This window comes from Salvelinus alpinus, chromosome 10, assembly GCF_045679555.1.
Source record: "Salvelinus alpinus chromosome 10, SLU_Salpinus.1, whole genome shotgun sequence".
In the NCBI taxonomy this organism is placed as follows: domain Eukaryota; kingdom Metazoa; phylum Chordata; class Actinopteri; order Salmoniformes; family Salmonidae; genus Salvelinus; species Salvelinus alpinus.
The window spans coordinates 61,791,801-62,034,021 of record NC_092095.1 but is presented as its reverse complement, the minus strand read 5'-3'; the positions used below and the strand labels follow the sequence as shown (position 1 = coordinate 62,034,021).

At 42.9% G+C, this 242,221-nt stretch overlaps 9 protein-coding genes, 1 long non-coding RNA gene and 2 other non-coding genes across 28 annotated transcripts; 2 read left to right on the top strand and 10 right to left on the bottom strand.

The window, feature by feature from the left end:
* Positions 1 to 24,782: 24,782 nt before the first annotated feature.
* Positions 24,783 to 27,438, bottom strand: LOC139532518 (uncharacterized). The gene is made up of 2 exons (XR_011666591.1): positions 27,352 to 27,438; positions 24,783 to 26,501 (listed from the first exon to the last, which is right to left on the bottom strand). It is a non-coding gene; the product is annotated as an uncharacterized lncRNA (long non-coding RNA).
* A 4,151-nt stretch (positions 27,439 to 31,589) lies between these two features.
* LOC139532516 (adhesion G-protein coupled receptor G7-like) lies at positions 31,590 to 45,668 on the bottom strand. 2 transcript variants are annotated; one of them, XM_071330225.1, is made up of 16 exons: positions 45,542 to 45,668; positions 42,819 to 43,097; positions 41,017 to 41,121; positions 40,799 to 40,908; positions 40,201 to 40,344; positions 39,997 to 40,082; positions 39,747 to 39,880; positions 39,212 to 39,325; positions 38,267 to 38,436; positions 36,226 to 36,378; positions 34,521 to 34,633; positions 33,688 to 34,019; positions 33,357 to 33,438; positions 32,714 to 32,872; positions 32,267 to 32,426; positions 31,590 to 32,028 (listed from the first exon to the last, which is right to left on the bottom strand). In XM_071330225.1, exons 1-16 carry the CDS (start codon positions 45,576 to 45,578, stop codon positions 31,825 to 31,827), a joined length of 2,382 nt encoding a protein of 793 aa, XP_071186326.1. In that variant the 5' UTR covers positions 45,579 to 45,668; the 3' UTR covers positions 31,590 to 31,824. The 2 variants fall into 2 exon arrangements, with proteins under 2 accessions (XP_071186326.1, XP_071186327.1); XM_071330226.1 differs by lacking the exon at positions 39,212 to 39,325.
* Positions 40,444 to 40,519, top strand: trnas-uga (transfer RNA serine (anticodon UGA)). The gene has a single exon. It is a non-coding gene; the product is annotated as a tRNA-Ser (tRNA).
* A 3,183-nt stretch (positions 45,669 to 48,851) lies between the features above and the next one.
* On the bottom strand, positions 48,852 to 55,022 carry LOC139532960 (adhesion G-protein coupled receptor G7-like). The gene is made up of 11 exons (XM_071331105.1): positions 54,928 to 55,022; positions 54,693 to 54,826; positions 54,354 to 54,467; positions 53,724 to 53,893; positions 52,526 to 52,678; positions 52,260 to 52,372; positions 50,862 to 51,193; positions 50,539 to 50,620; positions 49,921 to 50,079; positions 49,518 to 49,677; positions 48,852 to 49,282 (listed from the first exon to the last, which is right to left on the bottom strand). Exons 1-11 carry the CDS (start codon positions 55,020 to 55,022, stop codon positions 49,070 to 49,072), a joined length of 1,725 nt encoding a protein of 574 aa, XP_071187206.1. The 3' UTR covers positions 48,852 to 49,069.
* Positions 54,394 to 127,592, bottom strand: LOC139532514 (adhesion G-protein coupled receptor G7-like). Of its 10 annotated transcripts, none has more exons than XM_071330217.1 (17): positions 105,119 to 105,253; positions 101,186 to 101,316; positions 98,328 to 98,624; positions 95,327 to 95,431; positions 94,684 to 94,793; positions 94,054 to 94,197; positions 93,849 to 93,934; positions 93,614 to 93,747; positions 93,286 to 93,399; positions 92,429 to 92,598; positions 91,803 to 91,955; positions 90,166 to 90,278; positions 89,449 to 89,780; positions 87,833 to 87,914; positions 86,968 to 87,126; positions 86,528 to 86,687; positions 85,914 to 86,291 (listed from the first exon to the last, which is right to left on the bottom strand). In XM_071330217.1, exons 2-17 carry the CDS (start codon positions 101,220 to 101,222, stop codon positions 86,082 to 86,084), a joined length of 2,406 nt encoding a protein of 801 aa, XP_071186318.1. In that variant the 5' UTR covers positions 101,223 to 101,316; positions 105,119 to 105,253; the 3' UTR covers positions 85,914 to 86,081. The 10 variants fall into 10 exon arrangements, 5 of the variants coding, with proteins under 5 accessions (XP_071186318.1, XP_071186317.1, XP_071186319.1 ...); XM_071330216.1 differs by lacking the exon at positions 105,119 to 105,253 and adding an exon at positions 104,445 to 104,895; XM_071330218.1 differs by lacking the exon at positions 105,119 to 105,253 and adding an exon at positions 104,445 to 104,894 and having other exon boundaries at positions 98,328 to 98,440.
* LOC139532959 (mucin-2-like) lies at positions 57,661 to 61,778 on the bottom strand. The gene is made up of 6 exons (XM_071331104.1): positions 61,353 to 61,778; positions 59,958 to 60,631; positions 59,723 to 59,851; positions 58,912 to 59,065; positions 58,013 to 58,138; positions 57,661 to 57,666 (listed from the first exon to the last, which is right to left on the bottom strand). The coding sequence occupies exons 1-6, from the start codon at positions 61,776 to 61,778 to the stop codon at positions 57,661 to 57,663; spliced, it is 1,515 nt and encodes a 504-aa protein (XP_071187205.1).
* On the bottom strand, positions 65,524 to 65,859 carry LOC139531381 (protein jagunal homolog 1-B-like). The gene has a single exon (XM_071327839.1). It carries the CDS (start codon positions 65,857 to 65,859, stop codon positions 65,524 to 65,526), a length of 336 nt encoding a protein of 111 aa, XP_071183940.1.
* On the bottom strand, positions 115,076 to 124,238 carry LOC139532515 (adhesion G-protein coupled receptor G7-like). Of its 4 annotated transcripts, none has more exons than XM_071330222.1 (13): positions 124,151 to 124,238; positions 123,045 to 123,188; positions 122,841 to 122,926; positions 122,564 to 122,697; positions 122,231 to 122,344; positions 121,831 to 122,000; positions 121,165 to 121,317; positions 118,222 to 118,298; positions 116,959 to 117,290; positions 116,627 to 116,708; positions 116,078 to 116,236; positions 115,620 to 115,788; positions 115,076 to 115,382 (listed from the first exon to the last, which is right to left on the bottom strand). In XM_071330222.1, the coding sequence occupies exons 1-13, from the start codon at positions 124,208 to 124,210 to the stop codon at positions 115,194 to 115,196; spliced, it is 1,869 nt and encodes a 622-aa protein (XP_071186323.1). In that variant the 5' UTR covers positions 124,211 to 124,238; the 3' UTR covers positions 115,076 to 115,193. The 4 variants fall into 4 exon arrangements, with proteins under 4 accessions (XP_071186323.1, XP_071186321.1, XP_071186322.1 ...); XM_071330220.1 differs by having other exon boundaries at positions 118,186 to 118,298; positions 124,151 to 124,237; XM_071330221.1 differs by having other exon boundaries at positions 115,629 to 115,788; positions 118,186 to 118,298; positions 124,151 to 124,236.
* A 15,095-nt stretch (positions 127,593 to 142,687) lies between the features above and the next one.
* On the bottom strand, positions 142,688 to 164,801 carry LOC139532513 (adhesion G-protein coupled receptor G7-like). 2 transcript variants are annotated; one of them, XM_071330212.1, is made up of 16 exons: positions 164,658 to 164,801; positions 163,005 to 163,523; positions 161,412 to 161,516; positions 161,186 to 161,295; positions 159,094 to 159,237; positions 158,889 to 158,974; positions 158,519 to 158,652; positions 158,033 to 158,146; positions 157,630 to 157,799; positions 157,161 to 157,313; positions 146,219 to 146,331; positions 145,570 to 145,901; positions 145,232 to 145,313; positions 144,622 to 144,780; positions 144,183 to 144,351; positions 142,688 to 143,944 (listed from the first exon to the last, which is right to left on the bottom strand). In XM_071330212.1, the coding sequence occupies exons 1-16, from the start codon at positions 164,692 to 164,694 to the stop codon at positions 143,756 to 143,758; spliced, it is 2,616 nt and encodes an 871-aa protein (XP_071186313.1). In that variant the 5' UTR covers positions 164,695 to 164,801; the 3' UTR covers positions 142,688 to 143,755. The 2 variants fall into 2 exon arrangements, with proteins under 2 accessions (XP_071186313.1, XP_071186314.1); XM_071330213.1 differs by having other exon boundaries at positions 144,192 to 144,351.
* Positions 164,802 to 182,091: 17,290 nt separating this feature from the next.
* LOC139532512 (protein jagunal homolog 1-B) lies at positions 182,092 to 187,020 on the bottom strand. The gene is made up of 3 exons (XM_071330211.1): positions 186,881 to 187,020; positions 185,329 to 185,438; positions 182,092 to 185,150 (listed from the first exon to the last, which is right to left on the bottom strand). Exons 2-3 carry the CDS (start codon positions 185,415 to 185,417, stop codon positions 184,688 to 184,690), a joined length of 552 nt encoding a protein of 183 aa, XP_071186312.1. The 5' UTR covers positions 185,418 to 185,438; positions 186,881 to 187,020; the 3' UTR covers positions 182,092 to 184,687.
* Positions 187,021 to 188,764: 1,744 nt separating this feature from the next.
* Positions 188,765 to 220,834, bottom strand: col8a1b (collagen, type VIII, alpha 1b). Of its 3 annotated transcripts, none has more exons than XM_071330208.1 (4): positions 220,736 to 220,834; positions 201,590 to 201,789; positions 195,533 to 195,890; positions 188,765 to 192,133 (listed from the first exon to the last, which is right to left on the bottom strand). In XM_071330208.1, exons 3-4 carry the CDS (start codon positions 195,885 to 195,887, stop codon positions 190,185 to 190,187), a joined length of 2,304 nt encoding a protein of 767 aa, XP_071186309.1. In that variant the 5' UTR covers positions 195,888 to 195,890; positions 201,590 to 201,789; positions 220,736 to 220,834; the 3' UTR covers positions 188,765 to 190,184. The 3 variants fall into 3 exon arrangements, with proteins under 3 accessions (XP_071186309.1, XP_071186310.1, XP_071186311.1); XM_071330209.1 differs by lacking the exon at positions 220,736 to 220,834 and adding an exon at positions 220,552 to 220,647; XM_071330210.1 differs by lacking the exon at positions 201,590 to 201,789 and having other exon boundaries at positions 220,736 to 220,817.
* LOC139533119 (U7 small nuclear RNA) lies at positions 198,623 to 198,675 on the top strand. Its single transcript, XR_011666706.1, has one exon. It is a non-coding gene; the product is annotated as a U7 small nuclear RNA (small nuclear RNA).
* Positions 220,835 to 242,221: the final 21,387 nt, after the last annotated feature.

The window sequence follows — 242,221 nt, the reverse complement described above, 5'->3', positions numbered from 1 at the left end:
CATTTACATAATTCCCTCATAAGTGGAAGATGTGTTTGCAGCAAGCTGAATCGTCTGCTTCTGATGAGCAATTTGTCATGTTTAAATGTGCTTTTATACATGATACAGGGCTCTTGAGAAAGTCCCTTTTTCTAATCTAAAACAGTTCTCCTAAGGGAGTATTAGACTAGACAAAGCCAGCCCATGGCCTCACTACATTTTCCTCTCCTCATTCCCACTTTACTCCAGCTGCCAAGCCCTCCTCTTCCTTCTCTTCTTCGGGCGAAGAGGAGACAGTAGACGTAACCAATCTGTGACTTTCAGTAAATGGATTAAAGTCAGAGACAGACATGGTGTCTTCAATCTGACATACATTGTTGATAGATGTCTGTTTAAGATGATTGGTTAATGATTTTTGTGAAGTTTCCTTTTTTGTGGTTTGCATGTTGCAACACAATACATCTGTTTGTCACACCCTGATCTGTTTCACTTGTTCCTGTGATTGTCTCCACCTCCTCCAGGTGTGTCTTATTTTCCCCAGTGGATTTATCCCTGTGTTTCCTGTCTCTCTGTGCCAGTTCGTCTTGTATGTTTAAGTCAAATCAACCAGCATGTTTTTTCCATACTCCTTTTTCTAGTCCTCCCGGTTTTGACCCTTGCCTGTTCTCTGGACTTTGTACCCGCCTGCCTGCCTTGACCACGAGCCTGTCTGCCACTCTGTACCTCCTTTTGCCTGTCCACGACCATTCTCTTGCCTACCCCTTTGGATTAATAAACATTTTAAGACTCCAACCATCTGCCTCCCGTGTCTGCATCTGGGTCTCGCCTTGTGTCATGATACTGTTCTCTTACTGTGGAGTAAATCTACGTCAAACCCATCAGCAGAGGGGCCTCACCGTTTTAGGTAATAAACAAACAACCAAAATCTGTATTTGAACTTTTTTTTCTTAGATATTGAGCAGAACATCTAACTTCCTTTTGTACATTTTTAGGATTTGTCAGGATTTAAAGACATCTGCCACGTCTACTCCCGCTCCCCCTCTCCGGTGCTTGACGTCGCCGGTCTACTAACCACCGGTCCTGGCAACCCATCTTTACACACACCTGGCAACCTTCATTACGCACACCTGCGCCTCATAATTTCCCTGATTACTTCCCCTTTATTTAGCCCTCCCTTGTCATCCATACTTAGGTGTTATTGGTTTTTCTCTCACGTGCAGAACGCGTCCCAGGTTTGTTCTTTTGTATCTGTTCAGTGTTAAAACTCACCTTCTGCACCTGCTTTCTGACTCCCTGCGTATACATTACAGAATAACACCTCGCAATATGGAAGCAGCAGAAGATTCAACTCTCTTCCAGCCGGTTAATGAACAAGGTCATCTACTCCAACACCACGACCAGCTGGCGAAACTGAGTACGGCCATGGAGGAGGTCCTCTGTGTTCTCCACCGCCTCGACACCACCAACGAGGCTTTCCATACCCCTATCAGAGGGCCTCCTACCACGGGTCGTACAAGTGAGCCAGTCCCCCATCCTACCCAGCCGTCCCCCCAGGTCAGAGCTGCCCGACTGTCCCTTCCGGAGAAATATAATGGTACTCCATCAAAATGCCGTGGCTTACTACTCCAGTGCTCCCTCTAGTTTGTCTATCAGATAGGAGCTCCCACCACCAAGAGGTCCAAGGTTGCCACGGTCATTTCCCTGCTGACCGGATGGGTGTTGGTGTGGGCTACGGCCATCTGGGAGGAAGGAGAGGAGGAGCTGGGTTCGTAAGAGAGGTTCATGGCTTTGTTCAGGGCAGTCTTCGACCATCCTCCAGAGGGCAGAGAGGGAGGTGAGTGACTTTTCCAGCTCTGGCAAGGTGCCCAGACCGGCAGGATGCCAAGAGCCTCACCTTTCGCCTGTGGCAGCCTCCAGCGGATGGAATGAGCCGGCGCTCCGCATCTCTATTCCGTAGTGGTCTGCGAGAGGAGGTCAAGACAGACTTGGCATGTCGGGATAACAACATATCCTTGGACACTCACCTCGATGGCCATCCGTCTGGATAACTTTCTTCGGGAGCGCAGATGTCCACCTCGCCACTCGCCTCCATCCTTTGCCTGTCCTGAGGCAGAACCTGAACCCAAGGAGTTAGTGGCCACACATCTCTCTGCGGCAGAGCGGCGTTGCCAGAGACAGCTGGGGCTCTGTCCCTATTGCGGCCAGGAACCCGCTAGACCAGAGATCCGTGATCTTCCGTCTCCCAGGGTAGACGTGAATATTCCATTATTATTGTTATCCCGCCAAACCCTTTCTTGTTCCTAATTCACTGGCTGGCTGTCCCTCAAGTGCTGTCTATACAGCTCTAGTGGACTCCGGTGCTGCTGGGAACCAGGCCCTCGCCTCCTCCTTGAACTTAACCTCATACCCGCTCTCCTCTTCTCCTTTTCCTGTCCAAGCCCTAGATACACGACCATTGGGATCCGGCATAATTACGCACATCACCGCACCACTCATCCTCACCGTGGGACCCACGCACCAGGAAAGCCTTCGCTTATTCATCCCCACCGCACCCGTACACAAGGTAATCCTTGGCCTTCTGTGGATCCAACGTCACAATCCCACTATCTCATGGTCAAGTATGGAAATCACCACCTGGGGACCGGGATGTTGGAGGACCTGCTTCCCTGTTCCATGCCGGTTGAGAGCCCTGTATGTGCCCACCAATCGGACCTCCTGTATCGTTGGCCCCGTGTTTTGTGACGTAGATGTGGACATCCGCCAGGCTCTGCAGAGGGAACTTGCTCCTGCCACCTGCCCTCCAGAACGCATCTACGTCCCCACGGGGGTGAGAGAGCGATTGATGACCTGGGCACATACATTTTTCGCCACTAGACATCCAGGTATCACCCGCACCATCCAATCCTTCTGAGAAGTACTGGTGGCCCACCTTGCCACAGGACGTCGCCCACTAGGTCTCTCCAGAGATGTTTGTTGATGTTGAATGCTGTCGATTGCCGAAAGCTGAACTAAAGACCTCGGTTTAAAAGCAGTGTTTCTATATGACAGTGTTTTTATATACTTTTATTTTATTTTGAATCCTGCGGCTCTGTTGGGCTAAATTGCTGTGAGCGCTGCTATCTGTCCCTGGATCAGGCCAGATTCCATATAGGGGGAGAGACGGCGAAAGCCCAGCTAACCTAGCTGGCTCGGCGGTCTCAAATGGAGGCTGCTATTGAACGTTTCCAGCGTTGCAGGAGCTGTGTTTACTTTGCTTTGTTCCGGGACAATGTGGGCCGCGCTTACTTTCAATGTTGCAACTTCTTGCTTGCGGAGGACTACAGGAGCGAAGTAGCTACTCTTCGCAAGCAAGTAGCAAACCTACATATGCTACTGGGGAACCCACGCCCACCTACTTTTTTATTTTCTTCCACCCCAGTAGCTGGACGCCGCTTTGGTCTGGTGGAAGTTTCGCCACTGTGTCGGCTCTCTACAGCCGACTGGCCGGTGCTAGGCAGGGTTCCATCCCCGAAGTGGTCTCCCCCTTCCCTGGAGAACAGAGCTGTTCTCGACCCAACCAACAAGTCGAAGAAGGCGTCCTCTGGCAACGGGGGTCTCCATGGAGATGTTGAGCCTGGAACTGACACAGACCAGAAACAGCTTTGCCTCCCTGGATCCAGAGGTTCCGGCACCTTGGTCCTTGGTGACTTCCCAATAAAGATCGGATCCAGAGGTACCTGCGTCTTTGTTTTCAGTTTTGCCGCCCTCTCCGGTGGCTTCTACCTCAGGTTAAGATCCCCAGAGCTTAGGGAGCACGAGTACAGGACATAACAAGGCTGCTTCCTACTGTTCTACCCAGGAGCACGAGTACAGGACATAACAAGGCTGCTTCCTACTGTTCTACCCAGGAGCACGAGTACAGGACATAACAAGGCTGCTTCTGACTGTTCTACCACAGATGCCGGGAGCTGACACTGTCGTAGTCCATGTGGGCCGCGGGAGTGAAAGATTCAACAGACTGCTGGCATTACACATCTGGCTAAAGACTACTGTAGCTCTGCTTTATTGACAACTTTGACACCTTCTGGAAACAGAAGATACTCTATAGGAATGACGGAGTCCATCCAAATCATCTTGGCTCCTGGACTGGTAAATGATCCAAGACCAGCTCAGTTAATCCCTACTATTGTGACAATGATTCGTCATAATGCTGCATCAAATGTACATGATCTTAGGGGCATTGGCAAACACAATGTAAGTAATTTAATTTATGTACCCCGAATTGCACCAAATACATCTGTTTATCCTACAGATATTGTAAGCAGTAATGAGCCTATAAACCAGAGTTACACTGTTAGCACTGAGGCGGTGTGCAATAGTAGGAAGACAACATGCAGCTCGCCCTACACTATCAGCTCCAATGTAAATAACATGAGTAAGTCTACCTCTGATAAGCTTCCCAGTAAAGCATTAAAAACAATAAAGCAACCGAGAAGTGCTAAAATATAGCCCATATTAACATATGTAGCCTAAGAAACAAGGTCCATGAAGTCAATAACTTGCTTGTAAAAGATGACATGCATATGTCTCTCTGTCTCTCTAAAACTCACTTAGATAATACCTTTGATACAGTGGTAGCAATACATGGTTATAACATCTACCGAAAAGACAGAAATGCCAACGGAGGCGGTGTTGCGGTCGATATTCAGAACCACATTCCTGTAAAGCTTCGAAACAATTTAATGTTAAATACTGTTGAAGTAATATGGCTACAGGTTCATCTGCCTCACCTAAAGCCCATTCTTGTGGGAAGCTGTGTCATGTTCGTCGTAACGATGAGACCAAGGCGCAGCGTGATTGGAATACATTCTTCTTTATTAAACGAAGAACACTTAAACAAACTAACAAAATAACAAAAACGAACGTGAAGCTATAAACAACTAGTGCTGATATGCAACTACACATAGACAACTACCCACAAATACAGGTGGGAAAAGGCAACCTAAGTACGGTTCTCAATCAGAGACAACGATAGACAGCTGCCTCTGATTGAGAACCACACCCGGCCAAACACACAGAAATACAAATCATAGAAAAAGGAACATAGAATGCCCACCTAAATCACACCCTGACCAAACCAAAATAGTGACATAAAAAGCTCTCTACGGTCAGAGCGTGACAAGCTGCTATAGTCCACCAAGTGCTAACAGTCAGTATCTGGATAAAATGTGTGAAATGCTTTATAATGTATGTGATATCAACAGAGAAGTATATTTTCTGTGTGATTTAAATATTGACTGGCTATCATCAAGCTGCCCACTCAGGAAAAACATCAAACTGTAACCAGTGCCTGCAACCTGTATCAGGTTGTCAGTCAACCTACCGGAGTAGTTACAAACAGCACAGGAATTAAATCATCAACATGTATTGATCACATCTTTACTAATGCTGCAGATATTTCCTTTAAAGCAGTATCCAAATTGTAGTGATCACAATATAATAGCCATATCTAGGAAAACCAAAGTTCCAAAGGCTGGGCCTAATATAGTCTATAAGAGGTCATACAAGAAGTTTTGTAGTGATTCATATGTTGATGTAAATAATATTTGATGGTCTGTGGTGTGTAATGAGGAGCAACCAGACACTGCACTTGACGCATTTATGAAACTACTTATTCCAGTTACTAATAAGCATGGACCCATTAAGAAAATGACTGTAAAAACTGTTAAATCCCCTTGGATTGATGAGGAATTTAAAAATTGTATGGTTGAGAGGGATGAGGTAAAAGGTATGGCAATTAAGTCTGTCAGCCCAACTGATTGGCAAACGTACTGCAAATTAAGAAATCATGTGACTAAACTAAATAAAAATAAGCTACACTATGAAACACAGATAACTTATATAAAGAATGACAGTAAAAAGCTTTGGGTCAACTTAAATGAAATTTTGGGAAACAAAGCCAACTCGGCTCCTTCATTCATTGAATCAGATGGCTCATTCATCACAAAGCCCACTGATATTGCTAACTACTTTAATGACTTTTTCATTGGCAAGATAAGCAAACTTAGGGATGACATGCCAGCAACAAACGCTGACACTACACATCCAAGTATATTGGACCAAATATATGAAAGACAAGAATTGTACTTTTGAATTCCGAAAAGTCTGTGTGGAAGAGGTGAAGAAATGATTGTTGTCTATCAACATTGACAAGCCACCGGGGTCTGGCAATCTGGATGGAAAATTACTGAGGATAATAGCTGACGATATTGCCACACCTATTTCCACATCTTCAATTTAAGCCTACTAGAGAGTGTGTGCCCTCAGGCATAGAGGGAAGCTAAAGTCATTCCGCTACCCAAGAATAGTAAAGCCCCCTTTACTGGCTCAAATAGCCGACCAATCATCCTGTTACCAACCCTTAGTAAATTTCTGGAAAAAATTGTGTTTGACCATATACAATGCTATTTCACAGTAAACTAATTGACAACAGAATTTCAGCATGCTTATAGGGAAGGACACTCAACAAGCACAGCACTTACACAAATGACTGATGATAGGCCAAGAAAAATTGATGATAAAATGATTGTGGATTATAATGAATGGACATTTTTGTAGGGGTTGATATATATTTGTAACGGAAAAAAATCAAGCATGAAATTTCAACGTGGAAATTACAAATATCAGAAACCTTTTTTAAACCTCAAATAAACTACAAGTTATCTGCCGAAAGGGTGGTCAAATTAATATCCTACATCTGTATAAAACAGTAGGCCCCAGACTACAGGGGGATGCCAGCTGCTGTAACTGTTGTGGACACACTTTGGTGAAACCACTGTTCCCAAACGATTACAGTAGCACCTAAACAGAGGGCAGAGAGAACTTTGCTGAGAAAAGAAAAGGTCTGGCTTCTATCAGTCAACAAGTGAAAATACTTTATCGCTCAATTAACATCTCCTGGTTTATTCATTCACTCACTGAGCCAGGAACAGAATAGGCCTAAACAGCATCAAAGTAGTCACAACATCCCTCTAATCTGACGGAGTCATTGATCAATGTAAGGGGATTGTTACCCTTAGAAAAACCTTCACTGACCATCTGGCCCCTGATATTTTTCCTCAGAAAAGACCCAAGTCTTTCACCTGTCATCTGAAAGGTTCTGTATAGAGGAAGGTGGTACATCTGTTACAGAACCTTGACAGGATGCTCCATCATCTTGACTTGAGGTTCAGCATGTAAAGTAGCTACATGTACAGTGGGCCATAAGAGAGACCTTACCAAGGTCTGCTCCTAGTTAAAGCTGAAATTTGTAACTTTTGGGGCGACCTGACCAAATTCACATAGAAATGTGAGTTATAGATCTGTCATTCTCATTGAAAGCAAGTCTAAGAAGTGGTAGATCTGCTCTATGTGCGTTATTTATATTCTTCCCATTATTACATTTTGTTTTTGCATATTACTTTCAGCTGAAAATACTATATTTTTGGTTATGGAAAATATATTTCACAACAGTTTAGATAATCATTGTACTATCTACACTATACTTGCTTGTTTTGTCACATAAACTGAAGTTTGGCGAACTAATAGAATTTTAGAAACCAGGAAATGGCAGAGAGTGATTTCTGCATAGTGCATCTTTAAAATTTCAGAATATCGATTAATGATGAAAATAACTGATTGAATCAACGTTGTTTCCATGTCATTTCAACCAAAAAAATGAAATTTGATGACGTTGAATCAACATGGAAAACTGATTGGATTTGAAAAAAGTAATTTCATATTTTTTTGCACCCAATTTTTAATCTTAATCCAATGACATGGTTAAATGTTTTGTTGATTTCACATTGAATTCACATTAGTTGACAACTCAACCAAATATAAATCAAAACTAGACGTTGAGCTGACGTTTGTGCCTAGTAGGAAGGGTTCCAATCATAAGTGAAAACATTTATATGAAAGTACACACTGGTACGAGATAATTTATTTAAATACCAGACAAAACTGTAAATAAAGTGTGGTAGCCCTAGCCCTAACATTAATATAACCATTGTCTCATAACTATCTGAAGATGACAACAAACCAAGACAAATTACCGCCCTCCCAGGAGTTCCTTGGCTAGGACAGTCCCTCCTCCGGGGTTAGGAGAGACAGACTCAGTCCTGGTGCCAAACCACAGGTCCCTGGCACACCGTCTCGCCAGAGAGCCTGGTGATTGATCCTGGAAGGGATGAGCTAGCATTCTAATTGGTGGATAGTACCGCGCCAGGCCAGACAGCAGCAACGATGGGGGACGGACACACATGGAGTATTTCGGACCACACGGTGACAAACAGACTGGAAAGTAATAATGCTAGCAGCACAACACCTTGGAGATGCAGCCCAGTGCGGACAGTGGAAAGATGACTTCAGAGGGCTGAGTTCCACTAAGCCAGCCAGCACAGGAAATACAGCTAAGTACTTCTATATGAGGATAGCTCTCCCTGAAAAATCATCAGGATTAAACTTCCAACTGGGTGTCATTGGCATAGTCTCTGCTACAGTGCTGCTCTCTCATCTTTAAGAAAATACTGTAGATCAGACCTGGGCAATTATTTTCCATGGAGGGCCACATTAGAATATATTTTTGCCATCGCGGGACAGAATCATATTACAGGATTATACATCATGTCTATGACTGTTGACAGATATATCTACTGTAAATCACATCCAGATATGCTACTTATTTTACTGTTTTAACATGCACAGAAATAAACCACATCCATGTTCTCCTTTTGGTAGGTATTTTCATTATTAAACATGCAATGAACTACATGGAGGGAAAAGTACACTGTGCATTCAGCACCACGGACAGAACTCTTGTTAACGGGTATGCACAAAAACACAAGAAAGAGATAGAGCTCAACATTACATTTAAATTACTCAAATCAGTGTGAGGAGTGAAGTCTCTGATGGGCATTGACTAGAGCAGTGAAGTCAGGTATAGTTTCTGACGTCGCTATGCGCAGGATTGCTGAGAGGTGAGAGTCAGTAAGAGATTATCTGTGCCTTGACTTGTTATATTTCATCACTGAAAATGTCTGTTCACATGCATAGGTTGACCCAAACAGTACAAACATCTTCTGAGCATGACTCCTAATCTTTGGAAAGTTTTGTTAATCGAGAGATGCATAGAACCTTGTTAGTGACATTGTTTTGAATAGTTCTCCAATCACTGCATCAGACTGAAGATCGATAAGCTCAAGTTGCAGGTCATTGGGAGTGTTATCCACATTGAAGGTGAAAGGAGCGAAAAGCAACAGCATGTCATTTTCCAACACTTTGAAATCCTCAAAACGATGAGAAAACTCACCATTCAAAGCACACAGCAGTGATGTATACTTCTCCCGCTGGTCATCTGATAGGGAACAGACTAGTAGTGTTGGAAGGTGGGTGAGATTGTTGGCTTCTACTTGGCGGGTCAGGAGGAGTAATTTTCTCTTGAAGGCTTTGACAAGGCTGTACATCTGATGTGCAAAAAGGCCCTTCCCTTGTAGTTTGGAATTCAGTTCATTCATGAGGGCCATGATGTCCACGTTGAAGGCACAATCAGCCAACCATTCTTTATCTTGCAGTTGAGGGAAATCCACACATTTTCCTTTAATTAGCTTTTTTTCCTTTAACTTTTAAGCACCTTCCCCAAACTCAGCCATCTCACGTTTGTGTGGTAGGGGAGATCTGCATGACCCGACTCTGTCTCTTCCAACAGTGAGACAAACTGGTTTAGAGATTTTGCTCTTATGAAGTGTACCACTTTAGTGACTGTATCCACAACATGGCTCATTTTCAGAACACATTTACAGAGCACCTCCCGATGAATAATGCAATGCAGGAAAAGTATTTTCTGATCTGGGTTCAGCTCAGCTACTTGATCTTGTATCCTTTTTAAAAGGGGGGCACCCGTCAGCAGTCACACTGGATAACTTTCAAAACTCAGTCCTAGCTTTGCCACACACTTATTAACCTCCTCCAATAAATCTTTCACTGTGATTGTGCTCTTCATTGACTGCACTGAGGCAAGCTCCTCTGTAATTTCAACGTCTGGGGTCATGCCTCGTAAGAATATCAACAACTGCGCCGTGTCACATGCATCACTGCTCTCATCCAGGGCCAAGGAGAAATAGGTGAAATCCTTTACCTTGTCTTTCAACTGTTGTTCCATATTCTCTGCGATGTCCTCAATATGGCGTGTCTCTGTTCGTCTTGACAGGGAAACATTTTCAAACAGCTCTTTCTTGTCGGGGCAAAGTATTGCTGCAGAGTCAATTAAACATTCTTTAATGAATTCACCCTCAGCGAACGGGGTGATTACAGAGTAATTTAGCAATTTTGTGGGACAGTAAATAGCTAGCTCTTGTAATCTCGTTGTTTGCTGAATGCAGATTTGTGAAAAGTCCTTGCTGCTTTTGCAACTGAGAAAGCAACTCTTTGGATGCACTTGCCATCTGCTCAGAAGACATATTCCTATATTTCTCTACATGCTTCGTCTGGAAGTGTCGGGACAAGTTGTAGTCTTTCAAGACAGCGATGCTCTCTTTGCACACTAAACACACAGCTTTCCCTGATACCTCAATAAAGACATATTTCAATGTCCACTCTTGCTGGAACACCCTACATTGTCTACTTTCCTTTTCTTTGAAATCTTGAAGAACTAATTTTTGCGCAATTTCTGGCTAGCCACTATTTGTAACTGTGACATGTGTGTCAGTCACTGTCTGTCCTCGTGCAGTTGTTATTTATACGTGCCTTCAAAATAAATGTCCCACAAGCGGTGGGAGTTAAATCATTACACAAAGGTGAGTATTCATTGGGCTTTTCATTAGTGTAACAAATGCAGCCCACAACCTTACTATCACAAAATCTTTATGTGAGCATGATTCTGCTGGCCGTATTGAATCAGGTCGTGGGCTGCATATGGCTCCCGGGCCAGCCTTTGCCCAGGCCTGCTGTATATCATACCTGATTTGCACTCTGTCGCCAATAAGACCTAAATACAGTACGACAACACTGCATGGCAAATAATTGTGCAGAAGTACCAGAGATGGCCCAAAATAGAAATTACAGAAAGAAATGACAGAAATATGCCTATATGTCATTGATAGGGTTGATAATTCTGCCTCAGACTGTAAACAAACCAATTGGACAACTCAATAGTATCTTAATTTGTGGGAAAGGGGACATTTGGTGTATTCTCTTCCCCTGTATGGTGAGTTCACCCATTTCACTGTCAGTAAGGGCTAACTGCCTCTACCACAAGGATGTCTGGCTTACCACAGCAACCCATCTTTGGGATAACTGTAGCATAACATTGATGGGTCTCACCACATCACTGTGTCTTTGAGTGTATCAAACTCCAGTAGCAGAGCAGCTGAGGATCAACAAGATGAAAGACGGTACCACAGAATCACCACTGGAACATCCTAAAATGGCTCTGTGTCTGACAGAGACTACTTTGGCTGGGCATTCTTGTGTTTGGGTTCGTGGTTGAGATGGGCGATGATCTAATGTTGTGAGCTCAGAGAGAGAGACTGGCATGGCCTTACTGCTGTCTCAGCCTCCCTCCTCTGCTCTCTCCTCTTAGTCACCTCTTTCCTCTCCTCTCCTTGCAGTCTACACTCCTCTCCTCTCCGCTGTCCTTTCTCCTCTCCCTCCTTTCCTCTCCCCTCTCTTCTCAGTCTCCTCTGTCTCCTCTCAGTCTCTTCTCCTGTCCTGTCCTCTGCTTTGCTCTCTTAACTTCTCCTCTTCTTTTCTCCTCCTCTCCTCCCCACGGTCGGCCTCGATGAAATTCCCTGCAGCCTCCCGTGAGGCCTACTCAAAGTCATCGGGAGAAGTTTGACGACCAGACCGCGCTTTAAAACCCAACAGACGAAGGGAGGATGATGCTCCTGTTGCAATTGAGGAGTGAAATACCACCCTCTTCAGCGAACGTCCTGATAAACGATCTGTCGACACACTGGGATCCTGGGAAGCGTGCGGTAGACTGCTTGCCCGGGGGATAATTCCTAAAAACAAACACATCCTTCCAGATCCCTCCACCGCCCTTCAGACACTCATTGGTGGAGAGGTAGCGAGGCCAGTTGCCAGGTAACAGGAAGCCAGTTTCCTGGTAAAGGGTACAAGTGTAACCCAAGAGCCATTGGGACCCCTGGCATAAAAATAAGATAATATAGGCCCTATTCAAATGTCTAGAAACGGAGAGGTAGAAATGGAACCCGCTCGTAAATCTCCTGAACAGACTGGAAGATGGCGCAGACCCTCACAGAGAAAGACCTGGAGCACCGGGGGAGAGAGTGGTTGAATCAGTCCAAACCACCTGTAAACAAGTTTTCTCCAACCCTCGAGTCACAACAATGGACCGGTCCACTGCCAAACCAGATCTTAAATGAGCCACACAGAAACAAGTGTTATTATCAAGAGCCTTGGGGAGGTAGAAACAGTGATTCCAAACAGTAATGAAATCATTAAGACTACTCTTGTTCCAAAAGGGTTCATTGGCTGACCCCATAGAATAACAATTTTTGGTTCCAGGTAGAACTCTTTACACAGAGGGTTCTAGATGGAACTCAACAGTGTTCTACCTGGAACCAAAAAGGGTTCTTCAAAGGGTTCTCTATGGGGACAGCCGAATAATAATTTCTTCCCTAAGAGTGTATATTAAACCTCTGAGACATGGTAGGGTCTGTAGGTCTGTAGTCCAAGAGAGGAATACATACAGTACATTCCAGGAACTCTACTTATACAGTATATCTTAAAGGTTGAGTATATCCTGTGAATATGCCTCAAAGACCCTAAAGATCGACAAAGCTCAAGCTGTAAAACTTTAGAGACTCAATCGCTACTCTGCTCTGAGACTCCAACACATACTGCCATTTAAAAATGTATTTTGACATGACTGTCTTACACACTGATAAGAATATATATATATATAATTGTGAGTTGAAGCATTTCCTTGTGAGAGCATAACATGGCTGGGGTTGAGGCCCCCGGAGGACGCCAGGAAATTAAACACTAATCACTTGTCAGAATTTTTTCTATTTCTTCGAGGAGAAGGCATCCGTTTCCCCAGTCATGTGTGCTGAAGAGGGCTTAATCTCAATGTGATGGACAATCATGGGAACGGTGCCTTTCAGGAAACAAACCCACTCAAACAAAGGTTTAATTCACCCAGAGTGAGCAGCAATAGTAAATTACTTAGCAGACACAGGAAGTCACCTAAGTGGAGCATTTGGAAAAAAAAGTTAACTTGATTACTGCACACTAAGTGCAAGGATCGTAGCAAATTCTTAAATCCATCTTTTTTTTAATGTTTGTTCAAGTTCGATGGCAGTGATAACTGAGAGCAACACCTTTCAGTCTAACTGCTGTTTGTTCGAAACAGCAGTTAGAAAACCCTTATCCCCTCTCAGCTAGAATGTTCCTTCCGAGCCGGATATCATACAAATAACAGCCTTGTTCGAATTTGATCATTGAGACACTCTGGACCGCTCATGTGTGTCTAGTCTGAACACAAGACCTAAACCAGTTCAGACAGAAAACCAAAGAGCAGAGCAGTAAAATACAGAAACTGGAGATAATCCAACCTGTGGTATAATTACAACGATTCTCTGAACGCATCAGAGAGACGTCTGTCTGCCGTCATCATGTCACGATGCAGTAACCCCTCAACTATTTCAACCATCGCAGCTGTGAGCAATTATGAAAATTATATTTGATGTTTAGATTATTTCTACAGACAGAGCACTGCTAATCCTCTCCTGACTGTTCCAAGACCTGCTGCTCCAGTGGTCCGTCACAACCAAAACATGTTTGCTCCAAGAAAAGTCCCCGACCTCTCGACTCCCACGCTAAACGGGTGTAGAAACAAACCTCTGCGGACGGAGCAACCTCCTGTTCAACCCAACGGGGGAAGCACAGGCTGATGCTGACCGCATCTCCAAGAGGAAAAACTAAAGAAAAGATACAGTGGGTCTTAGGTTGATAGAGTAGTAAATGAACAACTTGATTCCCACTGTCAAAAAAGACCGACGCATCTGACATCTGTTTACATGTTTTACAAGGCATCTGAAAGTCTTTACATGGTCTGAAAACAGAATTAGCAGCAGTAATTGCAGTGTTACAGTACCTCATACCTAGTGTAAATTTTGCAGTTACCCCGGAATAATGTCTATGTAATATGGTTGCATATCTATATGGTTGCATACGGTTCTATGTAATATGGTTGCATATCTATATGGTTGCATACGGTTCTATGTAATATGGTTGCATTCCTTTGCACCCCAGTATCTCTACTTGCACATTCATCTTCTGTACATCTATCACTCCAGTGTTTAATTGCTAAATTGTAATTATTTCGACACTACGGCCTATTTATTGCCGTACCTCCCTTACCTCATTTGCACACACTGTATATCGATTTTTCTATTGTGTTATTGACTGTATGTTTGTTTATTCCATGTGTAACTCTGTGTTGTTGTTTGTGTCGCACTGCTTTGCTTTATCTTGGCCAGGTCGCAGTTGTAAATGAGAACTTGTTCTCAACTGGCCTACTTGGTTAAAAAAAAATACAAAAAATAATCTATGAGTGCTTGGCGTCTTCATCACAACTATTAAAGAGATACTCTAATACCAAATCAGCAGTATAATGGCTATAAAACAAGTCTCAATTCCAGGCACCATAAACATGGTTATTGGAACCCCCAGTGAAGTGTGGCAGAGACCTTACATATGGCTATTAAATACATTATACTCTTGATCATGAGTTTAAGGCATTAGAGACACAGGGGATAAATAACTAGCAAAAATGTCATAAAGAGTAATTCCACCTGTTGTCTGTCTTTTGGATGGTGGCCAACGACAGACTCTTTCTGTCATGTTTTGTCTTTGATCATCATGTCTTGTCCCTGTGCTTCCCTCTGCTGGTCTTATTAGGTTCTTTCCCTCTTTCTATCCTTCTCTCTCCTCCTCCCTCTCTCCCTCTCCCGCTCTCTCTCTCTATCGTTCCGTTCCTGCTCCCAGCTGTTTCTCATTCTCCTAACGACCTCATTTACTCTTTCACACCTGTCCCCTATTTTGCCCTCTGATTAGAGTCCCTATTTCTCCCTCTGTTTTCCGCTTCTGTCCTTGTCGGATTCTTGTTTGATGTTTGCTGTTCTGTGTCCTTGTTCCGCCCTGTCGTGTTTTTGCCTTCTTCAGATGCTGCGTGTGAGCAGGTGTCTATGTCAGCTACGGCCTGTGCCTTCCTGAAGCGACCTGCAGTCTGTGGTCGCGTCTCCAGTCGTTCCTCTCTACTGACGAGAGGATTTCAGTTTCCTGTTTTGGATTTACCTTTGATAATATCCAGGAGAATCATTGTTTGTTTAATACTGGAATAAAGACTCTGTTTCTATTACGTCGCTTTTGGGTCCTCATTCACCAGCATAACACTTTCAGTGTACACGATCTAAAGCAACAGTTCTCAATGCCAGTCCTGAAGCATCTGCAGAAATCCATTCAAATCTGCAGTGCAACAACAATGCTTGTGACTTTGATCACATCAGCCGGAAACCTGGTTACTGTGCAACTGCATAGGCTTCCGGGTTGGATGGGCATTGTGTCAAGAAGCAGTGCGGCTTGGTTGGGTTGTGTTTCGGGGGACGCATGGCTCTCGACCTTCGCCTCTCCCGAGTCCGTACGGGAGTTGCAGCGATGAGACAAGACTAACTACTACCAATTGGATACCACGAAATTGGGGAGAAAAAATGGGTAACATTATTATATATTTTTTTTTAACTGCAGAGGACCCTAAAAAGTTGTCAACAGTGTATGTTTGTGATGACTAGCACCCCTAAAGGCCTTATCAATGTGTGTGTTTGTGATGATGTCATAGAAATATAGAATTCTGAGAATCAAAGGCATGGATAGTCAGTTCACACTCCCCTAATCACACATGATCACTGCCTTTTCATTCCTCTTCTCACAGTCAAACATTCTAGACACTCGACACATCACCTGACATACAGCTGTAATTAAGGAGAACAAAGCTGAGGGAATCTCCCTCCCCACTCTAAACAAACACCATATGTGTCTGTGGTGCTCACTGCTTTATCCAGCCCTGTAGCGTAATGCAGTACCACCACCTCTCACTCACACAAAGTGTTTCATTTTCCGGAACAGGAAAATACATGTTTTGACATCAACACTGTGGAGTGATATTTTGGTGACAACTTAATTATGAGGAATCAATCATCAATGTTCTCCGTAAAATCACACACACACACACAACATTGTGTAAATGTAATCACTATTCCAACTGTCTCACTTCAGAGGTGATTTCTCTACTCTATTGAGGTGGCTGAAAAAGCTGTCGTGTTTCTGCCCCATGTTTGACTGACAGAAATACTATACCAGGGGAGCCTTCGCACAAAGTCCTTTAAATACTAGAGTCCTATGAAACTTGATTACCTTAGACTCTGGAAAGAGAAACACTTCTATTTCAGTTTTATCAGAATGGAGAACTCACCTGTTCCACTCAAGCTGTTCCAGCTCCTCCACATTCACTGGCCAACTCAAGATATCCTCACTATAGCCCATGCTCTGCTGTAGGAGTGGTTATGCTGTTAGATCACGCACATACTGTATAGTTCAGACCATATCACAGGTCCACCAGTTGAGTGTTTATATGGCTCTGAGGTCAACATGGAGAGATGGCTGTAGCTGAAAAGGAAAGTCATTGAAGCACAAACCAGTTGTAGAGACCAGAAGTGGTTAACTAACTGAAATGAAGTGTGTCGACAAAACACAAAGATACTGTGTATAGTTTAACACCGTAGTTCCCAGTCAGCTGATACAGAATGTATAGATCACAGGAGGCTGCTGAGGGGAGAACGGATCATAATAATGACCGGAATAGAGCAAATGGAATGGCATCAAACACATGGAAACCATGTGTTTGATACCATTCCACCTATTCCGCTCCCACCATTACCACAAGCCCGTTCTCCCAATTAAGGTGCCACCAACCTCCTGTGGTATAGATTATACTGCTATGTGACAATAGCCTCAGATACTCCACGATCTACTATCGCTATGGAAACACACTGCTTGCCAGCCTCCCGATTTAAAGGGAAGTCTTTTGCATTGCTGCTTTTGTTGACACATGCCTGAATTGAAAACACAGGCAAGGAAAAATCAGACTGGCCAGGCAGTCATCCATCTTTGTGATTTAACGCTAGCTGCTTGTTCGCCAAATACCCAGGAATTCCTCTCTTTAAAAGACACAGAGAAGAGAGGAGACCAGATTCACAGGGAGAGAGCTAATTTATGAGTTGAGTCATCATCCGCACAATATCAATCACTTCACAAGGGCTTTTTCTTAAACCCAGTTCAGCTCAGCTCAGCATGAGTCCTGCAGGACAATAAAAGGGAGGAATTTTTTCAATTAGCCTCTTCACAGGTAGAGTAGTGGATGTTGACTGCCGCCAGAGTGGTGACCTGACATCACAGAGGGTGTGAATGAGAAGAGAACGCCTTCCAGAAAGGTACTTGAGTCTGCAGCAGTCAAATATAATTTTAGTCATTCAGCATTTGCTCTTCTCCAGAGCAACGTACAGTAGTGAGTGCATACATGTTCATACTTTTTTGTGTACTGGTCCCCCATGGGAATCGAACCCAACAATGCTGGCACTGAAAGCACCATGCTCTACCAACTGAGCTACACAGGAGGGCGGAGTGATACGCAGACCCTCACTGAGTGTTCCGATTCTTTACAAAGAGCCAGTGATGGGAGAGGAGGGGAGGCGGAGGGGGCATGTTTATGAGCTTCAGTTCCTCTGTGAGATTCCACAGGTCTGACTGCTGTTTTCGGGTCTCTCTCTCTCCCCGCAGCAGCATAGCGTGGTCGGGTAACAGGACAGGAGACAGCTTCAATATAGCAGTAAGGGTCAGGGGCACATCATCGTCCTATTAGCCTGTGTCTGTGGTGAGCCCCGCACCACTTCCAACACAGCACGGTCTTAATAGGGGAGAATCTTATGGAATGCCCTCAGACATATTAAAATGACTATGACCACTTTGATGGTAAACCCCAGTTCAGACTGAAAACAGGACATGATTCCATATGGTCCATAACACCACAGGAATATTCTATCAGCCATTCCACTGTTCTTTCACATGCTAACTAACGCTCAAGTTCTTCCATGTTCGCAAAGAAGACACCAGACCAGACTATTCATGTGTCCTCTCCCTTCCCTTTTATTGCCAACTGGTGATGTTGTATGTTAATAAATGGTTGGAAACAGCTGTACACTTTAACCATAAAAGTGTGCACAGGTGCTTGATGAAATATCAATATATCTCTAGGTACAAACGAGATTTCCAAACCACAACAACAGCAATTAATAATGGCTTAGTTTACACTTAGCATTATATTTCATCAAGTTCATTTCATGAAACCATGTGTGATGTCATTTCTACTGCTCCTTTCCCAGTCCTTGGCATCTTCAGGTATGAACTGGGAAAGGCCTACTGATGCGGTGTAGCGCCCATCAATCCTCCTCAATGGCTCACAATTAAACACCACAATGGCTTTAAATAAAAGCTGACATATGAAAACAGGCAGAGGCCGGGATCCTCATCATCAGAAGCATTATTCTGTAATGTTTCCACCCTGGGCTGGTTTTAAATCATCACAGACCATTTTGTAATGGAGATGATTCTCTTTATTGAGCAGGGCAAGAGCAGAACCCCTGTGGCTCTGTTCTCTCTGTTCAGAGGAGTCACCTTTTCCATCAGAGAAAGAGATAGACGTTACTGATGGGCAGTGGGTCTGGAGCTCAGCGAGAGAGGAGAGCGAGAGGGGGAGATAGACGTTACTGATGGGCAGTGGGTCTGGAGCCCAGCGAGAGAGGAGAGCGAGAGGGGGAGATAGACGTTACTGATGGGCAGTGGGTCTGGAGCTCAGCGAGAGAGGAGAGCGAGAGGGGGAGATAGACGTTACTGATGGGCAGTGGGTCTGGAGCCCAGCGAGAGAGGAGAGCGAGAGGGGGAGATAGACGTTACTGATGGGCAGTGGGTCTGGAGCCCAGCGAGAGAGGAGAGCGAGAGGGGGAGATAGACGTTACTGATGGGCAGTGGGTCTGGAGCCCAGCGAGAGAGGAGAGCGAGAGGGGGAGATAGACGTTACTGATGGGCAGTGGGTCTGGAGCCCAGCGAGAGAGGAGAGCGAGAGGGGGAGATAGACGTTACTGATGGGCAGTGGGTCTGGAGCCCAGCGAGAGAGGAGAGCGAGAGGGGGAGATAGAGAGACGGAGAGAAGCTACAAGCTCAGAACTACAGTAAGAAACAAGTTGTCATGGTAGACATCACTAATCACATGATCTCTCTCTCTCTATCCTTAAAGCCAGTCATATTTCTTCCACAGATGCCATTCGTCACTGGTCTTGGGATATGTCCAAAAGGAACAAATTGACAAAGGCCTGCAACCTGGACTGAGGGGTAGATATAACATTGTAAATTCAAATCCTGGACACTCAAATTAGTATGATATGTTACGTTTAGTATATGTATTCATTTGTGGATGTCCATCATCCATTTTGTAGGATATGTTACAAATTACAATTTGTATGATATGTTACGAATTACAATTTTTATGCTATGTTACAAATTGCAATTTGTATGCTGTTACAAATTGCAATTTGTTGTTCAGCATACAAATTGCAATTTGTTGTGGTTAATGTTAGCTAGGTGGCTAATGCTAACGTTAGCTAGGCTAGGGGTTAGGATTAGGGGTTATACGTTAGGGTTAGGGTTAAGGTTAGGAGTTAGGTTAAAGGGTTAAGGTTAGGGGAAGGGTTAGCTAACATGCTATGTAGCTGCAAAGTTGCTAATTAGCTAAAATAAAGTTGTCCGTGACGAGATTCGTACACGCAACCTTTCGTTTTTGCCATCCAGTCTTATGTAAACATACCAAACGTAACATATATTTCTAATTTGAGTGTCCCGGATTTTTGTTTACAATGTTACGTCTAGTCTATAAGAACAGCTTGGACAACGGCATCCTCAGAACACAGGAGAGCATGTCCATCGAATCAGCCCTTAGGGAGTCCAATCTATCTATCTACCTTTAGAGAAAATGTTGTTGTTCATGGTACTGCTGTTGATGTGTTCTTAGTAGATGCCGGTGTGAATGTGAAAAACAAACTGTGATATAGAAAGCTACTTGACACAGGTTAAAGCCTGTTCACTACTCATTGCCAATATAATGTAGGATGTGCACATTGGCACGGAGTGATTCTGCTGTCAGGTAAAAATGTTGTTGGAGATATAAGATATCTACACTAATGTTACACACTACACTAGATCACTCCACACATCCTGTTTCTCAGAGGAAGAGCAGACCGCAACCATCAGGAAGAGCCTTGGCCACTCCGTGCCTCCATGCTCCCAACACCCATCTAACCGAATGACACTGAACAGATACTATGGAGGGTGAAGAAGTGTGGAGCAAGAGCTGTCAGAATTCCGGCATGGCCGGGGAATCACTCTCTAATTTCCCTCCCGCCTTTTTTTGTGCTCGGGTGTATCCCGTGAAACAGTAGGGGGTGTGGATCCCAAAACCTTCGCCACACATGCCTTAGATCGGCAGGCCCACGTGAGGTCACAGCCCCCGGCACGTGGAGAGGTTCCTAGGCACGTCACGAAATGTGCAAAACTTTTGGGTCAGACTCTGAAAGAAAAAAAAGGCTTATTTTCTTTTCCTTTCCTTTGTTGTTTCTCTTATTCTAATATTAGCTGAAGCTGATGCATTCAAGGGCCGTAATGGAGACCAGAGCCAAGCGTTGACAGCACAGGAGAGGGAGAGGAGGGGAGGCGGAAGGGACAGGATTCAGGCTCATCCAGCGGTAGATACAAACAATGTGGTCGATCCAAATCACACAGATTCCTCAAACACGTGAAATATATCCTGACAGTTCTACTCATGTGGTCATAGTCAGAGTATAGTTAGTCTCATTGACTCCCCTATAACTTGCTGAAAGGGTATTTGAGAAACAGCCGAGGGATCCATAACAAAGACTGAAGGGCCGAACGCCAGCCAACATTTATCTCAGTGGGAGACATTCATTGTTTTCCTTTCAAGGTCAAAATTCTCCTAGATGAATCACCTCACACACGTGTGCGTGCACATACGCACGCACGCACACACACTCAAAAACACACTCTCTCTGGTTCTCCCAGCAGCCTTAGCAAATTCAACTTTGGGCTGGAAGCTGAGCTCCCACAAAGTTCAGCAAACTAGCTGTGGGATGATTCAGAGCTTGGATCAGGATAGAGGCTGGAGAATCTCGACATCCCCTGTCCACAATCTCTCACCCCCTGGTTGATGACACTGGATCCAGTCAGCTTCCAGCTGAGCCGTTGCTGTGGTAACAGACTGTTGTGTTTTGAAGGCCTTGCGTTTTCCTACATCCAGAGAATGTATTCTTTATGATTGTGATGTCGTGTTCTCCCGCATGCCTCCTCTGTTGTTTCTGTTTAAATCAGATGGAGGGGGGCGGGGGGGGGGAGACATCTATCTGGCTTGAATGTGTTGTCATGTATACATGAATCTATAGAACACTTCACATGTGAAATTAATGTGTTTCGATTCAATGTTGTTTCCACATCATTTCAATTAACTTAAAACGTAGAATAGTTTCTAGTTTCTAACCGACTCATGCAAAATAGAAGCATTCAGTCTGTCGCTATTTGCAGTCCAGCCAAGGTGCATGGCCCTAATGAAGGCTCAAAGTCTGAACTGTTTTTAATAATAAAGAACCTTTTCTCTAAAACAGTGGGCAAAGTGTATAGCAGTTCTCTAAGAATGTACCCCTAAATGAACCTTATGAAACAAATTAACCTTGAATTATTAAAATTAGACATACATAAGGGAAAGTGAATATGTTAAAAGGCTTTTCAAAAACATCTCTACCTATATGCACATTAATGAGGAAGACTGGTGAACAGTTTGGATGGACGTTCCACTGCCATAAGAAATTATCCATTAGAGGAAGAGTATTGGCGCCACCGCATGGCAGTTGAAGGTAGACACAGAGGCTGCGTCAAAATCAAATAAAATTGTATTTGTCACATGCTTCATAAACAACAGGTGTAGACTAACAGTGAAATGCTTACTTGTCAGTACTGGTACGTGGGTAAAATCACTGGTGAAGCCAAGCCCCCCCCCCCCCCCCCCCAAACAAAAGAAAGCCATATTTCAACATGTGTTGTGATAATTCCTCGTTTGCTCTATAACCTGTTAATTCATTTTCCTTGCGACCGTGATATATAAGCGTAAAGGCCGAGACAATAAGAAGACAAAGTGGCTGAATAAATTCAACCACATCTTTGTTTTATCACAAAACCATATAGCTCTGTCCAATGAAGTCCACAAAGCACATTGCGTGTACCGTTACATGACCTGCAGCATGGTTAAGCAAGTTAATGTTTACGACATTTTCGGACCACAGAGAGTTACCACAAGTCGCAAAGAAAACAGGAGCTCCCTCCTGAGCGGCACAGTGGTCTAAGAATGCAGTGCTAGCTGTGCCACTAGAGATTCTGGGGTTCGAGGCCAGGCTCTGTTGCAGCTGGCTGTGGCGGAGCACAATTTGGCCGGCAGGGATGTCCTTGTGTGGCTGGCCGGGCGCAGTGCACGCTGACACGGTCGCCAGGTGTACGGTGTTTCCTCCGACACACTGGTGTGGCTGGCTTCCGGGTTAAGTGGGCATTGTGTCAAGAAGCAGTGCGGCTTGGTTGGGTTGTGTTTCGGGAGGTTGCACGGCTCTCGACCTTCGCCTCTCCTGAGTCCGTACGGGAATTGCAGCGATGAGATAAGACTGTGACTACCAAATGGATTACCACGACATTGGGGAGAAAAAAGGGCAAAACATTTAAAACAGGAGCTGCCTCCACTATTCCAGTAAGACTTCAACATTTGAACATCATCAAATCACCTCTGCTGAGTCTAATACAGTGTCAACTAAAATATACCAAAACAATTTAATCCAATCAATGTAAGCTAAGGTGACAAGATTTCTGAAATGAAAACCGGGGACATTTCCAGTTCGGCGGTCAATATATAATTAAAATATCCAATGTTATTATTTATGAAATAAAAAAAGGGGGACAATTCCGGTTTCATGTATTTAGTCTAACAGGCACACTGTGATAGAGAAAACAACTATATTACAGAAACACTACAGACAAGACAGAACTGTCCGATCTGAACAGCCATTCAGTGGTCCTGGTAGAATAAGAGCAGAAGAGAACATGAGCAAAATTGAAAAAACAGACAATAGTATATGTGAAATACTTAACAACATAATAAAGAAATAAGACGATGATGAGATTGGTAACTACATAATATACGTATACCAACCTAATCAGTATATTTCTCAGAAGAATGTATTTTCTTCAAGATTGCTCTGTCTTTGGCCAGCTTCTCCATGAACTCCTGGCAGGGGAGGTTGAAGTTTGTCTTCACAATAAGCATGGCCTTGATGGTAGGAACAGTGAACCTATTTCTTGCTGCTGTCCATGGATCATTCATTTGGGAGAACACTCTCTCGACTGGTGCATTACTTCCAGGTAAACACATGACAACAGACGCTAATCTAGCCAGGTTAGTGTGTGGGATGTCATTCTCTTTGAAGTGGGTAACCACCGTGCTTCATCTCTGACTAAGCGGTGTCTCAGATGTTTTCCATTCTTCAAGCGATCCCCCCTTTAGGAACTCTTGCAGGCCAGTAACCTTGTCACACAATGCATCTTCATTGATGGTCACATTGGGGCATTTTTCCTGCAGTGTGCCTGCTGCCTTCACGCAAAGGTTGCCTTTCTAAAAGGAGACAAAATAAATATTTTAGATTATCTGTGTGCTTTCCCCATGCTTGCAAGTAGTTCACAGTCATAGTCAAGAATGATTAGGATGTTTTGAGAAAGCTCTCTTTAGACATGGCTCCATTTTCCTCTAGCTCTCTCAGAAGTCCTCTGACCAAAACTGGAATGAAGTTGTCATCAGTCAATTTTGCCCCAACGTTTCTCAGAATTGCAGCGAACTCCACAGCACAGTGGTCCTGGCCTCCAAGCATCTTGATCGTGTCACTGAATACGGTCAAGTTTCCATGGACAAAGGCCAGCCAAAGTTCAGTCAGTGGATCTTCGAACATTGTTCACAGGACAACAGGGCATTTATCTTCAGAAATAAAAAAGGATTTCAATGGCACATACATTTTCAGCACTCTTTCTAGAGCAGGGAGCATGGACATCCAGTGAACATTGCTGTGTCCTAAAATGTTATGGTACTCCTGGCCAACAAACTCACAAATGCCCTTCAGTCTTTCTACTCTGACGGTGAAAATATGAACATATTCCAAATATCTTTGTGAGCAGGTACTGTCGCGGTAGGGTTTTTTCCACAGAACCGTTAAGGTACCCCCGTCGAGTGCTACAAGGCGTTTCACTCAAGTTCTTATGTCACCCGGCTAACAGGTGACTCACAGGTCCGCCGGACTGACCTGGTTATATATCCTGTCCTTTATCCGGAGATTAGCCTTGTTTGTTGCCGCTAGGCTTGTTTCGGGATCTTAGATAATATCAATCAGACTTCGAGTACCTCTAGATTACTTTCAAGTTCACTTCTTATGCTCTTATATCTAGACTCACGTAAGCTATAACGTGGTTACGATTTACTGTCTATGTCCGTCGACTAATACTGCTTGAGTATTAATATAGAGTATTATTATTACAATAAAATGATTATTCTGTCCAACCCATTATATTGTCTTTAGTGTAGAAACTAGACTTGTTCCCCTAGATCGGGAGTGTCAGAGGTGTTCTCTCCCCTAGGGTTTTGGGTCTAGTTTCTACTTTTTATTCAACGTTTGCAATTTACACAGTTGTACATGTTATTACAGTTTCTTTTTGGTCCTTAATCTATAACACCAATAATCATCAAAACACTTGAACTCTTAATGCCTTATCTATGTATTACAACTAGCGGTTAATTACCTTAGCGTAGGTTGACCTGGTTGGTTCCCAAAGAGTATGTTCTGTAACTCACAATTTCTCTATAGGTTTATCCAATCACTCAGTATCTGTTTCTCCTACTAGAAGTTGTACTATGACTATTTTTAACTGATCAGTTGAGAGACTGCTTTGAGATCAAGACCCTTTGTAACACCACTGATGCTTTCTATCAACTCCTGTTAGGGGTTGGATGTATTGAAGCAATAGGCGTATACGGGGTAGTTGTCTCAGTATGTCTCGTCCATGAATCAGAAGTCAATAGATACAATTGTTCTAGAGTATGAAAGTCAGATATGACCTTTTAGGTTGATGATAGTTGAAGTATCACGAGCAGTCTGTCAGTGATAAGTCAAGTAGCACTATCACACCTTCTTAATGAAGGCATGCTTCTTATATACTCTTTTCGGGACCAAGTCAGCCTTAGCGCTGAGTTACATATTATTCTTGCAAAAAGAATGCGGCAAGCTGTCACTGTGAAATGTCACTGTGAAATGCCACTGTGAAAATATTACTAGTGACAGTGTCTATGCGTCATCTAAGCCTAAGTCTTGCATCAAGTTAACCCAATCAAACTCTACTGTTTGTCTGGCTTCCTCCTGTTTGGTTGATGACTCGCCTTCTGCCTTTTCTGGGGGTGGTGCTTGGACGTGAGGTATCTCATCAAACCAGTTGTTTGGCTCCCACTCAAGAGGCGGAGCCAGTGGTGGAGGTGTGGGCGGATCCAGTGAAGGAGGTGTCATCAGAGCCCTTTTTTGTGCTACCGCATCAGTACTCAACATCATATCCAAAGCTGTTCTGGCCTTGTTATGAATGACGTGGGCAGGACAACCTAAGCCAATCACCTCCCGCTGCAGAGCATTTTTAACTTTGGTATGGACATTGACCCTCCCCAGCTTATTCAGTCCTCCAAAGTTGGTATTTGTTGTCGGCAGAGAATGTTTTCCAGGTTACATTTTTGAATGACCACCAGGACCTCAGCTGCAATTTCCTCTGCTGTTTCTCCATTCAATTCAACAAAATCAAGCAGTTTTGTTTCCACAGATGTGCTGCCATCATATATCTTACATATCTGACTACTATTGGCAGCAGCTTTACATGTCCATGATTGGACACATTAATGGCCAGGGACACAAATTCAACCTGGTCTAGGTCCTGTGTTACCAAAGTAGTTGTCCATGGTGCTAACACGTTACTTACTGTGGCGTCACATTTTGTCCTAGCACATGTAAACTTTGGCTCACAAAGCTTCCGTGTCAGTTGTGCTGTGCAGTCCATAGATCTGTAACTATGATTATGTCACAGTGTGGTATGCAAAGACACCCTCCTGCACAACTAAACCATATTCTTCTTGGGAAGGCTCTACCTTCTTGAAGAATGTGGTGACAGAGGGCACACCAACACGGCCAATCAGAGAGGCTTTATGCTTTTTCATCTGCTGATGTTCTACCACTGCCGTTCTTCTCCGGCTGCCAATTGAAAGAGAGGAATTACAAAGGGTGCAGTGAACCATTTTATCGTCTTGACCTGAGCGTATAAATGGAAATTCTCTCATCATGTTTTTCATAAAAAAGTGCATTTCCGTTTCTTGGAAAGAGTCATTGTATCTCCTCTGTCTGTTCTTCACTCTCCTTGTGTCACTCTTCTTACTCTCAACTTTTTCTTCTCCTCCTCTTTTCTTCACTCTTCTTCCTTTCCTTCTCTTCACCTCTCCACCTCACTCTTCTACACCCTCCTTGCTTCACTCTTTTTACTCCCTTAATTTTTCCTTCTCCTTCCTCGCCAATCTGTATTAATAAATAGCATACTTTTAGATAAAATACTTTGGTTAAAAGATTCCCATTGCTTGCCTCATTTCTGTATTTTATCTCAAAAACATTGTTTGGAATAATAAATTGGCAGGCTCTGTAACCATATCTTTACCTTTCCTCCTCTGTCTCCTTCACTCTTCTTCCTATCCAGTCTTCCTCCTCTCCTTCCTCTCCACTGCTAATGTTATCCATGAATATTTCTAACTATATTTTCACACTACTTATTATAATGCCAAACCATTAAAATTGTAATCTACAAAAATATTCTCAGAATTAATCGTGCATTCATTTAATACAATCGAATTTTCTAAATAGCCCGTCCACTGCATGTTTACATGTGAACGTTTTTTAACCTAGCTACCATAACAGTAGCTAGCTAACTTAGTCTACATAGCTAACGTTAGCTAGCATAACCTATTTAAAACCTTATAGAGCAGATCATCTATCTATATAATAAATTGTGACATTATAACATCACTAGCTAGTATCTCAAACGATTGTAACTTACCTGGCTTGAAAAGACGTTTGTGGTGATGTTGTGGATTCACTTGATACTTGCTCTGGCCAAGTTTTCCACAGCAGTTTTCTCTAAAACTATCGCGAGCATGTAGTTAGTAGAAGAAGAGTGAATGAAGCTGCTATAGCGAGCAGCTCCCTCTCTTGGCCTAAACAAGCACAACGCGATTGAGACGTCAAACGGTAGGCTCTGCTGCCCGGTCTTTCTTGCCAAGTAAAATATTTCACTTTGCGGTCTGTTTTTAACGCACAGTTAAAAACGGGAACAGCTCCAGCTGGGGACAGGCAACCAAAAACAGGGACTGTCCCCTAAATATGTTGTGGCTGCCAATGGTTCTTATTTCTGTGTGAGTAAAAATAGAAAAACATGTTGACTGTTACTTGTAGAAAAACGCCAATTCCATCCTCCTCTCTTTCATGTTGAGGAAACGGTCTATCACTCTGTCATACAGTACATGCTTAGATTTTTTGTTGTCCTAGGCTACCTGGCTTCCATTCGTGGGCAACATTAGCTAGTTAACGTTGGCCTTCTACATCTAACTACATATTGAACTTCCATCCTCAGGCTAGAGGCACAACAATGTATGTATTAATGGTTGGATCAGAATCGCCATTATAATCATTGGCTAGTACGGAGAATTCAGTAAAAGCACAAGGCCAAATCCCTATCTCCATCCATGGCTAATTTAGGAAAGGGACAATGTTATCTAGCTAGCCACTCGAGGACAACAACAAAACGAGATGCAACAATTCAAATGTTTCTGTCAATGACGTATGCTCTCAATGAGACTTGATAGGAGTAAGCCAAAATCCGAGCTGGCCTTGCTTGACACTTTTTTTTTGGTGGGCCAGGACCACTCACAGTTGAGCTCGCTTAGCTCAACGCTAATTGTTTTATATTTTTTTTGTCAAGGGAGGCCAGATGCACGCTGGCTTCACTTGCCTTCAATGCTACGGGCAGCATCAATGTCGTACTCCTTTGGACCAGACAGAATGAGATAGACAGCCTTCACGTAGAGAGACAGAGGGAGCTGTTTTGCTCGCTAGGATGCTTTCTCCTGTGAGATCCATTTTTTTATTTTGGGGGAAGCCTGGCTTCCCTTGGCATCCATGAATACAAAATAGTGATAGAAGAAATAAATTCACAGTGTCATGCATACTTAAATGATTTGAGACTTACTAATGGTGTGAATGTGCTACACCACGGGGTACCAGTAAGGAGATATCCTAACTGTCATATATAGTGACAATATCATTCATTGCCTGTTGAGGTAGAGAATAACCAAATCATGTGGAAATAAGAATTTGTATAAACTGTACATCAGACTTTGTTTGACAGGCACAACGCAGATATACAGTACAGTGTGAGCATCATAATTCCTGGTGACATCAACATCACCCCTTGAGGTCACAGCTACATTACCATCAACATCAACTCTCCATAATATAATACCACAGTCATCCTTTATTGTAATCTTGCTTTTCCTAGGTCTAGTTTAGGCTAGTATCGATTGGATACACCACAGACGAATCTGGCCCACAAGCCCATTCAATCTGGCCCAGAATAATTTATTTTATCTTCTGATTTGTTTTATTATTATCTCAAACGACATTGAAATGACTCAAACCAAATCTAAACTGTGTTGAAATGATAATGGACCTATATTCAGTCTCTTCACTCTGTCTAGCTTGATAAAAGTCAAACAAAAGCTAGACAGTCAGGGAGCATGGAAAATTCTAAAAGCACTGGACAGAGGACTATTTCTAGAAAATGTTGACTGCGAGGAACTATCATATCTAAAATACAATGGGGGTCATCGCTGTCAGCTCACCTGACAGGTACTCTCCACCCTGAGTCTTCTGTGAGCCGGATGGTACCACAATCGCTACTCCTTCTTCCTCCTTCAAGGAATCACCTTTATTCACCAAATACATTTGCATGTACAGGAATTTGACTCTGTGAAATGGTGCTGCCACAGTAAACAGAATATACAGACAGTAAACAAACATAATAAATGCACTATATATATACAGCGCATTCGTAAAGTATTCAGACCCCTTGACTTTTTCCACATTTTGTTATGTTACAGCCTTATTCTAAAATTGATTAAATAGTTTCCCCCCTTATCAATCTACACACAATACCCCATAATGACAAAGCAAAAACATGTTTTTAGAATTTTTTGTAAATGTATTAAAAATAAAAAACTGAAATATGTAAATGTGATAGGTATTCAGACCCTTTACTCAGTACTTTGTTGAAGCACCTTTGGCAGCGATTACAGCCTCAAGTCTTATTGGGTATGACGCTACAAGCCTGTATTTGGGGAGCTTCTCCCATTCTTCTCTGCAGATTCTCTTAAGCTCTGTCAGGTTGGATGGGGAGCGTTGCTGCACAGCTATTTTCAGGTCTCTCCAGAGATGTTTGATTGGGTTCAAGTCCGGGCTCTGTCTGGGCCACTCAAGGACATTCAGAGACTTGTCCCGAAGCCACTTCTGCATTGTCTAGGCTGTGTCCTTAGGGTCATTGTCCTGTTGGAAGGTGAACCGTTACCCCAGTCTGAGGTCCTGAGTGATCTCCCGGGTGGCGCAGTGGTCTAGCTAGCTGCGCCACCAGAGTCTCTGGGTTCGCGCCCAGGCTGGGCTGGGTTCGCGCCCAGGCTGGGCTGGGTTCGCGCCCAGGCTCTGTCGCAGCCGGCCGCAACCGGGAGATCCGTGGGGCGACGCACAATTGGCATAGCGTCGTCCGGGTTAGGGAGGGTTTGGCCGGTAGGGAGGGTTTGGCCGGTAGGGATATCCTTGTCTCAGTATGTAAAAATGTAATAAAATGTATGCACTCTACTGTAAGTCGCTCTGGATAAGAGCGTCTGCTCTTGGCCGGTAGGGATATCCTTGTCTCAGTATGTAAAAAAAAATGTAATAAAATGTATGCACTCTACTGTAAGTCGCTCTGGATAAGAGCGTCTGCTAAATGACTAAAATGTAAAATGTAAAAATGTATCTGGAGCAGGTTTTCATCAAGAATCTCTCTGTACTTTGCTCCATTCATCTTTCCCTCGATCCTCACTAGTCTCCCAGTCCCTGCCACTGAAAAACATCCTCACAGCATGATGCTGCCACCACCATGCTTCACTGTAGGCATGGTGCCAGGTTTCCTCCGGACTTGACGCTTGGCATCAGGCCAAAGAGTTCAATCTTGGTTTCATCAGACCAGAGAATCTTGTTTCTCATGGTCCGCGTCCTTTAGGTGCCATTTGTCAAACTCCAAGCGGGCTGTCATGTGCCTTTTACTAAGGTCTGGCTTCCATTTGGCCACTCTACCATAAAGGCCTAATTGGTGGAGTGCTGCGGAGATGGTTGTCCTTCTGAAAGGTTTTCCATCTCCACAGAGGAACTCTGGCGTTCTGTCAGAGTGACCATCAGGTTCTTGGTCACCTCCCTGACCAATGCCCTTCTCCCCCGATTGCTCAGTTTGGCTGGGCGGCCAGCTCTAGGAAGAGTCTTGGTGGTTCCCAACTTCTTCCATTTAAGAATGATGGAAGCCACTGTGTTCTTGGGGACCGTCAATGCTGCAGAATGTTTTGTTTTCTTCGTTCTCCTTTCAGACCCCCCTCTGACATGCCTGCTTTCTTCCTCAGCCTTTCATACCTCCTCGGTCTCTTCCTGGCGAACCCTCTCATCCTTGCTGTCCCATAGCATCATAGCCTGACGTGCTTTTGTTGGCTTGTACTACCACATATATAATTGGCAGCTGCAGCTTTCTGCCTGTGCTGTACAGGCCCTTTCCTGCAGTCAGTGACCAAAAGTGCCCTCTTTGGCCTCATGGGTGTTTTGTTTTTTTGTTTTGTTTTGTTTATGGATGAAAAATCTGGTGTTTCTATGTGAAACAGTTTTGTTATATTTCAGTCTTCTGTGAAGTATATAAAGTCTCAAATTAGGATGCAAACTCAAAATGGAATCTTTATCTGGTATTGTACAGGTGTCTTTTTAAATAAATCCATGACCATGTGTGTGTGGTGTATACTTTTGTTTCAAAGTAGATTGCTACCAAGAATCCCTCTGATTTGACCCTGATTTTCCCCACTGCAGTAAAAGGTTAATACATTTTAAGTGCGGTAAAGACCGAACGTGGCCCGCAGGGGAAATTATGTAATTTGACGCCCCTAAGCTGCACTGTTTAAAGCTATTTTCTGAGATAGTGTTTTTTCTCACAAAAAAAATACTGAACCGTTTCAAAGAGAATAATCAGTTTTATTCAAAACAGTTACATAAAAAAAAAAAAAACATATAGTATACAGTATTTACAAAAATGTGCATAGCCAAAAAATCCTTGGACAACAACTTCTGAGGGAATTCATAGTAACAATACATTGATACAAAATGTTGTGTATTATACTGTATATTATATGACAATAGTGGAGGTATATAAAACATTTTACAACAGGTTGAACTTGCAGCCCATCAGTTAGATGTCTGTGGAACAAGGTGGAAATGACACAGTGTCCTGCTGTGTGGATGATTCTACTTGATCACTGCGCTCACCTCGCCATAGACTGAATGCCCTAGTGGGAAGCAGGATCCCAACACTAGAGACAGATTTCAAAGCACTTGACATCTTTTTCTTGACAATTGATGTTCTTGCTGTGAACAGAATGAAAATCTGCAAGCCCTGTGGAGCGAAAACAAAAACATTATCAAGTATTTTCAGGAACACACAAGGACAAACAAAAGGTAGCGTTTCCATAAAGAGCAGCTCAATTAATTTATGTTTACTAGGTGTCTAATTTTCAATCATGTCTGGTTTCTGTGGTACATTAGTACACTAGTATTTATAGATTCCATTTTAGTCATTTACCAGACGCTCTTATCCAGCGTGACTTACAGTAGTGAGTGCATACATTTACTACCTGAGTGGTGGTGAGTACACAGAAGGAGATGTTGAGTATGGTGTACATGGTCTCGTTCTGTGTAATGAGCAACAGATAGCCCAGGATCCAGGAGAGACCGAGCACCACAGCCAGAGAAAAGCTACTGAGGAACTTCTTCTTCATCGATGTGTGTCTTGTACTGGGAAACATAACCAACATACTTAGATTGCGGTAACAGACTGCTGTAATGCTGTGGTATAATAACAATATGCTTCATTGACAGTGGGTTAGAGCGTGGTGCTCATTAAATTGTATGATTTGCTTACAAATGACTGAATAATAAAACAAATTATACATTGTATTTATAACAAGCTTTTCATTGAAGGCAATAAAAAATGAACAAGCATTAGTAGGCATTTAAATCAAGACATCTTAATGACTACAAGTTTCTACTTTGTGCCTCCAAAATAACCTCATTAATGTTACCTGGTTAAATTTGGGTTGGTCTTGCCTGTTGTAACTGCAAAATATACCAACACCACTGTGTTGAAGATAAGCATGAACGCCAAAGGGATCAGGAACCCCCAAAACATTGGCAGCTTGAAGTCAAAGTTCCCCTTTGGATCGAGGGCAGCAAGCCAGCAACTGAGAGGTCAAATGAATGAGTTAGAGAGTGGGACAATGTGACAGACAAAACAGGATACCAGCGATTTGAATAACGTGGTATAAAGTAAACGTGGTGGGTGGCATAAGTAAACAAGAAACCTTAACCAACACAATGAATCATTCTTTTTACAACTTTTGTAAATGCTCTTTACCATCTTTAAAAGCATGCAATACGATAGGGAACATCTTTTATAGTATTAGTTATAACATTTTCTACAGCAATTGCCCCACATTGATATTGGTAGTACAGTACAATTCAGTACAGTTCATGTGAGAGATATTCATCACCTCCAGCTCGTGGCTTCAGCCAATCAGACTGTCCCCATGTACCCCACACACTGCCCATGCAGTGGTTCACAAACCAATAAATACGTTGAGCCGGGTCGCTCTCTTTCAAGTACAGCATAGTATAGTACAGTACAATACAGTACAGAGTAGTAGTACAGTAGTAGTATTGACTCACAATTCCTCCTGCCTGTAACCCAGTGGATTATCCACTCTGTAACTAATTCCTAAGGTGAGGGCCACCACAACCGCAGGCAGTCCTAAAGACAGAGAATGATGTTGTTATTTCCTGGTAGATTTGCATGCAGCCATATACAGAGTATATACACTACACATACATCCTCTAAAGACATAACATCACTATAAAAGTTGCTTTTAAGTTCTATTTCAGGCTTATTAGAGCCTGAAAATATCCCCTAGCATTAGTTTTGGTTCAAGGAGCCAAGGGCTAATGCCAGCCAAAGCTTCTGAAACAACAAAATACTTTATTTTTCTCCATGCTGTCCTACCCCATCCGATGGCCACAGTATAGGCTGTGAAGTGTGACGGGCTGGTGGCCAGGCTGTTTCTGATCATCAGGAAGACATGTGTGGCGTACAGCGTGTTCCAGGTGAACGTCCCCAACAGGAAGTACTGCAGAAGGACAGCCACTGCAGTACAGGGCCCTCTGTCCCGCTCTGTGTGTGTGTCGGACGGGGGGAGAATGTTGTCCCCCTGTATTTCAGGTTTGCCCAGCTGTTTATGAGGGTTGTCCACTCCCAACATGAAGAGGAGGGTGAAGATCAGGAGACACATGCATGCGCTCACTAAGAGGACTGTTGGGTTGGTTTTGCGTGATTTCCTGGGGACAGGTGATAGACAACAATATGTTAAGGAAGTTAGATGTGCAGCTATGGATGTGTTGGGTCATTAATAGTGGGTTTCATAATGGTTTCACCTATCAAGTCCTGTTGGATCAGACAAAGTGCTTCTTTACACTATTGGACGTTTTAAATTGGTTCTGGAACCCTGTAGGATCTTACCTGGTTGTGATCTGGAATGTTATTGTATATTTTGAATTGGTTCTGGAACCCTGTAGGATCTTACCTGGTTGTGATCTGGAATGTTATTGTATATTTTGAATTGGTTCTGGAACCCTGTAGGATCTTACCTGGTTGTGATCTGGAATGTTATTGTATATTTTGAATTGGTTCTGGAACCCTGTAGGATCTTACCTGGTTGTGATCTGGAATGTTATTGTATATTTTGAATTGGTTCTGGAACCCTGTAGGATCTTACCTGGTTGTGATCTGGAATGTTATTGTATATTTTGAATTGGTTCTGGAACCCTGTAGGATCTTACCTGGTTGTGATCTGGAATGTTATTGTTAAACTCAACCCAATGATGGACATGGAGCATCCCAATATGGTGATCCAGTCTAGCGCTTCAGCGTATTTAAAATCCTTCCTGAACGACTGCAGAAAGAACATAAAAAATTTAATTTCAACACTAAGTTTGTCACAGTCAGAAATATTTGTTGACGGTAGGCCTATGTCTCATCCTGAGATCTCAACAACGATTGGAGAAGTGTTTAACATCCCCATGGCTTACTTAGGCTACCACATCCTTATGATTGCAAATATATTTTTTCATAAGCGCAACCTGACTGCAAGAGACAGGTTTGAATGTCTGACTGAAATACTGGACAAATCAACATTTTTCTAAATTGGTGATGGTGTTTGAATTTGTTGATAAAATGTGGGACGTGATTGTTTGGTTGCGGGACAAAGGTCCAAAATGCAGGACTGTCCCGCACAATCTGGGACATGTGGTCACCCTATTCCCATGGTGAATGGCTAGGCCCACTACTGTATGAAACCACACACTATTTCAGGTATATTACCGCAACAATAGATATGGTGAAAACAAGGTGTGGGGAGGCACAGAAACTCACATCAATACCTTTCTCTGATAACACTGAATCTAAGAATTGATGCTATAGCTAGCAATCAATAGGAAACTGACTGAACCATTCAAGAACTCCTCAGCTTTCCAAATGGACATTTGTTGTGAGGGCCGAGATGCCCATTCATTTACTTTTGTTCGCTACATGTCGGGGTTGCTATTCACAAGGACATATTGTTTTGTCTCACGATTCAAGCATGAAACTGCACAGAGGATCAGCTGCATGGCTTATTGACGAAAAACAGATTCCATGAGATCGAATGGTGAACAAAAAAAACTGACTTTGTTGACTTTCTGTGTAATGAAAATAAAATGTGTCTCCTTGCCTATGTAAATGACATATTTGGGAAACTGAACGCAAGCATGCAGGGAAAATACAAAAACATTCTGCAGATGAGTGACCGAATCAGTGCATTCAGAGAAAATATTTCTTATTGGAGAGAGATCTGTTTGACTGTTATCCTGCCTCTGTTGATTTGCCGGTAAGTGAAATCGAAATCAGATTGTGCCGTCATTTGACCGAATGCTGCAGATAAAGCATTTTGGTTACTGACTCAAAGGGAATAAATATCCTGCCGTCTCCCTCTGAGTATTAAAACTCATGGTACCCTTTGACAGCTCATATCTGTGTGAGGCTGGAATTAGTGTACTAGTCTGCATTAAAACCAAATATCGATCTAGGTTGGAAGTGACAGCAGAGATGAGGTGAACACTGGCAACCACACCACCTGATTTTGAGAACCTCCGACACGACATGCATCATGTCTCTTAACTCACCATCTCATTAGTGGGGGTGAGATAAGAGACTTTATGTCAGACCAATTTACATTGACTGTCATAGTCCCACATTAAATGTATGTGATGGTGAGTTGAGAAAACAATCAGAAATACTGTTAGAATGTTTTGCAATTGACTGCCATAGCACCATAGACCCAAATAAAAAATTAAACATTGGCTCTTAATTACAAAAATAAATTCACATGGTTGGGTCACAAGAACATTCAGATATCAAAATGGGGTCATGTTTCAAAAAAGTTTGGGAACCCCTCCATAGGTCAGAGTGTGGTCAGTAAAAGGGAGATGAAGGCAACTAGCTACTCACCATCAGCACAGCGAAGTTAGTGGTGTGATTACAGAAACATCGCAGGCCGTCTTCTGAGTGGTTGGCTTTGGAGCAGCCAAAGGTGCTCCAGTCTTTCAACGTGTAGTTCCATGACACGCAGGCAAAGTCATAGAGGGAGGCGTTGGGGACAGCCTGAGAAGTGAGAACAGAAACAAACTCACTGAAAATCCTTCAGAAAAACACATGCATTGACAGTGTTCCTCATTCAAAAAAAATGATAAAGTAAATTGTGAAGTATGAAAGGTCATCACGCAAATGTGTAAAGAAGAAGTTTCAATGATGATAGATCATATTATATACAATGCAATATATGCTTCCTTGTTCTTAATGGCGGATAAGCCATTAGTCATCTTAATTATCAATCGAGTACAAGGGAGGAACAAAAATCCACAGCCACTTGGCCTTCTGTGGAATGAGTTTAACACATGACTTACAGTTGACTTTTTCAACATTTTGTTATGTTTCAGCCTTAGTCTAAAATTGACTTTAAAAAATAATAATCCTCAGCAATCTACACAAAATACCCCATAATGACAAAGCAAAAACAGGTTTTAAGAAATGTTTGTAAATGTATAAAAACGTAAAACTGAAATACCTTATTTACATAACTATTCAGACCCTTTGCTATGAGACTCGAAATTGAGCTCAGGTGCATCCTGTTTCCATTGATAATCCTTGAGATGTTTCTACAACTTGATTGGAGTCCATGTGTGGTAAATTCAATTGATTGAACATGATTTGGAAAGGCACACACCTGTCTATACGCGGTCTCATAGTTGACAGTGCATGTCAGATCAAAAACCAAGCCATGAGGTCGAAGAAATTGTCCGTAGAGCTCCGAGACAGGATTGTGTTGAGGCACAGATCTGGGGAAGGGTACCAAAACAATTCTGCAGCATTGAAGGTCCCCAAGAACACTTCCATTCTTAAATGGAAGAAGTTCGGAACCACCAAGAATCTTCCTAGAGCTGGCCTCCTGGCCAAACTGAGCAATCGGGGGAGAAGGGCCTTGGTCAGGGAAGTGACCAAGTACCAGATGGTCACTCTGACAGAGCGCCAGAGTTCCTCTGTGAAGATGAGAGAACCTTCCAGAAGGACAACCATCTCTGCAGCACTCCATCAATCAGGCATTTATGGTAGAGTGGCCAGACGGAAGCCACTCCTCAGTAAAAGGCACATGACAGCCCGCTTGGAGTTTGACAAAAGGCACCTAAAGGACTCGGACCATGAGAAACAAGATTCTCTGGTCTGATGAAACCAAGATTGAACTCTTTGGCCTGAATGACAAGCGTCACGTCTGAAGGAAACCTGGTACCATGCCTACGGTGAAGCATGGTGGTGGCAGCATCATGCTGTGAGGATGTTTTTCAGTGGTAGCGGCTGGGAGACTAGTCCGGATCGAGGTAAAGTTGAACGGAGCAAAGTACAAAGATAGCCTTGATGAAAACCTGCTCCAGAGCACTCAGGACCTCAGACTGGGGCAAAGCTTCAAATTCCAACAGGACAATGACCCTAAGCACACAGCCAAGACAATGCAGGAGTCTCTGCATGTCCTTGAGTGGCCCAGCCAGAGCCCAGACATGAACCCGATCGAACATCTTTGGAGAGACCTGAAAATACCTGTGCAGCGATGCTCCCCATCCAACCTGACAGAGCTTGAGAGGATTTGCAGAGAATAATGGCTGTAATCGCTGCCAAAGGTGCTTCAACAAAGTACTGAGAAAAGGGTCTGAATACTTATGTAAATGTAATATCAGTTTTTAATTTTTAATACATTTACAAACATTTCTAAGAACCTGTTTTTGCTTTGTCATTATGGGGTATTGTGTGTACGTAGATTGATGAGGTAAAATAGCAATTTAATAAATTTTTTAATAAGTGTGTAACGTAACAAAATGTGGAAAAAGTGAAAGGGTCTGAATACTTTCCAAATGCACTGAAGATAATGGACAACTTCCCATTATATTTCGCAGATACATTTGGACCACGAAGCGTTTACTTATTCCAAGAGAAATCTTACTGTGGGCTTGAAGACCATCTCAACATGTAACCCAGACACCTGTCCCAGGTTAGCAGAGATGACCCTTCTGCTGGTCCCTGAAGAAGCACTGAAAGCCCTGGACCTGAAGAACCGGTCGTTTTGGTAGAGTACAAAACCAATGGAGTGGTTTGTGTTTTTACTATGCAAAACTGAGTGGAGTGAATTTGAATGAGAGAGGGTAGAGGGAGAAAGAGAGGGGGAGAGAGAGAGAGATTGTTGTTCATATCAGGACTTCATATACATGAGTAGCTTGACCTTGCCTTGTAGAACTATCATGGAAGCCTAATTATTTCGCAATAGTTTACCTATCCACATGTCATATGACTCATCTTACTGACTTTATTGTCCCCATTGGGACATTTTGTTGCAGTGTCATGTACACATTTAAAGTGGCGTTTAAATACAAAACAAAATTGACAAAACAACTTTCAGACCAGTTACGTACCAATAAAAATAATAATAATAAGAAATAAGACTTAAAACATTTTAAAAAAAGAAAAGACTAGCCTGCTGGCCTTACGGAGTCGATGGGAACATTCGTCCGAGCTATTTAGGAGGGATATCACACCTGGCACAAATGATTGTCTCGTTGTGTTTTTCCTGCTGAGGGGTGCCCTATACCTGCGCCCAGAGGGGAGTAGTTCAAAGTCCAGGTACATGGGGTGGCTTGGGTCTAAAATTATTTTGTGAGCCTTACGGAGGGCCCTGACCTTAAAGATCTCATCCAGGCCTGTCTGTTTGACTCCAAGTACCTTGCTTGCTGTGGCATATTTCTCTGGCTGATCTTTATTGGACAATCTAAATATTTGGCATTGCTGACCTGATTTTGGCGACCACAAAGAGCAGTTAAGCGCTCTCGGTGAAAGCGTATAAGGAAATTGAATCTTGAGGTTCTACACTGTTTGTATACCAACATTGGCTCACCTGGTGGGAATTTGATAAAAATCTGGACGTCGGTAGGACCTCTTTTGCTAGTTATCAGTTCAGAGGTATTGGTGTTGAGCTGAATTCTGTTGGCCACAAAATTACCAGATCTTCCTGGAGACCGAGATTCATTTGATTTATACAGTTAAAGCAGAACAGTGTTACTTCTTTACCACAGGAGGCTGGTAGAACCTTAATTGGGGAGAACGGGCTCATGGTAATGGCTGGAGCGGAATCAGCGGAATGGTATCAAACACGCGGTTTCCATGTGTTTTATGCCATTCCATTCGCTCTGTTCCAACCATTATTATGAGTCGTCCTCCCCTCATCAGCCTCGACTTTATCTGTTCTAGTCTGTAATACAACAAATCAAATCCATTCCAAACCGTATTGACAGCAGAGGAGAAACATTTGAAAAATGAGGAGATAGATCTAGACTGTCAACACAGATATAAACTATATAGATATACAGATATAAACAGATATAATATCACTTTAAATGCCAGTATGTAGGTTCACTAGCAGTCCCACTCACCAGTCAGAGCAGTAAACTGGATCCCTACTGAGTCACTTGGTACTTGGACAGACTGGACTACCAGGTTGGGCTGAACCACCAAGGACACATTATTGTGCTGGTCCAGGGAAAACTTCTCCAGGGTCTCTGTGAGCCTGGGGGAGAATCACAGAAAAACATTTAATGCAGAGGTACACGTACACACATAAACATATGCAGAAATATACACCACCACACATACACGCTCACACACACACACACACTCCTGTACTTTTGGACAGCGACTCTCTCCTGTGTACTCTTCTCACTGGTATTCAACAGCTGGCTGATGGTAGTTACAGCTGCCTCTGCGATGGCCTGCAACATGATCAAAACCAGGGGATGACCCTCAAGTGTTCGAATCACTGCAGTAACAACCTCACGTTTCTCTCCAGAACATGTCATAGTCACGACTTGATTTCAAAACATCTTATACCTTTGTGATGTTTGCAGACTGAAGCAGTGTGTTAGCTATCTGAGCTGCTGTGGTGATGTTGTCAGCTGACAGCCGCTCTGGTCGGGAGGTCAGAATCTGAGTACTGAAGGCTAACTGTAGTAAATGACCTGGACTGCTGGAGATCTGAATAGAGACAGAGAATGAATTTTATTCATTATATTTTAGTATTGTTTTCCAACAGAACATTGTATAAGTGACAGCAACATGCAACATTACATTACTGGTACTATGTGGCTCAGTTGGTAGAGCATGGCACTTGAAATACCAGGGTTGTGGGTTCAATTCCCACAGGGGACCAGTATGAAAATGTATGCACTCACTATTGTAAGTCACTCTGGATAAGAGCATCTGCTAAATGACTAAATGTAATGTAAAACACAAATAAAATTAGAATGTTCCTCATCAACTGTTAAGCAGAATAAAGGAACAGAATAGATGATCTGAAGGTAAGAGCCAGTTGTTACTGATCTTCACACTAAGATCCACTCCTCATAATGATAACTGTAACTGACCTGAAAAATGCTAAATTGAGGCTGGTCATAAATCAAGATAATAAAAAATATGCCTATTGACTTACATTTTCTAGAATGTCACTGAGGGTAAATTCCCACTGCAGAATGTAAGTTTTACCAAACTGTGGAGATCCAGTGTCATCTGAAAATTCTGCTAAGGCTACTGCTAAACCAGCTGGAGGAACCAAGATAGTAAAGATTTTGTGTTACCTAATACAACATTAATTAGGACTGTAACAGATGAATACATTTTTGTCATTTCAGGTGAATAAAAGTAACATACCACTGGTTGTATTCTCATCATATAACTTATCTGTATAAGCAGACCAGCCAACCACTGTTCTGGGGAAGGAGAATCCATCCTTGATGGTGGAATTGCAGAAATTCCCTATCAAATTAAAATACATTTCAACATGCAAACATGAAATATACATTCTGAATGTGAGATCCAGGGTTAGGTATAGTAGTGTAGTGGTGTGTACTGTGAATGGTAGTTCCAGGGTTAGGTATAGTAGTGTAGTATTGTGCAGGAGTCTGAATGGTAGATCCAGGGTTAGGTATAGTAGTGTAGTATTGTGGAGGAGTCTGAATGGTAGATCCAGGGTTATGTATAGTAGTGTAGTATTGTGCAGGAGTCTGAATGGTAAATCCAGGGTTAGGTATAGTAGTGTAGTATTGTGCAGGAGTCTGAATGGTAGATCCAGGGTTAGATATAGTAGTGTAGTATTGTGCAGGAGTCTGAATGGTATATCCAGGATTAGGTATAGTAGTGTAGTATTGTGCAGGAGTCTGAATGGTAAATCCAGGGTTAGGTATAGTAGTGTAGTATTGTGGAGGAGTCTGAATGGTAGATCCAGGGTTATGTATAGTAGTGTAGTATTGTGCAGGAGTCTGAATGGTAAATCCAGGGTTAGGTATAGTAGTGTAGTATTGTGCAGGAGTCTGAATGGTAGATCCAGGGTTGGGTATAGTAGTGTAGTATTGTGCAGGAGTCTGAATGGTAAATCCAGGGTTAGGTATAGTAGTGTAGTATTGTGGAGGAGTCTGAATGGTAAATCCAGGGTTAGGTATAGTAGTGTAGTATTGTGCAGGAGTCTGAATGGTAGATCCAGGGTTAGATATAGTAGTGTAGTATTGTGGAGGAGTCTGAATGGTAAATCCAGGGTTAGGTATAGTAGTGTAGTATTGTGCAGGAGTCTGAATGGTAAATCCAGGGTTAGGTATAGTAGTGTAGTATTGTGCAGGAGTCTGAATGGTAGATCCAGGGTTAGGTATAGTAGTGTAGTATTGTGGCAGGAGTCTGAATGGTAGATCCAGGGTTAGGTATAGTAGTGTAGTATTGTGCAGGAGTCTGAATGGTAGATCCAGGGTTAGGTATAGTAGTGTAGTATTGTGCAGGAGTCTGAATGGTAGATCCAGGGTTAGGTATAGTAGTGTAGTATTGTGCAGGAGTCTGAATGGTAGATCCAGGGTTAGATATAGTAGTGTAGTATTGTGCAGGAGTCTGAATGGTAGATCCAGGGTTAGGTATAGTAGTGTAGTATTGTGCAGGAGTCTGAATGGTAGATCCAGGGTTAGGTATAGTAGTGTAGTATTGTGCAGGAGTCTGAATGGTAGATCCAGGGTTAGGTATAGTAGTGTAGTATTGTGCAGGAGTCTGAATGGTAGATCCAGGGTTAGGTATAGTAGTGTAGTATTTTGGAGGAGTCTGATTGGTAGATCCAGGGTTAGGTTTAGTAGTGTAGTATTGTGGAGGAGTCTGAATGGTAGTTCCAGGGTTAGGTATAGTAGTGTAGTATTGCGCAGGAGTCTGAATGGTAGATCCAGGGTTAGGTTTAGTAGTGTAGTATTGTGGAGGAGTCTGAATGGTAGATCCAGGGTTAGGTATAGTAGTGTAGTATTGTGCAGGAGTCTGAATGGTAGATCCAGGGTTGGGTATAGTAGTGTAGTATTGTGCAGTAGTCTGAATGGTAGATCCAGGGTTAGGTATAGTAGTGTAGTATTGTGCAGGAGTCTGAATGGTAGATCCAGGGTTAGGTTTAGTAGTGTAGTATTGTGGAGGAGTGGGTAAGTGTGTGGATGTACCCTCTGAACAGGTCTCTCCGGTCCACTCATCAGGACAGATACAGACTCCACTCAGCAGCTCACCACCATTTATACAGACCAGAGGAGGGGTTGTTGTGGTAGAGGAGTTGGTAGAGGTGGTGGGCAGACTGGTACTGGTGACAGGGATAGAGGTAGGGTAACCAGTAGTTGGAAGACCAGTAGTATTTAGGGTTATAGGGTCATCAGTAGTTGGGTTTTTTATGTCAATGGTGGTTGGAATGACAGATGATATGGTGAGATCCCCCTGTGGAAAAGAGACTTTAAAAAAAGAGAATTAACTCAGAAAAACCACATAAACAAGAATACATAGTGTCAGTTGCTTTAATCATAGGAGGTGATCCATGCTGTTCCAGTTTCATTGTGTCTGCATCAGTGTAGAAATGTTTCCTACTGTACTTTATGAGAGTACTTTGTGGTCCCGTGTGGCTCAGTTGGTAGAGCATGGCGCTTGCAACGCCAGGGTTGTGGGTTCATTCCCCACGGGGGGACCAGGATGAATATGTATGAACTTTCCAATTTGTAAGTCGCTCTGGATAAGAGCGTCTGCTAAATGACTTAAATGTAAATGTAAATGAGAGAAAGAAGTCATTATCACTGCCAATAAATGGTTGACATTTGATAGCAAAGGCTACTCTGTTATCAACTGTATCTGAGACCTGACAGTAGTCTATCCACAGTCTGTAAACAACAACTTAACAATACATCTAAATAGTGTTTGTATAAAATTAAAGCCTGAAACAATGTCTTCACTGATGCTACTGTATCCCTTGCAGCAAACAGACAAAACATCAATCAATCATTAACTATAAATCAAACTTCAAAATTCATAAACCAAACTGTAAAAACAGTAAGGTTATATATTGGCAATAATCATTTGTTAACTTAAATGTATCATAGATTTTTGCACATCTGAATTGAAAGCAATTTTCCAACATAATTCTCAATCACAGAAGACTCTTAACAACAACATCATAAGGGATTACATCGAAAGAGATGCTGGCCCATGTTGACTCCAATGCTTCCCACAGCTATGTCAAGTTGACTGGATGTCCTTAGGGTGGTGAACCATTCTTGATTCACACGGGAAACTGTTGAGCGTGAAAAACCCAGCAGCGTTGCAGTTCTTCACACTAACCGGTGCGCCTGGCACCTAGTACCATACCGCGTTCATAGATATTTAAATATTTTGTCTTGCCCATTCACCCTCTGAATGGCACACATACACAATCCATGTCTCAATTGTCTCAAGGCTTAAAAATCCTTCTTTAACCTGTCTCCTCCCTTTCATCTACACTGATTGAGGTGGATTTAACAAGTGACATCAGTAAGTTATCATAGCTTTCACCTGGATTCACCTGGCCAGTCTACAGTGCCTTCGGAAAGAATTCAGACCCCTTGACTTTTTTACACATTTTGTTACATTACAGTCTTATTCTAAAATGGTTAAGAAATAAAATTCCTCAGCAATCTACACAAAATATCCCAAAATGACAAAGCGAAAACAGGTTTTTAGACATTTTTGCAAATTTATTACAAATGAATAATAGATGAACCTTATTTACATAAGTATTCAGCAACTTTGTTATGAGACTCGAAATTTAACTCAGGTGCATCTTTTTTCCATTGATCATCATTGAGAAGTTTCTACAACTTGATTGAAGTCCACCTGTGGAAAAATCTATTGATTATTTGGAAAGGCACACACCTGTCTATATAAGATCCCACAGTTGACAGTGCATGTCAGAGCAAAAACCAAGCCATGAGGTCGAAGGAATTGTTCGTAGAGCTCCGAGACAGGATTGTGTCTAGGCACAGATCTGGGGAAGGGTACCAAAACATTTCTGCAGCATTGACGGTCCCCAAGAACACAGTGGCCTCCATCATTCTTAAATGTAAGAAGTTTGGGACCACCAAGACTCTTCCTAGAGCTGGCCGCCCGACCAAACTGAGCAATCGGGGGAGAAGGGCCTTGTTCAGGGAGGTGACCAATCATTTTTTTTTCACTCTGACAGAGCTCTAGAGTTCCTCTGTGGAGATGGGAGAACCTTCCAGAAGGACAGCTATCTCTGCAGCACTCAGAGTTCTAGAGTTGCCAGATCCTTGATGAAAACATGATCCAGAGAACTCAGATCCTCATGTTGGGGTGAAGGTTCACCTTCCAACAGGACAATTACCGTAAGCACAGAGCCAGGACAATGCAAGAGTGGCTTCAGGACAAGTCTCTGAATGTCCTTGAGTGGCCCATGCAGAGCCCGGACTTGAACCAGATCGAACATCTCTGGAGAGACCTGAAAATAGCTGTGCAGCAATGCTCCCCATCCAAACTGAATGCGAGAAACTTCCCAAATACAGGGGTAACACACTTGTAGCATCATACCCAAGAAGACTCAATGCTGTAATCGCTGCCGAAGATAATTTAACAAAGTACTGAGTAAAGGGTCTGAACACTTATGTAAATGTAATATTTCATTTGTACATTTTTCATAAATTAGCAAAAATGTTTTTGCTTTGTCATTATGGGGTATTGTTTGTAGATTTAGATTGTGTGTAGATCAATTTAAAACATTTTAGAATAAGGCTGTAACTTAACAAAATGTGGAAAAAGTAAGGGGTCTGAATCTTTTCTGAAAGCACTGTATGTCATGGAAAGAGCATGTGTTCTTAAATCACCCTGAATGAATCAAATATAGAGCAAGTCTTACCTGTAGCAAAGACAGCCATAATCCATAGCTCCTTCATCTCTGCTGTTTCCAGGCATGCAGTGTCAGCAGACTGCACATTATTAGGACGTCTGTTGGTCTAATGCTGTGCTGCTCTCCACCTGTCACAGAGACTGCAGTGACGTGCAGATACCAGTGAATGATTTACTATTGAAATTAAGGGGGAAGTACTGTACATTGGCTCCAACACAACTCACATTGTCAACAGGATCAGTAAAGACAATGACACAAATTCTTTGAAAAGAGATAAGATATGACTGGATGAATAAATTAGATACACATGGATGGATATTGTGAGGACCAGTCAACCAATAGCATTACCCTTCTCTATGCAAAACATTCTTGGTTGCACCTGAGAAGGTACAGTACATGTTTTGGTAAACATAATTTTTTTCCCACTACAGCATGTGTAATTAGATCTCCTGATTAGAGGGGAAGAATTTTAAACAATGGAACTGGGTTGGAGGGTTGGAGGTTGGAGGTCTGGATTAGAATGTGAGGACACTAGAGGGTAGACTTCTCTAGAACATGGTTTCCAAAACTATCATTTAGAAACAATTGAATTGATGAGTACTGTCACAGCCACCTCTCGTAGCCTGGTTCCTCTCTAGGTTTCTTCCTAGGTTCTGGCCTTTCTAGGGAGTTTTTCCTAGGTACCGTGCTTCTACACCTGCATTGCTTGCTGTTTGGGGTTTTAGGCTGGATTTCTGTACAGCACTTTGAGATATCAGCTGATGTAAGAAGGTCTTTGTAAATAAATTTGATTTGATTAAAATGTGCATTGACACCAGCACACAACCATATGGACTCAATCTGACCACTGCTCTTGCCTTCTCTGAACCCTTTCCCTGTTCCTTTACAGTTCTGGATGTCTCATTAGGCAACATCATGCCCTGACCTAGTCATGGGTATGTCCCAATAATATCGCCTTTCTCCTGAAATCATTCACTACTTCACCCACAAATCAAAAAGCATTCATACATTTTTTAAATTGGTAAAATAGTCTAGCCAGCGATCTAAACTTGTAGTAATCATGGTTGAATTACCGACAGGGGAGCCCTAATTGATTTTGAAAGAAACTCTCACTCAGATATCATAATAAAAACTGCACATTTCTCTCCACCCTATGGCAACATGTGTACTGTAGAATCGCAGGAAATGAGTTGTTAAAGTGCAAACATTTTCTCTGAACCCCATGGCAAAATTATTAGAAAAGGCCCCCAAAAGGCTTGTGCCGGCTCTGACTGCATGTGTGGGTGCTACTACCCTCCTGATGAGTTCAGATGTTTTGTGGTCCCCACCCCCATCAGAGTTGTCCATCACTAGACTAGTGGGAGTTTCTACCATATTTATTATTCCAGTCATTTCCTTTCAAATCAGTGAACAAGTGCAAACTTGTGGAGGAAGGAGCAATAATTGGAACGTATGGCTAAGACTGGAGGTACAGTAGCTAGCATACTATCCTTTGGGGGACATATTATGGCAGCCAGCTCCATAGATCAGGATGAGATATAAAGAGGATGGGTTTCTAAAGGCAGCAGGACAGGTCAACATTAAACCCTGGAGTCTCAGACAACTCAAGTCTTAATCTGTCCACAGGCTCCAGAGCCAGGAGATGAGATAATGGAGGTTAGAGGGTTACCAGGAAAACGACAGGACAGCCTCCTGAGTGGTATAAAGGATTCCAATTAGTCCTACAACTATCAATTAGGGATGGTGAGAGGGGGGCCACCGTGGTGGTACAGCTGCTGGGCCACCAGGAACATCTCCATACCCCCGTAGATGAGCGGCGCTATGCAGAAGAGGCCGGCACTGATCATGGAGATCACCAGGTAGCTGATGTTGTTTTTGGGCAGGGCCATGAAGCTGAAGAGGGAGGGGATGATACTGAGCAGGTAGGGGTACTGCCACTGGTAGGGAGCAGCCACCACACTGTGGGACACCAGGTTCAGCTGGTTCACCGTCACCTGGGCAGCTAAGAGGAGCCAGATCATGTGCACATTTAAAAGGGCTGATGCGCAATGTCAGCCCTTCTCTCACTGTTACCAGTCAGTGTACATCCTGAGAACCCTCCGCTAATGTCAAACATGAGGGATGGTTCACACACAACAGGTGTAAGTCATCACATCACTGAGATGGCATGTCATCCATCTGACATGCCTGCTTTCTTCCTCAACCTTTCATACCTCCCTCTGACATGCCTGCTTTCTTCCTCAACCTTTCATACCTCCCTCTGACATGCCTGCTTTCTTCCTCAGCCTTTCATACCTCCCTCTGACATGCCTGCTTTCTTCCTCAGCCTTTCATACCTCCCCCTGACATGCCTGCTTTCTTCCTCAACCTTTCATACCTCCATCTGACATGCCTGCTTTCTTCCTCAGCCTTTCATACCTCCCTCTGACATGCCTGCTTTCTTCCTCAACCTTTCATACCTCCATCTGACATGCCTGCTTTCTTCCTCAGGCTTTCATACCTCCATCTGACATGCCTGCTTTCTTCCTCAGCCTTTCAGACCTCCCTCTGACATGCCTGCTTTCTTCCTCAGCCTTTCATACCTCCATCTGACATGCCTGCTTTCTTCCTCAGCCTTTCAGACCTCCCTCTGACATGCCTGCTTTCTTAGTCTTTCAGACCTCCCTCTGACATGCCTGCTTTCTTAGTCTTTCAGACCTCCCTCTGACATGCCTGCTTTCTTAGTCTTTCAGACCTCCCTCTGACATGCCTGCTTTCTTAGTCTTTCATACCTCCATCTGACATGCCTGCTTTCTTCCTCAGCCTTTCATACCTCTCTCTGACATTCCTGCTTTCTCAGCCTTTCAGACCTCCATCTGCACCACAGCACTACTGTGGATCTGCTTTCTTCCAGTTTGACCTGGTTGTGATCCCAGACCCAGCCTGTCTTGGTTTACCGACACAACGTCACCGTGTTGCAGCTGTCCCACCGCCTCCCTGAGTGCTCCGCTGATTGACCACTTGCGACCACTGACCTCGATCTCTGCCTGGCGAACCCTCTCATCCTTGATATCCCGCAGCATTATAGGCTGACGTGCTTTTGTTGCCCTGTAGTCCTCTACTACAGATGTAACTGGCAGCTGCAGCCTGTGCTGTACAGGCCGACGGAGCTTCTTAATCAATTTTAAATGCGTCCCTCCGGACCTCGGTAATGACCAAATGTGGCCCGAGGGGAACATTTGTTTGACACCCCTGGGCTACACTGTCTAAATCTATTTTCAGAGATAGTGTAAAATTGTGTTTTTTCCTCGCTATGAATAACTACAAGCATCCGCTTAAGAGAATAATCCGATTTATTTAAAACAGTAACATTTAATAAAGAACAAATGTTCAGGATATACAGTATTTGTGCCAAAAAAATCTTTGTACAACACAACTTCGGAGGGAATTCACAGTGAATATACGTTGATACAAAATGTTGTGTATTATATTGTATATTATAGGAAAATAGTGGAGGTATATGAGATATTTTACAACAGAGGTTGAACTTGCAGCCCATCAGCTAGATGTCTGTGAGGACCAAGGTGGAAATGACAGATCAGTGTCCTGCTGTGTGTATGATTCTACTTTATCACTCTGCTCACCTCGCCATAGACTGAACTTCCTAGTGTGAAGAGGGATCCCAGCGCTAGAGACAGACTTCAAAACACTTAACATCTTTTTCTTGAAAATTCCTGTTCTTGCTGTGAACAGAATGAAAATCTGCAAGCCCTGTGGAGCGAAAGCAAAAACACAAAGACGTTATCAAGTATTTTCAGGAACACACAAGGACAAAAGGTATTGTTTCCATAAAGACCAGCTCAATTTATTTATGTTTACTAGGTGTCTAATTTTCAAATCATGTCTGGATTCTGTGGTACAATAGTATTTATAGATTCCATTTTAGTCATTTACCAGACGCTCTTATCCAGCGTGACTTACAGTAGTGAGTGCATATATTTACTACCTGAGTGGTGGTGAGTACACAGAAGGAGATGTTGAGTATGGTGTACATGGTCTGGTTCTGTGTAATGAGCAACAGATAGCCCAGGATCCAGGAGAGACCGAGCACCACAGCCAGAGAAAAGCTACTGAGGAACTTCTTCTTCATCGATGTGTGTCTTGTACTGGGAAACATAACCAACATAGTTAGAATGCTGTAATGCTGTTGTATAATAACACTATGCTTCCATTGACTGAGTGGGTTAGAGCGTGGTGCTCATTAAATTGTGATTTGGTTACTAATAACTTATTTATAATTGGCTTTTCATTGAAAGACAGTTTAAACTTCACAAGCTTGTTAGCAGGCATTTAAATCAAGACTGATCTTTGTGACTCCAACTTCCTACTTTGTGTCCTTAAAATGTTACCTGGTTAAATGTGGGTTGGTTTTGTATGTTGTAACTGCAAAATATATCAACATCACTGTGTTGAAAATAAGCATGAACGCCACAGGTATCAGGAACCCCCAAAACATTGGCAGCTTGAAGTCAAAGTTCCCCTTTGGATCGAGGGCAGCAAGCCAGCAACTGAGAGGTCAAATGAATGAGTTAGAGAGTGGGACTCTATGACAGACAAAACGCCTGTTATTTAAAGGACGTGGTTTTAATCAAACATGGTGGGTGGCATAAGTAAACAAGAAACCTTGGGGAAAAAATGGATCATTCTTAATATACTCTATGTATATTTTTGACTTTCAATATTGCCAATTATTCACATGCATAATAAACATGTATACAAAAAATGACAGGGATAACCTTTTACAGCATGAGTTATACAATTTTATAAATCGTTTGCCCCACTTTAATTTAAAATGAACCTATTATATAATAACCACAGAGGAAGAAAATTGCAGTACAGCACATCACAGTACTCAGGTGTAGTTGTGGCCGTACAGTACAGTAATACAGAAGTAGTATAGTACGGTTCAGTATAGTACAGTATAGTACAGAGAAGTAGTGTAGTAGTATAGTACAGTATTGACTCACAATTCCTCCTGCCTGTAACCCAGTGGATCATCCACTCTGTAACTAATTCCTAAGGTGAGAGCCACCACAACCGCAGGCAGTCCTAAAGGACAGAGAATGATGTTATTTCCTGGTAGATTTGCATGCAGCCATGTACAGAGTATATACACTACACATACATCCTCTAAAGACATATCACTATACAAGTTGCTTTTAAGTTCTATTTCAGGCTTACTAGAGCCTGAAAATATCACTTAGCGTTAGTTTTGGTTCAAGGAGCCAAGGGCTAATGTCAGCCAAAGCTTCAGAAACAAAATAATTGATTTTTCTACATGATATCCTACCCCATCCGATGGCCACAGTATAGGCTGTGAAGTGTGACGGGCTGGTGGCCAGGCTGTTTCTGATCATCAGGAAGACATGTGTGGCGTACAGCGTGTTCCAGGTGAACGTCCCCAACAGGAAGTACTGCAGCAGGACCGCCACTGCAGTACAGGGCCCTCTGTCCCGCTCTGTGTGTGTGTCGGACGGGGGGAGAATGTTTTCCTCCTGTATTTCAGGGGTGCCCAGCTGTTTATGAGGGTTGTCCACTCCCAACATGAAGAGGAGGGTGAAGATCAGGAGACACATGCAGACGCTCACTAAGAGGACCGTTGGGTTGGTTTTGCGTGATTTCCTGGGGATAGGTGATAGACAAAAATATGTTCGGGATGTTAGATGTGTAGATATGGATGTGTTGGTTCATTAATAGTGGGTTTCACCTATCAAGTCCTGTTGGATCAGACAAAGGGCTTCAGAGATGCACCCAATATTTTGAATTGGTTCTGGAGCCCTGTAGGATCTTAACGGTACACGATCTGGAATGTTATTGTATATTTTGAATTGGTTCTGGAACCCTCTAGGATTTTACCGGGTAACGATCTGGAATGTTATTGTATATTTTGAATTGGTTCTGGAACCCTGTAGGATCTTACCTGGTTGTGATCTGGAATGTTATTGTATATTTTGAATTGGTTCTGGAACCCTGTAGGATCTTACCTGGTTGTGATCTGGAATGTTATTGTATATTTTGAATTGGTTCTGGAACCCTGTAGGATCTTACCTGGTTGTGATCTGGAATGTTATTGTATATTTTGAATTGGTTCTGGAACCCTGTAGGATCTTACCTGGTTGTGATCTGGAATGTTATTGTATATTTTGAATTGGTTCTGGAACCCTGTAGGATCTTACCTGGTTGTGATCTGGAATGTTATTGTATATTTTGAATTGGTTCTGGAACCCTGTAGGATCTTACCTGGTTGCGATCTGGAATTTTATTGTATATTTTGAATTGGTTCTGGAACCCTCTAGGATCTTACCTGGTTGCGATCTGGAATGTTATTGTATATTTTTAATTGGTTCTGGAACCCTGTAGGATCTTAACGGTACACAATCTGGAATGTTATTGTATATTTTGAATTGGTTCTGGAACCCTGTAGGATCTTACCTGGTTGTGATCTGGAATGTTATTGTATATTTTGAATTGGTTCTGGAACCCTGTAGGATCTTACCTGGTTGTGATCTGGAATGTTATTGTATATTTTGAATTGGTTCTGGAACCCTGTAGGATCTTACCTGGTTGTGATCTGGAATGTTATTGTATATTTTGAATTGGTTCTGGAACCCTGTAGGATCTTACCTGGTTGCGATCTGGAATTTTATTGTATATTTTGAATTGGTTCTGGAACCCTCTAGGATCTTACCTGGTTGTGATCTGGAATGTTATTGTTAAACTCAACCCAATGATGGACATGGAGCATCCCAATATGGTGATCCAGTCTAGCTCTTCAGCGTATTTAAAATCCCTCCTGAACGACTGTAGAAAGAAAATAAAAAATACATTTCAACACTAAGTTTCTGTCTCAGTCATATAGAAAGTCATTGCCCTCATCGGTCTGGATCCTGCTGATGTAAACCATAGGTCAGAGTGTGGTCAGTAAAAGGGAGATTAGGGCAACTAGCTACTCACCATCAGCACAGCGAAGTTAGTGGTGTGATTACAGAAACATCGCAGGCCGTCTGCTGAGTGGTTGACTTTTGAGCAGCCAAAGGTGCTCCAGTCTTTCAACGTGTAGTTCCACCACACGCAGGCAAAGTCATAGAGGGAGGCGTTGGGGACAACCTGAGAAGTGAGAACAGAAACAAACTCACTGTAAATCCTTCAGAAAAACACATGCATTCACAGTATTCTTAATTTAAAAAATCATAAAGTAAATTGTGAAGTATAATAGGTCATTAAGCACATATATATATTTTATAGATTATATTATATACAATACAACATGTGCTTCCTTGTTCACTGGCCAAAATATGCTTCCTTGTTCCTTATGGCTGATGATCTAAGTTATCCATTGAAGCTTAAGGGTAGGCAACCCTGGTCCTGGAGGGCCACAGGCACATCTGTGAGGACCCAGTTACGAACTCGTGTCTCCGGTGAGAGAAACAGTCACTTAGCAAACTGAGCCACTAATAGTCGGCAGAACCCAGAAGATGAGGCAGACACAGCAGTACTTGAGACGGTGTTTTAATAAAGTAAAAAGGAAAGTTCTTCAGGCAAAGAATATAAATCCACAACGTCAAAAGTAATTCCAAGAGAAAAAGGTATATCCTCCAAGTCACAAGGTTAATCCACAAAGTGGTAAGTACAGCAGGGGAAAAACTCAAAAGAATAATCAAAAAATAAATAAGAGAACAAAACCAGAGTACCTCAAGAGACTCCAACAGGCGTAAAAAATGTTCACAGCATGGCTGGGGCTGGGTGCTAACATTCAAACACTGAGGAAAACTAAGGGTTTAAATACATTCAAGGGAAACGAGGCACAGGTGCAAATAATAACTGGAAATAAGGGAAAACAAAAGAGTCAAAAAAGCACAATGGGGGCATCTAGTGACCAAAACCGGAAACTATCCTGGCCAAATCCTGACAACATCATGTTTTGATTTAAACGACCTGGAAGACCAGGTGTGCTGACTTTAGGCAATCACTGAACTGATCAAATAGCTTAGTTGGTCAGGTGTATTGCCTAGTTGGAACAACATCCTGCAATACCTGGGGAACTCCAGGAACTGTGCTGCCTACCCCTGACTTAGATAATGGATAACTTCCCATTGTGTTTCCAAGATAATTTGGACCACTATGCATTTACTGATTCCATCAGAAATCTTACTGTGGGCTTGAAGAGCATCTCAACATGTAACCCAGACACTTGTCCCAGGTTAGCAGAGATGACCCTTCTGCTGGTCCCTGAAGAAGCACTGAAAGCACTGGACCTGAAGAACCGGTCGTTTTGGTAGAGCACAAAACCAATGGACTGGTTTGTGTTTTTACTACGTGAAACTGAGTGTAGTGAGGGAGAGAGAGACATCATTATAAAACTGTACATAGCCATAATATGACATTTGAAATGGCTCTATTCCTTTGAAACTTTTGTGAGCGTAATGTTTACAGTTCATTTTTTAAAGTTGATTTCACCTTTGTTAATTATCTATTTCACTTGCTTTGGCAATGTAAATATATGTTTCCCATGCCAATAAAACCATTTTAATTTAATTGAGCGCGCGTGAGAGCGAGAGAGAATGTTTTCATATCAGGACTTTATATATATGAGTAGCTTGACCTTGCCTTGTAGGCTTATCGTGAAAGCCAAATGACTTCTCATTAGTTTACTTATCCATATCTCATGTGACTCTGTTTACCTGATTTTGGCAACCACAAAGAGCAGTTAAGCGCTGTCTGTGAAAGCGGTATAAGGAAGCTTGAGTTTATACACTATGTTTGCATACCAACATTGGCTCACCTGGTCGGAATTTCATAACAATCTGGACATCGGCAGAACCTCCTTTGTCAGCTATCAGTTCAGAGGTATTGGTGTTGAGATGAATTCTGTTGGCCACAAAATTACCAGATCTTCCTGGAGACAGAGATTAAACTGATTTAAACATTTAAAGCAGAACAATATAGTGTTACTTCTGTACTTGTCTGTAGTACAACAAATCAAATCCATACCAAACCTTACTGACCAACAGAGGAGAAACTTTTGAATTGTTGTTTTGTTTGAACCAGTCTGTTATTTTAACACAGATACAAACTATCACTTTAAATTACAGTGTGCAGGTTCACTAGCAGTCACACTCACCAGTTAGAGCAGTAAACTGGATCCCTACTGAGTCACTTGGTACTTGGACAGACTGGACTGCCAGGTTGGGCTGAACCACCAATGATACATTACTGTGCTGGTCCAGGGAAAACTTCTCCAGGGTCTCTGTGAGGCTGGCAGAGAACACAGAAAAACATTAGTTTACATGCACCATGCAGACACGCACTGAGGCACACGTACACACATACTCAAACATATGCAGAAACACAAACACCTCTGGACAGTGTCTCTCTCCTGTGTACTCTCCTCACTGGTACGCAGCAGCTGACTGATGGTAGTTACAGCTGCCACTGCGATGTCCTGCAACATAATCAAAACCAGGGGATGACCCTCAAGTGTTCAAGTCACTGCAGTAACAACCTCACGTTTCTCTCCAGAACATGTCATAGTACGACTTGATTTCAAAACATCTTGTACCTGTGTGATATTTGCAGACAGAAGCAGTGTGTTAACTATCTGAGCTGCTGTGGTGATGTTGTCAGCTGACAGCTGCTCTGGTTGGGAGGTCAAGATCTGAGTACTGAAGGCTAACTGTAGTAAATCACCTGAACTGCTGGAGATCTGAATAGAGACAGACAAGGATTTATATTTTATTTGAGTATTGTTTTTCAACAGAACATTTTATAAGTGGCAGCAACATCCTGAACTGTGAGTACATTTGGATATTCCAATTGCCAGTACTAACTGTGGCACTTGCAATGCCAGGGTTGTGGGTTCAATTCCAAACAGGGGACAGTACAAAAAAGTACAAAAATATATGCAAATTCAATGTAATGTAAAACACAAGAAATAAAACAATTGTGTTCCTCATCAACTGTCAAGCAGAATAAAGGAACAGAATACATGAGCTGAAGGTAAGAGCCAGTTGTTCAAACTGTAAGATTGACTCATGATAATAACTGTAAATCAAATTTGATTTGTCACATGTGCCAAATACAACAGATACAAATGCTCACTTACTAGCCCTTTTCTAACAATGTAGAGGTAAAAAGTATGAAAATTAGCACCTGAGGAAATAGTAACACAATAAAATAACAATAACAAACCTATATACAAGGAGTACCGGTATTGAGGTATGAGGTAGTTGAGGTAATTGAGAAAAAGAGAAGAATGCAAAACCGAGACCGGTCATAAATCAGGATCATAAAAAATATGCTTATTGACTTACATTTCCTTGAATGTCACTGAGGGTAAATTCACACTGCAGAATGTGAGGAGAACCAAACATCGGAGATCCAGTGTCATTCAAACATCTTGCTGAGGATTTTGGTAAACCAGCTGGAGGAACCAAGATAAAAAGATACTCAAGATTTTGTGTTACCTAACACAACATTAATTAGGACTGTAAAAGACGAATACATATTTGCCATTTCAGGTGAATAAAAGTAACATACCACTGGTTGTATTCTCATCACATAACTTATCTGTATAAGCAGACCAGCCAACCACTGTTCTGGGGAAGGAGAATCCATCCTTGATGGTGGAATTGCAGAAATTCCCTATCAAATTAAAATACATTTCAACATGCAAACATGAAATATACATTCTGAATGTGAGATCCAGGGTAAGCTATAGTAGTGGAGTGGTGTGTACTGTGAATCAGAGATCAGGGTTAGGTATAGTAGTGTAGTGGTGTGTACTGTGAATGTGAGATCCAGGGTTAGGTATAGTAGTGTAGTGGTGTGTACTGTGAATGTGAGATCCAGGTTTAGGTATAGTAGTGTAGTGGTGTGTACTGTGAATGTGAGATCCAGGGTTAGGTATAGTAGTGTAGTGGTGTGTACTGTGAATCAGAGATCAGAGTTAGGTATAGTAGTGTAGTGGTGTGTACTGTGAATCAGAGATCCAGGGTTAGGTATAGTAGTGTAGTGGTGTGTACTGTGAATGTGAGATCCAGGGTTAGGTATAGTAGTGTAGTGGTGTGTACTGTGAATGTGAGATCCAGGGTTAGGTATAGTAGTGAGGTGGTGTGTACTGTGAATCAGAGATCCAGGGTTAGGTATAGTAGTGTAGTGGTGTGTACTGTGAATGTGAGATCCAGGGTTAGGTATAGTAGTGTAGTGGTGTGTACTGTGAATGTGAGATCCAGGGTTAGGTATAGTAGTGTGTGGGGACGTGCGGTCGGGTGGTAGGGGGGGGCTGTGAATGTGAGATCCAGGGTTAGGTATAGTAGTCGTAGTGGTGTGTACTGTGAATGGTAGTTCCAGGGTTAGGTATAATAGTGTAGTATTGTGGAGGAGTCTGAATGGTTGATCCAGGGTTAGGTATAGTAGTGTAGTATTGTGGAGGAGTCTGAATGGTAGATCCAGGGTTAGGTATAGTAGTGTAGTATTGTGGAGGAGTCTGAATGGTAGATCCAGGGTTAGGTATAGTAGTGTAGTATAGTAGAGGAGTCTGAATGGTAGTTCCAGGGTTAGGTATAGTAGTGTAGTGGTGTGTACTGTGAATCAGAGATCAGGGTTAGGTATAGTAGTGTAGTGGTGTGTACTGTGAATGTGAGATCCAGGGTTAGGTATAGTATTGTAGTGGTGTGTACTGTGAATGTGAGATCCAGGGTTAGGTATAGTAGTGTAGTGGTGTGTACTGTGAATGGTAGTTCCAGGGTTAGGTATAATAGTGTAGTATTGTGGAGGAGTCTGAATGGTTGATCCAGGGTTAGGTATAGTAGTGTAGTATTGTGGAGGAGTCTGAATGGTAGATCCAGGGTTAGGTATAGTAGTGTAGTATTGTGGAGGAGTCTGAATGGTAGATCCAGGGTTAGGCATAGTAGTGTAGTATAGTAGAGGAGTCTGAATGGTAGTTCCAGGGTTAGGTATAGTAGTGTAGTATTGTGGAGGAGTCTGAATGGTTGATCCAGGGTTAGATATAGTGTACTTGTGTTTACGTACCCTCTGAACAGGTCTCTCCAGTCCACTCATCAGGACAGATACAAACTCGACTCTGCAGCTTACCACTGTTGATACAGACCAGAGGAGGGGTTGTGGTCGAGGTGGTGGTGGGAGAGGTGATGGTGGGAGAGGTGGGGGGAGAGGTGGGAGGAGAGGTGGTGGTGGGGATTGTAGGAGAGGTGGTGGTGGGGATTGTGGGAGAGGTGGTGGTGGGAGAGGTGATGGGAGAGGTGGTGGTGGTAGAGGTGGTGGGAGAGGTGGTGGTGGGAGAGGTGATGGTGGGGGTGGTGGTAGAGGTGGTGGGAGAGGTGGTGGGAGAGGTGGTGGGAGGGGGGATTGTGGGGTTGGTGGTAGAGGTGGTGAGAGAGGTGGAGGTAGAGATGGTGGTGGGAGAGGTAATGGTGGGAGAGCTGGTGGTGGGAGAGCTGGTGGTGGGAGAGGTGGTGGTGGGAGAGGTGGTGGTGGGGGTGGTGGTAGAGGTTGTGGGAGAGGTGGTGGTGGGAGAGGTGATGGGGAGAGTCGCAATGGTTCCACACACTATTGTGTATGGCAGTGAAGTATGTTCAGTAGTTGAAATGTCGGTAGTTGGAATGTCAGTTGTTGGCGTCTCGGTTGTTGGCATGTCAGATGTTGGCATGTCGGTTGTTGGCATGTCAGATGTTGGCATGTCGGTTGTTGGCATGTCAGATGTTGGCATGTCGGTTGTTGGCATGTCAGATGTTGGCATGTCGGTTGTTGGCATGTCAGATGTTGGCATGTCGGTTGTTGGCATGTCAGATGTTGGCATGTCGGTTGTTGGCATGTCAGATGTTGGCGTCTCGGTTGTTGGCATGTCAGATGTTGGCGTCTCGGTTGTTGGCATGTCAGTTGTTGGCGTCTCGGTTGTTGGCATGTCAGATGTTGGCGTCTCGGTTGTTGGCATGTCAGTTGTTGGCATCTCGGTTGTTGGCATGTCAGTTGTTGGCGTCTCGGTTGTTGGCATGTCAGTTGTTGGCGTCTCGGTTGTTGGCATGTCAGTTGTTGGCGTCTCGGTTGTTGGCATGTCAGATGTTGGCGTCTCGGTTGTTGGCATGTCAGATGTTGGCATGTCGGTTGTTGGCGTGTCAGATGTTGGCGTGCCGGTTGATAGCCTGCCGGTATTTGGAGTGTCGGTAGTTGTAAAGTCGGTAGTTGTAAAGTCAGTAGTTGGACAGCCAGTAGATGGAGTGTCAGTAGTTGGAGTGTCGGTAGTTGGAGTGTCGGTTGCTGGAGTGTCGGTTGCTGGAGTGTCGGTTGCCGGCGTGTGGGTAGCTGTAGTGTCAGATGTTGACGTGTCGGTTGTTGGCGTACCAGTTGATAGCGTGCCGGTTGTTGGCGTACCAGTTGATAGCGTGCCGGTTGTTGGCGTACCAGTTGATAGCGTGCCGGTTGTTGGCGTACCAGTTGATAGCGTGCCGGTTGTTGGAGTGTCGGTAACTGGAGTGTCTGTAGTTGGAGTGTCGGTAGTTGGACAGTCAGTAGTTGGACAGTCAGTAGTTGGACAGTCGGTAGTTGGACAGTTGGTAGTTTTAGTGACTGTAGCTGGAGTGTCGGTAGTTGGCATGCCGGTAGTTGGCGTGCCGATTGTTGGAGAGTCGGTAGTTGGAGTATCGATAGTTGGAGTGTCGGTAGTTGAAAAGTCGGTAATTGGTGTGTCAGTAGTTGGACACTCGGTAGTTGGAGTGTCGGTAGTTGGCATTTCGGTAGTTGCAGTGTCGGTTGCTGGAGTGTCGGTGGCTGTAGTATCGGACGTTGGAAAGTCTGTGGCTGGAAGGTGGGTTCCTTGTGTGTCGGTTGCTGGTGTGTCGGTTGCTAGAGTGTCGGTAGTTGGAGTATAGATAGTTGGAGTGTCGGTAGTTGGAAAGTCGGTAATTTGAGTGTCAGTAGTTGGACATTCGGTAGTTGGAGTGTCAGTACTTGGCGTTTCGGTAGTTGGAGTGTCGGTTGCTGGGGTGTCGGTTGTTGGTGTGTCTGTAGCTGTAGTATCGGATGTTGGAAAGTCTGTTGCTGGAAGGTGGGTTGCGTGTGTGTCGGTTACTGGGGTGTCGGTTGCTGGGGTGTCAGTTGTTGGGAAGTCGGTAGTTGGGGTGTCAGTAGTTGGACATTCGGTAGTTGGAGTGTCTGTAGTTGGCATTTCGGTAGTTGGAGTGTCGGTTGCTGGAGTGTCGGTTGCTGGGGTGTCGGTTGCTGGAGTGTCGGTTGCTGGAGTGTCGGTTGCTGGAGTGTCGGTTGCTGGGGTGTCAGTTGTTGGGAAGTCGGTAGTTGGGGTGTCAGTAGTTGGACATTCGGTAGTTGGAGTGTCGGTAGTTGGCATTTCGGTAGTTGGAGTGTCGGTTGCTGGAGTGTCGGTTGCTGGGGTGTCGGTTGCTGGAGTGTCGGTTGCTGGAGTGTCGGTTGCTGGAGTGTCGGTTGCTGGAGTGTCGGTTGCTGGATTGTCGGTTGCTGGAGTGTCGGTTGCTGGGGTGTCAGTTGTTGGGAAGTCGGTAGTTGGGGTGTCAGTAGTTGGACATTCGGTAGTTGGAGTGTCGGTAGTTGGCATTTCGGTAGTTGGAGTGTCGGTTGCTGGAGTGTCGGTTGCTGGGGTGTCGGTTGCTGGAGTGTCGGTTGCTGGAGTGTCGGTTGCTGGAGTGTCGGTTGCTGGGGTGTCAGTTGTTGGGAAGTCGGTAGTTGGGGTGTCAGTAGTTGGACATTCGGTAGTTGGAGTGTCGGTAGTTGGGGTGTCAGTAGTTGGACATTCGGTAGTTGGAGTGTCGGTTGCTGGGGTGTCGGTTGCTGGAGTGTCGGTTGCTGGGGTGTCGGTTGCTGGAGTGTCGGTTGCTGGAGTGTCAGTTGCTGGGGTGTCGGTTGCTGGGGTGTCGGTTGCTGGAGTGTCGGTTGCTGGAGTGTCGGTTGCTGGAATGTCGGTTGCTGGGGTGTCGGTTGCTGGAGTGTCGGTTGCTGGAGTGTCGGTTGCTGGAGTGTCGGTTGCTGGGGTATCGGTTGCTGGAGTGTCGGTTGCTGGAGTGTCGGTAGCTGTAGTATCGGAAGTTGGAAAGTCTGTTGCTGGAAGGTGGGTTGCGTGTGTGTCGGTTGCTGGAGTGTCAGTTGTTGGAAAGTCAGTTGTTGGATAGTGAGTAGGGGGAAGGTCGGTAGTTGGAGTGTCGGTAGTTGGACAGTCAGTAGTTGGGCAGTCGGTAGTTGGACAGTTGGTAGTTTTAGTGACTGCAGCTGGAGTGTCGGTAGTTGGCGTGCCAGTTGTTGGCGTGTCGGTTGTTGGAGAGTCGGTAGTTGGAGTATAGATAGTTGGAGTGTCGGTAGTTGGAAAGTCGGTAATTTGAGTGTCAGTAGTTGGACATTCGGTAGTTGAAGTGTCAGTAGTTGGCGTTTCGGTAGTTGGAGTGTCGGTTGCTGGGGTGTCGGTTGCTGGTGTGTCTGTAGCTGTAGTATCGGAAGTTGGAAAGTCTGTTGCTGGAAGGTCGGTTGCTTGTGTGTCGGTTGCTGGGGTGTCGGTTGCTGTGGTGTCAATTGTTGGAAAGTTGGTAGTTGGATAGTGGGTAGTTGGTAAGTTGGTAGCTGGAGTGTCTGTTAATGATATTTTGGTAGCTGGAGGGTCGGTAGCGGGAAGGTCGGTAGTTGGAGGGTTGGTAGTTGGAGGATCAATAGTTTTAGGGTCGATTGGTGTAGTGTTGGTTGCTGGAATGTCAGTAGTTGGATTGTCGGTAGTTGGAGTGTATGTAATTGGAGTGCCGGTTGCTGGAGTGTCGGTTGCTGGAGTGTCGGTTGCTGGAGTGTCGGTTGCTGGGGTGTCAGTTGTTGGGAAGTCGGTAGTTGGGGTGTCAGTAGTTGGACATTCGGTAGTTGGAGTGTCGGTAGTTGGGGTGTCAGTAGTTGGACATTCGGTAGTTGGAGTGTCGGTTGCTGGGGTGTCGGTTGCTGGAGTGTTGGTTGCTGGGGTGTCGGTTGCTGGAGTGTCGGTTGCTGGAGTGTCAGTTGCTGGGGTGTCGGTTGCTGGGGTGTCGGTAGTTGGAGTGTATGTAATTGGAGTGCCGGTTGCTGGACTGTCGGTTGCTGGATTGTCGGTTGCTGGAGTGTCGGTTGCTGGGGTGTCAGTTGTTGGGAAGTCGGTAGTTGGGGTGTCAGTAGTTGGACATTCGGTAGTTGGAGTGTCGGTAGTTGGCATTTCGGTAGTTGGAGTGTCGGTTGCTGGAGTGTCGGTTGCTGGGGTGTCGGTTGCTGGAGTGTCGGTTGCTGGAGTGTCGGTTGCTGGAGTGTCGGTTGCTGGGGTGTCGGTTGCTGGGGTGTCAGTTGTTGGGAAGTCGGTAGTTGGGGTGTCAGTAGTTGGACATTCGGTAGTTGGAGTGTCGGTAGTTGGCATTTCGGTAGTTGGAGTGTCGGTTGCTGGAGTGTCGGTTGCTGGGGTGTCGGTTGCTGGAGTGTCGGTTGCTGGCGTGTCGGTTGCTGGAGTGTCGGTTGCTGGAGTGTCGGTTGCTGGAGTGTCGGTTGCTGGAGTGTCGGTTGCTGGAGTGTCGGTTGCTGGGGTATCGGTTGCTGGAGTGTCGGTTGCTGGAGTGTCGGTAGCTGTAGTATCGGAAGTTGGAAAGTCTGTTGCTGGAAGGTGGGTTGCGTGTGTGTCGGTTGCTGGAGTGTCAGTTGTTGGAAAGTCAGTTGTTGGATAGTGAGTAGGGGGAAGGTCGGTAGTTGGAGTGTCGGTAGTTGGACAGTCAGTAGTTGGGCAGTCGGTAGTTGGACAGTTGGTAGTTTTAGTGACTGCAGCTGGAGTGTCGGTAGTTGGCGTGCCAGTTGTTGGCGTGTCGGTTGTTGGAGAGTCGGTAGTTGGAGTATAGATAGTTGGAGTGTCGGTAGTTGGAAAGTCGGTAATTTGAGTGTCAGTAGTTGGACATTCGGTAGTTGGAGTGTCAGTACTTGGCGTTTCGGTAGTTGGAGTGTCGGTTGCTGGGGTGTCGGTTGCTGGTGTGTCTGTAGCTGTAGTATCGGAAGTTGGAAAGTCTGTTGCTGGAAGGTCGGTTGCTTGTGTGTCGGTTGCTGGGGTGTCGGTTGCTGTGGTGTCAATTGTTGGAAAGTTGGTAGTTGGATAGTGGGTAGTTGGTAAGTTGGTAGCTGGAGTGTCTGTTAAGGATATTTTGGTAGCTGGAGGGTCGGTAGCGGGAATGTCGGTAGTTGGATGGTTGGTAGTTGGAGGATCAGTAGTTTTAGGGTCGATTGGTGTAGTGTTGGTTGCTGGAATGTCAGTAGTTGGATTGTCGGTAGTTGGAGTGTATGTAATTGGAGTGCCGGTTGCTGGACTGTCGGTTGCTGGATTGTCGGTTGTTGGAGTGTTGGTAGCTGAAGAGTCAGTAGTTGGAGGGTCAGGTGTTAAAGTGGCAGCAGTAGTTGGAGTGTCGGTAGTTGGAGTGTAAGTAGTTGGCGTGTCGGTAGTTGGAGTGTAAGTAGTTGGCGTGTCGGTAGTTGGAGTGTAGGTAGTTGGAGGGGGACTAGCTGGAGGGTCAGGGTTTAAAAGGACATCAGTAGTTGGAGGTTCAGGAGTTGTAGGGTCAGCAGTAGTTGGGGTAGTTATGTCAATGGTTGTTGGAATGACAGATGATATGGTGAGATCCCCCTGTGAAAAAAATACTTTAAAAAAAGTTAATCAACTCAGTAAACCACATAAACAAGGATACATAGTGTCAGTTCCTTTAATCATTGCAGATGATCCATGCTGTTCCAGTTTCATTGTCGCTTCACCAGTGTAGAAATGTTTTCTACTGTACTTTTTGAGAGAAAGAAGTCATTCTCACTGCCAATAAACGGTAGACAGTTGATAGCAACGTCTACCCTGTTATCAACTGCATCTGAGATCTGATAGTAGTCTACCCACAATCTGTAAACAACAGCTTAGCGATACATCCAGATTAGTGTTTGGATAAAAATAAAGTCTGAAACAATGTCTTTATTGATGCTATTGTATCCCTCACAGCAAACAGACAAAACATCAATTAATCATTGACTATACAACAAACTTTAACATTCATCAACCACAACGTAAAAACAGTAAGGTCATATAGTGGTAATAATCCATTGACAAGTTAAATTAATCATACATTTTTGAACATCTGGAGAGTGACAGCAATTTTCTTACGCAATTCTCAATCATACAACAAACATAACAGCATCATACATCTGAACATCTTAAATCACCCTGAATGAATCAAATATAGAGCAAGTCTTACCTGTAGCAAAGACAGCCATAATCCATAGCTCCTTCATCTCTGCTGTTTCCAGTCATCCAGTGTCAGCAGACTGCACATTATTATGGACATCTGTTGGTTTTATGCTGCGCTCCACCTATTACAGAGTCTGCAGTGACGTACAGGTACCAGTTAATGATTTAGTGTTGAAATTAAGGGGAAAGTACTGGAACCAAAGTATTGGTTTCAACACAACCCACGTTGTCAACAGGATCAGTAAAGACAATGACACAAATTCTTTGAAAAGAGATCAGACATGACAGGATGAATAAATAGGATCCACATGGATGAATACTGTGAGGACCAGTCAACCAATAGCATTAACCTTCTCTATGCAAAACATTCTTTGTTGCAGCTGGGAGGTAAAGTACATGTTTTGGTAAACAGAACAACTTTCCACTAGATCAGGTGTAATTAGATCTCCTGATTAGAGTTGAAGAATTAAACAAAGTGATGGAAGTGTCTTGGAGGTCTGGATTAGAATGTGAGGACACTAGAGGGTAGACTTCTCTAGAACAGGGTTTCCCAAACTCAGTCCTGCCCCTCAGTTCTGGATGGCTCGTCTCATTAAGGCACATCATGCCCTAACCTAGTCATGGGTACGTCCCAATAATATCTCCTTCGTCCGGAAGTGTACACTCGTTCACAACTTCACCCACAAATCTAAAAACATTGGATTCGCAAAGGCATTGTCTGTCACGTTCTGACCATAGTTATTTGGTATTTTCTTTGTTTTAGTGTGGTCAGGGCGTGAGTTGGGTGGGTATGATCTATGTTTTCTGTTTCTATGTGGGGTTTCTCGTTTGGCCTGATATGGTTCTCAATCAGAGGCAGGTGTTAGTCATTGTCTCTGATTGGGAACCATATTTAGGTAGCCTGTGTTCTATTGTGTTTTGTGGGTGGTTGTCTTCCGTGTCAGTGTTTGTCGCCACGCGGTGCTGTTTCATTTGTTCACTTCGTTTATTGTTTTGTTCCAGTGTTCAGTTTTGTTTATTAAAAAGACATGAACACTTACCACGCCGCACATTGGTCCGATCCTTCTTCCACCACAGACGATCGTTACATTGTCCAAAGCAGAGATGGGCAACTGCTGAACTTAGTCGGAGTTTCAACTTACTGTTGAGAGTTAGAATAGTAAAATGCACAAGGTGCCATTTCAATATTTGGTTGTGCATCAGCAGTTTTTCTCTTGTTATGTCAGTCACTTGACAGTCACTCAATTAGCCCACGTCAGCTAACATTTGTTTAGACTGGTAAGATAGTCTAGCCAGTGATCTAAACTTGTAGTAATCATGGTCGACACTCTCACTCAGATATCATTTAAAAAACTGCAAACATTTCTCTCCATCCAATAGTAAAGTGTAACATTTCAGGAAATTAGCTGGAAAACTGCAAATTTCTCTCCGCCCCATGGCAAAATGTGTATAACATCAGGTACACACACACAACATTCCACTTAGGGCCCCAAAAGGCTAGGGCCGGCTCTGACTGCATGTGTGGTTATGGATGAGGTTACGTAGACCCGCAAGGCACTGCAGCCCCCTCATGATGAGTTCAGATGTTTTGTGGTCCCCACCCCCATCAAAGTTGCCTGTCCCTGGTCTAGTTGGAGTTTCTACCATATTTATTATTCCTGTCATTTCCTTTCAAATCAACGAACAAGTGCCAACTTGTCGACACCTACACCGCCATCACCATCACCAGGTACACGACGGACACGGCAGAGAAGCCGAAGATGAAGCAGTAGGCCTTGCCGTGGCGGTACAGCTGCTGGGACACCGGGAACATCTCCATACCCCCGTAGATGAGTGGCGCTATGCAGAAGAGGCCAGCACTGATCATGGAGATCACCAGGTAGCTGATGTTGTTTTTGGGCAGGGCCATGAAGCTGAAGAGGGAGGGGATGATACTGAGCAGGTAGGGGTACTGCCACTGGTAGGGAGCAGCCACCACACTGTGGGACACTAGGTTCAGCTGGTTCACTGTCACCTGGGCAGTTAAGAGGAGCCAGATCATGTGCACATAAAAAATGGCTGATGCGCCATGTCACTGTTACCAGTCCGTGTACATCCTAAGAACCCTCCGCTAATGCCAAACATGAGGGATGGTTCGCACACAACAGCTCACTGAGATGTGATGACTTACTCTGACTCTAACCGACATGCAAAATAGAAGTATACAGTCTGTCGCTATTTGCATTCCAACCAACGGTGCATGTTCCTAATGAAGGCTCAAAGGCTGAACTCATTGTTTTTAATAATAAAGAAACACTTTTTTATTTAACCTTTAACCCCTATAATAGTGGGCAAAATATATAGCAGTTTTCTAAGAATGTACCCCTACATGAACCTTATGAAACAAATGAACCTTGAATTCTTGAAATTAGACATACATAAGTGACAGTGAATATGCTAAAATTGTTTTCATACGTGGCCCTAGAGAGAGTGCAATGGAGTAGACGTGCTTTGCTAGAGCTCCACTATATTTTGAAACAAATTAATATTTATCTTAACCTCTCACAACCTTGTCACAAGAATTTTCAATCCCAATGATAATAACTATCAATCAATAGCTTTGACCAATCCCCGAGGTTTGTAAGACCATGAGTATAATAATAATTAGGCAAAGACTCAGCTTATGCAAAAGGTAAGTAGAGTTTATTCACGAGAACGTTCTCAAGTCCACAATACAAACACAGTCTTTATACACACACACAAACATGTTCAAATCTTAAGCTACACGTTGCTCAGACAGTCTGTGTTTTTCCACTACACAGACACATTGTTTCTTTAATCTGCAACATGTTTCATAATTTTCTGCAAGCCTAACAGTTTCTCCCCTCCACGGGTGGAGACAGAATGTCATGTACACCCAAACAAGGGCACTGCGTTCATCCACCTCTGGCCTGCTCGCCTCCCTACCTCTGAGGAAGTACAGTTCCCGCTCAGCCCAGTCAAAACTGTTCGCTGCTCTGGCACCCCAATGGTGGAACAAACTCCCTCACGACGCCAGGTCAGCGGAGTCAATCACCACCTTCCGGAGACACCTGAAACCCCACCTCTTTAAGGAATACCTAGGATAGGATAAAGTAATCCTTCTAACCCCTCCCCCCTTAAAAGAGTTAGATGCACTATTGTAAAGTGGTTGTTCCACTGGATATCATAAGGTGAATGCACCAATTTGTAAGTCGCTCTGGATAAGAGCGTCTGCTAAATGACTTAAATGTAAATGTAAATGTAATGTAAGGAACACAGTAGTCCAGCTTGTCTGTCGATAGCTCCTCTTATCATTTGTTTCACACTTGCACCCTGCTTACGTACTAAAAAGGAACAAAAGGTCCTTGTTCTAATTCTGACTAAAACTACACACATCATCAGATTATAAATTTATGATTCAAATAAATTTCATACAATTATATGGATTCAGGGTGGAATATTTTAATCATTACTTTAAACATATAAATTCCATTATCAATCCACCCTTAATGACTAAATAATACACACTGATACATCCACCGCCATATGGAATCAAAAATGTTACACAAAATCAAACAAAACCAATACATGTATTGTAACGGCTTTCTTCTGTGGACGAAGGAGAGGACCAAAGCGCAGCGTGGTTAGTGTTCATCATGATTTAATAACGACAATAAATGTGAACACCACAAAATACAAAAACAACAAATGTGAAAAACCGAAACAGTCCTATCTGGTGCATAGACACAAAGACAGAAGACAACCACCCACAAAACCCAACACAAAACAGGCTACCTAAATATGGTTCCCAATCAGAGAAAATGACTAACACCTGCCTCTGATTGAGAACCATATCAGGCCAAACATAGAAACGGGAAAACTAGACACACAACATAGACTGCCCACTCAGCTCACGTCCTGACCAACACTAAAACAAAGAAAACACAAAAGAGCTATGGTCAGAACGTGACATGTATTTACATCAGATACTCATCATCGACTGCTCCAGGCCTATATCCCATTATAACTCTTCTTTTTAGGATTTTTATTACAATCTTCATTAAAGGAACAGTCTGTCTAAACATTGAAGATAGTCTCATCTAACATTGGCTCCTCGTGGTTAAAAGAAACGGAGCCATCTCCTAGGCCTGGAGGCCTGTATTCGTCATCCCACTGGTCAGAGCTCGGAATTGGTCCATATCTCACCATCCGTTGCGTCATCGATCTCTCTAGAATTCTGGTGATCAAACCTCTCACACATGGGACCAACCAGCATCCACACAACACCAACAAACTCATACAGGTGAAAGCAGCCCACAATACAGTACTTACAATATTTTTCCATTTCCCAAACATGCTATCGAACCACCCTGTCAGGGAAGTATCCACCCCAGAGTTCTCTGCTAACTCATGAGCTAATGTGGTCAAACTGGCCAGGGCCTTGGTCACTGATCCGTCTGGAGCTGTGTTATTTGGAATGTAAGTACAGCAGGCTGCTCCGAATATCACACATACCCCACCCTTCTCGGCTAGTAACATATCCAATGCTATTCTATTCTGCCATGTCATTAACTTCTCTGCGCTACGGATCCCTTTTACGGGATCATTTTCCTAAACAACCGCTGAATTGCAGGGCGCAAAATATTACTAAAACTATTTATAATCATGCAATCACAAGTGAAATATACCAAAACACAGCTTAGCTTGTTGTTAATCCACCTATCGTGTCAGATTTTGAAAATATGCTTTACAGCGAAATCCAAGCTTTTGTGAGTGTATCAATCAATGCTACAACAGCTAGCCCCAAATTAGCATGGTCACGAAAGTCAGAAAAGCAATAAAATGTATCGCTTACCTTTGATAATCTTCGGATGTTTGCACTCCCGAGACTCCCAGTTACACAACAAATGTTATTTTTGTTCGATAAATATTACTTTTATCACAAAAAAACGCCATTTGGGTTGCGCGTTATGTTCAGAAAACCAAAGCCTTGTTCCGTTCGACAAATTCCAAAAAGTATCCGTAATGGTCGTAGAAACATGTCAAATGTTTTTTATAATCAATCCTCAAGTTGTTTTTAACAAACATAATCGATAATATTTCAACCGGACCATAACCTATTCAATAAGAGAGAAAAAGAAAATGGAGAGCTCCTCTCTCGCGCGCAGGAACTATTCAGAGGACACCTGACTACTTTTGAAAAATCTCGCTCATTTTTCAAAATAAAAGCCTGAAACTATTTCTAAAGCCTGGTCACAGCCTGAGGAAGCCATTGGAAAAGGAATCTGGTTGATACCCCTTTAAATGGAAGAAAGCCGGTCCAGGAAACACAGATTTAAAAAAAAATATCACTTCCGGGTTAGATTTTCTCAGGTTTTCGCCTGCAGAATCAGTTTTGTTATACTCACAGACAATATTTTGACAGTTTTGGAAACTTTGGAGTGTTTTCTATCCTAATCTGTAAATTATATGCATATTCTACGATCTGGGCCTGAGAAAATGTCAGTTTACCTTGGGAACGTTATTTTAAGAAAATAAAACAATTCTGATCCCTAGCGCTAAGAGGTTTTAAGGTAGATCCATTACCATCCTCCAATCTGTACTTGGAGCTGCTTTTTTAACTGGAAACAGGGAAGAGTTACAAAATGCTTCATCGCCTGGAATGATTACGCCACATTTCATTAATTGTTCAAAAATTGGAATAATACCTTTTATTGCCTCTGGTTTCATGGGATATTGCTTATGGTAAGGCCTATGATTAGATTTAGATACTACCTGTATTGGAGTTTCCCCTTTAATTAATATGCTGGACCTTGTGACCATAAATGTTCAGGGACTATCTCTAATTCTAACTCCTGTTCTTCTGTTAACAGGTACTCCTCTCCTCAGTATTTTACACACTCATTCAGATGTACAGCAGGAACACTATTTGCTCTCCAATTTAGCTTCCTGCGATACCTATCGGTTGATGGACTGTGTTGATCTCCACTAATCATGTCTACCCAGTCTGTGATTTTCCTCCCCTTTGACACCCACTGGCCCATGTCCTCCCACCCTTCTGAGGGCTCCTTGGCGAGAGATACATGGGGACTCCACCTTTCTCTGAACAGCTTCTGAGGTAGCTCCACTTCCACAGCAACATGAGTGCTGTCATAGTGAAACCACTTTAACCCTATAGTTCTCTCTGGGGTTTTAAGTAATGCTTCCTCATAGACTGGATCTGGACCTGGGTGTTTGTTATAGCAGAGAGTACAGTGTAAGTCATCGGGGGACATCTTAATAAGTCCTGGTACTACTTTGTCTAAGAGTTCCATCAAGTTTTTTGGAATATCCATTATCCCCCCCCCCTCAGCAAATCCTGACTGTACCAATAACATGGTTCCCCGTCCCCACAGACAACCATATTGTCTCTGACAATGTATGCCTTCATTTCCCTCTCAGTGGGAGTGACGGCCACATTCAGTTTAGTCATTACATCTCGGCCTAACAGGTTGACTGGGCATAGTTTAAATATCAGAACGGGGACAGTGGCTTCTCCGCCAGATGACTCATGTTTCAGCGTTACAGGAGCGGATAGCCGTTCCATGAATTGATGTCCTGATGCTGAACGTACTATGATCTGTTCCCCATTACTTTTTACCCCGTTGGGAGCATCGTCTGCACAGATTGTGACAAGCTCCAGTATCACACAGAAATTGAATTTTCTTTCCCATTATTGTTAATGTCAAATAGAGTTTCTGTTCCTGTTGTAATGCTAAATCAATAGTAGCCAATTCAAAAATGTCACAATCAGTTTTTACAACAGAATCCTGAAAATCCTCCTCCTCCTCTCTAGAGTCTATTCCCCCGCTCCCCATAATTAGTCATGCCTCATCTTCCTCTTTCCCATCTGAGTCTGGCTGTGGGCGCCTGACCTTTTCTCTATAATTACCTCGACCCTCTCTCCTGCCTCTCCTGTCCTTGTTCTTTTTACAGTCTCGGTGATTATGGCCTACTTTATTGCAGTGTTGACATGGCTCCTCACATTCTCTAGCAAAATGTCCTGGCTTGCCACAATTGTAACATTTATTTCCCCCTTTCTCTCCTGCCTTGCTATCCCGTCCTCCTCTGTCACCCATACCCTTCCCTGCAATATCTCCTAGAGTGGCCATCAAATATTCAGCTCCCTTCCGTTCCTTGTTTTCTCTCTCACTTTTCCCATGCTGCTCATAGTGTACTGCATATCTCTTCACCTCTCTCAGCTCTGCTAGCCCCCACCCTACTAGGTTCTGTTTGATGGCACTGCTTATCTCGGGACGCATTCCACTGAGGAAAGCAATTTTTAATTGCTGATAATACGGAGCATTAAATCCCTCTAATGCCTGGGGTTCTATTAACCCGCTATTTGCATTGAACACGTCCTTTAATCTCTCTAGGCATTGACTTGTATTCTCACTGTCTTCTTGTTTACACTCGTGGACATTGGAGAAATCTGCATGTCAGTGATAGTGTTCTCTCAGATTATTACACAGCTGTGTGATTTTCTCGACATAATGCCCATCTACAGCCCAGGGCACTACTACTAAATCCTCATGTCCTGGTACCCAATTTCCCCGAACTGCTGCCCAATCCTTTCCCACCAGCTGTCTCTACTTCACCCGTGTTCAGTTTAAAGCTGGCTGCCAGGGCTTCCAAATCTCTCTTGAACCCATCCATTCCCGTCTTGGGATGTCCTACACCTTCTACTGCCCTGGCTACATCCCTCTGAGTCCATGCTCTGTATACCTCCAGTGTCGGCCCCTGTCCGTCGTCCCCAGCTCGAGGGTTAGTTAAGGCTATCAGAGGGTACTGACTGTCTGTTCCCTCCTTCTCCTCTATCCATTCAGAATCATCCCCACTTTCCTCTTGTCTGTCCCTATCCGGACTCTGGTTTTGGGAATCGAGTCTACTGAGGGCTCTGGGTCGTGCAGCCCCATGAACACGCTCTCTTCCCTTATTTCCCCCTCTCACTTTTCTCAACTTTCTCCCTTTCTCTATCTCTATCCACTTTCTCAATAAGATAGCTAGATCCTGTCCTCCTTTCTGTGTCACTTCCTCCCTCCCTCCCTCCCTCGGCTCCCTGAGGACCAGCATATGGGGGAGGGGGTAACGGAACGGGCGGCACCTGGTTTGGTTGCCTCCGTTTCATTACCACCACCTCGTCGTCTGGATTTTCCCTCCACTCCTGGTCTGCCAGGGAGGGGTATAATTTGGGTTTAGGTGGTGCCTCTGTGGGAGCCGTGGGAGTCCTCTCTGTCTGCTCCTGGCTACCTAATTCTTCCTCCTTAGTAGCTCCCTTTTTCTTGGCCCCCTCCGCTCTTTTTCTAGCTTCAGCCAGCCAAATACGAGCGGTGTCGAGCCCTTCTGTCCGTTGCTTCTCTACCTTGTCCCCACAAACCCGATTTATTTGTTTAATCACTGATTCCAGTCTTTCTATATTTAACTTATTTTGGGGTAGGGGGCAGTATTTTCACGTCCGGATGAAAAGCATGCCCAGAGTAAACGGTCTGCTACAAAGCCATAAAAGCTAGAATATGCATATTATTAGTATATTTGGATAGAAAACACTCCGAAGTTTCTAAAACTGTTTGAATGATGTCTGTGAGTATAACAGAACTCATATGGCAGGAAAAAACCTGAGAAAAAATCCAACCAGGAAGTGGGAAATCTGAGGTTGGTCGATTTTCAACTCAGCTCCTATTGAAGATACAGTGGGATATTGGTAATGTTGCACTTCCTAAGGCTTCCACTAGATGTCAACAGTCATTAGAATCTTGTCTGATGCCTCTACTGTGAAGTGGAGCCGAAGGAGAGAGGAATGAGTCAGGTCTATCATGACCTGAACATGCCCTGACCATGCGCGCTCACGTGAGAGCGAGCTCTGTTCCATCGCACTTCTGAAGACACAGGAATACTCCGGTTGGAACATTATTGAAGAATTATGTTAAAAACATCCTAAAGATTGATTCTATACTTCGTTTGTCATGTTTTTACGGACTGTAATATAACTTTTTTTACTTTTCGTCCGTACTTTCCGCTGGACCTGCCCGCGCGTCGTGAGTTTAGAAAGTGTACTGAACGCTAGAACAACAAGGAGGAATTTGGACATAATGATGGACATTATCGATCAAAACAAACATTTATTGTGGAACTGGGATTCCTGGGAGTGTATTCTGATGAAGATCATCAAAGGTAAGTGAATGTTTATAATATTACTTCTGACTTCTGTTGACTGCATAATATGGCGGATATATTTGTGTCTTGATTGGGCTCTGAGCGCCGACTCATATTATTGCATGGGTTGCTTTTTTCATAAAGCTTTTTTGAAATCTGACACAGCGGTTGCATTAAGGAGAAGTGCATCTAAAATTCCATGCATAACAGTTGTATCTTTTAGCAATGTTTATTATGAGTATTCCTGTAAATTGATGTGGCTCTCTGCAAAATCAAAGGATGTTTTGTGACTTCTGAACGGAAGGCGCCAATGTAAACTCCGATTTTTGGATATAAATATGAACTTTACCGACCAAAACATACATGTATTGTGTAACATGAAGTCCTATGAGTGTCATCTGATGAATATCATCAAAGGTTAGTGATTAATTTAATCTATATTTCTGCTTTTTGTGAATCCTCTCTTTGGCTGGAAAAATGGCTGTGTTATTCTGTGAATAGGCACTCACCTAACATAATCTTTTGGTTTGCTTTCGTCGTAAAGCCTTTTTGAAATCGGACAATGTGGCTGGATTTACAACAAGTGTATCTTTAAAATGGTGTAAAATACATGTATGTTTGAGGAATTTTAATTATGGGATTTCTGTTGTTTTGAATTTGGCGCCCTGCAGTTTCACTGGCTGTTGAAGAGGTGGGACGCTAACATCTCACGTACCCTAGAGAGGTTAAACGTTCGTCAAATTCGTACTTTTTCCTCCATTTCGGGCCAAAATAGATGTTCCTCTTATCTTTTCCCAGCATATATCTCTCATCTCCCGTTAATTCCGGAATTTCCTTAGAGGATTTACTACCCATGTTTATTCAATTACTATTTTTGTTATTATGCTTCTTCTCACAATCTATGTGTATGTGCTTTTTACCTTTTATGTGTGTGTGTGCTTTCTTCCGTTATTATCCTGACCTATGTTGATAAATACCTCCCGTTAATCTTTCCTAGAATTTTTGTATAATTATTTGTATGAATCCTGATATATTATTTAGATCTCACACGTATACAACCATAAGTTCTACTTATTCTTTGTTGTTCCTTGTGACTTTTGACTGATCAATATATCTATCTCACACGCAAATAATTATCTTCTTATTCTATGTGTGTGCTTTTAAAACTCTGATCTCTTCTCACAATCTATGTGTCTCACAATTGATGTGTATGTCCCTACTCCCTATGTGTGTGCTCACACTCTATGCTCACAATCTATGTGTACTCTTAACCTATGCATGCTTTTCCTTTCTTGAAACTTTATCTATAGAGGTGTCTTTCGATCGGACATTAGGTCTCACACGTATACAACCATAAGCTATTTTTCAGGGGTCGTAAAGCCCTAGTTAGCAGCATATTTTTTGTTGTTCCTTGTGATTTTGACTCGTTAATATCTCGTATCTCACTTCGCTATATTAGGCTTCCCTCCTTCAATGGATAATCAGACCTAGATGTGCGCCTCCTAAAGATCTGACCATCCCCTCCTAAGCGTATTTAGACAGGCGACCTATATCAATATAATCATGTCGCTGACCTCCTCTCTCATAATTCTATTATTATATTTTGCCTCCCAATTTACGTTTTTGTGTCAATGTCTTTCAACCAATTTTACATTTAAGGTCTCAACATTTAGCTAGTTTATTTTGGTAGTGGCCACAGATACCTTGGAGTCATTCCGGACCCCACCTCCTATTTGAATTTATACCCGATTCCTATCTTCCATTTGCACAGAATACTTGGTTCCCTTGAAAACATTTTTCTCCACACAAAATTCTAAAGACAGGTCACCAGATATAAACTCCTCCGGATATTTTAGCGTCTAACACCCAGAATACATTAAAATCCTTTACTCATCTCTGGTTAATTCCTGCATCCCCTTAAAATACTTTACCTCATTTAAAGCAATCATACAGATATTATCCCCTATATCCGTGAATAAAGAGCACCGACCTTATTTTTTGCCGCTGAGGTTTCAATGTTGGTTGGATTTCGTCCCCGTTTTCTGTCGCGTACCAGTTTGCCACCGGCCTGAAATGGAACCTCAATTTCCAGAGGTCAGGTCTTTAAAACTTCTTGCAACTATAGGGGGTGCTGTTCCGCATTAGCATATTTTGGTCTCCAAATTAAACTGCCTCGTGCTAAATTCTTGATCGTACAATATGCATATTATTGTTATTATTGGATAGAAAACACTTTCTAGTTTCTATAGCCGTTGGAATTTTGTCTCTGAGTGGTACAGAACTACTTCTACAGCACTTTTCCTGACAGGGAGTCAGATTTCAGAAATTTTGACCCCTGATCTGGGGTCGGTTTTAAGGTGCCTGTAAATGCTATGGAGAAACCGACACTGCCTACGTCTTCCTCTGGGTGTCAGTACGTCATCACGCTTTGAATGGAGTCGATTGCACAATCAGAGCCACTATAAAACAAGAAAACGTGGAAGTACCGTCCTTTCCTTCGCGCGTCTTACGCAAGATGGACATCGGGCTTGCCTCTTTCCAAATGGTTGTTTAGCCAGTGATATTTCTCCGGTCATGTTTTTAGTCGTTATAGTTGTTAAAAACATCATAATGTAGTTAATTTGAACCGTTTTATAGCAATTTATATCCGTTTAGTGCGATTTTGAGGAATTTCTTTGTCGTGCACTTTGAAGCTTTGGTCACGTTTCGGGGTCTCGGTCGATGTTAGTGGACATTTCGAAGGACAGAGGACATCTATCGACCAAAAGAAGATTAGACCCAAGAAAGGATACATTGCCCAAGAATCTGATGGAAAATCACCTCATAGTAAGAAATATTTAATATGATAAATCGTTGTTCTGTCGAAATATTTTAAACGCATAATCCGCCATTTTGTTTGTTATCGCTTCACTTGGCGAACCCTGTATTGCACAGTAAGGATAATTTTAGAAATGTAAATCAGCGGTTGCATTAAGAACTAATTTGTCTTTCGATTCCTGTCAACCCTGTATTTTTTAGTCAAGTATATGATTAGCTTTCGATTAAACTAGATCACTCTGAAAGATGACGTCCGACATTTTGAGGCTTGATTTGCTAGTATTTTCATTGTATAACCACGGTTTTGTATGGCTAAATATGCACATTTTCGAACAAACTCTATATGTATGTTGTAAAATGATGTTACAGGAGTGTCATCGGAAGAATTCTGAGAAGGTTAGTGAAAAAATTAATATATTTTGGCGATGATTACGTTATAGCTCTCTTTGGCTTGAATCGATGCTCTGGTAACGTTTGCACATGTGGTATGCTAACTTATCGATTTATTGTGTTTTCGCTGTAAAACGCTTAGAAAATCTGAAATATTGTCTGGAATCACAAGATCTGGGTCTTTCCATTGCTATGCTTTGTCTATTCTTATGAAATGTTTTATGATGAGTAAATTGGTCATACACGTTGCTCTCTATAGTAATTCTAGTCGAGTTGTGATGGTCGGTGCAATTGTAAACTGTGATTTCTACCTGAAATATGCACTTTTTTCTAACAAAACCTATCCTATACCATAAATATGTTATCAGACTGTCATCTGATGAGGTTTTTTATTGGTTATTGGCTATCAATATTTTAGTTTAGCCGAATTGGTGATAGCTACTGGTGGAGAGAAAAAATGGTGGACAAAGAAATTGTGTATTTTGCTAACGTGTTTAGCTAATAGATTTACATATTGTGTCTTCCCTGTAAAACATTTTAAAAATCTGAAATGGTGGCTTTATTCACAAGATCTGTATCTTTCATCTGGTGTCTTGGACTTGTGATTTAATGATATTTAGATGCTACTATCTACTTGTGAAGCTATGCTAGCTATGCTAATCAGTGTGTGGGGGGGGTGGGGGGTGATCCCGGACCCGGGGTAGAGGCTCGTGAAAGGTTAACTTACGGATCTCTGATCTGTCCGTGCACGGTTTTTGGCGCTCCCATGGGACGACAGAAAACAGGTATTGAAATCCGGCTTCGAAGGACCAAGCTGTCACGAGAATTTTCAATCCCAATGATAATAACTATCAACCAATAGCTTTTACCAATCCCCGAGGTTTGTAAGACCATGGGTATAATAATAATTAGGCAAAGACTCAGCTTATGCAAAAGGTAAGTACAGTTTATTCACGAGAACGTTCTCAAGTCCACAATACAAACACAGTCTTTATACACACACACAAACATGTTCAAATCTTAAGCTACACGTTGCTCAGACAGCCTGTGTTTTTCCACTACACAGACACATTGTTTCTTTAATCTGCAACATGTTTCATAATTTTCTGCAAGCCTAACAGTTTCTCCCCTCCACGGGTGGAGACAGAATGTCCTGTAAGGAACACAGTAATACAACTGTCTGTTGATAGCTCCTCTTATCATTTGTTTTACACTTGCACCCTGCTTACGTAACAAAAAGGAACAAAAGGTCCTTGTTCTAATTCTGACTAAAACTACACACATCATCAGATTATAAATGTATGATTCTAATAAATTTCATACAATTATATGGATTCAGGGTGGAATATTTTAATCATTATTTTAAACATATAAATTCCATTATCAAACCTATAACTTCAAACATTGTCTGGCAATATGACAAAGGGAAAAGGCACCAAAAAAGGGGGTGCTAAACAAGATCATTTGAATGAGATAGACAATGAACCAATTTCAACATCACCGACCCACGAGGAGTTAGCTGAAGATGCTAGCCCCCAAGAGTTCCCCACAGATCCTACTCAAAGTGACATACTGGCTGCCATAAACTCACTAAGCAAGAAGGTGGACACAAGGTTGGCTGATATCTCAACGAGTTTTGGGACTTTGACTAAAACTGTGAAGGCAGCTAAGGTTTTTCTTTTGGGCTTTGTATGACGGCAACAATTTGCTCTAAAATAAGAAATGCCACATAGTGACCGAGCACAGAGTAGACCTAGTGAAATAAAGATAGTCAGCTGGAACTGCTTCACGACATGCTTAGGGCATGTCGTGAAACGAGCTAAGGTTTTTTCTCATCTTAAATCACTGGGGGCTGACATAGTGCTTCTTCAAGAAACTCATATTAAACGCTCCGCTCAGGCCAAGCTACGAGTCGGCTGGATCGGCCAGATATACCAGTCTAACTTTGATGCAAAAGTGAGAGGGGTAGCAATCCTGATAAGGAAAAACATTCCTTTCGTTTACTCATCCTCGATTTCAGATCCTAATGGTCGGTGTATTATTGTGGTTGGCACACTGAATTCGAAACCAATAACCTTGGTCAATTTATATGGACCCAACTTCGATGATCCATTATTTTTTTCAAAGGGTATTTAAGGCCATACCAAATATCTCAGATACAAGTGTTATTGTTGGAGGTGACTTTAACTGTACGTTAGATCCTCTTTAAGATAAACAGCTATCAAGGTCACTTCAACATTCAAATGCCAGTGTCTGTCTAAATACATCGATGACAAACCTTAACATTGTTGATATTTGGAGACTGATGCACCCAACAGATAGGGATTATTCTTTATTTTCATCAGTTCATAAATCATATTCCAGAATTGACATTTTTTTTTACAAATTTCAGCAGCTGCGTCAGTTACCTATCACCCTATTCTAATTACGGACCACTCTCCTCTGTCCATGGTGCTGAAACTCGTCAATATGTCGACAGGTCGGTGACCGTGGCGCTTAGACGCATACCTGTTGAAAGATGAGGCTTTTTGTCAGTATTTGAAGGAGCAGATTGGCTTTTTCCACGGAGCTAACGACACGGGGGATGTTGACGACTCCACCCTTTGGGAATCTCTAAAGTACGTGAGTTGGGGGTTACATTATTTCTTATACATCAGAGAGGGGAAAACGCGCCAATACTAGGCTGAGAGAAATTGAAAGAGAGTTAGGGGAACAGGAGAACGTTTTTAGGACAAATTCCTTGAATACAATACTTGAGAAGATCACAAAGTTGAAATATGAATACAATACCATCCTTTTGAAACCGGTGGGCTCTTTACTTGCAAAAACGCAACAAAGTTATTTTGAACTGGGTGACAAACCACATAAATTATTAGCAAGACAGCTAAGGCATGTACAGGCATCTAGAGCTATTCACAAAATAGAAGACAAGAAGGGTAAAATAGTAACAGATCCGCAGGATATTAATAAATGCTTTGCACAGGTTTACTCAGAGCTATATCAATCAAAATGCGATGCTACTGATCCACAAACTATGGAGCGGTCACCGAGTGAAGATTCACATCCCATCCTCGTCGCCAAATGTGGTGGCATATTTCTGCATTACCAAATGAGGAGTTACAAACTTCACACACTAGTCAATACTTAAACTACATCTTTAATAATAAGAGCTTTGCAATACACTTTTTGACTTTCAATTATGCGCTCTCTCTAATGAACCATTGAAAAAGTACCAACAGAAAAGTACAAAGATCTTTTATAGCCAAGATACACCCCTCTCAACCTACATGACGAACCACAGATCTTAGGAACAGTTCACAAAGGTTAAGATTTGTATGAAAGATATCTATAAAACATAGCAGACAGTTACTGCTGTGTCAACAGTTTTCATTGTAAAGACCAGTGTCTGGCCCTCTTACTCCAAAAGGGAACCGTCTCTCCCTGGTACGGCATAGAACAGAACCATTAGCTCATGTTTTCTGGAATGCTCTTCAGGTTTTATCACCCAAAGACATCGTAAATCTCCCCTGTCAGTGTTATCTCATAGAGGCCCATCCTCAGTAGAACACACACACACAATAGTTAACAGAATATTATATTCTGTCGAATAAAACAACCATTAAAATGCAATACCAGCATTATAATATAATCTTGCAATTTTCCACGACATCTCCTCCATTTTAAGAATCTTCTCAACTTAAAAGAAAATTACAAGATTTAAGAAAATTCATTTACATAGAAAATACATATATTCTACATAAACCAAAAATCACAAAACAATAACTCATTGCATGGGGTTCCTGCACATGACCAGCCTATTCCAAAACAGTCTATGGGAGGGAGGCGCACAGTACTACATAGAACTGATGAGGTAATAATAATTCTTATGATTATGATTATTATTATTACCTCATCAGTTCTCATTACTGAACGTCGCAACCCCGTGGATATCTGCACGAACCCTAGCCTAAATCATGAATCAGCGGTATACAAATTGGCTTAATTATTTATTAACTAACTAAATAATCACAGAATTACATAACAAACAACCAGTAGATATTTGGGTTACTACATGATACAAAGAAAATGTCCCTAGTGGACGAAGCCAATATGATTAGTTTAATCACGTACTAATTCAACCTAGAGAACTGATTCGATATAAATAAGTCTTCACATTTAATGATAGTCCAGACACGACATCCCACATACGCTCAGCACTTGTTGGCTGCTTTTCCTTCACTCTGCGGTCCAAATCACCCCAAACCATCTCCACTGATTTGAGGTCGGGTGATTGTGGAGGCCAGGTCATCTGATGCAGCACTCCATCACTCTCCTTGGTCAAATAGCCCTTACACAGCCTGGAGTTGTGTTGTGTCATTGTCCTGTTGAAAAACAAATGATAGTCCCACTAAGAGCAAATCAGATGGGATGGCGTACCGCTGCAGAATGCTGTGGTAGCCATGCTGGCTAAGTGTCCCTTGATTTCTCAGATAATGTCACCAGCAATGCACCCAAGCACCATCACACCTCCTCCTCCATTCTTCACGGTGGGAACTACACATGCGGAGATCATCCATTCACCTACTCTGCGTCTCACAAAGACACGGCGGTTGGAACCAAAAATATCAAATTTCCACCTGTCTAATGTCCATTGCTTGTGTTTCTTGGCCCAATCAAGTCTCTTCTTATTGGTGTCCTTTGGTAGTGGTTTCTTTGCAGCAATTCGACCATGAAGGCCTGATTCATGCAGTTTCCTCTGAACAGTTGATGTTGAGATGTGTCTGTTACTTGAACTCTGTGAAGCATTTATTTGGGCTGCAATTTCTGAGGCTGGTAACTCTAATGAACTTATCCTCTGCAGCAGCAATTCTGGGTCTTCCTTTCCTGTGGCGGTCCTCATGAAAGTCAATTTCATCATAGCGCTTGTTGGTTTTTGCGACTGCACTTGAATTAACTTTCAAAGTTCTTTAAATTTTCCAGATTGACTGACCTTCATGTCTTAAAGTAATGATCGACTGTCGTTTCTCTTTGCTTATTTGAGCTGTTCTTGCCATAATATGAACTTGGTCTTTTACCACGTAGAGCTATATTCTGTAAACCACCCCTACCATGTCACAATACAATTGATTGGCTCAAATGCATTAAGAAGGAAAGAAATTCCACAAATTAATATGTACCAACACACCTGTGTGATCATTCTACAATGGTCCCTGTAGCATGCGATCAAACCGATCATTAGATCATACGATCAAACCGGTGTGATTAGAACGCTTATTTAGAACAGCCAGTTTCAAATGACGCAACAATCAACATTTGAGCTGGCCACACTTTTTTCAGAAACATTTTGCACACACACATCGTTACAAAGTTATGTCCAGAATGTGAGCAGTTTATTTTTGGATGCAATGTTCAGACATTCACAGAAGTATCTACAGCATAACGCAATCATCCAAACCGGAAAAATGTAGGCTACATTTGTCCTAGCGCTGAGGAAAGATTGACATAACAAAAGCGGTCATATTTTTATATCTCGCGGCTGACAGAAACTACAATATGAATGAGCTAATAGCAATTACTATTTATAATTAATCACATCACGTGTGAGCTCACCATTGATCGAAATAATTGAGTAAAACACTTTCTAGAAATCGAAAGTAATCCAACGATGGGTAGTTTGTGCGCCGCCATGCTTTTTTTCTCTCACAGAAACCAAAGATAATAAGAGAAGACATGATGAGTTTGGTCTGTTTATATATGGTATGCACGTTGAAGGGGGTGTGTCGTCTACCATCGTTCACATCCCACCATTCACTTCCGGAAGTTCTCAAAAAAATGAGTGAATCTTTACTCACCTCATTTTGTTATAACATCTTTGGTCCAACAGACAATTACGTGAAACCTAGAATTTATTGTATGTCAACAAACATGGCTCCACACATAGCTGGATTTAGCTTAGCTAATTATATAATCAGTACAACCTTCAAAAAGTATTTTACACACATCACATTTGCCCATTACAATCTATGCAAGAATCGGAATGCATGATTTGTCACCAGTGCCTGAAAACATGTGAATAAAACAGTAAATATATAAATAATTACCACACAAAACATTTTCTGATAGTGATTTATTGATACAAGTGGCACGTGCAGGCAGTCAATCACGTAACCTCTCACTCCCACTCTCACTCTGAGCCATTCAGTGTTGTAGCATTAGCAATGTCTTTCAAAAGGAGACAACTCAAAAATCTCCAGAATTTCCGCATTTGTAACAATTCTGACAATGAGTATGAAAGTCAGGAATCAGATTCTGACAGTGACAGTGACAGTGAGGAGATGCCCCCCAACCTTGTAGCCATTGAGAACCCTGAATCTGAGGAGCCCTTGTCCACTGACAAAGTCCCAGGTCCCTTTGAAGATGCTGGTGGTGATGGAGGCAGACCGGCAGTGGATGAAGTACAGGAGTTCTGTGGTAGCTGGAAGACCACCAGCCATTTCACCCCTCCTGGCCCTGCTGTTTGCTTTGATGAGTCCCAGTCTGGAGTGCAACGCCTCTTGCCATTTCCATCTGAGGCAGAGTGCTTCAGGTTGTTTCTGACAGAGGAGCTGGTGGGAGACATAGTAGAGGAGACTAATCGCTATGCCTTGGAGCTACAGGAGAAGAGAGAGCCAGGAGTGAGGGGGAAACTCACTAAATGGGAGACAACCACAATTAGTGAAATGTATACCTTCCTGGTGACAGTTCTTCTCATGGGGATAGTAAAGAAGAACTCCCTAAGAGAATACTGGAGCACAGATCCTATGTTTGCAACTCCCTTCTTTGTCACCCTATTTTCCCAAGACCGCTTCCTAGTTCTGCTTCGATGCCTGCATTTCGTCAACAATGCTACTGCCATCCTAAATTCCCCATTATACGAAATAAGAAATGTTCTAACCAGCCTGACATCAGCATTTGGTCAGGTCTTTGTGCCATACAAGAGCCTATGCATTGATGAGTCCCTGTTATTATGGGAAGGTAGGCTGGCGTTCCGTCAATATATTCCCTCCAAAAGGCACAGGTTAGGGGTCAAGTTCTTTGTCATGTGTGACGTGACGTCCACCACTGACATCCAACATTACGAGGGGCTTGGGGTGTCCGGGTCCGTGGTGATGACCATGCTGGCTCCTCATCTCAGCAAGGGACATACTTTGCATGTGGACAATTGGTACAGCAGTTCCACACTCTTCCAGCATCTGCTCTCCAACAGCACAGGGGCTGTGGCACAGTCAGGTCGAACAGGAAGGGGATACCGGAATTCGGATGCAGGAAGATGCTGAGAGGGGAGGGGGAGTTCAAGGAGAACGGTCAACAGCTGGCAGTAAAGTTGCATGACAAACGAGACGTGTCCTCTCCACTGTCCATACAGCAACCATGTCGGCCACAGGAAAGGTGGACCACCTGACGGGAAAGAGAAAAATCAAACCAGACTGTGTGCTTGACTATAACCTCAAAATGGGGGCAGTGGATAAGGTGGATATGATAAACAGCTTTGTGGAATGCACTCGGAAAACGACCAAGTGGTATAAAAATATATTTTTCCATTTGTTCGACACTGCTGCCCTCAATGGCCACATAGTTCACCGCCAACTAACACTTGCGATGATTACTGAACAAGGTATTTTTTGTAATTGGATGTACAGTTCACATACAAATCACATACAGTTCCATTATGCAATTAAAGTGACAATATCTCACACCTACCCACTGCCTCATAGGTAAAGTAATTACCTACCAAAAGTACAGAGAATCTCATGAGAGAACTGCTGGGGACAATCCCCTACGCCTCACTACACTTCATTTTCCCTGCAAAGTCCCTCAAACTGCTGCTCAAGGTAGTCACACACGGAGGCACTGCAACTGCCTGTCTGGCACCAGGAGAAGTAAGCAGAGGAAGTTGACAAAATACGTGTTAAGCTTGTGATACACCTCTATGTATTTCACCATGCTTTGGGGAGTATCATATGCTCAAGCACTATTTGGCACAACTGAAGCAATTAGTGACTGACTGAGCTGGCAGGTGACCTGCCATGATACTTTGCCTTTAGAGGTGGGGGTGGAAATGCAGTTGTTGTTCAGTCACTGCATGAATTATAAAATATGGGTTATGCATATTCTGTTTTTTTCCCTCTAGTAAAACAAGTTGTTGTTGTTCAACAAACCAGCACCATTACTGCAATAAAATAGACAACTATTACATATTGGCCTATGCGTTTTCTTTCTGTGTTTTCATCCAGTAAAACTGTTAAGGAGACACTAGGATACAAAAGCTGGCCTCAATCTTCAGCTCCAAAGATGTCCAGCTCCAGTACCAGTTCTGATATTGACAAATACTGTTTGTGGTTTCTGAAAGTACAGAATAAAGAGGAATTATTCATTAGAATACAATATAAGGATATGGCAATAAAACAATATTACAAAGAAGTAACATAATACACACTGCTATACAAATAGTATATTGCATTCACAAAATCACAAATTGGAGTTAACAGTAAGAAACAGTAACTTTTGAGCTCCACAGGGGGGCAGGGCAGGGCAGAACAGAGCTATGCTAAATAGGGCAAATGAAAACAAACCATGGTCATAAATGTTATATATATTTAACCTTTATATAAACTAGGCAAGCTATTTAACAACAAATTATTATTTACAATGACGGCCTACACCAGTAGGTGTGTCTAAACTTTTGACTGGTATACAGTACCAGTCAAAAGTTGAGACACACCTACTTATTCAAGTTTAGATTTTTTTGGTACTATTTTGTAATCAAGATTCCTTTGCTCCTTGTTCACTTTGCTGTGCTCTCTCCTGACCTAAGGAAGTGGATGAAACAGAAGCCCTGGGTGAGATGTTTCAGCTTTCTTCTTGCTTGCTCCAGTCCCGCGGCTAGCTGAGTCAGTATTTGGTCATGCTGCCACCTGAATTTTCCATTGGTCAGACCTGCGTGGCAGGAAGAGAGCATGTGCTTCAGAGTGGCTGGTCGTCCACATAGTGTACAGCTGTCTGGGCTGTTTGCCAACCCCCACGTGTGAAGGTAAATTGGTGTGGGAAAAACATTGTACACAGAGCAAAGCAGAAACTTAATCCGCTGCCCTTCCATGTTCCAGGTGAGTGCCCTCTCTCTCACGCTCCCACAGCATGTCCAGCTGCCGTGTTTTTTCATGGCCACAACTCTGACATGCCTATTTTCTTCCTCAGCCTTTCAGACCTCCATCTGCACCACAGCACTACTTTGGATCTGCTTTCTTCCAGCTTGACCTGGATGTGCATCCCAGACCCGCCTCCGTGAGCGTTGCGCTAGTTGCCCACTTGCAACCGGTTCTGACCTCGATCTCTGCCTGGCGAACCCTCTCATCCTTGCTGTCCCGCAGCATCATAGGCTGACATGCTTTTGTTGCCCTGTAGTCCTCTACCACAGATGTAACTGGCAGCTGCAGCTTGCTGCCTGTGCTGTACAGGCCGATGGAGCAGAAGCTTCTTAATCAATTTTAAGTGCGTCCCATCTAACCTCGGTAATGACCAAATGTGGCCTGAGGGGAACATTTGTTTGACACCCCTGGGCTACACTGTCTTAAGCTATTTTCTGAGATATTGTGTAAAATAGTGTTTTTTCTCACTATAAGAAAACTAAAACAAACATTAGCTTAAAAGACAATCACATAATTATTGAACACTTTTATTCAAAAAAAATCATTGGACAACTTCTGAGGGACTAGTCGTCACAGTAAATATACTCTACGTGGATACAACATTTTGTGCAGTATATTGTATATTATAGTACAAGAGGAGAAGTATTACAAACTAGGTTTGAACTTGCAGCCCAGCCCATCAGTTAGATGTATGTGAGGAACAAGTTGGAAATGACACAGTGTCCTGCTGTGTGTATGATTCTACTTTATCACTGTGCTTTCCTCGCCATAGACTAAACTTCCTAGTGTGAAGAGGGATCCCAGCGCTAGAGACAGAATTCAAAGCACTTGACATCTTTTTCTTGACAATTGCTGTTCTTGCTGTGAACAGAATGAAAATCTGCAAGCCCTGTGGAGCGAAAACAAAAACGTTATCAAGTATTTTCAGGAACACACAAGGACAAACAAAAGATAGCGTTTCCATAAAGACCAGCTCGATTTATTTATGTTTAGTAGGTGTCTAATTTTCAAATCAATCATGTCTGGATTATGTGGTACAATATGTATTTACAGTTTACATTTGAGTAATTTAGCAGACGCTCTTATCCAGAGTGACTTACAGTAGTGAGTGCATACATTTACTACCTGAGTGGTGGTGAGTACACAGAAGGAGATGTTGAGTATGGTGTACATGGTCTGGTTCTGTGTAATGAGCAACAGATAGCCCAGTATCCAGGAGAGACCGAGCACCACAGCCAGAGAAAAGCTACTGAGGAACTTCTTCTTCATCGATGTGTGTCTTGTACTGGGAAACATAACCAACATACTTAGAATGCTGTAATGCTGTGGTAGAAGAATATTTGACTTCCAGTGGGTGAGTGGGTTAGAGCGTGGTGCTAATTCAATTTGATGATTTGCTTACTAATGACTGAATTAATAATAAAATAATACATTTTATTTATAACAAGCTTTTCATTGAAAGACAATTAACAATTAAGCTCGTCAGTAGGCATTTAAAATCAAGACTGATCTTTATGACTACAACGTTCTACTTTGTGTCCCCAAAATGCCCTAGTTAACGTTACCTGGTTAAATGTGGGTTGGTCTTGCATGTTGTAACTGCAAAATATATCAACATCACTGTGTTGAACATAAGCATGAACGCCACAGGTATCAGGAACCCCCAAAACATTGGCAGCTTGAAGTCAAAGTTCCCCTTTGGATCGAGGGCAGCAAGCCAGCAACTGAGAGGTCAAATGAATGAGTTTGAGAGTGGGACTGTGGGACAAACAAAACAGGCAGTGATTTGAATAACGTGGTATACAGTAAACGTGGTGGGTGGCATAAGTAAACAAGAAACCTTTCAACACAATGGATAAATCTTTTAGTTTTTTACAACTTTTAAAATTGCTCTTTACCATCGTTAAAAGCATGTAATACGATCATTGATAGGGAAAAGCTTTTACAGTATAAATTATATTGATAGTACAGTACAATTCACGAGAGATAGATCACCTCAAACTCGTGGCTTCAGCCAATCACTGTCCCCATGCACCCTACACTCTGCCAATGCTCTGACCGTGCATCCTGTGAATGGTCAGATGCTCCTAGCTAGCTCGTCAGGTCCATTGCATGCTCTCTCAAGTGTGTCAGTATTAGCAGGGCCTGAACTGTGTTGTTTCCAGTGTCAGAGCGCGGGTAAACACATGTGTATGGGATGCGTGATTACAAAAAATCATCCCCATGTACATCCCTATGTGCATCTTCTCCTGTGTGTGAATAAAGTTCCTGTGTGTTAACTCTTGGACTGCCTTAATCCTCTCTAACCGGGGGAGGTGTCAGTGGGTCATAGACTAGTAAATATGTTGAGCCGGGTCACTCTCAGTACAGTATAGAGAAGTAGTATAGTACAATTCAGTACAGTAGTAGTATAGTACAGTAATGACTCACAATTCCTCCTGCCTGTAACCCAGTGGATCATCCACTCTGTAACTAATTCCTAAAGTGAGGGCCACCACAACCGCAGGCAGTCCTAAAGGACAGAGAACGATGTTGTTATTTCCTGGTAGATTTGCATGCAGCCATATATAGAGTATTCTGAAAAGTATTCAGACCCCTTGACTTTTTCCACATTTTCTTACGTTACAGCCTTATTCTGAAATTGATTAAATAAATGTTTTCCTCATCACTCTACACACAGTACCCCATAATGACAAAGCGAAAACAGGTTGAGAAATTGTTGCAAATTTATTGAAAACAAAATACAGAAATACCTTATACCTTAGCAAAAACCAAGCCATGAGGTCGAAATAATTGTCCGTAGCACTCCGAGACAGGATTGTGTCGAGGCACAGCTCTTGGGAAGGATACAAAAACAATGCTGCAGCATTAAATGTCCAAGAACACAGTGGCCTCCATCATTCTTAAACAGAATAAGTTCGGAGCCACCAAGACTCTTCCTAGAGCTGGCCTCCTGGCCAAATCGAGCAATCGGTGGAGAAGGGCCTTGGTCAGGGAGGTGACCAAGAACCCAATGGTCACTCTGACAGAGCTCCAGAGTTCCTCTTTGGAGATGGGAGAACCTTCTAGAAGGACAACGGTCTCTGCAGCACTCCACCAATCAGGCCTTAATAGTTGAGTGGCCAGACGTAAGTCACTCTTCAGTAAAAGGCACATTACAGCCCGCTTGGAGTTTGCCAAAATGAAACCAAGATTGAACTATTTGGCCTGAATGCCAAGTTTTGCTAGCACAGACTGGAATATGTTACGGGACTCACCCGATGGCATTGAGGAGTATACCACATCAGTCACCAGCTTTATCAATAAGTGCAACGATGACGTTGTCCCCACAGTGACCGTATGTACATACCCCAACCAGAAGCCATGGATTACAGGCAACATCCGCACTGAGCTAAAGGCTAGAGCTGCCGCTTTCAAGGAGCGGGACTCTAACCAGGACGTAAGAAATCCCGCTATAACCTCAGACGAACCATCAAACAGGCAAAGAGTAAATACAGGGCTAAGACTGAATCCTGCTACACCGGCTTCGACACTTGTCGGATGTGGCAGGGCTTGCAAACTATTACGGAACAAAAGGAAGCCCAGCCAGGAGCTGCCCAGTGACAGATGTATTACCAGGACGTATACTCCAAGCATGTGCTGACCAACTGGCAAGTGCCTTCACTGACATTTTCAACCTGTGTAAATGTGATCACTTTTTTATTTTTAATAAATGTTTAAAAAAATGGAAAAAACTGTTTTTGCTTTGTCATTATGGGGTAGTGTGTGTAGATTGAGGACAATTTAATCCATTTTAGAATAAGGCTGTAACGTAACAAAATGTTGAAAGGTCAAGGGGTCTGAATACTTTCCGAATGCACTGTACAGAGTAATATACTACACATACATCCTCTAAAGACTTATATACAAGTAGCTTTTAAGTTATAGTTCAGGCTTATTAGAGCCTGAAAATATCACCTAGCATTAGTTTTGGTTCAAGGAGCCCAGGGATAATGCCAGCCAAAGCCTCAAACAAAATAATTTATTTTTTCTACATGATATCCTACCCCATCCGATGGCCACGGTATAGGCTGTGAACTGTGACGGGCTGGTGGCCAGGCTGTTTCTGATCATCAGGAAGACATGTGTGGCGTACAGCGTGTTCCAGGTGAACGTCCCCAACAGGAAGTACTGCAGCAGGACTGCGACTGCAGTACAGGGCCCTCTGTCCCGCTCTGTGTATGTGTCGGACGGGGGGAGAATGTTGTCCTCCTGTATTTCAGGTTTGTCCAGCTGTTTATGAGGGTTGTCCACTCCCAACATGAAGAGGAGGGTGAAGATCAGGAGACACACGCAGACGCTCACTAAGAGGACCGTTGGGTTGGTTTTGCGTGATTTCCTGGGGATAGGTGATAGACAACAATATGTCAGGGAAGTTATATATGTAGTTATGGATGTGTTGGTTCATTAATAGAGGGTTTCATATAATGGTTTCACCTATCAAGTCCTGTTGGATAAGACAAAATGCTTCTTTACACTATTGAGAAGCACCCAATATTTTTAAATGGTTCTGGAACCCTCTAGGATCTTACCGGGTAACGATCTGGAATGTTATTGTATATTTTGAATTGGTTCTGGAACCCTCTAGGATCTTACCTGGTTGCGATCTGGAATGTTATTGTATATTTTGAATTGGTTCTGGAACCCTGTAGGATCTTACCGGGTAACGATCTGGAATGTTATTGTATATTTTGAATTGGTTCTGGAACCCTGTAAGATCTTACCTGGTTGCGATCTGGAATGTTATTGTTAAACTCAACCCAATGATGGACATGGAGCATCCCAATATGGTGATCCAGTTTAGCGCCTCAGCGTATTTAAAATCCCTCCTGAACGACTGTAGAAAGAAAAGAAAAAATACATTTCAACACTAAGTTTCTGTCTCAGTCATAATGCATAAAGTCCTCGCCCATCATGTGTCTGGATATGCTGGGGTAAACCATAGGTCAGCGGTTCCCAAAATAGGGGTCACGACCCCTGATATGAAAATGGGATCGCAGGATAATTTCCAAAATCCTGCTAAAGATCTAAATAATAATACAACTAATTTGTATAAAATATTATAATATTGTCTTTGTATCTCAAAATCATTGTAATGTGGTTAACCTTAAAAAAACGAAATAAATGATTCAAATATAAAATTCAACCAGAAAGCGCCCTTAGACCGTGGGAAAAGGCCGCACTTGACCGTTGCACTTGAATCATTCCCACTTAAGGTGACCACATTTAAAATACAAAAATGCAGGACAACAGAAGGATTTGTGGGACAGTGTAACCTACCCTGTACCTAACTTCAAAATAGGCCAATGCATCATCGCTGTCAATTTGTGAACGATAATTTCAAGTTTTTTTTAGCTGAAACATTTTTTTGCCTGTGCTACAAACAGCTATATCAGTCTGCTAATACAGGACTAGTAAAGGCCCAATGCACTACTTTTGTGAAAATATTATTATTTTGTATTTCTGATTTTTCAGGGGGTGCAGCACCCTCAGCACCCTACTTCCCACTGCTATGCTTATATCTTAGTCTCTTTCAGTCTAATATGGCTATTTACTTACTTTTCTAGCTCTTCATCAGAAGCATGTTTTTTGTAAGAAGTTAGGAGGCCTGACGATCCTCTCCAAGTTTAGCAGAAATTTAGGCTGAAAGGATTTGAGAAATATTTGTTGACGAAAGGCCTATGACATAGGCCTATGTCTCGTCTTGAGCTGCAAAAATATCAGATATCAATAACGATAGTCTCAATGTCAACAGTGAATAAGTGACTCCAGGATGTTGGCCTTCTAGGCAGAGTTGCAAAGAAAAAGCTGTATCTCTGTCCATTGTGTTCTTTTGCCAATCTTAATCTTTTATTTTTATTGGCCAGTCTGAGATATGGCCTTCTCTTTGCAGCATCCCGGGGTCGCCTCTTCACTGTTGATATTGAGACTTGTGTTTTGCGGGTACTATTTAATGAAGCTGCCAGTTGAGGACTTGTGAGGCGTCTGTTTCTCAAACTAGACACTCTATTGTACTTGTCCTCTTGCTCAGTTGTGCACAGGGGCCTCCCACTCCTCTTTCTATTCTGGTTAGAACCAGTTTGCGCTGTTCTGTGAAGGGGTAGTACACAGCGTTGTACGAGATTATCAGTTTCTTGGCAATTTCTCGCATGGAATAGCCTTCATTACTTAGAACAAGAATAGACTGACGAGTTTCAGAAGAAAGTTATTTGTTTCAGGCCATTTTGACCCTGTAATCGAAGCCACAAATGCTGATGCTCCAGATACTCAAGTCTAAAGAAGGCCAGTTTAATTGCTGAATTTAATCAATCAGCACAACAGTTTTCAGTAAAAAGGGAGATTAGGGCAACTAGCTACTCACCATCAGCACAGCGAAATTAGTAGTGTGATTACAGAAACATCGCAGGCCGTCTGCTGAGTGGTTGACTTTGGAGCAGCCAAAGGTGCTCCAGTCTTTCAACGTGTAGTTCCACCACACGCAGGCAAAGTCATAGAGGGAGGCGTTGGGGACAACCTGAGAAGTGAGAACAGAAACAAACTCACTGTAAATCCTTCAGAAAAACACATGCATTCACAGTATGCAAGTTAATTATGAAGCATAACAGGTCATTAAGTACATGTGGGAAAGAAGTAGTTACAATTATAGATGATATTATATACTCAATACAACATATGCTTCCTTGTTCCTTGCGCATAAGTGTCAATGGATAACTTAGATCAGGAGTGTCAAACTCATTCCATGCAGGGCCTAGTGTCTGCTGGTTTTAGTTTTTTCCTTTAATTTAAGACAATCAGATGAGGGGAGTTCCTTACTAATCAGTGACCTTAATTATCAATCACATACATGGGAGAAACAAAAACCCACAGCCACTCGACCCTCCGTGGAATGAGTTTGACACATGTGACTTGGGAAGTTATTCATTATCTAACACGTTTCCAAGAGAATTTGGACCACTTTGTGTTTATTGATTCCAAGAGAAATCTTACTGTGGGCTTGAAGAGCATCTCAACATGTAACCCAGACACTTGTCCCAGGTTAGCAGAGATGACCGTTCTGCTGGTCCCTGAAGAAGCACTGAAAGCACTGGATCTGAAGAACCGGTCGTTTTGGTATAGTACAAAACCAATGGAGTGGTTTGTGTTTTTACTATGCAAAACTGAGTGGAGTAAAATTGAAAGAAAGGGGAGAGGGAGAGCAAAGGGGCGAAGAGAAAGCGAGTGGGAGGGAGAGCAAGCGAGAGAGAGATTGTTGTTCATATACATGAGTAGCTGGACCTTGCCTTGTAGGCTTATCGTGGAAGCCAAATTACTTCTCATTAGTTTACATATTGAAGTGAATTTATTTTGGGTAACAGACATACACCAAAATGTACAATGTGGACCCAGAGGATATTAATTGTATTAAGTATTAATTAAACGTTTGTTTCCAAAGTGGTCCTCGATGGTAAAAACAATAACACGGGGCGGCAGGTAGCCTAGTAGTTAGAGCGTTGGGCCAGTAACCAGAAGGTTGGTGGATCGAATCCCCGAGCTGACAATCTGTTGTTCTGCCCCTGATCAAGGCAGTTAACCCACTGTTCCGAGGCAGTCATTGTAAATAAGAATTTGTTCTTAACTGACTTGCCTAGTTAAATTAAAAATAAAATATGTATAAATGATTAAAAAGGCAAAACTAAATTACAAACAACCATAAATATCATGTGACTCAACTTTATTGGACAATCTAAATGTAGTCACTGCTGACCTGATTTCTGAGACCACAAAGAGCTAAGCTCTCTCTGTGATATCAATTTAAGGAAATTGAAGCTTGAGTTCATACACTATGCATAACAACATTGGCTCACCTGGTGGGAATTTTATGACAATCTGGACATCAGTAGCACCTCCTTTGTCAGCTATCAGTTCAGAGGTATTTGTGTTCAGATTTATTCCGTTTGCCACAAAATTGCCAGAACTTCCTGGAGAAGGAGATTCATTTGATTTAGCAATTTAAAGCAGAACAATATATAGTGTTACTTCTGTATTTGTCTGTAGAACAACAGATACAATCCATACCAAACCTTACAACAGAGGAAACATTTGAAAAATGAGAAGTTTTACCCAGTCTGTCAACACAGATATAAACCATCACTTTAAATGCCAGTATGTAGGTTCACTAGCAGTCCCACCCACCAGTCAGAGCAGTAAACTGGATCCCTACTGAGTCACTTGGTACTTGGACAGACTGGACTACCAGGTTGGGCTGAACCACCAAGGACACATTATTGTGCTGGTCCAGGGAAAACTTCTCCAGGGTCTCTGTGAGGCTGGGAGAGAAACACAGAAAAACAGTGTACATGCACCATGCAGACACGCACAGAGGCACACAAACACACACCACCACCCATGCACACACACACTCCAGTACTTTTGGACAGCGTCTCTCTCCTGTGTACTCTCCTCACTGGCATTCAGCAGCTGACTGATGGTAGTTACAGCTGCCACTGCGATGGCCTGCAACATGATCAAAACCAGGGGATGACCCTCAAGTGTTCAAATCACTGCAGTAACAACCTCACGTTTCTCTCCAGAACATGTCATAGTTCACGACTTGATTTCAAAACATGTTTTACCTCTGTGATGTTTGCAGACTGAAGCATCGTGTTAGCTATCTGAGCTGCTGTGGTGATGTTGTCAGCTGACAGCTGCTCTGGTTGGGAGGTCAGGATCTGAGTACTGAAGGCTAACTGTAGTAAATCACCTGAACTGCTGGAGATCTGAATAGAGACAGAATGATTTTTATTCATTTTATTTTTGTTTTTCAACAGAACATTGTACAAGTGGCAGCAACATGCTGAACTGTGAGTACATTTGGATATTACATTACCACTACTAACTATGTAGCTCAGTTGGTAGAACATGGCACTTGCAACACCAGGGTTGTGGGTTTGATTCCCACAGGGCAACAGTATGAAAATGTATGCACTCCCTACTGTAAGTCGCTGTAGATAAGAGCATCTGCTAAATGACTAAATAAAAAGTAATGTAAAACACAAATAAAATAAGAATGTTCCTCATCAACTGTTAAGCAGAATAAAGGAACAGAATACATGATCTGAAGGTAAGAGCCAGTTGTTACTGATCTTCACACTGTAAGATCCACTCCTCATAATGATAACTGTAACTGACCCAAAGAAAGATGAATGCTAAATTGAGACTGGTCATAAATCAAGATAATTAAAAAAATATACCTATTGACGTACATTTCCTTGAATGTCACTGAGGGTAAATTCACACTGCAGAATGTGAGGAGAACCAAACATTGGAGATCCAGTGTCATTTAAACATCTTGCTGAGGCTTCTGGTAAACCGGCTGGAGGAAACAAGACAAAAAGGTAATCAAGGGCCTCCAGAGTGGTCTAAGGCACTGTGCCACTAGTGATCCTGGTTCGAGTCCAGGCTCTGTCGCAGCCAGCTGCGACCGGGAGACCCATGGGGCGGCGCACAATTGGCCCAGCGTCGCCCGGGTTAGGGGAGGGTGTGCCCGGCAGGGATGTTCTTGTCCCATCGCATGCATACTGGCAGGCCGGGCGCAGTGCACGCTGGCACGGTGTTTCCTCCGACACATTGGTGCGGCTGGCTTCCGGGTTAAGCGGGCATTGTGTCAAGAAGAAGTGCGGCTTGGCTGGGTTGTGTTTCGGAGGACGCACGGCTCTCGACCTCCCGTACGGGAGTTGCAGCGATGGGATGACACAAACTAATAATTGGATACCACAAAATTGGATGAGAAAAAAAGTATTATTAAATAAAAAATATAATCAAGATTAGTGTTACCTAATACAACATTCATTAGGATTGTAACAAATAAAAAAATGGTTTCATTTTAGGTGAATAAAAGTAACATACCACTGGTTGTCTTCTCATCACATAACTCTTCTGAATAAGCAGACCAGCCAACTGTTGTTCTTGGGAAGGTGAATCCATCCTTGCTGGTGGAATTGCAGAAATTCTCTATCGAAAAAATATATATTTCAACATGGACCAAATGTGTGACTGCAAACATGAAATACACATTCTGAATGTGAGATCCAAGGAATAGTGTTGTGGACTGTGATCGTGAGATCCAGGGTTATGTACAGTCGTGGCCAAAACTTTTGAGAATTACACAAATATTATTTTTCACAAAGTCTGCTGCCTCAGTTTGTATGATCGCAATTTGCATATACTCCAGAATGTTATGAAGAGTGATCAGATGATTTGCAATTATTGCAAAGTCCCTCTTTGCCATACAAATGAACTGAATCCCCCAAAAACATTTCCGCTGCATTTCAGCCCTGCCACAAAAAGGACCAGCTGACATCATGTCAGTGATTCTCTCATTAACACAGGTGTGAGTGTTGACGAGGACAAGGCTGGAGATCACTCTGTCATGCTGATTGAGTTCAAATAACAGACTGGAAACTTCAAAAGGAGGGTGGTGCTTGGAATCATTGTTCTTCCACTGTCAACCATGGATACCTGTAAGGAAACACGTTCCGTTATCATTGCTTTGCACAAAAGGGCTTCACAGGCAAGGGTATTGCTGCCAGTAAGATTGCACCTAAATCAACCATTTATCAGATCATCAACAACTTCAAGGAGAGCGGTTCAATTGTTGTGAAGAAGGCTTCAGGGCGCCCAAGAAAGTCCAGCAAGCGCCAGGACCATCTCCTAAAGTTGATTCAGCTGCGGGATCGGGGCACCACCAGTACAAAGCTTGCTCGGGAATGGCAGCAGGCAGGTGTGAGTGCATCTGCACGCACAGTGAGGCGAAGACTTTTGGAAGATGGCCTGGTGTCAAGAAGTGCAGCGAAGAAGCCACTTCTCTCCAGGAAAAACATCAGGGACAGATTGATATTCTGCAAAAGGTACAGGGATTGGACTGCTGAGGACTGGGGTAAAGTCATTTTCTCTGATGAATCCCCTTTCCGATTGTTTGGGGCATCCGGAAAAAAACTTGTCTGGAGAAGACAAGGTGAGCGCTCCCATCAGTCCTGTGTTATGCCAACAGTAAAGCATCCTGAGACCATTCATGTGTGGGGTTGCTTCTCAGCCAAGGGAGTGGGCTCACTCACAATTTTGGCTAAGAACACAGCCATGAATAAAGAATGGTACCAACACATCCTCCGAGAGCAACTTCTCCCAACCATCCAGGAACAGTTTGGTGACGAACAATGCCTTTTCCAGCATGATGGAGCACCTTGCCATTAGGCAAAAGTGATAACTAAGTGGCTCGGGGAACAAAACATCGATATTTTGGGTCCATGGCCAGGAAACTACCCAGACTTTAATCCCATTGAGAACTTGCGGTCAATCCTCAAGAGGTGGGTGGACAAACAAAAACCCACAAATTCTGACAAACTCCAAGCATTGACTATGCAAGAATGGGCTGCCATCAGTCAGGATGTGGCCCAGAAGTTAATTGCCAGGGCGGATTGCAGAAGTCTTGAAAAAGAAGGGTCAACACTGCAAATATTGACTCTTTGCATCAACTTCATGTAATTGTCAATAAAAGCCTTTGACACTTATGAAATTATTGTAATTATACTTCAGTATTTCATAGTAACATCTGACAAAAATATCTAAAGACATTGAAGCAGCAAACTTTGTGGAAATTAATATTTGTGTCATTCTCAAAACTTTTAGCCACGACTGTACAGTATAGTAGTGTAGTGGTGTGGAGTGGAGTCAATGGTAGATCCAGGGTTAGGTATTAGAGGTCTTCCGATTATGATTTTTCAACGCCGATACCGATTATTGGAAGACCAAATAAAGCCGATACCGATTAAATCGGACGATTTTTAATATATATATATATTTGTAATAATGACAATTACAACAATACTGAATGAACACTTATTTTAACTTAATATAATACATCAATAAAATCTATTTAGTCTCAAATAAATAATTAAACATGTTCAATTTGATTTAAATAATGCAAAAACAAAGTGTTGGAGAAGAAAGTAAAAGTGCAATACTTGCCATGTAGAAAAGCTAACGTTTATTAAGTTCCTTGCTCAGAACATGAGAACATATGAAAGCTGGTGGTTCCTTTTAACATGAGTCTTCAATATTCCCAGGTAATAAGTTTTAGGTTGTAGTTATTATAGGAATTATAGGCTATTTCTCTCTATACCATTTGTATTTCATATACCTTTGACTATTGGATGTTCTTATAGGCACTATAGTATTGCCAGCCTAATCTCGGGAGTTGATAGGCTTGAAGTCATAAACAGCGCAACGCTTGAAGCACAGCGAAGTGCTGTTTGAATGAATGCTAACGAGCCTGCTGCTGCCTACCACCGCCCAGTCAGACTGCTCTTTCAAATCATAGACATAATTATAATAAACACACGGAAAATAAGCCATAGGTCATTAATATGGTCAAATCCGTAAACTATCATTTCGAAAACAAAACGTTTATTTTTTCTGTGAAATACGGAACCGTTACGTATTTTATCTAACAGGTGGCATCCCTAAGTCTAAATATTGCTGTTACAGTACCATGTGTAGTTAACTAGTGATTATGTTAAGATTGATTGTTTTTTATAAGATAAGTTTAATGCTAGCTAGCAACTTATCTTGGCTCCTTGCTGCACTCGCGTAACAGGTAGTCAGCCTGCCACACAGTCTCCTTGTGCAATGGGCCCAAAAATGCAGATTACCGATTGATATGAAAACTTGAAATCGGCCCTAATTAATTGGCCCTTCCGATTATTTGGTAGACCTCTATTAGGTATAGTAGTGTAGTATTATGGAGTGGAGTCGGAATGGTAGTTCCAGGGTTAGGTATAGTAGTGTAGTATTGTGGAGGAGTCTGAATGGTAGATCCAGGGTTAGGTATAGTGTCAGTGTGAGGATTTACCCTCTGAACAGATCTCTCCGGTCCACTCATCAGGACAGATACAGACTCCACTCTGCAGCTCACCACCGTTGATACAGTTCAGAGGGGTTGTGGTGGGAGAGGGGAGACTGGTACTGGTGATAGGGATAGAGGTAGGGTAACCAGTAGTTGGAAGACCAGAAGTATTTAGGTAACCAGTAGTTGGAGTGTCAGTAAATGGAGGTTCAGGGATTAAAGGGGCAGTAGTAGTTGGGGTAGTTATGTCAATGGTGGTTGGAATGACAGATGATGTGGTGAGATCCCCCTGTGGAAAAGAGACTTTAAAAAAGATCATTAACTCAGTAAACCACATAAACAAGGATACATAGTGTCAGTTCCTATAATCATAGAAGATGATCCATGCTGTTCCAGTTTCATTGTGTCTGCATCAGTGTAGAAATGTTTTCTACTGTACTTTATGACAGAAATAAATCTTTATCACTGCCAATAAATGGTTGACAGTTGATAGCAAAGGCTACTCTGTTATCAACTGTATCTGAGACCTGACAGTAGTCGATTTACAGTCAATAGTGTCTGCATAAAAAATAAACTGAAACAATGTCTTCATAGACACTAATACAGTTGAAGTCGGAAGTTTACATACACTTAGGTTGGAGTCATTAACACTCGTTTTTCAACCACTCCACAAATTTCTTGTTAACAAACTATAGTTTTGGCAAGTCGGTTAGGACATCTACTTTGTGCATGACACAAGTAATTTTTCCAACAATTGTTTACAGAAAGATTATTTCACTGTATCACAATTCCAGTGGGCCAGAAGTTAACATACACTAAGTTGACAGCTTGGAAAATTCCAGAAAATTATGTCATGGCTTTAGAAGCATCTGATAGGCTAAATTACATAATTTTAGTTAATTTGGAGGTGTTTCTGTGGATGTATTTCAAGGCCTACCTACAAACGCAGCGCCTCTTTGCTTGACATCATGGGAAAATCCAAAGAAATCAGCCAAGGTACCACGTTCATCTGTACAAACAATAGTACGCAACTATAAACACCATGGGAACATGCAGCCATCATACCGCTCAGGAAGGAGACGCGTTCTGTCTCCTAGAAATGAACGTACTTTGGTGCGAAAAGTACAAATTAATCCCAGAACAACAGCAAAGGACCTTGTGAAGATGCTGGAGGAAACAGGTACAAAAGTATCTATATCCACAGTAAAACGAGTCCTATAAATCGACATAACCTGAAAGGCTGCTCAGCAAGGAAGAAGCCACCGCTCCAAAACCGCCATAAAAAAGCCAGACTCTGGTTTGCAGCTGCACATGGGGACAAAGTTTGTACTTTTTTGAGAAATGTCCTCTGGTCTGATGAAACAAAAATAGAACTGTTTGGCCATAATGACCATCGTTACGTTTGGAGGAAAAAGGGGGAGGGTTGCAAGCCGAAGAACAACATCCCAACTGTGAAGCACGGGAGTAGCAGCATCATGTTGTGGGGGTACTTTGATGCAGGAGGGACTGGTGCACTTCACAAAATAGATGGCATCATGAGGCAGGAAAATTATGTGGATATATTTAAGCAACATCTCAAGACATCAGTCAGGAAGTTAAAGCTTGGTCGCAAATGGGTCTTCCAAATGGACAATGACCACAACTATACTTCCAACAAAGTCAAGGTATTGGAGTGGCCATCACAAAGTAATGACCTCAATCCCATAGAAAATGTGTGGGCAGAACTGAAAAAACGTGTGCGAGCAAGGAGGCCTACAAACCTGACTCAGTTTCACCAGCTCTGTCAGGAGGAATGGGCCAAAATTCACCTAACTTATTGTGGGAAGCTTGTGGAAGGCTACCCGAAATGTCTGACCCAAGTTAAACAATTTAAAGGCAATGCTACCAAATACTAATTGAGTGTATGTAAACTTCTGACCCACTGGAAATGTGATGAAAGAAATAAAAGCTGAAATAAATAATTCTCTCTACTATTATTCTGACATTTCACATTCTTAAAATAAAGTGGTGATCCTAACTGAGCTAAGACAGGGAATTTTTACTAGGATGAAATGTCAGGAATAGTGAAAAACTGAGTTTAAATATATTTGGCATGTATGTATATTTGTGTATGTATATTTGGCGTGTAAGGTGTATGTACACTTCCGACTTCAACTGTATATCCTTCGCAGCAAAAAGACATAACATCAATCAATCATTTAAGAAAAACTCAACTTCAAAATTCATAAACCAAACTGTAAAAACAGTAAGGTTATAATCAATTGATAAGTTAAATGTATCATACATCTTTGCACACCGGAAGGAAAAGCAATTTTCCGATACAGTTCTCCATCATACAAGAAACTTAACCCCAGCATCAAACACTGAGTATACCAAACATTAGGAACACCCCCCACCCCCCCCCCCTTAGCCCTCAGAACAGCCTCGGCTCATCAGGGCATGGACACTACAAGGTGTCAAAAGCATTCCACAAGGATGCTGGCCCATGTTGACTCCAATGCTTCCCACAGTTGTGTAAAGTTGGCTGGATGTCCTTTGAGTGGTGGACCATTTCTGATACACACAGAAACAGTTGAGCGTGAAAAACCCAGCAGCGTTGCAGTTCTTGACACAAACCGGTGCGCTTGGTACCTACTACCATACCCCGTTCACAGGCACTTAAATCTTTTGTCTTGCCCATTCACCCTCTGAATGGCACACAAACACAATCCATGTCTCCTCCCCTTCATCTACACTGATTGAAGTGGATTTAACAAGAGACATCAATAAGGGAAAAGAGCAGGTGTTCTTAATGTTTTGTTCACTCAGTGTAGCCTGAACCTCTTAAATCACCCTGAATGAATCAAATATAGAGCAAGTCTTACCTGTAGCAAAGACAGCCATAATCCATAGCTCCTTCATCTCTGCTGTTTCCAGTCATCCAGTGTCAGCAGACTGCACATTATTAGGACGTCTGTTGGTCTAATGCTGTGCTGCTCTCCACCTGTCACAGAGACTGCAGTGACGTGCAGATACCAGTTAATGATTTACTATTGAAATTAAGGGGGAAGTTCTGTACATTACTGGGGGAAGGGGGAAGTACTGTACATCAACGTTGTCAACAGGATCAGTAAAGACAATGACACAAATTCTTTGAAAATAGATTAGATATGACTGGATGAATAAATTAGATACACATGGATGAATACTGCGAGGACCAGTCAACCAATAGCATTAACCTTCTCTATGCAAACCATTATTTGTTGCAGCTGGGAAGGTACAGTACATGTTTTGGTAAACAGAAAAACATTTTTCCACTAGAGCAGGGGTAATTAGATCTCCTGATTCGAGGGTTAGATAAAAAAGGTGATAACTGTCTTGGAGGTCTGGATTAGAATTTAAGGCCACTAGAAGGTGTACTTCTCTAGAACAGGGGTTCAATGCTGAAGTACATGTAACACAAAACTCATCATATACAAAGAGAAAACTGTTCCAATGAAAGGAAGTTGTTCCTTAAGTAACCATGGTAATAAGACAGATGAATCCAACTGCAGAGATGACAAATGATGCCGTTACATTGACATTATTAATTCATTCAATAATAGCCTAGACGCAAAGCTGCTACAGCATAGCCATTTATTGTTATTTAACAATGTACATCTCATTTAGAAACAATTGAATTGTTGAATACTGTCAACATGAAAATGTGCATTGACACCAGCACACAACCATATGGACGCAATCTGACCACTGCTCTTGCCTTTCTCTTAACCCTTTCCGTTCAGCTCTGGATGCCTCCTCTCATGAAGGCCACATCATGCCCTGACCTAGTCATGGGTATGTCCCAACTATAACTCCTGCCTCCTGAAGTGTACACTCGTTCACTATTTCACCCACAAATCTAAAAACATTGGATTCGCAGAGGCCCTGTCCAAAGCAGGGATGGGAAACTGCTGGTCAGGTGTTGGCCCACGAATACATTTCCAAAAATGAAAGGGAAAAAAATGAGGAACTCAGTCGGGTTCTCAACTTACTGTTGAAAGTTAGAATAGTAGAAAACACAAGGTGCAATTTCAATGTTTGGTTGTGCATCAGCAGTTTCTCTCTTGTTATGTCAGTCACTTGACAGTCACTCAATTAGCCCACGTCAGCTAACATTTGTTTAGACTGGTAAGATAGTCTAGCCAGCGATCTAAACTTGTAGTAATCATGGTTGAATTACCAACTGGGGAGGGGCCCAATTGATTTTGAAAGAAACTCTCACTCAGATATCATAATAAAAACTGCAAACATTTCTCTCCATCCTATAGTTGGGTGAGACATTTCAGGAAATTAGCTGAAAAAATTTCTCTCCACCCAATTGCAAATTATTAGAATTCCATGAAATTAGTTAAGTTACAAAATCGCTCCTCCCCATGGCAAATTGTGTAGAATATCAGGAAATGAATTCTAAAACGTACTTTTTTCCCTCTCCATTGTTATTAGGGGGGGGGGGGCGCTAAAACTCTGTGCTCGCAAGGTGGGACACACAAACACACAAAATTCCACTTAGGGCCCCCAAAAGGCTCTGACTGTATGTGTGGATGAGTTAATTTATTTTTTTTACCTTTATTTAACTAGGCAAGTCAGTTAAGAACTAATTCTTATTTTCAATGACGGCCTAGGAACAGTGGGTTAACTGCCTTGTTCAGGGGCAGAACAACAGATTTTTACCTTGTCAGCTCGGGGATTCGATCTTGCAACCTTTTGGTTACTAGTTCAACGCTCTAACCACTAGTCTACCTGCCGCCCCAAGGTTAGGTAGACCCGCGAGCCACTGCAGCCCCTCATGATGAGTTCAGATGTCTTGTGGTCCCCACCCCCATCAAAGTTGTCCATCGCTGTTCTAGTGGGAGTTTCTACCATATTTATTATTCCAGTCATTTCCTTTCAAATCAGTGAACAAGTGCCAACTTGTGGAGGAAGGAGAGATAATTGGAACATATGGCTAAGACTGGAGGTAGCTAGCGCACTATCCCTTGCAGGACAGATTATGGCAGCCAGCTCCATAGATAAGGATGAGATATAAAGAGGATGGGTTTCTAAAGGCAGCAGGACAGGTCAACATTAAACCCTGGAGTCTCAGACAACTCAAGTCTTAATCTGTCCACAGGCTCCAGAGCCAGGAGATGAGATAATGGAGGTGAGGGTACCAGGTAGATGACAGGACAGCCTATTGGCCCTAATGAAGGCTCTAAGGCAGAACTCATTGATAAAATAAAATAAAAAGTAAAACACTGTTTTCCCTAAAATAGGCTAAATGTTTCGCAGTTCTCTAAGAATGTACCCCTAAATGAACCTTATGAAACAAGTGAACCTTGAATTCTTGAAATTAGACATACATAAGTGACAGTGAATATGCTCAGTGTTTTCATAAACATCTCTATTTATATGCACATTAATGAGGAAGACTGGTGAACAGTTTGGATGGACGTTCCACTGCCATAAGAAATCATCCTTTAGAGGAAGAGTTTGGCACCACCACATGGCAGTTGAAGGTAGACAGAGGCTGCGTCAAAATAAAATAAAATTGTACTTGTCACATGCTTCGTAATCAACAGGTGTAGACTATCAGCAGCGGTGCCTGGCCAAGCCCCCCCCAAAAATGCCATATTACAACCTGTGTTGTGATAATTGTGCTATAACCTGTTAATTAATATGCTTTGCGACCGTGATATATAGGTCTAAAGGCCGAGACAATAAGACAAAGTGGCAGAATAAATTCAACCACACCATTGTTTTATCACAAAACCGTATAGCTCTGTCCAATGAAGTCCACAAAGCATATTGCGTGAACAGTAACAGACAGTTAGTTACATGACCTACAGCATTGTCAAGCAAGTTAATGTTTCGACATTTTATGACCACTAAACTACTATTGAATTAGAACCAGTGTTACCGCAAGTCGCAAAGAAAACAGGAGCTGCCTCCACTATTCCAGCACCATTTCAACTTCAATATTTTATCATTAAATCACCTCTGCTTTGTCTAATACAGTCACAACAAAAAGATACCAAAAACAATTTAGTCCAATCAACGTAAGCTAAATATGTGGCTGTCCTGGTTCTGATTTCTGTGTGCAAGTAGAAAAACATGTTGACTCACCCTACTTGTAGAGAAACGCCAATGCCATCCTCCTCGCTTTCATGTTGAGGACATGGTCTATCACTCTGTCATACAGCAGTACACGTTTTTATTTGTTTGTTGTCTTTGGCTACCTGGCTAAAATGCTTGTTCGCTAGCCTAACTTCAATTCGAGGCAACATTAGCGAGTTAAAACATTAGCATTCTACATCTAACGTTACTGTAGCTACATATTGAACTTCCATCCTCTCTGGCACAACAATGCCATTATAATAATTGGCCATTACGGAGGATAAATAAAACCACATGTGCAAATCCCTATCTCCATCCATGGCTAATTTAGGAAAGGGAATTTTTTTTGCTAGCTAGCCACCGGAGGACAACAACACAACGAGAAGCAACAATTCAAGTTTATCAGTCAATGAGTATGCTGTCAATGGAATTTGAAAGGAGTGACGCCAAAATCCAAGCTTGCTTTCCTTGACACTTTTTTTGGGTGAGCCAGTATGGAGCCAGATAGCTGCCAAAAGGTTTAACGTAGGCATCGTTAGGATAGTAAGAAAATCCATATGTAAATTGTTAGGCTCATAAGAAGTGTGAAACGTAAACGTGAAATTTCATCTGTGAACATATGAACACCACGTTACGATTACAGACAAACATTTTAGGCTTGAACAAATCTGACATAATAATACCTTTCAGAGTTTTGCCAGTTTCATCTGAATTTATGAAATTGCTTCTTCCAATTATTGACAAACATCCACTTGTTAAGAAACTGACTGTTAAGGCTCCATGGATTGAAGAGGAATTTAAAAACTGTATGGTTGAAAGGGATGGGGCAAAGGGAGTGGCTAATAAGTCTGGCTGTACATCTGACTGGCTTACTTACTGCAAATTGAGAAATTATGTGACTAAACTCAACAAAAAGAAGAAGAAACTTTATTATGAAGCCAAAATCAATGATATAAAGAAATATGTAGTACTTTAAATTAAATTATGGGCAAAAAGACAAATTCATCTCCATCTTTCATCGAATCAGATGTTTTATTCATCACAAAACCATTTGATGTTGCCAATTATTTTAATGATTATTTCACTGGCAAAGTCTGCAAACTTAGGCAGGAAATGCCCACGACAAACAGTGAGCAATTATATTCATGCATAAAAAACAAATAATGAAATAAAAGCAGTGCAAGTTTTAATTTTGTAAAGTTAGTGTGGGAGAGGTAGAAAAATTATTGTTAACGGTCAATAATGACAAACCTCCTGGCATTGACAACTGAGAAGGGCACTCAACATGTACTGCACTGACACAAATGACTGATGATTGGTTGAAAGAAATTGATAATAAGAAGATTGTGGGAGCTGTACTGTTAGATTTCAGTGCTGCCTTTAATATTATTGACCATAACCTGTTGTTGAAAAAACTTAATAAGGCTAGGCGTCCCGCTAGCAGGACAACTTCCGGTGAAACTGGAGGGCGCGCAATTCAAATTAATAATAATAAAAATGATGGATATTAAACATTTATGAACATACAAATGTCTTATATCTGTTAAAAGCTTAAATCCTTGTTAATCTAACTGCACTGTCCGATTTACAGTAGGCTTTACAGCGAAAGCATGCCATGCGATTGTTTGAGGACGGCGCCCCACATCAAAATATTTTTCCACCGGCACAGGTTTAATAAATTCACAAATAGCAATTAAATATTCACTTCTTTTTGAAAATCTTCCTCTGATTTGTCATCCAAAGGGTCCCAGCTACAACATGTAGTTGTCACGCCCTGACCGTAGATTGCTTTGTATGTTTCTATTTTTAGTTTGGTCAGGGTGTGATGTGGGTGGGTATTCTATGTTGTAGGTCTAGGTTTTCCTTTTATATGTGTTTGGCCTGTAATGGTTCTCAATCAGAGGCAGCTGTCTATCGTTGTCTCTGATTGAGAGCCATACTTAGGTAGCCTGTTTTACCATTTTGAGTTGTGGGTGATTATTTTCTGTTTAGTCTTTTTTCGTCACCTTACAGGACTGTTCGTTTGTTGTTTTTGTTGTTTTGTTCAGTGTTCAGTTGTTTTATAAAAAATATGAACACTTACCACGCTGCACCTTGGTCCTCCTCTCCTTCTCCCGATGACAATTGTGACAGTGTCGTTTTGTTAGATAAAATCCTTCTTTATATCCCAAAAAGTCTGTTTAGTTGGCGCCATCGATTTGCAGAGAAAGGAATCCAAAAAAGCTACCGCTAAACTTTGTTAAAACAAGTCAAAATACGTTTCTATTTAATCCTCAAAAAAAAAAAAGGGTTTTTCTTTGGAATTTCTCCTACCATATCTATTGTGTTATAGTCTCCTATTATTTTAACATTTCTACAAACTTCAGAGTTCTTTCCAATGGTACCAATTATATGCATATCCTGGCTTCAGGGCCTGAGCAACAGGCAGTTTACTTTGGGCACGTCAGTCAGGCTGAAATTGAGAAATATACCCTAGCCTGAAGAAAAGCTTTAGCTGGCCCAGAACAGAGTGGCACGTTTTGCTCTTAATTGTAATCAGAGGGCTATAAAAATATAGATACTATGCATGCCAGTCTCTCTTGGCTATGAGTTGAGGAGAGACTGACTGCATCGCTTCTTCTTTTTATAAGAAACATTAATGTGTTAAATCCCAAGTTGTTTGCATTGTCAACTTACACACAGCTCTGACACACACACACACTTATCCCACCAGACATGCCACCATGGGTCTTTTCATAGTCCCCAAATCCACAACAAATTCAAGAAAACGTACAGTATTATATAGAGCCCTTATTGCATGGAACTTCCTTCCATCTCATATTGCTCAAATAAACAGCAAACCTGGTTTCAAAAACAGATAAAGCAACACCTCGCGGCACAACACCTCTCCCCTATTTGACCTAGATAGTTTGTGTGTATGCATTGATATGTAGGCTACGTGTGCCTTTCTAAAAATGTATGTAGTTCTGTCCTTGAGCTGTTCTTGTCTGTTGATGTTCTGTATTATGTCATTCTGTATTATGTTTCATGTTTTGTGTGGACCCCAGGAAGAGTAGCTGCTGCTTTTGCAACAGCTAATGGGGATCCTAATAAAATACCAAATACCAACAAAAAACGTAACACCTGTGAGGAGTGCTACGTGAACAAGCATAACACAGTATAAAAAACAGAAGTCAGGGAAACCAGAAAGAGGTATTCTGCACATTTTCAAGTCTCCGTTCTCTATTCGTAGTTCGAACTGAGTCCACATGCTCCCGCCAGAGTAGCAATAAGTCTGTGTGAGAAGAGCGACATGGCAGAGGGACATGGTGCTGGTCCGCCTAATTCTCATGTAAGGATTGTGTTGTCAATTATTACTCCTCAGTTGAGTTTACTTCACATTTAGGTAGCTAATGTAAATCTAGATAGCACTAGCTAGCTAATGACACGAAGCTAGCTAACTAACTAGCTTACACAGTCGATCTCTGCTCATGGCATATGATATGGCCTAGCTAGTTAGCTCATGTCACTGACAAAATTACACTTTGTTGTGCAAGGAGTAAGCCTCAGTGTCAAGCTAGCCACTGTTTAACTACCAAATACCGTTATGGTAATTGGTAGCTAGCAAGGAGGAGAACGTTACCTGTCCACAAGGTTGCCCTAGTCAAGGACTCACATCCAGTACCTAGATATAGAAATAAGTTATTGATTGTTGTTATTCGTTTTTCTATTAAGTTATCAAAGAGTAACTAAGTTAGCTCGCTAACATGCTGACCAGACCGCTCACATGTTGATTTTGTCCACCCACACCAGATGCAATCAGGACACGCAGGTTGAAATATCAAAACAAACTCTGAACCAACTATATTAGTTTGGGGTCAGGTCGAAAAGCATTAAACATGTATGCCAATTTAGCTAGCTAATTTGCCCTGGGATATAAACATTGGGTTGTTATTTTACCTAAAATGCACAAAATCCTCTTCTCCGACAATTAATTCACAGATAAAAGTTTGTTTTTAGTAATCTCTCCTCTCAACCTAGCATTACCATTACCGACTGGAGTGTGGACCTCAGTTCATCTTTCAATCACACCATGTGGGTATATGCTCCTAAAAACCAATGAGGAGATGGGAGAGGCGGGACTTGCAGCAAATCAAGCGTCACAAATAGAACCAAGTTCTATTTTAGCGCCTGGTTATACAGACGCTCGTTGACGCGTGCGAGCAGTTTGGATGCAATGATTGAATAACATGTATGTGTACATTTATTTTGCAACGCTCGCGGAGCATGTCAGTTGCTTTGCAGGTTCCAGTTTAATTTCCAAAATAAAAGTCTAGAGGTTGTTTTAGAACGGAATTAGATAACGACGTTATACCAGTAGATGGCGTAGTATAGGCTTGGGCCTTCAGCAAATGACTGTGAGAATAATACTGTGAAGACACAGAAGAGCTTTGTCTAGAATAACCACCTGAGCTGCAAAATAGAAAGTAAATATGATTTAGGCCTATTCTGCTCATTAAATATGCAATGCTGTTGTGTTATTTAATGGCCATATAACTGCATAATTTATTTGTATAGCCGCGTGGAACTACTGTGGTGATCATGTGATCAACTGAAAGGTTGCAAGATCAAATCCCTGAGCAGACAAGGTAAGAATCTACCGTTCTGCCCCTGAACAAGGCAGTTAACCCACTGTTCCTAGGCCATAATTGAAAATAAGAATTTGTTCTTAACTGACTTGACTAGTTAAATAAAATAAATTTAAAAAAATTCCACTATTTGGGAGCACGGACTGTAGGCCTTGTATTAGGCATTTTGATTGTTGTATTTGCAAATTCCACTCTGTATGTAGGCTTGTCAAAGCCATTTGCGTTACACAACCCCCTTACGCAGAGGCTATATCCATATCAATAAATGAGACAAAACAAAATATTGATTAAGTCTTGGCTATAACCTGTCTTGAGCGAAATACCCAAGGGGTCCCAAATGGTCAAGACTATCTATAGCCTATTCTTATTGCCAGATCTGTTTTCCTTATCAGCCACTGCATGTGCTTCTTCAACTATTTTGTAAATGTTTTATTTAGGAACTATTTCTGGAGGCCTGTGAGGGGAGGCCTATTATAAAAACAGTTATAAAACACAAACAGAGTTCTAAAATTCTTCCGCAAGACACCAGTACCCAAAAGGATAGCCTAAATTGCAATGCCTACAAGTTGAAGGCTTATTTTTTTTGTAAGATAGGCCTAAATAAAACATTGAATTATTAAAGTGATAGGCTAAAAAACATTGGAGAATAAATTATTTCAATAAACAAATGGATGACTGTTCTATTCTCTTCGATTTAGTTCCTATTGCAACTCAGACAAATGACAGAATTGATGACATACTGATTGACTGAACTGAATGAAGGATTAATTAAATGTTAAAAAATGTTGGAATGATGAGTTGTACGCATCATGCATGCTCTGCACTTTATTTGGCTAGTAGGCAAATCAAATCAAATTGTATTAGTCACATGTGCCGAATACAACAGGTTTGATTCACCTTACAGTGAAATGCTTACTTACAAGCCCCTAACCAACAATGCAGTTAAAAAAATACGGATAAGAATAAGAAATAAAAGTAACAAGTAATTTAAGAGCAGCAGTAAAATAACAATAGCGAGACTATATACAGGGGGGTACCGGTACAGAGTCAATGTGCGGGGACACCGGTTAGTTGAGGTAATATGTACTGTACATGTATATAGAGTTATTAAAGTGACTATGCATAGATGACAACAACAGAGAGTGGCAGCGGTGTAAAAGAGGAGGAGAGGGGAGCGGCATTGCAAATAGGCTGGGTAGCCATTTGATTAGATGTTCAGAAGTCTTATGGCTTGGGGATAGAAGCTGTTTAGAAGCCTCTTGGACCTAGACTTGGCGCTCCGGTACCGCTTGCCGTGCGGTAGCAGAGAGAACAGTCCATGACTAGGGTGGCCGGAGTCTTTTAGGGCCTTCCTCTGACACTGCCTGCTATAGAGGCCCTGGATGGCAGGAAGCTTGGCCCCAATGATGTACTGGGCCATTTGCACTGCACTTTGTAGTGCCTTGGGGTCGGAGGCCAAGCAGTTGCCATACCAGACAGTGATGCAACCAGTCAGGATGCTCTCGATGGTGCAGCTGTAGAACCTTTTGAGGATCTCAGGACCCATGCTAAATCTTTTCAGTCTCCTGAGGGGGAATAGGTTTTGTCGTGCCCTCTTCACAACTGTCTTGGTGTGCTTGGACCATGTTAGTTTGTTGGTGATGTGGACACCAAGGAACTTGAAGCTCTCAACCTGCTCCACTACAGCCCCGTCGACGAGAATGGGGGCGTGCTCAGTCCTCTTTTTCCTGTAGGCCACAATCATCTCCTTTGTCTTGATCACGTTGAGGCTGTCTTGTCGTTGTTGGTGATCAGGCCAGAGATACAGTATGCTCATGCTGTAGAGAACTGATGAGTAATAGAGAATGGAGACAGCCAAAACTCTGAAAGGTATTGTTGTACGTCAGAACTGTAACACAAGATTTTTTCAAGCCTAAAATGTTAGTCTGTAATCGTAACATGGTGTTTGTACGTTCACAGATTAAATTTGACGTTTACATTTCATGTTTCACGCATGGCTTTTCTTACGATCCTAACAATTTACGTATGGATTTTGTTACGATCCAAACGATACGTACGGTCAACCTTTTGGCACATTTTTTGTAAACTTTTTTTTGTCACTGATGGCTGGCTTCCCTTGCCTTCAATGCTAAGTGAGGCAACAATGTCATACTCGTTTGAACCAGACAGCATCAGATAGATTGCCTACATGTAGAGAGACAGAGGGCGCTGTTTTGCTCGCTAGGATGCTTTCTCCTGTGAGATAAATTCAGCCTCTTGCGAATTGAAGGAATATGATGAAACAAAATGAGACAAAATATTATTTTGTGGGGTCTATTTTGTAAAAATTTTGGGGAAGCCTGGCTTCTCTTGGCATCCATGTGAACCTGATGAAGTCCCACTTTGCTCTGTCCCAGTTAGGTGTGGAACTTATCGTGTTTTTAGTATAGTCTGTAGTTTTTAGGCTGATGTTTATAATGTAATCTGTAGTTTTCAGCCTGGTGATAATTTTTTTTCTTAAAACTGCATTGTTGGTTAAGGGCCTGTAGGTAACATTGCACTGTAAGGTCTAAAATATGATTTGATTTGATTGGCCTGCGAAGCCCTGACTCTCAAGAATGAGGGACTGGTATTTCTTGAACTTCCCCTCATGTGCCTGACATGCCTCCTCTACACTGTCTAAAGCCATTTTCTGAGAGATTGTGTAAAATAATGTTTTTTTTCTCACTAAGAACACTGAATTTTTTATTTTTATTCTCAATAAGAATACTGAAACAAGAGAATAATGAGATTTATTCAAAACAGTCAACATTCATAAAGAACATAGGTACATAAAGTATTTACAAACATGTGCATGGTCAAAACATTTTTGGACAATAACACTTTTGATAGATATAAATGGTGTGTGTATAACTATAGGCAATAATGGAGGTCTATGAGATATTGACAGGTTGAACTTGCAGCCAATCAATTAGATCATTTCCAATCCAAGATGGCGTAGCAGCAAGACGTGTTTGTCTTTGTCCCGTCTTTGTCCTGTGTAAATATTTTCTGTATTTCAATCTCTTTTTCCATTTTCAAATTAAATATACCTTCCTGCCACTTTAGCCCGGATAGCCCGGATAATATCTGCCAGTCTGCACAGCGCGATATCAGTCCTGAGCATATCGGACTGCTCACCGGATTCCTGCCCCAAGCTCTGGACCATTACACCGGATCATCGCAGCTAGCTAGCTGCTACCAAGTGGCTATCATGGCTAATGCCCTTGTCCAGAAGCAAGCACCAGTTAGCCTTGAGCTAGGCCCATTCCCCCGCTAGTAGTACACCAACTACAATACCTCTCTTGCCAATTGGCCTGGACCCTTTGTCGACACAGAGCCCCGCCGATCCATCACGACTGGTCTGCTGACGTATTTCGACCGATGTGCTCTCAACCGGCCTCTGCGTCGTTGATGTCGGTGAGGACCCAGATACTAGACCCGGCCCGCTAACTCTGAGCGCCATGTCTCCCGCTCGCCTAGAGTAGTGACGACTGCCGAGCGGCTCCCTCTTTCGTCCATTACTGCTTATTGGAACCTTTGATCACTCAGCTACACAGCTGATGCTTACTGGACTGTTCATTAACACGGTACTTCATTTTGTTTATCTGTCGGCCCAAGCCTCAAACTCAGGCCCTGTGTGTAGCTAACTGACCCTCTCTGCCCATTCATCACAATTTACCCGTTATTGTTGTCTTAGCTGTTTACCCGTTGTTGTCTTAGCCCTCCCAATCAACTCCTGTGATTGCTTTATGCCTCCCTCTAATGTCAATATGCCTTGTATACTGTTGTTTAGGGTAGCTCTCGTTGTTTTGTTTTACTGCAGAGCCCCTAGTCCTGATCTACATGCCTCGGTTAGCTCGCTTGACCACGCCTATCTTAACTGGCGCTTCCAGAGAAGCAGCCTCTCTCATCGTCACTCAATGCCTAGGTTTACCTCCACTGTACTCGCACCCTACCATGCCCTTGCCTGTGCATTATGCCCTGAATCTATCCTACCATGCCCAGAAGTCTGCTCTTTTTACTCTCTGTTCCAAACGCACTAGACGACCAGTTCTTATAGCCTTTAGCCGTACCTTTATCCTACTCATCCTCTGGTGATGTAGAGGTTAACCCGGGCCCTGTGTGTTCCCAGGCGCTCTCATTTGTTGACTTCTGTAACCGGAAAAGCCTTGGGTTCATGCATGTTAAAATCAGAAGCCACCTCCCTAAATTGCTTTATTCACTGTTTTAGCACACTCCACCAACCCTGATGTCCTAGCCGTGTCTGAATCCTGGCTTAGGAAGGCCACCAAAAATTCAGAAATGTCCATCCCCAGTTACAACATTTTCCGTCAAGACAGAACTGCTAAAGGAGGCAGAGTTGCAATCTACTGTAGAGAGCCTGCAGAATTCTGTCCTACTATCCAGGTCCATGCCAAACAGTTCGAGCTACTACTTTTAAAAATCCATCTCTCCAAAAATAATTTCTCACTGTTGCCGCTTGTTATAGACCCCCCTCAGCTCCCAGCTGTGCCCTAGACACCATATGAGAATTGATTGCCCCCAATGTATCGTCAGAATTTGTACTGTTAGGTGACCTAAACTGGGATATGCTTAACACCCTGGCCGTCCTAAAATCTAAGCTAGATGCCCTCAATCTCACACAAATGATCAAGGAACCTACCAGGTACAACCCCAAATCCGTAAACATGGGCACCCTCATAGATATCATCCTGACCAACTTGCCCTCTAAATACACCTCTGCTGTGTTCAACCAGGATCTCAGCGATCACTGCCTCATTGCCTGCGTCCGTTATGGGTCCGCGGTCAAACGACCACCCCTCATCACTGTCAAAAGCTCCCTAAAACAATTTAGCAATTCTGCAATATCCTGGAAGGATATTGACCTCATCCTGTCAGTTGAGGATGCCTGGTTGTTCTTAAAAAGTGCCTCCCTCACCAACTTAAATAAGCATGCCCCATTCAAAAAATGTAGAACTAAGAACAGATATAGCCTTGGTTCACTCCAGACTTGACTGCCCTTGATCAGCACAAAACATCCTGTGGCACACTGCACTAGCTTCGAATAGTCCCGGCGATATGCAACTTTTCAGGGAAGTCAGGAACCAATATACACAGTCAGTTAGGAAAGCAAAGGCTTGCTTTTTCAAACAGAAATTTGCATCCTGCAGCACTAATTCCAAAAAGGTTTGGCACAATGTAAAGTCCATGGAGAATAAGAGCACCTCCTCCCACCTGCCCACTGCCCTGAGGCTAGGTAACACTGTCTCCACCGATAAATCCACGATAATCGAGAATTTCAATAAGCATTTCTAAACAGCTGGCCACGCTTTCCACCTGGCTACCCCAACCCTGGCCAACAGCTCTGTACCCCCCGCAGCAACTAGCCCAACCCCCCCCCCCCCTCCCCGCTTCTCCTTCACCCAAATCCAGACAGCTGATTTCCTGAAAGAGTTGCAGAATCTGATTAATCACACATTTTCAGTACTAATTGTGAATAAAATGGGATATGACATGACTGTACAATGTTGCTGACCTCAAACATCATTTTGGTATCATGAAATTACTAATATGTTGTTATTTATTAATTTGAGGAACTCTTGAAAAATATGCTCTACCAGGCAGCTGAGATGCCCATTAAAGGAATGCTATTTAAACAAAGCTAGCTATTATGGACAATGGAGAAATATTGTTATGGGATTTTTTTTGTCTATGCAAATCCAAAAATATTTTCATATTGATATCAGCCTGTTTTCTTCAATTTGTTTCACAAATGTTTTCAGGACATGTCATTTTACAGGTATTATGAGCATAACATGAAATAATGAAATTATGAAATTACATATATATGAATACTCATATATTGACACACAAATGTATCATATTTGATATCAGTTGTTATTTATCTTGGCCTATCTTCCGTTATAAGTAACTGAAGCAGACATGACGTTAATTAATGTACAATTTTTCAGATGATTTAAGAAGCATATGTAAAATCCAATACAAAATAAGTTTATTTTTTTGCAATCAAATACACATTATTTATGGCCTATATTAAGGCTAAATACACATTTTTCAGGAAAATACTTTTTCTGTGGCAGTTAAGGTGTTAATGTGTTGACAGCATAGTGTCCAGCTGTGTGTAGGATTCAACCTTTTCTCTGTGCTTGCCTCGCCATAGACTGAATCTCTTGGTGTGAAGTGGGATTTCAACACTAGAGACAGATTTCAAAGCATCTGCCATCATTTTCTTGACAATTGCTGTTCTTGCAGTGAACAGAATGAAAATCTGCAAGCCCTGTGGAGCGAAAGAAAAAACACAAAGACATTATCAAGTATTTTCAGGAACACACAAGGACAAACAAAAGGTAGCGTTTCCATAAAGACCAGCTCAATTTATTTATGTTTAGTAGTTGTCTAATTTCCAATCATGTCTGGTTTCTGTGGTATAATAGTACACTAGTATTTATAGATTCCATTTGAGTAATTTAGCAGACGCTCTTATCCAGCGTGACTTACAGTAGTGAGTGCATACATTTACTACCTGAGTGGTGGTGAGTACACAGAAGGAGATGTTGAGTATGGTGTACATGGTCTGGTTCTGTGTAATGAGCAACAGATAGCCCAGGATCCAGGAGAGACCGAGCACCACAGCCAGAGAAAAGCTACTGAGGAACTTCTTCTTCATCGATGTGTGTCTTGTACTGGGAAACATAACCAACATACTTAGAATGCTGTAATGCTGTGGTATAATAACAATATGCTTCCATTGACTGAGTGGGTTAGTGCAGGGTGCTCATTAAATTGTATGATTTGATTACTACTGACTGAATTAATAATGACAAAAAAATTATCCATTTTATTTATAACAGCTTTTCATTGAAATACAATTTAAAAAATGAACAAGCTCATTAGTAGGCATTTAAGTCAAGACTGATCTTTATGACTACAACGTTCTACTTTGTGTCCCCAAAATGCCCTCGTTAACGTTACCTGGTTAAATGTGGGTTGGTCTTGCATGTTGTTACTGCAAAATATACCAACATCACTGTGTTGAAGATAAGCATGAACGCCAAAGGGATCAGGAACCCCCAAAACATTGGCAGCTTGAAGTCAAAGTTCCCCTTTGGATCGAGGGCAGCAAGCCAGCAACTGAGGGGTCAAATGAATGAGTTAGAGAGTGGGACAGTGACAAAACAGGACACCAGTGATTTGAATAACGTGGTATGAAGTAAACATGGTGGGTGGCATAAGTAAACAAGAGACCTTTGAACAAAACGGATCATCATTTTTGATTTTTTTAAAGAATATATTTAAAATGCTTTTGGCCAATTATTAGCATGCATAGGAACATTGATAGGGATAACCTTTAACAGCATGAGTTATGTAATTTTATAAAGCAATTGCTCCACTTTAATTTAAATTGAACCTATTATAAAATAACCACAGAAGAGGAAGTAAATTGTAGTACAACACAGTACTCAGGTGTAGTAGTGGTAGTACAGTACAGTACAGCAGTAGTATAGTAAAGAATGTACTTACAATTCCTCCTGCCTGTAACCCAGTGGATCATCCACTCTGTAACTAATTCCTAAGGTGAGAGCCACCACAACCGCAGGCAGTCCTAAAGGACAGAGAATGATGTTGTTATTTCCTGGTAGGTTTACATGCAGCCATGTACAGAGTATATACACTACACATACATCCTCTAAAGACATAACATCACTATACAAGTTGCTTTTAAGTTCTATTTCAGGCTTACTAGAGCCTGAAAATATCACCTAGCGTTAGTTTTGGTTCAAGGAGCCAAGGGCTAATGCCAGCCAAAGCTTCAGAAACAACTAAATACTTTATTTTCCTCCATGCTATCCTACCCCATCCGATGGCCACGGTATAGGCTGTGAACTGTGACGGGCTGGTGGCCAGGCTGTTTCTGATCATCAGGAAGACATGTGTGGCGTACAGCGTGTTCCAGGTGAACGTCCCCAACAGGAAGTACTGCAGCAGGACCGTCACTGCAGTACAGGGCCCTCTGTCCCGCTCTGTGTGTGTGTCGGACGGGGGGAGAATGTTGTCCCCCTGTATTTCAGGTTTGTCCAGCTGTTTATGAGGGTTGTCCACTCCCAACATGAAGAGGAGGGTGAAGATCAGGAGACACATGCATGCGCTCACTAAGAGGACTGTTGGGTTGGTTTTGCGTGATTTCCTGAAGATAGGTGATAGACAACACTATGTTAGGGAAGTTATAAGTGTAGTTATGGATTTGTTGGTTAATTAATAGTGGGTTTTATAATAGTTTCACCTATCAAGTCCTGTTGGATCAGACAAAGGGCCTCTTTACACTATTGAGATGCACCCAATATTTTGAATTGGTTCTGGAACCCTGTAGGATCTTACCTGGTTGTGATCTGGAATGTTATTGTATATTTTGAATTGGTTCTGGAACCCTGTAGGATCTTACCTGGTTGTGATCTGGAATGTTATTGTATATTTTGAATTGGTTCTGGAACCCTGTAGGATCTTACCTGGTTGTGATCTGCAATGTTATTGTATATTTTGAATTGGTTCTGGAACCCTGTAGGATCTTACCGGGTAACGATCTGGAATGTTATTGTATATTTTGAATTGGTTCTGGAACCCTCTAGGATCTTACCTGGTTGTGATCTGGAATGTTATTGTATATTTTGAATTGGTTCTGGAACCCTGTAGGATCTTACCTGGTTGTGATCTGCAATGTTATTGTATATTTTGAATTGGTTCTGGAACCCTGTAGGATCTTACCTGGTTGTGATCTGGAATGTTATTGTATATTTTGAATTGGTTCTGGAACCCTGTAAGATCTTACCTGGTTGTGATCTGGAATGTTATTGTATATTTTGAATTGGTTTTGGAACCCTGTAGGATCTTACCTGGTTGTGATCTGGAATGTTATTGTATATTTTGAATTGGTTCTGGAACCCTGTAGGATCTTACCTGGTTGTGATCTGGAATGTTATTGTATATTTTGAATTGGTTCTGGAACCCTGTAGGATCTTACCTGGTTGTGATCTGAAATGTTATTGTATATTTTGAATTGGTTCTGGAACCCTGTAGGATCTTACCTGGTTGCGATCTGGAATGTTATTGTTAAACTCAACCCAATGATGGACATGGAGCATCCCAATATGGTGATCCAGTCTAGCACTTCAGCGTATTTAAAATCCTTCCTGAACGACTGTAGAAAAAAAAAAATACATTTCAACACTCTGTTTCTGTCACAGTCATACTGTATAAAGTCCTCGCCCCTCATGTGTCTGGATATGCTGCAGTAAACCATAGGTCAGCGGTTCCCACACGAGGGGTCACAGGTCACCTGATATGAAAATGAGAATTTCCTAAATTAAAAAAATGTAACAAAAAATAAATAAATCTCAGTGATCAACCTTAATTTAAATGAAAATTATTCAAATAGTAAATATAAAATTAAACCAGAGTGAGCCTTAGATTGTGGCAGAAGGCTGCACTTGACCGCTGCACTTGAATCCTTCCCAGTTAAGGTGACCACATTTAAAATACACAAATGCGAGACAACAGGAGGATTTGCGGGACAATGTAACCTACCCTGACCTAACTTAAAAATAGGCCAATGCATCATCACTGTCAATCACGAATGATAATTCTTCATGTTTTGCCAGTGAAATGTCCAAACTGCGTCTGATTGCCAATCGTTTAATCCCAATCAGATTCATGAGAATATGCATTTAGATCTTATTGAGTTACTGTTTCATGCACAAATTAGAGCAGATGGTGTTAAACTATATAGCCTTCCTGAATTTTTTCAATCAAAGCACATTCTGCCTAGTGGCGTGTGCTGTTGAGGTTTGGCTGCATGATCATGTTTGGTGACGACTCAGCTGACCATCCTAAATCTCATGAGGTGGTGTTTTTAGTGTAACAGTAACGTTATACTATGCTATTATATTTGATTCTGTTATTCAAAGAAATTGATTCAGCTTTTTTATACAATGTGTGGGTCTAATCCTGAATGCTGTTTGGCTAAAACTACATTCCAGCCGGTGTCTATTCCACAAGTTACCACTCGCTAAATCTATGATGTTAAAATGCCTATTTACTCTGTTCCATCTGACTGCACTGTCCACTGTCATCAGCCCAGCCAGTCAATGTATAAACTTGATCTCCACTATTAAAAGCCTCTAGACATTATCTCACATTTCTTTTAGACTAACATTTCGTTTTCAACACTTGGAGATTTGACAGGGAGGCGGTGTTTCTCAGCCATTCGAAATCGTGATACAGCTGGCATCATTTTTATGGATATATACAAAGAAATGTCAATTGAAAAAAAGGTATATAATAAACAGCTTTTAGAAAAAGTCTCTCTCTCTCTCAACGTGACATCAAGAGACAGGTTGGAATGTCTGACTGATGGTGGTGTTTGAATTTATGGATAAAATTTGGGACGTGATTGTTTGCGGGACAAAGGTCCAAAATTCCCGCACAATCCAGGATATGTGGTCACCCTATTCCCAGGTGAATGGGGAGGCACAGAAACTCACATCAATACCTTTGTCACCTAACACTGAATCTAAGAATTGATGCTATAGCTAGCAATCAATAGGAAACTGACAACCACTCAAGAACTCCTCAGCTTTCCAAATGGACATTTGTTGTGAGGGCCGAGATGCCCATTCCTTTACTTTTGTTCGCTACATGTCGGGGATGTTATTCACGATGACATATTGTTCTGTCTCACGATTCTCTAGCATGAAACTGCACAGAGGATGCGTGACTATATTGACAGAAAACTGATTCCATGGGATTGACTGGGGGGCAAAAAAACCAGCCTTTGTTGACTTTCTTTGTATTGAAAAGAAACTACGTCCCGTTGCCTATGTAAATTACATATTTGGGAAACTGAACGAAGTGAACGCAAGCATGCAGGGGAAATACAAAACATTCTACAGATGAGTGACCGATTCAGTGGATTCAGAGAAAATATTTATTACTGTAGAGAAATCTGTTCGACTGTTATCCTGCAACTGTTGACATGCCGGTAAGTGAAATGAAATGCTTCAAGAGCCATTATTGTCACACCCTGATCTGTTCCACCTGTCCTTGTGCTTGTCTCCACCCACTCCAGGTGTCACCCATCTTCCCCATTATCCACTGGGTATTTATATCTGTGTTTTCTGTCTGTCTGTCTGTGCCAGTTTGTCTTGTTTTGTCAAGTCAACAAGCATGTTAAACCGTGCGCCTACTTTTTCCTTCTCTGTTTTTTGCTAGTCCTCCGTGTTTTGACCCTTGCCTGCCTTGACTCTGAACCCGCCTGCCTGACCATACTGACTGCCCTGACCTCGAGCCTGCCTGCCACTCTGTACCTCCTGGACTCTGACCTTATGATCTTTTGCCTGTCCATGACCATTCTCTTGCCTGCCCCTTGGATACTAATAAATATCAGAGCCTCGAACCATTTGCCTCCCGTGTCTGCATCTGGGCCTCGCCATGTGCACTTATGACCGAATGCTGCAGATAATGCATTTTGGTTCCTGACCCAAAGGGAATAAATATCCTGCCGTCTCCCTCTGAGTATTAAAACTCATGGTACCCTTTGACAGCTCATATCTGTGTGAGGCTGGATTTAGTGTACTAGTCTGCATTAAAACCAAATAACGATCCAGGTTGGAAGTGACAGCAGAGATGAGGGGAGCATTGTAAACCACACCCCCTGATTTTGAGAAGATCCAAAGCAAACATGCATCAACATGCATCAAGTATGTCTCCTATCTCATTAGTGGTGGTGAGATAAGAGACATTATGTCAGACAAATTTACAATTGACTATCATAGTCCCACATTAAAAGTATGTGATGGTGAATTGAGAAGACAATCAGAAACACTGTTAGAATGTTTTGCTACTGACTGCCATAACCCATCTTAATTACTACAAAAAAATGAACATGGTTGGGGTCTCGAGAATTATCACATATCAAAATTGGGTCATGGGCCCAAAAAGTTTGGGAACCCCTCCATAGGTCAGAGTGTGGTCAGTAAAAAGGGAGATTAGGGCAACTAGCTACTCACCATCAGCACAGCGAAGTTAGTGGTGTGATTACAGAAACATCGCAGGCCGTCTTCTGAGTGGTTGACTTTGGAGCAGCCAAAGGTGCTCCAGTCTTTCAACGTGTAGTTCCACCACACGCAGGCAAAGTCATAGAGGGAGGCGTTGGGGACAACCTGAGAAGTGAGAACAGAAACAAACTCACTGAAAATCCTTCAGAAAAACACATGCATTCACAGTATTCCTTATTTTAAAAATAATAATCATAAAGTATATTGTGAAATACAACAGGTCATTAAGCACATGTGGGAAATAATTATTATTGATCATATTATATACAAGACAACATATGCTTCCTGGTTCACTATCAAAAACTTGCTTCCCTGTTCACTGGCCAAAATATAAGCGGCAATGGAAAACTTTGATCAGGGTTGTCAAACTTGTTCCATGCAGGGCCTAGTGTCTGCTGGTTTTAGTCTTTTCCTTTCAATTAAGACATAGACAACCAGATGAGGGGAGTTCCTTACTACTTCATCAATCAAGTACAAAAGAGAAGCAAAAACCCACAGCCACTCGACCCTCCGTGGAATGAGTTTGACACATGTGACTTAGATAATGAATAACTTCCCAACACGTTTCCCAGCGAATTTGGACCGCTATGCATTTATTGATTCTAAGAGAAATCTTACTGTGGGCTTGAAGAGCATTTCAACATGTAACCCAGACACCTGTCCCAGGTTAGCAGAGATGACCCTTCTGCTGGTCCCTGAAGAAGCACTGAAAGCCCTGGACCTGAAGAACCGGTCGTTTTGGTAGAGTACAAAACCAATGGAGTTGTTTGTGTATTTACTACGTAAAACTGAGTGTAGTGAGGGAGATAGAGGGAGAAAGAGAGAGGGGGGAGAGAGAGATTGTTTATCATATCAGGACTTCATATACATAGTAGCTTGACCTCTCTTTATAGGCTTATCTCATGTGACTCAACCTTATTGGACAATCAATATTTGTGGCACAAAGAGCAGTTAAGTTATCTCGGTGAAAGCGGTATAAGGAAGGAAACATTATGTTTGCATACCAACATTGACTCACCTGGTGGGAATTTTATGACAATCTGGACATCGGTAGCACCTCCTTTGTCAGCTATCAGTTCAGAGGTATTAGTGTTGAGATGAATTCTGTTGGCCACAAAATTACCAGATCTTCCTGGAGACAGAGATTAAACTGATTTAGACATTTAAAGCAGAACAATATAGTGTTACTTCTGTACTTGTCTGTAGTACAACAAATCAAATCCATACCAAACCTTACTGACCAACAGAGGAGAAACATTTGAAAAATTAGAAGTTTTACCCAGTCTGTCAACACAGATATAAACTATCACTTTAAATGCCAGTATGTAGGTTCACTAGCAGTCCCACTCACCAGTCACAGCAGTAAACTGGATCCCTACTGTGTCACTTGGTACTTGGACAGACTGGACTGCCAGGTTGGGCTGAACCACCAATGATACATTACTGTGCTGGTCCAGGGAAAACTTCTCCAGGGTCTCTGTGAGGCTGGGAGAGAAACACAGAAAAACATTAGTTTACATGCACCCATACAGACACGCACTGAGGCACACGTACACACAAATTCAAATATATGCAGAAACACACACCACCACACACGCACGCTCACACAGACAAACACACTCCAGTACGTTTGGACAGCGTCTCTCTCCTGTGTACTCTCCTCACTGGCATTCAACAGCTGACTGATGGTAGTTACAGCTGCCACTGCGATGTCCTGCAACATAATCAAAACCAGGGGATGACCCTCAAGTGTTCAAATCACTGCAGTAACAACCTCACGTTTTTCTCCAGAACATGTCATAGTCACGACTTGATTTCAAAACATGTTTTACCTCTGTGATATTTGCAGACAGAAGCAGCGTGTTAGCTATCTGAGCTGCTGTGGTGATGTTGTCAGCTGACAGCTGCTCTGGTTGGGAGGTCAGGATCTGAGTACTGAAGGCTAACTGTAGTAAATCACCTGAACTGCTGGAGATCTGAATAGGGAGAGACAAGGATTTTTATTTTAGTATTGTTTTTCAACAGAACATTGTGCAAGTGGAAGTGAAGTTGCTCTACCAACTGTGAGTACATTTCAATATTAAAATAGTCAGTACTAACTCTGTGGATCAATTGTTATAGCAAGGCGCTTGCAACGCCAGGGTTGTGGGTTTCATTCCCACGGGGGACCTGTCACGACTCCGACCGAAGCCGGCTCCCCTTCCCGTTCGGGTGGCGCTCAGCGGTTGTCGTCGCCGGCCAACTAGCTGTCACTGATTATTTTCTCCCCCTCCTTATGTGTTTATTGATTACACCTGTTTTGAGTTTGTTGTAATTAGTTGGGCTTTATTAGTCAGCCGGCCCGCCCCTTTCTTTGTGCGGGATTGATTATTGTAAACCTGGTGTTTGATACAGACAAACGTGTCGGTTTATAGTGTATAGTGTTGGACTGTTTTCGTTCCCCGTGTCTGGGGCAGTTTGTTTTGAGCACCCAGTGTTTAGTGGGGTGGCCGTGGTTCACCGTGTGCGCATTAAAAGAGCACTATATTGAAATCTCTGTTTTCCTGCGCCTGACTTCACACTCACGACACCCAGTACCTTACAGGACCAGTATGAAAATGTATGCAATTGCTACTCTAAGTCGCTCTTGATAAGAGAGTCTGCTAAATTACTAAAATGTCCCAAACACCGTAATGTGAAACACAACAAATAAAATAAGAATGTTCCTCATCACCTGTTAAGCAGAATAAAGGAACAGAATAGATGATCTGAAGGTAAGAGCCAGTTGTTACTGATCTTCAGACTGTAAGATCCACTCCTCATAATGATGACTGACCTGAAGAACGCTAAATCAAGATAATAAAAAAATATACCTTGACTTACATAATGATGACCTAAGTAACGCAACATTGAGACTTGTCAAATATCAGGATCATAAAAAATATGCTTATTGACTTACATTTCCTTGAATGTCACTGAGGGTAAATTCACACTGCAGTTCATGAGGAGAACCAAACATTGGAGAGCCAGTGTCATTCAAACATCTTGCTGAGGCTCTTGGTAAACCAGCTGGAGGAAACAAGTTAAAAAGATCATCAAGATTTTGTGTTACCTATTAAAAACATTAATTAGGACTGTAACAGATGACTACGTTTTTCTCATTTTAGGTGAATAAAAGTAACATACCACTGGTTGTCTTCTCATCACACAACTCTTTTGAATAAGCAGACCAGCCAACCGTTGTTCTTGGGTAGGAGAATTGACCAATGATGGTGGAATTGCAGAAATTCCCTATCGAAGGAAAATGCATTTCAACATTGACCAAATTTATGACTGAACATGAAATATACATTCTGAATGAGAGATCCAGGGAAAAGTGTTGTAGACTCAATGTGAGATCCAGGGGTAGGTATAGTAGTGTAGTGGTGTGTACTGTGAATGTGAGATCCAGGGGTAGGTATAGTATTGTAGTATTGTGTAGTGGAGTCTGAATGGTAGTTCCAGGGTTAGGTATAGCAGTGTAGTATTGTGGAGGAGTCTGAATGGTAGATCCAGGGTTAGGTATAGTAATGTAGTATTGTGCAGGAGTCTGAATGGTAGATCCAGGGTTAGGTATAGTAGTGTAGTATTGTGCAGGAGTCTGAATGGTAGATCCAGGGTTAGATATAGTAGTGTAATATTGTGGAGGAGTCTGAATGGTAGTTCCAGGGTTAGGTATAGTAGTGTAGTGTTGTGCAGGAGTCTGAATGGTAGATCCAGGGTTAGGTATAGTTTAAGTGTGAGGATTTACCCTCTGAACAGGTCTCTCCGGTCCACTCATCAGGACAGATACAGACTCCACTCTGCAGCTCACCACCATTGATACAGACCAGAGGAGGGGTTGTGGTGGTAGAGGTGGTGGTAGAGGTGGTAGTGGAGATGGTGGTGGTGGTAGAGGTGGTAGGAGAGGTGGTGGTGGTGGTAGAGGTGTTTGGGAGACTGGTACTGGTGATAGGGATAGAGGTAGGGTAACCAGTAGATGGAAGACCAGTAGTAGTTAGGTATTCGGTAGTTGGAGTGTCAGTAGTTGTAGTGTCAGTAGGCTCATGGGTTATGAGGGAATCAGTAGTTGTAGGGTCAGGGGTTATAGGGGAATCAGTAGTTGTAGGCTCAGGGGTTATGAGGGAATCAGTAGTTGTAGGGTCAGGGGTTATGAGGGAATCAGTAGTTGTAGGCTCAGGGGTTATGAGGGAATCAGTAGTTGTAGGGTCAGGGGTTATGAGGGAATCAGTAGTTGTAGGCTCAGGGGTTATGAGGGAATCAGTAGTTGTTTGTTCAAGGGGTGCATCAGTAGTTGTTTGTTCAAGGGGTGCATCAGTAGTTGTATGTTCAAGGGGTGCATCAGTAGTTGTATGTTCAAGGGGTGCATCAGTAGTTGCATGTTCAGGGGTTAATGATGCATCAGTAGTTGGAGTGTCAGTAGTTGTAGTGACAGTTGCTTCGTCAGTAGTTGACGTGTCAGCAGTTGACGTGTCAGCAGTTGACGTGTCAGCAGTTGACGTGTCAGTAGTTGACGTGTCAGTAGTTGAAGTGTCAGTAGTTGACGTGTCAGTAGTTGGAGTGTCAGTAGTTGTAGTGACAGTTGCTTCGTCAGTAGTTGACGTGTCAGCAGTTGACGTGTCAGCAGTTGACGTGTCAGCAGTTGACGTGTCAGTAGTTGACGTGTCAGTAGTTGAAGTGTCAGTAGTTGGAGTGTCAGTAGTTGGAGTGTCAGTAGTTGGAGTGTCAGTAGTTGGAGAGTCAGTAGTTGGAGAGTCAGTAGTTGGAGTGTCAGTAGTTGACGTGTCAGTAGTTGGAGAGTCAGTAGTTATAGGGGCATCAGTAGTTGGAGTGTCAGTAGTTGGAGTGTCAGTAGTTGGAGTGTCAGTAGTTATAAGGCCATCAGTAATTGCAGTGTCAGTAGTTGGAGTGTCAGTAGTTATAGGGGCATCAGTAGTTGGAGGGTCAGGGGTTAAATGGGTAGTAGTAGTTGTGGGGTCAGGGTCTATAGAGGAAGTAGTAGTTGGAGGGTCAGGGGTTAAAGGGGCAGCAGGAGTTGGGCTAGTTATGTCAATGGTGGTTGTAATGGCAGAGGATGTGGTGAGATCCACCTGTGGCAAAGAAACTGACAAAAACATATTAAGAACTCAGTAAACCACATAAACAAGGATACATAGTGTCAGTTCCTATAGTCATAGAAGATGATCCATGCTGTTCCAGTTTCATTGTGTCTGCATCAGTGTAGAAATGTTTTCTACTGTACTTTATGACAGAAATAAATCTTTATCACTGCCAATAAACGGTTGACAGTTGATAGCAAAGGCTACTCTGTTATCAACTGTATCTGAGACCTGACAGTAGTCTATTCACAGTCAATAGTGTCTGCATAAAAACATGTCTGAAACAATGTCTTAATAGACACTAATGTATTCTTCACAGCAAACAGACAAAACATTGATCAATCATTGACAATAAACCAAACTTTTAAATACTTAAACCAAACTGTAAACTCAGTAAGGTCACATATTGGTAATAATCAATTGACACGTTAAATGAATCATACATTTTTGCACATCTGAAGTGAAAGCAAATTTCCTACACAATTCTCAATCATACAAGAAACTTAACAACATCATACACTGAGTATACCAAACATTAGGAACACACTCCCCAACAGACACACACCCTGCTGCCCTCAGAACAGCCTCAATTTGACAGGGCATGGACTTTACAAGGTGTCAAAAGCTTCCCACAGTTGTGTCAAGTTGGCTGGATGTCCTTTGGGTGGTGGACCATTCTTGATACAAACTGTTGAGCGTGAAAAACCCAGCAGCGTTACAGTTCTTGAGACAAACGGGTACGCCTAGCACCTACTACCTACTATACCCCGTTCAAAGGCACTTACATCTTTTGTCTTTCTCATTCACCCTATGAATGGCACACAAACACAATCCATATCTCAAGGCTTTAAAATCCTTCTTTAACCGGTCTCCTCCCCTTTATCTACACTGATTGAAGTGGATTTAACAAGTGACATTAATAAAGCATCATAGCTTTCACCTGGATTCACCTGGCCAAACTGTCATGGAAAGAGCAGGTGTTCTTAATGTTTTGTACACGCAGTGTAGTCTGAACATCTTAAATCACCCTGAATGAATCGAATATAGAGCAAGTCTTACCTGTAGCAAAGACAGCCATAATCCATAGCTCCTTCATGTCTGCTGTTTCCAGTCATCCAGTGTCAGCAGACTGCACATTATTAGGACGTCTGTAGGTCTTATGCTGTGCTGCTCTCCACCTGTCACAGAGACTGCAGTAACGTGCAGATACCAGTTAATGATTTACTATTGAAATTAAGGGGGAAGTACTGTACATTGGCTCCAACACAACCCATGTTGTCAACAGGGTCAGTAAAGACACACACAAGTAGATCAGCTACATGACAGGATGAATAAAATGGATACACATGGATGCATACTGTGAGGACCAGTCAACCAATAGCATTAACCTTCTCTATGCAAAACATTCTTAGTTGCAGCTGGGAGGTAAAGTACATGTTTTGGTAAACAGAACAACTTTCCACTAGATCAGGTGTAATTAGATCTCCTGATTAGAGTTGAAGAATAAAAAAAAGTAATGGATGTGTCTTGGAGGTCTGGATTAGAATGTGAGGACACTAGAGGGTAGACTTCTCTAGAACAGGGTTTCCCAAACTCAGTCCTGGGGCCCTCCTGGGTGGATGTTTTGTTTTTTACCCAAGCACTACACAGTTAATTAACATAACCAACTCATCATCAAGATTTGAATATTTGAATCAAACGACATTGAAATGACTCAAATCACATCGAAACTGTGTTGAAATTATAATGGACCTACATTTATAGTCTCTTCACTCTGTCCAGCTTCATAAAAGTCAAATAAAACCTAGACAGTCAGGGAGCCTGGAATATTCCAAAAGCATTGGATAGAGGACTATTTTTAGAAAATGTTGACTGTGAGGAAGTATAATATTTAAAATACAATGGGGGTCATCACTGTCGGCTCACCTGAAAGGTACCTTCTGAGAGCTGGATGGCACTGTAATCGCTACTCCTTCTTCCTCCTTCAAGGAACTCAGAATCACCTTACAGGAATTTGACTGGGTGAAATGGAGCTTCTACAATAAACAGAATAAACAGACACACAATGAACAAACAGAATATACACGGACTATGTATATGTACATACATGTACATACACTTTTTTGATTACTACATTATTCCATATGTATTATTTCATAGTTTTAATGTCTTCACCATTATTCTACAATGTATTAAAACTAAAGAAAAACCCTTGAATGAGTAGGTGTTCTAAAACTTTTGACCGGTAGTGTATGTAGACACAAACAGAAAAGTGTAGGTCAAAAGTTTTAGAACACCTACTCATTCAAGGGTTTTTCTTTATTTTTACTATTTCCTACATTGTAGAATATTAGTAAAGACATCAAAACTGTCTTGGCTGTCTGCCAACCCCCATGTGTGAATGTTTGTTGCTGTTTGAAAGACATTGTACACAGAGCAAAGCAGAAACTTAATCCGTTGCCCTACCATGTTCCAGATGTCTTGCGAGGTGAGTGCCCTCTCTCTCACACTCCCCCAGCATGTACAGCTGCCCTGTTTTTTTTCTGGCAATTTTTTCTGGCATGCCTGCTTTCTTCCTCAGCCTTTCAGACCTCCCTCTGACATGCCTGTTTTAATTTGGAGACAGGTCAAAAAGCATTAAACATTCATGGAAATTTAGCTAGCTAGCTTGCTGTTGCTAGCTAATTTGTCCTGGGATATAAACATTGGGTTGTTATTTTACCTGAAATACACAAGGTCCTCTACTCTGACAATTAATCCACAGATAAGAGGGTAAACCGAGTTAGTTTATAGTAATCTCTCCTCCTTCAGTCTTCTTCTTCTTCATTGGACTTTATATGGTGGTTGGTAACCAACTTCAAGGTGCATTACCACAACCAACTGGACTGGAGTGTGGACCTCAGTTCATCTTTCAATCACCCACGTGGGTATATGCTCCTAAAAACCAATGAGGAGATGGGAGAGGTGGGACTTGCAGCGCGTCAAGCGTCACAAATAGAACCAAATTCTATTTTAGCGCCTGGCTACACAGACGCTGGTTGACGAGCACAAGCATTTTGGATGCAATGATTGAATAACATCAGTGGCGACCCGTCATTCTCTGCCCCACCTGTTTTGAGCCCCAAATTTTCAGCAAAAATAAATACAAATAAAATATATGTACTTTTTGTGGGGCATGCGGAGCGTTGCGCTGTAATTGGCTCAGTGTTCTGTCACTCATGGGGACACTACGTCACTGCCAAATCTAAGGGTAGACTTGAAAATTCTATCCCCTTGTGTGCTGCTGTAGAGTTACAGAAGAAGTGGCCATCCAAGAAGGCTCTAGGTCATTGGCCACAGATAAAATGACATCAACTCACGTTGATGGGGCGGCAGGGTAGCCTAGTGGTTAGAGCGTTGGACTAGTACCCGAAAGGTTGCAAGATCGAATCCCCGAGCTGACAAGGTACAAATATGTCGTTCTGCTCCTGAACAAGGCAGTTAACCCACTGTTCCTAGGCTGTCATTGAAATAAGAATTTGTTCTTAACTTCTTATGGCTGGGGGCAGTATTGAGTAGCTTGGATGAATAAGGTGCCCAGAGTAAACTGCCTGCTACTCAGTCCCAGTTGCTAATATATGCATATTATTAGTACACTGCTCAAAAAAATAAAGGGAACACTTAAACAACACAATGTAACTCCAAGTCAATCACACTTCTGTGAAATCAAACTGTCCACTTAGGAAGCAACACTGATTGACAATAAATTTCACATGCTGTTGTTCAAATGGAATAGACAAAAGGTGGAAATTATAGGCAATTAGCAAGACACCCCCAATAAAGGAGTGGTTCTGCAGGTGGTGACCACAGACCACTTCTCAGTTCCTATGCTTCCTGGTTGATGTTTTGGTCACTTTTGAATGCTGGCGGTGCTTTCACTCTAGTGGTAGCATGAGACGGAGTCTACAACCCACACAAGTGGCTCAGGTAGTGCAGCTCATCCAGGATGGCACATCAATGCGAGCTGTGGCAAGAAGGTTTGCTGTGTCTGTCAGCGTAGTGTCCAGAGCATGGAGGCGCTACCAGGAGACAGGCCAGTACATCAGGAGACGTGGAGGAGGCCGTAGGAGGGCAACAACCCAGCAGCAGGACCGCTACCTCCGCCTTTGTGCAAGGAGGAGCACTGCCAGAGCCCTGCAAAATGACCTCCAGCAGGCCACAAATGTGCATTTGTCTATTCCATTTGCACAACAGCATGTGACATTTATTGTCAATCAGTGTTGCTTCCTAAGTGGACAGTTTGATTTCACAGAAGTGTGATTGACTTGGAGTTACATTGTGTTGTTTAAGTGTTCCCTTTATTTTTTTGAGCAGTGTATATTTGGATAGAAAACAATCTGAAGTTTCTAAAACTGTTTGAATGGTGTCTGTGAGTATAACAGAACTCATATGGCAGGCAAAAACCTAGAGAAAATATCCAACCAGGAAGTGGGAAATCTGAGGTTGGTTGTTTTTCAACTCATTCCCTATTGAAGATACAGTGGGATATTGGTCACGTTGCACTTCCTAAGGCTTTCACTAGATGTCAACAGTCTTTAGAACCTTGTTTGATGCTTCTACTGTGAAGTGGCGCCGAATGAGAGGGTAATGAGTCAGAAACCTGGCAGAGAGACACGAGCTCGTGACGCGCGTTCATGTGAAAGTTACCTCGCGTTCCATTGCTTTTCTACAGACAAAGGAATTCTCTGGTTGGAACATTATGGAAGATTTATGTTAAAACATCCTAAAGATTGATTCTATACTTTGTTTGGCATGTTTCTACGGACTGTAACAGAACTTTTGGACTTTTCATCTGCTCGTGAGTCATGAAGTTAGATTACTTGGCTGAACGATCTAACAACAAGAAGGAATTTGAACATAAATATGGACATTATCAAACAAAACAAACATTTATTGTGGAACTGGGATTCCTGGGAGTGCATTCTGATGAAGATCATCAAAGGTAAGTGAATATTTATAATGTTATTTCTGACTTCTGTTGACTGCACAATATGGCGGATATCTTTTTGGCTTGTTTGGGCTCTGAGCGCCGTACTCAGATTATTGCATGGTTTGCTTTTTCCGTAAAGCTTTTTTGAAATCTGACACAGCAGTTGCATTAAGGAGAAGTGTATCTAAAGTTCCATGTATAACACTTGTATTTTCATCAACATTTATAATGAGTATTTCTGTAAATTGATGTGGCTCTCTGCAAAATCACTGGATGTTTTTGGAACTACTGAACATAACGCGTCAATATATACTGATATTTTTTTATATAAATATGAACTTTATCGAACAAAACATACATGTATTGTGTAACATGAAGTCCTATGAGTTTCATCTGATGAAGATCATCAACGGTTAGTGATTCATTCTATCTCTATTTCTGATTTTTGTGACTCCTCTCTTTGGCTGGAAAAATGGCTGTGTTTTTCTGTGACTTTGCTCTGACCTAACATAATCGTTTGGTTTGCTTTCGCTGTAAAGCCTTTTTGAAATCGGACACTGTGGTGGGATTAACAAGAAGTGTATCTTTAAAATGGTGTGAGGAATTGTAATTATGGGATATCTGTTGTTTTAAATGTGTCGCCTTGCACTTTCACTGGCTGTTGTCATATCGATCCCGTTAGCGGGATCTCAGCCATAATGACTTGCCTAGCTAAATTAAGGTCAAATAATAAATAAATAAAAAATATCTACAGTATTTTTGTTTGGACGGATGTCAACATCATACTTTCAAAATCTTAGCTAGCAGTCATCATCATGAATCAAGTTGACAATCTACTGGCAAATCATTTTTAATACTTGTCATATGAAGGGAAGTAATGAAGAGAAATTATAGATAAAACGTATCAGTGCTCATCAGCCATTGGACATAAACATTACACAACAAGTTGGAAATCGCAAAGTCAACAATGAGCGGTTTGGAATGACTCAGTGGCTAACTGTGAGTTCACAACAACTGGGAACTCGGGAAAAATGAGCTACGACTGGGAAAATACGTTTTAAACTTTCATCCAACTCGGAATTGTAAATCGGGAACTCTGATCTCTTTCTAGAGCTACGACCTGAAGATCACTGACATCATCATGATTCAAAAAAAAAAAAACTGAGTTCCTAGTTGTCTTGAAAGCACCATAAATCCAGATAATTCCAGACTTTAAGTTTGATGACCGCAGCTCCACCCTCTTGTTCAAGTGAGCACAGCACAACAAGGTGAGTCCAAAAATGTGTTGTATGCTGCTGCATAAATTATGTAATATGCCAGGGAGATATGTCTACTGTAGCTAAGAAAATAATACTAAGTGTATGTTGTGTAGTAAGCTGTTAATAGCCCATGAGGCTCACCCTAATAATTTGGTCTATTTTCACCTCTTAATTTTGCCTACTGTTTTTGAGAAATGTAATCATCTGTCACGGCTGTCGTAAGAAGAGGACCAAGGTGCAGCGTGGTGAGCGTACATGTTCTTTACTTAGACAAGACGCCGAACAAAAACAATAAAACACTACAAAAACAAACCGTGAAGCTCAAAGGCAAAGTGCCCTAATCAAAGTCAACTTCCCACAAAGACAGGTGGGAAAAAAGGCTACTTAAAACCTGTTGAGGATAGAGGGCGCTATTTTCACTTTGGGGAAAAATCGTGCCCAATTTAAACGGCCTCGTACTCTATTCTTGCTCGTACAATATGCATATTATTATTACTATTGGATAGAAAACACTCTCAAGTTTCTAAAACCGTTTGAATTATATCTGTGAGTAAAACAGAACTCATTTTGCAGCAAACTTCCTGTCAGAAAGTGAAAAATCTCAAATCGAGGCTCTGTTCCAGGGCTTCCCCATTAATTCGCTTGAGATTTATGACTATACATGCACTTCATATGCCTTCCACTAGATGTCAATAGGCTGTGAGAGGTGAAATGGAGTGTATAGGTATTTCTATGGTGAAAAGAGGCCTCTTGGAATGACAGGACCCCAATTTCCTCTGTTCAGGAAGACGCGGAAAGGACTTCCGCATTGGCTTCTGAAAAGCTGTTGTTATAGACGGCTACTTTCTCCGGCTTAGATTTTATTTGATAAATGTGACAATATCATCGTAAAGTATGTTTTTTCAATATAGTTTAATCAGATTATTGTTTTTTTTCGGGAGTTTTGGCGTGTTCCGTTCACTGCGTTTGTTCACGATGGACAGCTTAGCGCCGCTTGGCTAGTTTTGCTTGCTAATTCGAGAGGGAAAAAGGACATTCTAAAACCAAACAACGATTGTTCTGGATAAAGGACCCCTTGTACAACATTCTGATGGAAGATCATCAAAAGTAGGACCCATTTATGATGTTATTTCATATATCTGTCGAAAATTGTTTACTATTAGTTTGTGCCCAGATTTTGGGCGCTCTCTCGCCATAACGTAAGCTGGATGTCGTACTGAAGTTATTTTTAGAATTCTAACACGGCGATTGCATTAAGAACTAATGTATGTATAATTTCCTATACAACATGTATTTTTTAGTAAAGTTTATGAATAGTTATCCTGTTATGGCTGAAGGGGCAGTATTGAGTAACCTGGAAAGAGGTGCCCATTTCAAACGGCCTCGTACTCAATTCTTGCTCGTACAATATGCATATTATTATTACTATTGGATAGAAAACACTCTCTAGTTTCTAAAACCGTTTGAATTATTTCTCTAAGTGAAACAGAACTCTTTTTGCAGCCCATTTCCTATCCGGAAGTGAGATTTCCAAAAGCGAGGTCTCTCTTCAAGAGCTTGTCTATAAAAGGGCATGTCACTTAGGACTGTAGAAACACGTCATACACCTTCCCCTGGGTGTCAAGCGGAAGTGAGAGCAGAAATGAGTTGATTATCTTGTTCAGAGATTGAATACACCCTCTTGGAATGAGAGGTCCGCCATTATTTTTTTTTCCAGAGCGCGAAGTAGGACCTGGAATCACCTTCTGGAAACCCGTCGCTATGGCCGAATACAACCTCCGGCTTAGATTTTTTTTGATACATGTCACAATATCATCCTAAAGTATGTTTTTTCAATATAGTTTTATTATATTATTGCAATTTATTCGGGAGTTTTAGCGTGATGCGTTGTATGACTTCGCTCAGGAAGGAGAGGTTAGCGTCGCATGGCCAGTGTGCTTGCTAATTCAAGAGGGAAAGAGTTCGTTCTGAATCCAAACAAAGACGGTTCTGAACAAAGGACCCCTTGTACAACATTCTGATGGAAGATCAACAAAGGTAGGAACCAATTTGGGATGCTATTTCATATATCTGTCGAACTGTGCTATCGCTACCGATTACATGGAATCAATGCTGTTGTGTGTTAGCTATTGTAGTAAGCTAATATAACGATATATTGTGTTTTCGCTGTAAAACACTTAAAAAATCGGAAATATTGGCTGTATTCACAAGATCTTTGTCTTTCATTTGCTATCCACCATATATTTTTCTGAAATGTTTTATGATGAGTAATTAGGTAGTTGACGTTGGTGTCTGTATTTACTCTGGCTACTCCCGTGCTATTTCTGACTGTAGCTATGATGGTAGCAGTAATGTAAAACTGATTTATAGCTCAAATATGCACATTTTTCGAACAAAACATAGATTTATTGTGTAACATGTTATAGGACTGTCATCTGAGGGAGTTGTTTCTAGGTTAGTTTGGTTGGTTCTAGGTTAGTTAGGTTGGCTTTGTGCATGCTACCTGCATGCTACCTGTGCTGTGAAAAATGTCTGTCCTCTTTTTTATTTGGTGGTGAACTAACATAAATATACGTGGTGTTTTCGCTGTAAAACATTTTAAAAATCGGACATGTTGGCTGGATTCACAAGATGTTTATCTTTCAAATTTTTATTTTTTTATTTTTTTATTGAACCTTTATTTAACCAGGTAGGCAAATTGAGAACACGTTCTCATTTACAATTGCGACCTGGCCAAGATAAAGCAAAGCAGTTCGACACATACAACAACACATAGTTACACATGGAGTAAAACAAACATATAGTCAATAATACAGTGAAAAAAATAAGTCTATATACAATGTGAGCAAGTGAGGTGAGATAAGGGAGGTGAAGGCAAACAAATATATGTATAAATAAATAAAAATATAAAAAGGCCATGGAGGCGAAGTGAATACAACACAGCAAGTAAATAAAAACTAAAAACACTGGAATGGTTGGTTTGCAGTGGAAGAAAGCGCAAAGTAGAGACAGAAATAATGGGGTGCAAAGGAGCAAAATAAATAAATAAATAAATACAGTAGGTAAAGAGGTAGTTGTTTGGGCTAAATTATAGATGGGCTATGTACAGGTGCAGTAATCTATGAGCTGCTCTGACAGCTGGTGCTTAAAGCTAGTGAGGGAGATAAGTGTTTCCAGTTTCAGAGATTTTTGTAGTTCGTTCCAGTCATTGGCAGCAGAGAACTGGAAGGAGAGGCGTCCAAAGGAAGAATTGGTTTTGGGGGTGACTAGAGAGATATACCTGCTGGAGCGCGTGCTACAGGTAGGTGCTGCTATGGTGACCAGCGAGCTGAGATAAGGGGGGACTTTACCTAGCAGGGTCTTGTAGATGACCTGGAACCAGTGGGTTTGGCGACGAGTATGAAGCGAGGGCCAGCCAACGAGAGTGTACAGGTCGCAGTGGTGGGTAGTATATGGGGCTTTGGTGACAAAACGGATGGCACTGTGATAGACTGCATTCAATTTATTGAGTAGGGTTTTGGAGGCTATTTTGTAAATGACATCACCGAAGTCGAGGATTGGTAGGATGGTCAGTTTTACAAGGGTATGTTTGGCAGCATGAGTAAAGGATGCTTTGTTGCGGAATAGGAAGCCAATTCTAGATTTGACTTTGGATTGGAGATGTTTGATGTGAGTCTGGAAGGAGAGTTTACAGTCTAACCAGACACCTAGGTATTTGTAGTTGTCCACATATTCTAAGTCAGAGCCGTCCAGAGTAGTGATGTTGGACAGGCGGGCAGGTGCAGGCAGCGATCGGTTGAAGAGCATGCATTTAGTTTTACTTGTATTTAAGAGCAATTGGAGGCCACGGAAGGAGAGTTGTATGGCATTGAAGCTCGCCTGGAGGGTTGTTAACACAGTGTCAAAAGAAGGGCCAGAAGTATACAGAATAGTGTCGTCTGCGTAGAGGTGGATCAGAGAATCACCAGCAGCAAGAGCGACATCATTGATGTATACAGAGAAGAGAGTCGGTCCAAGAATTGAACCCTGTGGCACCCCCATAGAGACTGCCAGAGGCCCGGACAACAGACCCTCCGATTTGACACACTGAACTCGATCAGAGAAGTAGTTGGTGAACCAGGCGAGGCAATCATTAGAGAAACCAAGGCTGTCGAGTCTGCCGATGAGGATGTGGTGATTGACAGAGTCAAAAGCCTTGGCCAGGTCAATGAATACGGCTGCACAGTATTGTTTCCTATCGATGGCGGTTAAGATATCGTTTATGACCTTGAGCGTGGCTGAGGTGCACCCATGACCAGCTCTGAAACCAGATTGCATAGCGGAGAAGGTATGGTGGGATTCGAAATGGTCGGTAATCTGTTTGTTGACTTGGCTTTCGAAGACCTTAGAAAGGCAGGGTAGGATAGATATAGGTCTGTAGCTGTTAGGGTCAAGAGTGTCCCCCCCTTTGAAGAGGGGGATAACCGCAGCTGCTTTCCAATCTTTGGGAATCTCAGACGACACGAAAGAGAGGTTGAAGAGGCTAGTAATAGGGGTGGCCACAATTTCAGCAGATAGTTTTAGAAAGAAAGGGTCCAGATTATCTAGCCCGGCTGATTTGTAAGGGTCCAGATTTTGCAGCTCTTTTAGAACATCAGCTGACTGTATTTGGGAGAAAGAGAAATGGGGAAGGCTTGGGCGAGTAGCAGAGGGGAGGGCAGTGCTGTTGTCCGGGGTAGGGGTAGCCAGGTGGAAAGCATGGCCAGCCGTAGAAAAATGCTTATTGAAATTCTCGATTATAGTGGATTTGTCGGTGGTGACAGTATTTCCTATCTTCAGAGCGGTTGGAAGCTGGGAGGAGGTGTTCTTATTCTCCATGGACTTTACGGTGTCCCAGAACCTTTTTGAATTTGTGTTGCAGGAAGCAAATTTCTGCTTGAAAAAGCTAGCCTTGGCTGTTCTAATGCTGTATTGGACTTGTTAATGTGTGAAAGTTAAATATAAAAAAAAAAAAATAGATTTTGAATTTCGCGCCCTGCACTTGAGCTGGATGTTGTCATAGGTGTACCGGTGTCGGGCTGCAGCCCTAACAGGTTATTTGGTCAGAATAGGTGAGTGTCAGAAATAGATCCGGACATTCTGGGAAAAAGATGCTACATGTTCGCAATGTATAACCACAGATTTCAGCTCTAAATATGCACATTTTCGAACAAACCATATATTTATTGTGTAATATGATGTTATAGGACTGTCATCTGATGAAGGTTAGTGAAAAATTAATATCTTTTGCTGGTTTATTTGCTATCGCTAACGTCCCTTGTTTCAATGCTGTTGTGTGGTTGGCTATTGTAGTAAGCTAATATAATGCTAAATTGTGTTTTCGCTGTAAAACACTTAAAAAATCTGAAATATTGGCTGGATTCACAAGATGTTTGTCTTTCATTTGCTGTACAACATGTATTTTTCAGAAATGTTTTGTGATGAGTATTTAGGTATTTCACGTTGGTCTCTATAATTACTCTGGCTGCTTTGGTGCTATTTGTGATGGTAGCTGCAATGTAAAACTATGATTTATACCTCAAATATGCACATTTTTCGAACAAAACATAGATTTATTGTATAACATGTTATAAGACTGTCATCTGATGAAGTTGTTTCTTGGTTAGTTTGGTTGGTTCTTGGTTAGTTTGGTTGGTTTTGTGCAAGCTACCTGTGCTGTGAAAGAAATGTCTGTGCTTTTTTGTATTTGGTGGTGAGCTAACATAAATATACGTGGTGTTTTCGCTGTAAAACATTTAAAAATTTGGACATGTTGGCTGGATTCACAAGATGTTTATCTTTCATTTGCTGTATTGGACTTGTTAATGTGTGAAAGTAAATATTTCTCAAAAATATTTTTTGAATTTCGCGCTCTGCCTTTTCAGTGGAATGTGGGAGGAGTTCCGCTGGTTCCCAATCAGAGACAATGATAGACAGCTGTCCCTGATTGAGAACCACACCCGGCCAAAACATAGAAATGGAAAATCATAGAACACAAAACATAGAATGCCCACCCCAACTCACGTCCCGACCAAACCAAAATAGAGACATAAAATGGATCTTTAAGGTCAGGGCGTGACAGTATCCCCCCTCCCCCCCAAAGGTGCGGACTCCGGCCGCAATACCTAAACCTATAGGGGAGGGTCTGGGTGGGCATCTATCCGCGGCGGCGGCTCAGGTGCAGGACGCAGACCCAGCTCCACCGCTGGCTCACCCCACTTTGGTGGCACCTCAGGTGCAGGGACCCTCGCCGCCGACCCCGGACTGAGGACCCTCGTAGCGGACCCCGGACTGTGGACCCTCGTTGCGGGCCCCGGACTGGGCACCCTCGTTGCTGGAGGCTCCGGACTGGGCACCGTCGTTGCTGGAGGCTCCGGACTGGGCACCGTCGTTGCTGGAGGCTCCGGACTGGAGACCTTTGTTGCTGGAGGCTCCGGACTGGAGACCTTTGTTGCTGGAGGCTCCTGACTGGAGAACGTCGCTGGAGGCTCCTGACTGGAGACCGTCGCTGGAGGCTCCGGACTGGAGGCCTTCGTTGGAGGCTTCATGCCATGTCTCACCACTGGAGGCTTCTTGCCATGGATCATCACTGGAGGCTTCGTGCCATGGATCATCACTGGAGGCTTCTTGCCACGGATCATCACTGGAGGCTTCGTGCCATGGATCATCACTGGAGGCTTTGTGCCATGGATCATCATTGGAGGCTTCTTGCCAAGGATCATCACTGGAGGGAGGAGACGTATGGGCAGTCTGGTACGTTGAGCTGCCACAGGGCTCACCAGGCTGGGGAGACATACGGAAGAGTTAGTTCTAGGCGCAGGCACAGGACTCACCAGGCTGGAGAGACATACTGGAGGCCCTGTCCTAGGCAGAGGCACTGGATACACTGGGCCGTGGAGGCGCACTGGGGGTCTCGAGCTAGGAGCCTGCACAACCCGTCCTGGCTGGATGGTGACTTTGGCCCGGCATGTGCCGGGCGCAGGCACAGGACGCACAGGGCTGTGCAGATGCACTGGAGACACAGTGCGCAGAACCGGCGCAGGATATCCTGGGCCGTAGAGACGTCCTGGAGGTCTGGAGAGCAGGGCTGGCACACTCCGTCCTGGCTGGATGCTCACCCTAGCCCGGCAGATGTGGGGATCTGGGATGTAGCGCACCGGGCTAAGAACGCGTACTGGAGACACCATGCGCTCCACCGCATAACACAGTGCCTGACCAGTACGACGCCCGCCACAGTAAGCACGGGGAGTTGGCTCAGGTCTCCAACCTGACTCTGCCACACTCCCCGTGTGCCTCCCCCCCCAATTTATTTGGGGGGGGGGGGGGGGGGGGCTGCCTCTCTGGCTTCCTTGCCAGCCGTGTTTGTCTCGCCGACTCCATCCTCCGGTATCCCTCTTCGCATTCCTCCATAGAATCCCAGGCGGGCTCTGGCACTCTCCCTGGGTCGACTGACCACCTCTCTACCTCCTCCCAGGTTGTTTCATACCCCTGGCCACACTGCTCCTCCTTACCACGCTGCTTGGTCCTTTGATGGTGGGAAGTTCTTTCACGGCTGTCGTAAGAAGAGGACCAAGGTGCAGCGTGGTGAGCGTACATGTTCTTTATTTAGACAAGACGCCTAACAAAACAATAAAACACTACAAAAACAAACCGTGAAGCTCAAAGGCAAAGTGCCCTCAACAAAGTCAACTTCCCACAAAGACAGGTGGGAAAAAAGGCTACCTAAGTATGGTTCCCAATCAGAGACAATGATAGACAGCTGTCCCTGATTGAGAACCATACCCGGCCAAAACATAGAAATAGAAAATCATAGAAACACAAAACATAGAATGCCCACCCCAACTCACGCCCTGACCAAACTAAAATAGAGACATAAAAAGGATCTCTAAGGTCAGGGCGTGACATCATCGAATATTGTAAGAATTTTCATTGTCTGCTTATATGCCCCCTTTATTTATCCTACGGTTCTGACTTGGTGTACAGGGAGAACACCTTAAGAATGGCCCATGTTCTGAATTCTGTCGCTGTACATTTCAAAAGTGCTGAACAAATAGTTATATTGACTATGTCCGTCCTAGCTCACTCATGGAAACAACGTATTGCCTCTTATTCGCTTGTCGTCCCCTTATGCCATAGTGTGTCCATATCAATTGTCAGAAGAAACCACATTTGTTTAAAACTTCTCTAGGATAGGGGGCAGAGTTTTCACTTAGGGAAAAATAGCGTGCCCAATTTCAACTTCGTTCTACTCATCCCCAGAATATAAGATATGCATAGTATTATGCATAGAAAACACTCTGAAGTTTCTAAAACTGTTTGAATCATATCTGTAAGTATAACAGAACTTATGTAGCAGGCAAAACCCTGAGGACTAACCTTTTTTTTTTTTAAGTCACTGTCTGTTCAATGACATTTTATGGGCAGGCCAGATTTATAATCACTCTATTCTCAGTTCCTACTGCTTCCACTGGATGTCACCAGTCTTGGGAAATAGGTTGAGGTTATTCATTTGTGCAATGAAGAAGAAGGCCACCAGGAAGTAGAGTAACGTCTTGTGTACGCAATACTAGAAAAGTAGCGTTAGTTTGTTGATCTCCTGTATTGAAAACAGATTGACCCGTCTTCAATTTGATCGATTATTAACGTTTACAAATACCTTAAGTTGTATTACAAAAGTACTTTGAAATGTTTTGGCAAAGTTTAGAGGTAATTTTTTAGATATTTTGTCTTGACTTTGTGCAAATTGGAAGCTGTTTTTTTCTGGTACAACGGCGCCAAATAAATGGACAATTTGGATATATATGGACGGAATTAATCGAACAAAAGGACCATTTGTGATGTTTATGAGACATATTGGAGTGCCAACAAAATAATCTCGTCAAAGGTAATGCATGTTTTATATTTTATATCTGCGTTTTGAGTAGCGCCGGCATGGTTGAAATAGGCTACACTCTCTTTGTTGACATTGTGCTATCATCAGATAATAGCATCTTATGCTTTCGCCGAAAAGCCTTTTTGAAATCTGACATGTTGGCTGGATTCACAACGAGTGTAGCTTTAATTTGGTATCTTATATGTGTGATTTAATGAAAGTTTGATTTTATATATATTTTTTGAATCTGGCGCTCTACATTTTCCCTGGCTATTGGCCAGGTGGGACGCAAGCGTCCCGCTATCCCAGAGAGGTTTTAAGCAAGTCAGCCATATCAGCTATGTTTTTTTAAAAGGCAGTAAATGAGGCTGAATGACGTTTCGCTGCCAAGGCTAAGCTGATAGCCAGGTGTAGCAGTGGTAAGGTGTTGGGACAGCTTTAAGTGGGCACTAACAGTTTGTGGGCACTGTTTGTCACCATTATAGTGCAATTAATGTATTGTTTAGTGTTTTGTTGTATAATGGCTTTGCTGGGATGAATACCATATTTTTTTGGCCCTACCAAGATTTACATGCTAAAATCGCCTCTGAATAACATGTGTAAATGTACTTTGCAACGCTCACGTACATAACGCGAGCTGTGTGGTCAGCATGTCAGCCTTTCAGACCTCCCTCTGACATTCCTGCTTTCTTCCTCAACCTTTTATACCTCTCTGACATACCTGCTTTCTTCCTCAGCCTTTCATACCTCTCTCTGACATTCCTGCTTTCTCAGCCTTTCAGACCTCCATCTGCACCACAGCACTAATGTGGATCTGCTTTCTTCCAGTTTGACCTGGTTGTGATCCCAGACTCAGCCTGTCTTGGTTTACCGACCCACCAAAATCAGAGTGTTGAAGCCGTTCCTCCGCCTGCCTGAGCGTTCTGACCTTGATCTCTTCCTGGCGAACCCTCTCATCCTTGCTGTCCCACAACATCATAGCCTGACGTGCTTTTGTTAAATTGTACTCCTCTACCACGGATGTAATTGGCAGCTGCAGTCTGTGCTGTACAACCCGATGGAGCAGAAGCTTCTTAATCAACCTCGGCAATGACCAAATGTGGCCCACTATGATGATGTTTTGACACCCCTGGGCTACACTGTCTAAAGCCATTTTCTGAGAGATTGTGTACAATTATTTTTACTAAGAATACTGGAACAAACATTTCTATTCTCACTAAGAATAATGGAACAAACATGCTTAAAACAGAATAATCAGATTTATTCAAAACAGTCAACTTTCATAAAGAACACATGTACATAAAGTATTTACAAACATGTGCATAGCCCAAAAATTGGACAATAACACTTTTGATAGATAAATGGTGTGTGTATTACTATACGCAATAATGGAGGTCTATGAGATATTGACAGGGGTTGAACTTGCAGCCAATCAATTAGATGCTTTATACAATCTGAGTAAGAAAGCAGCTCAACTGAGCTGTTGACAACCAAATGTAAAATAAATTAAACATAACTTTTGTTTACCATATTTTATCATGCCATTTAGTAAAATGATCATGTGGTTTTCATTATTGGACATAGTTTTACACAAACATTCAAAGATGGTTAAAAACCAGGACGTGAACGATAGCAAAACGGGAACCTGATTAATCACACATGTTCAGTACTAAATGTATATAAAATGGGATATTACATGACTGTACAATGTTGTTGACCTCAAACATAATTTTGGAATCATGAAATTACTAATATGTCGTTATTTATTAATTTGAGGAACTCAAATATGCTCTACCAGGCAGTTGAGATGCCCATTAAAGGAATGCTATTTAGACAAAGCTAGCAATTATGGACAATGGAGAAACATTGTCGTGGGATTTTTTTGTCTGCAAATATAAATATATTTTCATATTCATACCAGTGTTTAAAGTCTGCCTGTTATCTTCAATTTATTTCACAAATGTTTTCAGGACATGTAATTTTACAGGTATTATGAGCATATAAACAGTAAACATTAATGTATATATATTTGAATACTCATATATTGACACACAACTATATCAGTCATAATTTATCTTGGCCTGTCTTCCATTATAAGTAACTGAAGCAGACATGACGTTAATTAATGTACCATTTCTCAGATGATTTAAAAAGCATATGTAAAATCCAATACAAAATTAGTTTAACCTAATTGGGCAACTGAACAGGCTGGTTGAGATTTTAGCAATCAAATACAAATTATTTATGGCCTATATTAAGGTTAAATACACATATTTTTCAGAAGAAAAAAAGATGTGCAGTTAAAGGGTTAATGTGTTGACAGCATAGTGTCCAGCTGTGTGAAGGATTCAACCTTTTCTTTGTGCTTGCCTCGCCAAAGACTGAAACTCTTGGTGTGAAGTGGGATTTCAACACAAGAGACAGATTTCAAAGCATCTGCCATCATTTTCTTGACAATTGATGTTCTTACTGTGAACAGAATGAAAATCTGCAAGCCCTGTGGAGCGAAAGCAAAAACACAAAGACATTATCAAGTTTTTTCAGGAACACACAAGGACAAACAAAAGGTAGCGTTTCAATAAAAACCAGCTCAATTTATTTATGTTTAGTATGTGTCTAATTTTCAAATCATGTCTGGATTCTGTGGTACAATAGTACACTAGTATTTATAGTTTACATTTGAGTCATTTACCAGACGCTCTTATCCAGCGTGACTTACAGTAGTGAGTGCATACATTTACTACCTGAGTGGTGGTGAGTACACAGAAGGAGATGTTGAGTATGGTGTACATGGTCTGGTTCTGTGTAATGAGCAACAGATAGCCCAGGATCCAGGAGAGACCGAGCACCACAGCCAGAGAAAAGCTACCGAGGAACTTCTTCTTCATCGATGTGTGTCTTGTACTGGGAAACATAACCAACATACTTAGAATGCTGTAATGCTGTGGTATAATAGCACTATGCTTCCATTGACTGAGTGGGTTAGTGCACGGCGATCACTACATTTGATGATTTTCTTACTAACGACAATGAATAATAATAGAATAATAATACATTTTATTTATTACAAGCTTTTAATGGAAAGACAATAAAACATTAACAAGCATGTAAATCAAGACATCTTAATGAATACAACTTTGTACTTTGTGCCTCAAATGCCCCCATTAATGTTACCTGGTTAAATTTGGGTTGGTCTTGCCTGTTGTGACTGCAAAACATGCCAACACCACTGTGTTGAAGATAAGCATGGACGCCACAGGGATCAGGAACCCCCAAAACATTGGCAGCTTGAAGTCAAAGTTCCCCTTTGGATCGAGGGCAGCAAGCCAGCAACTGAGAGGTCAAATGAATGAGTTAGAGAGTGGGACAATGTGACAGACAAAACAGAACGCCTGTTATTTGAGTAACGTGGTACGAAGTAAACAAGAAACCTTTGAAAGAAATAGAACATTATTTTAATAACTTATGTTTGAACTTTTTATATTGCTATTGGCCAATTATTAGCATACATTACAAAACATGCATACGAACATTGATAGGGATAACCTTTTACAGCATGAGTTATAAAATGTTATAAAGCAATTGCCCCACTTTAATTTAAATTGAACCTTTTATACAATAACCACTGAAGATTAAGTAAATTGCAGCACAGTACTCAGGTGTAATACGGGTAGTGTAGTACAGTAGAGTAAGGTATAGAACAGTACAGCACAGTACACAACAGCGAAGTATAATATAGTACAGAGAAGTAATCCAGTAGTAATATAGTACAGTATCGACTCACAATTCCTCCTGCCTGTAACCCAGTGGATCATCCACTCTGTAACTAATTCCTAAGGTGAGAGCCACCACAACCGCAGGCAGTCCTAAAGGACAGAGAACGATGTTGTTATTTCCTGGTAGATTTGCATGCAGCCATATACAGAGTATATACACTACACATACATCCTCTAAAGACATATCATCACTATAAAAGTTGCTTTTAAGTTCTATTTCAGGCTTATTATCTAGCATTAGATAAAATATCACCTAGCATTAGTTTTGGTTCAAGGAGCCAAGGGCTAATGCCAGCCAAAGCTTCAGAAACAACTAAATACTTTATTTTCCTCCATGCTACCCTACCCCATCCGATGGCCACAGTATAGGCTGTGAAGTGTGACGGGCTGGTGGCCAGGCTGTTTCTGATCATCAGGAAGACATGTGTGGCGTACAGTGTGTTCCAGGTGAAAGTCCCCAACAGGAAGTACTGCAGCAGGACTGCCACTGCAGTACAGGGCCCTCTGTCCCGCTCTGTGTGTGTGTCGGACGGGGGGAGAACGTTGTCCTCCTGTATTTCAGGTTTGTCCAGCTGTTTATGAGGGTTGTCCACTCCCAACATGAAGAGGAGGGTGAAGATCAGGAGACACATGCAGACGCTCACTAAGAGGACTGTTGGGTTGGTTTTGCGTGATTTCCTGGGGACAGGTGATAGACAAGACTGTCAGGGAAGTTATATATGTAGTTATGGATGTGTTGGTTCATTAATGGTGGGTTTCATAATGGTTTCACCTATCAAGTCCTGTTGGATCAGACAAAGGGCTTATTTACACTATTGAGATGCACCGAATATTTTGAATTGGTTCTGGAACCCTGTAGGATCTTACCTGGTTGTGATCTGGAATGTTATTGTATATTTTGAATTGGTTCTGGAACCCTGTAGGATCTTACCTGGTTGTGATCTGGAATGTTATTGTATATTTTGAATTGGTTCTGGAACCCTGTAGGATCTTACCTGGTTGTGATCTGGAATGTTATTGTTAAACTCAACCCAATGATGGACATGGAACATCCCAATATGGTGATCCAGTTTAGCGCTTCAGCGTATTTCAAATCCCTCCTGAACGACTGTAGAAAGAAAATAAAAAATACATTTCAACACTAAGTTTCTGTCTCAGTCATACTGTATAAAGTCCTCGCCCCTCATGTGTCTGGATATGCTGTGGTAAACCATAGGTCAGCGGTTCCAACACTAGGGGTCGCCTGATATGAAAATGGGGTCGCAGGAGAATATCCAAAATCCTGCAAAAAAATATATATATACAGTATATAAAATAATGAGTGTCTTTATTTCTCAAAATCACTGCAATGTGGATAACCTTAAAAATCTAAATGAAAATGATTAAAATGTAAAACATAAAAATCAACCAGAGAGCGCCCTTAGATAGTGGGAAAAGGCCGCACTTGACCGCTGCCCTTGAATCATTCCCACTTGAGGTGACCACATTTAAAATACAAAAATGCGAGACAACAGGAGAATTTGCGGGACAGTGTAACCTACCCTGTACCTACCTTCAAAATAGGCCAATGCATCATCGCTGTCAATCATGAATGATAATTCTTCATATTTTGCCAGTGAAATGTCCAAACTGCGTCTGATTGCCAATCGTTTGATCTCAATCAGATTCATGAGAATATGCATTTAGATCTTATTGAGTTACTGTTTCATGCACAAATTAGAGCAGATGGTGTTAAACTATATAGCCTTCCTGAATTTTTTCAATCAAAGCACATTCTGCCTAGTGCCATGATCATTTTTTGGGACTATTCATCTAACCATCCTAAATCTCATGAGGTGGTGTTTTTAGTGTAATAGTAACGTTATACTATGCTATTATATTTGATTCTGTTATGTAGAATACTAAATAATAATTATGTGATCTTCCAAGATATTGATTCAGCTTTTTTATACAATGGCTGGGTCTGATCCTGAATGCTGATTGGTTAAAACTGCATTCCAGCCGGTGTCTATTCCACACGTTATCACAGACTAAATCTATGACGTTAAAATGCCTATTTACTCTGTTCCATCTGACTGTGCAATCCACTATCTCATCAGCCCAGCCAATCAATGTATAAACTTGATCTCCACTATAAAAAGCATCTAGCTATTATCTCACATTTCTTTTTGTTTTCTACATTGTAGATTTGACAGGGAGGCAACGTTTCTCAGCCAGTTGAAATCATGAATCAGCTGGCATCATTTTTATGGATATATACAAAGAAATGTAAATTGGTAAAAGGACAAACAAAACAAAGTGCAGCTAATTTGCAGTCTTTCCAGCTTCAGTTTGAAGTGATTGTGTTTGCTGTGTTGTTGTTGGCTAGCTCCTCTAAACAACAGTGTCCTGACAAGTGAGCACATTTTCTATGCCAGGCGAAATTGCATCCAAATAAATGTCACTAGAAAACAGCTTAAACAAATGCAAATGCAGCTACTTTGCTGTTGTTTTGGCTGCAATTTTTGACGTGACTGTAAGTCACTAATACAAGACTAGTAAAGGCCCAATGCACTATTGTTGAGGAAATATTTATAATTATTTTCACATTTTTCAGGGGGTGCTGCACCTTCAGCACCATACTTTCCACTGCTATGCCTATATCTTCAGTCTAATATGGCTATTCACTTACTTTTCTAGCTCTTCATCAGAAGCTTTTTGAAGTAGTTAGGCCTAAATGTCCTCTCCGAGTTTGCTGGAATTTAGTCTGTCTGAAAGGTTTTGAGAAATATTGGTTGATGATAGGCCTAGGTCTCATCTTGTGCTGAGCAGAATATCAGATCTCAACACTGATTGGAGAAAAGTCTTTAACATCACCATGGCTGTAAGCTACCACATCCTTATGATATACAGGTATGTCATAGCGCAACGGGACTGCAAGAGACAGGTTGGAATATCTGACTGAAATACGGGACAAAGACAGGTTTTTTCTAAATTGGTGGTGGTGTTTGAATTTGTGGATAAAATGTGGGACGTGATTGTTTGGTTGCGGGATAAAGGTCCAAAATGCAGGACCGGGACATGTGGTCACCCTATTCCCATGGTGAATGGCTAGGCCCACTACTGTATGAAACCACACACTATTTCAGGTATATTACCACAACAATAGATATGGTGAAAACAAGGTGTGGGGAGGCACAGAAACTCACATCAATACCTTTCTCTGATAACACTGTAAAACTAAGAATTGATGCTATAGCTAGCAATCAATAGGAAACTGACTGAACCACTCAAGAACTCCTCAGCTTTCCAAATGGACATTTGTTGTGAGGGCCGAGATGCCCATTCATTTACTTTTGTTCGCTACATGTCGAGGATGCTATTCACAAGGACATATTGTTCTGTCTTATGATTTTCGAGCATGAAACAGCACAAAGGATGTTCAGTGTGCTGCGTGACTATACTGACGAAAACAGATTCCATAGGATTGAATGGTGGGCAAAAAAAAACAGACTTTGCTGACTTTCTGTGTAATGAAAAGAAATGTGTCGCACTGCCTATGCAACTGTCATATTAGGGTAACTGAACGCAAGCATGCAGGAGAAATACTAAACTATTCTAACATTCTGCAGATGAGTGACGGTAGATTCAGAGGAGTAAATGTCTTATTGGAGAGAAATCCGTTTGAGTGTGATCCTGACTTAGTTGACATGCCGGGAAGTGACATTGAAAAGCTGATCGACCCATCATATGACCGAATGCTGCAGACAACGCATTTTGGTTCCTGACTCAAAGGGAATAAATACCCAGCCGTCTCCCTCTGAGTATTACAACTCATGGTACCCCTTGACAGCTCATATCTGTGTGAGGCTGGAATTAGTGTACTAGTCTGCATTAAAACCAAAGAAGACAAGCAGAAACACTGTTAAAATGTTTTGCAATTGACTGCCATAGCCCTGAATAAAAAGTAAACATTGGCTCTTAATTACTACAAAACATTAAAGTGTTATGTTCTGTTAATTACTGATGTCCCCTTTAAGAACGGAGCACCCTTGGTCATGCGCAGTGTTGCTCTATGTTGTTCTAGTAAATAAACTTCAGTTAGTGTTAAACACGGCTGCTAGAATCTTGACTAGAACCAAAAAATGTGATCATATTACTCCAATGCTAGCCTCCCTACACTGGCTTCCTGTTAAGGCTAGGCCTGATTTCAAGGTTTTACTGCTAACCTACAAAGCCTTACATGAGCTTGCTCCTATCTATCTTTCTGATTTGGTTCTGCCGTACATACCTACACGTACGCTACGGTCACAAGACGCAGGCCTCCTAATTGTCCCTAGAATTTCTAAGCAAACAGCTGGAGGCAGGGCTTTCTCCTATAGAGCTCCATTTTTATGGAATGGTCTGCCTATCCATGTGAGAGACGCACACTCTGTCTCAACCTTTAAGTCTTTATTGAAGACTCATCTCTTCAGTAGGTCATATGATTGAGTGTAGTCTGGCCCAGGGGTGTGAAGGTGAACAGAAAGGCACTGGAGCGACAAACCACCCTTGCTGTCTCTGCCTGGCCGGTTCCCCTCTCTCCACTGGGATTCTCTTGGGTGCCTTGAGCCCTAGGACCATGCCTCAGGACTACCTGGCCTGATGACTCCTTGCTGTCCACAGTCCACCTGGTCGTGCTGCTGCTGCTGCTCCATTTTCAACTGTTCTGCCTGCGGCTATGGAACCCTGACTTGTTCACCGGACCTGCTGTTTGACTCTCTCTCTCTCTCTACCGCACCTGCTGTCTCAAACTCTGTCTGATTGGCTATGAAAAGCCAACTGACATTTACTCCTGAGGTGCTGACCTGTTGCGCCCTCTACAACTACTGTGATTATTATTATTTGACCCTGCTGATCATCTATGAACGTTTGAACATCTTGGCCATGTATTGTTATAATCTCCACCCGGCACAGCCAGAAGAGGACTGGCCACCCCTCATAGCCTGGTTCCTCTCTAGGTTTCTTCCTAGGTTTTGGCCTTTCTAGGGATTTTTTCCTAGCCATCGTGCTTCTTCATCTGCATTGCTTGCTGTTTGGGGTTTTAGGCTGGGTTTCTGTAAAGCACTTTGTGACATCGTCTGATGTAAAAAGGGCTTTATAAAAAAAAAAAGATTGATACTTGTACTAACTAGCTTTAGTAAATGTGAAGCTCCAGTTCACTTCCTTGTATTCAGTCTTTCTTATTATATACATTAGTAATAAGAGCTAAGACACTACAATGGCGACAAGGATGATTACCTACATTGTGCATCACGAATGCAGACGGGGCTCGTAGAAAGAGAGGAACATTTCAACCCTGTAGCGCAGCAGCTAGCAACCAGTGATGACGAGGGGAGTGCAGATCAAAGACCCGCAGAGCCGGAGGTAAAGAGAATGGATAGCATCGAGTTTGATGACACGCAAGAAAAGGAGGCAACTTACATTGAACATCTGGAACAGTACTTCATTGCAAACAACATTGTACCAGTGCTGTTGAGTTTGATTGGCCCCAAAACGTACAGTTTGCTAAGATATCTGACTGCCTCTCTGAAGCCCTCCAATAAAACATTCACAGAGATTGTGGAGACATTGCAAAATCACCTAAACCACTCCTGATCGCGGAACGTTTTCATTTCCACAAGAGACACCAGAATGAGGGGAGGGTGTTAGTTTCTTCAACTCTGCTACATATGTACTGTCTGAGCATTGCCCGTTTGGAGAGAACCTAAATTACACATTATGGGAAAGATTTGTTTATGGACTGAAACATGAACACATTCAGAAATGTTTGCTCACAGAATCAGATCTCACTTTTGCAAAGGCTGCAAATTGCAAATTGCTGTAGCTATGGAAATCGCGACCAAAGATGCAATTGAGTTGCATAAATACTGTCCTCCTCTCACAAACTAGCCTGCACAAGTTCTCACGCAGTCGACAGCACCCCCGTGTGGCCTACAAATGCAACAGGGATGGTCAGAGCAGAGGACTGCCGTTTCAAAGACAAAATAGAAGGGGGACGTTCAAAGAACATGCAGAGCAAATTACAGTCACAACAGGAAAACTGAGAAAGTGAAAAGGCCTGTGAATGCACTAGCAGAGAACAGTGGCAGTGATTCAGTTGAACAATTCATTGGTACAATGGAGTTAAACACAGTGACTTCTCCCAGCAGTAGCGCAATATCGGTGACACCAGATATCGAAGGCACACCCCTCAAAATGGAGCTGGACACAGGATCTGCAGTGTCTATAATTTCCACAACTGTCTACAATGAGCACTTCAAGGATATCAAGCTGAAGAAAACAAATGTGTTGCTGAAGACCTACTCAGGAGAGACATTGAGCCCAATGGTTGCAAGACAGAGTGAATTATGGGGAGCAAACACAGCAGTTACAGGTGTATGTGGAGCCTGGAACTGACCCCCTATTTGTTCGCAGGGAATGGCTGTCTAAAATAAAGCTGAACTGGTGTGACTTGAAAATGCTCCACACATCCCAGCCTAAAAGGAAAGGCACAAACCAAACACTGGAACACTTGCTGAAGAAAAATGCCACCGTTTTCAGTGATCAGATGGCAACAGTAAAAGGCTTCACAGCCAAACTCGTACTGGGAGATGATGCAATCCAAAATTCTGCAAAGCCAGATCTGTTCCATACTCCCTGAGACCAAATGGTGGAAGCGGAAATGGAACGCTTGCAAGATACAGGAATCCTGAAGAAAGTGGACAGAAGCGAATGGGCCACGCCCATTGTTCCTATTGTAAGGGAAAATGGCTGTGTTAACTGTGAAGGCTTACCTGCAGCTACCGGTTGAAGAGAGGTTCAAACAGTACCTGACAATAAACATACACAAAAGGTATTTACAGGTATAACCGCCTGGTTTTTGGCAATGCATCGGCCCAACCATTTGGCAACAAACTATTGACCAGAGTTTGCAAGGAATCCCATGAACCCAGTGCATCGTAACAGGACGCACAGACAAAGAGCACCTGGCTAACCTGGAAGAGGTCCTGAGAAGACAAAGAGTACGGACTGCAGGCAAAATTACAGAAGTGTGAGTTCCTCAAAGACAAGATTGTCTTCTGTCGACATGAAATTGACCGCAATGGATTGCCCAAAACACAGGACAAAAATCAATGCAGTGGTACAGGTACCACGACAGCAAAATGTGACTGAAGTGAGATCTTTCTCTGGACAGATCAATTACTACAGAAGATTCCTCCCAAACCTTTCAGCAGTACTCCAGCCTCTCAATCAGCTCCTGGAAAAGAATAGTACATGTCAGTGGACAGCAGTGTGAAAATGCGTTTAAAACTGCTCATCACAGCTGAACATGTCCAGATGCATTGAAGTTGGTTTGTGATGCGTCCCCTTATGGCTTAGCGACCATCCTTCACACACACTGAAAGATGGGTCAGAGAGGCCAGTGGATTTTGTATCACAAATGTTGAATGATGCAGAGAAAAACTACTCACAAATCGACAAAGAAGCACTGGCGCTAGTGTGGGACGTCAAGAAATTCCACACCTATATGGCAAGAGTTTCACAATGGTTACGGATCCCCAGCTGTTGATTTTCAGTCAAAAGAAAGGCATTTCGACAATGACAGCAGCCAGGTTACAGCGATACGCTTTGTTCCTTGCCGGTCATATGTATGTCACTGAGTTTATGCAGCCATCCCTCCACACAAATGCAGATGGATTACACAGACTGTGCTGTACAAGAGAAAGACAAAGGAGTGTGGATGCAGTGGACATTTTTCATACCTCTCAGCTTGAGGCAGTACCTGTCAAATCAAATCAAATTGTATTTGTTGCATGCGGCGAATACAACAGCTTGGGGGTAGAAGCTGTTAAGGAGCCTTTTGGTCCTAGACATGGCGCTCCGGTACCGCTTGTCATGCAGTAGCAGAGAGAATAGTCTATGACTTGGTGACTGGAGGCTTTGACAAGTTTTAGGGCCTTCCTTTAACACAGCCTAGTATATGCTGTAGGTCCTGGATGTCAGGAAGCTTGCCCCCAGTGATGTATTGGGCCGTACGCACTACCCTCTGTAGCACCCTACGGTCAGATGCCAAGCAGTTGCCATACCAGGCAGTGATGCAACCAGTCAGGATGCTCTCGATGGTGCAGCTGTAGAACTTTGAGGATCTGGGGACCCATGCCAAATCTTTTCAGTCTCCTGAGGGGGAAAAGGTGTTGTCTTGCCCTCTTCTCAACTGTCTTGGTGTGTTTGGACCATGATATTTTGTTGGTGATGTGGACACCAAGGAACTTGAAACTCTCGACCCGCTCCACATCAGCCCCGTTGATGTTAAATGGGGGCCTGTTCGGCCCTCCTTTTCCTATAGTGTACGATCAGCTCCTTAGTCTTGCTCACATTGAGGGAGAGGTTGTTGTCCTGGCACCACACTGCCAGGTCTCTGACCTCCTCCCTATAGGCTGTCTCGTCGTTATCGGTTGTGTCGTCAGCAAACTTGATGATGGTGTTGGAGTTGTGCTTGGCCACGCAGTCGTGGGTGAACAGGGAGTACAGGAGGGGACTAAGCACGCACCCCTGAGGGGCCCCAGTGTTGAGGATCAGCGTGGCAGATGTGTTGTTGCCTACCCTTACCACCTGGGGGCGGCCCATCACGAAGTCCAGGATCCAGTTGCAGAGGGAGGTGTTTAGTCGCAGGATCCTTAACTTAGTGATGAGCTTTGTGGGCACTATGGTGTTGAACGCTGAGCTATAGTCAATGAACAGGTTTCTCACATAGGTGTTCCTTTTGTCCAGGTGGGAAAGGGCAGTGTGGAGTGCGAATGAGATTGTGTCATCTGTGGATCTGTTGGGGCGGTATGCAAATTAGAGTGGGTCTAGGGTTTCCAGCATGATTGTGTTGATGTGAGCCATGACCAGCCTTTCAAAGCACTTCATGGCTACCGACGTGAGTGCTACGATAGTACAGGGACACATCCGAGGTGAGGATTTACAGATTTACCCCCGTGAACAACTGTGTCACGGCTGGGGTCCGCCCCTAAATATAGACCCCATGGCTGCGACACACGTTTTCTTTCATTTTTTCCGGCAGACGTCCGTATGGTTTGAGGTTAAAACTTTATGAAGTTCACTTGGTAAGTCGCTGGTTAGTGTACTGTAATATCTTGCGTTGAAGTGTACTCACTGGCTGTTTGCAGCCTGGAGCAGCTGTGGCCAGCCTCTCCTCTCAAGTGTTCCACTTGCTGCGCGCTGTTGATCAGTATCTTCCGCCCATGGTTTGTCGTACTTGCTTTTGTTTCGTTAGCGTTACACTACGACTCTGTGTGCATCCATTAGTATGGTGGCTCTTTCTGGCAAAAACTGTACTTTACCATACACAACTTGTCGACTGGCTTGTTCTATGTGTGTGTTGTGAATTGCTTTAACACGCTGCTCCAATACCTGCAGTCTCGCTTGGATGAGGGCTTGGCAACCTCTACACTGAGAGGATATTTGGCTGCCATATCTGCCTGCCATGTGGGGTGGATGGACAGGCCAGTGGGGCGCCATCCCTTGGTCTCCATTTTTATGAAGGGGGTTCGTCGCCTGCGTGTAGCTAGGACACACTCAATACCGAGCTGGGATCTGGATGCGGTCTTGGCAGCTTCGGCAAAGCCGCCTTTCGAACCGTTGGAGTTTTCCTCCCTCTCTATGAAGGTGGCTTTCTTGGTAGCTATTACTTCCATGAAGAGGGTGGGTGAGCACCATGCTCTTTCGGTAAGTTCTGAGTGCTACCGGATGGACCCCGGTGGGAGGAGCATATCTCTCCGCACCAACCCTTCATTCCTCCCGAAGGTTCTGTCAGACAGGCATGTGAACATCCCTTTTATCCTGACTGCTTACGACCCCCCGGCAGTGAGGGGGAGTCTGGGCCTCCCTACGGGCATGTTGTGCCCTGTGAGGGCACTGGCTGCCTTTGTGGAGCAGACACGGTCAGTGAGAACAACAGACCAGCTCTTTGTCTGCTATGGTGAGAGAGTCCTGAGGGCTGGGTTATCAAAGCAGAGGCTCTCTCACTGGATCGTGGACACGATTAAAACAGCATACTGCCTGGCAGGCAGGCCAGTGCTGGGATCTGTGGGGGCACATTCAACACGAGGTGTGGCTGCGCTCTGGGCTCTACTGAGAGCCTACTGGCATAGCCCCTCGCTGATATCTGTGCTGCGGCCAGCTAGGCTTCCTCTTGCTCCTTTGCCAGGTACTATCGGATAAATGTGGCACCTCCCTCTGCGGTTGGTTCAGCGGCCCTGGGCGTCGCTGGGACCCGTTCCTCATTGACGGACCCTGCATCTCGGTCCCGCGCTGGGACTTCGCCGCTGGCTGGCCAGGTCCCTCTAGCACCGACTAAATCTGGTACAGGTATACCAATATATTGGAGTGATCCAATATAGTGAAACATAACAAAAGTTACGTATGTGAGCTATATGGATCACTACAATTCTCTACGGTGCTAGAGGCTCCTCAAAAAGTATGTAGAGAACGTGTGTGGCGGCCATGGGGTCTATACATAGGGGCGGACCGCAGCCGTGACAGGTGTACACGGGAGTAAATCTGTAAATCCTCACCTCGGATGTATCACTCTGCCATGGAGTGACACCAATATATTGGAGTGAACCATATAGCTCACATAACCGTGGTTTCATATGTAACCTTTGATGTTTGATGTGGGGATTGAGAGTCATCATACCCCAGAAATACAAACATCAGCTTTTGCAGCAACTACATGAAAGGCATGTTGTAATTGTCAAAATGAATCTGCTCGCGAGGAGCCACTTCTGGTGGCCCGGGCTGGATCAACAGATCGAAAACATGGCAAAGAACTGTTGCGGATGTTTGGAAACTCTTCACATGCCTGCTCCTGCCCCAGTCCACTTATGGGAATAGCCCATTGCAGAGAATTCATGTGGACGCCGGCCCCTTTGAAAAGCTTCTGGTTATAGTTGATGCCAATTCCAAATGGACAGAGGTGTTTTGCACGGACTCCTCCACCTCAGCTCAGATTATAGTGTCTCAGAACAACTTTTACTCGCTTCGGATTGGCTCTGCAGCTGGCAAGCGACAAAGTGCAAGCTTTTGTAAGTGATGAGTTTTCAAGATTCATGTCAGCCGGGAGCACTATCTCCGAACAGTACAGGAAGTGATGGTGCGAGATTACAGAAGGGGAAGGAAATGGACAAGAGGGACCGTACACGCACAAACGGGACCCAGAACTTACCAGGTTCAAGTGAGCCCAGACATAATGTGGCGGCGTCACATTAACCAAATGCATTCCACGGAAAACAGCACAACAATCGAGAGAGAACAGGCACAGAGAGCTCCTGGGAGAGACACACAGGGAACTGTAGAGGACGGTGGGACGGTACAGAGACCCTAGGCTGAGAGAAGGGAACGTGTGGATGAAGGTGCTGCTATAGCAGAAACTATTATGGACCAAGCACACACTGCAGATGTGCAGGAGACTCCAGACAATCCAAGGCGATACTCAGAACGAAGACACCAGACAGACTGGACTTATAAACAAACAAACACAAACAAAAATGAACTGTTCAAGTTCATATCAAAAGATGCAAAATAACTACAACAAGTTCTGGAAAATGTTTCAGTTGTGGTTTGGTAGAAGTAACTCTGATTGTATAAGAGAAGGAATGTCATCTTCTGTTAATTACTGATATCTCCTTTAAGAACAGAGCACCGTACTTGCACTAACTAGCTTTAGCAAATGTGAAGCTCCAGTTCACTTCCTTGTATTGGAGACTTTCTTATTATATCCATTAGTAATAAGAGCTACGACACTACAAAATGGTTGGGTCACGAGAATCTTCAGATATCAAAATGGGGTCATGTTTCAAAAAAGTCTAGGAACCCCTCCATAGGTCAGAGTGTGGTCAGTAAAAAGGGAGATTAGGGCAACTAGCTACTCACCATCAGCACAGCGAAGTTAGTGGTGTGATTACAGAAACATTGCAGGCCGTCTTCTGAGTGGTTGGCTTTGGAGCAGCCAAAGGTGCTCCAGTCTTTCAACGTGTAGTTCCATGACACGCAGGCAAAGTCATAGAGGGAGGCGTTGGGGACAGCCTGAGAAGTGAGAACAGAAACAAACTCACTGAAAATCCTTCAGTAAAAGACATGCATTCACAGTTCTCATCTTTTTTTAAATCTAAGTCAATTGTGAAGTCTAACAGGTTTAAGTAAATGTGGGAAAGAAGAAATACCAATTATGATAGATTGTATTATGTACAAGACAACATATGTTCCCTGTAGCGGATAAGCATCAATGGAGAACTTCGATCAGGGGTGTCAAACATGTGACTTAGATAATGAATAACTTCCCAATGCATTTCGCAGAGATTGTGGACCACTGTGTGTTTATTGATTCCATCAGAAATCTTACTGTGGGCTTGAAGAGCATCTCAACATGTAACCCAGACACCTGTCCCGGGTTAGCAGAGATGACCCTTCTGCTGGTCCCTGAAGAAGCTCTGAAAGCCCTGGACCTGAAGAACCGGTCGTTTTGGTAGAGTACAAAACCAATGGAGTGGTTTGTGTTTTTACTACGTAAAACTGAGTGGAGTGAGAGAGAGGGGAGAGAGGGAGGGAGAAAGAGAGATTGTTGTTCATATCAGGACTTCATATACATGAGTAGCTTGACCTTGCCTTGAGGGCTTATCTCGATAGTGACTCTAAATCTAAACGTTTGGAGACGACAAAGAGCAGTAAGCTCTCTTGGTGAAAGCGGTACAAGGAAATTGAAGCTTGAGTTTATACACTATGTTTGCATACCAACATTGGCTCACCTGGTGGGAATTCTATGACAATCTGGACATCAGTAGCACCTCCTTTGTCAGCTATCAGTTCAGAGGTATTAGTGTTGAGATGAATTCTGTTGGCCACAAAATTACCAGATCTTCCTGGAGAAGGAGATTCATTTGATTTAGCAATTTAAAGCAGAACAATATATTGTTACTTCTGTACCACAGAAGGTGGGCGGCACATTACTTTGGGAGGACGGGCTCATGGTAACGGCTGAAGCAGAATAAGTGGAATTGTATCAACTACATCAATGTGTTTTATGCCATTCCATTCGCTCCGTTCCAGCCATTAATATGAGCCATCTTCAGCCACCACAGTTCTGTAGTACAACAAATCAAATCCATACCAAACCTTACTGACCAACAGAGGAGAAACATTAGAAAAATTAGAAGTTTTACCCAGTCTGTCAACACAGATATAAACTATCACTTTAAATGCCAGTATGTAGGTTCACTAGCAGTCTCACTCACCAGTCAGAGCAGTAAACTGGATCCCTACTGAGTCACTTGGTACTTGGACAGACTGGACTACCAGGTTGGGCTGAACCACCAAGGACACATTATTGTGCTGGTCCAGGGGAAACTTCTCCAGGGTCTCTGTGAGCCTGGGAGAGAAACACAGAAAAACATTAGTTTACATGCACCATGCAGACACGCAGAGGCACACGTACACCCATAAACTCAAGCATATACAGAAATACACACCACCATGCATGCACGCTCACACACACACACACACACACACACACACACACACACACACACACACACACACACACACACACACACACACACACACACACACACACACACACACACACACACACACACACTCCAGTACGTTTGGACAGCGTCTCTCTCCTGTGTACTCTCCTCACAGGCATTCAACAGCTGACTGATGGTAGTTACAGCTGCCACTGCGATGTCCTGCAACATAATCAAAACCAGGGGATGACCCTCAAGTGTTCAAATCACTGCAGTAACAACCTCACGTTTCTCTCCAGAACATGTCATAGTTCAAGACTTGATTTCAAAACATGTTATACCTCTGTGATATGTGCAGACTGAAGCAGTGTGTTAGCTATCTGAGCTGCTGTGGTGATGTTGTCAGCTGACAGCCGCCCTGGTTGGGAGGTCAGGATCTGAGTACTGAAGGCTAACTCTAGTAAATCACCTGAACTGCTGGAGATCTGAATAGAGAGAGACAAGGATTTATATTTTATTTTAGTATTGTTTTTCAACAGAACATTTTATAAGTGGCAGCAACATGCTGAACTGTGAGTACATTTGGATATTAAATTGCCAGTACTAACTAAACTCAGCAAAAAAATAAACAGCCTCTCACTGTCAACTGCGTTTATTTTCAGCAAACTTAACATGTGTAAATATTTGTATGAACATAACAAGATTTAACAACTGAGACATAAATTGAACAAGTTCCACAGACATGTGACTAACAGAAATTGAATAATGTGTCCCTGGACAAAGGGGAGGTCAAAATCAAAAGTAATAGTCAGTGGCAACCAGCTGCATTAAGTACTGCAGTGCATCTCCTCCTCATGGACTGCACGAGATTTGCTAGTTCTTGCTGTGAGATGTTACCCCACTCTTCCACAAAGGCACGCAAGTTCCCGGACATTTCTGGGGGGAATGGCCCTAGCCCTCACCCTCCAATCTAACAGGTCCCAGACTCTCAATGGGATTGAGATCCGGGCTCTTCGCTGGCCATGGCAGAACACTGACATTCCTGTCTTGCAGGAAATCACGCACAGAATGAGCATTATGGCTGGTGGCATTGTCATGCTGGAGGGTCATGTCAGGATGAGACTTCAGGAAGGGTACCACATGAGGGAGGAGGATGTCTTCCCTGTAACGCACAGCATTGAGATTGCCTGCAATGACAACAAGCACAGTCCGATGATGCTGTGACACACCGCCCCAGACCATGACGGACCCTCCACCTCCAAATCGATCCCACTCCAGAGTACAGGCCTCGGTGTAATGCTCATTCCTTCGACGATAAACGCAAATCCGACCATCACCCCTGGTGAGACAAAACCGTGACTCGTCAGTGAAAAGCACTTTTTGCCAGTCCTGTCTGGTCCAGCGATGGTGGGTTTGTGCCCATAGACGACGTTGTTGCCGGTCATGCCTTACAACAGGCCTACAAGCCCTCAGTCCAGCCTCTCTCAGCCTATTGCGGACAGTCTGAGCACTGATGGAGGGATTGTGCGTTCCTGGTGTAACTCAGGCAGTTGTTGTTGCCATCCTGTACCTGTCCCGCAGGTGTGATGTTCGGATATACCGATCCTGTGCAGGTGTTGTTACACGTGGTCTGCCATTGCGAGGACGATCAGCTATCTGTCCTGTCTCCCTGTAGCGCTGTCTTAGGTGTCTCACAGTACGGACATTGCAATTTATTGCCTTGGCCACATCTGCAGTCCTCATGCCTCCTTGCAGCATGCCTAAGGCACGTTCACGCAGATGAGCAGGGACCCTGGGCATCTTTCTTTTGGTGTTTTTCAGTCAGTAGAAAGGCCTCTTTAGTGTCCTAAGTTTTCATAACTCTGACCTTAATTGCCTACCGTCTGTAAGCTGTTAGTGTCTTAACGACCGTTCCACAGGTGCATGTTCATGAATTGTTTATGGTTCATTGAACAAGCATGGGAAACAGTGTTTAAACCCTTTACATTGAAGATCTGTGAAGTTATTTGGATTTTTACGAATTATCTTTGGAAGACAGGATCCTGAAAAGGGATGTTTCTTTTTTTGCTGAGTTTATGTGGCTCAGTTGGTAGAGAATGGCACTGGCAACGCCAGGGTTGTGGGTTCGATTCCCACAGGGACTAGTATGAAAATGTACGCACTCACTACTATAAGTCACTCTGGATAAGAGCGTCTACTAAATGTAAAAATAAAATGTTACGTAAAACACAAGAAATAAAAAAAATAACGTTTCTCATCAACTGTTAAGCAGAATAAAGGAACACAATAGATGATCTGAAGGTAAGAGCCAGTTGTTACTGATCTTCAGACTGTAAGATCCACTCCTCATAATGATAACTGTAACTGACCTGAAGAACGCTAAATCAAGACTAGTCATAAATCAAGATAATAAAAAAATATACCTTGACTTACATTTCCTTGAATGTCACTGAGGGTTAATTCACACTGCAGCTCGTGAGGAGGGCCAAACATCGGAGATCCAGTGTCATTCAAACATCTTGCTGAGGCTTTTGGTAAACCAGCTGGAGGAACCAAGATAAAAACATACTCAAGATTTTGTGTTACCTATTACAACATTAATTAGGACTGTAAAAGACGAATACATTTTTGTCATTTCAGGTGAATAAAAGTAACATACCACTGGTTGTCTTCTCATCACACAATTTTTCTGAATAAGCAGACCAGCCAACCGTTGTTCTTGGGAAGGAAAAATCACCAATGATGGTGGAATTGCAGAAATTCCCTATCGAAGTAAAATACATTTCAACATGGACCAAATGTATGACTGCAAACGTGAAGTATACATTCTGAATAATGTAATAATGTTGTGGACTGTGAATGTGAGATCCAGGGTTAGGTATAGTAGTGGAGTGGTGTGTACTGTGAATGTGAGATCCAGGGTTAGGTATAGTAGTGTACTGGTGTGTACTGTGAATGTGAGATGCAGGGTTAGGTCTAGTATTGTAGTGGTGTGTACTGTGAATGTGAGATCCAGGGTTAGGTATAGTATTGTAGTGGTGTGTACTGTGAATGTGAGATCCAGGGTTAGGAGTAGTATTGTAGTTGTGTGTACTATGAATGGTAGTTCCAGGGTTAGGTGTAGTATTGCAGTATTGTGCAGGAGTCTGAATGGTAGATCCAGGGTTAGGTATAGTATTGCAGTATTGTGGAGGAGTCTGAATGGTAGATCCAGGGTTAGGTATAGTAGTGTAGTATTGTGCAGGAGTCTGATTGGTAGATCCAGGGTTAGGTATAGTAGTGTAGTATTGTGGAGGAGTCTGAATGGTAGATCCAGGGTTAGGTATAGTAGTGTAATATTGTGGATGAGTCTGAATGGTAGTTCCAGGGTTAGGTATAGTAGTGTAGTATTGTGCAGGAGTCTGAATGGTAGATCCAGGGTTAGGTATAGTAGTGTAGTATTGTGCAGGAGTCTGAATGGTAGATCCAGGGTTAGGTATAGTAGTGTAGTATTGTGCAGGAGTCTGATTGGTAGATCCAGGGTTAGGTATAGTAGTGTAGTATTGTGCAGGAGTCTGAATGGTAGATCCAGGGTTAAGTATAGTAGTGTAGTATTGTGCAGGAGTCTGAATGGTAGATCCAGGGTTAGGTATAGTAGAGTAGTATTGTGCAGGAGTCTGAATGGTAGATCCAGGGTTAGGTATAGTAGAGGAGTCTGATTGGTAGATCCAGGGTTAGGTATAGTAGTGTAGTATTGTGCAGGAGTCTGAATGGTAGATCCAGGGTTAGGTATAGTAGTGTAGTATTGTGGAGGAGTCTGAATGGTAGATCCAGGGTTAGGTATAGTAGTGTAGTATTGTGCAGGAGTCTGAATGGTAGATCCAGGGTTAGGTATAGTAGTGTAGTATTGTGGAGGAGTCTGAATGGTAGATCCAGGGTTAGGTATAGTAGTGTAGTATTGTGCAGGAGTCTGAATGGTAGATCCAGGGTTAGGTATAGTAGTGTAGTATTGTGCAGGAGTCTGATTGGTTGATCCAGGGTTAGGTATAGTAGTGTAGTATTGTGCAGGAGTCTGAATGGTAGATCCAGGGTTAGGTATAGTAGTGTAGTATTGTGCAGGAGTCTGAATGGTAGATCCAGGGTTAGGTATAGTAGTGTAGTATTGTGGAGGAGTCTGAATGGTAGATCCAGGGTTAGGTATAGTAGTGTAGTATTGTGCAGGAGTCTGAATGGTAGATCCAGGGTTAGGTATAGTGTAAGTGTGAGGATTTACCCTCTGAACAGGTCTCTCCGGTCCACTCATCAGGACAGATACAGACTCCACTCTGCAGCTCACCACCATTGATACAGACCAGAGGAGGGGTTGTGGTGGTAGAGGTGGAGATGGTGGTGGTGTTAGACGTGGTGGTAGAGGTGGTGTTAGAGATGATAGGAGAGGTGGTGGTGTTAGACATGGTGGTAAAGATGGTAGGAGAGGTGGTGGTGGTGTTAGAGATGGTAGGAGAGGTGGTGGTGGTGGTGCTAGAGGTGGTGGGGAGACTGATACTGGTGACAGGGATAGAGGTAGGGTAACCAGTAGTTGGAAGAACAGTAGTATTTATGTAACCAGTAGCTGGAGGATCAGTAGTAGTTAGGTAACCAGTAGTTGGATGACCAGTAGTTGGAGTGTCGGTAGTTGGAGTGGCACTAGCTGAAGAGTCAGGCGTTAAAGGGGCAGTAGTATTTGAGGTAGTTATGTCAATGATGGTTGGAATGGCAGATGACATGGTGAGATTCCCCTGTGATAAAGAGACTTTAAAAAAGATAATTAACTCAGTAAACCACATAAACAAGGATACATAGTGTCAGTTGCTATAAACATGCTATAAAGATGATCCATGCTGTTCCAGTTTCATTGTGTCTGCATCAGTGTAGAAATGTTTCCTACTGTACTTTATGAGAGAAAGAAGTCATTGTCACTGCCAATAAACGGTAGGCAGTTGATAGCAAAGGCTACTCTGTTATCAACTGTATCTGAGACCTGACAGTAGTCTATTCACAGTATGTAAACAATGTCTTAACAGTAAATCGAAAATGTTTGGATTAAAATAAAGTCTGAAACAATGTCTTCATTGATGCTATTGTATCCCTCACAGCAAACAGACAAAACCTAAATCGCTAATTTCCTATAAATCGAACTTTAAAATTAAATAAACCAAACTGTAAAAACAGTAAGGTTATATATGGGTAATAATCAATTGATAAGTTAAATGCATCATACATTTTTGCACATCTGAATTGAAAGCAATTTTCCAACATAATTCTCAATCACAGAAGACTCTTAACAACAGCATCATACTCGGAGTATACCAAACATTAGGAACACCTTCCTGGTATTGAGTTGCACCTCCACACACTTTCGCCCTCAGAACAGCCTCAACTCGTCAGGACTTGGACTCTACAAGGTGTCGAAAGGGATGCTGGCCCATTTTGACTCCAATGCTTCCCACAGTTGTGTCAAGTTTGCTGGATGTCCTTTGGGTGGTGAACCCTTCTTGATACACACAGGAAATTGTTGAGCATGACAAACCCAGCAGCGTTGCAGTTCTTGAACAAAAACGGTGGGCCTGGCACCTATTTCCATACCTGTTCAAAGGGACTTAAATCTTTTGTCTTGCCCATTCACCCACTGAATGGAACACATACACAATCCATGTCTCAATTGTCTCAAGGCTTTAAAATCCTTCTTTAACCTGTCTCCCCCCCTTCATCTACATTGATTGAAGTAAATTTAACAAGTGACATGAATAAAGCATCATAGCTTTCACCTGGATTCACCTGGCCAAACTGTCATGGAAAGAGCAGGTGTTCTTAATGTTTTGTACACTCAGTGTAGTCTGAACATCTTAAATCACCCTGAATGAATCGAATATAGAGCAAGTCTTACCTGTAGCAAAGACAGCCATAATCCATAGCTCCTTCATCTCTGCTGTTTCCAGGCATGCAGTGTCAGCAGACTGCACATTATTAGGATGTCTGTTGTTCTAATGCTGTGCTGCTCTCCAACTGTCACAGAGACTGTAGTAACATGCAGATACCAGTTAATGATTTACTATTGAAATTAAGGGGGAAGTACTGTACATTGGCTCCAGCACAACCCACATTGTCAACAGGATCAGTAAAGACACACACAAATAAGTCAGCTATGTGACAGGATGAATACAATGGACCAGTCAACCAATAGCATTACCCTTCTCTATGCAAAACATTCTTGGTTGCAGCAGGGAAGGTACAGTACAGTTCATGTTTTGGTAAACAGAACATATTTTTTTCCACTAGATCAGGTGTAATTAGATCTCCTGATTATAGTTGAAGAATAAAACAAAGTAATGGAAGTGTCTTGGAGGTCTGGATTAGAATATGAGGACACTAGAGGGTAGACTTCTCTAGAACAGGGTTTCCCAAACTCAGTCCTGGGGCCCTCCTGGGTGAATGTTTTGTTTTTTGCCCAAGCACTACACAGTAAATTAACATAACCAACTCATCAAGATTTGATTATTTGAATCAAACGACATTGAAATGACTCAAACCACATCAAAACTGTGATGAAATTATAATGGACCTACATGTATAGTCACTTCACTCTGTCTAGCTTGATAAAAGTAATCGAAACAAAAGCTAGACAGTCAGGGAGCCTGGAATATTCCAAAATCGATGGATAGAGGAAGAGTTTGAGCAAATGTTGACTGCGAGGAAGTACTGTATCTAAATGGGGGTCATCGCTGTTGGGTCACCTGACAGGTACTCGCCACCCTGAGTATTCTGGGAGCTGGATGGTACCGTAATCGCTACTCCTTCTTCCTCCTTCAAGGAACTCAGAACCAGAATCCCCTTTATTCACCAAATAATTTTGCATGTACAGGAATCTGACTCTGTGAAATGGTGCTGCCACAATAAACAGAATATACAGACAATAAACAAACAGATTATATACGGACAATATATATATACATATACACACAGTACCAGTCAAATAAACATATATATACTGTATATAGACACATAATTAATTTAGCCTATAGACCAGGCAAAAAAAAAAAGGACAGACTACACAATAACCACCAGGCTAAAAACTACAGACTACACAATAACCACCAGGCTAAAAACTACAGACTACACAATAACCACCAGGCTAAAAACTACAGACTACACTATAAATACCAGGATAAAAACTACAGACTACACTATAAACACCAGGATAAAAACTACAGACTACACTATAAACACCAGGATAAAAACTACAGACTACACTATAAACACCAGAATAAAATCTACAGACTACACTATAAACACCAGGATAAAAACTACAGACTACACTATAAACACCAGGATAAAAACTACAGACTACACTATAAACACCAAGATAAAAACTACAGACTACACTATAACCACCAGGATAAAAACTACAGACTACACTATAAACACCAGGATAAAAACTACAGACTACACTATAAACACCAGGATAACAACTACAGACTACACAATAACCACCAGGATAAAAACTACAGACTACACTATAAACACCAGGATAAAAACTACAGACTACACTATAAACACCAGGATAAAAACTACAGACTACACTATAAACACCAGGATAAAAACTACAGACTACACTATAAACACCAGAATAAAATCTACAGACTACACTATAAACACCAGGATAAAAACTACAGACTACACTATAAACACCAGGATAAAAACTACAGACTACACTATAAACACCAGGATAACAACTACAGACTACACAATAACCACCAGGATAAAAACTACAAACTACACTATAAACACCAGGATGAAAACTACAGACTACACTATAAACACCAGGAATAAACTACAGACTACACTATAAACACCAGGATAAAAACTACAGACTACACTCTAAATACCAGGATAAAAACTACAGACTACACTATAAACTAAGACGAAGGAGTTGATTGTGGACTACAGGAAAAGGAGGACCTGAGCACACCCCCATTATCATCGACGGGGCTGAAGTGGAGCAGGTTGAGAGCTTCAAATTCCTTGGTGTCCACATCACCAACAAACTAGAATGGTCCAAACACATCAAGACAGTCGTGAAGAGGGCACGACAAAGCCTATTCTCCCTCAGGAAACTAAAAAGATTTGGCATGGGTCCTGAGATCCTCAAAAGGTTCTACAGCTGCAACATCGAGAGCATCCTGACTGGTTGCATCACTACCTGGTACGGCAATTGCTCGGCCTCCGACCACAAGGCACTATAGAGTGTAGTGCGTACGGCCCAGTACATCACTGGGGAATAAGCTGCCTGCCATCCAGGACCTCTACACCAGGCAGTGTCAGAGGAAGGGCCTAAAAATTGTCAAAGACCCCAGCCACCACAGCAATAGACTGTTCTCTCTACTACCGCATGGCAAGCGGTACTGGAGTGCCAAGTCTAGGACAAAAAGGCTTCTCAACAGTTTTACCCCCAAGCCATAAGACTCCTGAACAGGTAAACAAATGGCTACCCGGACTATTTGCATTGTGTGCCCCCCCCCCAACCCCTCTTTTACGCTGCTGCTACTCTCTGTTTATCTTGTATGCATAGTCACTTTAACTATACATTCATGTACAGTGGGGAGAACAAGTATTTGATACACTGCCGATTTTGCAGGTTTTCCTACTTACAAAGCATGTACAGGTCTGTAATTTTTATCATAGGTACACTTCAACTGTGAGAGACGGAATCTAAAACAAAAATCCAGAAAATCACAGTGTATGATTTTTAAGTAATTAATTTGCATTTTATTGCATGACATAAGTATTTGATCACCTACCAACCAGTAAGAATTCCAGCTCTCACAGACCTGTTAGTTTTTCTTTAAGAAGTCCTCCTGTTCTCCACTCATTACCTGTATTAACTGCACCTGTTTGAACTCGTTACCTGTATAAAAGACACCTGTCCACACACTCAATCAAACAGACTCCAACCTCTCCACAATGGCCAAGACCAGAGAGCTGTGTAAGGACATCAGGGATAAAATTGTAGACCTGCACAAGGCTGGGATGGGCTACAGGACAATAGGCAAGCAGCTTGGTGAGAAGGCAACAACTGTTGGCGCAGATATTAGAAAATGGAAGAAGTTCAAGATGACGGTCAATCACCCTTGGTCTGGGGCTCCATGCAAGATCTCACCTCGTGGGGCATCAATGATCATGAGGAAGGTGAGGGATCAGCCCAGAACTACACGGCAGGACTTGGTCAATGACCTGAAGAGAGCTGGGACCACAGTCTCAAAGAAAACCATTAGTAACACACTACGCCGTCATGGATTAAAATCCTGCAGAGCACGCATGGTCCCCCTGCTCAAGCCAGCGCATGTCCAGGCCCGTCTGAAGTTTGTCAATGACCATCTGGATGATCCAGAGGAGGAATGGAAGAAGGTCATGTGGTCTGATGAGACAAAAATAGAGCTTTTTGGTCTAAACTCCACTCGCCGTGTTTGGAGGAAGAAGAAGGATGAGTACAACCCCAAGAACACCATCCCAACCGTGAAGCATGGAGGTGGAAACATCATTCTTTGGGGATGCTTTTCTGCAACGGGGACAGGACTACTGCACCGTATTGAGGGGAGGATGGATGGGGCCATGTATCGCAAGATCTTGGCCAACAACCTCTTTCCCTCAGTAAGAGCATTGAAGATGGGTCGTGGCTGGGTCTTCCAGCATGTCAACGACCTGAAACACACAGCCAGAGCAACTAAGGATTGGCTTCGTAAGAAGCATCTCAAGGTCCTGGAGTGGCCTAGCCAGTCTCCAGACCTGAACCCAATAGAAAATCTTTGGAGGGAGCTAAAAGTCCGTATTGCCCAGCGACAACCCCGAAACCTGAAGGATCTGGAGAAGGTCTGTATGGAGGAGTGGGCCAAAATCAATGCTGCAGTGTGTGCAAACCTGGTCAAGAACTACAGGAAACGTATGATCTCTGTAATTGCAAACAAAGGTTTCTGTACCAAATATTAAGTTCTGCTTTTCTGATGTATCAAATACTTATGTCATGCAATAAAATGCAAATTAATTACTTAAAAATCATACAATGTGATTTTCTGGATTTTTGTTTTAGATTCCGTCTCTCACAGTTGAAGTGTACCTATGATAAAAATTACACACCTCTACATGCTTTGTAAGTAGGAAAACCTGCAAAATCAGCAGTGTATCAAATACTTGTTCTCCCCACTGTACATACTACCTCAATTGGCCTGACCAACCAGTGCTCCCGCACATTGGCTAACCGGGCTATCTGCATTGTGTCCCGCCACCTTCTGCCAACCCCTCTTTTACGCTACTGCTACTCTCTGTTCATCAGAAATGCATAGTCACTTTAACCATATCTACACGTACATACTACCTCAATCAGCCCGACTAACCGGTGTCTGTATGTAGCCTCGCTACTGTTATTTGTCACTGTCTTTTTACTGTTGTTTTTATTTCTTTACTTACCTATTGTTCACCTAATACCTTTTTTGCACTGTTGGTTAGAGCCTGTAAGTAAGCATTTCACTGTAAGGTCTACACCTGTTGTATTCGGGACACATGACAAATAAACTTTGATTTGATTTGAAACACCAGGCTGGCAGCAAGCCATCAACTGAGAGGTCAAGTTAATGAGTTAGTGGGACTATGTGACAGACAAAACAGGATGCCAGTGATTTGAATAATGTGGTATAAAGTAAACATGGTGGGTGGCATGAGTAAACAAGAAACCTTTCAACACAATGGATCGTTCTTTTAGTTTTTTACAACTTTTAAAATTGCTGTTTGCCATTGTTAAAAGCATGCAATACAAACATTGATAGGGAAATGCTTTTACAGTATTAGTTATAACATTTTATACAGCAATTGCCCCAATAGGTAGTACAGTACAGTTCATTTGAGAGATATCATCAGCTCCAGCTCGTGGCTTCAGCCAATCAGACTGTCCCCATGCACCCCACACTCTGCCCATGCACTGATCATGCATCCTGTGATTGGTCAGATGCTCCTAGCTAGCCCAACACTGGCCAGTCTGTTCCATTGCATGCTCTCTCAAGCGTCAGTATTAACCGCAAGATAACACACATAGACTTGATAAAAGCAAATGAGATGTTTATGCAAATATGTTTCTAGTACAAGAGGGTGCTGTCCGTATGTAGCAGATGTGTTCTGTCCTGATGGGGCGGGTGTGTTCTGTCCTGATGGGGCGGGTGTGTCCTGTCCGTATGTAGCAGATGTGTTCTGTCCTGATGAGGCGGGTGTGTCCTGTCCTGATGGGGCGGGTGTGTTCTGTCCTGATGGGGCGGGTGTGTCCTGTCCTGATGGGGCGGGTGTGTTCTGTCCTGATGGGGCGGGTGTGTCCTGTCCTGATGGGGCGGGTGTGTCCTGTCCTGATGGGGCGGGTGTGTCCTGTCCTGATGGGGCGGGTGTGTCCTGTCCTGATGTGGCGGGTCTGTCCTGTCCTGGTGGTGGCGGGAGTGTTCTGTCCTGATGGGGCGGGTGTGTTCTGTCCTGATGGGGCGGGTGTGTCCTGTCCTGATGGGGCGGGTGTGTCCTGTCCGTATGTAGCAGATGTGTTCTGTCCTGATGAGGCGGGTGTGTCCTGTCCTGATGGGGCGGGTGTGTTCTGTCCTGATGGGGCGGGTGTGTCCTGTCCTGATGGGGCGGGTGTGTTCTGTCCTGATGGGGCGGGTGTGTCCTGTCCTGATGGGGCGGGTGTGTTCTGTCCTGATGGGGCGGGTGTGTCCTGTCCTGATGGGGCGGGTGTGTCCTGTCCTGATGTGGCGGGTCTGTCCTGTCCTGGTGGTGGCGGGAGTGTTCTGTCCTGATGGGGCGGGTGTGTTCTGTCCTGATGGGGCGGGTGTGTCCTGTCCTGATGGGGCGGGTGTGTTCTATCCTGATGAGGCGGGTGTGTCCTGTCCTGATGGGGCGGGTGTGTTCTGTCCTGATGGGGCGGGTGTGTCCTGTCCTGATGGGGCGGGTGTGTTCTGTCCTGATGGGGCGGGTGTGTCCTGTCCTGATGGGGCGGGTGTGTCCTGTCCTGATGGGGCGGGTGTGTTCTGTCCTGATGGGGCGGGTGTGTTCTGATGGGGCGGGTGTGTCCTGTCCTGATGGGGCGGGTGTGTTCTGTCCTGATGGGGCGGGTGTGTCCTGTCCTGATGGGGCGGGTGTGTCCTGTCCTGATGGGGCGGGTGTGTTCTGTCCTGATGGGGCGGGTGTGTCCTGTCCTGATGGGGCGGGTGTGTTCTGTCCTGATGGGGCGGGTGTGTTCTGTCCTGATGGGGCGGGTGTGTCCTGTCCTGAGGGAGCGGGTGTGTCCTGTCCTGATGGGGCGGGTGTGTCCTGTCCTGATGGGGCGGGTGTGTTCTGTCCTGATGGGGCGGGTGTGTCCTGTCCTGATGGGGCGGGTGTGTCCTGTCCTGATGGGGCGGGTGTGTTCTGTCCTGATGGGGCGGGTGTGTCCTGTCCTGATGGGGCGGGTGTGTTCTGTCCTGATGGGGCGGGTGTGTTCTGTCCTGATGGGGCGGGTGTGTCCTGTCCTGAGGGAGCGGGTGTGTCCTGTCCTGATGGGGCGGGTGTGTTCTGTCCTAATGCAGCGGGTGTGTTCTGTCCTGATGGGGCGGGTGTGTTCTGTCCTGATGGGGCGGGTGTGTCCTGTCCTGATGGGGCGGGTGTGTTCTGTCCTGATGGGGCAGGTGTGTTCTGTCCTGATGGGGCAGCTGTTTTCTGTCCTGAGGGAGCGGGTGTGTTCTGTCCTGATGCAGCGGGTGTGTTCTGTCCTGATGGGGCGGGTGGGATCTGTCCTGATGGGGCGGGTGTGTTCTGTCCTGATGGGGCGGGTGTGTCCTGTCCTGATGGGGCGGGTGTGTTCTGTCCTGATGGGGCAGGTGTGTTCTGTCCTGAGGGAGCGGGTGTGTTCTGTCCTGATGCAGCAGATGTGTTCTGTCCTGATGGGGCGTGTGTGTTCTGTCCTGATTTGGCGGGTGGGTTCTGTCCTGATGGAGCAGGTGTATTCCATCCTGATGGAGCAGGTGTGTTCTGTCCTGATGGAGCTGGTGCATCGATCCATCCTGATGGGGCGGGTGGGTTCTGTCCTGATGGGGCGGGTGGGTTCTGTTCTGATGGAGCTGGTGCGTTGTCCTGATGGAGCAGGTGTATTCTGTCCTGATGCAGCAGGTGTGTTCTGTCCTGATGCAGCAGGTGTGTTCTGTCCTGATGCAGCAGGTGTGTTCTGTCCTGATGGGGCGTGTGTGTTCTGTCCTGATGGGGCGGGTGGGTTCTGTCCTGATGGAGCAGGTGTATTCTGTCCTGATGGAGCAGGTGTATTCCGTCCTGATGGGGCTGGTGCATCGATCCATCCTGATGGAGCTGGTGCGTTGTCCTGATGGAGCTGGTGTGTTCTGTCCTGATGGGGCGTGTGTGTTCTGTCCTGATGGGGCGGGTGGGTTCTGTCCTGATGGGGCTGGTGCATCGATCCATCCTGATGGGGTGCTTGCATTCCATTCATACGGGTGTCTGCTATGTTAAAATATGGCAGAGCAATGCCACGCCACTCACCAACTGTGCAGTCCTTCTTGGTCGTTTAAGTGGCCCAGCGTTGTCTTTATTCATCTTTCTTCTCCATCGGCTTCCAGGCTCTGGTCTTGTCACTTGTCATTCCAATATTATTCAGTAGAGATACAACTAATTACGGCTAGCCCAGTGCCACAACTCACACAATTATCATCAAGATACGTAGGCCTAATACATCTTATAAAGATTCAAGATGCAATACTAATATGCATTACCAAATAGAATGTTGTCCCTTATATACAGTACACACATATGCTGAAATACTAAGGCTACCAGCTAGGCAACGTTATATTGTAATTCAATATGCATGGGGGTCTCGACTGAAGTATATTATGTGATAAACTTGCATTACTAATACAAAAAGATAACGCTATTTTACTTAGTTAGCTCTTGCAAACACTGACGCAACTTTTCCCCGTGAGTTTGTACAAGCTCCCTGGCAAAACCATATAACGTGTATTTGCTCCCTGGCAACTACCTGATCAACCCTGTTTTGCGTTTATTTCAAAGAACATATAACTCATTGGACGACCTTACTTGAATTGTGATTGGACGCCAGTCAAAGACCCAGGTGAAAGACGGTTGGAATTAAGATTGAGGTCATTGCTTTGCTGATGCTGAGTGATCCACGCGGATCCTTGCCACAGATAGTTTGAATTTGCTAAGAAGATAAGAATCATAATCAACTGAATACACTGTGAACGATTACATTCTCGTACCCCAAGGTGAAATAATAACATATGTAATATATCATTTCCAGGGCTATATCAAAATGGGAAATGATAGCGTGCTGTTGTATTTCTGAGCAGCATGTAGCTACATTAATATAGCTACAACCGGGTTAGCAGCTGAGAATCATTTTTCTCCATAGAGACAAAGGTTTTCCACAAAGAAAGTGCAGGATATGTCTCCAGAATTGGACCCAAATGAGCCTTCTGGTAAGTACTGCACTAATCTGAAATCATATGAAGGTTTGCTACCTGTAGGATAAGCACCAGGAGAATATAATGATGTGCAAATATGTGTTTATTTTCACGTGTCTCAACCAGTGATCTTTTGAGTGACATAAGGCTTTAACATTTTCTCTCCCTCTTTTCAATTTCTCCTTCAGGACATTTTGCTTTTGTGAGGTTTGAGAATGGATGCACTGCAAAAATCTTCCAAACATCTGATATTCTAGGTGAAGAGGAAGTTCCTATCAGACAGCTGCAAGATCTTAGGTCAGGAGTAACCATTCTAACCAAGTGGTCAGACGGCAGATTTTATAAGGCCACTGTTGAATACATTGGGCAGCCAGACCAGATTTTTCTTTCAAGATTTTTCTTTCTTTCAGAAGTTTGAAAGAAAAACAATGACAGATTCTTAGAAATGGACAAGTAAGAAAAGGGCTGTCCACCTCAACCAACAGTACGTCAGTCGCCCACATCTGAACATTTAAGCTCACAGTGTTCAAGTGACACTAATAATTGAGGAGCCCACTGTCTGAACACGGTGAAGATGTCAGATCAATACCTACTCTGTGCAGACAAAACACAGCCTGTCCATCTCTATGGTGGCAATGCACCCACCCTGGTGAGACAGCATCAACCACCCCAATTGAACAGCACGCACCAGCCCCAGTTGGACAGCATTCCCCAACCCCTATGAGACAGCACACACCCACCCTGGTGAGACAGCATCCACCCTGTTGAGACAGCATCCACCAGCAGTGCAGGGACAGCTTCCCCTAGCCCCTGTGGGACAGCACGCACCAGCCCCCACTGGATGGAATGCACCATTCCCAGTGGGAAAGCACGCACCAGCCCTCACTGGATGGAACGCACCAGCCTCAGTGGGACAGCACGCACCAGCCCTCACTGGATGGAACGCACCAGCCATAGTGGGACAGCATGCACAAGCCCTCACTGGATGGATTCACCAGTCCCAGTGGGACATAACGCACCAGTCTCAGTGGGAAAGCACGCACCAGCCCTCACTGGATGGAACGCACCAGTCCCAGTGGGACATAACGCACCAGTCTCAGTGGGAAAGCACGCACCAGCCCTCACTGGATGGAACGCACCAGTCCCAGTGGGACATAACGCACCAGTCTCAGTGGGAAAGCACGCACCAGCCCTCACTGGATGGAACGCACCAGTCCCAGTGGGACATAACGCACCAGTCTCAGTGGGAAAGCACGCACCAGCCCCAGTGGGACAGCATGCACAAGCCCTCACTGGATGGAATTCACCAGTCCCAGTGGGAAAGCACGCACCAGCCCTCACTGGATGGAACGCACCAGCCTCAGTGGGACAGCACGCACCAGTCCCAGTGGGACAGCACGCCCCAGCCCTCACTGGATGGAACGCACCAGCCTCAGTGGGATAGCACGCACTAGCCCCAGTGGGACAGCATGCACAAGCCCTCACTGGATGGAATTCACCAGACCCAGTGGGACAGCACATACCAGCTCCAGTGGGACAGCACGCACCAGCCCTCACTGGATGGAACGCACCAGCCTCAGTGGGACAGCACATACCAGCTCCAGTGGGACAGCACGCACCAGCCGCACGGCAGCTATGTGATGGTTGCAGGGATGAGGTTGAAAAAAATCCTGTGTGACAAGGGAAGGATGGAGGAAGTAATTTTGAGAATAGGTAAGTAATTAATATCATGTCACCTATCAAACTTTATTTTGTGAAGTTGAATTGTAACTCACTTTGAAAAATTTCTCCAACCCCTTTTCTGTTTTTTTTTTTTTTTTACATTTGGAAGAGTGATTGGGCCTTGAACACATAATAATGAATGCACTGTATGTGCTATTGTCTCATCTCAGACCCAGTCCAGATCCGAGAGCTGCACGCTCTCATTGACATCGTTGGAGAGCAACACTGTGAGCTACAGGAGAGAAAGCCATCGGTGCTGTCTGGCGAGCAAGAGTTGTTTCCTGACAGTGGCATGTTGCTCTCATCGTTCCGTCCTGCTGCCATCCATCAGGCATCTAGACAAGAGTTGTTTCCTGACAGTGGCATGTTGCTCTCATCGTTCCGTCCTGCTGCCATCCATCAGGCATCTAGGTAAGAGTTGTTTCCTGACAGTGGAATGTTGCTCTCATCGTTCCGTCCTGCTGCCATCCATCAGGCATATAGGTAAGAGTTGTTTCCTGACAGTGGCATGTTGCTCTCATAGTTCCGCCCTGCTGCCATCCATCAGGCATCTAGACAAGAGTTGTTTCCTGACAGTGGAATGTTGCTCTCATCGTTCCGTCCTGCTGCCATCCATCAGGCATCTAGGTAAGAGTTGTTTCCTGACAGTGGAATGTTGCTCTCATCGTTCCGTCCTGCTGCCATCCATCAGGCATCTAGACAAGAGTTGTTTCCTGACAGTGGAATGTTGCTCTCATCGTTCCGTCCTGCTGCCATCCATCAGGCATCTAGGTAAGAGTTGTTTCCTGACAGTGTCATGTTGCTCTCATCGTTCCGTCCTGCTGCCATCCATCAGGCATCTAGGGAAGATCGCTTGCATCTGTTTCATTTCCTTTTTGACCGTTTTTTTCTCAGTGGAATAATGTGTCAATTCATTTGCCTTTGGACGCCATGGCAACATCCCAGAGGGGAAGCGAGTCCTCGACCGGAAGAAGGTCAGCAGAGTTCTAAGTAAGTCTTTTCTCAAAGCTAGGTTACTTTGTTACTTAACTGTCTACAGCAAATTAGGATTGATTCTTGATTAAAAGGATTTACGTATGTTATTTGCTAATTCATCTCTGCAATCAAGTCAAATCAAGTTTCTGAATACTGTATCTTAAATACCTCGAAAACAAACCAAAATCCCCAATGTTCTTTTAAGATGTTTGTGTTTTGCATACTGTGAGTCCTTGAGTAGATTTGTCATGTGTTATTTGTCAAAATATTCATGAAATGTTTTATATACTTTGTTCCAGCCTACGTCTTGCGATGTGCTACCTTGGATGGTTGGACCGGAATCGATGAAGGCATTCATCAACAAGTGTAGGACCAGAGCAGGACAGAGTAGTGACTCAAATAGTTTTGTTTGTGTACAATGTGCAATGTTCATATTTGCAATAAGGTTAACTTAAGAACATACTGTTATGTGCTTGGTGTCACATGTAGGTTAGACTTTTTGTTGACTACATCTGGTGGGTGACAACTCCCTATTTTCAATATTATTTTGGGGTTTAACTAATACAAGAGCATATGTACAAGAGCATATGCTGTATATTCATTTTATTTACGTTCTTACAGTTAATGGAAACCAATCTCAAATCAAACTTTGTCACATGCGTCGAATACAATAAGTGTAGACTTTATCGTGAAATGCTTACTTACAAGCCCTTAACCAACAGTGTCGTTCAAGAAGAGTTAAGAAAATATTTACCAAGTAGACTAAAATTAATATAATAAGAATAACGAGGCTATATACAGGGGTCACCGGTACCGAGTCAGTGTGCAGGAGTACAGGTTAGTTGAGGTAATTTGTACATGTAGGAGGGGGTGACGTGACTATGCATAGATAGCAAGTAGCAGCAGTGTGCAAAAGGGAGTGCTGGGAATGAAAAGTGAGATGCTTTGTTAATATAATAAGCACTGTTGAATACATTTGTTGAACTGTATCAGTTTTCATTCTTGTTTTGAACAGCTAATCATTAATACTGCAAATGAATGCTAACAAATTAAATTCTCAACTGTCTCATCTCATTAATCAAGCTGATGTATAGCTTCTGTAGTAATTTTAAGAGAAATAAATGAGACATGGATGAGACGTTGCACATACAATGTAGAGATCTCCTTTATGGCTCATACTTCTTAGAGATTTCTGAAATGATCATTAGATCATTAGCCTAATAAGTCTCAAACTTGTCTCAGGAACTTATCATTATTGCTCCTTTAAAATAACAGAGGCAAGGATGAGCTCAACGGTATACAATGATGAAACCTCCTCTGCTGATCGTACTTCTCGAATACTGCTAAAACGATCATGTCAATTCAACTTCATGTGTCCTAGATATAGAACTTCTCTCATAGAAGTCTCTAACATCTCAATATTTCTCCTAACGGGCCTTTAGGAGCAATAACCCAGACACAAATGGTCACAGAATGATTCAACATTGAGAAGCTCTAGGTAGCCACAAAAGATCTGGAGGATATCCGAGTGAACAGATTTTTTTCCTATGGGCAGTACAGTATAATACAGAGAAGTAGTATAGTATAGAGTAGTATAGTACAGTATTGACTCACAATTCCTCCTGCCTGTAACCCAGTGGATCATCCACTCTGTAACTAATTCCTAAGGTGAGGGCCACCACAACCGCAGGCAGTCCTAAAATACAGAATGTTGTTATTGCCTGGTAGTTTGCATTTTATTTAACTAGGCAAGTCAGTTAAGAATAAATTCTTATTTATAACGACAGCCTACCCCGGCCAATCCCGGACGACGCTGGGCCTATTGTGCGCCGGCCTATGTGACTCCCAATCACAGCCCGATGTGAGACAGCCTGGAATCGAACCAGGGTCTGTAGTGACGCCTCTAGAACTGAGATGCAGTGCCTTAAACCGCTGTGCCACTCAGGAGCCCATGTATGCAGCCATATAGAGCATTCGGAAAGTATTCAGACCCCTGACTTTTTACACATTTTGTTACCTTACAGTCTTATTCTAAAATGGAATAAATACAATTGTTTCCTCATCAATGTACAAACAATACCCCATAATGACAAAGCGAAAAGAGGTTTTTAGACATTTTTGCAAATTTATTGGAAACCAAAACATAAATACCTTATTTACAAAAAAGTATTCACCCTTTGCTGTAAGAATCAAAATTGAGCTCATGTGCATCCTGTTTCCATTGATCATCCTTGAGATGTTTCTACAACTTGATTGGAGTCCACCTGTGGTAAATTCAATTGATTGGACATAATTTGGAAAGGCACACACCTGTCTATATAAGGTCCCACAGTTGACAGTGTATGTCAGAGAAAAAAACAAGCCATGAGGTCTAAGGAATTGTCCGTAGAGCTCCAAGACCGGATTGAGGCACGGCACAGATCTGGGGAAGGGTACAAAAACATTTCTGTAGGATTGAAGGTGCCCAAGAACAGTGGCCTCCATCATTCTTAAATGGAAGAAGTTTGGAACCACCAAGACTCTTCCTAGAGCTGGCCACCCGGCCAAACTGAGCAATCAGTGGAGAAGGGCCTTGATCAGGGAGGTGACCAAGAACCACGATGGTCACTCTGACAGAGCTCCAGTGTTCCTCTGGAGATGGGAGAACTTTCCAAAAGGACAACCATCTCTGCTGCACTCCACCAATCAGGCCTTTACGGTAGAGTGGCCAGATGTACAGTGAGGGAAAAAAGTATTTGATCCCCTGCTGATTTTGTACGTTTGCCCACTGACAAAGATATTATCAGTCTATAATTTTAATGGTAGGTTTATTTGAACAGTGAAGTCACTCCTCAGTAAAAGTCACACGACAGCACGCTTGGGGTTTTCCAAAATGAAACCAAGATTGAACTCTTTGGCCTGAATGTCAAGCGTCACGTCTGGAGGAAACCTGACACCATCCCTATGGTGAAGCATGGTGGTGTCAGCATCATGCTGTGGGGATGTTTTTCAGCGGCAGGGGCTGGGAGACCAGTCAGGAACGAGGGAAAGATGAACAGAGCAAAGTACAGAGCGATCCTTGATGAAGACCTGCTCCAGAGCGCTCAGGACCTCAGACTGCCTGGTAGGTTGGATAATGATAATGGCGCTGGAGGGGATGGCTGCCCTTTACGGGCTTCGAACCAACTGTGCTATGTTGTTTGTTTTTTTGCATTGTTTGTAACTTATTTTGTACATAATGTTGCTGCTACGGTCTCTTATGCCCGAAAAGAGCATCTGGATATCAGAACTGCGATTACTCACCTCAAACTGGACAAAGATTTTTTTTCTTTAATGAGTCTGACGCGAAGGATATAGTGCTTCCCCAAGACCAGGCCCAAATCCTTGTCATTCGCGTGAAGAAAGGACGGAAATACAGGGGGCGGAGATTGGGGTGCCTTGTGAGAATTTGTTGGCGAGTGGGTGACCCATCTCTACCATCCGTTCTATTGGCCAACGTGCAATCACTGGAAAATAAACTGGATGATCTCAGTTTGAGATTATCCTACCAACAGGACATTAAAACTGTAATATCTTATGTTTCACCGAGTCGTGGCTGAACGACGACACGGATAATATAGAGCTGGCTGGCTTCTCCATGCATCGGCAGGACAGAACAGCTACATCTGGTAAGACAAGGGGTGGGTGTGTGTGTCTATTTGTCAATAACAGCTGGTGCACAATTTCTAATATTAAGGAAGTCTCGAAGCATTGGTTGCCTGAGGTAGAGTACCTCATGATAAGCTGTAGACCACACTACCTACAGTTAGAAGAGAGTTTTATCTATATTATTCGTAGCCGTCTATTTCCCACTACACACCGATGCTGGCACTTAGACCGCACTCACCAAGCTGTATAAGGCCATAAGCAAGCAAGGAAATCCTCAGGTAGCCTAGTTGTTAGGGCGTTGGACCAGTGACTGAAAGATTTCTAGACCGAATCCCCAAGCTGACAAGGTAAAAATCTGTCGTTCTACCACTGAGCAAGGCAGTTAACCTACTGTTCCCCGGGAGCTGAAGACGTGGATGTCGATTATTGCAGCCCCCCACACCTCTCTGATTCAGAGGGTTTGGTATTAACTATGGGAGACACATTTCAGTTGTACAACTGACTAGGTATCCTCCTTTCATCCAGAAGTGGTGCTCCTAGTGGCTTGTGATTTTAATGCAGGCCAATTTGTATCCATTTTCCTTCATTTCTACCAGCATGTCACATTTGAAACCATAGGAAAAAGAACTCTAGACCACCTTTACTCCACACACAGACGTCTACGAACTGAAGGATGTTGAGTGTCAGATGTTGGCGTGCCAGTATTTGGACAGCCGGGTCAGGTGTTACAGGGGCATCAGTAGTTGGATGGTCAGGGGTTAAAGGGGCAGCAGTAGTTGGAGTGTCTGTAGCTGGACTGTGAGTGTAAGTAGTTGAGGTAGTTATGTCAATGGTTTTTGGAATGGCAGATGATGTGCTAAGATCCTCCTGTGAAAAAGAGACTTTAAAAAAAGTTAATCAACTCAGTAAACCACATAAACAAGGATACATAGTGTCAGTTCCAATAAGCATAGATGATCCATGCTGTTCCAGTTTAATTGTCTGTGTCAGTGTAGAAATGTTTTCTACTGTACTTTATGAGAGAAATAAATCATTATCACTGCCAATAAACGGTAGAGAGTTGATAGCAAAAGCTACTCTGTTATCAACTGTATCTGAGACCTGATAGTAGTCTATTGACAGTCTGTAAACAACAGCTTAGCGATAAATCTAAATAGTTTGGATAAAAATAAAGTCTGAAACAATGTCTTCATTGATGCTACTGTGTCATGACGTTGGCCTGTTGGGGGAGGTTTATGACCCTCATAAATACTTTTTCCTCTCTCTACTCTACCGATGTGACTATTGAAAATCCCTTTGTTAACATAGAGAGTCTGGGAACATCAAAAGGTGGGAAACGGAACCATATTTCAGTAATCCAACCAGTTGAAAATATGCGTTGGTACTTAATGAATATGATGTCAGATCAGTTACCGTCTGAGACATTATTACTGATGATAGGACGACATAAACTGTATCTTGGAAAGTCTACACATTCTAGTTATCAGATTCACATGGAATTGTTGTGCAATTTAAATGTTTAAATATTAAACTATTTGTGAAAAGATTAAATGTAATTTTAGCTTCTAAATGAGAGAATTGGTTTTCATGAGTGAACTATGCTCAACTCAGTGGCCCCGCCCATGTGAACAGACATCGGTTGTAAACTATGAAAGACGGCCCTCTCTCCCAACCCTATATAAGCCCCTTTACGAAAATGTAACTTTCTGTTCCAAGGACGTGTGGACTTAAGGTCCCCACGTTGAAAGGACAAAGATCACCTACAGAACTAAGCCAAGCTCAGCAAGAACCTAACGAAATTAGCATCGAATTTCAATGTGAAGGTGACAACCTACACGCCGGAAGGATGAATTTCGACTATACCAGCCAGAATATAGCATGAGCTTAAAGTATGGCAACTTGGTATGAACTTTGAACTCTTATTCACTAAAGAAGTGATACCACCTAGCCATTGTGTTAGTGCAGCAACTGTAGACGTGAGCTAGGAGAGGACAGACAGAGTATCAGTCCTACCACACGACGACGGTACTACCAAGTATCTGTTCTACCACCAGACATTCTTCAAAGGACAACCCGGCCTCCCATCTACGACCAACCGATCGAAGCGCAGCTCAGAGTAAATATTTACTGCATTTTCCTTTTCCAAATGGCCGTTTATTTAGAATGCATAAGATTCTGTATTTACGATAAGCTGCCTACAGCCCGATAGACACAAAATCTTTTTGTTCCTCAGTCTTCCCGCTCTTTCATTCAAAACCCAACCCCCTTTCTTTGTGTAACCAGCCGTCATATCGGTTCCGTCCACTCGGAACGTTTTCCTTTATGACATCATTTGTAATCAATGTATGATCCACTCTGTGTGATTATTTATGTATTTAGTAAATAAATAAACCAAATTTGGTATTGCTGATTCAACTTGTTATCCAGTATTCATGAAGCTAACCAAGAATTTACAACTTTCAGATGAGACTGAATAAGGCGACGATTAAATATTGACTGCTATTGATGTAAAATATGACCAGGTCTTTAAGAGTTTATTCGGAAGATAACAGCTCTATAAACATTATTTCGTGGTGCCCCAACTTTCTAGTTAATTATTTACCTGATTAGCTTAAATCTGGTAATATTAATTGCAGAGAAATTATTTTTTAGAACAGCATGTCATATCACTTAATCCGGCATAGCCAAAGACACGACAACTGTCTTTGGCTATGACAACCTCACAGCACAGACAAAACATTAATCAATCATTGACTATAAACCAAACTTTAAAATTCATAAACCAAACTGTAAAATCAGTGAGGTCATATATTATTATTACAGAGTCTGCATTAACATGCAGGTACCAGATAATGATTTAGTATTGAAATTATGGGGAAAGTACTATACATTGGTTTCAACACAACACGCGCTGTCAACATTATCAGCAAAGACAACGAAGTACATTTTTTGGGGAAAATAGATCAGACATGACAGGATGAATAAATAGGATACACATGGATGAATACTGTGAGGACCAGTCAACCAATAGCATTACCCTTCTCTATGCAAAACATTCTTTGTTGCAGCTGGGAGGTAAAGTACATGTTTTGGTAAACAGTAAAACATTTTTCCACTAGAGCAGGTGTAATTAGATCTCCTGATTCGAGGATTAGATAAAAAAAGGTGATAACTGTCTTGGAGGTCTGGATTAGAATTTAAGGCCACTAGAAGGTGTACTTCTCTAGAACAGGGGTTCAATGCTGAAGTACATGTCACACAACTCATCATATACTAAGAGAAAACTGTTCCAATGAAAGGAAGTTGTTCCTTAAGTAACCATGGTAATAAGACAGTTGAACCCAACATTATTAATTAATTCAATAGCCTAGACGCAAAGCTGCTACAGCATAGCCATTTATTGTTATTTAACAATGTACATCTCATTTAGAAACAATTGAATTGTTGAGTACTGTCAACATGAAAATGTGCATTGACAGCAGCACACAACCATATGGACGCAATCTGACCACTGCTCTTGCCTTTCTCTTAACCCTTTCCGTTCAGCTCTGGAAGCCTCCTCTCATTAAGGCCACATCATGCCCTGACCTAGTCATGGGTATGTCCCAACTATAACTCCTGCCTCCTGAAGTGTACACTCGTTCACTATTTCACCCACAAATCTAAAAACATTGGATTCGCAGTGGCTGTCCAAAGCAGGGATGGGCAACTGCTGGTCCGGTGTTGGCCCACGAATACATTTCCAAAAATTAAAGGGGAAAAAATGAGGAACTCAGTCTGGTTCTCAACTTACTGTTGAAAGTTAGAATAGTAGAAAACACAAGGTGCAATTTCAATGTTTGGTTGTGCATCAGCAGTTTCTCTCTTGTTATGTCAGTCTCTGACAGTCACTCAATTAGCCCACGTCAGCTAACATTTGTTTAGACTGGTAAGATAGTCTAGCCAGCGATCTAAACTTGTAGTAATCATGGTTGAATTACCGACAGGGGAGGGGCCCTAATTGATTTTGAAAGAAACTCTCACTCAGATATCATAATAAAAACTGCAAACATTTCTCTCCATCCTATAGTTGGGTGAGAAATTTCAGGAAATTAGCTGAAAAAATTTCTCTCCACCCAATTGCAAATTATTAGAATTCCATGAAATTAGTTAAGTTACAAAATCGCTCCTCCCCATGGCAAATTGTGTAGAATATCAGGAAATGAATTCTAAAACGTACGTTTTTTCCCTCTCCATTGTTATTAGGGGGGGGCGCTAAAACTCTGTGCTCGCAAGGTGGGACACACACAAAATTACACTTAGGGCCCCCAAAAGGCTCTGACTGTATGTGTGGATGAGTTTATTTTTATTTTTTACCTTTATTTAACTAGGCAAGTCAGTTAAGAACAAATTCTTATTTTCAATGACGGCCTAGGAACAGTGGGTTAACTGCCTTGTTCAGGGGCAGAACAACAGATTTTTACCTTGTCAGCTCGGGGATTCGATCTTGCAACCTTTCGGTTACTAGTCCAACGCTCTAACCACTAGTCTACCTGTCGCCCCAAGGTTAGGTAGACCCGCGAGCCACTGCGGCCCCTCATGATGAGTTCAGATGTTTTGTGGTCCCCACAAAACATATTTACCATATTTATTATTCCATTCATTTCCTTTCAAATCAGTGAACAAGTGCAAACTTGTGGAGGAAGGAGCGGTAATTAGAACGTATGGCTAAGACTGGAGGTACAGTAGCTAGCATACTATCCTTTGGGGGACAGATTATGGCAGCCAGCTCCATAGATCAGGATGAGATATAAAGAGGATGGGTTTCTAAAGGCAGCAGGACAGGTCAACATTAAACCCTGGAGTCTCAGACAACTCAAGTCTTAATCTGTCCACAGGCTCCAGAGCCAGGAGATGAGGTAATGGAGGTTAGAGGGTTACCAGGAAGACGACAGGACAGCCTGCTGAGTATTCCAATTAGTCCTACAACTATCAATTAGGGATGGCGAGATGGGGATGTAGAATTCAAATATAGATGGAAGATGGGCCTAGAAGTGGTGTCAGACAGTGGCAGGCAGCAATAGTCATTCCTTGTCAGTTGTTTAAATAATTTAGTCCTCTGTCCTCATTTCTTCTTCTTGTCTTGTGTGGAGGTGAACCAGGCGTCCAGCAGCTTCTTGCTGTAGTAGATCTGCCAGCCATGCACCTGCACCGCGATCACCATCACCAGGTACATGACGGACACGGCAGAAAAGCCGAAGATGAAGCGGTAGGCCTTGCCGTGGCGGTACAGCTGCTGGGCCACCGGGAACATCTCCATACCCCCGTAGATGAGCGGCGCTATGCAGAAGAGGCCAGCACTGATCATGGAGATCACCAGGTAGCTGATGTTGTTTTTGGGCAGGGCCATGAAGCTGAAGAGGGAGGGGATGATACTCAGCAGGTAGGGGTACTCCCACTGGTAGGGAGCAGCCACCACACTGTGGGACACCAGGTTCAGCTGGCTCACTGTCACCTGGGCAGCTAAGAGGAGCCAGATCAGAACATGGACGATGTTCAGTTTACGGATCTCGGACTTGAGGGCGACACTGATGAGAAAGACAGAGGAGAAGCACAAGAATGTGATGTTTCAAATGGGTCACTGTGAACAAAACCTGTCATCTTGTTTTTATGTAGGCACTTAACCCTAATCGCTCCTGTAAGCCGGTCTGGATAAGAGCGTCTGCTAAATGACTAAAATGCAAAACCATTCAAATGAGAGCGAACCTCATCTGGTAGTGTGAGGCCACTCTCTCGCGGTGCTGAAAGTCACTTCCATCTGTGCCAGTAGCTCGAGGTCCAGCTCGGGAAGCCATGGTTACCGCCTGTCCAAAAAACTCAAAGTAAAACATGTCATTCATTGTGTTAGAGCTTTCTAAGGTGCTTATTTGTTATTTCAGAACTGCAGATAAGTATACAGCATTCGCTATCACTCTCGAAGACATCGTAACCTAATGGCAGTCTAATTACATGAGACAACTAGCCTTTAAATTAATAGAACTAATACAATTTGTATGAAATGAGCAATACCAATGAATTAACAATTGCATTAGTCACATGCACTGTAAACAGGTGTAGACTAACAGTGAAATGCTTACTTACGGGCCCGTCCCACAATGCAGAGAGAAAAATAGAACAATAATAGAAAGATAATAACAAAGAATAAATACACAATGAGTAACAAGTACTTAGCTATATACACAGGGTACCAGTACTGAGTCAATGATAACATGGCTATATACACGGGGTACCAGTACTGAGTCAATTATAACATGACTATATACACTGGCTACCAGTACTGAGTCAATTACAACTTGACAAAATACATGGGGTACCAGTACTGAGTAATGATGACTTGGCTATATACACTGAGTACCAGTACTGAGTCAATGTAATTGAGGTAGATATTTACATATAGGTAGGGGTAAAGTGATTAGGCAACAGGATAGATATAAGCAGTATCCGCAGCGTATGTGATGACTCAAAAGGTAGCTATTTGGTTAACTATTTAACAGTCTTATGGCTAAGGGGTAGAAGCTGTTCAGGGTCCTGTTGGCAGTAGGTACCGCTTGCCGTGCGGGAGTACAGATAACAGTCTATGACTTGGGTGAATAAGGTCTATGAATTAGGCTAATAGATTAGTTGATGAGGCATAAATACAGAAATGACTTGTACAAAGCATAGCTGATCCTCCTAGTTTTCCTAAAAGTGACCCAGTGAACTTGACATTGGACACATGAGGATGATGGGCATGTGGATTAACACTAGCTTGGCTACCCTCTGCTTTCCTGACCCCTTCTGCTGGCTTATCAGATAACGCCAGGCCAGGCGAGGATGATTTCTAGTTAGCAAGTCAAATATTTAAATCCCCCCTGTGGGCTATTTAGAAAGAACCCAGAGGCGCTTGTGTTAAAATATTCATCAACAGGCCTGATTCCAATACAGTTTTTTAAGACAGAGTTAGTTAGCGAGCATCATCAGCTATTAGTCTGTAGTTTATAAAACGACCAGCTGCTTGTAAACTAAACAAGCATGCTTGTTTAGTTGACAGTTCGTCCTGGACTGTGAGTGGGGAAATGCATGACAATGTAACGTTACAAGTCAAAATGTAAAAAAAGTCACCAAGACAATTTTAAAGTTACCAAGCTAGCTAGCCAGCTTGCCAATTTAGTGGTACTGCTAGATTAAGTCTCATTGCCGTAGACACCTTGCAAGAACAAACTACAGACAACTGCAGCTAAAGTTTAGTTTGCTAGACATACGTTAATGTAATACTTACTGTATGTTCAGTACAACAGTAGTCGTTACACGTTCAATCAACAAACTTATTGCGACTAAACTCGGTGGACATTCCTCCTTTCTCCCGTAGACATGTGCAATACGGAAGTGTTGACTATTCAGTCTGTGATTGGACAGATGACTGAACGGAGGGTAGTGGGGGACAATCCAAAAAGTTATACTAGTTGGAAACAGAAACGCTCATTGCGACAGGCTATGATCTTCTTGTTCTTCGTGAGGTTCGAAATAAGTTTGTTAATTGAATGTTTATAAATCCATTGAACAATATTATAAATCCATTACACTTTGTGATACAAAATAGGAAAAGGGGAAAGGGGAAAAATAAAATATATTTTTAATTTTCACTACTTTAACCGTATCAGATTCTACCCCAGGCCAACGACCTGAGAGGACGGGACACTACCACTCAACACACCCTGTAACTCTTCTGAAGTCAAATCTCCTACCCCCAAGTACTTTTCTGCAGCTGCCACCACAACATATATTTTCTGTGTACCACAGTGATCCATCACTGTGGTACATTTGATAACCATTGCTAAGGAGCCAACCTTACTGAAACATACAGTAAATCACTCATTGGCCTATCCCTCTGTTCTGGCACAGATCTACTATTCACAGGGATCCTCTCAGAATCCCTCACCCTTGATCCACCCTCCTCTACTTTCTTCACTGCCTCATAATAGGACATCTTCTGCACTACTCAGACCCTGGCCACCTCAACCTGCCTCTTTCGCACCGGACACCTCCAATTCTCCGCAACATGGGCACAGTTGACACACACATTTTTTTCCATCGAAACTACACATTGCTCTGTCCCATGTCCTCCTTCACACTTCCCACATCTTGGATTATCCCTCCTACACACTGCTGCAACCTGCCCATAAATGTGACACCTATAACACCGCAGTGTATTCTATGATATTCATTTGTTTGTAGCTATATGAGAGATGCATAACTAGTGGTCTGTCAAATATAAATTATTCTTTATGTAAACATTTAGCAACAAATGCATTATATTGAATTTTGTGAGTGTATGCAGTGTTGTACAGGTATTGACAAAAATGATGATGATGATCTTCTTGAAAACAGTGAGTAACCAACAATAGCATGTGTTGGACACTCGTTCACACTGCAGGCCTTAATGCCCGAATCAGTTTTGTTTTTGAAATCCGTTTTGGAATACTGTACAAACAGAAAGTTACAAGTGACCAAATGGGATATGTGTGTGTTCAGACAGCAGTCATTTACTGACATGGCTATGGCAGTTGTCATAGTAATGGCAGGTGTGTGCGCAGTGGTGTAGGCTGATTGGTGGTGGTGCTCGTGGTTCCTATCGCTCTAAAGTTATGTAACAGGCTAAGGTGACAACAATGCCTGCCATGGACGTTTACTAGTTGCTTTAAATGTTCAAAATCATATTGTAAGAACTCAAAGGATAAGATGATTCAACTTTAAAAACAAGTCCTTTTTGGATAGCCATAGCAGTCAACTAGCTCGCTAGGTAGCATATTGACTCATTTGCTTGTAAACAATTAACAAGCAAGTTGGCTAACACATGTTCTTGTCAAACTGTCAGAGTGTCCAGCAAGCAACAAGATATGCCAAATAAGTTTAAAAATAAATCATATTAGACAGTTCAGACTCAAGTCGCATGGCCAGGACTCAGATTTGTATCTGATTTCATACCACCTACGAAGATGATTTGAAATGTGGCTTGAAATATCTGATTCCATGTGTTTTTTGGCGGTTCAGATGGCAGGAAAAATAACAGATTAAAATCGGATATACAAAAAAATTGGATTTGAGTCACTTCAAACGGCCAATGTGAACACAGCTTGTGTGCAAACAAGAAGAGAACACATTGTTTTAATCACTTCATCTTTATTTAGAAAAACAACAATAGTGCCAAAAACATTATACTAAGTTCTTCATTTGGTTATATGTTTAGCACCATTGTCAGGTAACATTTATTTTTCCTTCAAGGCAGTCTCAACAGGTATACACATTTACAATTTCAGACAAAATCAGTAGTTCAACAAATAAATGACAGAGAGGAATACTGCCACATACCTTAGAGAAGTGTGGTTGACTTTTTAACTTAATGTGCATATTGAAAATGTTGACTATACACCCCTTCAAACTCCCATAACTCATTTATTTATTAATGCAGCTTGGCAGCTTACAACCAAATGTCTTCACTATGTTGCATATCAATTGAATTTTATTTTAGGTTCCAAACCATGAAACACTCTCATTTCCAAATATGATATCAATAAATAAAAATGGTAGACACTTCTGCATAATCTGGAACAACGTGAATAAGTTGATGATAAAAAAGAAATCAATCTGTCGTGGAGGAACTATGGGATAGGATGGTAATACATACTGTGAATGTAACAGTGTTACTTATATGCCAAAAGTATAACCTGGCATGAAATAAAGACAGGATGTCTTCTGAAAAGTCCACACATGGAAGAATTATCTCTGAAGAATAATTGTGTACTAACATTAGGTATGCCTGACAGATAAAGCTGATGTGTTGATGCTTGCTTATGAAAGCTGCGGTAGACGGCTAGCCATTTAGTGGCGTCATATGGCTGTGACTGTTGGAATGCAAAGAACGGATATACTGAGTGCACATAACATAAATCTGATATGGAAATATAAAATACAAACAAATGCTATATATTCACATAAGGAGAAGAACATGTTGGGCAAATGTAATAATTCCATCCTAAAAATAGTTATCTTTAATTAAAAAAATAACACATTGTTTCCAATGTAATATGCTGCTATCCACAGTAGCGCCATAGCATGTCAGCAACCAGGTTTTCTCTATAAACACTGTCAATCATCTGAGGTGGATGACACTGCTACAATTGGGATAGTCAGTATTCTCAATCATTTGCAACATTTTTACCCCCTATTAACCAACAGAAATTGTAATTTGCATAATTATCTGAATATCTACATACAGACATCTCAAATAATTTATCTGAGGGTTTTGACAAATTAATTTCTGGGGTAAATTAAATATATTGCAGAGAGATTGATTTATGTATTTTTTCACCCATCTAATACTGCAATACAAAGGCAGAAACATACTATAGCATGTACTGTAGCACTCACACATTCATTGGATAGTTCTGAGCCGAGTAGTAGTTTTCACCGTTGTCATCCTGTGTCACTATTGAGGTCAACAGTTTAAAATGAATAAAACACTAATAAAACAGCTATGTAGTGAGTTGTGGTGTGGATGCCCTTTCTGTTGTTGTTGTTGATCTTCACATTGGGTACAATAAATATCCAGAGAATGAAGAGTGGACATATTGACCGGCATAAAGTCCTGCTGCCTGGTCAGATGGAAGCTGTACATGCACAGTGTCTCCTTGCTGTAAGGGGAGCACAGCGCTCCCTGACGCCTGGTCCAGGCTGCCCTTTTTGTACTCATCATATGTGTACATCACAGGCTCATTGTTCTTGACCAGCGCCACCCACACATTCGCTCCTTTGCAGTGGACGTGGTAAGCAAAGTAATAGATTCCCGGTATGGTACAGCTGAAGACGCCGGTTTGGGGATTGTAGTCCTGATGGCCATTGTACAGGAGCTTGTCGAAGACAACAGGGGAGCCTACGGGGGGGAAAGGATTGGTGAGCTGAGCCGTGAATGCTGGCATCTCCAGGCCGTTCCTGTCCCCTCCATTCTTTGGTTTCTTGTAACCGCCTTGTTTAAGACCGTCCAGACCAGGACCCAGCTCAGGGAGGATTTCACCAAGACCAGGTGGTTGGGTGGGGGGTCCGGGTGGGCCAGGGGAACCAGGTTGTCCTGGTTGTCCAGGCTGACCAGGGGGTCCACCGTTGCCAGGTTTCCCTTGGGGCCCTAAAGCGCCTGGAACACCAGGTTTACCTTCGCCGGGGTAGCCAGGTTTCCCTGGTGGACCAAGCTCGCCTTTTGGCCCGGGAAGACCGGGAGGACCAAGTGGCCCACCTGGACCAAAATTTCCAGGGATTCCCTTGGGTCCCTGGTGACCTTTTTCTCCGGGCATTCCACCTTCTCCCCTTGAACCGGGCATTCCAGGAGCTCCAGGGAGGCCAGGTAACCCTTTGTGGCCGTTATCCCCTTTCGGACCCAGTGGTCCTGGTATACCTCTCGGTCCTGGTTGACCACCCTCTCCAGGATACCCACCCTGTCCAGGAAGCCCTGGAGGCCCTGGCTCACCTTTAGGACCCGGCAGCCCCTTTGGCCCTCCATTGCCACCTTCTCCCTTCGGACCTGGGAAACCAAGACCCCCAGGTGGCCCAATGGGACCGGGCAGGCCCGGTGGCCCGTTGGGTCCAGGAAAGCCTTCCTGCCCTGGGAGACCTCCATGACCTTTGTCACCTTTTGGGCCTGGAGCTCCAAGAAAACCTCCATGTCCTTTGTCTCCTTTTGGTCCAGGATATCCTGGCTTTCCGTAACCAGGTAGGCCTGGGCCCCCTGGCAAACCTGGTGGGCCTGATTCCCCTTTACCGCCTGGGAACCCTGGTTGTCCTGGCAAACCATCTTGCCCGGGCTTGCCAATACCTGGTAGCCCAGGTGGTCCTGGTTCTCCTCCTTCACCTGGTGGACCAGCAAGTCCTCCTTCTCCAGATGGGCCTGGTTTTCCTGCCCCCCCGGGCAATCCTGGTAGTCCATTCAGACCTGGTTTTCCAACCCCTGGCAAACCCCCTTGACCAGGAGGCCCAGGTGGTCCACCAGGTCCTTTCAAACCTGGCAATCCTGGCAAGCCAATCCCTTTGTCTCCCTTGGGCCCAGGAAGACCAGGCAGTCCAGGTATGCCCTTGTGTCCAGGCTCCCCTCGAGGCCCAGGCTGCCCAGGCAGTCCCTGACCTCCTGGCTTCCCGATGCCTGGCAGGCCTGGTGGCCCTGGAAGACCTGGCCCCCCAGGCATCCCCATTGGTCCTACATCACCACCAGGACCAAGGTCGCCCTTCGGACCTGGCTGGCCGCCTCCACCAGGTTTACCGGGCATTCCCGGCATTCCGGGTTTCCCTATCCCAGGATACCCTTGGGGACCAGGAGGGCCTGGTTTTCCATGGGGGCCGGGCATCCCTTGACCTAGCATCCCTGGAGGGCCCTGTGGTCCTGGAGGCCCTTGGGCTCCTGGTGGCCCCTCGGGACCAGGACCCTGTAGTCCCCTATCATCAGGTGGTGGGCCTCCAAGGCCTTTCCCATTACTGGGATATGACTGACCTGTGGATGACATCAATTAGCATTTATCATGAATTACTGACTTGAGTTAGTGACTTGAGTATCTCATTGAGCACATAGGAACATGACCAATTAATATGCATGGACATTGGGTTAAGCCCAATGGACCTTCATCCGTAGATGATGGGCCAAATTATTATTTTTGAAAATGAATGCCAAAAGCTGGCTTTAATGTCCCCCTTGGACACAGGGTGCTGATAGTGGATGTTAAAAGCATGTTACATTTCCTAGTTATCAAACATACTTTCTTTCTGCCTTCTCTGATTCCTTGCTTGATTGTTGAAACAGTCAAAATACACATTTATGTGAAATGTCTTACACTCTTAGAAAAAAAGGGTTCCAAAAGGGTTCTTCGGCTGTTCCCATAGGAGAACCCTTTTTTGTTCCAGGGAAAACACGTTTTGGTTCCATGTAGAACCCATTTGGGTTCCATGTAGAACCATCTGTGGAAAAGGTCCTACGTGGAACCCAAAAAGGTTCATACCTGGAACCAAAAAGGTTCGTCAAAGGGTTCTCCTATAGCATATATGTCAGAGTCAAGGCCCGCGGGCAACATCCGGCCCGCGATAAGGTTTTTTACGGCCCCTGGGATGATCTTGATTTATTATTAGAACCGGCCCGCAGACCGCAGCAAGCCGGCAGCCCGCAGATCTTTTACACGCACCAATACTACATTTCCCACAATGCAACGGTGACGCACCGAGCAGTAGGCTGCTGTGTAAATGAGATGGAGCTGCCTTGGGAAAAACTCGTGGGTTTGACAACCGACGGAGCACCTGCGATGTGTGGACACAGGAGCGGACTGGTGGCGAAGATACGGGAAAAGATGCAAGAGGAAAACGCGACAGGTGAGCTGACAGCTTATCATTGTATCATACACCAGGAAGCGTTGTGCGGTAAAGCCTTGAAAATGGAGCATGTAATGAGCATCATCACGCGCACAGTTAACTTTATCAGAGCCAAAGGTTTGAATCACCGCCAGTTCAAGGCATTTCTGACGGAGTTAGAAACGGAGCATGGTGATTTGCCTTATCACACAGAGGTGCGATGGCTAAGCCAGGGAAAGGTGCTTCAAAGATGTTTCGAGCTTCGTGAGGAGATTTGTCTGTTCTTGGACAGCAAAGGGAAAGACACAACACAACTCCGAGACGAAATGTTTCTGTGTGAAATGGCTTTTCTGTGTGACATTACGAGTCATCTGAATGCAATGAACTTGCAGCTGCAGGGTCGGGATCATGTCATCTCTGATATGTACAGTACAGTGAAGGCATTTAAAACCAAACTGACTCTGTGGGAGACGCAGATGCGGAAAGAAAATTTGAGCCACTTTCCCAGCTGCCAGACCATGAAAGAGAAGCTCTCTACCAGTGCGTTCCCGAGCGCACAGTTGGCTGATAAAATAGGTATGCTTGCCGCTGACTTTCGACGCCGATTTGCTGACTTTGAAGCACAAAAAAGCAGGTTGGAACTGCTCGGTAACCCATTTGCTGTTGACGTGGAAAGCTCACCACCAAACCTCCAAATGGAGTTGATTGACCTCCAATGCAATGATGCACTGAGGGCAAAATATGCGGCAGTGGGTGCTGCGGAGTTCGCCCGTTTCCTCCCCGACACAATGCCCCAGCTGCGCATCCAGGCTGCTCAAACGTTGTCTATGTTTGGCAGCACATACCTGTGTGAACAACTGTTTTCTTTGATGAACCTGAACAAAACATCACACAGAAGTCGACTTACTGCTGAACACCTCCACTCAATTCTGAGGATTTCCTCAGCTCAGAGCCTTACCCCGAACATTGATGAACTTGTGGAAAAGATGGGACACCACCAAGTATCACCCTCAACCTCAAACAAGTGAACATTACTGTGCAATCACATATTTAGAGTTTTTACTCAGTTCAAGTTTAAAAGTTAAAGTTTAATATTTGTTTTCACTGCATGTTACTTCTCCTTAAACAAAGTGTTGTTTTTGATTAATAGATTTTTGCACTTTATTTTATTGTATTTCAATCCAATTATATTTTAAAAATATTTCAGTTGAGTGGATGATAGAAAATTGCTATTATTGTTTTTTTCTTTGAAGTAAATTTAGCCCACTTTTGCTAAAATAGAAAATATAGGCTACTGATGGTGCCTTGAATACCGGTTTCTTTCATTTAATGTTCATGTTATGGGGATTTTTATATAAAGGAAATTTGTCTTTTGTGTCTGTTGAAAATTAAAGATTACTGACAGAGCCATAAGAAAATATTGCTTTATTTATCTGATCATATTGGAATATATTTGTTAGGTTTTCAGTAGGTTCAATTAGGTTCACTAGACTATATGCGTCATTTAAAAATTTTTCAATGAACATTCGAACAGTCCGGCCCTCGGCTTGTAGCTAAATTTTTTATTTGGCCCTCCGTCCATTTGACTTTGACACCCCTGTCCTATAGGGACAACCAAAGAACCCTTTTAGGTTCTAGATCTCACCTTTTTTCTCAGTGTGTACAGTACCTGCAATATGCCGTATTTCAAATCAAATCAAAGTGTATTGGTCACGACAAAGATTTGCAGGTGTTATAGCAGGTGCTGCGAAATGGTTAGGATGCTAGCTCCAACAGTGCAATAGAATGACTCGCAAATACAATACAAATAATAAAACATCTAAACAAGAAATAGCAGAATGAGTCCAATAAACAATCCAGGGGTAGATATATTAGAATGAGCATGTGTCAGAATCCAGAATATAAATACGTTCTGTGTAAAGACAGTATATCATTTGGAAGGAAAATGGTTTGTATAGTAGTAACTAAATTAGGATGAGCTATGTGGAGAACACAGTACAGACATACACAGTGAGTAAACAACAGTGTATTTTGCCTGCTTCACATATGATTTGTCAAGGATGCTTTTATAACCCATGAGCTGGATCTGATTTCCTGTGGATGCTAGGACAGATGACGTTTGCTTTGGCGAAGGGAGAAGAATCTTGGAAAAGCAGTTGAGAGGTGTTTTGAATGGAACTAACATGTCAGAGACTGGGTAATGGTTTCATGTCAGCACTGCCCCATGAACATGGCTAGTCTACCTCTGGTTGTACCATACTGTCCATGTTGGCTTTCCCTTCAAACCCACATTGGTGGCCATGGCCATGATCCAATTTAAAATCTAAATATGGTTCAAATATGCTATTGTTTAGCCTACACTCTATCTAGAACCTAAAACGGTTCTCTAGCTGTCCCCACAGGAGAACCCTTTGAAGAATGCTTTTTAGTTCCAAGTAGAACCCTTTTGGTTCCAAAAAGAACCAAAAAGGGTTCTCCTATGGGGACAACCAAAGAACCATTTTTTTCTAAGTGTGTACATTTTTGTGATGTAGACAATCTATTAAAATCTCACCTTTTCCCTTGCCCTTATTAGGTGGCATCTGGGGTTGTTCGTGCATCTGTGGAAGCATCTGTGGAAGTTCTTGCCCATACTGTGGCAGCACATATGGCATCTCTTTGCCGTATGGCATATGTTGTGGCATTTCCTTCCCGTACTGTTGCTTGGGCAGCCCGTCCCCATTCCCGTTCCCGTTCCCATACCCGTTCCCTAGTGGCATGTGAGGTATCTGTTGCATGGGCTGGTGCTGCTGTGGGTGCTGTGGCTGCTTGTGCCCGTAATATGCCGCCCCACGGGCATGGTTGCGTAGGACTAGACACAGCTGGAGTGCCACCACCAATAGATGAGTAGAGGGGAGGGGCTTGGCCATGTCCTATAGGAGAGAGAGGCCAGGTCAGCAGATTCGATTTTCAAGACCATAGAATGAGTTAAGCAGAGGTATTCTGATACAGATATATTACAGAAAATGTAGGGCAGTACAATAACCCCTCGCCGAAGTTTCTCGGAATCATGAGACCTAAGATAAGTGTGCTATTTAACATTTTGTAGCAAGGCCTCAGGATGCGCACTATAACCATATGACTATACACAGCGAGGGACTCCAAAATATTCTGATCATACTGTACTCTGAAACATTTTAAAATACATATTTTTGTGGAACAGATAATAAATAGTTCTGACAAGCTAAATCACATGGATTTGAATTTGATACTCCCAGCATGGACAGCCAGGCCACTCCTCAAGGGCAGATATTTTTGGCTCTGAAACCATAACACTCTTATTCAGAGGTGGGGTTTTGAGTTACTGGGCGGGTAGGAAAAGAGAGCGAGCTCCTTGTTGTTGTGGATGTCAGTTCCTGCTCTAATGAAGAGATGTGTTTTGCATCATTGAGAAGCGAATGTGCAAAACTTCAAACTGAAAATAATCCAACGCATTACTTCGAAGCTTCACACAGTACAATTGTTACTGATCCAGTGGGCCTACCCCAGTGAAACGAGAGAAGAGGTGATTCATCATACGACTGTATTTCTGTATTTTGAAAGTTATATATCTTGATAACTTGATTGTTGACACGCAAAACATTTTGGGATAATATCAACCACAGACTAATGAAAGAAATACCAAAAGATGAGTTTTAACACTGCAGTATGCTTGTTTGGGTTTTAAAGAGAACATTTGGTTCAAACAAGGTGTTAGAGTACATTTGGAGGGACACTGAGCTAGCTGATAGATTACTGTTGATCAGTGGAGGCTGCTGAGGGGAGGACGGCTCCTAATAATGGCTGGAACGGAGCCAATGGAACGACATCAAACAGATGGAAACCATGTGTTTGATACAGTACCATTCCACTGATCCGCTCCAGGCATTACCACGAGCCCGTTCTCCACCAACCCCCTGTGCTGTTCATACATTATGATTAGTCTTATTCCAGACACCTAGGCAAAACAACTGTGAAAGGTGAGGAGTTAGATGCAACATAGCAGAGTCTAAACATGACAAAGTCTTCACAGCATATCTATTCCCACTGGGCAAAAACTGGTTGAATCAACGTTGTTTCACATCATTTCAACAAAATAAATAATGTGATGACATTGAAGCAACGTGGAAAACTGATTGGATTTGCTCATCAGTGTAAGAGAGTTTTGTCTTTTCTTTTTGTACCTAAATCCAATGGCATGGTGACATTGTTTGTGGATTTCACGCTGAATTCACGTTAATTGACAACTCAACCAAATGGAAATCAAAACTAGACTTTTGAACTGACGTCTGTGCACAGTGGGTTGTCAGTATATGCTAAGTACATGCAGTACAACACTGACATGGCATTTAAGTGACCTCCTCAGACCAAAGGAAAAGCAATAACTAAATGGACAATTGGCACGTGTGGTTCTTGTAGACATCAACATGGACCACAGACTACCATACCACCTGAATCAAGTCATTTATGGTTTGACTTGACAAAAATATCTCTGCTTTCACTAACCATTTAATGCACAGTTTGTCTACGCAGTAACCATTTGTACTCGCTCAACACTGGATAAAATGACCTCAATCTGTCCAAGTCAAGGTTGTGATTCTCCATGCTTTCATAAGAATCAGTCTGGCCAGGCTGTGAACAGGAGAGAACAGCAGTGAATCCATTTATAGCCCACATGCCAGATGTATTATGTCTCAGAAAACAAGCAGGAAGCAGGGGAACAGGATAACATTTTGTTTTATGCTCAGCCAAAATGAATTGCCCTAAAAAAGCTTAAATGCTGACTTTATCAAGTCTTGGTTGTGACTTAGAAACAGGACATTGGACCTAGTCAAAGCTACGGAACACTTTGACTTTCAGGGTTTTCCAAATTTCACTAATGTCACCAGTCCTGTTGATCAAACATCTTTAGAATGTTTACTGGTAGAATTAAGCATAATTTCTCATTCACAACCACTGTAGGAGCATACCAGGAACAACTTGTTGATGGAATTGATTAATCCCATTGAGCCAGTGCGAAATAAGAAAAGCACATAAACACCAAATCACTCCACACTGTTCCTTAACACTGCCAACTACCAAGCTGTGAAAGCACCATAACATACATCCAGACCTTTGCGCTTTTACCATGACGTCTGGGAAATCAACAACACATTACCATGTCATTAGACTGAAGGGCGCTACCCACATAAAAAAAAGACTACAGTTTACTATAGAATACTACACTACTTATTATAGAATTCTGCAGAAAACTGTAGTATGCTGTAGAATACTATACTACACACTGCAGTATTCTTCGATCATGTGTATTACTTAGTATATCATTTTGTAGTATACTATAGTAAATACTAGTGTTATCTGCAAAAAAAATACTGTAGTAAATAATATAGATATGTCAGCAAAAACACATATATAAAAACGATAGTAGATACCACAGTATTTAATGTGCATATACCCTGCCCATTCCCCACCCCCATATCCCAATTTGTGCCAGCCATAAGTGAGAAACCTACATGCCAAGTATAGACCATAATTATAGTGTGTTCCGTATGGCTATTGAAAAGAGCAGAAACTCTGAACTACCTGTTCAGACCCCAGTCCAACCTTTCTACCTACATGTTATGGAAAATGTGCTCTTTTAGTATTTCTCCAGTAGGTTTCCTCAAGGAGAAAACCTCCACTTCTATCTCAAAGATAATGCAACTAAAACACTATAGTAAATACTACACTATACTTCAGTCCACAAAAACACTACAGTGAATACAACAGTATTCCTACCATGGTATACACTACAGTCGTTTTTCATGTGGGTAGGCTGTTGGAGCCACACAAATTGGCTGCCGCCAGTGTTGGAGCCACAAGATGGCTGCCGCCAGTGTTACACAGTCCACCCGCTTACTGTCAATGCAATGTCAGCGTTGTGTCGGCTAACATTGGCTCAGCCAGCAGACATTCCAATTTCAGCTGCAAATTCTTTGTGTATACTGTAAGTAGTGGATCTGTAGACACATGAATATGGTTGATATTATCCCTCTATAGACCACGAAAGCTGCCAGACTGTATTAATGGATAACATTTGTAGGCCTATAGTGTACAGTAACTCACCACATCCATAACCTGTTGCATTGTGGGGGGACATGTGCTGTAGGCCGGTGACTATTTATTAAATTATTCTATTTCCCTCTGCTAATTTTGGTTTAGTGTTTTAATAGCAACATCAGCCATTTTGTTAGAGTTTGGAATTGGTTTTGGAAAGCTGCGCTGGATGGATTCTCCTCGCCAGAATAGCAGTCATTAGGTTGATGAATAACACATGAGAAATCATGGGAATAATGCCTCTATTATTCCAACCACCAATGTTAAAATAATACAATTACAATAAGCACATGGGGGAAGCATCAAGCAGCTGTGTCACATGTCAGTGTAGACCAGACCAGAGACTGTGAGGAAGAATGGCCTGTAATATTCACTCTGTTCATTCTCAGAGCAACAACATGAGTGGAGCTACGCCCATTCCCTTCATTCCATGAACGACCTCCTATCCACTGTAATTACACTGTGCTGTGTGAATAGAAAAACTGATCTGCACAGCAAAAAATACAAAACAGTGTGGATTACCCTCACAGGAAAAAAAACATGATTTCACTTCAAATTCAACATAAGATCACATGTGATCACATGACAAGGTGTGTTTTTGTGATCAGGTGAAATTCAGGGTCCAGTTAGCTGTTGTATATGTAACCTCTATGGTCACTCACCTGCACACCTCTTAACTTGTTTTTATCTGCACTGTGTCTTCCACTTGTCTTTTCTGTCAGAATAAACTCAACTAAAACACTCTGGTTCTGGGTTGCAGCACCATCTCATAAACACAAGTTGTCTGACATGTCCTTCTCTCTCTTTCTGCTCTTTCTACACAATGATGATGGCAAGTTCAACTGTGTGTGCCCGTGTGTCTGTGTGTGTGTGCATGCGTGTGTGTGTGTGTCTAATATGTTTGGTTGTGTGTATTTGTTCCTTGTGTCACTATTTCAACGTTTTATTGAAATTGTTATCTTTATCATTAACTCTGCATTGTTTGAAAATGACCCGTAAGTAAGCATTTCACTGCTTGTCTGCACCTGTTGTTTACGATGAATGTCACAAATCAAATTTGATTTGATGTAATCTCTTTGACCACAAGAGGGCGCTACGCCCAATCATTCCACTCTCCACACATCTACAGTAGCAGAGAAGACACCCCTGACACCTATACCTCACCCTTTAACTAACATCCTACTTTCACCACTAGTGGGCAGAAATCAGTACAATACTTGACAGACGCAGTGAAGACATCATGAGAAAATAGCATTGTACCTTGTGTTATGGCGATTCTGGAGAATTGAGAATTTGTTAGGATTTGTTTTTAAAAAACAATTTGCGGCCAATAAGCTCACACACACACACACACACACACACACACACACACACACACACACACACACACACACACACACACACACACACACACACACACACACACACACACACACACACACTTCCATAGAAGGCCAAACTCAAACGCCCTCCACACCCTGGATGTGTGTACATTCCTCCTTTCCTCTATTTTCCTTTCCCATCCTTCCCTCCTTCCCTCAATCCCCTCCTTCCCTCCTTCCCTCAATCCCCTCCTTCCCTCCTGCGTCTCTCCGCCGGCCCGTCGCTGAGTAAGGAAGAGAGAGTCACGTTTCCCCTCAGAGTGAGTTGTTCCACACAGAGAGCACATGCTGCTAAATGGGAGATGATTAGAGACAGGAACCTAGGACGTGACTATATGTGTGTGTGTTTCTGCGTGTGTGTGTGTGTGTGTGGACCCACCACCGCACCCCGCCGGGCCGCAGTACTCCTTTAAACATGGACCACGTCTCAGGAGATTTGTACAACGCTGCCAAGTGATCGGTGCAATAATAAACATAAGGTGTGAATGTATGTACGCTTCCCTCACGGTCGTCTTTACTGTTCTTTCAGCTGCGCTGAGCGCTGAGATCAAAGCATTGACTTATGGAGAGAAGATGTTTATTCTGCCTGCTGAAATAACCTCCCAAGTTGTTCTATTATGGAAAGATTATGTTACATTTGTGTAACCGGTGTGAAATGACTGGCTAGTTAGCCAGGCGCGCTGTGGGGCATTTCAATCAGTGATGACACTCACTCTGAGACCTTGAAGTAGTTGTTCCCCTTGCTTTGCAAGAACCGCAGCTTTTGTGGAGCGATAGGTAACAATGCTTCGTTACCTATCGCTGTTGTCGATGTGTGCAGAGGGTCCATGATTCAAACCCAGGTTGGGGCAAGGAGAGGGACGGAAGCAAAACTGTGACACTTGCATAGATATTGTTGCCATCAACATCATGCTGAAGGTGTGAGGAGAAAAGGCACTAGTACAGAGAACAATCTATATTCTACATAACACCCTTCAGACATACAATATCTCTGTCTGTCTGACTGTCTGACTGACTGTCTCTTTTTTTATTGAACAATTACGCACGTCCATTTCCTTCCTCCATGACCTGCTAACCTCTTGACCTGACAAACAGAAAAAGCATGCTCCTCTTACCCTTAGTGTCTCCTCTCCTCAAACCCAAGGGCCTGTCGCGACGATGACCTAACCTCTCGCTCTGACCTTTGGCCCGCAGGTCTCACTGTACTTTCCCTCTGTTTTTGGTGGTGTTGGAGATGGGGGTTTCCCGAGGCATGAGACTGCTTGTGACTCTTGCTACAGGTCCGATGAGTTGCGGTGCAGTGCAGTCTAGGGCCCTGCAACAGAATGATGATGAGTGAGAGATCCTGGAGCACCATGACTTTTCTCAGACAGCTGGGGTTTTAACACTGAGCTGCCATCTCCAGCTCACTGCCCTTCCCAACTTGGCTGTCATACAGTACTGTACAGTAGTAGAGGTGTTATCACTCTGGACAGTAGTAGAGGTGTTATCACTCTGGACAGTAGTAGAGGTGTTATCACTCTGGACAGTAGTAGAGGTGTTATTACTCTGGACAGTAGTAGAGGTGTTATCACTCTGGACAGTAGTAGAGGTGTTATCACTCTGGACAGTAGTAGAGGTGTTATCACTCTGGACAGTAGTAGAGGTGTTATCACTCTGGACAGTAGTAGAGGTGTTATCACTCTGGACAGTAGTAGAGGTGTTATCACTCTGGACATTAGTAGAGCTGTTATCACTCTGGACAGTAGTAGAGGTGTAATCACTCTGGACAGTAGTAGAGGTGTTATCACTCTGAACAGTAGTAGAGGTGTTACCAATATGAACAGTAGTAGAAGTGTTATCACTATGAACAGTAGTAGAGGTGTTATCACTATGAACAGTAGTAGAGGTGTTATCACTATGAACAGTAGTAGAGGTGTTATCACTATGAACAGTAGTAGAGGTGTTATCACTCTGGACAGTAGTAGAGGTGTTATCACTATGAACAGTAGTAGAAGTGTTATCACTATGAACAGTAGTAGAGGTGTTATCACTCTGAACAGTAGTAGAGGTGTTATCACTATTTACAGTAGTAGAGGTGTTATCACGCTGGACAGTAGTAGAGGTGTTATCACTCTGGACAGTAGTAGAGGTGTTATCACTCTGGACAGTAGTAGAGGTGTTATCACTCTGGACAGTAGTAGAGGTGATCACTATTTACGGTATTAGATGTGGTATCACTCTGGACAGTAGAAGATGTGGTATCCCTCTGGACAATAGTAGAGGTGTTATTACTCTGGACAGTAGTAGAGATGATCACTATTTACGGTATTAGATGTGGTATCACTCTGGACAGTAGTAGAGGTGATTTCACTCTGGACAGTAGTAGAGGTGTTATCACTATTTACAGTAGTAGAGGTGTTATCACTCTACAGTAGTAGATCGCTGGACAGTAGAGATGTTATCACTCTACAGTAGTAGGTGTGTTATCACTCTGGACAGTAGTAGAGGTGTTATCACTATGAACAGTAGTAGAGGTGTTATCACTATGAACAGTAGTAGAGGTGTTATTACTCTGGACAGTAGTAGAGGTGTTATTACTCTGGACAGTAGTAGAGGTGTTATCACTCTGGACAGTAGTAGATGTGTTATTACTCTGGACAGTAGTAGAGGTGTTATAACTATTTACAGTAGTAGAGGTGTTATCACTCTGGACAGTAGTAGAGGTGTTATCACTCTGGACAGTAGTAGAGGTGTTATCACTCTGGACAGTAGTAGATGTGTTATCACTCTGGACAGTAGTAGTGTTATCACTCTGGACAGTAGTAGAGGTGTTATCACTATGAACAGTAGTAGAGGTGTTATCACTCTGGACAGTAGTAGAGGTGTTATCACTATACAGTAGTAGAGGTGTTATCACTATACAGTAGTAGAGGTGTTATCACTCTGGACAGTAGTAGAGGTGTTATCACTATGAACAGTAGTAGAGGTGTTATCACTATGAACAGTAGTAGAGGTGTTATCACTCTGAACAGTAGTAGAGGTGTTATCACTCTGAACAGTAGTAGAGGTGTTATCACTCTGAACAGTAGTAGAGGTGTTATCACTCTGAACAGTAGTAGAGGTGTTATCACTCTGGACAGTAGTAGAGGTGTTATCACTATGAACAGTAGTAGAGGTGTTATTACTCTGGACAGTAGTAGAGGTGTTATCACTCTGGACAGTAGTAGAGGTGTTATCACTATTTACAGTAGTAGAGGTGTTATCACTCTGGACAGTAGTAGATGTGTTATCACTCTGGACAGTAGTAGAGGTGTTATCACTCTGGACAGTAGTAGAGGTGTTATCACTCTGGACAGTAGTAGATGTGTTATCACTCTGGACAGTAGTAGAGGTGTTATCACTATGAACAGTAGTAGAGGTGTTATTACTCTGGACAGTAGTAGAGGTGTTATCACTCTGGACAGTAGAAGATGTGGTATCACTCTGGACAGTAGTAGAGGTGTTATCACGTATGGACAGTAGAAGATGTGGTATCCCTCTGGACAATAGTAGAGATGATCACTATTTACGGTATTAGATGTGGTATCACTCTGGACAGTAGTAGAGGTGATTTCACTCTGGACAGTAGTAGAGGTGTTATCACTATTTACAGTAGTAGAGGTGTTATCACTCTACAGTAGTAGATCGCTGGACAGTAGAGATGTTATCACTCTACAGTAGTAGGGGTGTTATCACTATGAACAGTAGTAGAGGTGTTATCACTATGAACAGTAGTAGAGGTGTTATTACTCTGGACAGTATTAGAGGTGTTATTACTCTGGACAGTATTAGAGGTGTTATCACTCTGGACAGTAGTAGAGGTGATCACTCTGGACAGTAGTAGAGGTGTTATCACTATGAACAGTAGTAGAGGTGTTATCACTATGAACAGTAGTAGAGGTGTTATCACTCTGGACAGTATTAGAGGTGTTATTACTCTGGACAGTATTAGAGGTGTTATCACTCTGGACAGTAGTAGAGGTGATCACTATGAACAGTAGTAGAGGTGTTATCACTCTGGACAGTAGTAGAGGTGATCACTATGAACAGTAGTAGAGGTGTTATCACTATGAACAGTAGTAGAGGTGATCACTATGAACAGTAGTAGAGGTGTCATCACTATGAACATTAGTAGTGTCATCACTATGAACAGTAGTAGAGGTGTTATCACTATGAACAGTAGTAGTGTCATCACTATGAACAGTAGTAGAGGTGTTATCACTATACAGTAGTAGAGGTGTTATCACTATACAGTAGTAGAGGTGTTATCACTATACAGTAGTAGAGGTGTTATCACTATTTACTGTATTAGAAGTGTTATCACTCTGGACAACAGTAGAGGTGTTATCACTATTTACTGTATTAGAGGTGTTATCACTATTTACTGTATTAGAGGTGTTATCACTATACAGTAGTAGAGGTGTTATCACTATTTACGGTATTAGATGTGGGATCACTATTTACGGTATTAGAGGTGCTATTACTCTGGACAGTAGTAGAGGTGTTATCACTATTTACTGTATTAGAGGTGTTATCACTATGAACAGTAGTAGAGGTGTTATCACTATGAACAGTTGTAGACGTATTATCACTATTTACTGTATTAGAGGTGTCATCACTCTGGACAGTAGTAGAGGTGTTATTACTATTTACAGTATTATAGATGTTATCACTATTCACAGTATTAGAGATGTTATCACTTTTTACAGTATTAGAGGTGTTATCACTATGAACAGTAGTAGAGGTGTTATCACTCTGGACAGTAGTAGAGGTGTTATCACTATTTACAGTATTAGAGGCGTTATCACTCTACAGTAGTAGAACTCTGGACAGTAGAGATGTTATCACTACAGTAGTAGGGGTGTTTTCACTATTTACAGTAGTAGAGGTGTTATCACTCTACAGTCAACAACATGCCAGTCCTTCTTGGTTAAGGGTTGACGAGAGATTAACTGCTTCTTTTCATGAGAAATATTACTGCAATGAAAATTCCAGATTGTCTGCGTAATCAAACAACATTCAGCTCAGACACCCATACATACCCCACAAGACATGCCACCAGGGGTCTCTCTTCACAGTCCCCAAGTCCAAAACGAATTCACGGCAACGCACGGTATTATACAAAGCCATGATCGCATGGAACTCCCTTCCATCTTCCATTACTCATTCAAACAGAAAAATTACAGTACCTTTAAAAAAGCGGGACTATGAGGGGACACACACACGAACACACACATTGTTTTTTAGTTGTGTTGTTTGTATATCGTTGTGTTTAAAAGTTGTGTGACTGTCCTTGTCTATCAGTGTTCTGTTACTTGTCATGTTTTGTGTGTTTTGTAGACCCCAGGAAGAGTAGCTGCTGCTTCTGCAAAAGCTAAGGGGGAACCAAATAAACAAATAAAAAGATGAACCCAATATTTTATTTACAGCAGGTTTTTAAAGGACCAAAGAGTATGATCTGCTTCGTGTTTTCATTTTTGCAAAATAAAAAATACTGGTATCGTCTCGGCCCTAATATATAGTATAATATATTTTTATATCTGTGTCCATACTGTCCACAAGTTTCTAGTATATAGAGTTTCTGGTTCAAGAGAAAATCAACAAAATCATGAAAAAATCATGGAAAAAATCTAATCAACAATTACATTATTTTCAATTAACTCTGCAACTCTTCCAACTATTGTATTTTGATGATAACTGCCACCAGTTTGGCACCAACACATTTACAACAAAGACATATTGACATAAAAAAATACAGATAAATGATATTTCATGCTGAAACCCTCATGTTAAACACCAATGGTATTCACTAAGCTGATGGTTTGTATTTAGAATAATGTTTTACAGCTTTGTCATTGTATTTTTTATCATCTTATTATATAGTAATAGTCAAAGTTTAGACACACCGACTCATTCCAGGGTTTTTCTTTATTTTGACTATTTTCTACATTGTAGAATAATAGTGAAGACATCAAAACTATAAAATAACACATATGGAATCATCTAGTAACCAAAAAAGTGTTAAACAAATCAAAACATATTTTATATTTGAGATTCTTCAAAGTAGCCACCCTTTGCCTTGATAACAGCTTTGCACACTTGGCATCCAGAGTGATCAGCGACACAATGATTCCCAGACTCAGAAGACATCCCTTAGGCTTCATGTCGGAAATGACTCTGAGACCTCTGGATTAAGAATGATTTACAGATTTGATTAAAGTAATACACAAACATGAAAGAGCTGAGTGGGGATACGAAGACACCAGCATTTATTTTAAACCAAGAGGTATATTTCTGATCCGATAAGATTTCCAGGAAGAAAAAAATTGAACTATTGTGTTTGCAATGTATGTATCCAGCACCATGGACAGAGGACTGAGTGCTGCCAAACACGCATGGATAAACACCGGACTGCACTGCCATAGAAATGTTTTAATTTACTCGCTTTGCAATGAGTAAATAATAATAATAAAAAGTATATGACCCGGAAATAAGGGGTTACTGACAACAACAATAACAACAACAACAGCAGTGAAAACAGAGAAGAGCAATAGGCTCTTTAAACAGTTGCATCATGGCACGTCTCCAAGGACGTGTCCATCTGCCTCCCTGCTGAGAGCAACCAGACCAAAACACATCATATTTAATTACCAACACCTGTCCTACCAACACCCCTAGTTCATTTAACAATACTGTGCTTTAACTACTCCCCCTGTGGACAGTGAGGGCCAGACACCCATAGTTAAAGAGAGCTGGGGTACGAGGGTTCACAGCTGCTGTTTTCCAGTCTCCACGCAGCCCACTCACACATCAACCAATCGGGTGACAGTCTTGGATAATCCAAGGGATTCTAGACGGACCAATTGCGAGAGGCCTGTGGGAGCCGTCTTCTTTGGCTCCTCCATTTGGCCGAGGAGAGAGAAGGACGGGCCCCCGCTAGGGAGTCGAAGTCCGGCACACAGCAGATTCACAATCCAACAACTGAGCCGGGTCCAAGCTCTCAGCTGCAAAAGCAACCTGTTTCCTCCCCACTCCCTGCCTTATTTACTTATCAGATTCACATGGCTGCAATAAAATTCTCACGTTGTTCTCTGGGGCTTGCTGTTGGAACAACAAAAGTCAGTCAAACGTCTAAATATTCCTTCAACGGGCTGCCAAAATGTATTTCTCCGGCCCCTCTGTCAATACTTAGACCAGGACTCTCAAACCCTGTTCCTGGTGAGCAACCCCCCCTGTAGGTTTTCTACCTATAGTACGGTAGCTTTCCAGGAACGGGGTTGGAGAGCCCTGACCTAGACACTAACCTGTGATTTTTAGTGTGGTCCAAAACAATAATGATAATGCAACAAAGTGGCTCCAGAGTGGCGCAGCGGTCTAAGGCACTGCATCTCAGTGCAAGAGGTGTCACTACAGTCCCTGGTTCACATCCGGCTGTGATTGGGAGTCCCATAGGGTGGTGCACAATTGGCCCAGCGTCGTCCGGGTTTGGCCGTCATTGTAAATAATAATTTGTTCTTAACTAACTTGCCTAGTTTAATAAATTAAAAAAGGCTGTTGCCATTCTACCACAGAACGCCTGTTTCCTACCACCTGCCACCACTTCCAACCACAGCAGTGTCTGCTTGATCCCGAGCCCCAACTCGGGGGTTTGAAAATAATCACATTTCCATTTCTCCTCTGTATTTCCCTGACTGCTTCCAGATGGTAACTTTGATTGTCAATAATCAAAAGGGGATCACGAGGAAAAGCATGTTGAATACCAACCATGCTGTTGAGCCCAGATACGTGCTTCTTTAGTAGTCTGTAGTCAGGCCTGGCATCGCTGTTTCAACGGCACCCGTTGGCCTAATATCCCTTCACTGTGTAAACATGCAGTGAACAAGAAAAGTTGACGAGTGAACTTATACGTGAACATTACTGGCCCTGTCATCGTCTATCCAAATAGAACACGGCTTGTTTCTGATTCTGAGCAGACAGCAACCTAATTTCAAACAGGGACACTGCAACCTCACTTCAAACAGGGACACAGCAACCTCACTTCAAACACGGACACAGCAACCTCACTTCAAACAGGGACACTGCAACCTCACTTCAAACAGGGACACTGCAACCTCACTTCAAACACGGACACAGCAAGCAAATAAATAAATAAGGGATAATATCATATTTTCCACTGATCTGAACTCTGGACTGTTGAGGTGGTAAAATCAGACTCTCTGTTATGAGGCTCAGTAAGACAATACGCAGCTCAGAGGACCAGTACTCTCTCTACCCAGAATACCAGCAGATGTATTTCTAATGTTCACAATTCTCCATCAATCAACTGAAAACATGAGACTGAAAATGGATGAAGACAGGGGCCATTTTCTTTATCCTGCCATATTATACTTGTGTGTTTTTTTAATCCAATTATCTATTAATCTCTATAGTTGTATCATTATCAATGCATTGTTGGGAAAGAGCTCTCAAGGAAGAATGTCACAGTAGTGTTTTACACCGGTTGAATCCTGTGCACGTGGCGAATAAACTTTGAAACATGAAACATATTCAACACGCTGTATATGACGCATATCACTCTAAGACTGGCAATGGAGACAAGCTAAGCTGGAACAGACTCACAGTCAAAAGGTTAGTGGGTTAAACATATTCTATGGAACAGAGATGGAGTGAGGAAAAAGGAGGGAACTAAAGGAAGGATTTTCATTTGTACCACGTTTGGCTGTACTTGATGCCGTTTCCCTTGCGTCGGTTCCAGAAATCAAGCCTGCACAGTTTAAGTTGACTGCGGATCCTGTCCTCTGAACACAAAGGTAGGACGGGTGACTGGAGACAAAGTACTGTAATTCTTACAAAGCTGCCCTTGGAAATTCTACACAGAATACCAGAGGGAAATGCCTGACACCTTCCCATAGAGGGACCTATCTGTGTGCTCTCCTTCCTTCCCTGAGTAAAATGAATTTTTACCCTACAGATTTAGGATCTTCATTTGATCACTCTTTTCTTGCTGAGACTTGTAGTGTATTCGTTTAAAAATACTTCCAAAGTTTGTAATTTCCACTTTAAAATGTCATACTTGATTTGTCCTAATGAAAAATGTATCAACCCATACAAAAAATGTCCATTAATTATAATCCACATAATAATTCACATTTCCTGTTGCTGCAGGATTATTTTCCTGCTGTAGGATACTGGCTCAAAATAAGTTCCTACATCAGTACTCACTGATCCAATGTCAGTTTAACATTTTCCCATCTAATAGGTGAAGTTAGGACATGATGAGGGTAAGATGATTTTAGATCAGAGCCTCAGTTCAGGTTCCCTTCCTACAGGCTGTGGCTGGTGCCCTAAAGAAGCCCATTATCTTTGGTGTCACCCCTTTGGCCCATTGACCCCATGAGAACGGGCTGTTTTCTCTGTCCTCAAGGGCTTCCCAGTAAAACGGATGCTGATGGCTGTCACGCTCTTCACGTTACCTAACTCGCACACTTGGCCTGGCCGCCTTGGCAACCGATGTCCACGGGTAACAATGGCAACCACTCCAACCTTACTCTACCACACACACACACACAGATGGTAATGACTGGAGCAGAATCAGTGGAATGGTATCAAATACATCAACACATGGTTTCCATGGTTTCCAGGTGTTTGATGTCATTCCATTTGCTCCGTTCCGGCCATTATTATGAGCCGTTCTCCCCTCAGCAGCCTCCAATAATGAGTAGTGTGCTAAACAGAAGAAGAGCCGCTCCGTATTAGCAGCAGCATGGGTTAGTGATATCCTGGAACCTTGGGACGTCCTGACCTTAAACCCTAAATCCTAACCTTAACATTTACCCTAATCTTAACCATAACCCCTACCTAACACTAACCCTTACCTTAACTGTTTTATATTTCAAATTCAATGGGGTGACATCAGAGTTGGAATGTCCAAAAGTATCCCACTTAGACTTTTTCCCAGCAGAATTCTGGAGTTTCAAAGGGAAAGACACACCACTGGTTCCAGAGGAATGTCCGATCAGCTGACAGAGCCGAGCGGGAGCCAAGCACACATCTGGGGACTGTAAAACCCATCGGGACCTAAGCCTCTCTCTCCCTCTAGTCTTCATCTCATCTGTGGGTGCTCTGTCTGTGCATTCAGGAACTTGGGTCACTACTCCACACTTCACTCAGCTGAAAGGTCGAGTGGTGAAGACCCTTGGGGAGACAGAGAGACAGAGAGACAGAGCGGGAGGTAGGGAGGGAGGAGAAGAGGAAAAGAGGAAGAGTTGGAGAGAGAGAGAGAAAGAGAGAAAACGAGAGAGAGACAGAGAGAAGAAGAGTAAGACACACAGACAGAGAGAAGGAGAGTGAGACACAGAGACAGCAAGAGAGAGACAGCCCAAGAAAGAGAAGTAGAGAGAGAAAGAGAAAGAGAGAAAACGAGAGAGAGACAGAGAGAAGAAGAGTAAGACACACAGACAGAGAGAAGGAGAGTGAGACACAGAGACAGCAAGAGAGAGACAGCCCAAGAAAGAGAAGTAGAGAGAGAAAGAGGGAGGGAGCGAAAGAAAGAAAGAAAAAGAGCTAGATCTGTTAGCCCCATCAGACAACTGTATGAGGATGAGGTGGCTGTGAGGTCTCCTGTCCCACTCTGACAGCAGCAGCCTGGGGAGCAGCAGAGGAATCAATCCTCCCTCCAACTCACTCCTGATCCTTTGTCTTTCTCTCACTTTAACTTTGTTCCCCAGCTCTCCTCTCCATTCCTCCCTCCTTCACCTCTCCTCTCCCCTCCCCTCTGCTCTCCTCTCTTCTCCCTCCTCCACCTCTCCCCTCCCCTCTGCTCTCCTCTCTTCTCCCTCCTCTCCCCTCTCCTCTCCCTGTATGTGCTGTTCATCTGGCCTTGTCCGATGTGATTTATCCCATTACAAACACTACTCCACTCCCAGCTCCCAGCAGCCTAAATACCTGCCCTGCAAAGGTCATCGCCTCTGCCAATACTCCCGTTGTCCTGCCCATGTTATGAGCTGATCGATGTGTGTGTGTGCCTGGCCTTTTCCAGCATTCCTTCACACATAGACACTCTCTTTACAGAGCAAGGCTACAGGAGTCACCCTGAGTTATTTGGTCGTAGCTCTCAGCCTCAAGAGGGGGGAAACCAACGGTGATCACGATGACCTCAGCAGTACACAGTTCACAGAGCTGGGTTGAATAGGACGTCGTAATGGAGGTCAGGGTCAACGAGGGGTCAAGAGGGTCACAAACAAGCTGAGGAGAGGCCAACTTTCTGTTGGGAAGGCTTTGGTACCTTCACAATACTTGGTGATCTCAGACTAAGACTATTTCCTGTTGTTAACACTGGGAACTGTGAGCTGTCGCATATTTTAGGCCACACTTTTGTGGAGAGGCACGATATTCTTGTTAAGCTTGAGCTGTATTGAATGTTTGAAACCCTCCAGGAACTGAACTCCTCGTCTAATTTACAATAAAGGTATTCTATTCTATTCTATACATATTTAAATCCATGGACATAACTGATATAAATAACTGATGATAAATGATGTCACAGTATCAGTGGTGTAAAGTACTTAAGTAAATATATGTTGAAGTACTACTTAAGTCGTTTTTTGGGGTATCTGTACTTGACTTTTCTATTTATATTTATGACAACCTTTACTCCACTACATAAGAAAATATGTACTTTTACTCCCATACAAAAGTACTCGTTACATTTCGAATGCTCAGACAGGACAGCAATATGGTCAAATTCACACACCTATCAATATGACGCGTTGTAATCCCTACTGCGTCTGATCAGGAGACTCATTATGTCTGAGTGTTGGAGAGTGCCCGTCTGTCCGTAAATATAAAAAACAACCTGTGTTGTCTGGTTTGCATAATATAAGGAATTTTATGTATAGCATTTACTTTTTTAGTATGACAATTCAGTACTTTTTCCACCACTGTACTTAAGTACATTAAAATCAGATTGTCACAACTTCTGCCGAAGTTGGTCCCTCTCCTTGTTCGGGCGGCGTTCGGCAGTCGACGTCACCGACCTTCTAGCCATCGCCGATCCACTTTTCATTTTCCATTGGTTTTGTCTTGTCTTCCATCACACCTGGTTCCAATTCCATCAATTACATGTTGTGTATTTAACCCTCTGTTCCCCCCATGTCCTTGTCCGTAATTGTTTCTTGTAGTGCTTGTCCACGGTATGCTGGTTATTACCGGGTTTTGTTTGACCCGTTTATTGTATTGTTCTGACGGTGGTTTATGTTTATTAAACAACACTGTTGTAAATCTGTTTTCGCTCTCCTGCGCCTGACTTCTTTGCCGCCAGTACGCACCGCATTACACAGACACTTTAAGACTTTTACTCAAGTAATATTTTACTGGGAGACATTCACTTTGACTTGAGGTATCTTTACTTTTACTCAAGTAATATTTTACTGGGAGACATTCACTTTGACTTAAGGTATCTTTACTTTTACTCAAGTAATATTTTACTGGGAGACATTCACTTTGACTTGAGGTATCTTTACTTTTACTCAAGTAATATTTTACTGGGAGACATTCACTTTGACTTAAGGTATCTTTACTTTTACTCAAGTAATATTTTACTGGGAGACATTCACTTTGACTTAAGGTATCTTTACTTTTACTCAAGTAATATTTTACTGGGAGACATTCACTTTGACTTGAGGTATCTTTACTTTTACTCAAGTAATATTTTACTGGGAGACATTCACTTTGACTTAAGGTATCTTTACTTTTACTCAAGTAATATTTTACTGGGAGACATTCACTTTGACTTAAGGTATCTTTACTTTTACTCAAGTAATATTTTACTGGGAGACATTCACTTTGACTTGAGGTATCTTTACTTTTACTCAAGTATGACTATAGAGTACTTTTTCAACTACTGCAGTGAGAAATATCCCATCCAAGAGACCAGTCTAAGGGACTTTGGCTTCTGTCGTCGATGCTCTCTTCACAATAACACTGGTAACACTTTACCCTGCAGTTACAAAGCAGTTACTATCTAACGACATGTTAATAATAAAATGTTATTACCGGTGGTTACATAAGGTGTTACCATAACACATATTTCTCCTTCCCCTCTCTATCCATTAGAGTACCATAATCCACCATAAAATCTATATAACAGCATGTTGGGTTATTTTTACCCACATGCTGATGGCTTCACTCCAGACCATTAAACCAAACCCAGGCTAATTTAGGATCTCTCAGAAGAGAGATGTACAGTACGGCCACGGGCCAGACAGGATAGTGATGAGAATAAGGAACATGATGGATGTCAGAGACAACTTAATGTATTATACAGTTCAGCGATAAAATATTTTCTATATCACATGCCATACAAAACCGACGTAGGAGTTCTGAATTCCATGCCATTCGCTTGAGATCATCCGCGTAACTTTCAAGGATATTTTATTAAGAATATGACTCTACATATCTGCAGAACTTTTAAGCTATTTTATTTTAGAAATCCACATAACTGTCAAGTTATTTTGTCAATAATATTATTAAATTCACTATGAATACTTCAATTCAGAATCGACATAACTTTTAAGCTATTTTATTTTAGATATCCACATAACTGTCAAGTTATTTTATCAACAGTACCTTCAGAAAGTATTTATACCCCTTGACTTATTTCACATTTTGTTGTTACAGCCTGAACTCAAAACAAATGAAATATATTTGGTCTCACCCATTTACACACAATACCCCATAATGAAATTATGTTTTTAGAAATTGTTGCAAATGTATTTAAAGTTAAATACAGAAATATCTCATTTACACAAGTATTCACTCCCCTGAGTCAATACATGTTAGATTCACCTTTGGCAGTGATAACAGCTATGAATCTTTCTGTGTAAGTCTCTAAGAGCTTTGCACACTTGGATTATACAATATTTGCACAATATTCTTCAAGCTCAAACAAGTTGTTTGTTGATCATTGCTAGACAGCCATTTTCAAGTCTTGCCATAGATTTTCAAGCATATTTAAGTAAAAACGGTAACTAGGCCACTCTGGAACATTCAATGTCATCTTGGTAAGCAACTCCAGTGTATATTTGGCCTTGTGTTTTAGGTTATTGTCCTGCTGAAAGGTGGATTTGTCTCCCAGTGTCTGTTAAAAAGCAGACTCAACCAGGTTTTGTGCTTAGCTCTATTCTGTTTATTTTTATCCTAAAAAACTCCCTAGTCCTTGCCGATGACAAGCATACCCATAACATGATGCAGCCAACACCATGAGGTGTTGTGTTGGATTTGCCCCAAACATAATGCTTTGTATTCAGGACATAAAATACATTTCTTTGCCACATTTTTTTGCAGTTTTACTTTAGTGCCTTATTGCAAACAGTATGAATGTTTTGAAATATTTTTTATTTTGTACAGGCTTCCTTCTTTTCACTTTGTCATTTAGGTTAATATTGTGGAGTAACTATAATGTTGTTGATCCATCCTCAGTTTTCTCCTATCACAACTGTTTTAATTCACCATTGGCCTCATGGTGTATCTCAGTAGTCTGACTGGGTGTATTGACGCACCATCCAAAGTGTAATTAATATCTTCACCATGCTCAAAGGGATATTCAAAGTTTGCCTTTTTTACCCATCTACCAATAGGTGCCTTTATTTGTGAGGCATTGGAAAACCTTTCTGGTCTTTGTGGTTGAATCTGTGTTTGAAATTCACTGCTCGACTGAGGGACCTTACAGAGTGAGTCCATGCAATTTATTATGTGACTTGTTAAGCCCATTTGTACTCCTGAACTTATTCAGGCTCGCCATAACAAAAGGGGTGAATACTTATTGACTCAAGGCACTTCAACTTTTCATTTGTACATTTTTTTTAAATAACACAATTCCAATTTGGCATGATGGGGTGTTGTGTGTAGGTCAGTGACACAACATCTCTATCTTCAGGCTGTAACACAACAACATGTGGAAAAAGGGCTGTGAATACTATCCGAAGGCACTGTAATTAAATGCACTATGAATACATCTATTCAGTGGGTGTTACATCCTGATGAGCTACTAAAGAACCAGATACAGCAGCTGTAGTGGAATGGAACAGGGCTTCTCTGCTCCCGACAGTAGGGCTGCTAGGGATAGACTGCTACTGTTCCGTATTTGGTAGTGTACTCAAATCACAGCCACTGCAGCTGTATGATCCCAGGGCACATTCCCCTAAACCTTATAAACCCTTCTTATACAACGGCATTAGCAGAGAGAAGGAGAGAGAGAGCGAGAGAGAGAGAGAAGGAGAGAGAGAGAGAGAGAGAGAGAGAGAGAGAGAGAGAGAGAGAGAGAGAGAGAGAGAGAGAGAGAGAGAGAGAGAGAAAACCTGGCTCCCTGTAGAGGAAAGGCTGTTCAATCACTGCACCACAGCAGAACCTGAGACAGAGCTGCATTTCCTGACAAAATGTCAGAAATATAAAACAATTAGAGAGTGTCATTTCCCCAAATTTGAAACCCTTGAGAAAGATCTCTCTGTTGCGAATAGGCTTCCCATCCTGTTGGGGGAGGATGCAGAGAGCTGTGGGTTGGCAGTGCACTACATTGCTGCCTGCCATAAGATGAGGGACAGTGTCTGACAGACCAACCAACATGTCCTCTATATTGTTATTGTTCAATAGTTATTTTCACCCTTGGTTATTGTTGTTACTGTTGTCCTGTTGACAATATTGATTACTATTATTTTAATATTTTAAATATTCAAAGTAAGCTTTGGCAAGATGTACGTTGTTACGTCATGCCAATAAAGCAAATTGAATTGATTTGAGAGAGAGAGGCCGACTAATTTATGTGCTAGAGCAGTCACACAATGTGTTTTTGTCCAATAGGTTGACACTAATTGCCTAAGCTATACAGGTTTAAATCTAATTTCATTATGTGATTTGTTTGTTGAAAATGTAAATGTTCCTCCCCCAATAATCACAGCGACCCTTTATAATACACAGTCACTTGTCAGTCGGAGGCGAGGGTTGATGTGCAATATTTTGATTTTATATGTGTTTATGTGTTTTACAACTCAAATGTATAAAGTCCAACAGCAATATGTGCAATGAATTGTATGCGTAATGTCCTAGCCTCTGTTCTGAAATGTGTCTATATGTCCTTCCTGTTGTTTTTAAATGTCTGATGTACGTATGATGTCCTTTTGTATATAATGTTGTCGTGGTTACAGTATATGTTCACTTGCCCGGGGACTAAGGATGTAAATGAGCTGTTTGATAAATCTGGTGCACTCATGTTTTTGTTGCATGCTGTCCCTGTCCAAATAAACTTCAGAAATAAAATAAATAAATGAGATCACTAGGTGTGATTTATTTTAAACTAGCAAAGAACACAGTTCTCCATTTTTTGTTGTCGAGTCAAATCTCTGCCAACTGACTAAATCCCGAATCCCCTCTTCACCCTGAACAAGGCAAGGGCACCACCCTTAGCTCACACAACACATACAATATGTCGCGGCTTAGAAGTTCAATTCCAAACGATTTCATCCACCCCTCCCTGTAATGGCTGAGCGGTCTAAGACAGACCACACCGGGTACTGTGGTTCCACACCTTTAGGGGGAGAGTGACCCTCTGGACAGGCTAGAGCGACAACCCGCTGCCCAGGCCTTTTTCTGGCCCTCTCTCTCAGGCTGCACAGCAGACACCCAGGAATGCTCCCACAATGAACCTCAGAGACAACAGAAACTACCTCCTGCTGTATCTAATCCCTGTATAGGAAGAGAGAGAGGAAGAGAGGGGAGAGAGCAAAAGAGGGGGGAAAGAGAGAGAGAAAAAGAGGGGGGGGGGACAGAATAGTCGCCCTCAGGGTCCAGGCTCAGATCTATGAGCCAGGTAGTGAAGGTAAAGCTAGGATGCTGCATGGGGCTTTAGGGAACCCATTATGAAGCCCAGAGCCACATAGTCATGTCTAGTGAACACAGGGCCTACTGACTTTACAAGGATAGGCCATCAGGCTGCATCCTGGAGGTATGTTTTCAATGGGTTACTCTGTTCAACAGCCTCTCTCTCTCTCTCTCTCTCTCTGTCTCGAATGATATGAATGTGAATAATATGAATAATATTTGAATGCTAAGCGAAGGATTTAGCATATGATCATATTCAGGAGATGACATCACCATCCTAATACATGATGTGGTATTAACTAACTAGACTGGAGATGACATCACCATCCTAATACATGATGTTGTATTAACTAACTAGACTGGAGATGACATCACCATCCTAATACACGATGTTGTATTAACTAAATAGACTGGAGATGACATCACCATCCTAATACATGATGGGGTATTAACTAACTAGACTGGAGATGACATCACCATCCTAATACATGATGTTGTATTAACTAACTAGACTGGAGATGACATCACCATCCTAATACATGATGTGGTATTAACTAACTAGACCAGAGATGACATCACCATCCTAATACATTATGTTGTATTAACTAACTAGACTGGAGATGACATCACCATCCTAATACATGATGTGGTATTAACTAACTAGACCAGAGATGACATCACCATCCTAATACATTATGTTTACATTTACATTTAAGTCATTTAGCAGACGCTCTTATCCAGAGCGACTTGTTGTATTAACTAACTAGACTGGAGATGACATCACCATCCTAATACATGATGTTGTATTAACTAACTAGACCAGAGATGACATCACCATCCTAACACATGATGTTGTATTAACTAACTAGACTGGAGATGACATCACCATCCTAATACATGATGTTGTATTAACTAACTAGACTGGAGATGACATCACCATCCTAATACATGATGGGGTATTAACTAACTAGACTGGAGATGACATCACCATCCTAATACATGATGTTGTATTAACTAACTAGACTGGAGATGACATCACCATCCTAATACATGATGTTGTATTAACTAACTAGACTGGAGATGACATCACCATCCTAATACATGATGTTGTATTAACTAACTAGACCAGAGATGACATCACCATCCTAACACATGATGTGGTATTAACTAACTAGACTGGAGATGACATCACCATCCTAATACATGATGTTGTATTAACTAACTAGACTGGAGATGACATCACCATCCTAATACATGATGTGGTATTAACTAACTAGACCGGAGATGACATCACCATCCTAATACATTATGTTGTATTAACTAACTAGACTGGAGATGACATCACCATCCTAATACATGATGTTGTATTAACTAACTAGACTGGAGATGACATCACCATCCTAATACATGATGTGGTATTAACTAACTAGACCAGAGATGACATCACCATCCTAATACATTATGTTGTATTAACTAACTAGACTGGAGATGACATCACCATCCTAATACATGATGTTGTATTAACTAACTAGACTGGAGATGACATCACCATCCTAATACATGATGTGGTATTAACTAACTAGACCAGAGATGACATCACCATCCTAATACATTATGTTGTATTAACTAACTAGACTGGAGATGACATCACCATCCTAACACATGATGTGGTATTAACTAACTAGACTGGAGATGACATCACAATCCTAATGCATGAAGGGTATTAACTAACTAGACTGGAGATGACATCACCATCCTAATACATGATGTTGTATTAACTAACTAGACTGGAGATGACATCACCATCCTAATACATGATGTGGTATTAACTAACTAGACTGGAGATGACATCACCATCCTAATACATGATGTGGTATTAACTAACTAGACCAGAGATGACATCACCATCCTAATACATGATGTGGTATTAACTAACTAGACTGGAGATGACATCACCATCCTAACACATGATGTGGTATTAACTAACTAGACTGGAGATGACATCACCATCCTAATACATGATGTGGTATTAACTAACTAGACTGGAGATGACATCACCATCCTAATACATGATGTGGTATTAACTAACTAGACTGGAGATGACATCACCATCCTAATACATCATGTTGTATTAACTAACTAGACTGGAGATGACATCACCATCCTAATACATGATGTGGTATTAACTAACTAGACTGGAGATGACATCACCATCCTAATACATGATGTGGTATTAACTAAATAGACTGGAGATGACATCACCATCCTAATACATGATGTTGTATTAACTAACTAGACTGGAGATGACATCACCATCCTAATACATGATGTGGTATTAACTAACTAGACTGGAGATGCCATCACCATCCTAATACATGAAGGGGTATTAAGTAACTAGACTGGAGATGACATCACCATCCTAATACATGATGTGGTATTAACTAACTAGACTGGAGATGACATCACCATCCTAATACATGATGTGGTATTAACTAACTAGACTGGAAGTAAAGCTACTGGGTCAGTTCTCTCAGAGTTAACATCTCTGACATCACCATCCTAATACATGATGTGATATTAACTAACTAGACTGGAAGTAAAGCTACTGGGTCAGTTCTCTCAGAGTTAACACCTCTGACATCACCATCCTAATACATGATGTGGTATTAACTAACTAGACTGGAAGTAAAGCTACTGGGTCAGTTCTCTCAGAGTTAACACCTCTGACATCACCATCCTAATACATGATGTGGTATTAACTAACTAGACTGGAAGTAAAGCTACTGGGTCAGTTCTCTCAGAGTTAACACCTCTGACATCACCATCCTAATACATGATGTGGTATTAACTAACTAGACTGGAAGTAAAGCTACTGGGTCAGTTCTCTCAGAGTTAACACCTCTGACAAGCCCTGGATTTCTACTGAACAGACGGTCTGTTTCACATGTCCTTTTCTCTTTGGAAAAAGAAGTGCCTCATCATCACGAGATTTAGGATTATTCCAGCATGATCTTTTTCAGGGAATCTCTCAGTGAAGAAAGGTTACAAAAGTCCCAATGAACACTGAACAATTTGAGCTGAACGTTCTCCTAATTTTAACCACACAGCCTTCAGAACAACCCAGACACGTGCAAAGAATCTCGCCCCGTTCCCTCAACACCCTTGCCAGAACACACAAACTCACCGGAGGAGAAGAATGCAGACATTGAAAGCACCAAATAGTCAGGTGGTACCAGGTCTAGAGAATGAGAATACACTCCTGATAAACACCCAGTTCACAAAACCCCTCCAAATCATCATCATAATATCAGCCAAATGAATCCTGACAGACCACACCTTCCTCCAGGAAACCTATAGGATATCCTTACCTTGCTCAGTGTGTGTCTGTTGAGGGGAACTATCACTGGAGTTACAGAAGTGTGATACAGACCCCTGAACAGAAGTTAACAGCATGGACTAGGCTTTTATGTTCAGGTGGGTGGAGCTACTGGGGAGGAGACTAGGCTTTTATGTTCAGGTGGGTGGAGCTACTGGGGAGGAGACTAGGCTTTTATGTGCAGGTGGGTGGAGCTACTGGGGAGGAGACTAGGCTTTTATGTGCAGGTGGTGGAGCTACTGGGGAGGAGACTAGGCTTTTATGTGCAGGTGGGTGGAGCTACTGGGGAGGAGACTAGGCTTTTATGTGCAGGTGGGTGGAGCTACTGGGGAGGAGACTAGGCTTTTATGTGCAGGTGGGTGGAGCTACTGGGGAGGAGACTAGGCTTTTATGTTCAGGTGGGTGGAGCTACTGGGGAGGAGACTAGGCTTTTATGTGCAGGTGGTGGAGCTACTGGGGAGGAGACTAGGCTTTTATGTTCAGGTGGGTTGAGCTACTGGGGAGGAGACTAGGCTTTTATGTGCAGGTGGGTGGAGCTACTGGGGAGGAGACTAGGCTTTTATGTGCAGGTGGTGGAGCTACTGGGGAGGAGACTAGGCTTTTATGTTCAGGTGGGTGGAGCTACTGGGGAGGAGACTAGGCTTTTATGTGCAGGTGGTGGAGCTACTGGGGAGGAGACTAGGCTTTTATGTTCAGGTGGGTTGAGCTACTGGGGAGGAGACTAGGCTTTTATGTGCAGGTGGGTGGAGCTACTGGGGAGGAGACTAGGCTTTTATGTGCAGGTGGGTGGAGCTACTGGGGAGGAGACTAGGCTTTTATGTGCAGGTGGGTGGAGCTACTGGGGAGGAGACTAGGCTTTTATGTGCAGGTGGGTGGAGCTACTGGGGAGGAGACTAGGCTTTTATGTTCAGGTGGGTGGAGCTACTGGGGAGGAGACTAGGCTTTTATGTTGCAGGTGGGTGGAGCTACTGGGGAGGAGACTAGGCTTTTATGTGCAGGTGGGTGGAGCTACTGGGGAGGAGACTAGGCTTTTATGTTCAGGTGGGTGGAGCTACTGTGGAGGAGACTAGGCTTTTATGTGCAGGTGGTGGAGTACTGGGGAGGAGACTAGGCTTTTAGTGCAGGTGGGTGGAGCTACTGGGGAGGAGACTAGGCTTTTATGTTCAGGTGGGTGGAGCTACTGGGGAGGAGACTAGGCTTTTATGTGCAGGTGGTGGAGCTACTGGGGAGGAGACTAGGCTTTTATGTGCAGGTGGGTGGAGCTACTGGGGAGGAGACTAGGCTTTTATGTTCAGGTGGGTGGAGCTACTGGGGAGGAGACTAGGCTTTTATGTTCAGGTGGGTGGAGCTACTGGGGAGGAGACTAGGCTTTTATGTTCAGGTGGGTGGAGCTACTGGGGAGGAGACTAGGCTTTTATGTGCAGGTGGGTGGAGCTACTGGGGAGGAGACTAGGCTTTTATGTGCAGGTGGGTGGAGCTACTGGGGAGGAGACTAGGCTTTTATGTGCAGGTGGGTGGAGCTACTGGGGAGGACACTAGGCTTTTATGTGCAGGTGGGTGGAGCTACTGGGGAGGACACTAGGCTTTTATGTGCAGGTGGGTGGAGCTACTGGGGAGGAGACTAGGCTTTTATGTTCAGGTGGGTGGAGCTACTGGGGAGGAGACTAGGCTTTTATGTTCAGGTGGGTGGAGCTACTGGGGAGGAGACTAGGCTTTTATGTTCAGGTGGGTGGAGCTACTGGGGAGGAGACTAGGCTTTTATATTCAGGTGGGTGGAGCTACTGGGGAGGAGACGAGGCTTTTATGTGCAGGTGGTGGGTGGAGCTACTGGGGAGGAGACTTTTATGTTCAGGTGGGTGGAGCTACTGGGGAGGAGACTAGACTTTTATGTGCAGGTGGGTGGAGCTACTGGGGAGGAGACTAGGCTTTTATGTTCAGGTGGGTGGAGCTACTGGGGAGGAGACTAGACTTTTATGTGCAGGTGGGTGGAGCTACTGGGGAGGAGACTAGGCTTTTATGTTCAGGTGGGTGGAGCTACTGGGGAGGAGACTAGGCTTTTATGTTCAGGTGGGTGGAGCTACTGGGGAGGAGACTAGGCTTTTATGTGCAGGTGGGTGGAGCTACTGGGGAGGAGACTAGGCTTTTATGTTCAGGTGGGTGGAGCTACTGGGGAGGAGACTAGGCTTTTATGTGCAGGTGGGTTGAGCTACTGGGGAGGAGACTAGGCTTTTATGTGCAGGTGGGTGGAGCTACTGGGGAGGAGACTAGGCTTTTATGTGCAGGTGGGTTGAGCTACTGGGGAGGAGACTAGGCTTTTATGTGCAGGTGGGTGGAGCTACTGGGGAGGAGACTAGGCTTTTATGTGCAGGTGGGTGGAGCTACTGGGGAGGAGACTAGGCTTTTATGTGCAGGTGGGTGGAGCTACTGGGGAGGAGACGAGGCTTTTATGTTCAGGTGGGTGGAGCTACTGGGGAGGAGACTAGGCTTTTATGTGCAGGTGGGTGGAGCTACTGGGGAGGAGACTAGGCTTTAATGTGCAGGTGGGTGGAGCTACTGGGGAGGAGACTAGGCTTTTATGTACAGGTGGGTGGGGCTACTGGGGAGGAGTACCCCTCAGAGAAGGTGGGCAGAGGGAGAGGTGAGGTAGCCCCCGAGAGCGTGTGAAAGAGGGAGAGAGAAAGAGAATAGAAGAGAGGGGGAGAGAGAGAAGAGAGGGAGAGAGGGGAGAGGTATTTTCCTGAGTAGTAGGGATACAGTCAGAGAGAGGGAGGGAGAAGAGAGGTGGAGAGGGAGAAGAGAGGTGGATAGAGAGAAGAGAGATGGATAGAGAGAAGAGAGGTGGATAGAGAGAAGAGAGATGGATAGAGAGAAGAGAGGTGGATAAAGAGAAGAGAGTGGATAGAGAGAAGAGAGGGATAGAGAGAAGAGAGGTGGATAAAGAGAAGAGAGGTGGATAGAGAGAAGAGAGGGGGATAGAGATAAGAGAGGTGGATAGAGAGAAGAGAGGGGGATAGAGATAAGAGAGGTGGATAGAGAGAAGAGAGGGGGATAGAGATAAGAGAGGTGGATAGAGAGAAGAGAGGTGGATAAAGAGAAGAGAGATGGATAGAGAGAAGAGAGATGGACAGAGAGAAGAAAGATGGATAGAGAGGTGGATAGAGAGAAGACAGATGGATAGAGAGAAGAGAGATGGACATAGAGACATGGCAGGTCACTCAAAGGAAATAAATCCAACCTCTAACACTACTCCTGTAAGGAGCTTCTCCTTGATTCTCATTTGATTTCATCTGTTAAAAGCATTCTTTGGCGTGATGATTTCCTACGGATAGAAGCTTGGTTCAGTGGAGCGGTGGTGTTTAGGTGAAGTAGAAGAGCTATATCTCCCAGTATCTGTCCACTGGGCCGGCTGCTGATCTCTAGCACAGTACAACTCAGTGGTGCTTCTGCTGCAGAGCTTCACATCACCAGAACACAGCGAGTGAACAGCTGGTTCAGATTTGATGCCGTATTGAAACCGTGTTGTAATGTTGCAGTTTGCCATGTCCTTCCCGCGCCATTCCTGTTGATCTAGAAAACATTATCATAACCACCGCTCATTCCTGTTGATCTAGAAAACATTCCTGTTTATCTAGAAAACATTATCATAACCACCACCCATTCCTTTTGATCTAGAAAACATTATCATAACCACCGCCCATTCCTGTTGATCTAGAAAACATTATCATAACCACCGCCCATTCCTGTTGATCTAGAAAACATTATCATAACCACCACCCATTCTTGTTGATCTAGAAAACATGATCATAACCACCGCCCATTCTTGTTTATCTAGAAACATTATCATAACCACCGCCCATTCCTGTTTACCTAGAAAACATTATCATAACCCTCGCCCATTCCTGTTGATCTAGAAAACATTATCATAACCACCGCCCATTCCTGTTTACCTAGAAAACATTATCATAACCACCGCCCATTCCTGTTGATCTAGAAAACATTATCATAACCACCGCCCATTTTATTGTCAGCTGCATCTGTCTTGCATCCACTATAGGCACACTCCTCATTATTGTCCTTTCTAATACAAATAGGCTGTCCTCAAGTGCTGCTTCTCTCTCTCTCTCTCTCTCTCTCTCTTTCTCTCTCTCTCACACACACACACACACACACATATCAACCTTTTTCTGGACACTTTTTGTCCATCTGTTCTACTGCCCCACCTGTCTCACATTATGGTGTCTGGCAGGAACCACTCACCCTGTTTCTATTGATCTATTATACACCGTATTATCTTCCATTACAAATCAAGGAAAAACATTGAACAGCCACCAGTTGAATGGAAACTTTGACATCATACCTGCCCAGACTTCCTATCCATGTAGTTAACCTGCATGTGCTTACATCTCAAGGCCAAAATGTTATTATGTCAAACAGCGGCCCCAGAAATATGGTATGCATACGCCATTATATCTCTGCTTCCTGTTGTTTGATCAACTTCCTTTAATCTGGACCATTGGCAGTTAGTGGGGATGACTAATATGTCAACTGAGCTCACTCCCGTACTACAGGAGGCATTGAGTCCAACTATCAAAACATGATGGGAACATTTGTACATGATAAGGACAATATCTGATACACCACGGTATGTTGATCTGTGGTCTATCATTTAGTTTGACTGTCTTTAAATCCTCAGTGACTAGTTCTTACAGATTCATGGACGTGCCAGTGAGAGCAGCAGTAAGACAGAGAGAGAGACAGTGAGAGAGACAGTGAGAGAGACAGAGAGAGAGAGAGACAGAGACAGAGACAGAGAGACAGAGAGACAGAGAGACAGAGAGACAGAGAGACAGAGAGACAGAGAGACAGAGAGACAGACAGACAGACAGACAGACAGACAGACAGACAGACAGACAGACAGACAGACAGACAGACAGACAGACAGACAGACAGACAGACAGAGAGATAGAGAGAGAGAGACTGCTGCTGCGTTTGCCTTGTGTTACCCACACAGCTCATGTTCTCTGGTGCTGACAGGCTGTCTGTTAGAGACACGGGCAAAGTTTCAGTATGAATGTGTTGGATCGACAGCTGAAACGTGACCGGCAGCTGGGCCCTGGTCCGGGGCAGAACCCTGCAGCTGCCGAGCACAGCAGTCACTCCGGTCAACCCAGGTTACACACAGAAATTCACAGCCACAGCACTAAACACTCAACCACACACAGAGAGATGAGAGATGACATGGCCATTTGTCCTAACATGGGACCATTCATAAATACGTCATGTTCTGTAGCTAGTCTAATACAATGCATGATCTTTCTCCAAACCAAACTTGAACAATTACATTTACATTTCATGTTATCATTCTTGAATATTGTACATATTATAAATAGCTACATGTATTCATCAGTGTGGCTGTCAGTGCTGAGATATCAATCAATCAATCAATCAATTTTATTTTATATAGCCCTTCGTACATCAGCTAATATCTCGAAGTGCTGTACAGACACCCAGCCTAAAACCCCAAACAGCTAGTAATGCAGGTGTAGAAGCACGGTGGCTAGGAAAAACTCCCTAGAAAGGCCAAAACCTAGGAAGAAACCTAGAGAGGAACCAGGCTATGAGGGGTGGCCAGTCCTCTTCTGGCTGTGCCGGGTGGAGATTATAACAGAACTATGCCAATATGTTCAAAAATGTTCATAAATGACAAGCATGGTCAAATAATAATCAGGAATAAATCTCAGTTGGCTTTTCATAGCCGATCATTAAGAGTTGAAAACAGCAGGTCTGGGACAGGTAGGGGTTCCATAACCGCAGGCAGAACAGTTGAAACTGGAATAGCAGCAAGGCCAGGCGGACTGGGGACAGCAAGGAGTCACCACGGCCGGTAGTCCCGACGTATGGTCCTAGGGCTCAGGTCCTCCGAGAGAAAGAAAGAGAGAAGGAGAAAATTAGAGAGAGCCAAGATTTTCAAAATGTTCATAAATGACAAGCATGGTCAAATAATAATCAGGAATAAATCTCAGTTGGCTTTTCATAGCTGATCATTAAGAGTTGAAAACAGCAGGTCTGGGACAGGTAGGGGTTCCATAACCGCAGGCAGAACAGCTGAAACTGGAATAGCAGCAAGGCCAGGCGGACTGGGGACAGCAAGGTGTCAACATGCCCGGTAGTCCTGACGTATGGTCCTAGGGCTCAGGTTCTCAGAGAGAAAGAGAGAATGAGAGAATTAGAGAGAGCATACTTAAATTCACACAGGACACTGGATAAGACAGGAGAAGTACTCCAGGTAACCAACTGACCCTAGCCCCCCGACACATAAACTACTGCAGCATAAATACTGGAGGCTGAGACAGGAGCGGTCAGGAGACACTGTGGCCCCATCCGAAGAAACCCCCGGACAGGGCCAAACAGGAAGGATATAACCCCACCCACTTCTTTGCCAAAGCACAGCCCCCGCACCACTAGAGGGAAATCCTCAACCACCAACTTACAATCCTGAGACAAGGCCGAGTATAGCCCACAAAGGTCTCCACCACAGCACAAACCAAGGGGGGGGGGTCGCCAACCCAGACAGGAAGATCACGTCAGTAATTCAACCCACTCAAGTGACGCACCCCTCCTAGGGACGGCATGAAAGAGCACCAGCAAGCCAGTGACTCAGCCCCTGTAACAGGGTTAGAGGCAGAGAATCCCAGTGGAGAGAGGGGAACCGGCCTGGCAGAGACAGCAAGGGCGGTTCGTTGCTCCAGAGCCTTTCCGTTCACCCTCACACTCCTGGGCCAGACTACACTCAATCATATGACCTACTGAAGAGATAAGTCTTCAGTAAAGACTTAAAGGTTGAGACCGAGTCTGCGTCTCTCACATGGGTAGGCAGACTATTCCATAAAAATGGAGATCTATAGGAGAAAGCCCTGCCTCCCGCTGTTTGCTTAGAATAGAAATTCTAGGGACAATTAGGAGGCCTGCGTCTTGTGACCGTAGCGTACGTATTGGTATGTACGGCAGGACCAACTCGGAAAGATAGGAAGGAGCAAGCCCATGTAACGCTTTATAGGTTAACAGTAAAACCTTGAAATCAGCCCTTGCCTTAACAGGAAGCCAGTGTAGGGAAGCTAGCACTGGAGTAATATGATCAAATTTCTTGGTTCTAGTCAGGATTCTAGCAGCCGTATTTAGCACTAACTGAAGTTTATTTAGTGCTTTATCCGGGTAGCCGGAAAGTAGAGCATTGCAGTAGTCTAACCTAGAAGTAACAAATGCATGGATTAATTTTTCTGCATCATTTTTGGACAGAAAATTTCTGATTTTTGCAATGTTACGTAGATGGAAAAAAGCTGTCCTTGAAACAGTCTTGATATGTTCGTCAAAAGAGAGATCAGGGTCAAGAGTAACGCCGAGGTCCTTCACAGTTTTATTTGAGACGACTTTACAACCATCAAGCAAGATGAATTGTCAGATTTAACAGAAGATCTCTTTGTTTCTTGGGACCTAGAACAAGCATCTCTGTTTTGTCCGAGTTTAAAAGTAGAAAGTTTGCAGCCATCCACTTCCTTATGTCTGAAACACAGGCTTCTAGCGAGGGCAATTTTGGGGCTTCACCATGTTTCATTGAAATGTACAGCTGTGTGTCATCCGCATAGCAGTGAAAGTTAACATTATGTTTTCGAATAACATCCCCAAGAGGTAAAATATATAGTGAAAACAATAGTGGTCCTAAAACGGAACCTTGAGGAACACCGAAATGTACAGTTGATTTGTCAGAGGACAGACCATTCACAGAGACAAACTGATATCTTTCCGACAGGTAAGATCTAAACCAGGCCAGAACTTGTCCGTGTAGACCAATTTGGGTTTCCAGTCTCTCCAAAAGAATGTGGTGATCGATGGTGTCAAAGGCAGCACTAAGGTCTAGTAGCACGAGGACAGATGCAGAACCTCGGTCTGATGACGCCATTAAAAGGTCATTTACCACCTTCACAAGTGCAGTCTCAGTGCTATGATGGGGTCTAAAACCAGACTGAAGCATTTCGTATACATTGTTTGTCTTCAGAAAGGCAGTGAGTTGCTGCGCAACAGCTTTTTCTAAAATTTTTGAGAGGAATGGAAGATTCGATATAGGCCGATAGTTTTTTATATTTTCCGGGTCAAGGTTTGGCTTTTTCAAGAGAGGCTTTATCACTGCCACTTTTAGTGAGTTTGGTACACATCCGGTGGATAGAGAGCTGTTTATTATGTTCAACATAGGAGGGCCAAGCACAGGAAGCAGCTCCTTCAGCAGTTTAGTAGGAATAGGATCCAGTATGCAGCTTGAAGGTTTAGAGGCCATGATTATTTTCATCATTGTGTCAAGAGATATAGTACTAAAACACTTAAGTGTCTCTCCCGATCCCAGGCCCTCGCAGAGCTGTGCAGATCCAGGACAGCTAAGCCCTGGAGGAATACGCAGATTTCAAAGAGGAGTCCGTAATTTGCTTTCTAATGGTCATGATCTTTTCCTCAAAGAAGTTCATGAATTTATTACTGCTGAAGTGAAAGCCATCCTCTCTTGGGGAATGCTGCTTTTTAGTTAGTTTCGCAACAGTATCAAAAAGAAATTTTGGATTGTTCTTATTTTCCTCGATTAAGTTGGAAAAGTAGGATGATCGAGCAGCAGTGAGGGCTCTTCGGTACTGCACGGTACTGTCTTTCCAAGCTAGTCGGAAGACTTCCAGTTTGGTGTGGCGCCATTTCCGTTCCAATTTCCTGGAAGCTTGCTTCAAAGCTCGGGTATTTTCTGTATACCAGGGAGCTAGTTTCTTATGACAAATGTTTTTCGTTTTTAGGGGTGCAACTGCATCTAGGGTATTGCGCAAGGTTAAATTGAGTTCCTCAGTTAGGTGGTTAACTGATTTTTGTCCTCTGACGTCCTTGGGTAGGCAGAAGGAGTCTGGAAGGGCATCAAGGATTTTTTGTGTTGTCTGAGAATTTATAGCACGACTTTTGATGCTCCTTGGTTGGGGTCTGAGCAGATTATTTGTTGCGATTGCAAACGTAATAAAATGGTGGTCCGATAGTCCAGGATTATGTGGAAAAACATTAAGATCTACAACATTTATTCCATGGGACAAAACTAGGTCCAGAGTATGACTGTGGCAGTGAGTAGGTCCAGAGACATGTTGGACAAAACCCACTGAGTCGATGATGGCTCCGAAAGACTTTTGGAGTGGGTCTGTGGACTTCTCCATGTGAATATTAAAATCACCAAAAATTAGAATATGATCTGCTATGACTACAAGGTCTGATAGGAATTCAGGAAACTCAGAGAGGAACGCTGTATATGGCCCAGGAGGCCTGTAAACAGTAGCTATAAAAAGTGATTGAGTAGGCTGCATAGATTTCATGAATAGAAGCTCAAAAGACGAAAACGCCATTTTTTTTTTTGTAAATTGAAATTGATTAGTAAATTGATTAGTTCATTGACTATGACTGCCTTTGAAGTGAGGGATCTAACATTAAGTAACCCTATTTTGAGATGTGAGGTATCACGATCTCTTTCAATAATGGCAGGAATGGAGGAGGTCTTTATCCTAATAAGATTGCTAAGGCGAACACCGCCATGTTTAGTTTTGCCCAACCTAGGTCGAGGCACAGACACAGTCTCAATGGGTATGGCTGAGCTGACTACACTGACTGTGCTATTGGCAGACTCCACTAAGCTGGCAGGTTGGCTAACAGCCTGCTGCCTGGCCTGCACCCTATTTCATTGTGGGGCTAGAGGAGTTAGAGCCCTATCTATGTTGGTAGATAAGATGAGAGCACCCCTCCAGCTAGGATGGAGTCCGTCACTCCTCAGCAGGTCAGGCTTGGTCCTGTTTGTGGGTGAGTCCCAGAAAGAGGGCCAATTATCTACAAATTCTATCTTTTGGGAGGGGCAGAAAACAGTTTTCAACCAGCGATTGAGTGCTGAGACTCTGCTGTAGAGCTCGTCATTCCCCCTAACTGGGAGGGGGCCAGAGACAATTACTCGATGCCGACACATCTTTCTAGCTGATTTACACGCTGAAGCTATGGTGCACTTGGTGACCTCTGACTGTTTCATCCTAACATCGTTGGTGCCGACGTGGATAACAATATCTCTATACTCTCTACACTCGCCAGATTTAGCTTTAGCCAGCACCATCTTTAGATTAGCCTTAACGTCGGTAGCCCTGCCCCCTGGTAAACAGTGTATGATCGCTGGGTGATTCGCTTTAAGTCTAATACTGCGGGTAATGGAGTCGCCAATGACTAGGGTTTTCAATTTGTCAGAGCTAATGGTGGGAGCCTTCGGCGTCTCAGACCCCGTAACGGGAGGAGTAGAGACAAGAGAAAACTCAGACTCAGACTCCGACTCGCTACATAATGGGGAGAACCGGTTGAAAGTTTCTGTCGGCTGAATGAGCGACACCGGTTGAGCATTCCAACAGCATTTCCCTCCAGAAGCCATGAGAAAGTTGTCCGGCTGCGGGGTTTGTGCGGGGGGATTTATACTAACGTTACTATCTGTACTTACTGGTGGCACAGACGCTGTTTCTTCCTTTCCTACACTGAAATTACCCTTGCCTAACGATTGCGTCTGAAGCTGGGCTTGCAGCACAGCTATCCTCGCCGCAAGGCGATCGTTCTCCTGTATATTATGAGTACAGCGACTGCAGTTAGAAGACATCATGTTAATGTTACTACTTAGCTTCGGCTGTTGAAGGTGTTGACGAACCACGTCCAGATAAAGCGTCCGGAGTGAAAAAGTTGAATGAGGGAAAAAAGTTGCGATGGAAAAACTAAAAATATAAACGGTAATTAAAAACAAAACAAAAAAAAACGTAAAGTTGTCAGCTAGCAAAGTAAAGTAAAGTTGGCAGCAAAACGCACAGCAACAAAACGCACAGCAACACGTCTGCAGACTCAACAGGAAGTGACGCAAGTGACGAAATTAATCTATATCAAAGAAGTATATTGTAGGGTTGTACGTTGTAGGGTTCGTCGAGGTTTCTACTGCTATTCTAATGAGTCACAGAGCAGCTAATAGAGGTTCAACCGAGAGGACGTTCAAGAACACTCCATTTTCACAGAACACTAATGCAGAGCAGTGATGTGTTCATTGCGTCACTCACAAAAACTGCATACACCATGCGTCTCATTGGGAGAGTTCTAGATAAAAATGTTATGTTAAATTTACATCATTACATTTTCACAGATTAACCCAGCCCTGACTGAGATATACAGTTACAGAGGGGTTGCAAAGGGAGGGTACTGTATATTACTTTAGAAGTTTATCAGAATACGAACAGAATTTTGGTAACTTTCAAGGATTTTATGTAATTTAGCACAAGACGTCTAGTGGGTCTTTTGGGTAATTCCAATTATCACAGGTGTCTGTCATTTTTTCTGGCCCTCCGTGTGGCCTTATCACGTGTAAAATATATAAAATAATCATATAAGATGATTTTTAAATAACAAATACAATGACAAAGCTGTAAAACATTATCTGAAATATAAACCATAAATTTTGTGAATACCATTGGTGTTTAATTTGAGGGTTTCAGCATGAAACTATGTCAATATGTCTTTGTTGTACATTTTTTGATGCCAAACTGGTGGCAGCTGTGAAAAAAGTCAATAGTTGCAAGAGTTGTAGAGTTAACTGAAAATAATGCCATTGTTGATTAGATGCTTGTTTAATTAATTAGGCTATTTTCTCTTGAACCATATGGTCTATCTACTAGAAACTCATGGACAATATGGACAGAGATTTAAAAAATGAATACTATATGTGAATACATTTTTTAAAAGCTATCTAACATAAGTGACCAAAGTTACCATAAATTGCCATAGATTACCAAAATTACAGAAGATTCTGGTAACTTTGGTAAATTACCACTAGCTTTGCAACCTTAGTTACAGAACATTCACTTCATAAACTGAAAAGTCCCCATTGGCTGTAAACCATGACACTGATCTGTAGCAGCGTTAGCGAAGTCAAAAAGACAAGAATGAGATTCAATTGGTCAATTATTCGAATTCTGCTAGGTCAGGTGACCTCAGATTCCGGCCGACGGCCGCAGACCACAGAGATGATCGATGGTTGTCTTCTGTGGTTCCCATGGTCAGAGGAAGTCAGCTGAAGTTTAAGAAGCGAGAACGAGAGAGGTGCAAGAGTGCAGCTGGGTGCGACTCTGAATATCGTTTCTGTTACTGCGGTGTTATATCGCCGCCGAGTCGTGTTCGGGTTGACCGCCTAACTCACTCCCATTTAGTAGAATTACAGCTGTCGAGTTTGGCCGAGGATTGGACACGTTTGCCTGTGAGAACATTTCATAAAGCTGCAGTCACATGCTCCTCTGAAAAATGCAGACGGTCCCCTTTTCCAGAGATCTCAACACAGCATCCAGTCCATCCCCCCTGCCAAATGAAGGCTAGGTTGGAAAATATTCCTCTGTTTTTTATGGGCCTTCAGAACAGCTTTTGATAAGGTCGTCAAAACGTGTCGGAATTCATTGCCATTTGATACCTAATTAAGGATTCAAGAACCACTTCTGAGAAGGACGAAATGTATTAGATAAACAGTTGGTGCAAGATTGAGACAGATTCATCATGTGAACATCAGCCTTCAGATGGTGTTGGAACGGCCCTATTTGTCAGTGTAACCAGAATGGACGGTCCCCAGATATGCAACTGGTCTTCCAGCACAGATACGTCATGACCTCTGGAAAGTTGAAACTGTTCCAACACAGACCAATGACCTGTTTTTCTGCCTCGTTATTACGCCTCTGTCTATTTTGGCTCGGGTGCAAGGACAGGTGAAGTCACCAATACAGAGCAAAACATGAGGGAGCGCCAACCCTGCTGAGGTGGTTTCAGGAAAAGGGAGTGCAGGCTTTTGTTCCATCCCTGCCCTAACACACCATCAGAACCTGAATGACGTATGTTAGAGCCGCAACACAACCCTGCATGCCCAGTAGCTCTCCAGCAGGGTTAGTATGCCCTGTTTGTCCCATGATGAATACATTAAAACTGTATCCCAGACATACATATGTTGGAGAATATTAACCTTACAGACCTGAGCTGGCCAACAGACTGATGTCGATAGACATTCCTCACGTGACACTGACACACACAAGTTAGATGTTGGAAACTCAGCCACAGGGACTGAGCCTGTACCATACCTCAGAGGACTATCCTTCTAAAGCCCACAAATATAATTAGTAAAAGAAGTCAATTACTCAACGAGCGGTAGAGTTGAGAAATGTATAAACTCTCTGTGGGTTTCCTGCTACCACAGGACTAAGCTTCATTATTCACGCATTCATATATCAAGCACTCGCTACAGAGGCATTTCCTCGTTCCCTGTTTTGTTTTGGCACACAAACATGGAAAATATCATTACCTCTTAAATGTTCCCCCACCGAACCACCTGCAGCCTGCATAACATGTCGTCCTTTTAGTCAAAATGTTCTCAATCCTAATTGTTAATAGGGCGGTTTGAACAACACTATATAGAGTTCTGAAAAACTATTTTTCCACCCAGACAGTGATATTCCCAAGTGTGTGTGTGTGGCAGCAGACTGAAATCTCCCAATGGGTCATGTGTGTGTTGTGTTGTGTGTGTTTATGTGTGTATGTGGCAGCAGACTGAAATCTCCCAATGGGTCATGTGTGGTTAACGTCCCTCCCTATGACAGTGAGTGTCTGTTTAATATTATGTCTGTAATAGCATTACGAAAAATGGAACAAATTTCAGGGTAATTTAGTTCAAACAGATCTCTCAATCATCACAGGATGGGTCTTTACACTTTAATTGGTATGATGTCATTAAAGCAAATGATGCAGAACAAAACATCACTTTCTGCCATAAAGCTGGTCGGCTATTACAGGACCTGTTCCTTCACTGTAATATGTAAATAATGTATTCAAGCCCTCAATCTCCACTCTCCTTAAGGAGAGGGGTTGTAATGTTGACATCGTGAAGAAAGGGTTCATCCTTTCTATGGTAACTATGGTAACACTACCATCGAGGGTTGGACTACTGTGTGAAATACCAGTCTGACCACTTGTTTGCTAACACTAGCTTTGCCAGTTGGGCACGGGTTGAATTTGCTGTCCTGCCATCAATCTCTCTGGCATTTGTGGGTTTGTGTTGAGTCGGTCTACTGCTCTGTGTTTTTCTCCAGTACGGCAGGCTGGCAGCAGGGTTGAACCTCCGGTGTGGGACGTTGGACGAAACAGAACCAAACACTAGTCCCTGCGCTGGGCTCCTCACACCGGGCTTTGGGGCAGAGAGACTCTGTGTGTTCCCGTCTGTCCTCTACGATACAGACGACCCAGCCGTTGGGAGATACATCACGTGTGAGAAGAGTTCATCTGCTGGTCGCTCCTCTCCTCAGACGACAAGCAGAGATAGAGGCAGGCTATGAGGGATATTATTAGTTACACATGTCCTCATTTTTAAAGAGTACCTCATCTAGTGTAAGATACTCCACAGGGGTGACCAGAACTAGACAGTCAGTTGAGCCCAGAATAAAAGAAAGGAAGGTTGTCTGCAGTACACAAAACATGTATTTCCAACCATGTACAAAGATCAGGTATTCCCAAATATATTGTAGAAACAACACTTCATAACTGAGTCAGCAGCTGTTCTTCCTCCTAACCATGTCTTCACTTGCGTACAAGTTACTATTTCCCCAACAGCAACAGACATTTACCATGAGGGTGGCATTTCCCCAACAGCAACAGCCATTTACCATGAGGGTGGCATTTCCCCAACAACAACAGCCATTTACCATGAGGGTGGCATTTCCCCAACAACAACAGACATTTACCATGAGGGTGGCATTTCCCCAACAACAACAACAGCCATTTACCATGAGGGTGGCATTTCCCCAACAACAACAGACATTTACCATGAGGGTGGCATTTCCCCAACAACAACAACAGCCATTTACCATGAGGGTGGCATTTCCCCAACAACAACAGCCATTTACCATGAGGGTGGCATTTCCCCAACAACAACAGACATTTACCATGAGGGTGGCATTTCCCCAACAACAACAACAGCCATTTACCATGAGGGTGGCATTTCCCCAACAACAACAGCCATTTACCATGAGGGTGGCATTTCCCCAACAACAACAGCCATTTACCATGAGGGTGGCATTTCCCCACAACACACCATTCATTCCCCAACAGCAGCATTTACCATGAGGGTGGCATTTCCCCAACAAGCAACAGACCATTTACCATGAGGGTGGCATTTCCCCAACAGCAACAGCCATTTACCATGAGGGTGGCATTTCCCCAACAACAACAACAGCCATTTACCATGAGGGTGGCATTTCCCCAACAACAACAACAGACATTTACCATGAGGGTGGCATTTCCCCAACAACAACAGCCATTTACCATGAGGGTGGCATTTCCCCAACAACAACAGCCATTTACCATGAGGGTGGCATTTCCCCAACAACAACAGCCATTTACCATGAGGGTGGCATTTCCCCAACAACAACAGCCATTTACCATGAGGGTGGCATTTCCCCAACAACAACAGCCATTTACCATGAGGGTGGCATTTCCCCAACAACAACAGCCATTTACCATGAGGGTGGCATTTCCCCAACAACAACAACAGCCATTTACCATGAGGGTGGCATTTCCCCAACAACAACAGCCATTTACCATGAGGGTGGCATTTCCCCAACAACAACAGCCATTTACCATGAGGGTGGCATTTCCCCAACAACAACAACAGCCATTTACCATGAGGGTGGCATTTCCCCAACAACAACAGCAGCCATTTACCATGAGGGTGGCATTTCCCCAACAACAACAGACATTTACCATGAGGGTGGCATTTCCCCAACAACAGCCATTTACCATGAGGGTGGCATTTTCCCAACAACAACAGCCATTTACCATGAGGGTGGCATTTCCCCAACAACAACAGACATTTACCATGAGGGTGGCATTTCCCCAACAACAACAACCATTTACCACGAGGGTGGCATTTCCCCAACAACAACAACCATTTACCACGAGGGTGGCATTTCCCCAACAACAACAGCCATTTACCATGAGGGTGGCATTTCCCCAACAACAACAGCCATTTACCATGAGGGTGGCATTTCCCCAACAACAACAGCCATTTACCATGAGGGTGGCATTTCCCCAACAACAACAGACATTTACCATGAGGGTGGCATTTCCCCAAATGAGGGTGGCATTTCCCCAACAACAACAGCCATTTACCATGAGGGTGGCATTTCCCCAACAACAACAGCCATTTACCATGAGGGTGGCATTTCCCCAACAACAACAGACATTTACCATGAGGGTGGCATTTCCCCAACAACAACATACATTTACCATGAGGGTGGCATTTCCCCAACAACAACAGCCATTTACCATGAGGGTGGCATTTCTCCAACAACAACAGACATTTACCATGAGGGTGGCGTTGGTCATCAAAGTAGCTGTAAGGCATGAGCTTGTTATTGTTATTGCATGGTAACCCCGTTCAACCCCGTCATGGCGCTACACGCTCACGCTTTTGACCTGGGTCATGTAGTGCACGTTCACAGCAGGTAAAGATCAGTTCCTCGCCACATGCTGCACTGCACTCTGCTGCCCAGGGACTACGCATAGCTCCCAAAAAACAAGACATAACATTCCTGCTGGAGCATCAGTCCGAGCATGTGCCAAGTAGCTGAGGTAGAAAGAGAGCTTGGCGAGCGGTTTCCACAGAGGTGCTATCCCTCATCCTCCGTTTCAACAGGCCCCTTTTTACCAGCCCCGTCTCTTCCCTTCATCCCTCTAGCTCTGTACAGCTCTGGAGATGTCCCAGCCAAGCCAGCCGTCAAACCAGCACCCCGTCATCCCAAAGACATGACCCGTTCACACATAAACAACTAACCTCTCTCTATGGAGGGAAGGAGGCAGGACTGATCAGAGGAACATGGGAACGTATGAGCATGGACCCCAGCAGAGTATGTCTGGACCAGGACTAATACTAAAACATATAACCGGGGTCATCTAAAATGTGATGTAGAAAATGCAAGCTACAGAAACATGTAGTTTGACTAGCTAAGACTAAGCTAGTATTTTGCAATTTCAACAGTGTCCATACCATTGAACATTATACAGTAACCCTAGTAACCCAGGACCCTAAACATCAGTAGGTTAACGTACACATCCAGTGTATACCATTCATCCACTTGATGACACACACACAGAATTTATGAACATCACAAACGCCTGCAGTCCCATTCATCACCATTGACTTCCCTCTGGTGGGTGAGGTCAGTGGTAAATAGCAGAGCAACGTAAATACACCAGCGTGCCTCCATGTGAGGAAACAGGTCATTACCCCAAACTGACGTTTCCTGTGGAGGGTAAGTCACTGGTCATGACACCTACAGCAGGGGCAATGTGAGCAAACCACCTCTGTGAGCAAAACTTCCTCTCCTGTGATTTTTTTATTTTAATTTTTTATTTATTTTTTATTTGACCTTTATTTAACTAGGCAAGTCAGTTAAGAACAAATTCTTATTTACAATGACCGCCTACCAAAAGGCAAAAGGCCTCCTGCGAGGATGTGTGTCTGGGATTTTTTTTTAAATTAATGAACACAATATAAATATAGGACAAAACACACAACAAAACACTACATAAAGAGAGACCTAAGACAACAACATAGAAAAGCAGCAACACATGACAACACAGCATGGTAACAACACAACATAACAACAAAATGGTAGCAACACAAAACATGGTACAAACATTATTGGGCACAGACAACAGCACAAAGGTCAAGAAGGTAGAGACAACAATACATCACACAAAGCAGCCACAACCGTCAGTAGGTGTCTACGATTGAGTCTTTGAATGAAGAGATTGAGATAAAGAGATTGTGATGCTAAATCCTGCTGAGCTGAGCCAGGGTCGTGGGTACAATTCCCACTGGGGCCACATATACTAAGATATAAGATGTTGAAACATTCTGTCCTGTTAGTAACATTGTATTATATACCATTATTATTGAGTCTGGGGACACAAAGAACTTGGCTCTGCTGACTCCTCGTCTGCATGGAGCAGACACCAGACACTGTTGTTGTTCCTGAATGAACTTCTTGGACACCAGAACCCCCAAACAGTACTCCTACATTTCTCCTAAATGATGATAGATTCATATCCATGTGCAACAGTGCATAACATGGAATTCAGGCTTAGATAAGTTAAAGCAGTGGTGTTAAGAAAGATATAGGGGAATTACAGTGCGTTCGGAAAGTATTCAGACGCCTTGACTTTTTCCAAATGTTGTTATGTTACAGCCTTATTCTAAAATGGATAAAATAAAAACAATCCTCCTTAATCTACACACAATACCCCATAATGACAAAGCAAAACACTTTTTTAGACGTTTTTGCTAATTTATTTTTTAAAAAACAACAGAAATAGTTATTTACATAAGTATAAGTATTCTGACCCTTTACTATGAAACTCGAAATTTAGCTGTTTCCATTGATCATCCTTGATGTGTCTACAGCTTGATTGGAGTCCACCTGTGGTAAATTCAATTGATTGGTCATGACTTGGAAAGGTACACACCTGTCTATATATATAAAGGTCCCACAGTTGACAGTGCATGACAGAGCAAAAACCAAGCCATGATGTCTAAGGAATTGTCCGTAGAGCTCTGAGACAGAATTGTGTTGAGGCACAGATCTGGGGAAGGGTACAAAAACATTTCTGCAGCATTGAAGGTCCCCAAGAACACAGTGGCCTCCATCATTCTTAAATGGAAGAAGTTTGGAACCACCAAGACTCTTTCTAGAGCTGGCCGCCAGGCCAAACTGAGCAATCAAGGGAGAAGGGCCTTGGTCAGGGAGGTGACCAAGAACCTGATGGTCACTCTGACAGAGCTCCAAAGTTCCTCTGTGGAGATGGGAGAACTTTCCAGAAGGACAACTATCTCTGCAGCACTCCACCAATCAGGCCTTTATGGTAGAGTGGCCAGGTAGACGCCACTCCTCAGTAAAAGGCACATGATAGTCCGCTTGGAGTTTGCCAAAATGTACCTAATGGACTCTTAGACCATGAGAAACAAGATTCTCTGGTTTGATGAAACCAAGATTGAACTCAGATGTGACGCTTGTATGCCAAGCGTCACATGGTGGTGGCAGCATCATGCTGTGGGGATGTTTTTCAGCGGCAGGCACTGGGAGACTCGTCAGGATCGTGGGAAAGATGAATGGCGCAAAGTACAGAGAGTTTCTTGATGAAAACCTGCTCCAGACAGGACAACAACCTTTAAGCACACAGCCAAGACAATGCAGGAGTGGCTTCGGGACAAGTCTCTGAATGTCCTTGAGTGGCCCAGCCAGAGCCTGGACTTAAACCCGATCGAACATCTCTGGAGACCTGAAAATAGCTCTGCAGCGCACTCCCCATCCAACCTGACAGAGCTTGAGAGGATCTGCAGAGAAGAATAGGAGAAACCCCTCAAATACAGGTGTGCCAAGTTTGTAGCATCATACCCAAGAAGACTCGAGGCTGTAATCTCTGCCAAAGGTGCTTCAAGAAAGTGCTGAGTAAAGGGTCTGAATACTTATGTAAATGTGATATTTCAGTTTTTATTTTAAATTTGCAAACATTTCTAAAAAACTGTTTTTGCTTTGTCATTATGGGGTATTGTGTGTAGATTGATGAGGGAAAAAACAATTTAATCAATTTTAGAATAAGCGTAACAAAATGTGGAAAAAGTCAAGGGGTCTGAATACTTTCCGAATGCACTCTAGATCACTATATAGGCTGACTTGGTGACTAAGTGCACTGTAGATCACTATATAGGCTGACTTGGTGACTAAGTGCACTGTAGATCACTATATAGGCTGACTTGGTGACTAAGTGCACTGTAGATCACTATATAGGCTGACTTGGTGACTAAGTGCACTGTAGATCACTATATAGGCTGACTTGGTGACTAAGTGCACTGTAGATCACTATATAGGCTGACTTGGTGACTAAGTGCACTGTAGATCACTATATAGGCTGACTTGGTGACTAAGTGCACTGTAGATCACTATATAGGCTGACTTGGTGACTAACTGCACTGTAGATCACTATATAGGCTGACTTGGTGACTAAGTGCACTGTAGATCACTATATAGGCTGACTTGGTGACTAAGTGCACTGTAGATCACTATATAGGCTGACTTGGTGACTAAGTGCACTGTAGATCACTATATAGGCTGACTTGGTGACTAAGTGCACTGTAGATCACTATATAGGCTGACTTGGTGACTAAGGAATAAAGCGGGGCGGCAGAATCGGAACCACCTCTTCTTTCCTTTTTCACTGAAAACCGGATGCTTCCGGTTTCTTCCGACTCAGCTGAGGTTGAGTCATTTCTTAAAACAGCTGCAGTGCCTGTGAGGGTGGCATATTTTCAGTACTCCTGAAAAGGTGAAAACATCTTTAACCAAGGACAAATTCTCTGGCCGCTCACACAAAACGTTTTTTTCAGGAAAACTTACAGTAGAATAAAATGATACATCATGTTTCGATGTTGTATCAGGGAATAACAACTTAGAAAGCAACAAAGTCCCAAAATGTTTAAAAAAAATGTTTACATTAATAGATTGTCCACGATATTGTTTACATTCCTTTGCACAGTAACTGGGCAAGAAGTATGCCATTTTGTGGTCAGAACCTGCCATTGCAAGTACATGTTCTGCAAGTCATCTTTGTCCACACATGGTGCACATTTGCAAAGGAAATGTATAGTGTATAAGGTGAGAATCCCTGACCTTATCCTTTTCATTATCACGTGTGTTGACATTTCTGAAGCACTGTGTATATCATGTAGTTTCTTTAGCATGGATTGATAATGTATAGAAGTTGTAGTCACTTTACATCAATAAGACATTGAACATGGGCATAGTAACGTAAAAAAAAAAATATCTTAATAATCTTGAATTATTGAGTCAATGCATGTTCACTATCTTAAAAATGCTGGCAAGTCGACAAGAGAATTCAAGAGTCAGTGGACACTGATTCTCCACTTGTTCCTGTGTCTTCAAAGGATTCTGCTATTTATTTCAGAGCACAATTCATGGCTGTGAACGTCAAGGGAATCCTTCACCGTCTGATTACTGGATAATCTGAGTGAAAACTGTGGCGTTCACAGAGACGCTGAGACTTCTCCTCTTCAAATGGTTTATTTATTTGCCCGTGACCGCGATCCAAACTGTTTCTGTTCTGCTGAATGTTTTGGTCCAACGCTTCCCTTGGAACAGCAGCCATATATTTTGACTGGAAACCATGTTGATCAGAGGGAGCAAATTAATCAACTTAGATAGATCCAAAAACATGAGTAACGTTCGTACATGAAAGGCACTGAGTCATCGTCTAATGATTCGACAGTCTGTTTGGCCAATGTCTGGACACACTTAGTTAAAGTTTG

What these genes read in the sequence shown, in the direction of transcription:
- LOC139532516 (XM_071330225.1), bottom strand. Translation starts at nt 45,578, where the DNA reads ATGAAGGAGCTATGGATTATGGCTGTCTTTGCTACAG. An exon ending in TACTGTGGCCATCGGATGGG is followed by an intron (nt 33,439 to 33,687) that starts GTAGGACAGCAT and finishes CTCTGTCTTTAG; the next exon opens with GACTGCCTGCGGTTGTGGTG. An exon ending in GGTTACAGGCAGGAGGAATT is followed by an intron (nt 32,873 to 33,356) that starts GTGAGTCAATAC and finishes TTGACCTCTCAG; the next exon opens with TTGCTGGCTTGCTGCCCTCG.
- LOC139532960 (XM_071331105.1), bottom strand. Translation starts at nt 55,022, where the DNA reads ATGTTGCAGGACATCGCAGTGGCAGCTGTAACTACCATCAGTCAGCTG. An exon ending in CCAGTTTACTGCTCTAACTG is followed by an intron (nt 54,468 to 54,692) that starts GTGAGTGTGACT and finishes CTCTGTCTCCAG; the next exon opens with GAAGATCTGGTAATTTTGTG. An exon ending in ACCAACCCACATTTAACCAG is followed by an intron (nt 49,678 to 49,920) that starts GTAACATTTTAA and finishes TATGTTTCCCAG; the next exon opens with TACAAGACACACATCGATGA.
- LOC139532959 (XM_071331104.1), bottom strand. Translation starts at nt 61,778, where the DNA reads ATGCCAACTACCGACACTCCAACTACCGAATGTCCAACTACTGACACC. An exon ending in CCCCAGCAACCGACACTCCA is followed by an intron (nt 59,852 to 59,957) that starts GCAACCGACACT and finishes CTGACACCCCAG; the next exon opens with CAACCGACACTCCAGCAACC. An exon ending in AGACACTCCAACTACCGAAT is followed by an intron (nt 59,066 to 59,722) that starts GTCCAACTACTG and finishes CTCCAACTACAG; the next exon opens with ACACTCCAGTTACCGACACT.
- LOC139531381 (XM_071327839.1), bottom strand. Translation starts at nt 65,859, where the DNA reads ATGATCTGGCTCCTCTTAACTGCCCAGGTGACAGTGAACCAGCTGAAC.
- LOC139532515 (XM_071330220.1), bottom strand. Translation starts at nt 124,210, where the DNA reads ATGTTTGGTTCTCCTCATGAACTGCAGTGTGAATTTACCCTCAGTGAC. An exon ending in CCAGTTTACTGCTGTGACTG is followed by an intron (nt 122,345 to 122,563) that starts GTGAGTGGGACT and finishes CTCTGTCTCCAG; the next exon opens with GAAGATCTGGTAATTTTGTG. An exon ending in GGTTACAGGCAGGAGGAATT is followed by an intron (nt 116,237 to 116,626) that starts GTAAGTACATTC and finishes TTGACCCCTCAG; the next exon opens with TTGCTGGCTTGCTGCCCTCG.
- LOC139532514 (XM_071330214.1), bottom strand. Translation starts at nt 127,425, where the DNA reads ATGAAGGAGCTATGGATTATGGCTGTCTTTGCTACAG. An exon ending in CGGAGAGACCTGTTCAGAGG is followed by an intron (nt 95,432 to 124,981) that starts GTAAATCCTCAC and finishes TTTTTTCGATAG; the next exon opens with AGAATTTCTGCAATTCCACC. An exon ending in CTAATTTCGCTGTGCTGATG is followed by an intron (nt 90,279 to 91,802) that starts GTGAGTAGCTAG and finishes TTCTTTCTACAG; the next exon opens with TCGTTCAGGAGGGATTTTAA.
- LOC139532513 (XM_071330212.1), bottom strand. Translation starts at nt 164,694, where the DNA reads ATGAAGGAGCTATGGATTATGGCTGTCTTTGCTACAG. An exon ending in AGTCTGCACATATCACAGAG is followed by an intron (nt 158,975 to 159,093) that starts GTATAACATGTT and finishes ATTATGTTGCAG; the next exon opens with GACATCGCAGTGGCAGCTGT. An exon ending in CCAGTTTACTGCTCTGACTG is followed by an intron (nt 158,147 to 158,518) that starts GTGAGTGAGACT and finishes CTCCTTCTCCAG; the next exon opens with GAAGATCTGGTAATTTTGTG.
- LOC139532512 (XM_071330211.1), bottom strand. Translation starts at nt 185,417, where the DNA reads ATGGCTTCCCGAGCTGGACCTCGAGCTACTGGCACAGATGGAAGTGAC. An exon ending in GCCTCACACTACCAGATGAG is followed by an intron (nt 185,151 to 185,328) that starts GTTCGCTCTCAT and finishes CTTTCTCATCAG; the next exon opens with TGTCGCCCTCAAGTCCGAGA.
- col8a1b (XM_071330208.1), bottom strand. Translation starts at nt 195,887, where the DNA reads ATGGCCAAGCCCCTCCCCTCTACTCATCTATTGGTGGTGGCACTCCAG. An exon ending in TAATAAGGGCAAGGGAAAAG is followed by an intron (nt 192,134 to 195,532) that starts GTGAGATTTTAA and finishes TGTCATCCACAG; the next exon opens with GTCAGTCATATCCCAGTAAT.